Raw genomic sequence first — 288,358 nt, 5'->3', positions numbered from 1 at the left:
CTCTTTGTATTTAACCCAGGTAAGGCCCACCGAGCTGCAGAGCCTCCTTATTGACAAGCGACCTGGCCATCACAAATGGATAAGCTCGACGAAGTGGACTGTCACGTGGGAATGCACAGCAGCCAAATACTCGCAACGCGTGTTGAGTCTAAATGTGGAAGGGGGGAAAAAGCGGACGACCCGGAGAAAAATCCCACGCGACCGCGGGGAGAGAGAGACACGCAAACTCCTAAATGCACAGCAGCAGGCGTCAGGGTCAGGATCGAACCGACGACCTCCTGTATACCAGGCGAGGTAGTTAACATCTCCTAGTCACCGTGATGATGATGATGAGAGAGACTCAAACTCCAAATATACAACAGGCATCGTCAGTGTAGAGATCGAAGTCAATACCTCCTGTATACCAGGCGAGGTAGTTAACATCTCCTAGCCACCGTGATGATGATGATGATGAGAGAGACTCAAACTCCAAATATACAACAGGTATCGTCAGTGTAGAGATCGAAGTCAATACCTCCTGTATACCAGGCGAGGTAGTTAACATCTCCTAGCCACCGTGATGATGAGAGAGACGCAAACTCCAAATATACAACAGGCATCGTCAGGGTGGGGATCGAACCCAAGACCTCCTGTATACCAAGCGAGGTAGTTAACATCTCTTAGCCACCGTGATGATGATGAGAGAGACGCAAACTCCAAATATACAACAGGCATCGTCAGGGTTGGGATAGAACCCACGACCTCCTGTCTACCAGGCGAGGTAGTTAACATCTCCTAGCCACCGTGATGATGATGAGAGAGACGCAAACTCCAAATATACAACAGGCATCGTCAAGGTTGGGATAGAACCCACGACCTCCTGTCTATCAGGCGAGGTAGTTAACATCTCCTAGCCACCGTGACGCCCAGGCTCGGAAATTCCGCCGAGCTTACGAGGCCTCGAGGGGGAAGCGGGGTGCATTCCGGGTGGCCGCGTGGTTTTATATCGTGAGAAGCGTAATCGTCGACTTTTAATCGCTGGATCGTTACCCCCTCCTCCTCCTCCCCCCCATGTAACCCACCAGGCCGTTTCCACCACCGGCATTTCCTTTGAGAGAAACCCCGCACCCTGCTGATAGCAATCAATGAAGCGAAAACCCGGCTTAGTGTTTGCCTTGTTTAGCAGCGCTGCTGCTGCTGCTATGTACTGATTCGTCACGCCGTACCGGCTGATGGGATCAATGTTATTTCATTACTCTGGATTATGGCGAGTCATTTATGCCACCCTCGATATGGCGGATTCGTGGGCAGCAGCTCCAGAGGGGAGTTCAGACAAATCCGTTGTTGTGGCTGGACTCATTCGACGTTACACAACTTCGCTAGGGCCGCACTGACCGGCACTGTGAAGTTTGGTCAAATAAAAACCCCCCGTGACACCACAATGCGCGTGGCGTAGGGGGGCCCTCGTCGACACTTTACGTGGCCTAAGTGTGCACCTAGCCTGGCACAAGCATTGTGGTGACGTCTCCGTCACTCTTGGTATATACTTTGTGTGTGTGTCTATGCATGCAACTCATTATGCATGCACGGGTACGGTATAGTATGTCTGCGTACACCACCGTTGCACACCTCCGTCAATTGCAGAAGAAAATAAACAAGATAGTTAACTCTGTTAATCAATCACTGCCGTAGCTACGGCAACGCTAGATGACAAAAAAGGTTTTAAAATCAGATAAATAAAAAATCTAACAATCATAAATCCCCCCCCCCCATCTTCTCAAACAGTGTAGATAGCTCCCCTCTGCCCCTCTCAACCTCCCTGCCCCTCTGACCCCCTCCACCTCCCTGCCCCCCTGCCCCCCATTATTCGCGGGTGTGCGTTAAGCTCATGAAAGTGCGATCACAGTCAGCAGTTGGCAGAGGGCACACCACGCGCACAATTTGAACGAACAATTTATGAATGAATTAATAGAGAGAGAGAATTAGTGGGTGTGTGAATATGTGACAGAGTGAGTGAATGAACGAGTTAAGGTGAGTGGATGTGTGGGTGAGTGCGTGAATGCGTGAGGGGGGGGGGGGGGTGAGTGAATAGGTGAGAAAGTCCTCAAACCACGTCGAACAAATCCATATTTCTGAGTTTGTGAATTAATAATGAGCAAATGAGTGGCTGGGTGGGTGAGTGAATATGTGAGTGAGTGAATGGATGAATGCGTGAGTGGGTCGGCTGGTGGGTGAGTGAGTGGTTGGGTAGTTGAGAGGACAGGGGAAGGGGTGGGCGACTACATTAATGGGTATGTAGTTGGGTGGATGGGTGAGTGAATAGGTGAGTGGGTGAGTGAATAGATGGATGGATGGGTGAGTTAATAAATGTGATGTTGGGTGTGTGGTTGGATGAACGGGTGACTGAATAGGTTTGATGGGCGAGTGAGTGGGTGGATGTTTAGGTGGGTGGGTGGATAAGTAAGTGGGTGGGTGGATAAGTGGGTGGGTGGAGGAGTGGCTAGATCAGCGAATAGGTGAGAAATTGAGCGGGTGAGTAGTTGAGTGAGTGCAAAAGCGAGTCGGCTCAAGTTATTGAACAATGGCATATTTACGAGTGGGTAAATTAACAATGCATGTCCTCGTTCTCTACACTATTGATGTTTTCGTATTTGGTTGTTGTTGTGCTCACACATCACTGATCGTAAATGACTAAACGGGATTATCCGTTTACGAAATCAAGTAAACTTGAATACATGCGATGGCTGGCTGGGTGAGTGAAAGAGTCTTGTGAGTGAATGCGCTGATGAATGCGCGAGCGAGCGAGCGAGTAGGTGGGGCGGACGAGTGAGTAGACGATCAGTGAGCGAGCGGGCGGGCGGGCGGGCGGGTGGATGTGTGGATGTTTTTGGTGGCTAAGTTGGGTGAGAGTGCGAGAGTGACCGTCGGTTGAGGTCGAGTTTACGTGGCCCCCCCGAGCCACTAGAGGGCGCGACACCCACCACAATGTTTAATCGACGATTGAATCGACTCGAAATGTAGGGTGGTGGGGGGGCGTCGTAAGAACGAGAGAGAGGTCAACCACCTTGGAGATGGAGCGATGGAATCGGCAGAGTGCGCGCCACGGATTGTTCTCATCGTAGAAGGCCGCGATAAACGGCGTCGACATGGAAGGTGGATACACGTTCATTCAGCAGTTGGGTAGATCATCGCTGACGATGACGATTCCAGACAGTGCACATATTCACTCGGCCACTCACACATTCATCCATCCCCCAATGCCCCCGTGCTGCCACCCCCGGCCATGCCCCCGTGCCCCAATGCCCCCCCCCGTGCCCCCAATGCCCTCCCCCGTGCCCCCAATGCCCTCCCCCGTGCCCTTTGCGCGACTTCTCGCATCCTTACTGATCACGTGGCGTCTCTCAGCACAGATGTGCGCGGAGCTGATGTTGTGACGTCGGCAAAAAAAAACATCTGGCGGACGTTTGGTGGGGGGCCTTGGGGGTCATTGGGGGTGGCGGAGGGGTGATTTGAGGGTGCTGATGGAAGGGGGGGGGGCATGACGAGGGTGATGGGGGTGGTTAGGGTGCGGTGGGTGTGCGGACATACGTGTAAGGATCAGGCTTGCGGGTCGAGAGAGGATGGGCGTGCGAGTGAGTGAAGGATGGAGTGAGGGGGGGGGGAGGGAGAGAGGGAGGGATGAAAGCGAATAGGAGGGAGGGAATGATGCGGCGGGTAAGGGTGGAAGCAGCAGACGGCGGAGGGAAGGAGTAGGATGGCGAGTGAGGATGGAAGGAGGGAGCAAGAGATGGAGGATGATGATGGTGGTAGGGACAGAGAGACGAGGAGGGCGCTGGTGGGATGAAATAATCGAGTGAGAACGAGAGATGGACGGGGGGGGGGGTCGAGTTTGAGAAGGAGGCGTGGAGGGAGGGAGATACGAAATAGGCAGTGGGGACGAATGGAGGGATTGAAGGATAACAGTGGGAGGGAAGAATGGAAGGGGGGTGGGGGGGGGGATCAAAGGAGAGAGGATGCATGGAGGGATGCCGGCAGTAGGAAGGACGAAGAGGAAGGGAGGAGAGTGGGAGAGAGAATAGCGGGAAGATGAAGAGAGAGGGGGGGGGGAGAAGGGACACAGGGTGGGAGGACACGGGGAGTCTGGGCTGTGCGGGGAGAGGGAGGGGAGAGGGGGAGAGAGCCGCGCGCGTGGATTCTCTCTCATTCTCTCCCCTCCCATCGCTCAGTCTCTTCCTCCTTATCTCGCGCGCGCCGCTCTCTCGCGTCTCGCCGTCTTGTTTACGCGTGCGAGCTACGCGCTCACCGCCGCCACCACCACCGCCACCACCACCGCCATCGCCGCCACCACCACCACCACCATCGCCACCACAATCATCACCAACGTCGCCACCACAATCGAGCCACTGCTGCTGCTTCATTCATTCAGCTCCAGAGCGGCCGCGACTGACGGCGAGCAAGCGACTGTAGCGCTGTCGCTGCTGTGAAACCTCTTTCACCTCCGCCTCATCCCCAACATCATCATCGTCATCACCATCACTATTTCGCGAATCGCTGTCATCTCCCCGACCGCTCTGTAAGCAGAGCGCAGCCTCGACTCGACATTTTTATCAGCGACTGATCAACACAGCAGCAGCAGCAACAGCGAGCCATTCTCATCTGCCTCCTCCTCATCATCATTATCGGCATCGGTTGACCAGTTCACCAAGACGAGGAATAATCTGTCCACTCAACCGACGACCTTAACCACCCATCCACTCACTTTAACTACCATCCACTCAACCACTCACCATCCATCCATTTGCCCAGCCACCTACCCAACCACTCAATCATTTATACACCTAAACAAACAGCCAACCATCCACCCACCCACTCAACCACCCACTCAACCACCCACTCAACCATCCACTCAACCACCCACCCACACACTCAACCTACCACCCACCCACTCAACCATCCACCCACCCACTCAACCATCCACCCACCCACTCAACCATCCACCCACCCACTCAACCATCCACCCACCACTCAACCATCCACCCACCCACTCAACCATCCACTCAACCATTCACTCACCCACCCAACCCTCCCCCTACCCACCAAACCCCCTACCCACCGAACCATCATATCTTCACCCACCCATTCATTCATCCGCGAACGGTGGCTGTTACCGGTTAGACCGGACGCGGCGGTCAAAAACACCGGCGCGGCGCCTCTCTCCGCACTCAGCCCCCCCCCTCCTCCTCCCCCAACGCATTTGCTTCCCAGCGGCCCCCACTGAGTAATCTCGGGGCTCCCAGCCAGAGACCCTCCTGCTGCTGCTGCTGCTCAGGGACCCCCCCCCCCACAAGCCGGCTCGGGGACGCGGCGAGAGGAGAGGACATGCCGCGCGGGACGACGCCATGAGACTCAGGAATGGAACGGTGGCAACGTTCCTGGTCCTGGCGACCTTCGTGTCGGTGTCTCTCTACACGACGTGGCAGACGCAGAAAGGTGAGAGTCGCCGGCGGGGATGTGGTGGCTTGGTGGACGGGAGCGTGGTGGGCTGCCGACGATCTGCGCCGTGCGAGCAAAGCCGCGTGGGTCGCAAACTCGGACGCGCTTCGTGACGATGCGGCCAGATGTTGAAAGCAAAATGATGCGACGACGACGATATCGACGCCGCCGCCGCCGCCGCTGCTGCTGCTGGCAGTGGCGCCCAAACACGACTGACAAGAAATGATTAACGGCAAACAATCGACGGCAAACTCAACACGTTCGTCAATAACTAAACCGTGCGCAGTGGCCCTGACGTTAAAAAAAAATGTATATTTAATAGGCGACGTCTCGTGTCAATGACGGACCTTCTTCAAAGCGCACGTAGAGATATATGCCATGCGGAGAGAGTGGATAATGCAACTTAGAGACTGAACCGTGAGTCCCTGACGAGAGCGCTCCTGATGCTATTTGGTTCTTTCGGTAAAGTCACGTGGGTATAAAGAACCAAAGAGTATGGATTCCTGCAGTCACGGACGCTTCAAATCAATAATGGTTCCCTTATGAGTAGCTGTATGCTCACCTGTATGCTCACCTGTATGCTCACCTGTATGCTCACCTGTATGCTCACCTGTATGCTCACCTTCCGGGATATCCACTCGCCGTACCAGTTAACCGCTCACCTCGTCGTCTGCCTACTCACTCGCAACCCGCCAATCAAATCGTCGACCGCATCAACTATCTCTCAAATGGGCCATCCACTCAATTCGCCTAATCACCTACCGACTCGCCTAATCACCTACCCACACACTCGGCCACATGCCAACACAAAACCGCTGCGCTATCCATCAATGCACCCACATACCCGCTCGCTCACTCACTCATCCACCTATGCGTTAAACACGCAGCCTATTTACCGAGCCATGCAAGCACCCAGCCACATTCAAAACCGCTTACCCACTCGTCCACCTTACACAGTCCACCTACAACCATCTCAGATTGTAAAATGTTGTGGCTTTTCTCTCCAACGCACCGGTGTTGCTGTCCTAGCAACGAATTGGCACGTTCCGTGTACGTGACAAACCTTACTAATTGGCAGTCGCGGGTGGTGGTGGGTTTAACGACAAGTGTATATATTTACGCGATCTAACCCCCCAAAAAAAACCTATACTATGGATGACATTGGTCGCGAAAGCCTACGGGTTAAACTCGCCTACAACCACTAACACGCCAATCGCACTTCCCACTCACGCACTCTTTATCACAGCTCCCCACCACACATACTGTAACCGCTCACCTGCTCCGAACACACGCACGCACACAACCACACTCACCCGCCACACTAAACAGAGTGATAACGATCACCCATACAGCATTTTTTGGCAGTACTGTACTGCGAGGGAGCATCTATTTTCAGGCTTGTAACGGCGCACGAGGTGGTATTTGTGAAGGGGAGTACGCCTGACCGCCTTTGTCTCCCCAACCAGCGCGCGTGTTCACACACTGCACCAGGTATTAATGTTTCGGCCGAGTCGACCTAGGGGACGCCCACGGACCGGTTCAGACATCAATTGTCACCTGATGATAGTCGTGGCCGGGAATCGAGCTCTGGGTAGGCGGATTCGTAGCACAAACACACACCGCACTCACCCCCCACGTGTCCCACCCCCCACGTGTCCGTACATCACCACCGACGCAGCGAACATCCAGGTTCGAATCCATGCCACGGGCTTGCGCGCTGTGTCCCTTGGTCCGCTGTGCGGTGCGTGGTGGGGTGATTTGCAACGCCGCGCGATAGAGTTGGAATGGAGTTGTTCGCTTAAGGGGGTTTCTCTCTCTCTCCCATTGTGTACGTGCGCGCGTCTGTGTCCGGGGGAGCGGTGGCGCAGCAGTTATCGCACTGCAATGCGAACCCGGCGACCCGTTTTTTGATTCCCGCACACGGCTAACACCAGTGACGATTATCTGAACTGGTTCTCGGCCTATACTCTTTGGTTCTTTCGGTAAAGTCACGTAGGTGAAAATTATTTTTATTTTATTTTTATTTTCACCTACGTGACTTTACCGAAAGAACCAAAGAGTATGGATCCTTGCAGTCACGAAAACTTGAAATCTAGAATGGTTCTGGGCCTCTCCTCGGTCGACTCGGCCTTAAATGAGTACCTGGTGCGGTGTGTAAACGATATCAGCAGGCTGCCGGGCGTGGTGCTAGTCGCCCACCTCCTCGTCTGCCGTGCCGACCTTCATAGGTGCCACTCGCTTAACAGCACGTGCTCCAATAGTCTGCTAAGGCGCTTTCAGATGCGCTTCTGCAAGCCGTCTGGAACGCTCCTTATGCCGATGTTACGAAGCCACTGGAGCTTTGCGCTTTAAACGCATCCAGATTGAACAATAATTTATTTAGAATCGTTTTGTGTGTGTGTGTTAGTTTGTTGTCCTTCCCCCGCACCTGCCATTCGCCACGGTAGGCCGCTACGCACGTTACGAAATAGTTCATCGTACCTACGGGGCGGCCCCAATCTTTGTGTTGTCTTGTGACTGTTTCTTTAAATTGCCGGCACTTTGGCCTTTTTTATTGGGGAAGCTCCGAGCAACGAGTACAGATCCGATACAACAAACTCAAACAAACCAACAGCCAAAATTAGCCTCGCGCACTGCGGAGGTGTCGTATCGGTTGCCGTGGGTCGTATCGGTTGCCGCAATGGACTTTTAAAAAGTGTCACGAGCTTATCCATCGCATCTGACTTGGATTTTACGGCGAGCCAGTTGGATTTTTTTTTAAATGCCCCCCACCCCACAGCGCTTGTGCCAGGCTAGGTGCACGTGAAGTGTCGAAAGCTCGGCAGCAGGTTATGAGACAGACCCAGGTGGTTATGGGTCGACTGAGATGACCGGCAGATGCGCCAGCTGTGCTTACCATCGTGCCACCTGGCGACGTTATAGCACACGCCAGGTGTAGGTGGCAGCTCGTACGTCAGTGCAGTGGGTGATACACCGAAGTTACGAAGCCCGGCGAACCGAGTTCGATTCCCGGCCACGGCTAACGTCGGTGGCGATTCACTAAAACCGGGCTTCCCCGAAGTCCGAGCTTCCCCTAGATGGACTCGGCCTTAAATGAGCAATTTATGCAGTGTGTAAACATCAGTATGTACGGGGGAGACAAAGGCGGCCGGGGCGTGGTGCTGAACATGCACCACCCCCAGCTCGTGTGCCGTGTCGGCTGTTTTAAAGGCGCTCGCGAACATCGCTTGTCCCAACAGCTTGTGGAGACTACGTGGGGCCGGCGTCTTTGTCTTTGTCTCGTATCACTTATGTATGTTGAACTTCTTTCGCACCGTACGTCGCCAACCCTGGTAATCGGAGGTGTGGGGGAAGGAGCGGAAACTAAACGAAAAAAACAAGTTCTAAAGAAATGTGTTTGTCAATCTGGATGATGATTTAAAAGTGCATAGCTCCCAATGGCTTCCTAATGTCGGAGGGAAGAGCGTTCCAGACGGCCGCAGAAGTGCGTCTGAAAAGATCGTGATGCAGCCTTAACAGACTGTTTAGGGGCAAGTGCTGTTAGCGAGTAGCACCTAACGAAGGCCGGCACGGCACAACAGAAACCGCAGAACTTTTCAAATAACGTTGTTGACACTTCTCTCATTCCATCTCCAAACACAGCCCATGCAGGTGTGAAACTTAAGCCAGCTATGCAAAGATCAGTGCTGCGTTTCTGTTGGGTAAATCCAGAGCTATAGGTGACGAGACTCACACTCCCAACACAGCCCCATACAAAAGTAAAGGCGCACCCCTCCATGTAGCCAACACCGGCTGTTGGGGCAAGTGCTGTTAGCGAGCGCCACACCTTCTTGCTCGCATGCTGTACAAAGTGTAATGTCGGATGTCGTCACTAGACATGATTATCGGCTTCGTTGTTGAGAATTTCAGTAACCAAATTGATAAGCCGATGATACGCCCTCACCCCTTCATATACCTGTCCACATAAAACAACGATGTTCTTAACGCAACCCATCGACTCCACAACTCTCATTCTGGAAACAAATAACTTGAGCAGAAATGACTCTATAAAGTAAACTGAACAAATATTATTTTACCAGGTGAGGCCCACTGCCCTACGTAGCTGTTTTTCGGAAGTGACCTGGCCACAATTGATAGCTCAGCGAAGTGGCTTATCACGCGGAAATGTATAACAGCCAAATACTCTAAACGCACGTTGATTCTAAATGTGGAGGGAAAAACCAGAGGACCCTGAGAAAAACAACGTGGCCACGGGGAGAGAAACACCGCAAACTTCAAATATACAGGTGTATGTATTTGGGATCGAACCCACGCCATCCTGTGCACCAGTCGAGGTAGTTAATAACTCGCCACCGCAGCGCCCAAGCAAAACCCTGTGCCGGTTTCCACATACATGCCACCCGAGGTCACCCCAGCCTTCAATGAGTACTTGGCGGCTGGGAGGCAGGTCGTGTTGGCTACACAACCCCTCGTGAGCCGTTCGGGCCTTCGTGTACATCGCTAACAGCAATTGCCATGACAGTCTGTTAAGGCTGTACGGGGGGGGGATTTTTGTATTTTTTTGTGCGTGTCAATTTTGTGCTTGTGAGGTGGGTGTGAGTTTTTTTCTTTCTTCCGAGGTTGTATACGTGCGAGTACGGTACGGTGTGTGTGTGTTAGTGCAAGTTTGTCGTCGTGTGGGTGGAGAGATTATGAAGGAGATGGGAAAGCATGAAACAGGGAACACGTGTACATCGCTAGACATCATATTTGCTTTTGTGAAAAACACGCCACGGTGGCGAGGGATGATGTCTTTGTACGTTGACCGTCTGTGGCACCGCATGTAGCCAACCCTGCTAATGGGAGGTGCGGTGGAATGACAACAAACTAAACACAAAAAGCAGGTCTAAAGAAAATAGTTTTCAATCTGAATTATTAAAAAGTGCACAGCTACAGTGGCTTCCTAAAATCGGAAGAAAGAGCATTCCAGACGGCCCTCGAAGCGCATCTGCAATCACGCGATGCCGTGACCCCACCACCGTCTTTGTTCGATGGCCCAGCAGAGAAGCCCTCTGAGGACGATCGGAGTTCGCGTGGTGAGGGTTTGTGCTCCTTGACGAGACGATGGCCAATGGGCGAGACTAATGACTGAGCGGCAGCCGATGGAAAGAACTTTCTTTAGAGGGGGGGAGGGGGGGGGGGGATACGACAATCGCGGAGATGGAGCGATAAAATCGGCTCGTCTTAAGGTGTGACATCGCTGGATCGCTGTATCGTGAGTGATGTCCCCGGCGTGATGAGGCCGTCATCCAGCAATTGATGATGGACCATGGCTGCTGCTGGGTTCGGATGCCCAGCTGGGGGGGGGGGAGGACTGGGGGGGGGGGGGGGTGAACGCTGCCACCGTAAATAAACTCAACCAGCATTGACGCCGTGTGCTGCAGATGCGATGTGGGTCATTCAATTGTGTGCCATTAGGCACCCACCCCGCCCTCCCCTGGGGGGTGGGCGCACTCGTAATTGTCCGCTCGTGACACCGAGCCCAATTTTCTAGCCCCGAGCGCAGTGACGGATTTAAAATTCGGGGTGTGTGGACGCGGTACCGAGGGAGATGAATTGTCCCTGCCCGCGTTTGCCCCCCTTGTCGAGTGAAGGTCTCGGAGGCAGATTCTATTTATTTTGTAGTCTTACGAAATACATGCGGCTTCGTCTCAGTTGGTTGTGGCTGTGGTCGCGGTGGTCGCGGTGGTGGTGGGGGCAAGAAATTGAATGCGTCCGATGAAATCGGTTCCTGTGGGTGTGGCCGATTTTTGTAGGGGGTCGCTCACGAAAGGCGGTCGTGGATTTTTTTGGGGGTGGGAGGCATTCGTCCAGCAGTGGACTGACCATGGCTGTCGATGGTGAACTTCGTATTGACAACAGCAATTTAGATTGGTATGGTGTCTGAAATGCAACCGCATCTCCAGCTACTGACAGAGTCGCAGTGTTAAATGTGGTGTTTCGTGCAAGGTGCATTCTTTTAGCTTCCGGAACTTAAACACATTTTTTTCTTCCACCAAGCCACTCGTGACCCTAAACCAGGGGTCGGCAACCAAAATAACAAGAAGAGCCATTTCTTTCCAATTCGGTACAAAATTCAGTATTTCAAGAGCCGCAATGCATCTGAGTACATACTGTACATACGTACATATCGTCAAGAAGCAGCCCGTAAAGAGCCGCATGCGGCTCCGGAGCCGTAGGTTGCCGACTCCTGCCCGAAACTAAACGAAGCTTTTATATTTGTCCAGATAAGGCCCACTGCGCTGTATGGCTTTCTTTCTGAAGTGACCTGGCCATAAATTATACTCTGAACGCAGGGTTTGTACATACGTACCTCAACAGGCCATGAGGAAGAGGGAACATTCGGGTCGAATGAGCACATTAGGAAATTTCCTGCATACTTTTGCATACTGTACGTGCAAACATGGCTACGCACGGTGCGAAATAAGTTAAACATCTTATCCTAAATAAATTAATATCGCGCCTTATTCCAAGGCGTACTTAAATGCATGTTGAGATGACGTCACCATTGCTGCATGTATCAGAATTCAGATTCTTTATTTATAGAGAAATTCGGTGAGCTATTAAGCTCTTTTCACAGATGTCCAGAACAAACAAACTATAAAAACAAACAAACATTTTTTTTTGTTTTACCAGGTAAGGCCCACTGAGTGAAATAACTCTGTTTTAGAAGCGACCTGGCCACAAATGATAGCTCAACTAGGTGACTTATGTGGACATTTATAGCAGGCAAAAACTGTGAACGCACATTGATCATTATAAATGTGGAGGGAAAAACCGGAGAACCCGGAGAAAAATCCACACGGCCACGGGGAAAACATGCAAAAACTCCAAATATACAAGCGCCAGGGTCGGGATCGAACCCATGCCTTCATGTGTACACCAGGCGAGGCCGTTAACATCTTGCACGCGTCAGTGCCGAGTGGCGGGTCAGAAAAAAGTGACTTTTGGAGTGCATATATGATACCTCGTCACCAACTCGAAGCGGCCCACTGCTATTTTTAGGCAATAATGGAACCATAGAATGAGTGTGTCATTGTGAAGTCTAAATGCAGTTGTGGCCACTCGATGCGTGTTCTCCCCGACCCTAATTTGCATTCCAACTTGCGATATCGTGTCGTGTCGTCCTCGGGGGACTTTGTATTTGCAACTTTGGATTACGAACCCTGCATTTAGGGAAGTTGATGTCATACAACCACTTGCTGAGCGACTTGAACTAAGCCTGTTTATCCACACTCGGTGCAACACCTTTCATTTGCCCTGCAAAGAATGTTCCTCATCTGTCACTGTTCGTCGTAGGTCAATACGCTGACATTTTTAAGTGTCAGGAAAGAAAGACAAATTAAGTGTTCCACCAAATCTAATGTGGTGATTGTTTATGTGTGCGGTCATCGGTGACCGAGTTGAGACTGTCATCTCATTACGCTTGAAGCTTTCTTCATCACAACTCGGTCTTTGAGAGCCCCTGGGTCTCCGTGTGAGTTCGATGGTCCCCTCTGTGTACGTCTTATGGGTCTCTTGTGTGACAATATGGGTCAATATGTAAGTTATTGGTGACTGCGATGAGATAATCAACTAACTCCACACGAGAGCCCGGTTTAATCGCAGGTGGTTGAAACTCAGATGTGAACCCAGGGGCTCAGGAGTGGTGGCTCAGTGGTTTGACCTTTGAACCACCAATCCACTTCACCCATATAAAAACTTTATGGTGGAAGGGCCGAAGGACACAGCATCATCTGTTGTATCGTTCGTAACAAGTAGTTACCATATTTTATTCCCTCCTATTTAAATCTCCGTATTTTTAAAGGACAATTTGGGGGTGCGCGATATGATACAGTAGGTGTGTGTGTGTGTGTGTGTTTGACCCAGACTTGTATAACTATACTGACACCGCGCATACGTTGTTTAGGGTGTGCATCCAACATTTTGGGGCGTCTAATTATTTGGAGAATACAGCGAAATAGGGGGAGGCCAAACCGTGGCCTGTCAGCCAAAATGTTCCTTCCAGGCAGTCGCTGGGAACCGTCACAGTGGCGAGATGTTAACACCTTGCCTGGTATACAGGAGGTCGTGGGTTTGATTCTTACCCTGACGGCTGCTGTATATTTAGAGTTTGCATGTTCTCCCTGTGGTCGTGTGTATTTTTTCTCCGGGTCCTCCGTTTTTTCCACCACATTTAGAAACGTGTGATTACAATATTCGGCTGATATAAATGTCCACATGATAAGCCACTTCTTTGAGCTATCCTATGTGGCAGGTCCCTTCTGAAAAAGCGCTTTATAGCTCCGTGGAGACTTACCTGTTATATAAACACCGCAGTAGCAATTAGTTCCAAGTGCGGCTCGATAGACACGCGGAAACACTTTAACTTCTCAACGTCTTCCTCTGGCACATGGCAGGTTTAAGTTTGAGCCATACGATAGCTTGGGGGAGTAGTGCGTCTCACACTGTCCAGTCCGCTGGAGAGGGGGCCATAGAACGATGCAATTGTTTGCAATATCTTTCCGTGGCACGGTTCTGGGCGGCCGAAGTCGCTGCACTGCCGGTCGTCATCTTTAACGTCCCGCTTATGGTTCTGAAGCGAATGATGACGATGATGATGATGGAGCCACCACGGTTTTCTTGTCAGAACGGAGCCGTGTGGAGCAGTCGTGGGGTACCTCGATGAGGCTGTGATTTGGAACCTCGGGGTGGGGGTGGGGGAACTCCACGGTAGCGTTCACCGGCGGTCTTCACTTGACTCCCGCTCAATCCAATTTGTAACTCTCGTTTTGAACTTCATTTTAAACAGGAATCATCGGCGGAAGTCGGACGCTGCCTGGGACACTCGCCCCTGGCACCAGATGCGAGTGCTCTCGTGGGTTACTTCTGCAAATTACCAAAAAAATATCGAATTCCTCGGACAACCAGCGAGAGCAAAAACTGCACCCGCGTGACCACCCCACGTGACCATCCCACGTGACCACCCCCGCCGCGTGGTTCTCGGCCACGTGCAGATTTAGATTTGCGTTTGTAGCCTCGTAGGGTTAGGAAGTTTGGCCACCGCCCCCTGGTCTAGTTAAATTTTAATTACATTTTGAGTAATTGTCTTTTTTTTCAGACGCTTATTATTTGAACACAATTCCACTAAACCACTTGTATTTTGTAATGTAGCTGCCCTGGGTGAGTAACTCACGTTTACAGCCATATTCAGTATATTAGGTTTAATTAAACCGATACATAAAGGCCATCCATTATTTATTTATGAAATGCGTGAATCATTCTTCAAACTTGGACTCCGTTGAAATTCGGTGAGGTAATTATTAACTCCTGGATTACCCTCCAGAATTCTAAACAACTTTGAGAACTTATTCCTATGCAGCGAGACAAAACTGCTTTATATTAACTTCTGGAATGCATGAATAATTATTTAAAGTCGGAGAACTATCATTCCAATTCATTGAGACAATCTGTCCACTATTAGTTCCCCAGAACGCCTTCAAAATTCTTTAACCAAGCGGCCTCGTAGCGCTCGATCTTACAGCACGCTCCAACATCCTCCCGATGTTTTTCTTTTTTTAAAGCCGTATCGGCAGCATCGTCATCAACCCCACTCGTCGCTACGATCATTGTCATCACCAGTTCTCCGTGGTATTTTTCTTTAACCATACTGCTATCAACCTAAACATTTTGCTGAAGAATTCCCGTCAGCCGAAACATCTTTGTGTTTTTTTTTCTCAGTAGACTACCTCTTGTAGCCCCACTACCCATTGTATAGGTTCACGGCTACAACGGTTTCTGTCAAAACCCCCAGTCAACGGTCACTCGCTGGGAGGTCGCTCTCCCTTCTCCTCTGCTTTCCTGCACATTCTGGAACTCCCCTCAGCCATCCATGCTGCTGCCGACTCCTTTCTTCCGTGCTGCTACCGACTCCTTCGGATGAAGTGCAGGCTCCCCCCCCCCCCCCCCAGACCTTCCTCTTCTCCTCGGCCTGTGACTGGCTTGTAATTTTTCATCATATTACATCAGACGGTGGAAAAACCCTCGCGTTAGCCGTGTACCCTATTATCCGCTGCACCCCTTTTATCCTTCACACCCACCTACAGAGCATCGTGGTAAATTAACAGGAGTGTTTTTTTTAAATGGGACGCGTCTCGGCATCACCAGGTCCGTTCATAGGGGAGGTTCAGGGTCCGGGGGCAAATCCAAACTCCGTGTGGGCGCCCCCAAATACCTTCAAACTAAACCGGAAGTATTACATCTGACTACTGACAGCTAAGCGCGGGCACCCCCCCCCTCCCAACAAAGTGCGGGGCCCGGGGCAGTCGCGCCCGTTGGCCGTGTGCCCTATGGCTCTGAGACTTCGCCGACCCAGTGTGTTCGGCACGTGTGTACGGATGCGACTGAATTGGAACGAGAGGTATTTTCAGTGTTAACGGAGCAATCGCATCGCAACGCTTCGCCACATTACGATTTCGTCCCCTCCCCCCCAGACCTAATGGAACAGGAATAATGAGGAGAATTAATTCCAGCAACCCTCCCGACTCGTGACCAATTAATCGAACGGACAGTTACCGTCAACGCGAACAACGCAAGTGGGCGTTTGTATGAGTTATTTGTACGTAGCAAATACAAATGTTGTACGCCATCCATCTGCAAGTGTTTATAGAGGACGTGCCATGTACGCATGTGTATACAGTAACTGTATATCATGAGCTGCTCGCTGACGGCACTTGCTCCCAAACAGTCCGTGAAGGCTTTACGGGGAAGGTGGCGGGGGGGGGGGGGGTATTTGTTTTTACAGGATGATTCAAAATGATGGACCCGATTTGAAATCGCTATATCTCTGCAACCACGAACCGCCCATGAATGAAACGCTTACCACTTGAAAGGGCGGGGCATAGAGAGGGCCGGGCATAGAGAGGGCGGGGCATAGAGTTTCAAATTATTACCGCTAAATGCCTCTCCAGCGCACAAACAGCCTCTAGACTCAGTCGCAAGATGGTGACCCCGCAACACGAGGCGTTTTGCGTTCTGCAGTTCAGCAAGACTGAATCCGTAATTGCGGTGGAGCGTGCGTTTCAACGGCGTTTTGGCATTGATCCGCCAATGTCAAAGAGCATTTGTCGTTGGTACCGACAATTTGAGGAAACAGGCTGTTTATGTAAGGGGAAGAGCACAGGGCAACCACGCACCTCAGAGGAAAACGTGAGAAGAATTCAAGAGTTTTCTACGTAGCCTGCGCAAATCCACCCGTCGTGCCAGCCGAGAACTTGCGATCCCTCACACGACTGTCTGGCGTGTGTCAAGGCGACGTTTAATCATGAGGCCATACCGATTGCAAATGGTACAGGCTCTTCATGCAGGTGACAAAGGAAAGCGTGGAGAATTTTGTGATGTGATGGTACAGAACATGGAGGACGACAGCTTCTTGCCGCGTTTTATTTTTTGTGATGAAGCAACGTTTCATCTCAGCGGTAAAGTTAACCGTCACAGTGTTGCACATATGGGGATTAGAGAATCCACACGAAACTGTCGAGCACGAGCGTAATTCCCTGAAAGTGAATGTGTTTTGTGCCGTTTCTCAAAGAAAGGTTTATGGCCCTTTCTTTGTCGAGGGAAACACAATCACGGTGCAAGCGTATCTTGAAATGCTGCAGAAATGGCTCTTTCCACAACTTGATGAAGATTCCGATGACTTCATTTTTCAGCAAGACGGAGCACTGCCACATTGGCACCTGCAGGTTCGAATTTTTCTAAACGACGCACTAACTCAACGTTGGATAGGTCGCACGGGACCCCAAGACTTGGCGCTACACTCTTGGCCCCCAAGATCCCCAGACATCACACCCTGCGACTTTTTCTTGTGGGGATACATCAAAGGCCGTGTTTTTGTGCCACCATTAGCGACTAATCTGGATGACCTCATAAACAGAATCACGGCAGCTGACTTCAGTGGAAGAAGACGCTTTGAGAGGCATTTGGGACGAATTCAACTATCATCTCGATGTTGTCCGTACAGCAGGTGGAGGGCACAGAGTAATTTATGGTTAGTAAAACTTTAAACCGTTTGTAACTTTTTGTGTAATTGAAGCATGTTGCCATCATGAAATATACTGCTTTGAAATTGTGTCCATCTCTTTGAAATACTCTGTATATCATGAGCATAGACACCGATAAGCGTAAGCGGAGTTTCACTTCTATATTGTGGGGGTTGGGCAAGACATTTATAAGGGTGTCCAGTTTGATAAAGGTGTCCCAACTCCGCTCATGATCATACGTGGACCCGCAGGATCCCGGTGAAACATCCCAACCACGCGCCGACGTTGCCCCCCAACGTGGCATTTCTGGAAATTGCCAAAACGGCTTGTGGCCTGCTGATGAGCGGCAACAGAAAACGCGTTTCGCTTTCGTGACCAGGGGGGGGGGGGGGTCCCTCTCTCTCCGACACGTAACTCGCTGAAATCCACTGCTGGATGGGTGCACACGTAGACAACAATGACGCGTGTGTGTGTCTGGGGGAGTATGTGTCTGGTGGAGTGTTTTTTTCGGGTGATGTTTCTGGTTTTAAGAATAATAATTAATTGTCCGTGTTCCACACGGCGGCAGGCCTGTTTCCCTCCAGATAACCATATTTAGACGCGACGAGGCTTCTCTGGGGTACATACGCGGTGGTGCTGTGGTTCGCGCCGCACTATAAACCTGTCGTGACCCACTCGCGTTCGATTCCCGGCAATGATGCCCCCCTCCGTCCCCCACCTCTACTCCGACCCCCCACTAAAGCCCCTCCCCCCAACTCCGTCCTCCCCCTGCCACTCCCCCGCCACTCCTTCCACCCACCTCACTTGTGGACACCGATATCATCAGTAGCGCGTGATGATAATTTGAGGTTGCCGTACTGTGTGACAACACAACGACGGATATCCCTCGTGTAGCCATAACAGACTGTTGGGGCAAGTGCTGTTAGCGAGCGCCACCTATGAAGGCTACACCGGCACTGTGGCACACGAGGGGGTGGGTGGCCAACACCACGCCCGGCCGCCTTTGTCTCCCCAGTGGCGATGTTGTACAACACTGCACAGGGTAATGATTTGAGACGGAGTCGACCTAAGGGAGGGATGGGGGGGGGGGCCAAGGACCGGTTCAGATAATCTGCACTGGTGTTGGCCATGAGCGGGAATCGAACCTTGCGCGCTAACCACTGCGCCACCGCTCCCAATTAACGACCCACCATGACCGACGTGTCTGTGTGGGGGGTCGTGGGGAGCGGTGGCGCAGCGGTTAGCGCGCTGCGCTACAAACCCGGCGACCCGAGTTCGATTCCAGCTCACGGCCAACACCAGTGACGATTATTCAAACCGGTCCTGGGTCTCTCCTATGTCGACTCGGCCTTAAAATGAGTACCTGGTGCGATGTGTAAACATCGCCACTGGGGAGACAAAGGCGGCCGGGCGTGGTGCTGGCCACCCACCCCCTCGTGTATCATTCGAGGCCTTCATAGGTGCTACTCGCTAACAGCACTTGCCCCAACAGTCTGTTAAGGCTACACCGGGGGGATCTTTGTCTGTAGACGCGTCACGCGCGGCTCGCAGGGGTCGTGCACGATGGTCGAGAGCGATAGCGGAGTGGCAGACGCGCGTCTGATTGGACATTCACCCGTGGTGTGTGGGGTTAGCGAGGGAGGAGATAGAGCGATACAAAAGCATCGCCTTCTGTGTGTGCAGGGTGCTGCTGGGTGGGGATCATCGCGCTGTGTGTGTGTAGTGTGCTGGTATCATCGCGAGAGATGCAGACTGCTTGGAGGGAGGCCTGTGTTCAGCAGTGGATTGAGCATGGCTGATAAGGATGTTACGGTCGATAATCGATTACACTGGTCAACAAAAAAAAACAAATTTTTTCTGGCCTGGACTTTTGCAGCTGTTTTAGATTAATTTCAGGGTGCTGATTCCAAATCTGATCTCAGATTTGCTCTATCACATCTCATTTTTATGCTATCGGCATATCCCATTTTCATTGATTTTACCCGAAATTAACTCTGTCACTTATGATTGCAAATTGTTGCGAGTCGGTGACTGCTTTAGTGTTAAAATATGGTGCTGTATTTTTAGGATAGTGTGTTTATAAGATAAGTTTATGTAGATATCCACATTTATTTAATATTTTTCTTCCGCAGTTTTTATTGAAAATGCAATATTTGTTATCTCAAAAACCTGATGTGATAGACAAAAACTGATGCCAGATTTGGAATCGGCAACCCAAAATTACCTTAAGACCGTTGGAATACCTTATGCCAAAAACAATGACCAGTGATATTCGGCTGCTTCCTGGAAAGGAGAGGGTGCCGGATGTTCAAAAACTCCGGATAATCGCATCATTTAAAATATAAAATCTTTGCACATTCTTGTATGCCACTGTGTGTTTAGGGGCTGTTACTTGTTCCTTGAGTGTTTTAAATTTGTTTACGATGTGAAATTTTGGCAAAAAGAAACGTCTCACTTACAAAAGTACCCGTATTTACCGTTACGTACTTACCACTCATATCTCAAAGACTGCATGGGGCGATCTACATACGTGTGCAGTATTATCATTGTTTAAGTTGTATGTAGTGTATAATGTACTATATACAAAATGTAACACTGTAATCAAGCGTAGCTACTATTTTGTTGTTACGCACGTGGTGCCGATTAGGCCTCGGCAAGGTAAGGTAATTTACCCTTCTTACCGGGTAAAAGGGTAAAGGTAAAGGTGTCGACATGCAAAGGGGTAAGGTAAAAAGGGTAGGGTAATGGTAGCGTGAAGTATTACCCGGTAAACACCTTGTTTACCGCTCGCTAAAAGCTCCGTGGCGCAGTCCGTGGCCTCCATTTAAAATTGGAATCATCGAGAGTATTCTATATGGAATAAAGCGCTCTACCTAGTAGCATTTACCTGTTACAAACCTTTTTCACGTGTAGTTACCCCAGTAATCACCATGTAATCGGGTCATTTGTATGGGGTAAGGGTAAAAGGTAGGGTAAAGGTAGGCTCGTTGTTTTTACCTTTTACTTTGCCGAGGTCTTGTGCCGATTACAGCCTTTTGAGTGGTTTCGCCGGATTGGCGCGGGACGGCAGCCGGATAATGTTGGAAGCAACCGGATAATCGATCACCTGTATTGTACATTGTAGAGATGACGTGTCACGGGACAGACCCAGGTGTTGTGGGTAAACAGACTGAGATCACCGGCAGATGCACCACCTGTGCTCCCAACTGTGCCACCTGTCGATGTCTGTGTGTGTGTGGTCTTTTTTTCGTATGGCAGCTTTCGTGGAGAGAGGTTCGCGCACTGCTCTCTGAAACTCGTGACCCGGGTTCCATTCCTGTAAGGATTAACACACGTGGCCAAGTGACGCCTGATTAATTCATTTATTAAATATACGTACACGTACAAAAATAAAACCCCCCCTCCTGTCGCAGACTGCCTGGCCAAGTGCTCTTAACGAGCACCTAATGTGAAGGCCGATACAAACGAGGGGGGTGGGTGGCAAGCACTACGCCCAGCCGCCTTTGTCTCCCTAGTGGTTTTGTTTTTACGCACCGCACCAGGTACTCATTTGAGGCTGAGTCGACCTAGGGGAGGCCCAGGACCGGTCAGATAGTCGTCACTGGTGTTGGCCGTGAGCGGGAATTGAACTCGGGTCGCCAGGTTCATAGTGCAGCACGCTAACCGCTACACTACCGCTCGCACACATGCAAACACACATGCAAACACACATGCAAACACACATGCAAACACACATGCAAACACACATGCAAACACACATGCAAACACACATGCAAACACACATGCAAACACACATGCAAACACACAAAGACACACACACACATAATTTGCATTTATGAACCATCTAAATGCGACGGCATCTCACGATGCTGTACAAATCAGGCATCTGAATTATTCATTATTTTTGTCAGAGAAATAATTCTCACGCAATCCACAGCTGGATGAAGACCTCCCCCTAAGTCAACGCCATCTCTCGTGGCACGGCCGTGGAGAGGTCTTGGTGATCCAGCAGTGGATTTTACAAAGAGCTGTAAATTGTGACAATTATTCCGATGAATAACTTTGGGATGGCAAGAACATTGTCGAAATGTAATTGCTATCGGGGCCCCACGGTGTATATATTGCGGTGCAGTCTCTAGCTATCATTCACTCAAATATCTCTGGGTTCTTTATCTGTGATCTTATTCTTGGTTCTTTCGGTAAAGTCGCGTAGAAGGGAAATAATAAAAGAATAAAAATAAAACATTTTATTACGTTGTATTTTTTTATTTTATTATTTCTCTTCTACGTGACTTTACCAAAATAACCAAGAATATGAATCCCTGCAGTCACAAAAGCTTTAAATCGAAATTTATCTGTGATCAATGAAGAAGGACCATTCTCCAAAACGTCGTCTGTTGCATAATGTTAAATTTCAAGGCCCACAGTGTAATTAACGAATGTGTTGAGGGTTGTTGTTGTTGTTAATTGTGCTTGTGCACCAATGGAAACGCAGACAGGGGGATATAGGTTTGGTTGTATATTGTGTGCATACTGAACTCGTGACCGCATTGTTTTATTCGGGCAAGACAGGCCGTCCTCCTGCATGGCTTGATCATAGCATTTGATTAAGACTCGGTGACCCAACGCGTACCGCTCCTTAAACGAGACACTTGCAGCCTCGGTGAGATCCCAGCCGGTTCAACGCAGGCAAGTGACCCACTGGCTCGCTTCATTTTGTGTTTTTCATGCAAACTCTCGTAAGTGCTGACCTCGAAAGGCAACGAGTTCCAGAGTTCAAGTGGCCGCAATTGCAATGGCAACAATCACCCCCAAGTGTGAAGCCTCGACCGCGGGATACCGACACACAAATCTAAAGGTCTTAACGATCTTGATGGAATATATGACCGCAGGGAGGTCCTGAATCTAGGGTGGAGCAAGTCCATGGACGTAGCAGTCATGACGATGAAATCGGGCTCTGTTTCGTGGCCAAAATAGAATTACATTTTAGTCCATCAGCCTACCCGGGATTCTGAAACCTTTCCCAGGAAGTCTACCCATGTCCCCCGCTGTTACTCTGCAACATTTTCAGATGCAGTGCCGGCTTAAGCTAGTGCAGGGCCTGTCGCATATGTTATAAAGGGGCCCTAAATAAATAAAAAACACGTAAGTATAGTAAAGTAATTGTATTTTTTCATTTGCAAAACAGCCAGATAATACGACAAATCGCTAACCTTAAACACCCGGTCGTTCATAAAAGTTGAATGCGGTATAGTACTATAGTAATAGAGCAAGTGCAGAATCACTGAACCGGAATTTATAGCTTGATTGAAAACATTTAGCGTGGGGCCCTTGAAAGTGCGGGGCCCGTAGCACATGTAGCTACTTTTGCTACAAGGATAATCCGGCACTGTTCAGATGCGGGGAGCATGCAGACGCCGTGTACAATACACATGAACATTTGTATTGTATGGACTAACATCGGATTGCATAAACCCGCATAGAGATCCGAAGACTCGGAGACGGGACCCACAGGCTCGCACACATAGACACCTATGCGACTGTCGTTTTCCGTCCCGCAAAAATAATGATTCCTGCCGTCGCTATACAATGCCTTTTTGAGATGCAATTTCTATATAGACACTGCCATGCGAAACCACAAAGTTGTGCATTGTCTTGCAGCTATACTCGCATCTGTGTGTACACATCAAAACCGAGCTCGCTGCACGAGGTGAGGCCGAAACGTAACACCAGAACTCCCATGCGTGTTCAAGGTGGAACAATCTCCCGGTAAAGGAACCTTCCCCCCCACCCCACATGGTTTTAACCACACGCCAACGTTACACGAACGTTGTGTGTGTTTACAGATCAAGCGACTATGCCATTAGAGGTGCTTTATTGTAAAAAAACACAACACATTTTGGGAAACAGCACTGTCCGCTAAAAGGGTAAATGTTTTTAAATATATAATAGGCGACAATCTAAAACACATTCCTACGGAGGGAGCTGGTAGGAACGTTGGGTTGCTCGGTCAATGGCCAGGGTCAACGGTGGCGTGGTGTACTCCGCAAATATGTCCGACTGTGAGGGCGGGCACAAGCCGGCGTGAGTAGGTTAAACGTTGAGTTTTATAAGGGCACCACGGGGTGACCAGCCCCTCCCCACCCTACCCCACCCAGCCCCTCCCCACCCTCTCCACCCTCCCCTCCCCACCCAACTCCTCCCTCCCCACCCAGCCCCTCCCTGCATATTATTTCACCTTTTGCGTATTATTTCACCTTTCTAGGGTGCGGTGTTATTGATGAATGATGGTGCGCGTTGCTTGTGCACCACTGCTGCCAATGCAATGTCAAAGGGAAACTTACTTATTTGCTAATGAACGTTTACAACAAACACGTGGGCCCTTGTCTCGCCGTGATAAATTATGACATTCTATCCACTGATTTGCCTACGCATTGCAAACTCTACACTGGTTTAGACCGGTTTGAGTCTCTTCAGCCCCCCCTAGGTTTTGTGGCCCTGAACCGACATAAAACATCGACCAGAGGCACGGGAGTCGGAAAAGGTAATGCAAAAAGATTGCGGGGAAACGATAGTTTTTTGTAAACCGACGATCATATAACTGCCGAACTGCTTCTTGTGTGCGTAGTTTGTTGTTGTCCCCCCCCCCGCGCGCACCTCCGATTGGCACGGCTGGCTACGTACGGCGCGAAAGAGGTTCAACACACAATACAAATTACAATCACAACATAACGTACGCATGGCGGACGGCTTAATGTGTCAGAAGGGGGGGTGGGGGGGAAATCGCCAGGCAGCAGGATTGTTGGCGGTCCCCTTTTCCCTCGGGGGGGAGGGGGGAGACACGGTGGGAGACACCTTCGTCGAAGGCTCGCCCCTGGCAAGAACCCCACCAGGTTTCCCCGACGTGGCGCGCAAACGGCCTCGCCCGTGACCACCGCGGGCAGCCCCGTTCAGCCCGGAGCGCCGTCGACGAGGAGGAGGAAAAAATAAGTATAACCCGTAAAAACAAAGTTTTCCACTATAAATCCTTTATATGCGTGGCGGCTAGAGTCCTCTCGTCTTCTGGCTTGAGATGGCTGCCACCTATGGGTCAGATGATTGTCTGCCAGTATTAAGCAAATGGTAATTAAATATTTAATTTGTTTTCCCTAAACAGTGTAAAATTTTGGAATTTTTTTTCACGAACATTAATTGTCCCGCACAACGAGTCTGTGTGCAAAATGTCAGCTCGATTGGATCACGGGAAGTGGGTTAAAAAACGACCGAAAGGTTTGCACGGTCGTAAGCAAGCAAGCAAGCAAGCGAACTTAATATAAAGGATTTAAAAAATCGACGGGCGGTTGGTGGCTTTGAGCGCGTGGGCACTTTTCCACGGACGAGATAACATCGTCTTCATTGTGCGCAGAAGATATACGGCTTATCTCGCCTCTCTCATCTCCTTCCATGCCCCTGCTCGTCCTCTTCGTTTCCAATTTTCTCCGGTATTTGAATACAAAAATCTGGTCGCCACGTATGCCATCACACTGTTGCATACCTGTCAACACATTACCAGTGCCTACCTTATTACAGACCAATTCAGACCCTATTGGTCACCCCCGTGCCCCTTGCAGATCTCAACGTTCATCCTACAAAGTCCCATCACAAAGGAGAAACACAAATAAAATAGACCAAAAAAATGTTGCCCATATTAAAACGGCTGTACGCCGTATGGACCTGAAAACTCAATGTCCCTGTACAAGAATACGGGTTAAACCTAGATTTGAAGCTTTCGTGACTGCAAGGATTCATACTCTTAGTTATTTTTTACCTACGTGACTTTACCGAAAGAACTAAGAGTACGGGTTAAACCGTATGGGTTGACAGGCGTGCTGTTGGGAGAGTCGCCTACTTGCTGTACTGCCTCTGTTACGGAATGCAGTGGTGTGTCTTCGCGTGACCAGTTAGACGAGTTTGTTCGTTACCCGTCCCAAGGATCGCTCGATGCCTAAGCAGGAGCCTCGCCGCTCCATTACGGCTGGCCGCATCCCTTTCTGCATTCTTGCGAAAGTTTTGTTGAACACTGTACACCCGAAAAATGTTGGGTTTGTGAGCCAGGTGGCTGAGCGGTATAGAGCGCCAGGCCAGCGATCGGATGGTTGCGAGAGGTCAAATCATGCTCGTTGGGGTGGGGGGGAGGTTGACTCCGCTTAGACCAGGGGTCGGCAACCTACGGCTCCGGAGCCGCATGCGGCTCTTTACGGGCTGCTTCTTGACGATGAGTACGATGTACTCAGATGCATTGCGGCTCTTGAAATACTGAATTTTGTACCGAATTGGAAAGAAATGACTCTTCTTGTTATTTGGGTTGCCGACCCCTGGCTTAGACAGTGGGGTCCCTCCAGAGGATCATCTAACGTGGGGGAAGTCCGAATCAGAATATTTATTTAGGCTGGAGGAATCCGATGAGCTCTTTTCCACAGATGTCCGGTAGTTTCACGGATGTCCAGTGGCTGTCGCATGGGCAGACTCGGCCCCGACCGCAGGTCATGAGGAATTGCCGCCACTGACTCAGGCCTGTGCGTAGCTCATTTGACAAGGAATCACTTTTGACTTTGGAGATTTTGGATGACGGCACATGTCGGTTTGATGGCAGAGAAACCTGTCAGGATTTAAAAGCGATGTACGGCGGCGTTGTGACACGGCGAAACCTGGATCGGTCCTGCTCTCCCTTAGACACGCCTTGCAGTGACCAGCGTGGTGAAGTATGGTCAAATAACCCCCCCCCCCCCCAATGACTGACAGCAGCGTGGGCAGGGCCTTCATCCACCAGTAGATTCACAAAACGCTGAAGATTATTATTATCGTGAATGAGTACTAATTAAATGAGCACGGCCAATATTTTATTTTACACTGCATCGAATAACAATGAAGATATCTGTGTTTTTCTTCCACGAATCTAAGCGGGGCAATTTCTCTCATTTCTAATTGGAAATACGATAACATGCCGCATTGAACGTTCAATGCGTTACCGCATGTAAGTTAACTTCCTGGGCATTAAAATTTTTTTTATTTTTTTATTCTTACAATTTGCCTACCGCTTGTGGCGGCGTTGCACTGCTGCGCTGAGCCAGGGATTATACAGACACCGTGACGGAGGCAGAAATCGATATCTACAGTTCTTGTTCTCCGATAGCGCGGTGTTGCGTTCCTGAAGAACGCCGCGTTATAGGAAAAATAGCGTGAAAATGTATAATATAGGGTAAAGCACAGTCCGCGAAAACACGTGAGATGCGTACGCAGGCGGAACAAAGATTGGGGCGCGTAGGAAGCATCTCAAAGCATCCAGCAGCATCCCGATGCCTTGTGTGATGATGCTACGTTCGAGGCAACCGCGTTCTTGACCGCTTATTCCTACCCGCGCGACGTAGTTTCCGTTCACTCGATTGCGTTATTTCCACTTCACCATCCGCGTTATAAAACACGTGTTGCCTAATACATTCATCGCGTTATATATCCAATTCGCGTTGTGAAAACCACGCGGCGTTGTGGGAGAAGCGGACTGTGTGTGTATTGAGGGCGCGCGGTACAAGTGCAGAATTCTCTCCTAGCGCGACGTGAGATTTGTACTTGTGCCAGCGTGAGACCTGCTGGATGGGGGCAGGTGATATCGCGCTGCAGGGCTGCCTTGTTCGCCACCACGTCCGACGTTGCGCATCACGTGCTGGGGGGGGAGCTTTAGATGCCGATGAAGCCAAAGGCGACAGGATGAGTCGCGCTGGGAGATTGTTAAGGAACCGAAGAAGATCCCGGCACGTGGAGCGAAACGTCGGACGTCGTGTCGTGCGGGGAGGCGCGCAGCACACACGGTGAACGCCGACGCGGGTAATGTTGACGGTGGACAAATCCAGCCGGTGATTTATAAAAGCGATTTGCATTCACAGCACTCGAGATCACCGTCCAATCACGAGCGGGTGGGGAGGGGGTAGGGGGGGAGGGGTGGGTGATGGAGGATGGGGGGCGGGGAGGGAGGGGTGGAGGGGTGGGGGCTCCTGCCCGTGACACGTGAGCCCCTGTTCTATTTTGGTTTTGATTCCGTGAACAATAATTGCAGTAATTGGTGCTATCGCGAAATGCAGGACGGCCTGACCTGCCGTGTCATGGGTGGTAAGGATCTATATCACCCGAGACGAGTCTCTGAATATATACTGTTTTACATTTTAATTCAACACACTCGCTGTTTAAACGCGACGCCTCCAGACCAAACAGCCCTGAATACGACCGCTGGCATCAGTCTCACATCGGCCAAAATGATAATAATACTACTTTAATGCCAGATATTTACTCAGCAAATCCTCGTAGAGTCTCAAGACTCTATCAGGAAGGGTCCTGCTGCATTTGTCTGCTCGGTCAAGAATTCCACTTGATGAGAGTTTGTATGGGAGGAAAAGGCTGTAGAACCCGGAGAAAAACCCCACCGGTGCAGTACACGAGGGGAAATGTAGTTTTGGCAGGTCTCTATCATTTATTTGTCTAGGGCAGGGGTCGGAAACCCCCAGAGCCGCATGCTTCGTGACATAATTTATTAAGGACCAGTGTCTCATATTTACATTGCGTTGTGGCTCTTGAAATATTGTTTTTTTTACCGAATTCGACAAAAAATTGATCTTCCTGTTGTTTTGTCTGCTGACCCCTGGTCTCGGGTAAGATTGATTCATGATAGACAATAGCAGAATCCAACCTTATTGCTGGGTTTTTATATAACTAGCACGTAACGCACGGATTTCTTACCCAACAGACATAATTTAATGCGAACAAGTCACTTAATTATTAATAATGAGAGCACCAGTTATTAAATATGAAACTTACACTCGGTCCAAAGAATACTGCACACAAATACAAACAAAATCGATCAATGACTTAATTCAGAATTTGGGTTTTAAGGGCATCACCCAATATATGGCATCACCCCAGTGCCCACATTATATGGCATCACCCCAGTGCCCACAATATATGGCATCACCCCACTGCCCACAATATGGCATCACCCAGTGGCCTCAATATGGCATCATCCCAGTGTCCACACTATATGGCATCACCCCAGTGCCCACAATATATGGCATCCCCTAGTGGCCTCAATATATGGCATCACCCAGTGGCCTCAATATGGCATCACCCCAGTGTCCACAATATGGCATCACCCAGTGCCCACAATATGGCATCATCCCAGTGTCCACAATATGGCATCATCCCAGTGTCCACAATATGGCATCATCCCAGTGTCCACAATATGGCATCATCCCAGTGTCCACAATATGGCATCATCCCAGTGTCTACAATATGGAATCACCCAGTGCCCACAATATGGCATCATCCCAGTGCCCACAATATGGCATCATCCCAGTGTCCACAATATGGCATCATCCAGTGCCCACAATATGGCATCATCCCAGTGTCCACAATATGGCATCACCCAGTGCCCACAATATGGCATCATCCCAGTGTCCACAATATGGCATCACCCCAGTGCCCACAATATGGCATCATCCCAGTGTCCACAATATGGAATCACCCAGTGTCCACAATATGGCATCACCCCAATGTCCACAATATGGCATCATCCCAATGTCCACAATATGGCATCATCCCAATGTCCACATTATATGGCATCATCCCAGTGCCCACAATATGGCATCACCCCAGTGTCCACAATATGGCATCACCCAGTGCCCACAATATGGCATCACCCCAGTGTCCACAATATATGTTCATGATGAGGCAAACAACGCAACAATGGGAATTGTCATCAGCCATCAGTCTGCAGCAGACGGGTCTCGCGTTGGCGGCGAGACGGTGGCCACGGCAGGCGAGGTGGTCATCTTCCGTGCTAGTGAATGTGAAGTCGTCGCACACACACACGCACACACACACACAGACACACCGTCTCTCGAACAGCGCGATGGGTGATGACACGGCATCAGCCAGGTGGCTTGCCAGGTGTGGTCGGATTTTGACGACGTGTTAAACGATGTTTTATCTTTCTTCAATGTCCGATGTATGAACGTGTCTTCACCGTGATGACTGTTCATGGGCTTGTTGGCTTAGTCACGAGCTCGTGTCATCCACACCACGTGACCTTTGTAGCGCAGTTAGGTGCAATAACTTTCCTTTCTCCAGTAAGCACACATTTATTATCTTTCGTCGCCAATATTTCTTCTGCAACACTCACTTTGAGTCTCCCTAATCTCACTTGCCGTTCATATCGGCACTATATTAGTCGGCAACTGCATATAAAAAAATGCTTTTAACATCTCCACTAGTTTTACACTACCACCCCCACTGCTTCGCCACTAACACCTCCTGAGTGGTTAACTCGGCGTCTCAGCCGTTCTCGCGCAGTGCACAACTTCTGTCGAGGGCTGCCTCATCAGCACAGGAGCGCGCGTTGGCTCACGGGAGCGCACGCTACCCGGCCGACGTGAACATCGGGGTTGCCTCTGGCTCTCTGGCCCCCCCTCCATGCGCTTTCTGTGCTCCGGAGCCTCAGCCCTCCTCCTCCAACCCCCCCCCCCCACCCCCGTTTCTTCTCCTGCTTCTCCTCTTAACGTAGCCCACTGATCTACTCATTGTATGGACGGGCTGATGTGTAAGCGTTAATACTCTAATGCATCATGGGACTTCCTTTGTCAGTACCAAAATATGATCTGGTAAACTTGTAAGGTCTCCATTGTCTCACAAGACACACAGAGAGAAAATACATCCAATAAGAAAACGCATTATTAATTGACTATAGGTTTTTCCCTCTTTTTTCTGGCAACTAAGCAGGTGTTAAGATGTTTAAACACCAAACTGAAACTTTTTACAAGGAATCGAGTCTGCGTTAACCACTATGCTTGTGATCAGAATGCAAACAAAAAACATACTCTGATAATATATGCATTGTTGATAATATACACCGTTTGAGACGAGGCTCAAAAGAAAGCTGTATTTGGTGTGGCACAATCGGTTTCAAGGACAATGCATATTTTCAGAGTGTTTTTTTTGTTTGCATTCTGACCACAAGCATTGTGGTTGATACAGACATGATTCCCTGTAAAAAGTTTCAGTTTGGTGTTTTAACATCTTAACACCTGTTTTGTTGCCAGAAAAAAGGGGAAAAACCTATCGTCAATTAATAATGCGTTTTCTTATTGGATGTATATTATCTCTGTGTGTCTTGTGAGACAATGGAGACCTTACAAGTTTACCAGACCTCCACAGCTTGACCTTCACTCTCTCTCCTTGTGTTTTCGGTGATGAGGGTACTTGAGGTTTGTTTGGTCTGGAGTCCCGTGGCTGCTGTGGTCGTCACAGCTGGTTCATCAATCTGTACCCTCCTCTCTCGGGTCATCCACCTCTCCTCCTTTCTCCGAGGTAACGGGAGTTTTTGTTGTTGTATCATTGGCCTTGAGTCGTGTCTGGTTGTGCATACAGCTCATCAGTAGAATGTAGCGCTCTGGAATAGGGGGGGAGGGGGGGGGGTCTCGGGCGCACTGAGCCAACCTCCGGACCTTGATACAAAGCTCCCAAGTCAACGTAGAATCCCATCTGTGGTGCCAAGTTTCCTTAAGAAACATGTGTACTCAGACAACCATCATTTAATACCTACTATAATCACCCAGGTATGTCCTTAACGCTCGTGACGTCACTCCACATCGACCAGCCCCACTCTTTAATATACATGAGCAGGTGACGTCCTCCAAATGGACACCCCCCCCCACCCCTCATTAATAATCATGAACATGTGACGTCACTCCACATGGGGCACCCTCCCCCCTCATTAATAATCATGAGCAGGCGACATCACTCCACATCGAACATCCCCCCTCATTAATAATAATTAGCGGCTGACGTCACTCCACATGGGGGACAGAGGCGCCTCCTCTCCCCTCCTCGGCGTGAACTCACAACCCTCACTACAAAGGTAGAACCCTCACGTCACGTGATCTCCGTAACGCTGTTGAGACATAGAAGTAAAAAGGACGTCATGATGCACAAGGGATTATAACCTTTAAATGAAATAGGTCTGTGTCACCGCGCCCTTACAAAGTGCACACGAATTGATGCAATGAATGTCACGTGGCGGTCTGTGCTTTTCGCTTGCAAGTTTCAGATTTGCTGCAATACACCCGTCCTTGGACAGGCAAAAGGCTAGTCAATTATAATTGTCCTCATAATGATTGTGATTAGTATGAAAATGGATAATATGATTGAGACGATTAGTACGTAATTCTTTTTACTACTAAATGTTTTATTTAATTTTTCTACCCACGTGACTTTACCGAAAGAACCAAATAATATGGAGTCCCGCAGTCACAAGTTTCAAATCAAGATTACATTTATTTTTTCTTCACAAGGGTATATCCACGGCAGAGTCTCACTCTGCTCTCACACCGACCTACAACACCTGGCAAGCCCTGACGGGCACCCATCCAAGTGCTGACCAGGCCAAACCGCTGCTTAGCCTTCGGTGATGTGACGATATGGGGGCCACAATGCGGTTTTGTTTGGTCATGGGCTCATTCACGTAAACTGATGTGAACGTGTTGAGGTTGTTTGCCTCCTAATTGTTGACAGATGTCCCATCACAACCACGCGCTCGCGCCTATTTGTGGAAATCAACGGCCCCCTCCCGCCCCCACCCTCCGCGTCTGTAGGCTCAGTAATTAGCGTCACAAAATTTACATCCCGCCTTTGTCTCCCTCCCTCCCCCCAACCCAAATCAGCCTGGACGCCCGTGCGTCCGTGGCAATCGTCCTGTGGCTGGGCTCGCCGCGAGCTGAAACGCACGAGATCCAATCTCGAGCACGTGACCTGGGGGGGGGGAGCACGTGACCGGGGGGGGGGGGAGCACGTGACCGGGGGGGGGGGCACGTGACCGGGGGGGGGGGGGGGGGGCACGTGACCGGGGGGGGGGGGGCACGCGGCCTGGGGGGTAGTGGCCTGGGGGGCAGTCGCCTGGGGGGCAGTCGCCTTGGGGGGGGCACGTGACCGGGGGGGGGGCAGTGACTTGGGGGGCAGTCGCCTGGGGAGGGGCAGTGGCCGGGGGGGGGGGGCACGCAGCCTTGGGGGGGTAGTGGCCTCGCACGGTTGTCATGGGACCTGGTGCAAGGGATGAAATTGGACCCCCCACCCCAACCCGAACAATATCTCTCCCTCCCTGTTCATTACGCAGCATCTCCGCTGCAATAACAATGAGCCCTAATAAGCCTACATGTACCGTAGCCTGGTTCTGTGAGTCACGCACAATAACACTGGACCCTGATAATCCTTAAGCTGCTATAGTTTGACTCTATAAACCTCAAGCAAGATCACCTACTCGCATGCCTGATGTTGATGTATAGCAACAATTATAATTTTACATTGTCCGGAATATTTTTTTCTCCTGGAGAAATACTCTGAGCTATACAAGTCTTTCTCCCCCCTTCAGAGTCGGCGTGCCGCTGTAATGATGCCACCTTAATGTTTGTGAATCGACCAATGATTGGTCATACTTTCCATGGTTCTGCTTTGGGTGACTACAGTCGCACACAGGAGAGAGTTTTAGTTTTTTATTTCCGTTTGTGCATCGAACATCTGCATCTGCTGGTGCCACGGTTTGTGTGCAGGTGTGGTTTAGGGGCTGTGGCCCCAAAAGCTTCGTGGAAGATACAATCCAGGAATCGTTTGTGTTGGGGTCTTGGGCCTTTCCCGTTTGTGACTTCTTGTGCAGCTGCATTTGGCTTTCCAAGCTTCATCATCAGCGTTGGAGTTGCACCGTTGCAGGTTTGGCAGGTGGGGGTCCCGTAAGGGCCTGCTGAGGTGACTTCAACCAGTGGTGAGGGATTTATTTCGATTTAAAGCTTTCGTGACTGCAGGGATTCATCTTCTTGGTTCTTTCGGTAAAGTCACGTAGAAGGGAAATAATAAAATAATACAAATAAAACAATAAAATACAATTCTCAAGACGTTTCGGCCACAATGCAAGCAGCCGTCCTCAGGTGAAGAACAGGTCTGTCGGAAAGACATTCAGACGCCGTCTTTCCAACAGACCTGTTCTTCACCTGAGGACGGCTGCTTGCGTTGTGGCCGAAACGTCGTGAGAATTATTAAATATTGTTATTTTATTATTTTATTATTTCTCTTCTACGTGACTTTACCGAAAGAACCAAGAAGATGAGTGGTGAGGGATGTTTGTTGAGGTCCAAGGTAGATGGAAAACTAATTTCTTTGACTACTTTTTGTATTCGGTATCTTGTCCCCCCCCCCTGCACCTCCACAATTCGCACGGTTGGCTACGTACGGTGCGAAAGAAGTTGAATGTGCGTACATGCAGGTGGATGGGGAGACGTATTCGCACGGAACCGTGATCACCTTGTAGATGTACGTTAGTTTGGCTCCATGAACCTTAAGCAACAAATAATGCATTCTATTGCATTATTCGGTAAAGAGACTTTACCGAAATAAACAAAGAGTAGGTTAAAGATTCTTAGAATGCATTATTTGTTGCTTAAGGTTCATGGAGCCAAACTAATGTACATCTACTTTACCTAAAAAAACCAAAGAGTATGAATCCTTGCAGTCACGAAAGCTTCAAATCTAGAATCTCAACACTGTGAGCCTTGAGCGATAACGCTGAACACAACAAAAAACCCTGAAGGTGCTTTAGTCTCTGGCTGTGCTGTTATTGTTGTTGTACCAATGGGTGTTTGTGTGTACAAACACGGTGCACGCATTCACAGCTCGCATCCAGATGCTCGTCAATGTATGGACTCGAAACAAGAAAACAAATTAATAACGTAATGTCCATATTAATAGCGTCCCATCTGCCATTGACTTTTGGTCGACAGATGCAACGTAATGCCAATGTTGCTTTGAACGATTTTCAGCAGTGGTTGGAAATTGCACTACTCAGTATTCTGTTGATGATAAGATGCATTTCACTCTTCCCCTTTTATTTGAAAGTGTCTTATAATCCGATAGCTGTGCATGACCAGATTTTTAGACCTTGATTGAAACTGAGCCCAAGTTTGGTCTTCTCTTATCACCCCGGACAATACGTAATTATCTGATGTAGATAATGTGATGTTAAAAAGCGATTATTTGACTCGCGGTGCATTAATTGATTCGTTCCGTATGAGAATGAAGTATGAGAAGATACATTCCTCTGGCCTCTCTGCACTTGCTACGAAGCCAGGGCCATTACCGGACACGTTACCTAAAATGTGTGTCTTCCTTGTTAAGGCCACGGTGTTATTATCAAACGTGTTTTTGCGTTGCGTGTGTGTGTTGCATAGAATCACATCTGTTCCGTTTTCTCAGTCAATATCCATGTCGTTACGCACACACACACACCCGCGTGGGAAACTCCTGTGCTGGTGAATGTGAAGTCGTCACACACGTAGGAATCCTTTTTAAGGCCACGGTGTTGTTATAATCGAACGTGTTGCATTGCATTGCACGTGTGCGTGTCTGCTCTATCGAAAGCGGCAGTAGTGTAGCGGTTGGCGCACTGCGCTAAGAACCCAATGGCCCGAGTTCGATTCCCGCTCACGGCCAACACCCAGTGACGACTCAGCCGCAAATGAGTACCTGGTGCGGTGTGTAAACATTGCCGCTAGGGAGACAAAGGCGGCCGGGCGTGTTGTTGGCCACCCCACCCCCTCGTGTGGTGTCGCCGGCCTTTATAGGTGCTCGCTAACAGCACTTGCCCCGACAGTCTGCTTAGGCTATACGGGGGATCTTTGTCTTTGTCCGATAGAATCACTTCTGTTCCATTTTCTCAGTCAATGTCCATGTTTTCCCCCCACACCTAACCCCCCTCCCCCGCAATTGTACAGCGCCGCGGCAACCTTTACGTGCGCTCGCTGACAGCGCTTGCCCCATACTCTTAGGTTTTTTCGGTAAAGTCACGTAGGTAAAAAAATAACAAAAATAAATTAAAATTAATTGATACAGCAAGCGTGCTGTGACGGTTCCACCTGAAGACGAAAGCTTGTGTTGCCTCCGAAACGTCGTGATTTTTATTTTACTTTCATTAATTTTATTTTAATTTTTTACCCACGTGACTTTACCGAAAAAAACCTAAGAGTATGAATCCTTGCAGTCACGAAAGGCTGATGGGGCACTTGCCCCATCAGCCTCTGTGCAGGCGATGCGGAGTGGTGGGTGGGGATCTTGTCTGTGTGCGTGTGTGTGTGCGTGTGTGTGTGCGTGTGTGCGTGTGTGTGTGCGTGTGTGCGTGTGTGCGTGTGTGTGCGTGTGTGCGTGCGTGTGTGCGTGTGTGTGTGCGTGTGTGTGTGCGTGTGTGTGTGTGTGCGTGTGTGTGCGTGTGTGTGTGAGACGGGCCTTCCCTGTAAAAGCTTGCTCACCTGTGCCCCTCCAATGGTCGTACTGATACCAGCGGGGTCAGGCCAATCAATGGGCGGTCACTCCCCCTCTCAAATCAATTTCGTCGCTGCCTTTAATCTTAATCAACGGCCGTCTCGGCACAAATTATCGCGACGCGATAAATAAACGCCAGAAATCCGAGTTGCATTCAACACGCTCGCGCGCGCGCACAAAGTGTGGTTGAGCGGTGGCGCAGCGGGTTGGCGCACTGCGATGGATAGCCGGCGACCCAAGTTCGATTCCTGGCCGTAGATAACCTCGTGTCCCACCCCCTCAGCACCTCCTCACCATCTCCACCTCTGTGCCCCCCCCCCCACCCCCAGCATCAACAATAATTACCAGTAAAGGTTTGAAAATCATTGTTTATCGCTTTCATCAGCCATGGTCAATCCACTGCTGGATGAAAGCCTCGCTAAACCGCCGCCACCGCTCACGATCCACTCGGCACTAGAAGTGATCTCATCGCTCCATCTCCTCCACGGGCGTACTCTCAGACGAGATACAATCATTATTACGCTGTCACAAATGTCTATCTGTGTGTAAGATGTTTACTTTCTAACAGCACTTGCCTCAAGACACTGTCAAGGCTATACGGGGGTTCTTTGTCTTCGTGTATGATTCAACAGTTTGCACAAACCGGCCTCCTTTTGCCGAGAGGGCCCCATCAAAAGCCAAGGTGATTCTCTCTTCGAGCTAGCATTGAGGCGTTGCTGCTCGCACCCCGTTTACAGCCCTGAGCCAACGGTGTAAATTCCACATTCACTCACTGTTGAATTAACCACAACGGTGTAGTGCCAATTTTTTTGTATCGACCCTATAGGGATAATGGTTAATGAATAAAGATCCCCCACCCCCGCCGCCCCCTCCGCTCCCCCCCCAACCTGGATTGGAACTGGCAACCTTCCGATTTGCGGGGTCCGCTCGCTCTGACCGCCGAGGGGGCTGGCGGAGCTCTCGGGTTTGCCGGGCAACGGGCGCGCCACCCGCTCGGAAAATGACGGCTTGCATTTTGGGACGCACGCAGATTTCACCTCTCCGCTGATTTCGTGGTGCGTTACTCATCCTTTTACCGCTGTTAGCTCTTGGTTCATAAGCGGAGTGAGATGTAAAACAAGTAACAGCGCGTCTCGATCGATATTGCTACGATCATGGGTGGCGATGTTGTATTTATTCGGGGGGATGCAGGAGGAGGAGGGGGGGGGGAGTCATGGTGTTGTTGGTTGGCAATGAAAAAACGAGGAACTTTAGACTTTGCGGATCAGGGCCACAGCGACTGTGGGCCCGGACGGGTGCCAGCTTTAGTTACAGGTGTACTCCGAAGCGGTGTTTGCCATCGTCATTGTGTATTATTTCCACGCCCTGTTCAGTACTGACATGCCCGAGGTAGTGTGCATATGTTTCATTCAACGTAGCTATTGCAGGACAAATCACCGCATTCTCCAGATTATTGCACTCGCGTTCACACCTTACCCACTCCCCACCGCCGCCCTTGTATTTGAAAGCAATAGTTTGGGGGTGCGTCTGATAACCCGGTGTGTGTGTGTGTGCGTGCGTTGCGGTTAAAGTGCCGCACGGCAAACCCGGCGACCCGGGTTCGATTCCCGCTCACGGACAACGCCAGTCGGTGACGATTATTTTAACCGGTCCTGGGCCCTACCCTAGGTCGACTCGGCCTCAAATGAGTACCTGGTGTGGTTTTATAAACATCGCCACTGGGGAGACAGGTGGCCGTGCGTGGTGCTGGCCGTGCGTGGTGCTGGCCACCCACCCCCTCGTGTGCCGTGCCGGCCTTTATAGGTGCTCGCTAACAGCACTTGCCACAAGAGTCTGTTAAGGCTACACGGCGGATCTTTATTGTTGCTGGGTGTGTGTAACCGCTTATTGAATACCGTGCGCAAGTTTAGGAATGTGTCTTCCTTTCCGGAGCGTCATATATTCTGTAGAACTCCACGTGTTTTAAATGTGCACAAACGCTGGCCACTGACCCAGCATTTGTTGTATACTGCGCCGTGTACAGACAATGTCGTGTCGGCCCATCAGCTGAGCGACCTTCTGAACACACGTCTTCCAGCGGCAGCGTTGAAGTATCAAAAACCAGGGACGGTTTTTGACTTCTCTGAGATTCATAAGGAGGGTTGCTGCCTGTTATTAAAATAATGCCGCTGGGCTGCCCGATGTTTATAGGGCAAGAGTCCCGCACCGAAAGCCGTGAGGCCCATTCATTGCGGCACAGCCAAGCAACTCAGTAAAATGATTACCATGCCGTGCAGTGGTGTTTTGCGTAGTAATAATTCACGAAACATGCCCAGCTCTGCTACTCCACCTCGAAAACGAACGAAACGCGTTTGGAGCCATTGTGCGGGTGATGCGTACATACTAAGGACAAAGATCCCCCTCCCCACGTGTAGCCTTTGTTGTTTGACTTGCATCCCACTGGGATTTTTGCACACATCGTTGGTGTACGGTTTTTTTCTGCAATATTTTGCTGTCTTTTCTTGGATTTTCTGTTTGCACTTACTCACATATTCACTTTAAGATGTTTTTTGTTCATGTTTTTTTGTTTGTTGCGGTTGCACCCGATTCAAGAGCCGAATGGCTCACAGGGCTATACCTAATAAATGAACTTGAACTTGAGACTGTTGGGGAAAGTGCTGTTGGTGAACACCTGGGAACGTCGGACCGGTACACGAGGAGGGGGTGGTGAGTGGCCAAAAATTACCCATAATCTGTCCAATGCTGATGTTTACACTCCGCGCTGGGAACATTTATCAGGCTGGGTCGACCTTGGGGAGGACTCTGAAACCGGTTCAGATATTCGTCGCCCACATTGGCCTTGAGCGGGAATCGAATTCGAGTCACCGGGTTTGTAGCACAGTGCGCAAAAGCATTGCATTACCACGACACACGCAGCGTGACAACACTTCCCGCGTCTGGCCCGCAGCTTTGAAGTTCAAGTGAATGAACTTGAATAGCCAGATACCCGTGTCATTCCTGGCACAGGGAGCTCATTCGGCTTCGGGCTAAGTTTGGCGATTGGGTTGATAGCTGGGATTCGGGTATGAGTTAATGTACATTACGGTGGGGGTTAGAGTGTGAATTTGGGTGTGGGTTCGAGTGTGATTGGGGTGTGGGTTCGAGTGTGAATTAGGATTGTTTTTAGAGTTCTGGATTGGGATTGGGATGAGGGTTGGGTTAGGGTGTGGCATAGGTTTTTGTCGGTTAGCGTTATAAATTGGGGTTAGTGGTATGGTTGGAAGATTACAGTTGAGATTGGGAGTGTGGTATAGGAGTAAGGTAATATTAGGTAGGCCTGGAAATAGGGCAGGGTTAGGGGCTATATTTTCTAGTTCAGGCCCACTGAGTTGTATAGCAACAAATGATAATTCAACGAAGTAGCTTATTGTGTGAAAATGTATAGCCGCCAAATACTCGTACACGCATGCTTCTAAACGTGGAGGGAAAATCCGGAGGACCAGGAGACCACGGGGAGAGAGACGCACAAACTCCAAATATACAACAGGCGTTAGGGTCGGGATCGAACTCACGACCTCCTGCATACCAGGCGAGGGAGTTAACATCTCGCCACCATGGCCCCCACCTTACTAGAAATGCGGCTTAGGGTTGGGGTTCAGGTTGGGGCTGGTGCGGGATATTGTGCTGTGCTTTGCGGGTTGGGTCGGAAGCAATGGAACAAAATCATTTTGGTCGGGGGGGCAGGCACAGTGTGAGACTTGGTGGAACATTGGCAATCCCTCTGTAGCATTGCAGGAGGTTTCACACTTTGCTCTGAATTGACAGACCACAGGAGGCGGCTGTGTTTTGTGTAAAATGGATATTCTTCCGACAACAATCCTGCTTAAATTCCACAGCCGTTTTTTTTAACGGACACTGCATATGTTTATTTGTTTAAAGCACAGGCCACATTTGGGCAAACAGTACGTGACATTGTAACAAAGAATGCAATGAATGAACACGGGTTTCTGAGAGAGTTTCTGGATCTCATACGGTGGTCTGTGGGTCTCTACATAATGCTGTTTGTCTGTCTCTCTGTAAGCCTTCGAGTCTAGAGGTAATCTATGTAAACTCGCCTTTTGACCGTCCAAGGACAGGTGTATTGCAGCAAATCTGAAACTTGCAAGCAAAAAGCAGACCGCGACGTGATATCCATTGCTTTAATTCGTGTGCGATTTGTAAGGGCGCGGTGACACAGACTTAGCTCATTTTAAGGTTATAATCCCTTGTTCACCATGACGTCCTTTTTACTTCTATGTCTCAACAGCGTTACGGAGATCGCGTGACGTGAGGGTTCTGCCTTTGTAGTGAGGGTTGTGAGTTGACGCCGAGGAGGGGGGAGGAGGCGCCTCAGCCCCTCGTGGAGTGACGTCACTCGCTCATGATTATTAGTCGGGGGGGTGAGTACTCTTATTGAGTGACGTCACCCACTCAGGATTATGAATGAATGGTGGGGGGGGGGTCCATTTGGAGGACGTCATCCATTTAATGAATATTAATGAGGAGGGATCGTCGATGTGGAGTGACGTCACGAGCGTCAAGGACATTCCTGGGTGATTATAGTAGGTATTGTACGAATCTGTGTAAGTCTGTGGGCCTCAATAAGCCTACTTGTCTTCACGTGAATCTCTACCAAAGTCCATCGAGATTGGGGTCATGGGCAGGGCTGGACATTTAAAGAAATTACTGTGGGAATCCATATTATTTGGTTCTTTCGGTAAAGTCACGTAAATAGAAAATTTAAAATAAAATGAAAATAAAAACCAAAAACTCACGACGTTTCGATCACAACACAAGCGATCGTCATCAGGAGGAAAGACTTAATGATGAATGTCCCCTCTTCTTGACCTGGACCGTACCAACTGGGCCTAAGCGCAAGCAGGGCAGTGACGCAAGCATTGACTAATAGATTAACTTTTGCCTGTTTCAACACGTCCATTTAAAACAATAACGCAACGATATAGACATTAAAAAACTATCTAGATTCGCAGACCTGGGAGATGCAGAGCAAGACGGATTGACGGCTGGAGTTATCGTTCGTAGTGAATGTCGGGGTCTACATCAGCGTCAGGGATTATTGGCGTTTTGGTCGCGCCTTGACTAACAGCGAATTATTTTACAAACATTGCTCGGGTCGCCTTTAGGTCGACTCAGCCCAAAACTAAATCCACCTGCTGCTGCTGCGTGCATGGGGGTTGCGTTGGGCATCACGAACACCCCCAGCGGTGGAGTTGACGCGACGCCTCCAACTCCAACTACCTCGTGCCCCCCTACCAGCCTTCAAATCGGCGCTCGCCAATCGCGACGGCGCTTGGTCCAGGGGGCACGGTTCTGTCGGTCTTCATTCCTGGACGGCTTCATATCTACCACGGCTGGGGGGGGGGAAGGTATTCGGCAGGCGGAGGGGGGGGGGACGATGCACCTGGGTAGTTCGGAATGATTGGCGGTAGCCGCTCACGGCCGCGTGCTCACTACACGATCATCGTCACGCGTGCTCAACAACTGCATGCTTGATTCTAGATTCGAAGCTTTCGTGACTGCAAGGATTCATACTCTTAGGTTTTTTTCGGTAAAGTCACGTAGGTAAAAAAATAATGAAGGAAGCTTGTGTTGCCTCCGAAACGTCGTTATTTAATTGATTTATTGATTATAAAAAAATGTACGTGACTTTACCGAAAAAACCTAAGAGTATGCATGCTTGATACCGTGCGCACGCACACACGCACCGCGCGTGGTGCGCAGGTCGCGACGTGGCGCAAGCAGGTCGCGAGTTCGCCGCTCGTGGCAGAGTTTCGCGGTTCGGCGTCTGCTGGGCCGCCCCGGTTATATCACCGCGGTGTGCGAATTAACCGTGAGAGACGCGCCGGCGGTCACTAAGGTGTAGGTTTAGCCGGGTTAGGCGTGGTGCGCTAATCATTGCGCCACCGCTGCCCCCCCCAACGCGTTGTTGATTCTATGCTGGGGTCACGGCACCACGAGGTCTCCACTTGTAAAATAGCAGGGCAAACTGGCTCGACCGGATTGTGTGCGTAACCTTTAGAATAAACTCAATTTACACGCATGCTTAAGATTCACCCCGAGTCACTCATTCACTGACAGCCGTCTCCTCATTATCAGTCTTGTATAACTCTTGTGCCATGGTGAGGCTGTTCATTGTGAACGTCACTCATTTCGTTTCTATACCCATTTGGGGGAACTCTGGTCCAACAGACTGACGTTTCATGCAATCCCCACTTCAACCAGCGCACTGCAGGTCAAACCACACCCGCTCACGCTTTCATTCACTCAACAGCCGTGCCGGAGGTGAATTGCACTCTTTTATTTCTGCTTATTCCCTCGCACGGATTCCCACCTTGCAGAGTTCCTTCCCATCGTCTCCTGTTCTCAAGTTCTTATAGAACCTAGCCCAAGTCGACAAAACGTATTCCCGATCACAACTCGTCGCTTACAACTTTTTATTGTGCTGTTTATTGTGGGCCGGTTGGAATGTTGAACTTTTGGACCTGCGCTCGGCAACCATAAATAAACATCTGTAAATATAAAAAAACAAATACACGGGAACACGTGAGACGGATCCCCAATTCGGCTTTACAGACTACACTGGTCAACAAAAAAAACAAAATTCTGGCCTGGACTTTTGCAGCTGTTCTAGACTAATTTCAGGGTGCTGATTCCAAATCTGATCTCAGATTTGCTCTATCACATCATTTTTATGTTATCGGCATACCCCATTTTCATTGATTTTACCCGAAATTAGCTGTCACTTATGATTGCAAGTTGTTGCGAGTCAGTGACTGCTTTAGTGTTAAAATATGGCGGTGTATTTTTAGGATTGTGTGTTTATAACATCATTTTATGGAGATATCCACATTTTCTTGGTTCTTTCGGTAAAGTCACGTAGAAGGGAAGTAATAAAAACATTAAAATAAAACATAATAAAACAATTCTCACGACGTTTCGGCCACAACGCAAGCAACCTGAGGACGGCTGCTTGCGTTGTGGCCGAAACGTCGTGAGAATTGTTTTATTATGTTTTATTTTTATTTTTGTATTACTTCCCTTCTACGTGACTTTACCGAAAGAACCAAGAAGATGAATCCCTGCAGTCACGAAAGCTTTAAATCGAAATATATCCACATTTATTTAATATTTTTCTTCTGCGGTTTTTATTGAAAATGCAATATTTGATATCTCAAAAACCTGATGTGATAGACGAAAACTGACGCCAGATTTGGAATCAGCACCCCAAAATTACCTTAAACCCGTTGGAATACGTTATGCCAGAAAAAGTGTGTTGACCAGTCCTGGCATGTTAGCGAGCACCTAGTAAGGTGGGATGCCACGGTGGCGATGTTAACTACCTCGCCTGGTATACAGGAGGTCGTGGGTGTGATCCAAACCCTGATGTCTGTATATTTTGAGTTTGCATCTCTCTCTCTCAGTGGTCATTTGAATTTTTCTCCAGTTTCCCTCCACATTTATAAACACACCTTTAGAGCATTTGGCTGCTATACATTTCCACATGATCAGCCACTCGATTGAGCTATCATTAGTGGCCAGGTCGCTTCTAAAATGGAACAAATATAGCCCAGTGGGCCTTACCTGGTGAAATAAAGCAAAACATAAAAAGTGGTTTTAGTTAGTTTAATAACGTCGCCACTAGAACCACATTCTCCTGACTGTCTTTAACTGCCCACAAAATATGTTTTAGTCTGAGTCGACTTATTGCTGGGTCGAGGTGAGAGTTCAAATCCCGGCTGGGGGGGGAGTACTGAATCAGGGCGGTCTGCCCAGCAATCCCATCGGCCCCATCCCACACCGAATTCCCTCTCATAATTAACGAAGCTCAGCTCGTTGAGATGATTCCAAGTAACGAGCAATGCCTGGGGCGCGGAACCAATTAGCAAACTCTTTGCGCAGTTAGCAATGCGTGTACGCGCGGCCTTCTAGCGTGTACCACACATACACACGTGTACATGCGTTTGACTGCGGAGCACTGATGGTGATAATGATGATCCTACTGCTGCATGCACGCTTATTCTGCTGGTTCACCCAGAAAGGCCTCGCCGAGTCTCATGATCCTTTTTCAGGAGGGTCCTGCCAAGTTTTTTGCCGAACGGGACCATGATTGCTCCGACTATTCCAGGTCATTTCTCAAATTTGGACAATTTGGACCACCGGCACACAATGGCCTACTTTTGCGAATTGCATCATGGGATATTTTAACGTCCACTCTGAAGCAAGACAGTGCCTGTTGTTTTTTATGGTTAATACCGCAGTATTCATGAGGGCGGCCGCTGTGTTCAAACCGTGAACCTCTGCAACAAGCAGTGAACGCGCAACCGCTGGGCCACGTCACCGCCCCATGACGATGGTGATGATGGAAGATGATAGTGGGTGTGGTGAAGGATGATGCTCCTGCTGCATTCGTGCTTGGAATTACACCGTGAGACTGAAAGCGGAACACGTGGATGAGAGGAGACCACTTGCAGGTGAATGACATAATTGAAACTGTTAAGAAAAATAAGTGGGGCTTTGGCAGGAGCTGCCATCGAATAAAAACGGTAACTGCACCTCGTGCTTTCAGATGCGCTTCTGTGGGCGTCTGGAATGCTGCTCTTCTGATACGAGGAAGCTGCACTGGAGCTATGCACTTTGAAATCTAGACGGAAAACTGATTTCTTTAGAACTGCTTTTTGTGCCTGTCCTTCCCCGCACCTCCGATTTAGCACGGTTGGCTACGTATGGTGCGAAAGAAGTTCTGCATACATACGTCACGGCCAGAAGGGTCATTGATGGACGATGGCCAAGATTAATGATGGAGTGATAGTTGAGGAATTGGAACCCAATCCTATAGGAAGTCCACCCAGGAAAATGGAGCAATGAAATCCGCTTGTCTGCAGGCGCAAGGTGGCTTATTTCATGGCAGGATCATGAGAGTTTGTGACGGTTTGGAGATACGTTCATCCAGCAGTGGATTGATCATGGCTTATTTATAATGGAGGGTGTTCTCCAGTTACTCCGGTTTTCCTCCCACATGAAGCCAAACCTTCAACCGGAACAATTGGCCCAAACATCCCAATGATATATAATGATGATGATGCTCATGATAGAGCGTCTGCATGCATGTAGCATGAAAGCGAGTCTTAAGACTGGGCGAGGCTTCCTGGATAAATGATTAGACGAATGACAATATTCTAACATGTATCACCATCATCATCACCATGGCACGGCTCTTGAGCGTGGTGGCAGTGCAACTGCACCGGGGTCCACAGACCGCAGGGGCCGAGACGGCGGGCTGCGAAGAGGAGAGGAACATTGCATGGGAGGGTTGCCCATTTTATTCTTAGCGCCAGAACCCATATCCCACCACGCTACCGTCTGTGAATTTCTCTGTGACTCCGAGTATCCATTTTTCGGTATTTGAGAAGATTTCCCCTGGGTTTGATCTTCCACGAAGTTCATGGTCCACCCTAAATCGCATCCTCTACACAAACCACATGGCACAAGTGGGAAAAAAGGTTTATCCAGTGTGCGACTGAGGTCATTCAGAACAGGCCGAGCAACGTATAACGACGCAATGCCCGATCCACAAATATGAAGGAGACATCGCAACGACCTGACACGGTTATCTGGTCTTGACCACCTGAATGTGAAATTGTAGTTGTTGATCTGCATCCACATCAGCCGTACCAAAGAGGAGTATTTGAGTACAGTATATGGCTCTTTACTTTCGCCTACCCCGTGTGAGTTTTGAGTCTTTATGGCAAGCCTACGGGTCTCATAGTTTGTGGGTCTCATTGTGAGTCGATGGATAGGCAGCGGCGTTGTCTATTGAGGGTGCAGGTGGCACAGCCTCGCTGTGGCCCATGCACAGGGCTATGAAGAGAAAGAGGGGGAGCAGGCTTTAAAAAAAATGTGGACTGGGAGATGCTCAATTAATTCCTTGCAACTGAGGCCCCATGCCAACCACGCTTATGTCACTGTTGGCAATGTCTAGTTGTCGACCATCTCTGTAAAAAAAAAAAAAACATCGTTTGAAGAATTCATCTTCTATTAATGTGGCACATTACAAGGCTGAAAGATTCCAATTAGAGCCGTAACTTTAATTAATTCCTAACCGGTCTGTTGTTTGACTTCCAAGTTGGCGTTCGCGAGCATTTTGTTTTCTGGACTCACGTCTAAGCGCAAATTAATAGCGCCGTCGCGCGTGCGCGCGTGCTCACGAGAGGTGCAATCGACCGCAGCTGTCGGGAGTGCACACCGCACACAATCTCCACCGCCAAACGGCCCGTCAATTATTTAACGCCCGCTTATGAAATACGTCGAAGAATTAAAAGCGAAGGCGGCCCAAGCGGCAGGCCCAGGCTGACGTGGAATCCACGCGATCCGAGGCCGATCACGGACGTCATGACGTGGCGTTGGGCACGGCACGGGGGTGGTCTGGCGGCGGTATCCACTCTTGCGTATGATGGCAGCAGCGATTTGTTCAGGTGAGATAAAAATGCCAATGTCGAGGTCAGCTGCTGGGTATGACGAGAGGGCTTCAGAGGAGAGTTCGTGTCTATTAGCTATTCTACCATCTCCTCCATTTGAAGGAGCGCGTGGACTGGTTTACTTAATACGGTCCATTGTTTGGGTTGCATGGCCACAGTCGTGCTCCTGCGGCTCGTCTCGCTTTTCCATTTAAGAAAGAGATGGGCACACCAGTCTGGTGGGGTCTTGTGAGGATCGCTACACCCTGGCCAAGGCCTGCAACTGGTGGACATGGATAAGCCGTGCACGGAAACATTTGCAAACGAGAAATTTTTCCGTTTCCAAAACATCTCGAAGTTTGTTTTTGAGAGAGGCCATGAGCAGATCTGGAGAGTGGGTAACATTATTAAATGTACCGAAAGAAACAAAGAGTTATTAAATGTAGTGATTCCCTGGTTAAAATTGCTTGCTTACAGGTGTAATGAGATGGTGACATCTACTGGTTGGTAAAGGGAAGCACGTGTACAGGCACCATTATAAACATTGTCCAATCCCCAAAGGGGAAGGTATCGAGGTCAAAGGTGAAGGGCAGGCCCGGCCGAGAAACTCCGAGAACCGGCTAGAAAGTTCTACACGAGGGCGGGGCAGGAGGCGGAGCCTAGCCGCGCCTGTGGTTACATAAGCGGAGGCGGAGGAGGACTTGGGGTCGGTGCGTGGAGTCTTGGTTCCGGACTGCGTCGCTGCTCGCCGACATCTCTCTCCGTCGTTCGGCCACGTGGCGGATCTCTGGTGGAGCTCCACCGCCCTTCCCGGCACGCCGCCAGCCAGCGGCGAGACCCGGGAGCGGAAGGGCGGAACCCGCCGTGTGATGGACCGTGTGTGTAGTCTTAGAACGTAACATCTCGGTGTGTACTTGGAGAGGAAGCCGATAACGTTGGCCTGTGCCGTGCCATACGTGGAATAAAGAAGAGTACCCTCTACACAACGTGTCGTGGAAGTCGCTCATTACACAGGCACCAATGGGACAGATGGCCGAGTGGCAAATATCTTTCAAAATTGGTATCATCACACTCCGATTGAGTTCATTATTTTCACCGACATGATCATCACCGTACAGCTATTGACTTGAGTTAGTCGTTCTTCTCATAACTTGAGGAGCTAAAGTAGCAGACGGACGGAGCCCTCCGCGTACAAGGCCACAGTGGCGGCATGCCACGACAACAATGATCGTCACAATGCCCTTTGTTCATTATCAATAATAATAACAACAACAACAAAGGTAATAATAGGATTTTGTTTGCTATCTCACGTTTGCTATCAGAGGTTAAATCAAGGCCACTTCAACCATACTCTTAGGTTTTTTTGGTAAAGTCACGTAGGTAAAAATAAATAATAAAAATAGAAATAATAATAGAAATAAAATGATAAATCACGACGTTTCGGAGGCAACACAAGTCTCCGTCACTTGATACAGTAAATTTAGCTCTGACGGTCCCACCTGATGACGGAGACTTGTGTTGCCTCCGAAACGTCGTGATTTATAATTTACTTTCGATTATTATTTATATTATTATTATTTATTTTTACCTACTTGACTTTACCGAAAAAACCTAAGAGTATGAATCCTTGCAGTCACGAAAGCTTCAAATCTACCACGTCAACCACTTGTGCGATTGTGGCTTCGAATTCCAAACCATGGATCGTTTAACTTTGCCCTCCCCCAAATGAACACTACAAGGTGGTGGGTGGGTGCGTTGTGGTTTGGTTGCTGCTGCCTGTCCTGCTCGTCTGTGTTTCCTCCTCGCTCCTCCTCGAGTCGTCCTCCCTCTCTCTGGAGTGAGCGAGCGCTGTGTGGCGCGTTACAAGTTGAAACCATTATGAAATGAGTCGCATTACAACGGATCTTTGTGGATATCGTCCTCCTTTTAATATCCAGAGAGAAACAATGCATTCGTTAATCTCGTCCGTCAGTCCGCTCTCGTTGTAATGAAGAATCGATGTTACGAGAGGCGGCTTCGGCTCAGACTTGGCAGCGGTGTCCGGAGAGAGAGAGGACCGATGCCTTTTGGGCAGCGCCAGTTTTCGATCGTTCACGTTGTGAGCATTTGCGACATTTGGTGCTAATATCCCGTTCATAACAACCGTCGGCCACTGGCGGAAACGTGACCATTCCTATGGGTGGGTACCCATATATTTGTACGACGCACACACACACGCCCTATCGTGTGTTTCCTCATGCATATCTAGGGTTCGTCCAAGGACGTTCAGATTCAGTGTGGGGGGTCGGTAGGGGTGGGGTCACGAAAAGGTCAAAGGATCAAGCCCATATAAATACTGAAGAAAAGGGCGCTGGAAAGGAAGTTGGGTACAAGGGGCATGCATAGGGGATTGTGGAAAGCCCCCATGATGTGTGGGAGAAACCCATAGAGATATATATTGGTGGGAAAGAGGAGAGTGGGAAATAGGGAATATGAGAAGGGGGGTGAGGGGGGGTGAGACAAAGGCTGGGGGGTCCGGGAAACAAAGTGCTGGTGCGTCAACAGCAGTGTTCGCACCCTGCAAGTGTTGCGCAAGAGCGGACCACATCTCGTGTGTTCGCGTGCGCGCACTTCCCTTTTTTTACGATCAGTGGAAACAAGAAGATGCTCAGTGTATTTGGCACTTTGCTTCATCATTTTGTAAATTTTTAAAAAAATTTTTAACTTTGCTTTATGTAAAACCCCACCTCTCTCTCTCTCGTTCGCTCTCTCTCGTTCTGTACTTCCCTTACGCACACAGTGCTTTGAAGGACAGCGATCCAGTCCCACACCGGGTCGACAATAGCATGCCTTCAGAACAGGTGCGAACCGGCCTGTCCAATGACCAGCTGTGTGAGAATGGCCGGCGAGTGACAGGATGAGGAAGTTTTCGGTGTTCCTGTATGTACTTCCACGTGCACGTGTACATGCAGTTGCATGTGTATACTGCGTGCCCACGCAATATGTGGGGGAGAGCTCGTGGAGCGGCTAACAACGCTCTGCAAAACTCGGCGACCCGAGTTCGATTCCTGCTCGCGGCGGATAACTGGCAAATGTGGGGCCTCTCCCTACTAGGTCGACTCGGCCTCAAACGAGTGCTTTGTTTCGGTGCGCGTAATAATCTTCACTGGGGGGGCAAAAAGGCGACCGCGCGAGGTTGGCCTCCATTGTCACTCGCGAACAGCACTTGCCCCAACAATCTGTGGAAGCTATCAGGGCGATCTTTGTCTGTTGTTGTTTCTGTTGTGTGTTTGTGTGTGGTGTAAAACAAATGTTTGCTGCGTGCACCAGTGAATACACGCACGCTCTGGCGGTCACAGACTCGATGATCCAAATTTTTGTTGTTTGCTTGCGATCAATAATTGATTTGTGATCAATAACCAACAGCGACATAGAGCAGTAACAACAACAATGGGCAATGCGTGTTCCCATTGAGTGGCCGTGCATAGATTGATGGCTGATGAGGGTGATGAGCTGAGAGTGAACTCATTATCATCGGCATGCGTAGCAATCATCATCAACAGCCAACAACAACAACAACCGCCGTCCACCACAAAGTGGTGGTGACATGACCGCGGCGCTTATGCCATGCTCGGTGCGCTTTGGGGCTGCGTGAAGTGGTAAAGGCCCGCGGGCAGGAGGAGGTCACGGAACAGACCCAGCAGGTGCCGTGGGTTGACTGGCTGAGATGACTGGCAGATGCACCAGCTGTGCTGCCTACTGTGCCAACTGGCTGCGTTTTAGCCGCCCGGCGCTCCGCTCGTTGTTGTGAGCGTCGCCCCTCTGCCCTCTGTTGTTGCTGGTGGGCGACTGCCTCCAGCTCCGCAGCAGCGTCCTTCACTGAACCTCCTCCACAGAGGCTGATCTTGACACTGCTGGTACCAGCCATCGGCTTGTCCATCAGCGCAACCATTACCATCAGCAGTAACATTGGCAGTATCATCATCAGCAGCAGCATCCCTAGAATACGTATGTAATCGGCCAACGCCGTCACTAGTTGCATCATGATCATCGGCAGTGATGGCAACAGTCGCATCATTATTTGCTTACCAAAGACAAATATCCCCTGTATAGCCTTAACAGACTGCTGGGGCAAGTGCTGGAAGAGCACACCAATTAAGGCCAGCACGGCCCACGAGAGGGTGGGTGGCAGCCTTTGTCTCCCCAGTGGAGTTGTTTAGACACCACACCGGTGGTGAGGCCCTGGACCGGTTCAGATAATCGTCACTGGCGTTGGCCGTGAGTGGGAATCGAACTCTGGTCCGCCAAGTTCGTAGTGCAGCACGCAATCCACTACACCACTTGCTCCCCACACCCATACACCCACCCAGCAATGGCATCACGAGGCACCACTACCACCACGATCACCAGCTGCAGAAGAAGCATTGTTATCATAAAATGAATACGCTTGTTGACCCAGGAAAGAGTCTCGTGACTCTTTTTAAGGAGGGTCCTGCCGCGTTTCACGCCGTAGGGAGCGATAATTTCTGCGTGTAGTTTTTTTTTTAACGTAGCGAATTTGGACCACGAATTTCGTAACAATAATGATCATGAACACGAGGTTACCGGTCCCTGTCGCAGTAACGTTGAGTGGCGCTGGGGCTAGCGGAGGGAGACGGAGCGCGGAATACGAGATGATTGATTGTTTCTGCAATTCGCGAGTATTTGGAGGTATCTCATTACAGCGAAGGGGAAACCAAATTTGACTTTGATTGCAAAGAGCGGGGTGATGTGCGCGAGTCGAGACAGGAGAGACGCGAGATAACTCTTTTATGTTAACCAGGTAAGGCCCACTGAGCTATATACATCATACACACACTCACACTACCACTGACACACTCACACTACCACTGACTCACTCACACATCATACACTCACTCACACTACCACTGACTCACTCACACTACCACTGACTCACTCACACATCATACACTCACTCACACTACCACTGACTCACTCACACATCATACACTCACTCACTACCACTGACTCACTCGCACATCATACACACACTCACACTACCACTGACACACTCGCACTACCACTGACTCACTCACACATCATACACACACTCACACTACCACGAACTCACTCACACATCATACACTCACTCACACTACCACTGACTCACTCACACATCATACACTCACTCACACTACCACTGACTCACTCACACTACCACTGACTCACTCACACATCATACACTCACTCACACTACCACTGACTCACTCACACATCATACACTCACTCACACTACCACTGACTCACTCACACTACCACGAACTCACTCACACATCATACACTCACTCACATTACCACTGACTCACTCACACATCATACACTCACTCACACTACCACTGACTCACACATCATACACTCACTCACACTACCACTGACTCACTCACACTACCACGAACTCACTCACACATCATACACTCACTCGCACTACCACTGACTCACTCACACATCATACACTCACTCACACTACCACTGACTCACTCGCACATCATACACTCCCTCACACTACCACTGACTCACTCACACATCATACACTCACTCACACTACCACTGACTCACTCACACATCATACACTCACACTACCACTGACTCACTCACACTACCACTGACTCACTCACACTACCACTGACTCACTCACACTACCACTGACACACTCGCACTACCACTGACTCACTCACACTACCACTGACTCACTCACACTACCACTGACTCACTCACACATCATACACTCACTCGCACATCATACACTGTGAGTGTCATGCTGCCAGCTATGGCTGCAAGTTTGGTCGTACATGTTATGTATATCGTTTATTGTTAAATTTGAATCGCAGTTTCTATGATTACTGCTGTTACATTGTTTTATAGCTTTATTTTGATGATTTTGAAAACATATGGTTAAGCCATGTTTTTTTAATCAAAATTTTATTATAGCTGTTATTGTTTGGCGTGCATCACACTTGGATTTTTGCACACAGCGTTGTAATACGTTTATCTGGAAGATTTGCTGGTTTATCCAGGATGTTTCTGTTGCGCGTCGTCGCTTTAAGATGTTTCTCTGTTCATATTTTGTTTGTTGCGGTTGCACCCGACTCAAGAGCAGCATGGCTCACAGGGCTTTACCTAATACATGAAACATGAAATTTGATGTAGCTCTTTTTCGGAAGCGAACTGGCCACAAATGACAGCTCAACGAAGTGTGTCGGCTCATCGTGTGGAGATTTATATCAGCCGAATACTCCGAATGCGTGATGTTGATTCTAAATGTGGAGGCAAAAACCGGAGGCCCCGGAGAAAAATCCACGCGACCACGGGGAGAGAGAGAGAGAGAGAGAGACTGCAAACTCCAAATATACAGCAGGCGTCAGGGTCGGGATCGAACCCACGACCTCCTGTACACCAGGCGAGGTAGTTAATATCTAGCCACCGAGCTAGTGGGACTAAGAGAGGGATACATACACGTCGTATATGTACAGCCCCTTTATCATTCCACTGCTGGATGAAGGCCTCCCTACGCCCTTGCTGATGAGCGAGATTATTATGACCACTCCTGCCTTCTCGTGCACCCTGCCGGCCTTAATAGGTGCTCGCCTACAACATTTGCCCCAACAGTCTACAAAGGCTGCACGGGGAAACGTTTTTGTGGATGTGTATGTATCTTGTGCTTGTGCAGTAGTTATGTATATGTATTTATGTACAAAAGTATATGATAATTTTTTAGTTTATATTTTCCTCTAGATTATGGGGTGCACTTAATTCCCTGTATTTTACAATACAAGTTGGGGTGGGGTGTGCGTCTTATTATCCGGTAGGTGTGCACGCGTGTTGGGGGGGGGGGGGGGAAGTGTAGCGGTGTAGCGCTACGCTGCGCTACGAGCCCGGCGACCCGAGGTTCTATTCCCACTCGTTGCCACTGACACCGGTGATCCGAACCGGCCCGGGGCCTCCCCCCAATGCCGACTCGGCCTTAAATGAGCACCCGGTGCGGTGTGTAAACATCGCCACTGGGGAGACAAAGGCGGTCGGCCGTGGTGCTGGCCACCCACCACCACCACGCCCTCGTGTGCCGTGCCGGCCTTCAATTAGTTGTTACTTGCTAACGGCACTTGCCCCAAAAATATTTTGTGTGGGAGACCAGATTGGTATAGCTTTATTGACACCGGGCACAACATTTGTGATTTCTTTTTCTTGCAGCATCTTATGAATGCAGAGAAAATGATAAATATGTAGGAGAAAAATAAATCCTCCTCCCCCCACAGTTCGTCTATTTGTTTTCAGTTAAAGGAAACGCAGGCCAGGCCGGGCTACACAAAGATACATGAATAACTCATGCGCGGCACAATCAATAATGTATCAGGGCCAGACGTGGCAATGTGTGTGCCTGTGATCCAGCGCTTTGGAGGCAGGGGGGGGGGGGGGGGTTGGTGGATCACGTAGAGATTTGTGAGAATCAAACCCAAAATATGCTGGGCTGCATGCGAGGTGGCAGTACGGAAAGCGGTTTCTTGAATTCGTCTGTACGGAGTTTTTTTCGAGTCACATCTCGTGTTGTGGTGCGGGAAGTCTTCTCAATTTCATCACCAACCAACGCCACTGCCACTGACACCACTACCACCATCATCATCATCACCAAAGATAACATACCTCCGTATAGCCTCACCGGGTGTTAGGGCAAGTGCTGCTGCAGAGGTGTGACCAACACCGGGCCTGGCCGTCTTTGTCTCCCCCGTTCTGACCCAGACAAACGATGTAGCCTCAATATGAAGCCATCCTCCTCTCGCACCATCACCACCATCACCACCATCACCATCGACACCCCAATTGCTACCAAAGACGAACACATCCCCCATGTAGCCTTAACAGGCTGTTGGGGCAAGTGCTGTTAGCGAGCACCTATGAAGGCTGCCATTGCACACAAAGAGCTGGGTGGCCTAAACCACACCCGGTCACCTTTGCCTCCCCAGTGCTGATGTTTAAATATCCACACATGGTACTCATTTTTGGCTGAGTCGACCAAAGTGGAAGTCCAGGACTGGGACCGGTTCGGATGTTCGCCACTCTTCTTGGTCGTGAGCGGTTATTGAACTCTGCTCACCCGGTTCGTAGCCCAGTATACTTACTTACCACTGTGCCACCACTCACCAGCATCATCACCACCACCACCATCACCAGCGTAATAATCACCACCCACCCCAATCATTACCATCACCACCACCCACCCCAATCATTACCATCACCACCACCAACACCCAAATCATTACCATCACCACCACCAACACCCAAATCATTACCATCACCACCACCAACACCCCAATCATTACCATTACCACCACCCACCCCAAGCATTACCATCACCACCACCAACACCCCAATCAACAACCACCCACCACCACCCACCCCAATCATTACCATCACCACCACCAACACCCCAATCATTACCATCACCACCACCCACCCCAATCATTACCATCACCACCACCAGCACCCCAATCATTACCATCACCACCACCAACACCCCAATCAACAACCACCCACCACCACCCTGCGTCTCCCCCCCCCTCCCTCCGCATTGCCCATTGAGTAGCAGCAGCAGCAGCAGCGCGAGTCCGCGCGGAATGTCAATGCTGTGTGCGAGCTCGCGTCTCGCTGCATTATTGATGACGGCCCCGCACGCCGTGCCGCGCGATCTGGTGACGAGCACCACCGTGCCGCCGTGTGCTTCACGGCGCTCGCCTCCCATGCTGCTGCTGCCACTTTCGGCGCTGTCGCAAGTCGTAATGGAGAAAAAAATAATGTTTCGACCAACGAATAAATTCCAACGACTGTCATTGCGTCTCATTCCCACCTCCCCCTCCCCCCTCGTGGACGTCCTAATCGTAATGATGATGCTGCGCGAAGCTCTGTTCGTGCTACGTGGCGGCGTGGCGCGGCTCGCGTGTGCGATATTGCTTTTCGCGTGGAACGCCCGGTGACCCACATTTTCAAAATTACCAATAACGTTTGGGGGCGAGGCGGCGGTGACCTGGACACGGCGCGGCCCAGCGGCAGCGTGCTAGCCCGCTCGCCCGCTCGTCGCAGAGGTGGTCACCGTTCGAATCCCGGGGGGGCCGCCCTGGTGAAATACAGCGGTGCGGTTTGAACCGCGGTCGCACTCCGCGGCGTCTGCTTTGCTTGCGGCGGACGTTTTAAAGACGCCCCTCGCCCCGGCCCCCCGTCACGTCGTTCGCAAGAGTGTGAATGGAGAGAAAAAATTACTCTCGAATCACTCGGTTGGGATATACGGAGCATTCGTCGTCATGGCCCGACTGCACGAACACGTGATTTGGTGATGGGCAAATCGAGTAGAACCCCTCTTAACGAGCACCCCGTTAACGACTCATCGCTTAACGACGGGGCCTCCATAGAGCCTAATGTATAGTGTGTAGTGTATAGTGTAGTGCCTCCATAGAGCCTAGTGTGTGGTGTGTGGTAGTGTTGTGTAGAACCCCCTCGAAACAACCACCCTTGTTAACGACTCATCGCTTAACGACGGGGGGCCCTCCATAGAGCCCAATGTAGAAATAAAATAAAATAAATCACGACGTTTCGAACGCAGCACAAGCGCCCGTCTTCAGGTGAAAATCGCGACAGCTGCGATGTTTGCTGCGAGCAGCAGCACGTGACTTAAGAGTATGGATTCCTGCAGTCACGAAAGCATCATAGCAAGATAGAGCCCAATGTGTTCGCTTACCACCATTCCTCTCTTAATGGGGGGCTGCTGCAGGTACAGCAAATATTAGTTATTGGATTGATTTAGCATATTTCCTTTGATATTACGTGCTTTATGTTACTAGTATTTTTTTTGTATTCATATCCGTTGTTAAAATATTATGAAGTGTTTTTAGGGTTCAAAAGGGGGTACCTTTCGATGCTATCGGAACGGATAAGCCTCTTTAACGCGTATTTCCTATTCTCACTTAGCGGACCACATCACTTAACGGCCGGTTTCATGGAACCAATTGCTGTCGTTAAGAGGGGTTCTACTGTATATGACTATGTATACAACTACTATATGTACACACATTCACTTCTCACGTAAGAGCCTAAACTGCAACGGGGATTAGGGTGCTTTACGCAAACCCCGTAAACTAACGTGAACGTTTTAATTTACGAGACCTTTTTGCCAGCAGTATACAAAAAAGCGATGGTAATTACATGGGCGTTAAGACGTTTAAACACCAAAGGCATCAAGTTTGCATTGACCACACACGGTATTCGTGGCAAAACACGCAAACACACACGCGTATATCATTATTATCATCGGAGCTTGTTTTGTTTGAATGTTGTGGCCGCAAGTGTTACACGTGTGGTTAGTGCAAACTTGATGCCTTGCAAAAGGCATCGTTTAGTCTTTCATGTAATAGTACCGTGACCTGCCCTTCGGGGCGGGCAAACGTGTTTAATTACGTCGCATATAAAGGGAGGCGATGGGGGGGGGGGGTTAGCTGGCAATCGGATTTCTGTAAATGTGTTTTCGCCAAAAGCCGGTGTCAGGAGGGTCAATATTAGGTTTTGTTAACACGGCCTCTTTGGTAATTGTTTGTCTTGAAACATAATGGGCCTTCATTTATTTCCAAGCGATTTCCAAAGTTTGCTTCGGACCGCTTGGGCTGCTGTTTTTGGCTGCGGCTGAGTCTTCCCGCTTGAGTTGCTGCGCGCTGCGTCGCTGGTCACCCATGTCATCGTCGGTTCTCGGAAGCGAAAGCAAGCGGCTTGAGTCTGGTTCGTAGCGCATGGGCGGGAGAGTGCCCAGCGATGCACCAGCTGATTTTTGAAAAGTATTTTCGGTTTCATCTTCTTGGTTCTTTCGGTAAAATCACGTAGAAGGGAAATAATACAGTAATAAAAATAAAACACAATAAAATAATATAATAATATACTATTTTTATTATTTCCCTTCTACGTGACTTTACCGAAAGAACCAAGAAGATGAATCCCTGCAGTCACGAAAGCTTTAAATCGAATATTTTCGGTTTGGCCATGTTTGTTTGTTGCAGTACAGAGTTAGACTGATGGCCTCAATCTAAGTTGTCTTGTGGTTGTTGTTGTTGTTTGACTTACATCCCACTGGGATTTTTGCACACAGTGTTGGTGTACGGTGCTTTTTCTGCAACATTTTGCTGTCTTTTCTTGGATTTTCTGTTTGCACTTAGTCACATTGTCACTTTAAGATGTTTTCCTGTTCATGTTTTTGTTTTGTTTGTTTGTTGCGGTTGCACCTGATTCAAGAGCCGAATGGCTCACAGGGCTATACCTAATAAATGAAAAAAATGAAACTTGAAGGTGACATAGCGTTGTTACTGGCTGCTCCGAGGCCAGGGATAAAGGCAGCACCGCAATTGATTCTTGAATCCCCCCCAAACTGAGCGTTGCTCCGAGTTGTCACTCCCTCGTTTGTGCGTGGTGGGGTTTTCTCCGGTGCCTCCAGTTCATTCCCACGTGATGCCAAAACGCTCATATCTGTAATTGGTCAAATACCACCCACAGAGCAACAGGGCCTTCCTGCAAATGAGTCTGGCGAAGGTAATTCTATTGATTTGATCGCTGGCTTCTGTCCAGGAAATCGAGAGAGCTGTGGCTTTCTTCAGTGTGTTGGGCGGACCTCCGATTTGCTTCCCGATGTATTCTCTACGAGTCACGGGTGTTTGTGCATGCGGGGAGCGGCGGTGTCGCGGTTTTGCGCGCTGTGCCACGCACCCGATTTCCCGCCCGCGGCCAACACCGTTGACAATGATCTGAATCGGTCCTGGGCCTCCTGTAGGTCGACTCGACCTCAAATGAGTATCTGGTGCAATATGTTTTAACATCGCCACTGGGGAGACAAAGGCGGCCGGGCATGGTGCTGGCCACCCACTCCTTCGTGTGCCGTGCTGGCCTTAACAGATGCTCGCGAACAGCACTTGCCCCAACGGTTTGTTAAGAGGCTATACGGGGGGAGGAATCTTTATCTTTGTGATTGCTTTGACACTTTCCAATACTGGCATGGATTGGGCGCTCACTCGGATAGTGGCTCGCGGTCTGCGCGGTTTATCGACGACGCGAAGGTCACTGACTTTGACTTTGTTTATAATGCGGCGGGTTCGGTGGAGTCGCTGATGAGGACGCTGCTGTTTCTGCTGATGTTGTGAGATTGCTGCTGCTGCTGCTGATGATGTTGCTGCTGATGTTGTGAGATTGCTGCTTCTGCTGCTGATGATGATGTTGCTGCTGATGCAACGATGATGCTGTTGCTACTGCTACAACTGCTGCTGATATTGTGAGATTGCTGCTGATGATGCAATGATGCTGTTGCTACTGCTACAACTGCTGCAAATGAAGTTGCTGCTGATGCAACGGTGATACTGTTGCTTCTGCTACAACTGCTGCTGATGAAGTTGCTGCTGATGCAACAATGATGCTGTTGCTACTGCTACAACTGCTGCAGATGAAGTTGCTGGTGATGCAACGATGATACTGTTGCTACTGCTACAACTGCTGCAGATGAAGTTGCTGCTGATGCAACGATGATGCTGTTGCTACTGCTACAACTGCTGCTGATGAAGTTGCTGCTGATGCAACGATGATACTGTTGCTACTGCTACAACTGCTGATGAAGTTGCTGCTGATGCAACGATGATGTTGTTGTTACTGCTACAACTGCTGCTGATGAAGTTGCTGCTGATGCAACGATGATACTGTTGCTACTGCTACAACTGCTGCTGATGAAGTTGCTGCTGATGCAACGATGATACTGTTGCTACTGCTACAACTGCTGCTGATGAAGTTGCTGCTGATGCAACGATGATACTGTTGCTACTGCTATAACTGCTGCTGATGAAGTTGCTGCTGATGCAACGATGATGCTGTTGCTACTGCTACAACTGCTGCAGATGAAGTTGCTGCTGATGCAATGATGATGCTGTTGCTACTGCTACAACTGCTGCTGATGCAGTTGCTGCTGATGCAACGATGATGCTGTTGCTACTGCTACAACTGCTGCTGATGAAGTTGCTGCTGATGCAACGATGATGCTGTTGCTACTGCTACAACTGCTGCAGATGAAGTTGCTGCTGATGCAATGATGATGCTGTTGCTACTGCTACAACTGCTGCTGCTATTGTTTCTGCCGATACTGACATTGCGATACTGCTGCTGATGAAGTTGCTGTTGCTAACTGATGATGATGTTGGAGCTGTCTTCGATGTGGCTGGTGTTGGTTGCTACTATTCGTGTTGTTGCTGCGGCTGATGATGATGGTAAGACTTTTATAGATGCGGACAACGACTTGTTATGACACTATTGCTGTTGCCATAGCAGTTGTGATGGTAAGAACATAAATAACTAAATTACCTGGGCAGGAAAGAACAGCGAGTGTGCTGGGAGGAGAGGGGGGAAGTGAGGGGGGTGCATGTGCACACAGAATTTATTGGGCAGTCGGTAGGAGACAATTGCGCAGTAGGAGTCATGTCGTGGCGTTCTCAGTAATCGGTCATGGACCTCTTTACGTGTCGACTGGGCGTGTGGACGGTTGGGCATGGGGAGCAGCACGAGGAAGAGTGGTAATGGGTGACGGTGGTGGTGACGGTGGTGATGATGACGGTGGTGATGATGACGGTGATGGTGTGGGGAGCGGTAGTGTAGTGGTTAGCGCACTGCGGTGCTCCGGGTTGGGTTCTGCTCACGGCCACCATCGGTGACGAGGATCTGAACTGGTCCTGGGCCTCCTCTATGTCGACTCGACCTCAAACGAGTACCTGGTGCGGTGTGTAAACATCGCCACTCGGGAGACGAAGGCGGCCGGGCGTGATGCTGGCCACCCCACACACCCTCGTGTGCTGTTGCGGCCTTCGTAGGTGCTACTCGCTAACAGCACTTGCCCCCAAGAGTCTATTAGGACTGATGATGATGATGGTGATCGTTGCGCAAGGAGGAGGGGGGTGGGGGGTGGCAGTTTGTGTGCAAGTTCATGGTCTCTATTTGGGTCTCTGTGTTGGTCTAAGGAAGCGTTCTGCTCTTTCAGGACCGCTCCGTGATGTTTCTTATTAAGGACCGCCGTCTCGTATTCAGCACGCAGTGCATTGTGGTTCTTGAGATGTATATATATTTTTTACCGAATTCGAAAAACATTACTGCGCTTCTCGTTTCGTGCGCCTTCCCCGATGCAGGACCCTCCTGAAATACAATTTTTGGACTCTGGTTTGGCTTTCCTGCACGAGTAAGGATTCATTATTATTACTACCACGATATCGTGACTGCTTCTCAAGGTGCTGTGCGGAAACAGCGGGGGTGTTTATCTTGCACGGAGACAAGGTGCAGCATTCGGTCATCGGCAGAAAGAAAGGACCCTGAGCGTGGACTTGAACAGAGGTAGGAAGTCGACAGCACAGATGGCTGGGTGAAAGGCAGGGTGCATCGCCTGCTCATAGGCGTGAGGGCAGTGGTGAGTATTCCCCATTCCTGTGGTGGGGACGAGTCTCACCATAGGAAAACGACTGTTGACTTCCGCACTAAGTGGTACTCTATTTTATCGACCCTGGAGGGGATGATGGGCCGAGTCGACCAACAAGCAGAATTTTAACTCGCAAACCTTTCCGAATTGCGAGCCACTCGCTCGACCGCTCGGTCATCTGGCTGGATAGTACGTATTATATTATACTGGATAGATAAATCGGATTTTTTTTAAATGTAATGATTCATTCCAAGTTTAAATTGGACCGGCCAAAACACAGCCAGTTTTGTGGCAGCACTCCATGACCTGGAGACTGCCACGCTGGCACACACCCAGAACTCAGTGTTTACCAATCTTATTCAATGTTTGTAGTGCCAACACTGTTAGGGTCCACGCGGCGCCCCAGGTAACATGAGAGATGGAATTTAAGCCGCTTCTAAATAAAAAGAAAAACTAATATTTGCTAAAATAAATATTATTTAGTTTCCAACTTTCACTGAGAGGTCCTGTTGACATTTCCACTTAGTGTGAAAGTTAACGGTGGATGTCCTCTTAACATAGCAACGTGGAATTTGACACCACTGGCTCGGGGCAAAAACGCTCGCCGACGGTATGGACCAAACACCTAGTGTAGCAGGACCCTCCCCACAATAAGACCTGAGGTTCGTCTAGACTAATGAAATCACAATGACGTCATCCCGAGTTGTCCCTCTGATTTTGTGAGTAAGGTGGCACTCGGCCATGATCTAGGGCTTCCGAGGTGGGGTTGGTGGGTCATGCAAAGACCACTGCCACCGTGCCTAATGAGCACTCAGCCTGTGCGGCTACGATTTGGCCAGGTGTCTGTGCAGATTTACAATTTTGCGTTCGTGACCCCATCTTGCATGCGTCATGGGTTTTCTTCGGATGTCCTGATTTTTCCCACGTTTCACATTCACAGAAACGTTAAAAGAACTCCCTGAACATCGCCAGCATGACCCTCCTGCAAGCATGTCTTGAGACTCCTATAATACATTTTGGAGCAATGAGCCGCCAACACCACCTTGAACCCGGGGTTCAAACTCGGGTTTCAGCCTCCCGTGATTTAACCCCGGATCTGCAGTGGAACTGCCGATGGGCTCAACCCAGTCGCCAATGACTGCACCCACAACCCCCCCCTCCCCACAACACTTAATCATTATTACATTTTGTTTGTCACTTGGGAACTATCCCAGCATCAAGAATTTACCGACACCAGTTTGACTACCGTTGTTCAGTTTGACGGATGTCGTTAAGTGTGTAAGATGTTGTTAAGTGTGTAAGATATGAATCGCGTGTGACGGCATTAGACCGCACCGGCTCGCCGTCTGCATCCGACCGTGCAGTTCCCCTGCGCCCGTGGTGACCTTGCACTCTCCCTCGGCGCGTGATTCACGCTCGAGCTGAGGCCGAGCTGCTGCCCCCCTTCCCCCATCCAACCTCCCACTTTGCTGATCTCATCAAGGAGCATAAACCATCATCACGCGAACCCCTGTCATCCTCGCAGCAGAGGCTTTTGGCTGGCCATCGAACAAAGGCGATCGCTGCGTCGCGCGCTTTCAGATGCGCTTCTGCGGCCGTCTGGAACGCTCTTCCTGCCGATATCAGGAAGCCACTGGAGCTATGAACTTTTCTTTAGAACTGCTTTTTGTGCTTAGTTGTTGTCCTTCCCCCGCACCTCCAATGAGCACGGTTGGCTGTGTATGGTGCGAAATAAGTTCAACACACACACACACACATACATACGTGGTGGACCTGCTGTGATGTGTGTTCCCTCCTTTGGCTGTCACTCCGTGGTTAGTCTCGACCACCGGCCATCGTCCCTCCTAACCGTTACGTGGTCGTGCCCAAGCAGCCCGCTCAACGTGATGGCTGACTGGTGCATATTCTCGAATCCACGTGTTCCTCTTGCCGCATGGTGTAATTCCGAGCGCGCGTCTCACCACGCTGCTTTACGCACCTTGCTGGTTTTTTTTATGACCGCGTTGCCGAACCCCGTGTCACAGCAGGTAGTGCACGCTGATTAAGAACGGTATTCTATTCCCTCGCGGCCTGTACGATAACGGCGATAATGATTTGCTATGAATACCACGCCCTTTGTGCCGCGGCATCTCGCAGCGCCGCACGCGCGAAAAGCGACTTGCAATCACGTCTCGTACGTACGTTGAACCTCTTTCGCGCGCCGTATGTAGCCAACCGTGCCGGCCGTCTCAAGGCTGTTCGGAAGGGCATGGCCAGTCGCAGCTGACCCTGCACGGAACAGGGTGATGGCACGTGGTTTTAATCGGCCAGTGGGGGGGGGGGGGAGTGGGACCTTTTCTATGTACAATTCCAATTTGCGGCAATTCTTTTTCGTCTAACCATTGCAACATTTGCACCGCGACGCTGCCACACGGTGGCCCTACTCGTGTTGCATGCCATTGGGGCGTCTTTAAACATCCACTCTGAATCGGACGCCGGGGGTTCATTCTTTTGGCGTGGCACGTGTTCTCCGATCCACGTGCTCCTCTTCCCGTACCTCCCTTCCTCTCTCCGCCTTCACGGAGCGACCGAGGCGAGAGTCGGGGTGAGCGCGAGGAGCCAGGTGCGATGTCGTCACGCTGCGAAATTTGTGCTCGCGGTCCCTCGCATCCTGTTATTGGGGAAAACATGGGCTCCTGTGCGGAGGTTGCAAGGCATTTTTTTCCCCGGCATCCGGCGGTGGCATTCCAGTGTCACCAAATTTTTGTTTATTATAACATAATGTTTTACTCAGAGGCCAAGCTGCTGGGTTTACCCTTTGGTTGTTGTTTGTTCAAGCCGTAGATATGTTTAGTTTAAATGACGTTGACGTCCGTGCAAATTGCACCTCTCAAATGCCGATGAGCCACAAATGAGCCGGGAGGGCAGCAAGCCCAGCGGTGAGTCGCCGGCGCGCTGCCAACAATTGCCCAAGTTCTGCGGACCTCTATTCATTAAGATGTTTTCGGCCAATTAACGAGCGTTTATACGTGTGGGAGGAAACTGGGATCACCCGGAGAAGCACGCACGCGGGTGGGTGGCGACACACGATGATATATTAGCCCGCACTTGGCTGTACCGCCTTCTCCTGGTGAGCCCGGAGTACGGCGACGCTTGTTCAAGTTCAAGTTCATGTATTAGGTATAGCCCTGTGAGCCATTCGGTTGTGCGATCCACCTGCTGTCCTCCTCGTCCCACAGTGCTGGATTCCAGGCCACATCCGTCGCCACCTCCGCCCAGCTATGTGCTTCCCGGATACGATTAAGAGGAAATGCTCTGCGTGTGTGATTTTTTTTTTTAGTCTTCAGCGAGTATGTGCTACTCGCAGTCCTGAGCCAGTGGTGGAAATGGAATTGGGCACTCACGAGGGTTTGAAGCCAAACTCACATTCGTGGAATTGAGTCCAACAACCATCCCATCGCAGTGAGACCTTCTTAAAAAAACGGTCCTGAGGCCTGGCGAGGCTCTACCGGCTAAACAAACGACGTTTTTCTTCTTCTGGTTATTATTTAGTATAATCAAAGTTGCAAACGCTTTTATTTATTCGAGGTGAACATCGCTGGGTTTCCACATAGATATATCGCCCGAAATGAGCACGGTTTTACGCGAGTTAATCGTTCAGGCTGAATTAAAACACTTCCGTGATGAAATTATCCCACTCAAGGGCACAACAAATATTGACGCACACCTTGATTATTTCTTTTCCACCGATGAATCCGTTTTAAAGACACCGCGAATTAGAAGGTGAGATGTGCGTTTTTGCATTCGCTTTAAGTGGAGTAATGTTCCCCACTTCAAAATGATTTGCTCATTAAAATTTCATGTAGGGAATACATTCAATTAGGCGAAGTTTTACACAGCCTCCACCTTTCACGAGGGGCCTAATTAAAAAAAGAAACTCAATGGATAGGTTCTAAATGAAAAGAGAAAATAGAATTAGAACAAATTCACGTGAGGCCCTTGATCACTCAACTGCTGGATGAAGAACTCCCTCTGCCGTATCAGTCACGGTGGGGGGAGGGGGGTGGTTCACCATATTTGACCGTGCTGGTCAGTGTTTGGATTGAAGTGGGCAGGTGGTTGGGTCGGTGGGTGTGTGGCCGGCACGGTGGGTGGGTGGCCGGCACGGTGGGTGTGTGGCCGGCACGGTGAATGTGTGGCCGGCACGGTGGGTGTGTGGCCGACACAGTGGGTGTGTGGCCGGCACGGTGGGTGTGTGGCCGGCACGGTGGGTGTGTGGCCGGCACGGTGGGTGTGTGGCTGGCACGGTGGGTGTGTGGCCACCACGGTGGGTGTGTGGCCGGCACGGTGGGTGTGTGGCCGGCACGGTGGGTGTGTGGCCGCCACGGTGGGTGTGTGGCCGCCACGGTGGGTGTGTGGCCGGCACGGTGGGTGTGTGGCCGGAACGGTGGGTGTGTGGCCGGCACGGTGGGTGTGTGGCCGGCACGGTGGGTGTGTGGCCGGCACGGTGGGTGTGTGGCCGGCACGGTGGGTGTGTGGCCAGAGCGGTGGGTGTGTGGCCGGCACGGTGGGTGTGTGGCCGGCACGGTGGGTGTGTGGCCGACACGGTGGGTGTGTGGTCGGCACGGTGGGTGTGTGGCCGCCACGGTGGGTGTGTGGCCGCCACGGTGGGTGTGTGGCCGCCACGGTGGGTGTGTGGCCGCCACGGTGGGTGTGTGGCCGCCACGGTGGGTGTGTGGCCGCCACGGTGGGTGTGTGGCCGGCACGGTGGGTGTGTGGCCGGCACGGTGGGTGTGTGGCCGGCACGGTGGGTGTGTGGCCGGCACGGTGGGTGTGTGGCCGGCACGGTGGGTGTGTGGCCGGCACGGTGGGTGTGTGGCCAGAGCGGTAGGTGTGTGGCCAGAGCGGTGGGTGTGTGGCCAGAGCGGTGGGTGTGTGGCCAGAGCGGTGGGTGTGTGGCCGGCACGGTGGGTGTGTGGCCGGCACGGTGGGTGTGTGGCCGGCACGGTGGGTGTGTGGCCGGCACGGTGGGTGTGTGGCCGGGGCAGTGTGTGTGGCCGGCACGGTGGGTGTGTGGCCGGCGCGATTGGTATGTGGCCGGCACGGTGGGTGGGTGGCCGGCACGGTGGGTGTGTGGCCAGAGCGGTGGGTGTGTGGCCGGCACCGTGGGTGTGTGGCCGGGGCAGTGTGTGTGGCCGGAACGGTGGGTGTGTGGCCGGCGCGATTGGTGTGTGGCCGGCACGGTGGGTGGGTGGCCGGCGCGATGGGCGCTGTTCGTCACCGGCCCGCGACCGGTTCGGAAAGCACTCGCCAGGAACGCTGCTCGCTCCAACAAATAATTTTAGGCCTAGTCGACCCATGGTCGTGATCGTCTCCACCTCCTACTTCCCGAGGTTGACTCGGCCTAAAGTGACCCGTTTGCGGTTCCACGTGTGAACATCTTCCGTTGCGTGCGACACGGTTGGGTCGAACGCGATTGGTTTTTTGTTGTTGCGTTGAGTGACCGTCCGCCGTGGAAATGGAGCGATGAGATCAGATTGTGCGGGGGGAGGCCTTTCGTCCAGCAGCGGGATGGCTCGGGGTCAATAACGATCGTGGTGACGATGGTCGTGACGATCCTACGGATGACATACTGGCCAGTCTTCACTTAATTGCTTGTGAGGATGACCGAGGACCCCCGTGAGTGATATTCCGTTTGGAACTACGAACCCTAAGTGACAGGATGCATGGATAGATGAATCGGCCCGCCGTATCCCCAGCGTGTTCACCAACACTTCTGCCAGGCCCGCGGGGCAGCGGCGGCGGCACGCTAGAGGAGCGAGTCGAAGTATTGACTTGCAAATGACGGCGTAATTGTGAGAGATTGGATGGAGTGAGAGGCGGTGGTGGCGGTGGCGGCGGCGGCGGCGGTGGTGGCGGTGGCGGTGGCGGCGGCGGTGGTGGCGGCGGCGGTGGTGGCGGTGGCAGCGGCGGCGGTGGTGGCGGCGCATGTGTGGTGGAGTGATGGGTGGGACGAGGTGCGGGTGGTCGTGCGTGCGAGCTTGTGATGCGTGTGAGCGATCGACGTGCGAGCGCGTGTGTGTTTGGGGGGGAGCGGTGGCGCAGCGGTTAGCACGCTGTACTACGTGTACGGATTTATATAAGGACTTGTTTCAGCAGCCTGTTTCTATCTCCCACCTGAAGGCGATTGCTTGTGTGGCGATCGAAACGTCGTGATCTATTATTTTTTTCTACCCACGTGACTTCACCGAAAGAACCAAAGAGTATGGATTCCTGCAGTCACGAAAGCTTCAAATCAAGATTGGATTCATGTCTTTTGCTGAACTTCTTTTGCAACTTAATTCTAGATTTGAAGCTTTCGTGACTGCAATGATTCATACTCTTAGTTCTTTCGGTAAAGTCACGTAGGTAAAAAAATTAAAATTAAAATTAATAAAAATAAAATTAAAAAATCACGACGTTTCGGAGGCAACACAAGTCTCCGTCATCAGGTGGGACCGTCACAGCCAGAATTGTTGCATCAAGTGCAACGTATGTCGCCACAACGGTGCTCATCGGAGGCACGACCCCGGCGACCCCCACTAGTTCGATTCCCGCTCGCGGTCAACAGCGGTGACGGTGATCTGAAGCGGTCCTGGGCCCCCAGCCCTCCCCTCCGTCGATTCGGCCTCACAGACGAGTAGCCCGTGCGTTGTGTCGGCACCAGCCACGAGTGGTGCAGGGACCGTACCAGCCCGTCGTACGCAGTGCCGGCGTTTAATAGGTGCTCGCTAATCAGCACTTGCCCCAACAGTCTATGTAATAATATCCAGGGGCCTACCTTGGCTCCTCCCACCCTCAACCAGTGTATATACAAGGACTGTTTCCTTGGAATTTCTCTCACTTGATACAGCTATCGTGCTGTGACGGTTCCACCAGAAGACGGAGGCTTGTGTTGCCTCTGAAACGTCGTGATTTTTTAATTTAATTTAATTTTTATTTTACTTTTATTAATTTTTATTTTTTACCTACGTGACTTTACCGAAAACAACCTAAGAATATGAGTCTATGTTTTGTTTACTCATCGAGTCGCGTGTTCTTATCAACCGATTCGCGTTCCGCTCAGGCAGCTGCCAGCTCTCTCAGAGGGCAGCGAAATCGCCTCGTTAATCGCCGCCGAGCGGAGCCCCAGCAGCTGATCAAGCTGAAAGGTTCTCAGGAATTCCTGGGTGAAGATTTTTTTTACTCCAATCCGGGCTTTCCTCCTGCCACCGTTTGTCACCATTCTTAAACCATCCATTAACAGAATTGGCCAAACATCGCAGCCGGCAGTGGCGATGACACCAGCCCCGGCAAACGTCAGCTCGCGCAACTGTCTGGCATTCTAGAGAGACCCTTCCAGAAGGGAATGGTACCTTGGTCTACTCTTCCACGTTGACCAGATGCCTTGGAAGATTTCTGAGGGTTACCCACACTTTACACCACAAACGCGCGCGCGTTACCTGTGGCTGTCCCCATTCATATAACCGCTGGGTGGATGGACAGAGATGGTGAGATAACAAAAAACAATATTAAAGCTTGCACCATTGTTTGAACCATACGCGCTGGGAGATAGAACCGGGCGACCTTTCGGATTCCGAGTGGTGCGCTGACCGTTGCAACCCATGGCAGCAGCGTCGGCGTATCGTTAAAGCGTCCACGATTGGAATTTGCCACAACCATTCCAATGGCAGCTATGTATTTTGAACCTCTTTCGCGCCGTACGTAGACAACCGTGCTCATCGGAATTGCGGAGGAATGACAACAAACTGAAACACACAAAGCAGTTCTTAAAGAAATGAGTTTGCAATACCCTGCTGAAGTCGATGCGTTATAAGACTTGGGGGAGGCTTTTCCTGGGTCACGCAGCGGACCATAATCACCGTCACGACATTGCTCGTCTCGTTAGCGGTCTCCGGTAAAGCGTCGACCGTGGCCCATTGCCGCTCGCTCCTTCCGTTTTGTCTTATGGCAATGTGACCGTGGGCAACGTTACACGTGTTGGTCGGATGCCACTGATGCCGGCCACACACCCTTGTTTGCCATCTGCCGGTCGGCACCCGGGTGGGGGAGTGTTCTGTTTGACCAGGTGACAGCTCGAGAGGGCGCGGGAGGTCAAGGTGTGATTTTTTTTTTAGACCCCTAGAGTCGAGCCTTGTCATCATCATCATCCTCCTCATCCCCTAATACATCCGCCTTCAGGTCTCTTTCCCTTGTTACTCAGCTGACTCATCCTCCGCGGACCATTCTCACAACGTTTCAACGTCTGACAAGAAGAGGTCTCTTCTCCTCCTCCTCCCCCTTGGCTCCACAACGTGTGGGTAGCCCTGCAATCGGGGCTGGCAATGGGAACACATTGCTAGGGGGAACTCATAAACGATTCCTCCCCCCCCCCCCACTAGATCTGGACTATATGTATGTACAACTTTTTTCGCACCGTACGTCGCTACCCGCGCTGGATCTGGGGAGGATGCCTTGCTTCGTGTGTGGCTCTGCGTGTCTGTGGGGTTCTGCGCGCGGCTGTGGGTCTCTGCGCGCATCTGCAGGTCTCTGTGGGTCTCTCTGTTAGTCTCGGGGGTCTATCTGTGAGTCAAATAAAAAAAAGATGAATAATTTTGGGGCGTTCTGGCTCGTTTCCACCACCGCCTGCAATGCCGATCTCAATCACAAGTTAGCTCCATGTGCCCAGCACAAATCCTCCTCTCCCTGGCCACGTCTACGGTGTTTTTCCCGAAACGTTCTCTTCCAAAATTCCATGTCCTTTTAAGCCCGTCGTTTTCCTCCTCCATCGTGTATCCACATCCCACGCATTGCCACCATCCTCCTCCTCTGCCTGAATACACATGTGCCACTCTTGCCATGGGCTGTGTGTGGACCCCCCCTCCCCCTCCGCCTATCGTGGCCACGAAATTCTGAAAATGTTTCCACCTGCACATCTGTCGGAGGATGGGGGGGGGACAAAAACACCACAAGCTTCGTTTCCAGTTTGTAGATTGGTATCAATTATTCAACCGTGAGAAAGAATCTTCTTGGTTCTTTCGGTAAAGTCACGTAGAAGGGAAGTAATAAAATAATAAAAATAAAACAATAAAACAATTCTCACAGTGAGAATTGTTTTATTATGTTTTATTTGTATTATTTGTATTATTTTAATAAAACATAATAAAACAATTCTCACAGTGAGAATTGTTTTATTATGTTTTATTTGTATTATTTTATTACTTCCCTTCTACGTGACTTTACCGAAAGAACCAAGAAGATGAATCCCTGCAGTCACGAAAGCTTTAAATCGAAACGTGAGAAAGAAGTATTGAACTTGAGTTGTTTACACATTAGACGTGGGAACCTGTACATGGCTGTAAGCTATTTACTTTTGGACTTTTTTAAAAATACCATAGGCACATATTGGCTTACCCTTGATGGGAGTCACGCTACAGGGTTTTTAAAGGCCCGACCCAAAGTACGATTCATGATGATGATGATGATGATCATGGGCGTTAGCACGTGCGTGGGAGGTTAACATTCGCGCAAAACCATTTCAATACGCACTTACGCCCGAACTTTATTGCACTAATAAAACCTCTAGCCGTCTGAAATGTGACGAGCGATATTACACGAGCCCTCGATTAGGTCGATAAAACATTTTAATATCGCGAAGCAGCGTGGCAGAAATTCACCCCTTCAAACTAATTTTTTGTTGTTGTTGTTGAGAATCGCAGTTCAACTTGGCCACACGAGAGTGCGTGGTTTTAACCGGGCGTCACTGGGCGTCCGGGATGTTTGCGCTGAGACGTCACGTGGCGGCGACTCCGCTGCTGCCACTGGCAGTGGTGGACAAGCACGGGCTCGACAGTTCATCGATAAAACCACTGCCGTGGCCTCTTTTTAAACAAAATCGATATAATCGGCGACGTTTAAGGCAATAGTCCTGAGTCATGGTGCGTGTACCTCATTCATGTGCGATGAAGAAGGGCTGTTGCCCAAAACGGGGGCCGCCTGTTATGTTTTTATATTAAGGCCCCACCGTGTTCTTGACAAATGCGTTTTATATTTTATTTAGTTAAAGTCTAGAGTTCGTTTTGCTTCGTTCGGGAGGAGGGGGAAAAAAAGAAACGCACACGAGGGGGACGGCACTCGCAGGAGCTCCCCGCCGCAGAGACGTGCAGCGGAACGCGCGTGCACGTTATTCCACACGGCAGTATTAACCAGGGCGGTCCGCTGGACTCGAACCGAGTTAACCTCTGCAGCAGCCGCGTCACCCGGCACTCGTTTGTGACAGGAATCCTTTGAGATAATCGCCACTGATGTTGGCCGTGAGTGGGAATGTAACTCGGGGGGGAGGGGGGTGGAGGGCAGGGAGGAAGGAAATGCAATGCGCTACCCACTACGTTATCCCCCCCCCCATCTCTCTCTCACACACAGACGAATACACAGCCACACAGGACAAACAAATTGTAGGCAGAGATAAGGGCAGCGGTAAGCTCCACTTAACCCAGGAGTAATGGCACGGGGAGGAGATGACGAGGGAGTGGGTAGAGAGAGGGGGGGGGGGGGGAGAGGCGAGGGAGAGAGGAGAGAGGGAGAGAAAGGAAAGGTGGGAGAGGGAGGAGAGAGAGGAAGCAAGATGAGAGCGAGGGAGGGAGAGGCGATAATCCAGGGAGAGGTGTAGGGAATGTGAGCGAGGAAGACGAGAGTGGATAAGCTTGATTGGAACAGAGTGAATAAGAGAGCAGGAGAGAGAGAGATGATGATGATGGCTGGAGAGAGAGTCGGTAATTTAGGGGCAATTCTCCGTGAAAGATCAAATTACTCCGATACAGTTGCTCCGCTCGGCTCTGCTATTGTACAGAGGGCCGCATTCCGGGCCGGAATGATCTTTTTTGTTGCAGGCCGTCACGTGGAGCCCACCGACGGCTCGCGGCACCGCGAGAGGTGGCGACCGCTCGGGGTGGAGGCTTCCATCCAGCAGTGGATAAAGAATGCATCGAGAGAGTGAGCGAGAGAGTGAGCGAGAGGTGGGGGTTTACATGAAGCAAAGTTATTATTTAATATTAAAAAAATAAATACGAAATGATGAACGAAGCAAAGTGCCGTTTACACCGAGCATCTTCTTGTTTCCACTGATCGTAAAAAAACGAATGCATCGGAATCTTTATTTCGACCTGGAGGAGGAGGAATCCGATAAGCCACGAGGTTATTTTTCACAGACATCCAGTAGGGGTCGCGTCAGCAAATGACTGTGACGGTCACGATGATTCTCGTGGTATGAGGCTTCTGTAAGTGGTTGTCACCGCCATGGGAACGTGGAATTTCCATCACTGGCTTAGGGCTGCGAGGAGGAGATGAACACCTCCCCCCGCACGTAGGAGGGAAAGCAACTTCCGCTTCGAATAAAAATCTCCTATGATTATTATTTAATATTTCTTGTCACTTCGAATCATATGCCGCTATTGCGCGTATTTTTAGCTGCAGTTTTATTTCGCGCTGAACGACGTGAAATAAAATGAACGGGTTTTGTGTCACGGGGCATGTGTTAACGTGTTCGTCTGTGTTTATATAACATTTGTGTAATATACGTGTCTGTGGTGTACACGTGCGCATTATATTTAGGGTCCATCCATTGAGTCGGTACGCAAAAATCTGTCAACTTGACCCCCCCCCTCCCTGTACGCACGCGGACTTTTTACCCCCCCCCCCCATCTGCGTACGTTCGCCTGACGCACCCCCCCCCCCGGAATCCTATAGAACGTCCGATATTTAATCCACGCAGAAACGATCAAGGATGAATAATATTGACGTGTTTCAGCAAACATTCCACCGCCGGACTATCTAACTCATTTGAAGGCCAATGAGTCTCGTGACTCATTTCAAGAGGGTCCTGCCGCGTTCTGGCTGGGCGGGGCGATGATTGGTGCGATCATCACGCGGCGGTCCCCCCTGATGAACCCCATCCACTGCACAAACCGTGGCAGATGCGGCAGGGATACCCGATGCTTAAAACGGAAAATGCAAAACTCTCCGGTAGTAGTGTGCGGCTGTGTGCATCCAGAACAGACCGTAACAACAACAGCAACAGCAGCAGCGTATAACGACGCAATGCCCCGTTCCACACATACGAAGGAGACATCACAGCGATACCACTACTCCTGGCGCGGTTATCTGGCTTGGCCGCCTGAATGTGAAATTGTCGTTGCTGCTCTGCATCTACATCAGCCGCCGTACGATAGCAGAAGAAGAATAATATGACTGTGTATATTCCAGTTGAGGTGTGTGTGTGTTTGGTTACGTGTATGTATGATGTGTATATCGCTAAGTAGATTTGTGTGTCTGTGTGATTCTTTAAGGTGTAAGTGCCTGTTAGGATTACACGGGGGGGGGGAGGATCTTTGTAGCTGGATTTGTTTGATGTGGGAAACCGCACTTCGAACCTGGTGATCCGAGTTCGATTCCTGCTCATGGCCAACATCGGTGGCGATTATCTGAACTAGTGCTGGGCCTCTCCTAGGTTGACTCGACATAAAATGGGTACCTGGTGCGATGTGTTAAACATTGCCGCAGGGGAGACGCAAAATTGTTTGCGACTTGGAGTTAGTCTACCCAGTGCCGGATTATCCTCGTAGCAAGAGTAGCTTGACATGCTACGGGCCCCGCGCGAGATGCTTTCAAGCTATCAATTCCGGTTCAGTGATTCCGCACTTGCTCAATTACTATAGTACTATACCGCCTTCAATTTTTACGAACGACTGGGTGTTTAGGTTAGCGATTTGTCGTATTATCTGGCTGTATGGCAAATGAAAAAATACAATTACTTTACTAGGCAATTTAAAAAAAGTTATGTGTTTTTAATATTTATACATTTTTTAATAATAGGGCCGCTTTATAAATAATGCTAGAGGCTCTCACGAGCTGAATCCGGCACTGAGCCCACCCCACCCATTGTGCTGTGGCGGCCTGCATAGGTGCTCGCTAACAGCACCTTGCCGCAAGAGCCCATTAGAAGGCTACACGGGGGACCTTTGTCTTTGGGAAGCGGCTGTTCGCGCACTGCGCTGAGCTACGAAACCTGGCGATCCGAGTTCGATTCGCGCTCACGTCATCGGCAGAGCACACTAATCGAACCTGTGCAATTACTGCCCAACCGCCTCCGCTCCCACCGTGTCTCCAGATAAAAAACAACAGCAACAACACACAACACGACGGGGAACGCATAACGCATAACTCACACTGCTCGCGGAATAAGAACCGGCTCGCGCGCGCGCACAGCCCCATTGATGTATTGATATAATCGCGCATCGACTCCGCGGGCAATTAGCGTCCTGCGTGAGTGATAGCGGCCACACCACTCATCCATAAACACGTGGGGGGCGGGGGTGGTGGTGGTGCGTGGGTGGGTGGTTGGAGAGAGGAGGGGGAGGGGGTAATGTTGGGTGGGGGGGGTAGTGGGACCCCCCCTCTTCATCTTTAATGCGTTGCGGTGAAGCATCTGTCAGAGTTGATGTGATGCTCGCATGAGCATTGAGGCGGTGGCTCATCTCCGCCGTTTAGAGTTTTTGCCAGTGGAAGGAAATTCGACGTTGGTGCCCGAGGTCCCTAAGCATAAGCTCCTTTTATCGACCCCGGAGGGAGGAGGGTTGATGGGCCGAATCAACTCCAATCCAGCCTTTTGAACTCGCTCCCTTCTTGAGAGAGAAGCTCGCTCCACCGCTGAGCATTGTGGGTAACAATACTTGCCCCAACAGTCTGTCAAGGCTATCCGGGGGTCTTTTGTCTGTGTGTGTGTGTGTGTGAGATACACGGGGTAATGTTTGTGTACGTGTGCATGTAGCTGTGTGTGTGTGTGGGTTAGCGTGTGTATGTGTGTGTGTCAACATCAGGTGACGATTATCTTACCGAAACCGCTCCTGGGCATCTTCTAGGTCGACTCGGTCCCAAATGGAGTACCTGGTGCGTTGTGTAAACATCGTCACTTGGGAGGCCACCCACCCCCTCGTGTACCATGGCGGCCTTCATAGGTGCTCGCTAACAGCACTTGGCCCAGCAGTCTGTTCGGGCTATATTGGGGGGATCTCTGCGTGTGTGCGCGTGTAAACTACGTCTGTATTTGTATATGAGACGGGGTAGAAATTAGGATGTAGCCGACGATTGTGAGAATGGCGATGGCGGAGCTGCTCCTGATTGTAGAACCAGGTGGCTGATGACAAAGCCGACGAGGCTGATGGTGATTGCACTGATGATTGTGTAGCAGCAGTTTCTGACGACGCCGCTAATCACGGCAGCCTGATGCTGCTGCTGCTGCTGCTGATGATGAAGAAGACGACGACGATGATGCATGTAACGATGTGTCTGATTTCACCGTGACCTGGATTTGAACCCATCGTCCTATAATTGATTGCGCTTGCCATTTGCGGAAGCTGCAGGCTACAATCATCTCTGCGGAGATCATAACGCAATCATTACCTCCACTGCCCGCACAAACATCCAAGCTCGCAATCGCTCTCTAAAATTGCCGATGAAGAGACAATTGAAACCGTTAGTGCCGTTGAAAACCCACGGAACGACCAAACCTCCCTCGTTTGAATCCTCTCGCCAAATGCACCGGCCAACGCGTGCGCGCGCGCGTCGTATTAGCGAGCACATATTAAGGGCCAGAATGGCGCACATGTCCACGGCCGGTTCGGTTGCTGTCTCACTCGCCACCGACGTTAGTCACAGCCGGGAATCGAACTCGTGTCGTCGGGATCCTGTGGGTGAAGACTTGTGTTGGGCTGTGGTCAGTTTCGCGGAGTGGAAGGGTGCCCAAGTCGATGTGAAATCGATGAGCGTTGGCAGCGGTGCACAAGCACTCATCACATTCGTCTGTCACACTGTCGTGGCTTCAAAAGGCAAAATGTGTCCTGCCTCCTTCTAACACAATGCACACCTCGCTGACCCCTCTGTGTGCTGCAAAGAAGGACCATTTGCCTGAAAACGTCGCCTATTTAATACATTTCCATTTAAAGGCCACACCGTTATATGAACAAATGTGTTGCGTTTTTTTTTTGTTACTCTAAACTCGGGTGGTTATAATCTTTCTTTTTGGATTCACGCGAAGCGAATGGTTAAAAACCAGCCAAAACCGGTCATCGGTTTGCCGCAGGTGTCGAAATTTATTTCGCAATAAACACCACGTGGTTTAGCTTTGTGATGAACGCAGGCAGTGGCGACGGCGCTGTTGTGGTTAGCGCACCGGAGTTGCCAGTTCGATTCCAACCTACTGGCCTGGCGGTTAAAATGAAAGTTTTTTTTTTTTAAATCCGCCCCCTGCCTCTCACCTCCACTCCCACCTCTGTCCACCACGCATCATAAAGAGCTTCACCACGGTTAGTCGACCGGCAGGCCGCGTGTGGTGGAGTAAAGCGTGGGTATTGCCCAACACTCCCAAGACGTCTGCTTCAGTGTGGAGGAGTAGACCAAACATCCCCTGGAGTGCCCTCTAGCAGAGATCCTTTCTTCCGCCAGCAGTGACGTGGGCAAGCACACGACATTTGCAGAGCTGCGCCTTTGACTAAAATTCCACTGCAGTTGTATACGTGTGCGCTTTGAACTTCTTTCGCACCGTACGTAGCCAACCGCGCTAATCCGCGAAGTTGGTTCCTGGTCCCCAACTCTTGGAACCAGTCAGCGATTTCGACACCGGCCACTGGTTATCCGATAATTGTCGCTTAACCGACCCGACTCCTACTACCTCATGTGGATGAGCGGACGGATCGTCCCGCTCGTATCTCAGGTGAAGCGTCGTGAGAATTATTTTATTATGTTTTATTTTTATTTTTTTATTACTTCCCCTCTATGTGACTTTACCGAAAGAACCAAGAAGATGAATCCCTGCAGTCACGAAAGCTTTAAATCGAAATTGCGCAACATTCATTCAATGTGAGCAAAACTCTGGACCGGGGTTGTCGACATTGATTGTCTCGCCAGCAGCTTGACGGTGAGCTACCGATTGAACACGGTCGGCTACGTACGGTGTGAAAGAGGTTCAACATACGTACACGGGGTGAACACTCTAAAACCCTGCTGTCTCATTTGGCTAATCTAGCCTCTCTCTGAGAGCGCAATGCATTATGATGCCGATTCTGTATTCTAACGTCAGACTCTGCAGCAGATGCGGGATTCCCACGGGAGAACACGCGTGGATCGCAACACAGAACAGCAGGGACGGAGCAGTGCAATGCAACGTGATTGTCCTGCGGTGTCTTGAGCGTTTTGCAATTACTGTAAACCGTAATTTGCTAATTTCATATTGGACGAGATTAATTTGTAATTTGTTACATTTTTCAAGGTAACGCAACGCAGCGCACATTGAATCAGGGGCCTGACTTGTCGTTGGTGCCCTGGGAATGTAGGTGCCACGTGACAATTACTAGCCACGTGAGCGAGCGAGAGGAGGTATACTTGATGAGGTGTGCCGGGTGCGGGAAACATTTCCCACATAGTGGATCTGGGCAAAACCCGTTTTAAAATCAAGCCCTGCAGATGTCAATCTCGGCCATTAACTCGGCACTTTTGTCTCAATCGGTAGCGCATCGTAGTGAGCATGACCCCCGTGTTGCAAGATGTTAACTACCTTACCTGGTATACAGGAGGCAGTGGGTTCAAGCCCGACCCAGATGCCTTTCATATTTTTTGCGTGTCTCTTTCCCAGCGGTCGCATGGATTTTTCTCCGGGTCCTCTGTTTTTTCCTCCACGTTTAGAATCATCATCATCATGCGTTTGGAGTATTTGGCTGCTATAAATTTCCACGTGATAAGCCGCTTCGTTGAGCTTTCGTTTGTTGCTAGGTTGCTTCTGAAAAATAGCTATAAAAAAATAAGTATATAAAATTTTAAATAGTTTCTAGTGTTTTATAGTTTATAAGGAATTTAATGGGGCGCCCTTTTCCAAAACTTCTCTTTTTACCGACCTCCCCCCCACCACCAGCCCCCCCACCCCCCTGGTCCCTTGGCCCCGGGGCAGTTGCACCGCCTGCACACTCGATAACGAAGTTTGCTGCGTCTCAATGCTCTCGCAGTTTCCTGGTTGGCGTTCAGGGAATTGTAGGGGGTTGGAAATGAAAGGTTTAATCTCGCTGGATCACCACAGCCACGGTGGCAATTGCCCACATCCCTGGCCACTGCTCGGGGGGGAAATTATTACTGCCACCTTTTCCTGGTTTGCCGACAGCCGCTGCCCTTGGAAATCTGCAAGTTTTCCTGGGTCATTGAAGTCCTGGTTCTTTTTTTTGTATCAGCCGGCATAAACGACGCACCGCTCGAAGCAACGCGTTCACACGTCGCTCTTTCCCTTCTTCCGATACCACGAGACATTCCCCCCCCCCCTCCTGTCGTGGGCGTTCCTCCTCCTCCTCCTCGCCACGACGTTTCCTGTAGCGGCACAGGTGGCAGCCCTGTGCTCGGGGGGGGGGGGGGGTTGGTGTTGAGAGAAGGAGCCGCGGGAGCAATTCCTGCGTCGCCAAGTTGCCGAGGAATTCTAGATTTGAAGCTGGCTGTGATGGTCCCACCTGATGACGGAGACTTGTGTTGCCTCCGAAACGTCTTGGTTTTTATTTGATTTTTATTAATTTTAATTTCATTTTTTACCTACGCGACTTTACCGAATGAACTAAGAGTATTTGCCGAGGAATGCCTGGTGATGTGTTTAGAATGGAGCCTGCGAGGTGGCCAGGAGATGGCAGCGTAGCGAGTAGATTCTTGCATCTATCTGTGCGGAGATTTAATCGTTATCTAATCGTTATCGTCTTCAAATGCGTGGTTTCCTCCCACACGCAAAGCCAAGCTCCCACTGGTGGAAGTGTCCAAACATCTGAGTATAGCAGGAATCTTCTTTTTAAAATGAGTAGTGAGACTCGAGTTCGGCTTTTCTTGATTAAATAACGAGCATTAAAAAAATAAATGGTCCCCCAGATATATATTTTTGTCGTGGTGGGTAGGGTGGAATATCTGCAGGGCCTATGACCAAATTGCCTGGAATGCACCCACATTTCAGAAGCTAAGCAGGGGGTTAGCCTGGACGGTTGCTTGATAGGCAACCACTATGCACAGAACACGTGCCGAGAGCTGCTACTGTGGGGCTGTGTTGTCAGCAGAGGGCATTGGGGCAAACTCCAGTGCGGTACTGGCGGGTGCCGTGGTTAGTGTGCTGTACACGTTCGGGGGGGGGGGGGGGGGGCGTTCGCTCTTGATCGAGAAACGCAGCGGTCAGTTTCACGTTCTTAGCAATTCACCAGTGAGTTGCAGCCAACTAATTGCGTGACAGGTGCTGCCGCTCGCCCACAGCTTTGATTGCCAAGATCACCCCCCACAGGCGCAGCCGATCAGGATGGAAAAAAATCGTGCGGTCTCGTTAAAAACTTCACAGTTAGACGCAGGAGAGCCCACAGATCAGATACAGATTTTCCCCCAAATAATAATAATATATATTTGTTAGTGAATATTGCAATCCCGAAGATCATCATCGTCTGATTGGCGCTGACGCGTTGCGTCAAATTCAACAAAGCGGCCCAGCTGCTACGACGGTCACGTGGCATGGAGCTCGCAAGCGTCGGAGGTCACGTGGCAGTGGTAGGGAGATTTTTCCACAATCCTTTTGACGGACAACCGTGTTTTCGGTGGTGCATGGCACGCTGGGTGGCAGTGGGCGGCGTGGTGATTTCCCCGGTCGCATCTCACCATTAGCGATGCACATCTTTAGCAGTTATTTAAGATAATAATTACATAATCGGGTTGGTATAACCCAATTACTCATCGTGTATATAATTTAACTACTGTGGCAGTGCCATGCTTAGCATGTGGTACGATGATTCCAGCACCTGGAGTCATATTCCATTGGGAATAAAAGTGGTCCTCTGGACGAGGCTCCATTAGGAAGCCACTGGAGCTAAGCACTTTTCAATCTAAATTGAAAACTAATTTCTTTGGAACTGCTTTATGTGTTTAGTTTGTCCCACCCCCGCACCTCCGATTAGCACGCTTGGCTACGTGCAGTGCGAGAGAAGGTCAGCACATATAGGAAAGTTCAACGTATATGTTGAACTTCTTTCGCACCATACGTAGCCAACTTGTTCGCAGGGCTCCGCGCGTTGCTGCACGGCGTCGAAACAACAGCGGCGGTGGCTGCAGCAGCAGCAGCAAACGGGGAGGGAGGGGGGGCTAAATATCGAGCGACCGTAAAGAAACAAAAACCTCATTACACAGAACATTAAGCAAATAAAATAAAGCATTAATCCGCGTCGAGATTAAAACAGATCCCAGCAAGATACGTTGCCAACGAGGTGTGAGAGGTTCTGGTTTAACGGCACCTCTATCCGCGTAGCCCCTGCGAAATGCCGCTTGCACTCCGTGCGTGATTTTTTATTTGGTTTGTTTTAACCAGGCTGGGATGAGTCTCTTTTTCGCAAGTGGTGACCTGGGGCATCGGGTCAGCCAGTAGTAGTAGTAGTTGCGATGTCGGTTGTGTCAATTAAATCGCTTGCGAGAAATTTATTTTTGAAAAAAACTAAGATTGGCAAATCTAGACTGCCGCGCCGGGAAAATTAATCGAACCGTGTCCGGCGACACCTGGCTTCTAAGTCTGCCGTGGTCACCCTCGCGCCCCGTCGCACCACGGCAGCGCGGCCCAGGATCGACGTGCATTCGTGTCCAAGGTTCAACTTTCAAGTTGATTTTGTTTGACCAGGTGAGCGCTCCGAGAGACCAGGATGAGTGAGTCTCATCTGCAAGGAGTGACCTGGGGCATCGGTCTGCCAGTAGGGATGGGGGGGGGGGGAGCAATGATTGTTGCCGTGTGTGGAATCTCACTTGAGCGATTTGCGGGGTAATTTTCAAATTTGGCAACTTGAACCCTGACACAGGCACACGATGGCCCACTCTCGCGAATGACATCGGGGGGATATTTAACGTCCGCTTGGAAGCAGACGTCGCGTGCTATCATCACGGCTGTTACACACCGCAGTAACAATCGGGGTGACCGCTGCATTCGAACGACCACAACAGGTCGCGAATGCGCTACCGCTGGGGTCGTGTCACCGCCCAGGAGCTATCTGGGGCGGGCGGAGCGAAGCGTCGGACGATCTCGCCTCTCTTGCGTCCACATTGTTGTCCGACGTGCCTACGAACCTGTCGGTACGATTATCGTTAACGCAGGGCACAACATCACAGGACGGATCGGCGTACCGTGCCCTCTCGTGGTCGTGCCTCGCGCCGATCATCCCCACGTGCGAGGCAGCCTGTGGCAGCGCATCCGGAAGATAATCGATTCGCGACGATGCTTTTTTAAGCCTCCCGGCTGCTTGCGACGCGCTACCCGCCACAACACGCGCCCCCAGCTGCTGGCGCTCGCGGGAGCCTCGCGGCGAGATTCGAGGGAGATAAATAATGAACAATGGAGATGATTTCACGGTGCGGAGGACGCTGATTGAATTTGGTGAGCGGGCGGGGGGGGGGGGGCGCGTGAGCCCCCTCCCCCCTCCCCCCTCCCCCCTCCCTTGCCCCCGTCCCGATTTATGGCTGAGCGCAGCCCCGCGGCAAATGATCGCGTCTCCCGACAGCCCAATGGCGATCGCTCGCCCGCTACATTTAATTGTCAATGTGCCGCTCCGGCTAACGATTTGCGCTGCGTAGGGGGCGGGGAGTGGGGGGGGGGGGTAGATAAATTGGAAGCAATGACCGTGGGGAATGTAAAAGATTCACTCGCTCGTCGTTAACGCAAGATGAAGACAGCGGCCGCTGACATCGTAGGAACAGGTGACCCGAAAAAACAACAACAACAGTAATAAGAATGATGTTATACACGCATGCGCTGAAGGCCAGCCAAAGCTGTACGAGGCTGAGTTGTAGAAAATATTCCTCCCACTGCCGCCAGTAAAACATTCTATGAGGCCCTGTGTACACGTAGAGCCCTGTTGTCATGCCACTGCTGGATGACGGCCTCCCCCCACCTACCCACGACTGTGGGTTCTAGGAGTAAAATGAAAGTTCTGTTCTGAATTAACGGAGCTTCAGGCTCATGTCAACAACAACAACAACAATAACCACCACCACCACAACCGCCACCGTTCGCGACTGAGCTGCGGTGACGTCGCCGCGGCACTTGAAGGCCACGTGAAGTGTCCAAGGGTTACTGGCAGGAGGTCACGGGACAGGCGCCATGGGTTGACTGACTGAGATGACTGGCAGATGCACCACGGAAGGTGCCGTGTGTTGGCGTCGTCGCCGCAGCTGACGAGGTGGCCCCCGTGTTGTTGCTAACGAGGCGGCGGCATGTGTGTGTGTGCGTGTGTGTGTGTTCGTGTGGAGAGAGTGGAGAGTTTCCCATACCTGGGCAGTGTGCTTATGACCGGCTCCAGTTTATCAGCAGAGGTCTCACTCCGAATCATTCGAACGGCAATATCTTTTCATCGGTTGCGTAACGCTGTGTGGAAGCTACCTGGTCTGTCGCTCCGCACGAAGCTTCAGGTCTTCTCGGCCACGGTCATTCCCTCCATTCTCTACGCTTGCGAGACGTGGACCCCCCTGGTGGAGCATCTTCGCCGGTTGGAAACATTTAGGCTGGCCTGCCTACGATCCATCCTGGGTTTAACCAGGCTGGATTGTGTGAGGAGCTTACAAATCCTTGAAAGATCTGGGCAAAGTCCCATCAGTGAGCTCCTCCGGCAGGCAAGGCTGCGTTGGCTGGGTCATGTAGCCCGCATGCCCAGCCACCGCATGCCTAAACAGCTTTTGTTCGGCCGGATCGAGGGGGCTAGACGGGCGCGGCACGGGCTGGAGAAGAGATGGAGTGATGTGGTACAGGAGGACGTGGAGCTGAGTGGACTTGCCGATGACTGGTACCAGCGGTGTCAAGATCGGCCTCAGTGGAGGAGGCTCGTGAAGGACGCTACTAGGCAGTTGGAGGCAGTCGCCCTCCAACAACAACGGAGGGCGGAGGAGCGACGCTCACAACAACGAGCGGAGCGCCGGGTGGCTAAAGCACAGCAAGTTGGCACAGTAGGGGGCACAGGTGGTGCATCAGCCAGTCATCTCGGTCATCTCGGTCAGTCGACCCGTGGCACCTGGGTCTGCCCCGTGACCTCCTGCCAGCGGGCGTTCGACACTTCACGTGGCCTCAAGGTGCACTTGACCTGGCACAAGCATCGTGGTGACGTCACCGCCACTTAGTGGCGAATGGCGGTTGTTGTTGTTGTGTTCGTGTGTGCGTGTGCGTGTGTGTTCTTGTTGTCGTCGTCGCAGCTGACGAGGTGGCCTCCGTGTTGTTGCTAACGACCTGGTGGCTTGTGCGTGCGTGTGTGTGTGCGTGTGTGTATGTGTGTGTGTTCTTGCTGTTGTCGTCACAGATGACGAGGTGGCGGGGTACCAGCGTGAGCTGCAGTCCGTGCACGAGCGGTTGCTGCTGCTGGAGACGAAGAGTGCCCAGCGCTCGCGCGAGCTCGCCTCCGTGCTGCACGGCCTGCAGCGCGGCAACCGCAGCAACGACGGTGCGACATCATCATCCTCCTCCTCCTCAGCAGCAGCAGCAAAATCATTATCAGCAGCAGAATCGTCATCGGCAGAATCAACATCATTGTCAGCGGCATGAACGACCTTGTCAGCAGCAAAATCATCAGCAGCATCAGGAGCAGAATCGGCATCGGCAGCAGTAATCGCATCATTGACATTGTCGTCATCAGCAGCCAGTATAATTATCAGCATCATCAGCAAGAACCACAGCAGCAACAGCATCACCATCATCTTCACCACAGCCACCACCAACCCCTCTCACTGCCATGACCGCCATAAAAGCCACCACCACCCCTCTCGCCACCCTCGCCACTACCAAAGCTGACACGGCCACCGTCGCCTTTCTCGCCACCCTCGCCACGCACCGCTCAGTGACACCCGCTCCCCTGCCGCTCCGCCGTGCAGGTGCCGCGAAGCGAGAGAAGCGTGTGCCGCTGGTCGTCGGCGGTGGCGGCGGCGGCGGCGTTGCCGCGGTCCCCGGCGTCAGCGGCGGCGGCGTCGTCGTCGGCGTCAGCCGCGGCACCGCAGCCCCCCGCGAGGCGGAGGGGCCCATGGGCGGAATCTTCTACTACCTCCCTCACCTGCTGCTGCCGCCGGGCCGTGGCCTCGCGCCGGCCGTGCACCTCACACAGGGCCGCATGGGTGGTAAGGAACCGCGGGGGCCGATGGGAGATCTCGGGGGGAAGGGGGGGGTGTTTACTCGTCCCCATACTCTACCCACACCCTCTCCCCTTTCTCGCAAGACCCATGACATTCTTGTACGGGTTGCCCCTCGCCCCGTGCGGCTTTGGGTTTGTGAGCTCTTCGCGCTGCTGTGTACGTGGCCAAGCGTATGTTTGTCCCCAGAAATCGCGCTACACGACGCGTCTGCGCGGCTGGACGTGGCACGAGGTTGAGTGTGTGCTGCTGTGCGCGCGTGTCCCTCGCCTGCACGACGGACACCGCGCTGCTTAAGCCGGACGGTGTGCGCCCGGCGGCAGATCGGATCTCGCCGCCCGCCCGCCCGCCCGCCCGCCACGAGCGTCCCCAACTCTCTTGCCGGGTTTTCTATTTTTCGGTCGTGAAATCTGCGAGGGGTGTACAGCAGAAAGAGAAAGGAAGGGGAAAAAAAATCCACGTGAAATAATCTCGACGGAGAGCACGCGACCTCATCTCGCTCCGGCTCTTGGAGAAAGTGAGATGAGCGGACGTTGAGAGACACGGAGGAGGAGGAGGTCACGCGAGTTTGTGTGCACGTTGAAACGAATCTTGTTGGCAGCGGCGCACGAAGCGCAGCGAACACGGCAGCGCCACAATATGCCGATGGGCATGTTAAGGTGTTCTTGGCGTGGTGTGTGTGGTGAGATGATGAAGACGGCCGGGCGTGGTGTTGGCCACCCACCCCGACTTCTGCTGTGCTGGCCATCGCATGCCAACACAGCACTTGCTAACAACAGTCTGAAATGCTGTATGGGGGGTGGGGGGGATGGTCTGACTAGGTCTATGTGTCTGTGTGTGATTTATCCACGTATGTGCATCCGTGTGAGTGATAGGGAGTGTTTTTGTTAAGTTGCTCGCTTCATCAGCGGGCACTCGCCACCCGTCCCGATCGATGCAGTGCGGGGAGGCACATCGACTGTGGATGCCTGCATTCACCCTGACGATGACGATGATGATGACGACGACGATGACGATGATGATGATGACGACGATGACGATGATGATGATGACGACGATGACGATGATGATGATGACGACGATGACGATGATGATGACGACGACGATGACGATGATGATGATGACGACGACGACGATGATGATGACGACGATGATGATGACGACGATGATGATATTATTGAATGATGACGATTGATGATATTATTTCATGAATGACGGTGATGATTCGGGTGATGATGACAGTATGATTTATGGTGTCGCATGTACAAATATATAGGAGAACAGGGCCTGGGCAATTGTTAGCACCATCTCACCGCCTGGGTGCCTTCTAGCTTGTCCGCGGTGCCTCCGTGATTGTGCGATGCAATTTGCTTAAGCGACGATGGCCATGTAAAACTAAAAATTATCGCAACGATTTAATTTGCTCTCCACTTAATGCGACTAATCACAGTTGCCTAGAATAAAAACAAAATCTATAAATATACATTTGTAAATCCTGGACTATCACGCCGTCACGCGACGAACATTACTCTCAGTTCAAGGGCGCGTGCGAAAGTGCTGTCCCCTAACCGTGTGAACCAGATGTCGTCTTGAAGGGATTCTCGGAGGTAGCTCTTTGGTATCCGCCGTTGTGGGTTCCCCTCTATAACACGGCAGGGCTGCACCGCCCTTGCGAGAGGCCCCCGGTGGGTGCCCAGACCTCGGGCAGCCTATGTCCACGCAAATGGATGCACTACCGTTAGTCCATCGGCATATGTCGTGTATGGTGGGGTAAAATGTGGGTAAATCCCACCTCTTCAAAGACGTGTGGCCAGTGTGGAACAGTCGACCAGCATAACCTCTAGAGCTCCCTCGCGTGCGAAAGGCCCCTTCTGCCAGCAGCGCCGTGAGCAGACCGTTGCAGCGCTGTGCCTTTATCTTTTACTCGCAGCTGGGCGGCGACGCGGTTCCGCCGCTCGTTGTCGCAGGAGGCTCACGGTTCGAATCCAGCAGCGGCCCTGGTGAATGCAGCGGTGTGGAGTTACCACAACGATGCAAATACAGTGCCGTCCGGCTTCACTCGCAAGCGGACGTTAAGGAGCCCGCGGCGTCATTTGCAAGAGCAGGCCGCCGTGTGCCCGGCGTCGTGTTCTCCACACTTATAGAATAATGGAAAAAAAACCCACCCGAAAAATGACTCAATTGGAATTGCATAAAGCGATCATCGCCCTCCCTCCCCGCCTGGACGGTGTACATTTTGCGGGAGCCTCCTGAAAAAAAGTGAGCAAACGAGGGCAGTTAGCAGTCCTGGTAGTAGTAGTGATAGTAATGATGATGAAAGCCGAGTGCTGCGGACGCAGAGTTTGCCGACTCGCTGGTGGAGGAGAGGAGATGATGAGTGTGCGAGAGAGAGAGCGCGAGAGAGTTGTCACGGCGTCCTGGAGTCTGTAACGGTGTCTCAATTAGCGCGCCTCCCAGCCCTGACGCGCCGCGCTAACCCTGTCGTTGGCCTTTCTGTTGGGAGAATTTTTTTTTTATTCGTAGAAAAAAAACTCACGAGAAAACAACTCGGTCTTGTCAATGCAGAATCGTGCGTGGATCGTTGAGCATAATAACTGAGGCTTGTCATATTTATCTTCTTTTCCGTGGCGTTTGTAACGGCAACAACGACACCAACAACAAAAAGCACCTGGGACTGATATTGTGCGTGTTTAACGCTCTAAGACATTTCCCGGCAGCATCCGGGGGTGGGTGGCTGCCGTCTGGAGCAGTCCGCTCGTTCTACCAGGAAGACGCGCGTTGGATTTTTGGGATAGCCGAGTGGTGAATATCTGAACAGGTCCTTGGGTTTTCCGAGGTCAGCTCAGTCTGAAATGAGTTACCTGGGACGGTGTGTAAACATCTCCACTGGGGAGACAAAGGCAGCCTGGCGTGGTGCTGGCCACCCGTCCCCTCGTGTGCCGTGCCGGTCTTCGTCGGTTCTCGCTAACAGCACTTGCCCCAAAAGTCCGTTAAGGCTATACGGGTGATCTTTGTCTTTTGTGTGTACGTGGCGTGCGTGCGTGCATGCGTCTGTGATTCTACACGCGTGCATACGCATGTGTTCATATGCGTGCGTATCTCGTATTTTAAATGCGATTCAACAATTCCATTCTTCATTCCCGATCTGCCAGCCTTGGCCCAGTCCTCGTTTTTGCTCTCATATTTATCACTCGCACCTCGCCTGCATTTAAAACCCGCTCCTTTCATCCTCCGCTCGCCTCCCATCCATCCATCTCCCTGCTCTCCCCCACCCCCTCTCTGCACGCACTCCCCCTGCCTCCTCCCCGCTCCTCCTTCCGCTCATCCCCGAGTCATTCCTCTCTTCTCACCTCACCCCTCACCTCCTCGCCACCATAAAATTCCTTCCACCATCAGCAGCAGCAGCAGCCACGATCAATACATTTACAACAATGGAGCGGCTAGACTGAGATGACCCGGAGAAAGTATCACAACATGCACTGGAAGGACAAAGTGATACGCTTTCACTAATTATCGCCCCCTAAGAGAAAATATAATTACCGTCATCACCATCTTATCATGCCCCCTGCCCCCCCCCCACAGTAGATCATATCTCCCCCCTCCCACGCCCCCCCCGCCCCCCCCCGCCCCCCATTCCATTTGTCAGCTCCACACATGAAGGGTTCACCCACCACGCCCTCCACGTGACGCATGGTGACCTTGACGCCGTGACCTTGACGCCGTGACCTTGACGCCGTGACCTTGACGCCGTGACCTTGACGCCGTGACCTTGACGCCGTGACCTTGTAGCCGTGGCCACGCGTGGGTGACGCAGAGTCCAGCGATGCTCTCGAGGGAGTGGGGAGCTGCCATACAGTGAAATCTGTGCTCATCGCAAGAAGAAATTTTTTTTTTTGGAAATGTTTGGTCCCATGGTGTTGGCTGTGAGGCGGGGGGGGGGTGGCACTGTGGAGTGGTGTGTGGGATTGCAGGTTGTTGTTGTTGTGTTGTTGTTGTGCTATTATTGTGTGGGGTGGTGTGCTGCGTGGTGCAGTGTCGGTGGTGCTGGGTGTGCCGACGGTGAGGCGCGCCGTGCAGACCTACCTGATGGACACCCTCGCGTCGCTCACCCAGGAGCTCTCGCCCAACGAAAAGAGGGACTGCCTCATCATCGTCTTCATCGCAGAGGTGCGTCCCTCGGGGTCCCACCAGCACCTCCGCGGCACACAACACGACGACCCGCGCCGCGACAACAACACAACACGGAGCACACCAGTTATTACATAAAATACCAACACACACCGGTAAGTGCAGCATTCTATTATGCACCGGTCAACACTCGACACACGACGAATGGCACGAGCATGCAAAAGAACCCCAACACCACACAAACACACAATCCACTCCAACGCACCAAGCGACACACCGCAACCGTCACCACACACACACCGGTCAACCACACCACACACACACCGACTAACCACACCACACACTCACACCGACCAACCACACTACACACTCACCGACTAACCACACTACACACTCACCGACTAACCACCGGTAGAGCAACATGCTGTGCAGGACACGCGGCGCGCAACCCCTAATAGGTGCTCGCTAACGTGGCCTTGATGACGGATCAAGTTGTAGAACCGGGGGGGGGGGGCGGCCCAGGGACCCCCCCCCCACTTTCCTCATCCAAATCGATTAAAACAAATAGCAACGATGATAAGGGCAAGGGCCTCCTCCTCGGGTACCCACAGCGGTGGCAGCAGCAGCAGCCGTCCGTTATCTAAATGGCGTTTACCCTCAACGTGTTGAGTTTTTTTTCACGCTTTCCAACAAAGGTGTAAAGCTGCGTTAATGCGTTGAGCTGTGTCTGTCTGTCCGCGTGTAACGAGGGGGGTCACGATCGCACTTGTGCGGATGATTGAATGAGACCGACGCTTGAGTGTAGAGTTGTGTTGCTGGTCGGGACTAACACCCCCCCCCTCCCCCCGCGGAGAAAGCCGGCCGCATTGATCAAAGGGTTGCTGCACTAAACCTGGAGTCAAATCGGTGCTAAAAGGATTCGCCATCTCGCACAGCGGCACGCCAATGCGGCGTGTAACGTCATCGCGCGACGCGGCTTCACACGTGAAGGTCAGAATTCAATGCTGCTGAGAAGAAGCCGACGTTGGCAAGCGTCGCAGAGCCCGTCGCATTGTGCGTGGATGGAGCAGGAGTCGTGAGCACAGATGGCAGGGGGAGAGAAGGGAGTTCTAGACAGTGAGGGCAGCGCAGGAGAGAGAGTGACCTTGCCACTCAGCGTAGGTTGATTGGGACCTTCGCCAGAGAGCCTTTGCTTTCGGAGCAGAGTGGAGTCGATGGGAGAGGTAGGAGAGTGCGTGGAGGGCAGTAGAGTGAGATGAGAGGGGAGAGGCAGGAGAGTGCGTGGAGGGGAGTAGAGTGAGATGGGAGGGGAGAGGTAGGAGAGTGCGTGGAGGGCAGTAGAGTGAGATGAGAGGGGAGAGGCAGGAGAGTGCGTGGAGGGGAGTAGAGTGAGATGGGAGGGGAGAGGTAGGAGAGTGCGTGGAGGGCAGTAGAGTGAGATGAGAGGGGAGAGGCAGGAGAGTGCGTGGAGGGGAGTAGAGTGAGATGGGAGGGGAGAGGTAGGAGAGTGTGTGGAGGGGAGTAGAGTGAGATGAGAGGGGGGAGGTAGGAGAGTGCGTGGAGGGAGTAGAGTGAGATGGGAAGGGAGAGGTAGGAGAGTGCGTGGAGGGGAGTAGAGTGAGATGAGAGGGGGGAGGTAGGAGAGTGCGTGGGGGGGAGTAGAGTGAGATGAGAGGGGAGAGGCAGGAGAGTGCGTGGAGGGGAGTAGAGTGAGATGAGAGGGGGGAGGTAGGAGAGTGCGTGGGGGGGAGTAGAGTGAGATGAGAGGGGAGAGGCAGGAGAGTGCGTGGAGGGGAGTAGAGTGAGATGGGAAGGGAGAGGTAGGAGAGTGCGTGGAGGGGAGTAGAGTGAGATGAGAGGGGAGAGGCAGGAGAGTGCGTGGAGGGGAGTAGAGTGAGATGAGAGGGGGGAGGTAGGAGAGTGCGTGGAGGGGAGTAGAGTGAGATGGGAGGGGAGACTTAGGGGAGATTGCGTGGAGTAGAGTGAGATGAGAGGGGGGAGGTAGAAGAGTGCGTGGAGGGGAGTAGAGTGAGATGGGAGGGGAGAGGTAGGAGAGTGCGTGGAGGGGAGTAGAGTGAGATGGGAGGGGAGAGGTAGGAGAGTGCGTGGAGGGGAGTAGAGTGAGATGGGAAGGGAGAGGTTGGAGAGTGCGTGGAGGGGAGTAGAGTGAGATGAGAGGGGAGAGGTAGGAGAGTGCGTGGAGGGGAGTAGAGTGAGATGAGAGGGGAGAGGCAGGAGAGTGCGTGTGTGTGTGTGGGGGGGAGGGGGAGGGAGAGAGATGAGATGCAGGCTGGGGCGAGTCCGTGGAGGGTTTTGAAGACGGCGAGTGGACAGCGGCAAGGCAGAGCGACGGTGCGGGGAGACGGGCGGTGGAGAGAGTGGATGCTCCGAGCATGCAGATGAGGCCCTGTAACACCCCACCCACCCCACCGCGATGAGTTGATGAATTGTCACGATTCGGGGCGTCACGATCCGCTTAAGAATCGATGACTCCGTGGCACGCGTGGCATATACCGAGGCCTTACGGGATTCCCGTGAACACATCGCATGGAACGATGTGTTCACGGTCGTCACCGTCATCATCGGCCGTGATCAAATCCGCTGCTGGATGAGGGCCCACACTGAGCCGTCGTCCATTCCCTTATTAGGGCCCTGCCACGGACGCTCCACTTGGCGCCTGCGAGCCGATTGCCACCGCTCCGTCTCCGCGGCGGTGGTCGTGCCACCGGACACCGTTAATCCGAATTAGCACGGCGCTTTCTTTCTTTACTACGAACGTGGACGGGCGCGTGACTCGCGAGCGCGTGGAACTCGAACAGATTGTTTGGTGATGACGCTGCTGCTGCTGCTGCTGCGTCGGCAGCGGTGCACGACTCGACGCACTCGTCAATGCGCTGTCGTCTTAAAGGGAAAACGAACGTTCACGTCAAATCGGCAAATGAGCTCCTTCCCGGTGCGGTTCGTCCACTCGGGGCGTTGGGGCACCGCCCCACCAAGCAGCTGGTGATGAGAAAAGTATTTTCTGATAAAAAGAAAATTACTTTTCTATAAATTGCTTTGTTGTGTTTAAAATAATTTAAACGTAATGCTTCTTTCGATGCGAAGTGCAGAATGAAGATAATATTTTAAGTTCGTATTGGAAACCGCTGCAACACCAGAGTCTGACTTGTGCCTCGGGGAGGTCTCGGGGCGGCTGTGAAGGCGTCCGAGTGAGAGATTTCCCTTTAGTCACAGCGATCAGATTTTAGTATTTTGGCCACGCCGTTTGAGACCCATTCAGGGTGATGGTGAAAAAGGCGCCCGTGGCTGTAATGAGACGATGTCACAGCGCGAGGTTGCACTGGGGAAATACAGCAGCTCACGCTTTACACGCTCGAGGTTTTTGGCAGAGTCAAAGGGCTTGTGTCGTGTGGACTTGAGGGTCATGGGGACAGCATTTGAGTGCTTTATTGTTTGGTTTCGTATTGTTTAAAAATGCCGACCGTTGGTGGATGAGACAGTTGTTGTATCACTTTCACGGGAAGGCCGATAACACGACGAGGTTTTTCATCACTAGAACACCGTCTTTTCAGAGGTCACTCACAACAGCCCCACCTCGTGGAAGTGTCACGAGTCGCCACTGCCTTCTTCAGCACAAGCGTGAGAATGGATTTGGTCTGGGGTGGAATTCGATTCTTACTCCGGCGATTATCAGTTCGATTACCTGCCTGATTGCTGGACGTGTCCCACGGAAGGAGTGGCTTCGTGCAGTAGTAGTAGATGCATTCTAAAGAGAGGGGCGCACAACGAGAAATCTCGTCGCGTGGACCGCAAGGCCACCCAACCCACAATGCACCGCGCTAGGAGACAGCTGCCTGCCAATACACACACAGTACACTCGGTACACACACACAGTACACACCACAATGTTGTTCCACGTCTGACCGCATAACCCCGTGTCGAGTGAATTCAAACCGCATGGAGCAAATCTCAGATAGAAACGGTTTAGCCGCATGCATGCAAAATCACACGAACTAAACCTGCATAAAGCGAGGCAAAGCTGGCAATAGAAGTATCACGTCTGTTCGCACGTGTGCCGATGAACGGGAGGTGATGGGCGACCTCATCGGCATCGTCTGGCACGGCACGCCGAGCGTGGCTTGTCCAGCTCCGAGTAACCGACTGCAAAACAAAAGGAGCCGTTACAATTTTAGTCGATTCGTCTCCGCGTAATCGACCGATCGTCCCGGCTCTCGTCAATGTTACGCGACTTGGTAGTATGGTCCTGGAACTGTGGGTCCAAGAAATCTGCACTCCCCAGTCTCCCCTGCCGCCCTCTCTCCAGCTGCTTCCCTGCCTGCCACCGTGCAGTCAATCTATGCTCGGTGACACCTCGCGTGGAACAGTCAATATGGTTCCAGTGACACCCACACGCAGATGCAAAGACAAAGATGCCCCGTATAGCCTCAGCAGACTGTTGGGTCAAGTGTAAGTGAGCACCTATGAAGGCTGGCATGGCGCAAGAAGTGGTGGGTGGCCAACACCACCCCCGACCGCCTTTGTCTCCCTTGCTGTGATGTTTACGCACCGCACCAGGTACCAATTGTAGGCTGAGTTGACCTAGGGGTGGCCCAGGACCGGTTTAGATAAGTCACTGGTGTTAGCTGTGAGCGGGAATCAAACTCGGGCCACCGGGTTTGCAGCGCGGTGTGCTAACCGCGGCACGACCGCTCCTCAACACACACGCACACAGACAGCTGCACGCACACAAATACACGCGCACGCCCGCGCACTAGATGGAATATAAATTCCGCTCGGGTTGAGCGCGGGGATGGTGTTTGTTGCGATTGAATTGACTCGAGCTCGACACTCTCCACTCGGCTCCACTCAGCACCGCAGCTAAGGGTGACTTACACGGGATCAGCATTTTCGGGCTAGGGGATAGATTTATTGGCGGGGTTGGGGCAAGAGTTAGGGGTCAATGGTAAATTCACCGCAGGAGCAGTATCTAAAGGGTTGGATTTAAGGCTGGGACTAGGGGAGAGAGGGTTGTTGGCTGTAGGGGTGAGGCGCCGAGTTAGAGTTAGGGGCAGAATCATGGTCAGGTATTGTCTCGACAGTGAGTGCTCGGGGTAGGGGACAGCATTAGGGGTAAGAATTTAGGGCTTGTGTTTTGGCTATGAGTTATCGCCGACAATTTAGGGGCTATGACTGGGGTAGGATTTAGTGGTGAGATTTAGGGTCAGAGTTAAGGGTACAGCCGGTGTTTTCGCTACGTGCTCAGGTTAGCGCAAGGGATATTTTTATGGCTAGCAGTTCAATTTAGAGTTACAGTTAGGGGTAAGGTTGTGGATATAAAGATGCTATGTTTACTGTCAGAGTTATGAATAGGACTAGGGTTATGGCTAGGTGCTAGGGTTAGGGTTATAGACATGAACTAATCATTGAGGTTAAATTTACGATTATGGTTCAAGCTTGGGATTTCATCAGTCTTTCAGATTAAGGTTATGATCCAAGTTCTTAATTTCTCACTAAATATTTTCCGGCTTGCTGATAGAACGTAAGTAGAGGCACGTGCCTCACAGCCATAGAGGTTTACTGGATGTGGTGTGCCGAAGGATGTGCGTTGAAATATTCTCCTGGTCGCCTACCTGGCTGAACCTAAGCCCCCTAGTTCCAGCCAGTGATGGGGTTAAGGTTACAATTGCTCGGCTTAGGGTTGGAATTGGGGACAGAGTTAGTCTGTGGCTCAACTCGTAAGCCGTGTTTGGTACTCGTGTAAACCGACATTTCTGTTGCATTCTTCGTCATCGCGTTGCGCGCCGTTGTGCATTAAAGCAGCACGAAGATACCACAAAGCGCTTTGCCAATCCACTGCTGGATGAAGGCATTCCCCGCATCGTATTGGTCACGGTGATTGCTGAACGGGTTTCGCAGTGCAGGGGTCGCGCAACGCTGCGCTGCCGCTCCCTCCGCCGCTGCCGGTAAAACGACGACAAACAACGATCACCAATAAACCCACGTCTATACAATAAAAAAGAGTTGGAGCTCTGCAGATGAGAAACAGGAGGAGAGAGAGAGGCGTTTAATGCAGAAAACATAAAATGCTTCAAAATCGAATCGGCGCACACACAATCGCCTGCTCCCATCGAATCCTCAGCATTTGAAACAGTTTTATTTCCACTTTCCTTCAGATCGCTCTTACCATTTTGGTGACCCGGGTCACTGTTGCGAATGAGATTGGTCCCCCCCCCTCACCCTGATTAAACAAAATTCAAGTGGAAACTTTCACCCGTCGCCTGCTTGGCAACGCACAGACCCAGCCCAGTCCTTGGGAGAGGGGGCGGTTCAGCACCACGGACAGCACCACAGACAGCACCACGGACAGCACCACGGACAGCACCACGGACAGCACCACGGACAGCACCACGGACAGCACCACAGACAGCACCACGGACAGCACCACGGACAGCACCACAGACAGCACCACGGACAGCACCACGGACAGCACCACGGACAGCACACGCACTCTCAGCGTGGGCGGGCGGGTGGTTACTGAAAGGGTGACGGGGGTTGGGTAGCATCGGCTACGCGCATCTCAGTGTTACCGAGCTGCTTGCTGCAAAATCTTTGCTGAGCTGTGACCACGCTCTTGAAGGCAAAAAACTGCGTGTTCGAGATGCGGGGTGGGTGGGTTAGGAGTTGTTAGGGGCGTCGGGGATGGTAGGCCCCCATGATAGCCGTTGTTACAATCCGACGCAATGTGTGCGTGTTTTTATTGAGCTATTATTACGGTTATCGCCAACCGGGTTCTGGGCTTTGTCTTTGTCAAATCGCCTTCAGGCGAGCGGCGGCGGCTGCCGTGACGCGACTACGTCGCTACCGGGGAGACGGAAGTAGACAGTTTTTTTAAATCCTTTATATTAATGTAATAAAGGACTCGACCCTGGTTCTGTCTCCGTGTCCTTTATTTGGGTTCGCGTTCTCTTTCCCACACGGCTCTCCTCCTGAGACTCTCTGATTGGCAGCTCCACAGCTGCCTTCGCTCCCGTAGCCTTCCGCGCTCCTGCAGTTCCGCTGCAGGCTCTTGGTGCAGCCCTCCGGCTGCTCTCACAGCAGCTCCACCGCTGCTCCCCGTTCCTCCGTGCTCGGTCACCGCTGGCTGGCGGTGCCGAGTCTTACCGTGTGTGGCGATCTCGCCACTCCCCAACCTCAGCCCTGCGTGGCCTCTATGGCGATCTCGCCATCTCCAACCTCAGCCCTGCGTGGCCTCTGTGGCGATCTCGCCACTCTCTGTCTCTATCCCCAACTCTCTCTTCCACCCCGCTGGCTGGCGCCGTCATGAGCCCCTCAGCCACCAGGCTGAGGCACGGCGACCACCCAACGTGTTCACCACCCTTCACTCCCCCGACTGACCCAGATGGCTTCCTGTCTCCCCGCTATAACTTCTCCCCCACGTGACCCTGACTCCTCCCTCTCGGATCGTCATATCCGCCCCGCCCATTTACGCCCGCATTACATTAAGTTCACTTGCTTGCGCGCTTACGACCGTGCAAATCTTTCGGTCGTTTTTTAACCCACTTCCCGTGATCCAATCGAGCTGACATTTTGCACACATACTCGTTGTGCGTGACAATTTATTTTCGTGAAAATTTTTTTCCAAAATTTTCCACTTTTTAGGAAAAAAAAATTTCACTAACACAATCATATATTTTTCCTAAACACAGAAAATTATTCAAGAAAACAACAAAAATGTACAATATAAACAATCATAGAAAAACGGAAAACCTTATAATCCTTATATACGACTTTCCTTATATTTAATTTAAAATACCAATGTGATAAAAATGAAACTCTTACTCAAGAAAAACAGAAATGAATAATAAAATAAAACGGATGCCACGCATATAAAGGATTTATAGTGAAAAACTTTGTTTTTACGGGTTAATTTTTTGTGGTGTTGGGCCACACGCGAGCAGCACTTGCCCCAGCAGCCTGAAAAGGTTTATGTGGGGTGGGGGAGGGGGGGGGGGCATTTTGCATGTTATGTGGCTCAACGGTAGTGCGTCCTGGGCTTTTTGCAGAGCTTCACGGTTCGAATCCAGTGGCCACACTCATTAGTACAGCGGGTGTGGTGAGCGTAGTCATAATACTACACAACATCGGGGCAGTCCATAAATGACGTCACGCACCTGGGGGGGGGGGGTCAGACATGTGTGACGAGGGGTGGGGATTTGAGAAATGTGACGTCACGTCAAAATGCGCAACTTCAAATAAATAAATAAATATAGACAACACGTTCTACTTAATTGAATAGACTGTTTAATACATGTTTTCTCCGACAACATCAGAGTGCAGCGCCACATTAAATGCGCACTACAATGACAATAGTTTAAAAAGCGATTTGAAACATGTTTTAATTTTGAGGGGGCTGGGGGGCAGAGCTTTGTGATGTCATATTTGAGGGGGGTCTGACTTTTTGTGACGCCGTGTGATGAAGGGGGGGGGGGGCAAAAATCGTCCAAAATCGCGCCGTCTGCTTCACTCACAGCGCACGTGACAGATCCTGCGATGGTATTCGCAAGCGTGGAGGCCCTCGCTTCGTGCCCGCATCGCGGCCCAAATTTTCCAAAGTCGAAAACGACGCAACCAAATTACTCAACTGGGATTACGCAGCAGCAGTAGCAACAGCATTAGCAGCAGCAGTAGCAGCAGTACCAACAGCAGTAGCAGCAGTAGCAGCAGCAGCAGTAGCAACAGCAGCAGCAGCAGTAGCAACAGCAGTAGCAGCAGCAGCAGTAGCAGCAGCAGCAGTAGCAACAGCAGTAGCAGCAGTAGCAACAGCAGTAGCAGCAGTAGCAGCAGCAATAGCAACAGCAGTAGCAGCAGTAGTAGCAGCAGCTGCAATCATCGGCATCGTTGTTCGTGTCTTAAGTGTGACTCCATCTCAACACGACGATGCACAGAAACGGAGGGCACGTGAACTTTTACGGAGAGACGGGAGGCAGTCGGCCATAGACGGGAGGGAATTTAAGGAAACATAATTGATCCCGGGCTTGTTGAGCGGTCACGCGGAGTTGCGACAGCACGGGCAGCTGGGGGAGAAGGGAGTTCCTCTAGGCTGCGTGGACAGCGGAGGAGAATAAGCATTGGGTGAAGGTTGACTGAGATTGAAGAGAAAGCCCTGATTGGGTGGCCTGCGCTTTACGCATGGTACATGCAACTCGACACGCAGTTGGCAATCCGAGTCGTCTTCCTCCTGTTACAATGGATTATCAGGATTTCTGGCGGACGTACAATTCAACCATTTAGTTATTTATTTTGCGGCCCTGTTTGTTTTTCGTCCGCATCATTTCCCGCCTCGTTTTCTACTGCCACGTCCCACCGCGTCACCGTCAACGTTCCACGAGCGTATGATTGTTTTCGAATGATCGCAAGCTTTTGCTCCTGCACGCACGCGATCCGACGCTTCGCACCACAAGATATTTATACCGATGAACCGTTTCGTTTTGAGCTTTGTTGAGCCAGTTGGACAGGATTGGGCAAAGGCCTAACATTAAAACTAACAATAACATGTTTAAGAATCACAATGAATAGACCAACAGTGTATATATATATTTCTTGACTTAAAGCTTTCGTGACTGCAGGAATTCATATTCTTTGGGTAATTCGGTAAAGCCACGTAGATAGAAGAATAATAAAAAATAAAAACATCACGACGTTTCGATCGCAACATAAGCAATCGTCATCAGGTGAACAAATATAGCAGGAGAGCTGCTATGTCATTAAAAACATTTTAAATTTAGTGCGATCGAAACGTCGTGATATATTTTTATTTATTATTTTTCTATCTACGTGGCTTTTTAGAAAGACTTTTAAAAAGAATAATAATAAATAAACTTCAAATCTCATTTATGGGCCTCAAACGATCCAGGACACTGTGGTGTAATATACTTTTGACACATGATGATCCCAAGGTCAAAGTGATTTCCGGCTCGAATGAGCATTTGGGCGAGGAATTGCTGCTCACCTTCCCGTTTACATCCCTGAGCCGGTGGTGGAAATTCGACATTACTATGACGGGGGGAGAGGTCTACCCATAGGACAACTGCTGCCGACTTCGCCGCAAAGTGGCACTCGTATGCATCAACCCTGAAGGCGGCGGATAATGGGCTGAGTAAAACCCTCTCCCCGCCCCCCCAACCTTCCGTTTGCGAGCCGGTTCCTCTTCCCGCTGAGCCGGCTTCGCACCGCACAACGACGTCCGTCCCAACTCGGCGCATTTAATTCAAACGCTTCCACGCGGGCGTCGGGCTGCTCGCTCCGTTCACCCGGGAGCTGATCCCTACAAAGCCCCCCTACCCCCCCCCCACCCCTCCCGCCGCACGGCACCGTCGATCAAAGCGACCCCGAGGCCTCTCCGCGTCTCGGCGGCGTTCCGAGCGGCGCATTATCTGTCAAGGTGGGGTGAGTGGGGGAGTGGGGGGGTGGGGGGGGGGTCTCACGTGTCGCTGCCTCTTGCACGACAGCCGGGGCCACCAGGGAGTGGTGTGGAGCAGGGGGGGGGGGGGTCGTGACCCCGCGGCTCCGCACTCCGTAGTGAGAATATCGGGGGGGGGGGGGAGAAGTGATGGCCCTGAGACGATGGCCACACGGAGTCGTCCACCGCTGTCACGACCACGGCGCTGACCTCGTGCCTCTTACCTCCTCAGCCAGCCGATGACCTGGCCAGTACGCTGGCCGCTCTACTCGCACACAAACCCTGCCCCTAACCCTTCACATGGTGCTTTTTCTGCAATATTTTGCTGTCTTTTCTTGGATTCTCTTTTTGCACTCAGTCACATATTCACTTTAAGATGTTTTCTTGTTCGTGTTTTTGTTTTTTGTTTGTTGCGGTTGCACCCGATTCAAGAGCCGAATGGCTCACAGGGCTATATCTAATAAATGAACTTGAAACTTGACCTTGAAACTAGTACACTGGTCCTGACCTGCCTTGACCCTAACCCAGCCCATGAATCGTTCAACTAGGCTCGAGTTCAGCCGTAAACTGAACCAACCCTAGGACCGAGCTATTGCCTCGTCCTTCCCATAACCATGACAGCTTAAGGGGGGGGGGGGCATTTACTCTCAAAGGCCCTCCACAGATGGCTTTAAGAACCCACTTGCGGGCCAGCGGGAGAGAGAAGAGTGCACGATTAGTGGCAGGCAAGTAGAGATGTACTTCCTCCTGCACCCTCTGCGAGGTGTTACGATGCGGGGGGTGTCGTCACGAGTTAACTCGCGAACGTTTCGCATCACGCCGGCTCCCGCGTGCTCCGTCCCCCGTCGGGATCCGTCTTCGTTCGCTCCGTTAGGTTACAACATTCGGCGCAACGCGAGCGAGCTCGTCGATTGCATGCAGTTTGTGAAAGAGGTGAATGGTCTCCATCCCCTGCGTGGATGACGTGCGATGCGTGAGCGTTGGGGACCGATCTCGATCGATGTCTCGCGGGAGCGCTGCCTGGATGGGTGGTGGGGGGGTGCGGGGTACGGGCCATTGGGGTCGGTGCGGTGGTTGGCGAGCTCACGCCAAGTCGAGACGACGACGACGACCGTGAGTGGTTGTCAACACGACGCGTATTCCCGGTCAGTTTTGTGTACAAAGGAGAAAACAAAAACTCATTTCGTTGAAACCATCCGTGCGGACCTTTTGAATTCTATAACCTCGTATCGGTACGTTTGCTAAGCTTCCTCGGATATGGAGCCAAATTCCCACTGACGATGAATTTTGCCAAACATTCCAATGCCGCAGGGCAGGACCCTCCTGCCTGAGACTCGGCGAGGCTTTCCCTGGTAAATAAATGACATCCGAGTGTTTATTTATTATTTGTACGACGAATAATCTTGGGATGCTGTGTGTGAGTGTGAGTCGCTTGGAAATAATTGGTGCCATTAATGTCCCGGCTGTCAAGGTCCCGGAGAGTGTGCAGGGATGAGTGTGTGTGTGTGTTAAGGCATCGTGCAAACACGTACACACAATCCAAAGATCCCCCGTGTAGCCCACATAGGCTGCTGGAGCAAGTGCCGTTAGCGAGCGCCTACGAAGGCTGGCACGGCACACGAGGGCGTGGGGTCGTCAACACCGTACCCGGCCGCCTTTGTCTCCCCAGTGGCGATGTTGTTTACACATCGCACCAGCCACTCATTCGAAGCCGAGTTGACCGAGGGTAGGCCTAGCATCGGTTCAGCTATTTGCTCGTCACTGTTTGTTGGTCGTGAGCGGGAATCGAATTCGAGTCGCCGGGTTCGTAGCGCGGTGCGGTAGCCACGACGCTACCGCCCCTCCCAGTTATCTCACAGGCAGACGCACACACACACACGCACACATAAACAGACAAACTCTCACCGTCACCCATTCTATCTGTGTGTTGTCTCTCCCCTGCTCTGTGCACTCCTCCCCTCTTTATCTCTCTGCACGTCTCTATGACCCCACATCTCTCCCTACTTATTTTTATCATCTCTCTCGCCTCTCTCCCACCTGTGTGTTTCATCTCGCTTCCCACCTCTCCACGACCCTGCATCCTCTCCCTCTGCTTTCAACCGTTCCCCACTTTATATTCCCCCCGTCTCCTTCTCATCTCTCTACCTCATTTATATCTACCCCTTTCTCTCTCTCTCTCTGTCTCCCTCTCCGATCTCCATCTGTCACTCCCCTCTCGTCATCTTTCCCACTACCCATCCATATCTTGTCCCTGCCTCTCTCATTTCCCTCTCTCCCGTGTCGCTTTACCCCCCCTTTGGTTTCTGTCGCATCCCACACTCCCCCCCCCCTACCGCTCCCCCCCCCTACCGCCCCCCCCCCACCACTCCCCCCCCCCACCACTCCCCCCCCCTACCGCCCCCCCCCTACCGCTCCCCCCCCTCCCCGCTCCGTGCCTGCAGACAGACCTGAGCTACGTGAACACGGTGGTGGAGCAGCTCAAGAAAGGGTAAGGATGCGTGACGGGGTCCACTGGGCCGGCGTGGCACGGACCTCGGCATTGGCGCGTTCGCCGCTTTTTGCCAGAGCTTCCCGGTTCAAACCTAACAGCCGCGCTGGTTATTTACTGTGGCGGGGGGGGGGGGGGTGGTGTATTGACCGCTAGGAATACTAGGAGCCGTCTGTTTTCACAGCAGATGTCAAAGTTCACATGGCGTCGTTCCGCAGGAGGAGTCTGCCATGGTGTGCCGGCGGATAAGGTCCAAAATTCGCCAGATTTGGAAAATGACACCGCCAAGTGACTCTGCCTGGATTATACAGAGCAAGTAGCGTCCCCTTCTGCGGAAACGTGGCAGGATGCGCCAGATAGAAAAACGAGTCGTGAGACTCGGGTGAGGCTTTCCTGGGTTAAAAGGGCATAATCCTCGATGGTTGGGAGTAGAGTTGCCCAAACCCACACCAGATGAAGCCAGGCATGGACCGCACTCAACACTTAAAAAAAAAAACACTTTTTCAAATCCTCCGTAAAAAAAAGAACTCAGGTTTTTAAACCGCGCGTTCTCGCTCCTTCTTTTGGTCATTTTTATTAGGCCACTTTATTCCGACGGTACGATCGCTGTCGACTCGCCTCGAGGTGATGAATCCATTCGGAAATTTCACGGAGCAGTTCGTCGCCACTCCCCTGAGGACTTCTGCCGAGAGAGATTAGAGAGTGGCGCGGTGCGGGAGAGAGACGGGGGAGCGAGAGAGTCGCCGAGTAGGCAGCGATTAGAGAGAGCCAGGTGTGGCGAGGAGGGGAGAGAGGATGAGCGGGAGAGATGCAGGCAGGGGAGAGCGCGAAGGCAGCGTGCAGGCAGAGAAGAGCGAGCGAGGCGGGGAGCGAGAGGAGCGGAGAGCCGAACAGCTTTCTCATGTCGCCGGTGGGACGCCAGCCTCCTCCTTCGCGGAGCCCACAGACCGCGACTCGGAGTTAATTTGATCGTTTAAACCCCCCCGCACTCGCAAGCAGCGGCACTTAAAACAATCGGCATCGCTCCGCGGGGAGAATTAACGGCAGGCACAGGCAGATGGGTTGCGGTTTGGCGGTTGTGGTGATCCTCGTGGTGGCAAGAGGAGGAAGAGGAGGTTGAATAGGAGGAGGAGGAAGGGGGGATGATTTGGAGGGGGAGGAATAGGAGAGGGGGAATCGGAGGGGGAGGAAAAGGAGGGGGAGGAATGGGAGGACTGGGAATGGGAGGAATGGGAAGAATGGGAGGAGTAGAAGGGATATGAGGTAGGAGGGGGAGGGATAGGGGGAGTTGAGAAGCTGATTTGTCTCAACGCAATATGAGGACAAGAGGACATGGGGGAAGAGAACCACGGAGAGACATCGACACATGGACAGATACGGAGACGTGGAGAGCATCGGGGAGAGAGACTTTGAGAGAGGCATGGAGAGAAAGACAGAGAAAGACAGAGAAACATGGAGATATGGATATGGAGAGAGAGAGAGACAGACACATGGAGGAGCTCTTGTAAAGACGCGGGGGGGGGGGGGGGGCCTTCGCACACGGGAGCGGCAGGAGAAGGCGGCGACGGGCAGAGAGGCAACGGGGAGGGAAGAGGTAGCAGTGCGTTTCAAATTTCAACAATCGGATTTCAGAAGCCATTTGCGCCGTGCGATAATTAAACGCGTCTTCGTGCTAACGACAGTGACGTCGACTCGTCCCAAACGACACGAATTGTTGGCCCGAAAAGCACAGTGGCGGTGCGGTACGTGACACCACCACTCCGAAGCCAAACGGCTGCAGCAGCAACAGCAACAACAACAAATATTGGATCTCTCAAATTTCCCACACACTTGCAGCAGCAACAGCAACAACAACAAACATTGGATCTCTCAAATTTCCCACACACACCAAGGCCATAATTATAATAACAATTGGGGGGGGGGACACATCCCCTCCCCAATATTCAAATATGCTCAATGTGCCTCCCAATATATTGCTATAAAATAGATTTCTGTTTATATGATTGTGGTTATGGTTGTACTTTATAAATCCCTAATCCTCTGCCATTACATACAATGAAACACGAAAAATAAAGAAAGAAAAATAACAGAGCAATGTAATACAATACACTATTAGACATTTTTGTAAAACATAAATAAAAAGTCCAACCTATGTGTTAGTGAATTTTTTTTATATTTCAGGCAGGAAATTCTTTTTAAAATTTCGATTTTTTTTTCTGGGGGGGGGGGGGGGCCCAGATCCCCTGGAAGATTTGATCCCCCCTAGTGTTGACTCCATAGCTACGGCCTTGAAACACACACGCACTCACCTCGGGTCGGCCACGATTTTTTTTTTCGGACGAATCTGAAAAAATAGTTGGACCTCGGCTAGATTCCCCGTCTCTCCCTCGCTCACGCGGGCCTCGCTTGGATCGCCCTGCCTGCCGTGCCAAATGAGATGCACTCGATTAGACAACGGTAAACTCATACACTTAGCGAATGCTTCATTAATTTTAATGTTCGCTTGAAGAGGGGGAAAAAAGTGTCTAATCTTTTTTTTATCGGCGGTTTGGCGAGAACGCGACACAACCTTTGAATGTAGACGGGCGAGCGTCTCGGGTGCGTCGTGTGTGCGTGGTGCGTGTGGCCTGTGTCGTCTGTACGTCTTGTGTGTGTGCTTCGTGTGTGTGTGTGTGACTTGTGTCGTGTACGTCTTGTGTGTGTGTGCTTCGTGTGTGCGTGTATGTATGGTTCGCGTGTGTGTGTATGGTTCGCGTGTGTGTGTATGTATGTATGTATGGTTCGCGTGTGTGTGTGTTTTGTGCGTGTACAATTCGCGTGCGTGCGTGTGTGTGCGCCCGTCTGTCACGTGCAACGCGCGCGCCTGAGAGTTTGCCGTCATCCGCATGAAACTCGTCCTGTTGGCGAATTTGACTTTTAAATGGAATGGCCCGGCGACCCGAACGCAACGAAACAACGGAATTGCAAATTCAGCGAGCCGCCGACGAGATGCGAGCACCTGGTGCTCCCCCACGGCCTTCGTCGTCGTAGTCGTCGCAGACTTCTATGAGATGTAGCCGCGTGTAGGAGCTTCATCTTATCTTGTACAGATTCACAAAGCGCCTCTTAGTCCTCGGCGCTTCACGGTAATTATACAATTGTGCGTACGATGATGGTGGTTTAAAATAAAGAGTGGGGTTATTCCAAGTGGTGGTGTAGATATGGTGACAGTTTAGGAGGGCAGGTTGGAGCGGTTAAGAAGGAGTTGGGGTGGGGGGGTAGTGATGGGGGGGTAGCGATGGGGGTAGCGATGCGGGTAGGGGTAGTCCTGGTTCTAGCTCCACCCCAATGATTGAGAGCGAAGGTTACGAGAGACGCGCGCCTCCTTGGTAGCTCAGCCTCGGGATGTCGCGCTCCGGGTTTCTCCTCGACGACGCGAGATCCATCCCAGCGCCCGCGCCGCCCTTGGAGAGAGGGGGACATGGCTTCCCTCTCCCCCGCGAATCGTTGTGGTTCCAAGTTTGTGATTTTATTCAAGGGTTGTTGTTTTTTCCGTGAACATCGGGGGTGAACCGTAGCGGGGGGGTCACGCAAACCCATTACAAAGTATATAATGAAATAAAAAAATAATTGATTCATTACATAGGTCATTTGGCGCACGTATCACGATGCTAAGACTCAAAGTTAATCCATATTAATCAATGCATCGTTACATCCCTAAGCATAATTGTCATCAGCGCTAGCAAGAACATTATGATTACCATCGGCTGCAGTGCCGCCAATATTAAATCGTCGTCTCCATTCGTGGTGGTGAAAATCGGCAAAACCTGGTGGGGCTGCCACCAAATTGAGCACGTGGAACTTGCCAGCGGTTGTCTTGGCAACACACTGGTCGCCTGCCATAGGAACGTGTCATTTCCACCGCGAGCTCTATTGTAGTCCTACACCGCAGGCAGACGGAGCAGCGCGCCCGGAGCTTGCTCGTTAGGATACGGGGACACGGTGACCTTCGGTGACCTTGTTGTTGTGGTCCTACAAACGAAGGTAATGAACTGAGCCCAGAGCCCCATCCTGTGCTCTGCCTAATTAATGAAAGCGCCGTGATTAATCGGAGCCTCTCGCAGAGGTGGCCAGGCAGCTCGGGAAAGGGTTGGGCGGTGGGGGGACTAATACCGGTGTCGGGAAACGCCGATCCGGCACCACGAAGAGCCCTGGGTTCACATCCGGGTTCCAGCCGCCCAACTAGGTTTCTCAAGCGTTGCGAGTTGATGGTGTCAGCACGGTTCACCAGGGACTCGCACAGAGACAAGCATAGAAAAAAACAGACGACAGATCACGGCAAAATAGTAATATATCTAAAAAAAAAACACAAATAAAAAAAAATCTCGGAATCTGGAGGAATCCGATTGAGCTTATGAAGCTCTTTTTTTTACTGATGTTCCAGATGTCCATCTATATTTGGTGTCACATTCAGGTTCCAGCACGAGCTGGACACGGGCCTTCTGGAGGTCATCAGCCCTCCCGTCGGCTACTACCCCGACATGGGCAGCCTCAAGCAGACGTTTGGAGACTCGCTGGAGAGAGTCAGGTTGGTCTGCACCGCCCGTCCCAGGGCTACAGACTCGCAGCAACAACGATGGCAACTTGTAATTCCATCGCGGTCTAAACAGGGACTTAATTCCTTACAGCCAGGGGCTGCCAGGGGCAACGTCAATGTGTCCCAGGGCAGTAGCGGAGAGAGTGGAGGCACGCTAGCCAACAAAGAACTCCAACGGCTCCTCTCTCTAACCATTGGTCTTACCCAACCTGGCATTCCAGGACCCTGGCAGTACCCCCTAACCCAGCCACCTGGCGGATTTGTTACCCAAATCAACAACAACCGTGCCACCACCACCACCAGCAACCCCCAATAACAACAACCCCACCAACAAATATACGCTCCAAGCCTGGGGTGTTTCATTCAGACGCTGTCTTCCCGACAGACCTGTTCTTCACCTGAGGACGGCTGCTTGCGTTGTGGCCGATACGTCGTGAGAATTATTTTATTATGTTTTATTATTATTATTTTATTATTTCCCTTCTACGTGACTTTACCGAAAGAACCAAGAAGAACAACCCCACCACCACCACCACCACGATAGTGGGTTTGTACAGCGGTCCAGGTGAAGACGTGTGGTGTTGCTGCTGGTGGTTATCGTAGAGATGCGGTTGGTGGATTGTGGAGAGATGGGCACATGCCGCTGGAGATCAGCTTGAGACCTCGTGCCGTCTCCCCCCTCAGGTGGAGAACCAAGCAGAACCTCGACTTCTCCTTCCTCATGCTCCACGCGCAGCCCCGCGGGAGATTTTTCGTACAGGTGAGCACACGGCCTGCTCTAAGCTCTGTTAGCGGGCACCTATTAATGTCGGCGGAGCACGTTAGATGTGGTGGCGGTGGTGGTGGCCGCGGTGGCGCGGTGGTTAGCGCCCCGCGCTATGAGCCCGGTGACCAGAGTTCGATTCGCGCTCACGGCCAACACCCAGTGACGATTGTCTGAACTGGTCCTGGGCCTCCCCTAGATCGACTCGGCCTCAAATTTATATCTGGTGCGGTGCGTCGATCTCGCCACTCAGGAGACAAAGGAGGCCGGGTGTGGTGCTGGCCACCCCCACCCCCAACGCGTGCCGCCACGCCAGCCTTCGTTAGGTGCTCACTGACCGCACTTGCCCCAGCAGTCTGTTAAGGCTACACGTGGTGGGGGTGGGGTGGGGGAATCTTTGTGTTTGATGGAACCATGCAGGCCAGATATTCCTGGGCATATTGCCACACGAGGGATGGATTCCGAAACTTTTCAAAGTTCGGATGTCAAACATTTAGGGACAATTTGAGATCTATTCCAGATATGCAGGGCCATCTGCAGTACCCCCCTGCAGCCTTACGGCCCCAGGTGTTGAGAGCTACAGGGGAACGTCTGGGGACTCGCTTGGGAGAGTCGGCAGGGATTTATCGAAGTAAATGAATAAGCATCTTCAGGCGATTTAGCCCCCGCCGTCCTACCCATCCACGTTTATCTGGATGCGACACATTTTTTGTTTTAACGTGCGTTCGTCCTCGCCGAAGTGTCACTTTCCGTGACGTCGCACCTTTCGGACGGATGGCGATGGTGTGAGGGAGCCTTCGTCCAGCCGTGTGGGTAGGCCATGGATGACGACGATGATGCTGCCGATGCTGATGATGTTGTTGTATGTTACGAGCAACTGTTGTACCCATGGTTTCACCATGGGAAGGGGAGTCGAGTCAAGGATGTAGTGCAAAACTACAAAGGAGTTCGTATTGGAAGACAGTGATTGAAAAGTGGGAAATAAGAGGGAAAGGATGTAAAAGGAACAGAGAAACGGGAACGGAGAGGGTGGGGATGGATGAGGATGGGGACGAAGAGGTGGCGACATCAGAGGCCCGACACTGCTACACGGAGTCGTCTGTTTTCACAGGGGGCCGTGGAAGGGGGTGGGGATGGGATTAAGAAGAGGGGAGGGATTACGAAGGGGGGGGGGGGGGGGGGAGCACACAGAAGTCACGTGATCTACGGGATGCTTGAGCTGATTATATAGACGGGTTCGCATCACCCCTGCAGCCACCAGGGGTGCTACAAGTGACCACAGCGGCCAAACTCCACAACAACAACGACACCGCCGTGAGCATAAAATAATAAACAGCAGCGACCGCGACTGCCAGCACGTGCTCCCAAGACAAGTTGTATTGTAGTATGTGTTTGTTGTTGTTGTTGTTTCTGTGAGTGCACGTGGTATTGTGTTTGGAAACCGGTCTCTGTTGGGTTCCTCTGGGTAGGAGCGCCTGGCCACTTGCAGGGAAGAAATTAGGAGGGGGGTTGGTGGTCCTGGAGGGGAAGGGGTGCAGGTGTGTGGGGTGGGGGCGGTGATAGTGGTTGTCAAGGGGTAGGGGTGGTGGAGGGGAGTGGGTGGCGGTGCAGAGGAGAGGGTGGTGGTGGAGGAAGGAGGGGGTAGCGGTAGAGGAGGGGTGGGTGGTGTTTTGAAGAACCAACCAATATTTGAGATACATTTCTCATGGAATCCTTTCCATGGCTTCACCACCCCCAAGACCTCCTCCTACCCCCCCAAAAAAATGGGGAGGAATTTATCCAGATTTCACCTCTGGGTAGCTCCAGTAGCGATTCTAATGCCAAATGAGGATGCTACCGTTTGTATCACAATATAATGGTGTCAGTGCTGCTGGTAATGATGACGATGATGATAAGAAAACGAATACTACCGGTGCTGGTGGTTGCTGCTGCTTCTTCTGACGATCCCGACAACGACAGTCATGATGATAATGATCGTGACATTTGTGATGATGATCATGATGGCGACGATGAGGATGATGACTGCATTTTTTATTATTACTATTAACCTGTGTCCTGCCAAGATTTCCCAGTAAGTGGCGATGTTGCTGCTGCTGTTGCCATGTGTGATCCCAATGACCGTAACCCTATCCCATTCCTGACGTACATGTACGTCATCAGGTCATCAGTAACCGGAAGAAAATTTAAATAGATTAACGTTATTGCTACCGAGGCTCCCACAAGGCCATGCTGAAGGGCGTGTGGCACGCTTTGACGCCAGCTATCGTAAAGTGCGGTCGCGTCGCTAGAGTTGCCTGCGGTGAGTAACAACGTCTTTTAAAAACAACGGGCGCTACGACGCTCTAATAAAATGTAACGCCGAGCCGCTTGTGCGTTCCGAGATTCAGCGGTGAACGGGGACACCCAATTTAACACGTAGCAGGCTTTCGCGACCAATATTATTGATAATATAGGTTTTTGGGTCAGATCGCGTTATTTATAAATGTGTCATAACCCTTCACCACCCGACACGGCCAAACAGTTAAAAATGTGTTACGTTTTCAAAGGACAAATTAATTGACTTCTTTAGCCCACCGGTGTGCTGAAGAGAGAATCAACAGAAGAGAGATTCAACACCCACCCTGCAAACTTGCAGCCGTCTCGGGACGGGAAAGGGCTAATGAACGACTTAGCGAATCGTGGTGGTGATGATGCTGATGATGATGGCGTGGGCATCTTCTTGACGACACCCTTGCAGCTGGAGGATGACATCGTGGCGAGGCCCAACTACCTGACGACCATGAAGAACTTTGCAGAGCAGCAGCCGTCCGACGAGTGGATCATCCTCGAGTTCTCGCAGCTGGGCTTCATCGGTGAGACATCTCGCTCGTCGCTCGTCGCACGGGTGCTGCTGATGATGATGGCGCTCGGAGAGATTGAGAGCGATCGCGGAGTTTTTTTGTTGTTGCGTCAAATGCAGCGGCTGGCGGCTGACGGGACTGCACATTATAATTTGACGTTTATGCGATGTAGCAGACTGAGTGGGGTTTATTTATTCATCAGTGGATTTGTCTGTTCCTCTGATGAAGGGAAATTGCCCAAAATGTTGTCATGTTCCATTGTAAGGCAGCCGTAATGATGATTGTGATAACCTTTTTGATTATTCTTTTCTCCACAAATTTACATTTGAATAGCCGTGTGCCACTTCTGGGTTGGAGTTCTTGGCGCACACTGTGAAGGTTGCGAGTTCACATCTCAGTGAAGGGCCATCATCATCATCAACTCGACTTGCCATATAATCGTCAGGAGAATAAAACAAGTACAACGGTGGTGGTGATGGGGGGGGGGGGGTAGTGTGGGGAGTGGTGGTGAAGTGGTTAACGCACTGCTACAAACACGGCCACCCGAGTTCTGGGTCCTGCATTAGGTCGGCTCAGCCTTAAATGAGTACCTGGTGCGCTACGTTAACATCGCCACCGGGGAGACAAAGGCGGCCTGGCGTGGTGCTTGTCCGGCCCACTCACTGGAGTTTCATGACCTGCCTTCAACGGTGCCGCTCGCTTGTGGCACTTGCCGCAACAACCCGTGAAGGCTACACGGGGGATCCTTTGTCCCCGTCTCTCACTGTGAACGCACCGCCCCTAGGCAATCTCGCCACATGTCAAGGCGCAGCAGCGACCACTGCCTCTCTCCCCACCACGCGCCCCCCCCCCCCCCCCCCGTGCCAGAGACGAGGCATGCTGGGCGGATGGTGAGAAACGAATGGCCCCAAAAAATAAAACTTCTAATCGAACGGCAGCCATGAACACGGCACGGCGCCTCCCCCCCACTTCCCCCGGGTGTTCTGTAAACGGCGGCGGCGACGGTGACGGCGGCGACGGCGGAGGTGCCAAGAACTTCACTCGGCGATCACGGCAACGATGAAATAAACGCGCGGAAATCAAACGCTGTTCACGGCCACACGGGCCTTAGAGAGTCGAGCGGGGAAATGGCACGGTCGCAGATGATGAAACGGTCGCTATTTTTCAATGTAATTCACGTACAATTACATTTTTACAACGATCGACATTTGAGTTTTTTTTTTATTTGGCTCGCGCGAGCATTCACGCCGAGCCACAGAGGGCAGCAGCGCCGCCGCTTAAACAACAACACGGGAGATTGCGTTTAAAAATACTGCGACTACTGCGACTACGACTAGTGACTACGACTAGTGACAACGAGAACGGCTCGGATGACGAGTACGACTGGTACGTCTCCTACTCTCCGAATATGTCCAAGAGATCCCCGGCGGGTTTAGAGCGGCGATTCTCAACGCCACTCCGTGAGCTCTGAAACTCCGCGAGAGTTTCATGTCATCGTCGTTGTTTTTGTTGTTGTATATACAGTATCCCACAATACTGTATACCCACCCGAATGCCTGGAAAAAACCTGCGACGCTCCCGAATAATCCGCATAAATCGGTCAGCAATGAGCATGCTCTGCTGTCCCCCACCACTTTACCCTCCCTCCCCCCACTCCACCCTCCAGGTAAGTTGTTCAAGGCGTCGGACCTGAACCCGATCGTGGAGTTTTTCCTGATGTTCCACAAGGACAAGCCCATCGATTGGCTGCTCGATCACTTCCTGTGGGTCAAGACCTGCAACCCAGAGAAGGACGCGGTGAGACGGACGGACGGACGGACGGGGACAAATGGATGGATGGACAGAGAAAAGAGGCCAGACAGATGGGTAGACACAGGCGGAGAGAGACGAACGGACAGATGAACAGGCAGCGAGATTGACGGTCGAGACGGTTTGGTGGGCAAAACAGATCGACAGATGGACAAATCAACAAATGGGCAGCGAAACATTTGGACACACAGGTGACTGGATGGACAGGTGGACAGGCAGACATTCAGACGCACAGACGGCTCACGAAATGCTTGCCGAACCTCAACATCCCTGATGAGGATTGCCCTGCCTTGGGATATTTTTCCAACTCCTAAACACATTCTTTTTTTTGGGGGGGGGGGGGGGGGCAGCGGGGGAGTAACACAACACTACATTACCCCCGATAAAACACAAAACGCAAAGGGGAGATAACATTTAGAAATAAATCCACCAAGATTGGGTAACGACACGCGCTTTCTGTACTGCCGCGTTTGGCGGGCGGGCGGGCGAGGAATGTCCTCCTCGGACTTCATTAATCGAGGAGCCCAGCGGCAGCCAGTCGCCTTTGTGCTCTCTCCCCGCCATAATTCACGCCGTTATCTCGCCGCGACGGCGATGAAATTACAATTTGCGCCGTTTTAGCGATGTGTCCCCATCTTTACGATTCCTACACACTGCCCCCCCACCGCCCCGCCTCTCTCTCTCGGTCGCTTCGTCTGCAGACGGATCAGGGGCCCTCGCCACCACGTTGTGCGACGGCAATTGACGAGCGGCGGTCGCTGCTATCGTGGTCATTGTACTCTTTCCCGCCCCTCCCCACCCGCTCTCTGAGAGCGCACATCTCCTATAATAATAATAACAACAACAATAATGTTATTGTTGTTGTTGTTACAATAATAATATAACAATAGATGTAATCGTGATTGGCGGCACTTCCTTGTCAGTCGACCGCTCAATTAAAATAAACCGCCATCCCAAGCTGCGTCAGCGGTGCGGGTTGTTCGACCATACTTCATCACGTTCGGCCAGTGCGAATTGTCGAAGCTGTAGTCCGAAAGGGAATCAGAATATTTACTTAGACTGGAGGAATCCGATGAGCAACAAAGCTCTTTTTCACAGATGGCCGTGGCCAGGTTGCACCGTCGCTCTCCCCGCCCGACTGCGTGTCCCGTGCCCATCGGCGCGCTCGTGGCTTTGAGCATAGAATGACCGCGGCAGTGACGGGGATCGAACCCGGGGTCCTCCCAGCTGACCGGCTGGGGAGATTTAGCCGTTGCGATCGTTGGCTCTGCCCTCGCTCCTCCTCCGGCCCCCAACAGAAACACTGCGAGCGGCAGAAGGCGAATCTCCGCGTCCGCTTCAAGCCGTCGCTGTTCCAGCACGTGGGTACCCACTCCTCGCTGTCAGGCAAGATCCAGAAGCTCAAGGTGTGTGTGTGCGAGTGGGTGCGGGTGTGTATGGGTGGTGGGTGTGTGTGCACGTACGAGTGGGTGTGGGTGTGTATGGTGGTGTGTGTGTGTGTGTGCGTACAAGTGGGTGCGGGTGTGTATGGGTGGTGGGTGTGTATGCGCGTACGAGTGGGTGTGGGTGTGTATGGTGGTGTGTGTGTGTGGGGGAGCGTGGATATGTGGCTGTGCGGTTGTGTACGGGTTGGATGTGGGTGAGGGTGTACGTGTGCGAGTCCGTGTGTGCGGGGAGTGGTTGTGTAGCGAGTGTGCGGGGAGCGGTTAGCGCGCTGTGCTACGAACACAGCTTCCCGGGTTCAATTCCCACTCACGGGCAACTTCGGAGACAAACATCCGTTGGCCGTGAGTGGGAATCGAACCCGGGTCGCCGGTTTCTGTAGCGCTAACCGCCACGCCACCTCTCCTCCCCGTGCTCAAACGAAATGCACGCACACACACACACGCACGCACGCAGGATCGCGACTTTGGGAAGCAGCCGCTGCACAAGGCGCACCCGAACCCGGCGGCGGAGGTGAGCACGAGCCTCAAGATGTACCAGCAGTACACGCTGGAGAAGGTCTACCTGGGACAGGACTTCTTCTGGGCCTTCACGCCCGTCGCCGGCGACTTCATCCTCTTCCGCTTCCACGAGCCCATCCGCGTTGAGAGGTGCCGCTCGCTCTCTCGCCTCCCACCACCCCACCCCTGTCCCGCCCCACTGCAAAAGCACGCGGCCAAACCGTTGTAAGCAGCACCTGGCCACACCATTGTAAACAACTCGCGGCCACACCTTTATTAACATTATCACGGCCACACCTTTATTAACATTATCACGGCCACACCTTCATTAACATTATCACGGCCACACCTTTATTAACATCATCACGGCCACACCTTCATTAACATTATCACGGCCACACCTTCATTAACATTATCACGGCCACACCTTCATTAACATCATCACTGCCACACCTTCATTAACATTATCACGGCCACACCTTTGTCAACAATATCACGGACACACCTTTATTAACATTATCACGGACACACCTTCATTAACATTATCACGGCCACACCTTGGCAAAGAGCACATAATACATCCGCGCTGAGAACGGTGCATCAATGTACCATGCACTGATCAACATGCAACACGCAGCACACACGCTGTGCACACGCGGCGCGTCAATACTCGCACAGTCTTACGTAAGTCCCAATACAAAATGCATCGGCATGTTGCTGTTCATTATTATTAAGCTCCGTTTTCAAACCGCACGAGAAGAAACAAGCAAACTCGCCCCCCCTGAAATTTCGAGACATTGTATTGACCGTTAAGGATAGTAAAAGTGGTGGCTCAGGTGGGGAGGGGGGGGGGCGCGCCCTGCGGCTGGAGGGGGGGGGGGACGGTGGCCGGTGGCCGAGACCAGCGACAGAACGGCAGCCAAAGGGGGGCGACTCTCCCAAGTGGAGAACGTCCACCGCGGAGACGGAGCGAGGAAACAGGATCGTGCGCGGGAGCACGACGGATTGTCGCAACGCATGGATTGATTGCGAGGAATGGCGACATCGCAGGGAGGCCTTTGTCCAGCAGCGGATAGGCCCTGGCCGAATGGAATGCCGCGGCGCCAATATGGGATCCACCGATGTTCATAACCGCGCGGGCAGAAGGTGCAAGTTTTTCGGGTCAGTGTTGGGGTTAGGCCCAAGCATTCGCACGCATCCTCTGGGGCACGAGGCAATTATGGTTGCGCAAATATCATCCTAGGCGGTGGAGAATTTGCGAACGACAGCTTCTGCTTTATTATCCAAAGACAAAACTGTAAGCCCGTTCTTGGACGAATCTAAAACCGGTCATTGCAAATTCTGACATCGGTCTTGAAAGCGAAAGAGGCCGATTTAACGAAGACACATTTAAACATAAATTATGTGGAGACATGGAACGGGGTTCTGCTTGCATTTGTTTTACCCAAAATGTTCCACAGCAATGCACAACGAGTGTGTACACAATGTTGCCTTTTGTGTTGAACGAAATCCCATAGTTTACATGGAGTGCTCTTGCCAATAACATCTGGCTCTGCTGATGGGACCCAGACGGTCTACAAAGCCGCGAGGCTGATGGACTAACGCACACATGTACTGTACTTGTCCCTTCTCTTATAAAGACGTATATATAACGAGCCTTGTTCCAAGGCGCTTTACAAGCAATTATAAAATTGCACCTGTGACGATAGTGGTCGAGTCGTAGAAGTGGGGTTGTTGTTAGAAGCGGTGGTGTCGTGGCATGTCTCTCTAAATTCCTTCGCATCGTACGAAACCAACCGTGCTAATTGGAGGTGCGGGAGGACACACCGAGCGGACTTCTTTGTTCTGTTTTGTTCTGTATTGGCTGTTACCCACAATGCTCAGCGGCGGAGCGAGCGGCTCACGAAGCGGAAAGGTCGCGAGTTCAAAGCCTGCACCGGAGTTGACTCGGCCCATCATCCAACGACTCCCTTGGGGGGTCGATAAAAATAGCACCACTTTGTCTCATAGACAGCCACACGCCCTGCCACGGGCCCGTGGAATGTATATGTTGTGTTGTAGGTAGGAGAGAGAAGGTGTGGTGGAGGAGCGTGACGCCGATGCCAAGAGCACCGCTGAGATGTTCAACAAAGAGGGGGGGGGGCACCACATTGCAAGGAAGTCTCAATGTGGTGCCCCATGGTTGCGACTCAACCCCTCCACAAGAACGTTGAATTATCAGCGCCGGCCTGTGCAGGGCCGTAAACCAGGGGCAGCCCGTCTACCTGTGAGCGGCTAACTGTGGCAGGCGCGTTGCGGGATCACGGCTGAGCTTGCGGGCTTAATTGTACAAACCACAGTTTATTGTGGTCTTAATGAGGTTTCTTTCTAGATTTGAAGTTTTCGTGACTGCAATGATCCATACTCGTTGGTTCTTTCGGTAAAGTCACGTAGGTGAAAAATAAAATTAAAAATTAAAATAAATGAAAGTAAATTAAATCATGACGTTTCGATTGCAACACGAGCAATCATCATCAGGTGTGACAAGCACAGCAAATGAGGTTTCTCTAGAGAGTTGGGGGGGGGCAGGAGAGAGATTTTGTTGAGAGGTGCGTGTGTGTGTGTGTGCCCCATCATCGTAATCGTGATCATTGTAAATCGTCATCACAAATCCACTGTTTTATCCCTACCATCATCAGCAAAACACTGTCACGGTTGTTACCGTTATCATCATCATCATCAGCAGCAGCATCAGCAACACCATCCGTGGCGTCGTTATCGGTAACAACAGCGGTCGCAACATCATTATTATTATTTTTAATCAGCAACAGTAGCTGAAGACGTAGCAACAGGAGCAGCATCATCGTCAGTTTAATCAACAGCAATGGTTGTAGCGTCAGCAGTGCCATCATTAACTGCTTCATCAGCAGCAGCAGCAGAATGTTTTCTTTTTCTCGGAGCCAAAACTTAATTTAATGAATAAAGAGGGAGCCTTCCACCGCCCTAACCTCTCCATTAGAAGGCGTTTGGTTGAGCATCACTTCATTAACACCCCATTAACTCTCTCAATTACTCACGGTAACGCTGCACAAACACGCGCTCCGCAGCTCCACTATTGGGACACAACCACACGAGTGGAACTTCTCTCCCATCACTTGCTCCCTCTCTCCTATCCTCCCTCACCACCCCCAACAATTACCCCTCACCACCCCCAACAATTACCCCTCACCACCCCCAACAACCACCCCTCACCACCCCGAACAATTACCCCTCACCACCCCGAACAACCACCCCTCACCACCCCGAACAACCACCCCGAACAACCACCCCTCACCACCCCGAACAATTACCCATCACCACCCCGAACAACCACCCCTCACCAACCCAACAACCACCCCTCACCACCCCGAACAACCACCCCTCACCACCCCGAACAACCACCCCTCACCACCCCCAACAACCACCCCTCACCACCCCGAACAACCACCCCTCACCACCCCGAACAATTACCCATTACCACCCCGAACAACCACCCCTCACCAACCCAACAACCACCCCTCACCACCCCCAACAACCACCCCTCACCAACCCAACAATTACCCATCACCACCCCGAACAACCACCCCTCACCAACCCAACAACCACCCCTCACCAACCCAACAACCACCCCTCACCAACCCAACAATTACCCATCACCACCCCGAACAACCACCCCTCACCACCCCGAACAACCACCCCTCACCACCCCGAACAACCACCCCTCACCAACCCAACAATTACCCCTCACCACCCCCAACAACCACCCCTCACCACCCCGAACAACCACCCCTCACCACCCCGAACAATTACCCTTCACCACCCCCAACAACCACCCCTCACCACCCCCAATAATTACCCCTCACCACCCCTGACCACCTCAACAACCAACCCTCTCACCACACCCTCATCACCCCTTTTGCGAGAGTCAATGTCTCTCTCAATCTCACCGTGAGCTCCGTGACTCCTTGGTTCATGGACTAACGCACACATGTTCGGCACGGTTAACAATGGTTCGACTCCACGTGCTGGGGACCGTCTTCCTCTTGAGGAACTGAAACGTGTTTCGAAATCCTTTTGTGTCAATCCACTCCTCCGTGGGTCGTTGTTATTTGACCATACTTCATCACGCTGGTCAGTGCACGTTGATGTAGTCGGCACGGTGGCGGTGGGGGAGGTTCACAGGACCGTTCGGAAACCACCTGCCGCTGATGTTGCTAGCCGTGGCCTGCAGTCAAACCCGGGCGCACTGATTGTGTTTAGCGCCGTGGCGAGGTGGCGCTAACCACTGCGCCACCGCTCCCCCTGCCCCCCTTCTGAAATATACCAAACGCAAATATTTCATTTTGAGACTCATCCCGGCCGTGGGAGGTCGGCCCGCGGCAGGATATTGCTACGGCGCGCACAGAGGTCCCCCGTCTCACGCGAGGGGTCAGGGGGCGACACGGAGGATCGGGGGGTCCCGGTTCGATTCCCGCTGGGTGCGGCACGGCTCGTTTCTTACTCTCAGCCCTGTTTGTTGTTGTTGTTGTTTTGCGAGTTGCTTATTGCTATTTTAATGAACCGGCTACGGCGTCGTTCTCGGCTCCATTCACCGAGAGACGCGGCGACTGAACGCCTGCCTCCAAGGTCGGTCACCCTGATTCGCCACTCAAACGAGCATTGAGGCGGTGCGTCTCGGTTCCCGGCTTACAGCCCCTGAGCCAGAGGTGGCAATTCCACATTCCCACGGCAGGGGCGGGTCACCCCGTAGGACATCCGCCGGTGACGTCCCCACAAAGCGTCGCTCCGTTGTGTTGGACACCTCGGTAGAGGAGCCGCTTACAGGGAACTGCTCTCTCCCGGTTTTAGCCTCGCACTCCTGCACCTCTTGACCACACCCGCTATCCAACGATACACTCACGGCATGTGCATACATAGCCATACACGTACCTCTTCCTGCCTCTTTATTCTCTCCCCTCCTCTCTCCCTCTCCCCCCACCTCTTCATCCCACCTCTTCATTCCCTCCCCCGCTACCTTCCTTCTCCCTCCCTTCTCCCTTCCTTTCCCCACCTCTCTCTTCTCCTCGCTCCATCTGGGTAGTTGTCTCTCAACCACCATGCCCCCAAACCCCTCTACCACCCCACCCTCTCCTCCCCTAGCCCTCTCCCTCGCCCTCCCCCCGGGGGGTCCCGATCTCGCATCCTGCACATTGGCCAGTGACGTCTGCGCGGGGTTAACCTGGCGGCCGCACGCGCTCGCGAGTGCTCGCGTGTGCCCGCAGGGCCCATTGTTCGGTGGAAGCAGCTGGCACGTGGGCTGGGCGCGGCCTCCCTCTGTCCTGGTGTGTGTGTGGTGTGTGTGTGTGTGGTGTGTGTGTGTGTGGGGTGTGTGTGTGGGGTGTGGTGTGTGTGTGGGGTGTGTGTGTGTGGTGTGAGTGTGGTGTGTCTGTACGTGAGTGTGTGCGTGTGTGGTGTGTGTGTGAGTCTGTGTGTGGTGTGTCTGTACGTGAGTGTGTGTGTGAGTGTGTGTGTGGTGTGTGTGTGTGTGGTGTGTCTGTACGTGAGCGTGTGGTGTGTGTCAGCGTGTGTGTGTGTGGTGTGTCTGTACGTGAGTGTGTGTGTGAGTGTATGTGTGGTGTGTGTGTGTGTGGTGTGTGTGTGTGGAGTGTCTGTACGTGAGTGTGTGGGGGGGGGGGGGGGTGCGAGGCACTCTGCGTTTGTGTCGCACCACGAGCGGGTGGGAATGTGTCGCACTGGTGGCGCAATTCTCGGAGTCGCACGAAACGCGTCGAACGGTTTACCAAAAACACAACGGAACAAGTCTCCGTCAAAAACACACTGCGGCCTTAAAAATGATTAAAATATACAATGGGCGACGTTTCGGGCAAACGGCCCTTCTTCACAGCACAGAGAGAGAGACCAGGCAGGCAGAATGATCATCTGAAACGTCACCTGTCATGCACCTATTTCCCTATTTAGGGCCCACGCTGTTAGTGACGACAAGTGTGGTCGGGTTTGTTTGCATTCAACGCGCAGCAACAGCAGCAGCAGCGTCGCCAATGACCGTGTCAAACACGTGAAAAACCCGCACCCTTCACAACAATTCTTCCCGTGTGCACGAATGTGCGCGGCGTGTAATCCACCCTTGGCAGCCAGTGCAGCGGGTCATCGCGAATGGTCGGTGTGACGTGGTCGTATTGTGTCGCCCCTTTTAGGCTCCGTCAGACGCGCGGCCGTTGGTATTCCACCTCCAGAGGTCGCAAACGGGTTTTGATTCCTTACCCGTACCCGGCCGCACCAGGGTCGCAAACGGGTACCAGTACCCGTACCCGGCCGTACCCATACCCTACCCTTACCCGGCCGGGTACGGGTAGGGTACGGGTATCGGGTACTTGATTGCGACCTCTGGGATGAAGCCATGTTGCAGGCGCGGGTGGGTTGATTCTAGGAACTTGAATTGTAAGAAGAGACAAGACGTTGGGAAATGAGTGACAAACGGTTACTCACCAGTGACTCACGGTCTACCCGTACCCGGCCAGGGTCGCAAAACGGGTACCCGTACCCGGCCGGGTATGGGTAGCCGGGTATCGGGTAGGGTACGGGTATCGGGTACCCGGTTGCGACCTCTGCCCACCCCACACCGCCCAGTGCGTGAACTCTCGCTCTCCCCCCCCCCCGTCACCTGTGCTTCGCAGGTACCTGTTCCGTAGCGGGAACATCGAGCACCCGGGCGACAAGCTGTTCAACACGAGCGTGGAGGTGCTGCCCTCCCTGGTGAGTGGCACGCGACGTGGGCCACTCCCCCACCCCCCCCCCCGTCTCGTGAGATCTCGCGGCAAAGCTAAGCAGGGTCGGGGGGGGGGGGTGCCCGCTTGACGCTGTACTTGCGACTGCCGGGGTAAACATCGGAGGGAAGCCGGGAACGGGGCCACGGAGGCCCTGGCCCAAACCGTCGGGGCGAAGCGCGAACCACTGACAAGATCGCACACGTTCAGTGTATGCTGTAGCGGCAGCAGTGGCAGCAGCAGTGACAGCAGCAGTGGCAGCAGTGACAGCAGCAGTGACGGCAGCAGTGGCAGCAGCAGCGGCAGCAGTGACAGCAGCAGTGGCAGCAGTGGCAGCAGCGGCAGCGGCGGCAGCAGCGGCAGCAGTGGCAGCAGTGGCAGCAGCGGCAGCAGTGGCAGCAGCGGCAGCAGTGGCAGCAGTGGCAGCAGCGGCAGCAGTGACAGCAGCAGTGACAGCAGTGGCAGCAGTGGCAGCAGTGGCAGCAGCGGCAGCAGTGACAGCAGCAGCGGCAGCAGTGGCAGCAGTGGCAGCAGTGGCAGCAGTGGCAGCAGCGGCAGCGGCGGCAGCGGCAGCAGAACTTCACTGGGCCCCGCACCTCAAGCCGTCATGTGGCTTTCGGGCTTGGATGCAGAGCTCGAATCCCGCTTGTGATAAAGTGACGGCGGCGAATTATTTGAATCGGTCCTATGCCTCCCATAAGTTGACTCGGCCTGGTGTGGTGTATAAGCAACAGCACTTTGGGAGACAAAGGCGGCCAGGCGTGGTGTTGGCCACCCAGCCCCTCGTGTGCCATGCCGGCCTTCATAGGTGCTCGCTAAGAGCATTTTCCCCGACAGTCTGAGAAAAACTTTCCAGGGGATATTTATCTTTGCCTACACGTCTGTATGCGATCATTTGTTCATGTGTGTGTGTGGAGCTATGCGTGCGAGTAGACTTGTCCATGTCTGTGTTTGTCCACGTTCACACAACGCACACATCTGTGTCTGTGTGTGTGTGTATTCACGGTCACACACACATGTCAGTGTCCCTGTGTCCGCGCGTCGTCAGCGTGCGTGTTTTGCGTTCGCGTCTGTGCAAGTGTGCGCGTGTCTTTGCCCCATGTGTCTCTGTGCCGACGCCGCGTAGAGTCCCGACTCGGGCAAAGAGACGCTTCAAGACACCAAGGATCGCTCGTCCAAGTACGTGCGGACGGAGGACGGCTTCTTCCGCATCGGTGAGGCAGTCGCACGCGCCTTGAATCCTGCCCGACTTCCCCGCATGGTGACGGTCTGTCCAGAGCCGACCACAATCCGCCGATTCGTCGATAACCGACGTTGACTTGAGCTGACGATTCTGGGTCGTTTTTTAATAGTTGGGGGATGTCGACTGCTATCTGATAACAATACGCTCGTTCAATCCGATACATAACCCTCTTCTCAGTGCTTGATGATAATAATGATTTAATTTTATATAGCATCGTCACTCATGTTAATTGCATTTTACAACGCTGTGCATTAATTATATATAAGGGTGTAGGGGAAGGCCTTCATTCAGAATGTATAGACAATGGCTGCTGCAGCTGATGATGATTTCATGCCAATTATTGTGATTATGGTGGTGACGACGGTGAGAATTACAATGGTGATGACATTGATGACGACGATGATGACGACGATGGTGGTGGTGGTTGTGCTCCTAATAATGTTGCTGCTATTGATGCTGACGACGATGACGACAACAACACTCACACGGTGACGATGATGACGACGACGACGACAACAACATTGACACGATGATGACGACGACGACGCTAACAATGATGACGATGATTGCGATGACGCAGGAGCGTTCGTGAATGGCGCCGCTGAGGGAGAGGTGGAGCAGGGTCTGGGCCCCATCACGGCTCTGCGTCTCTCCATCATCACCGACTCGCCCGTCTGGGTCATCCTCAGCGAGGTGCCGCCAGTAGCCCCTGGCCGATACGAGCCTCCCCGAGCTTTTTTAACACCGAGAAATAGAACACATCAGGAGTAGTAATAATGATGATTTTACATTTATAAAGCGGCGCGTTTTTTTCCCCGTAGGTCCCAATATGTCACCGCCGTGTATAGAAAGCTGAGAAATTAACGGAACCTGCAGAGGGTAAACAGCCAGAACTAGGCGGGGGGGTTTTCAAGACGGACTTAAATAACTTAAATAACTGCGATTGTCTTATTATAAATGCGATTGTCTTTTTACCTAAAGGCAAAGCGTTGCTCCAAAGCCTGGAGAGAGGCTGCACAATGGCAACAGCCACTGTCGTGCACAGCATTTGGCCGCTATGAACGTCCACTCGATGACAAGCCTCTTCGTTGAGCCATCGTTCGTGGCCAGGTCCATCCTGAAAAAAGATCTATGTAGCTCAGTGGGCCTTACCTGGTTTAATAATTAAAAACAATAGTTGAGTAGTTGAGTACTTTAGCCCGATCACTGCAGGAGCACATCAGAGCTTTGACCTCATCGTCCTTGGAAGAAGGCGATCCGAATATCTGGTGGACCTCGTGGGAGAGTAAACATGGATCAGTTGCTGCAAATATCGCGCCCTTCTCTCTCTCTCCCTCGACCCACCCACCGCTGCCCCCCCAACCCCCACCCACCCGTACTCTCGCCCACTTCCTCTCCTCTCTTATTATTAATAAATTACAATAACGGCCTTCCGGTTTTTTTTTTGCTCGAGGGATCCGATATCCCTGGCCGCCGCGGATGTTTATTCACAGCCCGCAAATTGAACTCGGGTCGCCCGGCTTTCTTCTAACGCGGCGCACTCAGCGGCCGCGTCGCCACCAATCGCACGGAGGAGCTAGGAGACTGCGGCGTTGCGTTGCGTATTGGGCGCGTTTCCCGATGCCCAACTTTAGTTGTATATATATATTTTTTGCCTTGGGGGGGGGGGGGAGGGGGGGTCCCTGCTTGTGGGAAAGCTGTCCCTTGTGTGGCGCAGGGTGATGCAGAGAGGGGGGGGGCAGTTATTGCTCTGGGTTGTTCCAATTTGGATAAAAAAAAAAATTTTTGTCGAAATCTCTCGTCGAAGCTTTTCACGCATGGTACTGATCTTCATTTGAGGCTAAGTCGACCTAGGAGGAGACCCAGGACGGTTTGAGATAATCATAGCCGGTGTTTGGCAGTGAGCGGGAATCGAACTCGGGGCGCCGCGTTCTGAGCGTGGCGCGCTAAGCACTGTGGCACCGCTCCCCATGCGTACACACACACACACGCATGCCCACACACACACACGCACATGCCCACACACACACACGCGCATGCCCACACACACACACGCGCATGCCCACACACACACACGCGCATGCCCACACACACACACACACATGCATGCCCACACACACACGCATGCCCACACACACACACATGCATGCCCACACACACGCACACGCATGCCCACACACACACACGCGCATGCCCTAAAAGACACGTGCACACAATTCCTCACACGCAACGCACCCAACTAAACGTGACATCCGAGGCGTCGACTGCAGAAGCCTGTCTGGTATTTTGATTTGCTCTGCGGGACGGGATAATTCCCTCCATAAATAAACCCGCGTCTCCAATGAGGGGGCCCCCCTGGGGATCCGGGCTGCTTTCTTTCCTCCCACCTCCTACAACCCCCCCACCTCCCCCCCTATTCCTGATGCTCCTTCCTCTCTCTCCTCCCTCCGCCGCCCCCCCCCCCCGCATCTTCCTCTTCACCCCCCCCCCCCACCACCACCCCCCCTTCTCCTGTCACGGGTTGCCCATTTCAAGCAAAAAAAAAATCCGTGCCTCGGGACGTCAAACGAAGTAGGAAACAAAATCTCGCGAGTCTCAAGGCTCGTTTGCAGGAGGGGGGTCAGGCTGCAGTGGGGACGCTTGGCTGATCCCATGGTGGGGGGGGGGGGGGGGTGGCAGAGAGTGGTGTGGGCACAGGGGAGCTGGGTGGAGCAGTGGTTCGTGCATTGCGCTTCCTAGCCGGTGACCCGAGTTTGATTCCCGGTCACGGCCGTGGGAAGGGCTTCATCCAGCAGTGGATTGACAGAGGGCGCGCAGTCCCGAACTTTCTAGTTTTCTTTAATTAGGGGGAGCCCTGCATTCATAATTGTCGATATATATGATCGATGTAGCCCAAGTCGCCCCCTTGCAAGAGAGCTAATGTTGTTTCACGAGCCTCGACGGGTTTACTTCATCGCCTGCTTCGACATAGGATGCACACGTGCAATATATCAAGTGTGCAGCGGTCGATTTCTCACCTCCCCCCCCCTCCCTTGCTCCCTTGTATCTGCCACTCCTACCACCCTCCTCACCTCCCTCCCCCCTCTCCCACCTTCATCCACCCTCGCCCCTGGCCAGATCTACATCAAGAAGGCAGCGAGGTGACGGTGACACGGAGGCCCCCTCCCCCCGCGCCTCCTCCTCCTCCGTCGTCGTCACTGCCGCGGCAGCGAAGAGGAACTGGGACTGGTGTCGAACCTCCGCCCCTCGTCTCGGCCACAACGCCCGTCCCTCCCCGAGCCGTCGAAGGCGCCTGGGAGGGGAGACGACCGCCAAGGGTGGAGAAGCGAGGAGAATCAACCTCGAGTTTTGGAGGGGGGGGGGGGGGAAGCCGAGAGGAGGAGTGGACACAATCAGAACTCCTGGATCTTGCGATTTGAGATGTTTTGGGGGATTAAAGAAAGGCCTCTTTCAGCCCCCCCCCCCCACCCCCATTGAGTTGTTTTGGGAACGCAAAAACGTTTTGTTGTTGTCTCCAAAGCTACCGGCCTCGTCTTGGGCAACTGGTGAATAAGTTATGAGAGAGGGTGACTATTTATGTTTAAATTAGTATTTTCATTTATCGACGCCGTTCATGCCGTGTGGTGGCATGGGGGTGTGGTGGTGGGTGTTTAGCGGTGGGGGGTGAGATGATACAGATCCGTCGAGCGAGATCGAGCCTTGTGCTCGGGGTACACGCCGTGGAGAATCGCAGTGTGTGCTGAAGAAGTGGGGGTGTGTGTCTAAGGATCAATGTCTCTCTTTCAATTCGTAAATGAACCTTATGGCGAGACCCCCGGGGTCCACGAATAAATTGAAGTCAAAATCTTAATCAGTTAATTAATTGATTTTTGGCGACTCCGTCCCACCGCGCGCATGAACGCCGCGACCCACCTGGCGCGGATCATTCTGTTGTGATGTCCAAGTGCGACGAATGCGCAGAAGAGCTGAACAAGCGAATGCACTCCACGCTCGGGTACGGGCAGGATCATAAGTCTTATCCAAAGCTGCTCAACCTGCCTACACGACTAAAGTAATTTATTTGTCATAACGGGATGCATAATACAGTGAAACTGCTCTCTTATCTACATTATTTGTGACGTACCAATGTCTGCAGCCAGGATCAATCGATGACAATCCTATTACCTGCAGATATTTAACAGATGAGATGCGTTGCACCGTTAATTCCTTCTGTTTGATAATACTTCTCTTGTCCGTATGCATCTGTGCAGATAGGTTTTTTTTGCGGTTAAGCCATAGTCCCCACATACCGCTCGTATCAATGCGGATAAGAGGAGCGGCGACCCACTACTCTGTAGAGTAACATTGGTGTGAACGCTTGTGACAATATGAACAGCGCATTGAAAACGCGTACTATTGTATGTACTGTTTACAAAGTGTGTTCACAAATCCACACTGAGAAGAAACACGATGATTGACAGAGGGGTGTAAATTATTTTTTCGATAGTGGATTTAAATAGAGGGACTGCAGGTAAGTAGTTTTCCGTTTTAAAGGCATAGTTTAACAAGACAAAACTTGCCACCATCCTTCAAACCCATTGGTGAAAAAGAGCAACGTTTTTGTTGACATAATAATATAATGTTTATATTATATAATGTTTATATTATATAATGTTTACATTATATAATATTTACATAATATAATGTTTACATTATAATATAATGTTTATGCGAGACTCGGGGGCTAATGGTCCCGCCATAAGGTTCATAGAACCAGTGCTTAATTCCTCAATCCATACTTTCCGGAACGCTGTTTTAGGCTGGCTTGAGAGTAGGGATTACCGACATAAGGCACTACAACTGCAGTACAAGGTACGCCTATCCGGTATAACCCTATATTATTGCACCTTTCCGATAATCCCACGAAAAAAGGTCTATACGAATTAGGACAAAGTACGGCGTTGTGAGATGGATGCGGCGCGTGCCAAAATAATTTCCGGAACGGTGTTCCCGACCAGTCTTGCTCTGCTGAAATTATGCATCGTATGTGTGTGTGCGTGCGTGTGTGTGTGCGTGCGTGCGTGCGTGTGTGTGTGCGCGCATCTGTGCGTGTGCGTGCGTGTCGTTGCATGCAATGGATTTGGCACGACGCAGTGCATCCGCCAGATTCTCCCAAAGCGAGGCGGTCGGCAACCAAACATAACGAGAAGATAACAAAAAAAATTCGAATTGTGTAACAAACCAACCCCCACCCCCCACAATTTCTAGAGCCGCCAATGCACTGCGGTGAATAGAGGCGGTCCTTGATATACAACGTCCAACCATCCTTGTTGTAACCCCTATGTTAAGAACGGCACACGCACAACAGTTTGTAATGCGGCACATCTTCACTGCAGGATGCTCGCAAACGTTTTCCGTATTCTGTATCCGCACACTTTACGCGTGTGTGTGTGTGTGTTTGGACCACAATCTTCCTGACCGTCTCACTCCCGAACGCTCTCTCTCTCTCTCTGGAGGACGTTACATGCCACCCGCTTCCACCTGTCAGATACAGTAAGCATACAGAGACACCAATTGTATTGTTGCAAAGAAATACACTGTTTAATGTGAGGTTAATATCAATGAAACGGGATATTTATATTTAGAATCTTAAGTAAAAGCGGACTGATAAACGAAACGAAGGAGCTAATTTGAAGTATAGGAATACGTTTCAGACTTGTCAATATTTTCTAGCAAATGCACAGCTAAAGTGAGTTCGCATCAATGACACGGGATGTTTAATTACGTAAAAGCATGTTAAGTTATCTCGTAAAAAAACGTGTTCAACTTTTTTTTTACGTTCGGAGCGTTAGGCTGTCGTTTAGCATTTTCGAGCGGGACTGTAGACATTCATGGTTTCGGTTTTGCTTCTCAGTTAGACTTTTTTTTTATGAAATCCATATTTGATAAACGCGCACGTACGTTTAAACTTCTTTCACACCGTACGTAGCCACACCGTGCTGATCCGGATGTGCTTGCAAAAGTCAGTAGGTTCGAAGCTGGATGGAATGCCAGACGCATATTATCTCTTCACGTTGCTAAAGGCATCCGGTAAAGAATTCCTATTTTTACGATCAATAATTTTAGTCCATTGATATTGACGGTGCCAGGGTAGATTTGTGGCTTTCTGTATTTTCGAGTTAGGTCACCAAGCCTCTGTATTAGGAACCCCCACGTGTCCTCTGCCCTGCACATCGGCAAATTCCACTCTTGTTCGGTCCACTCCTGTAAAATGCTGAAACGTTGACGAGCCGAGGTTTTCGGCATTCAAGGGGTTTCAACATTTTTCGATGTAAAGCTTTCGTGACTGCAGGGATTCATCTTCTTGGTTATTTCGGTAAAGTCACGTAGAAGGGAAATAATAAAATAATAAAATGAAACATAATAAAATACAATTCTCACGACGTTTCGGCCACAAGGCAAGCAGCCGTCCTCAGGTGAAGAACAGGTCTGTCGGAAAGACGCTATCTTTCCGACAGACCTGTTATTCACCTGTTTTATTTTTATTATTTTATTATTTCCCTTCTACGTGACTTTACCGAAAGAACCGAGAAGGGAGTTTCAACATTTTTTTACAAAAATTCTCTTTTCCTTTACAAAGCGCGGAAATCGCCTCGCAAAGGTTTTCTCGCGTTTTCAGTATCGCGGGTCCGAGGTTCTCAACGTTAAGCTCAAGAGTTGCGTTGCCTCTTTAAATCGCCCCCGTGACAGGAGACTGGACCAGAGGGAGCTGTCACCGATGTCTCTCGCAAACAACGTTAGTTTTCGCGTGTCAAACGATCGCACCTCTTCTAAAAGCAAGAGAGCGGCGTTTTCCCTCTCCCTCGTAGCTTTCCGTTAAGGCCAATTTTTGAATGCGAGGTGATGTCCACCCACCGCGCAGTGACATTTCCGTAGCCGCGGTAGGATCCGATTAGCATGGTCGACTACGTACGGCGCAAAGGAAGTTCTACACACACACACATCAGCTCGGCGTATTCACAAGACATTCGTTTATTTCAGACAGGCCACATAACGCGCAAGCACGTTTCCACTGGAAAGCCACCTTTATCCTGTTTCGCTGGAGAAGGTTGGAATATCGACGGCTGAGCCGCTTCAAGAAGTGTGCAGGACTGCTGCTGGTTCGAGCCTTTGCCATTCATTTGATCGTAGATCTGTATTAACCAGGGGTCATCACGACACCCGTAATCTCAGATGGTTGGAAACGTTGTGCACGGAGTGCTTGTTTTGTGCTTGTTTTGTGTTTGTTTTGAAGCCATTCCAACCCCGCTTTAATTATGCCAATTTTTTTTCTTCACATTTTACTAGATTGAAAATGCGCGGTGTCTTTGGCAGAGCAAACGCCGCAATGCCTCCCCTTTGAAATAATCGAGACTTTATTGGCAACATGGTCAAAACACGGAGACTTCCGATTTAAGCACGGTTGGTGGCGACGAAGGAAGTTCAGCATACTAAAGTATAAATAGAAACACACATACGTACATATTTCAGGGGAGGGGGGGGGGAATAATTCAACGTTTAAAAAAATATTATATCGTTTGCCGTTGCGATACGAGTTGTTCTTTGAGCCGTTTATCGAAAATTGATTACGAGGGTTTTTTTTATTTTGCTCTGCGACTATTGCGTCGGGGAGCACAAACCGAATCCGACTGCTGCTCCAAAAAGTAAAAAAAAACACAATCAATACTGCATCTGTATCGTTTACATCCCCTGAGGGTTTAGTAGTCAAAGACACTGGAAACGGGGTTTTAGGCATTGGATTTAAATGTTAAGAGCGTTTCTGGAAGTGTGTGTTTTTTTCTTCTTCTTCTCAGAAGGAATCTGTTGTGTATATATATATTTTGCTGGACAAAGGTGGGAGCTGGTTGATTGACCAAGAAATACACTTTATATTACGATGACTGTAAAAGCCGTTTGGTTGATTTGCGCGCGCTTAGGCGTTTTAAACGAGGAACGGTGGCGGTGCTGCGGATGGGGGGGCATCGTTGGATCTTGTTTTTGTAAAAGCGCGTTTCAGAACTTGTCTCACTGGCAGCCTCGAAACTCACCCCTCCCCCCGCCCCCCTTCCCCCACCTGAAAGTGGCTTCACTGCTCGCGGTCGATGCTCACCCCCCCAACCCACACGCAGGGCCGCTCGGGCGAGCTACGGATTGAAGCAATCATTTGGTGATGCTCTTACTGCTGCTGCTGTTGCTACTGCTGCTGCGTCGGCAGCGGTGCGCGCAGTGTCACGAGCGCAGCGTCGCTGACATCGCAGGCCCAAGACTGGAGGAGGACATGTGCACGCTACTGGCCCCTGCCTGACGATGCTGGTTGTGACTTCCCAGCGGAAAAACGTCCACAGCCTCCAATTGGTTAACTCGCTTGTGGATTCGCTCTCCAAACAACAACAACCGCAATCGGTGTGGAGTGCTGAAGCGGTAATAATAAATAGGCGCGTTCGTGCGCAAACCACTGCGCCACCACTCCTCCAACCTTTCAATCTAATTCCAATTAAAAAATCTATCGCTTTCCTAATTAACGCATATCGCTTGTGTCTCGCTTACGTCGAATGGCTTCTTGCTCGGCCTTGATAATTAGCCCCCCACACCCTCAATCTACTGAGGGTGTTGGCAGTCGGTATGCGGCGCATTGCTCGTCTCGATTACAAGTTTCCCTCGCTCTCTGTGGGTTCGGTTGGCGAGATTTTGCGCTGTATATGCAGCGAACTTTTTCTATCCATAATTCGCTCCGTGCTTTTTGAATTCACTCTACACGCTGCTGTGCGGTCGGACGTGGGACAACATTGTGTGTGTGTACTGTGTGTGTGTACCTTGTGTGTGTATACTGTGTGTGTACTGCTTGCGCGACACGGCAGGCAGCGGTCTCCTCGTGCGGTGTCGCTTTGTGAGCCCCCCCCCCCCTTTTTAACGCATCTACTACTACCGACACAGAGCGAGGGAAACATGTGCAAGTGGACTGTTCAAAACCAAATGACGTGGATCATTAGCTTATTCCCATCACGATGCACGCATCCAATCGTCGTGCGCGTGACAGCCGAGCGTTAACGTTCGATGCAAAATTTATCTATAAATGTTCTTAGCCAAAGGCCAGTGGAACAAACGGCACTGAAACATGGGAGCTATTCGGTCTTAGAAATGAGACGGAACACACAGACGAGACATTTTCAACGAGACAATATATGACGAGACAGCACAGTACACACGAGACGGACCAATATGAGTTGACCGATAATACAAACGAGATAATAAATCGTACACGGTAAGTTCTCGCTTAACGTGTGCTCACACAACGCGTTTTTCGCTATAACGCGGTTCTTCCATCGGGGAACACTTTTCACACAACGTAGAACGAGGCCGTTATAATGCGGAATACGCACCACCCCCGTTATAACGCAGAACGCGCCCGTTATAACGCGGTATCTGAGCAAATTACTTGAGCTGCACGGCTGACCGGAGCGATACAGTACGCGGAACGATAAAGTAACGCAGCAGCGCCTATATAGTATCTCGCCAAACTTTATCGTTGCGTTATTTATGGGAAAAAATGTTTTCGCTTCAGCGCGATTTTCACCTACCGCAGGCCCCTTTTCAGGCACGCATCTAACGCGTTAAACGAGGGCTCGCCGTAACGTCCATGAGTGAATCTAACCCTGCTCCCAAAGTGACCCCCAATTCATCGACTCTCTTCTTCATTTTGTCGCGAGGCCTTCGTGCCTCCTGCACGGCAGTAAGGCCACGTTTTGAGGGTCTGTGAACGAGTTTCCGTAGTCTAAGGCGAGGATTATACGATGCACTTCCCACACCCACCCTGCCCCCCTCGCCTCCAGTTTATTTTAAAGCGATAGAAAAAAATATGAAGACGCGTGCTTATAATCGGTAAGGTGCGCGTGGTCGAGTGACATGAGTGAGTGTGTTTGAGACCAGGTGTTGTTGAGCTTTATCGATGCCGGGCACAAATTTTGTTTGGAAGTGATGGGGGCCGTCTTACGTTCCGCAAGCGACTTTTTGTTTAAATCTGGAGAATAATGTGGATAGAAGGTTGCAGGAGCCTTCGGTGTCGGCAATGCTGGAACGCCACGTGAAGTCGCTTGCTTTTTGAAGTGAATGACTTTGTGGGGGGGGGGGGGGGGGGGGGCAGGTTACGTGGAATCTCGCCCTAACTAACGTTATTGTCAATGGTAGGTCATGCTAATGCCGTTGATGTTGTTGTTATTTACGCCATTCGCCAAAACAAGGAACGACGAAATGCACTTTAGAATATATGCAAACGCTGCTCGCGATGCCGATGAGAAGAAGCGATGGATATCGTACGACGACTCGTTTCAGGAGTGAATGACGTGACGATTGATTCACAGTCGACATCCAGTCACGGCTGCACAACGTTTCCCCCAACCCTCCCCGGTATAGCCATACAGAGACCCTTTGGGGGCCAATCGCTGTTAGCGAGCGCCTATTAAACAGCAACAAAAATGACTTTGCACGACGGGTTTCGTGTGGCCAGCACCACGGACGCAAGCGCATTGCCCGGGCCGCCTTTGTCTCCCCACCCCACGCTACCGACGTTTCAGCGGACCCTGCCGCGCCAGGACCAGGACTATGTTCGGATATCGCCACTGATGTTCGCCGCTGTCGCCAGAATCGGCGTCGAGGGTTGGGCCGTCGGGGGATCGTAGCCCGGTGGGACACGCCAAGAGTGCAGTACAACTTTCACACTCGACCGTTGCCGACGCTTTGGGGACAAGTCGCCTGCAAACCGACCGCGGGGAAACGAGGTCACTCCGATTTGTCTCCCGATAAAAGTCGCATGCGCAATCCGCGTTCAACGTTGTCGCCTTCAAACGACGAGTTGCGAGGGACCCTGTCGCAGGCAACCAAGTCGCCGGGCAACCAAGTGGCGAGCAACGATGGGAGCGAAGCTCGGATGGCGCCCCCGGGCAACTGGCATCGCGCGGACGGCAAGTGGGAGACTCAAAAGTTGAATGCGACTCGAGGGCGAATTCTGACAGCAGAGCGCGCGACAACTGTTGCCCCTCCACCCCGCCTCCTCTCCCATCCGCCAGCCCCCACGTGTAGGTTGCGTGGGCCAGATTTGAGATTTGTAAATTTGAATTGTACAAAGTTCCATGAAGAACGGCAGCCAAGCGCCTTGATGTTGCTGTAGCCCCATGGTGGCGTGGGGATGGGGGGAGTTGCCAGAACCGTCGTCAACACGACTCATCGCAGGTCGAGCCACACGAAACCCCCCCAGTGATGAACATTGAACGTTTGGTGGTGCCACGTTGCGCCGACGGTTCCCAACCACGTTCACAATGTTGGGCGGCGCGTGTAGCGCGCGAGGAATACAAACAAGAAGAACCAATATTCTAAGATTGTTGGTAAACAACGAGCGGTGTGATCATTGCGGGTCGTAGCGCACAGCAGCAACCCCCAGTAAACATGCAACCAATGTCAACCAACGGTACAACGTCAACCAACATAACCCAACGTTATCCAACGTCAACCAACGTCAACCAACGTCATCCAAAGTCAACCGACACAAACCAACGTCACCCAACGTCAACCAATGGTCCAACGTCAACCAATGTCATCCAACGTCAACCAATGTCATCCAATGTCAACCAACGGTACAACGTCAACCAACATAACCCAACGTTATCCAACGTCAACCAACGTCATCCAAAGTCAACCGACGCCAACCAACGTCATCCAACGCCAACCAATGTCATCTAACGCCAACCAACGTTTCAACGTCAACCAACGTTGAACCAACGTTGCATGTTTACTGGGAACAGCATGAATACCAAACGGCTCTTCTCTTGTCAATTACCCCCTATCCGAGGGTGTGTATCCCGGTCTGTTCCACGTGTCGTCGTTTTACGTTTAGATATTTCAACAGGAATATTATCACCTTGAGATGGGACATCTCGTTTGTCCAGGGTGTCAATTGACAATAATCGTCTTGTAATGCTTAATCGATTTGTCAATTAAAATCCTTTTTTTGTATTATTATGATGATACATGCAACATATTCCTGGGTGTTAGAATCGATTATTTTTCATATTCTTGGTTGTTTCGGTAAAGTCACGATTATTTTCCACTTTTGCGCTGAATGCGATTTGTTTGTGTGACCCTGTAGACTACCCAGTAAACATACAACGTTGTTCTAGATTTGAATCTTTCGTGACTGCAAGGATTCATACTCTTATGTTTTTTCGGTAAAGTCACGTAGGTAAAAAATAATAATAAAATAAACTAATAACGAATGTTACAATTTTCATTTATTATATTATTATTATTTTACCTACGTGACTTTACCGAAAAAAACCTAAGAGTATACAACGTTGCGTGTTTGGTTAACGTTTGATTATTGCTGGCCCAACGTTAGGTTAACGTTGGCCCAACGTTGGGTTAACGTTGGATTAATGTTGGCCCAACGTTGGGTTAACGTTAGATTATTGCTGGCCCAACGTTGGGTTAACGTTGGATTAATGTTGGCCCAACGTTGGGTTAACGTTGGATTATTGCTGGCCCAACGTTGGATTAATGTTAGCCCAACGTTGGGTTAACGTTGGCATGTTTACTGGGGTGCACCTGCAAGTCCCCCGTCGGTCCTTGTCCCCCTAGTGAACGAAGCTCACAGTTCGTGCAGGAGATCCCGTGAGACGCAGCCTTGGTGTGCGTGATTGACACCGCGAGGCGAAACCAGAGGCGGTAATTCGCTATTGTGACTCGCTTCTCCCCCCATTGAGCCCACGGTTTCATTAAGGGGTAATTTTACGGCAAACTGTGTACCCGGCAACAAGGCGCTTGCCAGGGGGAAACTAAAGTACTGCAATAATTTGACACGATGGGTTTAGAGTTCGCGATTATCCATCAAGCCAATTAACACGCAATTGCGTTGCAAAGTCACGCGTTTGTTGAACGGTGAATGCCCCCACGGCTCCGTAAACACGGTACACACGTGGGTTTTGACCGCAGTTTTGCTTTTCGTTCGGTTTTGGGGGGCGGGGGGCGACGCGAGCAGAGAACGTGTGGTGGCAGCGTGGGATGGCAGCAGTGGTGATGGTGGTGGTAATTATCAAGTTGTTTTTTTATATAGAGATCTCTCCTTTCTATACTCTATATTCACCGTCTCTAACCCGCATTAACTCGTATTGCTCGGGTGTCTCTATGCGCTGTTGAAGTAGGATCATTGCCCGAAACGTCGCCTATTATACATTTTGCATTTTAAGATATCGCGACACAGTGTGCTATTGACGGATCACGTTGAGTTCTCTTTTTGTGCGCCCGGGACATCTGGGAACTCTTGACCCCACTACACCTCATCTCAATGCATCTCAGAGGGCACCTCCAGTGGCAGCTGTCCCTGTGGGGGCCCCAAGGCGACTTGGCACCTGTGCTAGTGGTAGAGTTTCTCTCTCTCAAGCTATCACTAACCTGTGGTTGAACACAATAATCATGAGCGTCCTCGTGGAATATATATATAACAATATAATTGCTGACCAATGTGCCCCTTATATGGCCGTCTCTCCACATTATAATGAAACCATATTTTTAGGCAGCTCACCTGCATTGATTCAAGCAAGGTCTTGCCTCTGCTGACCAGACGATGAATGTTGCAATCGTTCCAGCATTTACTTGCATTGAACCACTGCTACTGAAATGGTGCACTCCCGGAAGAGCGTGGGGCTGACGGGATGTGTTAAAACAATTATTTGATGTGGAGGATCGAGGCGGATAGTCGGCTAATTATTTTTTTTTTACGACTGAACAGGGTTTCTGAAACCGTATTTTCATGTTTTTACCAATCTCAATACAATTTAAGTCGTGACACACCGCACGCGCCTGATGATTGGTAACGACTGCCCGACCTGTGAATGCTGGGACAGCACGGCACACGAGGGGGTGGGTGGCCAGTACCACACCCTGCAGCTTTTGTCTCTCCTTGGGCTGATGTTTGCACACCGCACCAGATGCTAATTTAAGGCTGAGTCGACCTTGGGGAGACCAAGTGCCAGTTCAAATATTCGCCACTGGATTTTCATAAATGTGATGATCGAACTTGGGTCGCCGGGTTCATAGCGCAGTGCGCTAACCACTGCGCCACAGCTCCCCATACATCTTCTCTTCGTTTGAATGAGCACTGACACACATCACGTGGGATACACATGTACACATACACACACACACTACTCCTTTGCCAATCAACTGCTGGATGGAGGGCTTCCCACGTTCAGTCCGGTCATACTTCACCACTGTAGGTGCATATAGGACACACACTGAGTCTACAGGTGCTTATAGGATATGCATTGAGTCTACAGGTGCTTATAGGATACATACTAATGCCGTGAGTGACAAAGGCCACACCAGCTGACAGGCAATTATGGAAGTGAAAAACTGGGCGCTGTCAAAGAGAGCCGCTTGTGGGGTTTGCGCCCTTCCCAAGGCGCGCTGTTTTATGCATTCCGTTTTTATGAACACACTACGGCATCTTCCAATCGTATACTTTTGACACGTATGAAATATAGAGGACGGCAGGATTCACTTTATATCGGTATCTTTCGTCGGCGCAATAACTCACGCCCCCCCCCCCACCCCTCTCACTTATCTCCCCTTTTATAAACCCGCTATGCATTATATAGGATTACAAAAAAAATACCCCATCAACCCATTCGTCAAGACAGTACCATTGTGTGTGACCTTAATACATTTTATATTCTTTGAGTCTTTCGGTAAAGTCACGTAGATAAAATAAATAATTAAAGTATCACGACGTTTCGATCGCAACACAGGCGGTCGTCGTCACCTTTCCCTGATGAAGGTCGCTTGTGTTGCGATCGAAACGTCGTGATACTTTAATTATTTTTTCTATCTACGTGACTTTACCGAAAGACCCAAATAATATGAATCCCTGCAGTAACGAAAGCTTTAATCCAAGATATATATAATAGGCGACGTCAAAGGGTAATTTTTGTTTCGGCCACGGTGTTGTTGATGAACGCGTTGAGTTTAAAAAAATATATTAAAACATTTATTTTCATTACTATTATCTGTTCTAGATTTGAAGCTTTCGTGACTGCAAGGATTCATATTCTTAGGTTTTTTCGGTAAAGTCACGTAGGTAAAACATTAAAATTAATAAAAGTAAAATAAAATAAAAATCACGACGTTTCGGAGGCAACACAAGTCTCCGTCATCAGGTGGGACCGTCACAGCCAGATTTGCAAACCTACGTGACTTTACCGAAAAAAACTAAGAATATACTATTATCTGCTTATGCAGAGCACGGCCAAACAACACGCGTCGGACAGGATAGACTGTGACGGCGGCGGCGTCCGCGTGCGATCCAACGCTTCCGGAGGCGAGCGTTGGTGGATCACGTAAAGATTTGTGGAACCGCCCAAGCTGGGCTGCGAGGTGGCCAGGTGAAAGCATCACGCGCAGATGGGGATGGTGAACTCGTCTTGTTGCGGACCCTGTGTTGTGTGCGTTGTGTATGTGTTGTGTGTGTGTGTTATGTGTGGTGTGTGTGTGTGGTGTGTGTGGTGTGTGTGTGGTGCTGGCCACCCACCCCCTCGTGTACCGTTGCGGCCTTCATAGGTGCTAACTAACAGCACTTGCCCCTACAGTCTGTTAAGGCTATATGGGGGATCTTTGTCTTGATCTTTGGTGTGTGTGTGGTGTGTGTGTGTGTGTTGCCATTCTCCGGCCTCCCCGATTTCGCCAAACCCCGCAACGCTAAGCGGAAACACATTCTCACTGCTCTGGAATTCATGTCCCAAACGTCCCAATGAGGGACTCTCTCCCGAGAGGACTCTCTCCCGAGGGGACTAGGGGACTCTCTCCCGAGGGGACTCTCTCCCGAGGGGACTAGGGGACTCTCTCCCGAGGGGACTCTCTCCCGAGTGGACGCTCTGCGGGGAGAATCCCGAAAGAGTCCTGCGATCCAGCGACGCTTTTGTCGATAATCAATTAGACGTTCCGACATCCGAATATGTATTCATACTGGAGGAATCCGCTGAGCTATAAAGCTCTTTTTCCCCACAGATGTTCAGTAAGTGTATCTTTAATACGACAAATTTAGCTCCAACTTTTGTGGGCAGCAGAGGGGAGTGGAGTAAAGTCCAATGTTGTACTTCTATGCTCCCTGCATCCAGCAAGGGGTGATAGATGCTCATCTCCTTGGCGGCCCTCAGCCAGCAGTGGACATTCCACATTCCTATGACACTTGACCTATTTGTCCCTTCAATTTCCTACCAGGCAGCGGGGGGGGGGGGGGGGGGGTAGACGCATGGATATAAAAAAATTACCGCGTCCATTATTTATCACAGTCATCCTCCGTCTGTACGCAGTACATGCACGCGTTGGTTTAAATCGGAACTCGTGGCAACTCTGCGAGCTCGGTAAAATTGAAAGTGCACGCCGCGTCGCAGTCTCATCGCCGGCTGATCCCATCTTGCCACAGGGCACCGCAGTGAAGGTTTCCTATCGCCAGCGGTCGGTCGAGTTTCGGTTGAGCACTCGTACCCGGATCGGTGGAAGCTAACGCCGTGCTGCCAACGTGCTTACGCATGCGCGTTCGTTGAACCTCGTTGGGCACCGAGCGTAGCCGACCGTGTGCTCACCGGAGGTGCGGAGGTTAACGGCAACGAGCAAAAGGCAAGAATCCGTTTGAAAGAAATTCGTTTTGCACTGTTCCAAGGTGGGCCACCGTGGCGTTTAGTGGACGGCTTATTGACAGGGCTTCATTTCTCACTCCACGTGGGCTCGCGGGTTCGCAAGCTGCAGAGCGGGAGGGGAGGTGGCACGTGGCTTTAGCAGTCACAGCCGTAGCGAGAGAGGCACAATGGATGTGGCGTGCTGTGTGTATGTGGAATATTTGTTTTCTCCGAGTGGCTGACCACAATGGACCTCAGTTGAAATTCAACTGTGGCTGTCACCTGTAACGCCACGCAGTTCAGCAGCATTGAGATTACATAATAATACTGTAACGTTGGTTGTTCCTAATGTGTCAGGACAACTATTTGAGATGCCCGGTCAGGTGACGAGAGCGATTCTGACTTCCTGGTTTCTGACCCGAGGATATTTGACGCAGTCGCAAGCGAAATGTCGCATCCAATTGCTACATTGTTCTCCGATTTACCGGTGGGTGTGCTCAAACAATTATAATCGGTCTCGTAAACGTTTGCACAGCGCGTGAAAATGTAAAGTGATCGAGCATACAGATAAGTCACATCGAGACTCTCAAAACTCATTGTCAGGAGGGTGCTCCATTGGGTGCTCACCCCATTAATTTAATGAGATTTTCTGGCGTGTAAGGGGAAAACCAGAGTACCCACCATACAAAGCTCCCAACGGATGGATACAAGAATTCAGTGCCGCGTACTGCCATTTTCTGGCCGACGTGCAGAAAGCCACAGCCTGCTGATGAGACTCAAAGCGTTCGAAGTCGGTCAAGAGTTTGCTGCTTGTACTCGTGCTGTTGGGACAACGGTGATCCGGAAGATCCTTAGGTGGATGTAACTAAAAATTAAATAAATAAAAATTAAATAAAAATAACTTTGGCGGTGAGAAAACACATTCCTGCGGAGGGAGCTGGTAGGAACGTTGGGTTGCTCGGTCAATGGCCAGGGTCAATGGCGGCGTGGTGTATTCCGCAATTATGCCTGACTGTGAGGGCGGGCACAAGCCGGCGTGAGTAGGTTAAACGTTGAGTTTTATAAGGGCACCACGGGGTGACCAGCCCCTCCCCACCCTCCCACCCAGCCCCTCCCCACCCCCCCACCCAGCCCCTCCCCACCCCCCCACCCAGCCCCTCCCCACCCTCCCCTCCCCACCCAGCCCCATCCTCCCCACCCAGCCCCATCCACCCATCCCCTCCCTGCACGACGGACGGACGGACACAATAAACCCATGTGGGCTGGTGTAACCAGGAGGTTCTTACCAGTAAAAGGTTGCCCATTGATTTATAACTTTTATTCTTGAAATCAATGGCTGTGGTTACGTCTAATGTTTGTTGGCTTGCGAGAGAGTTGGGGTAAGGGAAAGAGTCGCGGGTTAGAATATAAACGACGAGGCTGTGTTCATTGGTTGTGGTTAGCGGCGTCAGAAAGGCAGTGCATCAAAATCCATTGTTGGAGTGCACTCTGCTCCCACGTGTACGCTCCCTGCCTACGCCACCAACCCGTACCGCAACTGGCGTGGTGTACGGTCAAACATCCCGCGAACTGCACGGCAACGTTCTTATTCAGCAGTGGATTGACAAAGGGTTGGGCCCTACATGGTTCGTATTCAGATGTGATTTCAAAACCAAGAGACAGTTGAGGCTATATACGTAGGTTGATGAGCTCTAGGTATCGCGGATCAAGGCTGGCACGAGAGCTGGGGAAAACGTTTGATTTGATTGACACGCAACAAGGCACCTGCACCAGGGCATGCGTCGATAAGAGGCAATCGAAGGGGCCACATTCGCGATGTTGACTTCCCCAGGCCGTTGCCTAACCACGGGGGCGACGTCACACTACTCACGATGCTGGCAGGCGGTGGGCGGCACGTTCGAAAACAAAGTAGGCGGAAAGATACAAAAGAAACCAACTAGGGATAACAAACGAGTGAAATGAAGTCCCATCTTTTTTTCACCGTTACAAGGGCGAGGAGGGAAATGACATTGTAGTCGACCGCTACTGACATTTTCCTTCCGACTGCCAGATGCCACAATCGTTGAAAAACTAAAACCCCCTATACTACGGCTAGACGAGCACGTAAAACCTGACTACAATAACCCCCCCCCCCCCCCCCGAAATCGACCTATTTTTCTTCGCGAAAACATTTAATTAAGCAGCGCCAGTGACAAATGCAGCGAATGCGCGGCCCACATTTCACAAAGTGTCACGTTGCCATGTTTTATTCACAAGACACACGTACACATCACGCGTACCGCCTGATATATTCACGCACGCACGCACACACTGACATCCCGCGCAAGCGGAGACAACGAGCACTTTAAATTTAGCCTGGGAAAGACTGCTGGGGGCAACTTTGGTTCGCGAAAACCTGCACAGGCCGCAACGGCACGGCACACTCCGAGCGCCTTTGTCTCCCCAATGCTGACGATGTTCGCGTGCTGTTACAAGACTCATTTAGGGCCGAGTCGACCAAGGGAGAGGCGGAGGAGGGGACAGGCTTCAGATTTGTGCTGTTGGCGCTGTTGCGTGGCCCAGGAATCGAACTCGGATTGAATTGGGCTCGTAAGGAGTAGTGTGTTAACCACTGCGCAGTGTGCGAACCACCTTAAAAGATCGCCGCATTTGTCTCCCCAGTGCTGTTTGCACACCGCACCACGTGATTATCTAAGGCTGAGTTGACCTAGGTGATGCCCAGGACCAATTGGCCACTGTCGTTGGTCGTGAGCGGGAATCAAACTCGGCTAACTAACCTGGCCACACGCTCGCACGAACACACACACACACAGTGATCGGTCACGAGCACACACACACACAGTGATCGGTCACGAACACACACACACAGTGATCGTTGTAGAGCGGTCACGAACACACACACAGTGATCGCTGTAGAGCGGTCACGAGCACACACACACAGTGATCGCTGTAAATCGGTCACGAACACACACACACACAGTGACTGTTGTAAAGCTCTCCCAGTGGTGTGAGGAGGGAATGGGTAGCAGACAATTTAAAATGACAGCACGAGAGTATATATAGTGCATTCCGCCGGGCGTAGCGAAACCTCCGGTCGAGATGAATTTGAAATAAACACACTTTATTTCGAGCCTCAACCCCCCCCCCGCTCCCTTGTATAACAAAATTCATTATTTTAAAGTAACACGTCATTGTCAACGCAAAGGGGGAAGGAAAATAAACAAACATCATGAACGCAACCCACGATTCACAACAATGGAAATAGTTTAAGACACATACGAGTTGTATCTGAATCGGACGAGCCATCAAACCACCGAGGTTTACGAATGGGTCTTCTCTGGGGGGACTCAATCAGCGGCCCAATGCTCAGGCCCGCTTGGTGCATTGTTACAGCTGGGACTCACCCCCAGCCCTACCCCCCCCCCCCCCCCAATACCTAACATGGGCCAGCTATCATCGGAGAAATGACACGCGCGCGTACACAACACCAAGACACACACCACCACCACCACCATGTGGTCTCAACATTCTGTCGGGGCAAGTGTTGTCAGCAAGCACCAAGGAAGGTCGGCACAGTGCGGCGAGGTGGTGCGGTCAGGACCATGCCAGGGCCACCTTTGTCTCCCCGGTGCTGATGCCGACGTGACAAATCGGGTGTTGACTGAAGGCTGAAATCTAAATCGGGGCTACCCCAGGCCACCGGGGCTGTAGTGCAGTGCACTACAACGACACTACTGGCTCCTCGCACACACAACACAACAATCCTTCGTATAGCCCTAACAGACTGTTAGGGCAAGTGCTGTGAGAGAGCACCACCTATGAAGGCCGGCACAGCACACGGCGGGGTAGAGTGGGGGCAGCACCACGCCCGTCCGCCTTTGTCTCCCCAGTGGCGATGTTTACACACCGCACTAGGTACTAATTTGAGGCCGAGCCGTCCTAGGGGAGGCCCAGGACCGGATCAGATAATCGTTACTGGTGTTGACCGGGAGCAGGAATCGAACTCGGGTCGATGGGTTTGTCGCGCAGCGCGCTGACCATTACACTACCGCTCCCCGCACGCATTCACAGACGCACCAACACGTTCATACATAACCAAGCGCTCGCACACACAAACATATAAAGACAATTACAAAGATGCCCCGTGTAGCCTGCAAAGGCTGTTGGGATAAGTGGCCTCGGTAGATGGCTCGCCAACAGCACTTGCCCAAACACAACAGCTGCCATTCGCCCCACAAATTGACACTGACATCACCACAGCGCTTGTGCCAGGCTAGTTGCACTTTTGAGGCCACGTGAAGTGTCGAAGGCTCGCTGACAGGTCACGGGACAGACCCAGGTGACCATGGGTTGACTGACCGAGATGACCGACAGATGCACCACCCGTGCTCCAGACCGTGCCGACACAAACACAACATTAGCGGCCGTTCGCCACGAAGTCCGACTCTTTATCCTGGAGAAATCCCAATGAGCTACAAAGCTATTTTTTTTTCACAGATGTCCAGCAATGGCGGTGACGTCACGGCGGCACTCGTGCCACGCTTGCTGCACGTAAACACCCCAACACATGCGCACACGCACCCACGGACACGCCAACGACAACCCTAATTAAACGCGGAGGGGGGGGGGGGGACTTTATTGGGTTTTGTTTTCCATTTACCTCCCCTCGCTTCTCTTCACTCAGAAAAAAGACCCCCCACCCCTCACCAGCAGCCGTCGCACCGCTCAAAACAAACCAACGGCTTTAAATGAACACAAATGAAGCTTTTGACACACGCGCACACGTGGCCGAACGAGCGACACTTTCCAAGGAACTTGCGTTATTACACGAAACGTCAACACTGCGACTCAAATCTTTGGGCTCGCGGATTTGGGGGCTGGGATGTGAACGCAGAGTGAAGACGTGGGAGCGACAGTTAAAGGTGGGCTCCCGGGGTCGCGGTGGGGTTTAACCACATCTTGCCTACGAGGTCTTAAAAACAAATCTGGGACATCTCAAGGGAAGACGAATATCTCCGTGCACAGGAAGAGGGGATGACCGACTTGAGTTGTAACTGACAATGGGACCTCTTGTCTTGGGAAGACTGATTTCCCAGGACAGCGATCCTCAACAAACTCGAGATAGGGTCTCGTTGGGCAAGGTGGTTGTTGGGGCCAGTGTGGTTCTGGTCAGAGTGAGTAGTTGGCGAGTGTAGTTGGGTCCTGAAACATGATTAGGGGTAACGACTGGCTTGGGTTGGTTGTGGTTTTGGGTTAAGGATTTGAGCTTGTGCCCGTTTATGGATAAGGGGTGGGGATCGTTTATGGTTGCAAGAGTGGTTTAGGTGAAGGCTTGGGTGGTTCGGTTCTGAAGTACGGATAGGGGTAGGGCGAGGTTGTGATTGGCTGGGCTGTTTGTGCATTTGGGTTAGGTATTCGGGCTGGTTAGGAGTAGGATCAGCGTGCGGTTAGCGAGTGTGGTTATGGATAGGCGTAAGGCAAGGGTCTAATAAGTTAGTGCGGCCTAAATGAGTTTTTGGTAATGCCTGTTCAAGGTTGGCGAGTGTGGATATCGTTATGGACAGGGCTATATTCTGATTGTCTGTGGTTATAAATAGTTCTAGGATGTGGCGTTGGCTCGTGTGGTTGTAATTAGGTTTCGGGCTCTGGTCTAGTTGTCGAGTGTGGTGGGAGTTAGGAGCAGGGCTAGGTTTTTTGTTGGGGCAGGTGTAATTGCGGTCTGACCATTGCGAGAACAGGGCTAGGGTTTGTTCGATGTAGTTATGGGTAGGGAGAGTATACGATGGGTTCGTGTGGTTGTAGCTCAGCCTATGGTCTAGTTGACTGGTGTGGATATGTTTAATGGTAGGGCTGGCGCGCGCTTGGCTAATTTGCACCACGCCATAAGATTCCACTTTAACCCCACCAGTGACTTTTAACATTTTATTCACTTTCCACATTTTGCATCACATCGCACTCTTTTTTTGTATACTGGAAACCCCCGCAAATGCATCCGTGCGTGCCCTACACACATAATATACTCGTGTATTTTTATGTACGTATATATTATATTTGTTTTTTTTGTTTGAAGATAAACGGTAAGATCTCAAAATCCTGGCTAATGGGGCTTGACCATGATTCTTCAGATGCGTCTTCGTAAAAAGTTGAATGTAAAAATGTTACCATTGTCACCGTCCAGAAGTGTAAAGTTTTTGCTATCATGCCCCAGTTGTCAGTAGATCACCAGGTAGAGTAAAGCAATATTCAGAAACCTCATGCACAGCAAAGTCAGTAGCCACCACAGCAGCCATAAAACATTGGATGGGCGGGGGGCGGGGGTTTACAAAACAAAACCGAATTATCATCATCATCCTCGTCGTGCTTTTCCACGACGCGAAGGGGTTCATGGCAATCTTCTTCACGTGCGGTGCAATCAACCGTGGTGACTGATGGGCCAATTATATCGGCCGAGTGTTGGCTGCGAGCAGAGCTCCAGAAAACGGTGACGCGCTCGCGACACGGCGACACGCGTGTCTGGAGCAGCGCACACACCGGAATCGAGCAGCGCTCAAACCCAAAGCAAACACTAATAACACTACCAATAACGATAACAAATGATGACAACAAACGTAAGAATAATAACGGTACAACCCATGAACACAACAAGCCGCCTTTAAAAATCCCATATGAACAATTTACAACAGAGTAGGGGGGGGGGGGCGTGGGAAATCAAAACAAGAAGAGCAAAATAACAACGCAAAGTGAAATATGTATTTACAATTACCGTATATTCACAGTTGCGCGCTGGAGGTCGATGCCCGCGCTGCCGATCGTTAATCAGGACCGTGTGGCCACGTGCTGCCTCCGCACGCGAGGGAGTGGGGTAACATGGTGGCCTAACCCGACCCTCCCCCCCCCCAAGACTCCAACTTGACCCTGACCCCATCTGAACTCAATTCCCAAGCCGGCCAACACGACACCAAACTATTCATTCATTTTCCGTGTGATCCCCCCCCTCCACCACAACCCACCAGGCCTCGTCGGATTCGCAACGAGTTCTTCAACGTTCTCAGCTCCGTGCGCTATGCTGAGAGCCGACGTTACCCATCCGTGGGGGGCTGTAGGGCGGGGATGAGGATTTCGTTATAAGCGGTCATCTGAAAGCTGACCCCCCCCCTCCCGTCACTGCTGCCACGATTGCCATCGAGCACGTACACGAGTAGTGGATGTGTGCGTGTGTGTGTGTGTCGTTCCCAGCAGAGTCGCGGACAGGCATGGGTAACAGTTTTATTTTCGCAATATACCTGCGCACATTTGTACAAATGAGAAATTGATAAAGGTAGCAAGTAGTAGTAGGAGTATATAATTGCGTCGGCCGCCTGTGTCTGGTAAAGGAATTGTTATTTTAATCTTTAACTTTGGCAACCGGCCAACAGCGCAAAAACATAAGTCGTGGATCGTCGGAGAAAGGGGGGTCGTGGCTACGAGACACACGAGCAACGCCTGACCACGCCGTGAGTCGAAGTGCACTCAGACTCGAGAACGCAGATGGCTCAAATGAATCCGGTGAAATAAATCACAAGCTCATGAAACGCAGAGGGAGGAGGAAAAAAAACCCCACCACAGACGGAGATTTCGCTCTGAATGTCCAATAAATAAAAAGTCGTCTGGCTGTACGCCACTAGTGGAGGTTCGTACAGCGACTCCCCATGATCTTCCCATGATCCTCCCACTCTCGTCATCTCGTGCTCACCATCAAGAGACCGGTGGATGGTTCGAGCGGGGCATGGGGCACGGTGGTAACCCCGCAGCCACCATTCCCCACCGAAAACAAACCTCCGGCGCTGCTCCCGTTGCCTTTAAAATATTTCTCTCGCGCGAAATCACGTTCATTATCATCGTCGTCGTCATCATCATCACCACCTTAGTTTCTCACAGCCGCCCCATGGAAGGTAAAACCGCGCTCTCGCCGGACAGGCGGTAATCGCCCACGCGTGTGGTCATGGGCAGCGCTTTCCGTAAAATGAGAACAAGAAAGACGCCCAATAAAAATACCCAACGCGGGATCCGTCACACCAGCCTGGACCGCCACTCTCCAGTTAGCGGACAGACGGCCGGCCGGCTGACCGGCATCCACGATGAACCGGCGAGCGGGAGCCGCGCGCCACCCTCGGCGGCGTCTCTCCGTCTCAAGCCGGCGTGCTCTCTGTTGCGTCATTGTCGTCGTCGTCGTGGTCGCTGCCGTTGTTGTAGTGGCCGCCGCCGCTCTCTGCCATTGGGGGACGTCCCCGTTCGGACGCGCGCGTCAGAACGTGTGCGCGTTGCGGCACACGCCACAAGCCGAGGGCGAACTCCTCGCCCGTCGGGGGGTGCACCACGTGGAGGGGGCACTCGGAGCCCTCCAGCTGCTTCCCCTTGGGCCCTGCGAGGAGAGGGAGGGGAGAGACAGAGAGAGACGGGTTTAATCGGAGCGCCTAGTCCGCCGGGAGGCGCAGGGTTGGAAAGGGCTGCAGATAGAGGCATCGAGTTGAGATCAGAGGCTGAAGGGCACTGGATAGAGGGCAGCCAGCAGAGAATGGAGGGCAGAGACTATAATGGAGGGCAGATATTGGATGGCTAAAAGGAGAGGGGAGAGAGGAATGGTGGTAAACGGAGGAGTTTGGAGGACTAAAAGCAAAAGAGAGTAGAAGTAAAGGGCAGAAACCACAATAAAACTAAAATAATCGATAATCGTGACAATTCATCACCTGCATGTGCGAGGCCCGATCGCAAATCGCCAATATGAAACTCTTGCACGCGAGCGTGAGAGATCGTGCGGAGCGATGCCCCCGAGCGCACGACAGGAGCGCATCTTGGCGCGAGGTCAACGTACCGGCGGGGCATCGTGGCAGCTCCTCCTTGGGCACGCTGGTCATGCGCTGGAAGTCGTCGTGGCACGGGTTGCAGAAGTGCGTGGTGCCGAAACAGAAGAACACTGCCACGGAGCAGCAGTAGCGGCACTTGTACTCGAGGAAGTCCGTGCCGTGCTTGGGGCACATCTACAGGGGGCGACAAGATCAGCACGGCAAGTGAGGAGGCTTGGGCTGCGGTGTTGGTCGTGGTAAGGAGGGTTTGGATGTTGACTGTGGCGTGTAAGGAGGTGTGGCAAGGAGGTTTGGTGGCGATTGACGATGGTGTCAACCGTGGTTAGAAGGTTTGGCCTTAGGAGGTGGCGCCGTTAGCTGTGGCGAGTAATGAGGTTTAGGGCGTGGCGGGCGGACCTGTGCACGCGACACGTCGGAGCAGCCGCCACAGATGAGCTCGCGGGGGTCAAAGTCGTCCCCGTGCCCGGCATCCACGTCGCAGCGCGCTTCACCGCCAAAGTAGGCCTGGCAGGCAGGAAGACAGCCCAGCGGTCACACGCGGCGTGCGAGGGGCAAGCGCCGTGCGGAGAGAAACCCGTTACAAGAACGCGGACACTCCGGTTATGGCGTAGGGGTCCCGTCGCGGTGTTCGACAGAACCCGGGCATGCGTCGCTTAAACCCCCCCCCCCCCCCCCCCACACCACGCGCGAGCTCGCAGCATCGGTTTGAACCTTCTTGCACTTGTAGCAGACGTAGTAGGCGTAGCGGTTCATGGCGTAGCCGGCCGGGTCGCTGTAGAAGCGCGCGCCGGGCGTGCTGATGGCCTCGCTCTGGTGCAGGCCCTCGTACTCGAGCCGCATGAGCGCTTTCCTGCGCACGTCCTCGTACAGCTCTCCGATCGGCGCCAGCAGCTCCCGCAGCACAGGGTGGGCGATCTTGCTCTGTGCGCGCGCACGCAGAAACAGAATCACAATATTTACTTGTACCGGAGGAATCCGATGAGCTGTAAAGCTCTTTTTCAGAGAGAAACAAAGACGCTGCCCGCTGTGGCGAGGTGTTAACTACACCGCCACTACCTATAGACAGACAGATGTACACACACGCACACAAATATATACAAGAGACACACACACACAGAACACAGTGTGTATCGACTGAGAATCAAGGGAGAAGTCCTCACACCAAACAGTGGCGGTGGTGATGATGAGGCTGTGAGAGCCGTCCTCAGAAGTTAGGCATCAATTTTACAACAACTACGGGATCTAGCGTTAGGAAAAAAATCAATGACCGAGGTGCGGAAGAGGCATCACCGGCATCAGCCGTGATGATTCGACATTGACCCGCAGACGTCCACCCCCACCTTCCTCTGACATTAGCGGAGCAGGGGAAACGAAGCTGGCGGACGGACAAACCTTGCAGATGGGACCGAAACTACGGGAGGAGCTGGCAGAAGGAAGGAAGCGACAGTGAGCTGCGGTGGCATCGGACGGCATCGGCAACGATGACCTCTCAGGGCCTGAGCTTGACCTCGGCCTTCCGCCGACGTGCGCGGGGGTTGGCAAACGGAACGGGCGAGGCGGGCGGACTGACCTTGCAGATGGGGCAAAGCAGGAAGCCGAAGGTGATGCGTGGTCCCACCCAGCGGTTCTCGAGCACGCGCCGGCAGCAGTGCAGGTGGAACACGTGGGTGCACTCCAGCTGCGCCGGATTCACACGGGGTGGGGTGGGGGGGGGGGGGTGCGAGTGTGCGTGTGTACACACGTCCGCTCGGGTCAGCTAGGAGATGCAGACAGGAGGGACTGGAGATTTAGACAGGAGAGATGGCAGGCACAGGTAGAAATGGATGGAAGATGCAGACAGGAGAGAAGATCGATGCAGACAGGAAGAGACAGTAGGTACAAAGAGGAAGAGATGCGAGATGCAGAGAGCGGAGATTGGAAAAGCAGACGGCAGAGTCAGGAGAGATGCTAGGCACAGACAGAAGAGATGGGAGATGCAGAGAGAAGAGATAGGAGATGTGGACGTGGAGCTGAGGGGGGGGGTCGTCGTGTACCTGCACAGCCGGCGCGGCAGACAGCGCCTCGGTGAAGCACACCATGCACATGTCGTCTGCGTCCTGCTTGAGCCGGCTGCTCGCCTTGCTGCAGCCGTGCAGGCAGGGCAGGCACGCGCTCTCGTCGCGCACGCCACCACACGCGTGCCCGCAGCCGTGGGTCTTGACGCATGCCGTGCGCGCGTACTCCTGCGCACGCACGCACGCATCGGGGACGCGGCGACGTTGGCGCGTTGGCAGATAGCGCCGGGCAGTCCTACAAAATCCTCGGGGCAAACTCTCGCAGTTAACATTTCAACGACGTCTCGTTACGTATGGGGGCGTCATGTTTTGACGCTTGTGGTTTATTCGTGGAATATTTCTCCGTGAATTCTGTGGTTCTAATTATATCCTTGTTTATGGTGACAATGTGTTCAGGAGCTATTATATGCCAATGTCGAGGTCTGTGAGCCACGACGAGAGGGATTCAGAAGAGAGTGTGTAGTTTTGCTGTTGTAATGTGCACTGATAAAATAAAGATTTGATCGATTGAATGGAACGCCAATTAAAGACGTTTTCAGATCGCGTAGGAAAAACTCAAATGAAGTGGACTAAAAATGGAGTAGTCTCACGCTGGGTTTAGTTTAGCTATTCAACGTTGTTTATTTTCGTTTGTTGTTTATATCGTCTGTACTGCACTTCTATTTGATGACTGTAATCCTGATCTGTAATGACTTCCTTCATGAGTAATTATTTTCAAATGCCCCTTTGTTCTGGGCCTCGAGACGGCAGGCGTGGCGGTCTAAATGATAAAAGAAGATGACAACGCGGGGCACCATGACCAGTGAGGACTGATTTTAATAGTTCGGTAACGAACGCGTCGTGAACGGTGGGAGCGGTGACTCGGCCCAGCGGCAGAGCAGCTCGCCGCTCATTGTTGCAGAGGCTCGAATACAGCGGCCGCCCTAATTAATACCGCCGTGTGGAATAACCGTAAAAACACTACGCGGCGTCGTCTTGCTTCTCAGCGGACGTTAAGGATTCCATTATTACGTCGTTCTCAGGATCAGGCTGTCGTGTGCTGGGCATCACGGTCCAAATTCTCCAAGTTAGAAAAATGACCGGCAGATCACCCATTTGGGATTGTGCTGTTAAAACTTGGCAGGACCCTAATAAAACTAGAGTTGCCAGAATCGGCGAGTCTTTCCTGGGTAAAGAAACTGGAATCACAATAATAAAAATAACGCGTCCCAGTTATTGCAGCATCGCACCTGGCAGTCGGGGTCGGTGCAGACGCTCCCGACAGCCGAGAGCTCCGTGTTACTCCGCGAAGCGCAGAACCGGCAAGCCTCCACCATGCTGCTGGCCGAGGCCTTACCTGCTCAAGAGCACGCACGCACGCACCCGTCGATACACGGGGGCACGTCAATACGGAGGAAAGGTTACAACAAGAAATGTCAGACTCAACGCGGCGCAACCTCAATCATGGGAACCGCTCGATGAGGCCTCTGAGGCTCGTTACAACGCGAAGAGCAGCGCGCACAGAAAGTTGTGAACATTTGCCGGTTTGTCACCCACCACAGGAAGGTGGAGAGGTGAGTGGATGGGTGGGTGAGTGAGTGAATAAGTGGGTGAGTGGTTGAGAGGGTCGGTGAACGGATGCTTGGGTGGGTGAGTCAGTCGTTCAGTGAGCGGCTGGGTGAGTGGTCGGGGAGGTGGATGAGTGGATGACTGGATAGGCGAGTGTATGATGGTCGAGCAGGTGGACATGTGGGTGGGTGGATAAGAAAAGAAAAAGAGACGACTCTTGGAAAGATTGGATTTTAACAACGTCGGGGACTGTGAGCCGTAAAATAAAATAAAGCAAAACTAAAAATCAAAAGGCTGTCTGTGGGATACATCCAGAGAGCTGCCGCTCGATAACCCGGGGCTTGAGATAATCGGCGTTCTGCTCAGGAGCTCGGCACTAAATTACGGCAGACGCGAGCGAGCTCATTGCCTTTTGGTGGCAGCAGCATCGGCAGCATCAGCAGCCTGGCTGACAATTTCAGACTTTACTGTGAGAAACGAGGAGCAGGAGGCACCTCTGTAGAGCGACCTTGTTGAAAGATGGGGGGGGCATACAAAAAACTTCGGGCGGGGGGGGGGGGGGGTAAGGGGGGGCATGACACAGTTGCTGTTAAACACCACTGAAACAAATGTTAGACGCTAAGCGTAATGAGTAATGCTTATGAACTGCTTTTGTTTCTCTCTTGTACCAACATTTTTAAATCCTTTATATTAAGTTCGCTTGCTTGCTTGCTTAGGACCGCGCAAATCTTTCGGTCGTTTTTTAACCCACTTCCCGTGATCCAATCGAGCTGACATTTTGCACACGGACTCGTTGTGCGTGACAATGCATTTTCGTGAAGAAAAAAAATTCCAAATTTTACACTGTTTGGGGAATTTGTTTTAAAAATTTAATTACCAATTGTTTAATGCTGCCAGACAATCATCTGACCCATAGGTGGCAGCCATCTCAAGCCAGAGGACGAGAGGACTCTAGCCGCCACGCATATAAAGGATTTATAGTGAAAAACTTTGTTTTTACGGGTTATACTTGTTAGATCTGAGTATAGGAATTTAGGGGGGGGGGGGGGGGTTCAGCTCAAAGTACGGGCTGGCAGGAGGGAAGGCGATGTGGAGGGAGGGAAGGAGGGAGCAAGGCCATAGCTAAATATTTCACCACCCGGGGTCAGGTGCCAACCTCCCAACCCCCCTTCCCTCCCACCATGCAGAGTGTTGTCCTTTTGTTGTCCACGGTTGGGGACATACGGTGCAAAAGAAGTTCAACATACACCACCACCAGGGCCCCATCAATGTGAGCCACCAGCAACCACTGCCTACTTCGTTTACAACAATTTGGCTATCAATTCAGGTGGTGCTCCCCCTCCTCCACCCCTACCACTCAGGAGGGGTGCCCGGGACCTGCCCTGTCCTTGTTACAGCCCTGGGAGGGAGGGACATACCCGTAGTCTGCTCGCGGAATTCCACCATGGCCTTGAGTGTCTTGGAGTCGGCAAGCGCCATGAGCCAGAAGAGCTTCGTCCGACCGCATCCCTCGTGCAGGTCCACCTTGATCGCCTCTTCCTCCTCCTTGAAGACCTGCGCGACACAGGGGAAAGGACGCCGTTTTTCCGATGACGTGCCGCAGATCAGGAGTGCGTTTTTTAAAAAATAATTCACATGCTGAGGCCGGCCGGCTTGGCCCGCAAAGGTCAGAGCTATCAGCTGGCACCGCTGAGATCCTGAGATCACATTACGGAGAATAAAACTAGCCATCGTCCACTGTCAACTTATGTATTTGCGCCCACAAAACGAGTTCGATTTTCGTAAAGGACATTAGTTTGTGGCTAAATCTGTCTGCCCCGCTTTTTTCAGCTGCCCAACTTCTTTCTCCGCCCACTTTTGTTTCCCCCCTCCCCCCCACCTGCCAAGGATTCATGTACAGAATGAAACATCGGCCTCCTCTAGGGCGGAGAGGGAGACAAGAGGCTCGGCTGGGACAAAATTAAGAAAATAAATGGGCAGGCAGACAAATATACAGAGAGACACAACACCGACCGGATGGATAGGTTACGAACGTTGGGCTAACAGACAGGCAAGGCAGCTCACAGACAGGATGTACAGACACACCAGCACACGGATGGACAGACAAATAGGCAATAAAACAGTCACACAGAAAGACAGCCAGGCAGACATGAGGCAAAGTGGCATATGGATGAATGTATAGGTGGGCAGAAAATCAGAAAAGGCAGAGAGGCAAGGAGGATGGGCAGGCTGACAGAAAAACAGGCAGGCAGACAGACAAGAACACTCAGACAGACAGACAAGAACACAGTTATAATTAAAGGTAGGCAGACAGGACAGACAGACAATATAAACACACACACACAAGCAAAGCAGCAGACAGCCAATAACACAGACAGACTGACAAAGAGAGGCGTAGGGACAGACAGCCAGGCTAACCTAACACACACACGAAGAGATAGAAAACCAGGCAACACAATGTGCCCGAGCTCCCATCGTGAGGCACCATGGGAGGCAGGTGCCCAGGAGGGAGCCGGTAACACGGCGCGCGCGGTGTGACGCGGTTAATATCACGGTGTGGCGCGGTTAATATCGTGGTGAGCATGGTTATTGGCCGCACCTGTCTCTGGTGGGAGCGTGTGCGGCGGTGCAGATGCAGGAAGCGGTCGCAGTCGGCACACAGGTTCCCGCACGCACTGCAGTGGATGATGGCCGACGTCTCGCCGTCATCGTGGTTGTCGCACATTGGCTGTGGGGGAAAACGGATCGCTCACTCGTCCATTTGCCCGCTCACCCATTTGCCCGCTCGTGCATTTGCTCATTCATTCGTTCAAACACTCGTTCATTAGTTCACTCACGCGGTTACTCGCCCGCTTGATTGATCGCTCTCGCTCAATCGTTGCATTCTCCGTGAAGGCACCGCGCCTCGGCTAATGCCAGTTTCAACGAATTCTAAGAAAATCTATCTATATTACTTCCAATTGTGGCCTCGTTACATTGGCTCCCAGTTTGCTGCCGAGTAAATTTCAAGGTTCAGTTTTTGACTTTACAGCCATTTGTTAATCAACTACTGGGTGAGGGCTTCCCCATGCACCGTCAAGACATGTGGATTGTTTTTACCATACTTCACCATGCTGGTTAGTGCGGATTGAAGGGAGGCTAGGGACCGATTCAGATATCACTTACCACAGATGTTAGTCATGGCGAGAAATTGAACTTAGGTAGCCAAGTTCAGAGCGCAGTGAACTAACCACTGCGTCCCCACATCTCCCACACTTTTAACTTCAGGGCACTCGATGTTAAGCTCTCTTTAACATGACTCGACTCAAGTCACTTTCTATCGCAATCCAAGTGAAGAAGATTTTGTTTAACCAGGTGAGAACTCAAGATAACCAGGATACGAGTCTTATTTGCAAAAGTGACCTGAGGTCACCAAAACGACAAAGGTTAAAACAAATAAAATAAAGTACAGAAATAAAGCAAACAGAAATCAATGGATAAAAACAACCGCGTCACGTGAAAACATCGACAATACTGTACAAACATAAATCAACGTTAAATCATGAATTCCCTTTAGCGTAAGTCGGCTCAGGCAGATATTTTTTTTAATACAGGGACAATCAGGTTACAGAAACAGTGAATGGATAGTGGGTGACTATTATACGAATGTAAACAGACAAGGTCATATGATGTCAAACGCATCATTTAACCCGACCTCACGGTGCGCTGGGCGATCCAGACCTCCTCGTTTCGTCATGCACACGCTGTGGGAGACGGAACTACTTTGCGCCGAGTTCCTCACCATTGCAACTCCTCGCCAGACCTCATCGAGATCTGCCGATTTCGGCTCACAGTTTTAAATCTCACCTGAGAATTAATCCGCTTTGAGATGTATTTTTAATTATCGATTGTGCCTTTTGCGAAGCCTTCTTCGCAATATATTATCGCGACGCTTTTGCTGGTTTAATCGTTCACTCACCCGCCTATTGATCCCCTCGCTCGCTCCATGCACTCGCTTCTCCCCTATTCTGTCGCTCACTTGCGCTCACCCACTTGCTCGCTTGTCCCGTCCGCTAGCTCACTCACCCCAGCATGTTCGCTCACTCGCCCGACCATTTGTGTGCACGCTAACGACCTGCCGACCTGCCCGTGGGCCAGCGATGAATTGCCGAAGAGACGGGCAAACAAGCGCATTGCATGCGTTGGCATTTGTGTGTGCATGCACACATACACACACGAGTATGATGTACCTGTGTACGTGTGTGTCTGTGCGTGCGTGTGATGGGGAGCACCGGTGGTGCATCCGTCAACCATTGGAGTCGGTTAACCCATAATACCTGGGTCTAATTCGTGACCTGCCAGCGAATTTTTCACACTTCATGTGATGGCCTCAATGTTCACCTCGCACTGCATAAGCATTGTGGTGGTGATGTCACCACCACTTAGTGGCGAATGGCGGCCGCTGTTGCTGTTGTACTCACGGCTGTCATGTCTGCGATGAGTCGATAGCGTGAGTGTGCATCGAGGGGAGTGGTGGCATACCGATTAGTGCACTCTGCTACGACCCCTGCGATGGAAAGCCACGGCTAACACCAGCGTCGAGTGATATAAGAACTGGGCATGGGTCTTCTCCATAGGTCGATTCAGACCCAAGAAGCCATAGAAGGGGCCAGTTCGTGTGCTGGCTGTAACATTCTCTCATGTACTGTGCCTGCTTTAATAGATGCTCTCTAACAGCACTTGCCCCAACAGTCTTCGTAGTCAACAGAGGGGGACTTTGTCTGTGCGAGCATGCACTATTGTGTGTGTGTCTAATGGTGTAAGCTTGCACGTGTGCGGGCATGCACAAGTGCGTGTATGTTTGATCGCGTGTGCGCGTGTGCGCCCTTGATAAGGACGGTGGGGGAGTGATAGAGGGGGGCATGGGAAAAGGGAGGATGTGGTGGTGGTGGGGGGGAAGCACTGCCCATCAGACTCGTGCATGTAAGTGAATCTGCGCACAGCGTGACACGCTGATTTATTGTAATAACCAAAAATGAATAAAGAATTACGAATCGACCTTGATTTGTCCGAGTACGGAATTTGGGCTGCGAGGCAGCACAGCGGCGGGGAGTAATGAGACTCGGGGAGCGATTGCGCGCACGTGGGAGCGTGGGAGCGAGCGGATGAGCGTGCCGAGACAGCAATTGAGAGTGGAAGGGACAGAGTATTAGAGATGAAGGAAGGAGATGGGGAGACAGGGGGAGGTCGGTTGGAGATGTGAGGGTAGAGGGAGAAGAGACGGTGAGGAGGGAGTGTGTGGGGGCGGAAGATGGCAGAGACTGTGAGTGTGGGTGAGTAGGGGGTAAGGATATGATGATGAGACAGGAAGGAGGTGGGCGCTAGGGTTTAAGGGACAGTTTGGGAGAAGGGCGGGTAAGAGAAAGGGGTCTGACCAAATTACTCGGAATGCGACCAATCTTGACAGTTTTCGGAAGCTAAGCAGGTGTATGTGCGGAGCGGCGGTGCAGCGGTTTGTGCGCTGCGCTATGAACCCAGCTCGCCGAGTTTGATTCCCGCTCACAGCCACCAACATCAGTGACGATTATAATTATCTGAACCAGTCCTGGGCCTCCCAGAGGTCGACTTAGTCTCAAATGAGTACATGGTAAGGTGTCTCAACATCGCCACTAGGCAGACAAAGGCAGTCGGGCGTGATGCTAACCACCCACACCCTTCACGTGCCATCCTGGAAATTATAGGTGCTTGGACTTGTCTCAAAGTTTGTTGAGGCTATATGGGGGATCTTTGTTTTTGTTATTAGGGCTCCAAGCTCTTGCCTCGTATGCAATTTATTTATGTAAAATGTTCTGTGAGATATACAACAAAGCTGAAACCGTTTTTAATGATAGTTTTGCATGAATTATATTTTTTAGATGACATATTTATTTCCCAGCTGTATTTATTTTTATTTTCCCGGTTGTTTCATGTATTTCTTTCTGCACCGATATATTTTTGCATTGCGCAGAATTTTTTCCCCGTAAAAACTAGGTGTCCTTTGTACAATATGCTATGGTGACAGTTGACGTTCATACATTTATAAAAACAATAAATAATGCTCTTTATTTACCCACGAGAGCCTCACCCGAGTCTCAATACTCTTTTTTCCGAAGAGTCCTTCCTACGTTGTAAATTTGGTTATTTCCACTTATGAGTGTTTGGTAAGTGGAAGGCATTGGAGTACCTGGAGAAAACTCACACATAGAAGGGGATAATACACAAAACTCACAGATAAAATTCAAGAATCCAGAGTTGTACTGCTATCTCCTGGTCACCTTGCAACCCAGAATAACAATCTTTATCTATTATATAAAAGAGCCGGCGTTCCATTTGTCCGTCAACTAAATTATAAGAGCCTTTCAGAAGGCCTGAATCAAAAAGCCTACACACCCTACATACAATAGAGCCAATAGTATCTGCACACATTGGGGTGGGGGGGGGAAGAAGAGGACATCAGTGGAGGCGATGGGCGAGTCGCAGAGTGTAAAGAAGCCCTCCGCAGGTGCGAGAACAAGGCGGCCGTAGGTCGCATTATTCTAGTCTTACAAAACCTGGTATCCCCTGACAAACCTTCCAGCTACACACCAACAGATGCCGCTCTTTTATCAATCTACTGAAGGCCTCCCCATGCCATATTGGTCACCGGAAATAAATGACCATACTTCGCCACACTGGGCAATGCGGGTTGGGCAAGCATTAGCCGTTGAAACAGTGAAAAATACAAAATTGGGATTTAGCTTCACTGCCCTCTGCTGCCCACAACGTTGCCCCACAGCAACCTATAGCATCTGTTTTGCACGGTGTTCGCCCAGTCCAAGTACAATCCAGGCTCAAAGTTCCACTTCAAAGGTCGGGTGCATCGTGGGTACTTTGGTCATAGGCTCAGCCATACAATGAGCACGTACGTGCTTGCAAGACCGGGCGACTTGGTCGTATGTGCCAAGTCAAAGGTGAAATATGACAAAGCAACAATTGGCGGCAGGAAGGAGCAGGGAGGGTGAGGAGGGCAAGGAGAGAAGCTGGGAGAGTGATGCGTACGAAACAGGGCAGACCAAAGAGGTTAAAGAGAGAGGCAGGGAGAATGGGGCAGTGATTATTCGGGTCGGCGTGAGTAAGGGGGGTGCCGAGTGAGACGGAGCGTGGACGGGAGAGAGGGTAAAAGGAGAGGCCGCGAGTGGCGAGGAAGAGCGGAAGGAACAAGGAGATAAAGGGAGTCCGGGGGTGTGTGTGTGTGGGAGAGGTGGCGGTGGAGGTGAGCGTGGGAAATGAGTGACTGGAAGGGTGGACAGGGAGAGGTTTATAAAGACGAGGCCAGAGACGGGGAGGGGAGAGGGTGAAAAGGGCAAGGAGAGTGGCTGGGAGAATTTCTATGAGAAAAGGGGATGAAGACGATACAAGGAAATGCAGCAGAGACAGGGAGGAGAGAGACAGAGAGGGAGCACGTGGATTATGGCGGGGGGGAGGCGAGGGGGTGGGGTGGCAGGAAAGGAGCGGATCAGAGGGGAGGGTAGGAGGAATGAGTCTGCGAGATGGATGAAGATAAAACAAGGGGGAAGGAGGGAGGTGGTAGCAGGGCAAGTAGAGACAGTAGGAGCATTCGTAGCGCAGAGAGGTGAGAAAAAGAGGCAGGGCGCCGAGTGTACCAGGATGGTGATTAGCAGGTTCGTTAGGAGGTAAAGGTGAGCACTAGGGGGTAGGCAGGAGGACGAGCGAGGTTAAGAGGACAGACGGGGTGACACGCCAACAGGGTGGGTATCGGTGGAGGATGACGAAGAGGAGGGGAGAGAGAGAGAACGCGTGCGGGCGTTAATGAGGGATCGTGCCCTCACCATCTGCTTCTGCTGGCCGTCCTTGCTCATCCAGCGTCCGGACGACAGCCGATCCACGTGGTCTTGGTCGAGGACGCAGAGGGACGCCAGTGCCAGCCAGAGCTGCGCGCGTTTATCGCCGAGCAAAACAGGCATGACACGTGAACCCGATGACAACCGCAAGCTCCACTTTCGCACCACCAACACGCTGTAGACACATAACAAACACATCCCTCTGGGCACCCTTTCACAGGCTGCCCGGGAAAGTGCTGTAAGAAGATCAGGATGTAGTCAGCAACGCGCCCGGCCGAATTGGTTTTGCCTAGTGCTGAATGCACCGAGGGGAGGCCCAGCATAGGTTTGGATAATACTTACACGACTAATGTGAGCAGCAGCTGGGATTTTAAAGAAGTCTGCAGGTTCATAGCGTGCACATTCAAAAACACATATCCTCCCCCCCCCCACCCACAACGTGTGTATGGCACACAGCTTGGTGGCGCTGATGCACTGCTGCCATGAGAGCGGTGTGGCGCTGTGTGTTGTTGTATGGCGTAGCGTGGTGCTTTGCGGCGTACACCCGAGTGGCGTTGATGCACTGCTGTGGAAAGCAGAGTGGTGTGGTGCATCGCGTCGCTGCGCCGTGCGTTGCAGTGTGGCACACACACACGGGTGATGCTGATGCACGGCTGTGGAGAGCGGTGCGCTGCCGTGTGGCGCGGTGCGGTGCACTGTGTCGTGGTGCGGTGTAGTGCGGCACACACCCGGGTGGTGTTGATGCACTGCTGCGGAGAGCGGTGCTCCTCCTCCAGCTTGGTGAGAGCGATGATGGCCTCCGCGATGGCGTTCTTGGTGACGCGCGACCACGCCTCCGACAAGTGGCCCTGCCGGCGAGATTCGTGTTGTCGATTTTTGTCACATTTAAATAGGGCCCTACATTAATAATCACACCACTATTCAAAATTATTTATGCCTCGAGTGTCCTGGCTGGCTACTGGCTGGGCTCCTCACCACCCCATTAATAACTTGTTCGTGGCTGCGGGCCGTTGCCCCCGAAACTAGCTGGGTAACTGGTTACAGGGTCTTAAGGGTGGGGGGGGGGCATTGCATCCATGGCCCCCTCACTCCCCCACTGGATCCAGCATGACGGTCATACGATGATTGGAAAAACCCATTTGGAATTCTCACAGAGCAGCGATGGTAATGCTCATACTATTGCATCCTTTTGGCTACCTCATTTGTACCGTCTCTCCTACTTCATACAGTAGTCACATTTATTCCGTTTGTTTCGTCTGTACGGTCTCACCTGTACCATGCGTTGCATTTGTTTGTGTCTTGTTCTGTCTGTCAGTCCGTTTCATATCAATAGTGCTGATCGTATCATTTGTTCCATCATGTTCATTTCGATCACTCACCAACAGTATAAAACTGCATAAAATGTGCATGAATCAAAAACAACAGACTCCTTACACGCACGATTTGATGTGTATATATACACGTTTGTGAGAATAATGATACACTTGAAGAAATAACTCATCACTCGGCTAATCGGCAACACTGACAGCTGACGAGACTCGATCTGTTTGACTCCTTAAACACTTCTGAAAATTGCCTGTAAAACCTGTGAACTACCCGATAATTTAATTCTTCAGGCTGATAATTACCACTTCTTATGCACACCTGATAATTACACACTGAAGTGGATGTTCCTGTGCCCTTTGTGCAAATGCAAACAAAGGTGCGAAATGGTTATTGTGTTTGGAGAGAATCTCAATTATATTTAAAACACAAAAGCTCTTAGCCTTGTCCAGTCCACCAGCTCGAAATAACTAAATGCGTGGCCATTTTTGTCGATGAGAAACCAACTCCAAGAGTTGAGAAAAAGTGTCTCATCTCAACAGGCAGCGGTGAAACAATGACACAGCTCTAGGCCGGTTTAATTCTAGTTGGGACTCGTCAGTAAAAGTCCGACCATCAATGTTCGAATTCTGCCAGAAACCTCTGGGAGAAAGCCAGTGACCCAGTGCTTTGGTGGCAAGGTGAGGTGGATCACACGGAGATGTTGTGTAGCTCCCAAACCCGTTGTGGGGGAGGGGGGGTGCATCTGTGCAGACGTTTCGGCATTGGCCTCACGTTTTACACAGTGGGTTTTCTCCACGTGCTCTAGGGTTTCCTTCCACATCAAAGCAAAACACTCCTCGAAAAACAGACACAATTGGCCAAAACATTCTTGTGTACGAGGACCCTCCTGAAAATGGGTCTTAAGATTCAAAGAATAAAATAACGGTGTTGATAAAATGCAGGACTGCCATAGTGTCACTTTGCTGGATAAGAAAGATTACTGAAACTAAGAGTGGAACACTAAACTCTAACAACCTAACCATGGATCTGTGTTGTTGGAAATGAGAGCATCGCAGTCTTATCATCGTATCGTCACAGACAAAGCAAGGAGATAATAAATAACCCCGCTCCATTTCTAGCGCCCAGCACCGCTGGAAGAATATAGTCTAATCCGTTTATCTGTCAGCACACGCGCCAGTCCCTAACAAAAACCAACAAGCCGCCCCCGCTCACAGTAAATCAGAACATTACTCTTTCTCTCTCTCTCTCGCGCGTGCGCTCGCAACACTGCGTTGCGCACCGTTTAAGTTCGCAACGCTCTAATCGATACGGCGGCGATGGTGGCTGCCGTGGTGAAATAACGCGGCGGATAAAAACGGCACGCAATAAAAGAGCCGGGTTTTGATGCGCGCCCTGCGCTGCGTCGGTTGCGTCTGGAGACTTGAGGCACGGCTGAAGATTTAACTTGCTTCGGGTGACGGCTTTAGCGCCGTCTTTGCCAACAACACATCCGTGTTGTCACAGGAAGGCGGCCATGGTTCTCAAGTTTAAAGGCGAATGATGGACGAATGAATAGTGGACATCGAAGCACATGCACGGTCCTTATTCTCAATCCACTGCTTTATGGATGAGGGGCCTCCCTCCACACCGTGTGGGCCATGAAGGTTATTTGACCGTACTTCGCCAAGCTGTAAGTACGGGTTAGCGACAGATGGGACCATAGATGGACTATAGTATGGTACAACTAATTGATTTAGTTTCACTGCCCTCCAATGACAATGTAACCCCACGGCAATCTACAATAGCTGTTTTATGCATGGTGAAAAGCCCATCCAAGCACTATCCAGGATCAAAGCCTGTTTAGCTTCTGAGATCTTTCGAGATCGGGCGGATTCAGAGTGATTTTGTCATATATCCATTTTGGTACCAACCAGTCCCTTAAACGATAGCGCAAAACCTCCTTCCTGTCTCATCATCACATCCTCCTTACCAGGCACATCGAACAACTGTCAATGATTCAGAATAAGAAGAGCTACAATTCGTGCAGGGCACAAGGAGCAGAGGGAGACCGGGGTTGAGGTGGGTGTGAAACAAGATCCGAAAACAGTTGATGGTAATTGCAGAAGAGGCACAGAAGAGACACGCACACACACTCATAAGAGAGAAAAATCCGAGCAGCCGACCGTGTGCACGAGTGGTAGTTTTTGGCTTAGAAGCAGCAGCAAAATCAATAACAATGATAATTTGAAATATATTGAAATTCACACAACTGCCAAGATGTATCTCGAGATAACAATAATGATGAACAATCACTCAATTTATGGTTATTGTCCAATCTCCAGGTCAGGTGATGGCTCTCTCAAAAACAAACTTGAAATTCGAGAGGGGATTTTTTGTTCTAATTTTTGTATACTGCTTATCGTTTTACTACTTTTTTTATTCTTGAGTTGTAAACAGAAAGCAATAACATCTTTCAAATAAATCAGCCGGGCGGTGGTTCCGATGGCTACTATGCACGTGGCCTGTAAAGTGAGGGTTGGTGGATTGCACAGATGTTGTGATACTCCCTTCCCGTAGGTGTCGAGGAGGTGCCCATACCCCTGGATTGCCATGAGAAGGCAGTACAGCAAAATGTGGAACGAACATAATCTGTCCCTTTTTAATGGGATACTGCGTTGCCCCCTCGCATGCATGGGTTTTTTCTGGGCACTCCGGTTTGCTCCCACATGTGAATACTCATGAATTGGCTGACATGACCTTAACATAAAGAGGATGGCAGAGCTTAGGCAACTGTTGGTGCTGGCTCCTCACCGTCTGGCTGCTACTTTTCCCATTCGTCTGTGGTTCCTCCTCACACGCCTCTCAGTCGTTCTCTCTCGTCGAGAGTGAGCTGATTATATACGGCGCGTTACAAGTGGAAATTATTATCGTCTGTTCCTAATTGTCGTAACGGCGTAGCATTTTCATTGCTGTAGAGTCGTGAAAACTGTTACTGTAATTGTTTTAATGCCGTGTAAACATTTCCACGAATCAAGATTATTACGTTAATTTACTTGACAAAAAAAAATGGTTTTGGGTTGCGCTGGCGCACACTCACTTAATTATAATTTACAAAAACAACAACGTTGTTTCATTTATACATCTACCCCTAAAACACAGAAACCTCGCGATGCGTCTAGCAATCCAACTGTAATATTCAGCAACTATAAACAAGACAAATTGGAGGAGATCAAACCTTTGCATTTGTTCACACACCGATTACACGAGATAATATCCACACTTATTACTTGAATCGTTTTTTTCCCCTCACCAATTGAGCGTTTCCGCATTGCATCACAATATGAAGAAATTTCCCCCTGGGAGTTTTCTCTGCGAGCAGCGCACCACCTTGCGTCAGATAATGACCCCACAAGACGACACCACGCAACTTCTCAAAAAATGTTTACCTTCGTATTTTCATCAAGTCTTCCCCCTGGACCCACGTGGTGTGGAGAGGCCCTTATCCAGCCATAGACTGACACAAGGGCTCTACATACATATATATGTCCTATTCTGCAATTGTGTCAGGTTGTGCCGTCATTATTCTGCACTGTGACCATGATGTTCTGTACCGTGCGATGTGTGTCTCGTGTGTGTCGTGTGTGTTCAACAACATCAAAGGACTGGGGAGGAGTGACGAGCAGCAGAGCGCCGGGCAGCTAAAACACAGCAGGCTGGCACAGCTGGAAGCACAGGTGGTACACATCTGCTGGTTATATCTGTGAACTCAAAACACCTGGGTCCGTCACATGACATACGTCACCTCCTGTCAGCGAGTGTTCCACACTTAATGTGATGGCCACCTAGCCCTGCATAAGCCCTGTGGTGGTGGTGGTGATGTCACCGCCACTTAGTGGCGAATAGCAGCAATTATTGTACTCACGGCTGCCATGTCTGTGATGAGTCGCATGATGACCTCGGCGATCTGGGGAGGGGTGCTGCCCTTGAGCCACCAGTGGTGCTCCGGACGCTGGGAGCTGTGGAGAGAGATTGGCAGAGCTCCGTCACAATGAGCAGACCAACATCTTTGCGTCCGAAACAAAAGGACTGGGGCACCACCCAGAACGCATTCCAACAGCCGCATTACTTGACTAACTGTCTATGGATGACTGGAGATAATACTGGTAGGAACCTCCTGGTTACACCAGCCCACAGGGGATTATTGTGTCCGTCCGTCGTGCAGGGAGGGGCTGGGTGGGGAGGGAGGGGCTGGGTGGGGAGGAGAGGGTGGGGAGGGGCTGGGTGGGGAGGGTGGGGAGGGGCTGGGTGGGGAGGGGCTGAGTGGGGGGGGTGGGGCTGGGTGGGGAGGGGCTGGTCACCCCATGGTGCCCTTATAAAACTCAACGTTTAACCTACTTACGCCGGCTTGTGCCCGCCCTCAAAGTCGGGCATATTTGCGGAATATACCACGCCGCCGTTGACCCTGGCGATTGACCGAGCAACCCAACGTTCCTACCAGCTCCCTCCGCAGGAATGTGTTTCTGCTGCTGTTGGAATGTATGATGGGTTCTATTTCCTTCCCGTACTCCCCTCGAAGCTAAACCCACCATGACTCTGGGATATTTTACACTGACGAGGAAGCCTACGAATCCCTGTCATTGAAACGTCTTATTCATTAAACTGTAGGCAGGTGCACCCCCAGTGGAAATGGGGTTACGTGTCAATCAGTTTAGCCCGCAATTCGGTACAAGGTCATCTGTCCACCTTTTTTGATAAAAGAGAAATACTCATTACATTATACGGTATTGGACGTACTCAGACGAACTGACTTATTATCTACACTGGGATGTTGATGATGCATTCGGTTTCATGTACATGTCAACCCTTTGACTTATTCCATTAAAAATACATCTTCTCAAACTATAATTACTTGCATTATGCAGATACACTTGAAATGCTGACTGTGAGCTTGCCTGATTACTGGAACTGCTTGGTAATTATTGTACAGTACAAGCAATACGTGGGAGGGAGATAATTGATTTACGTAAATGAAACGTGACTCACGCGTCATGGCAGTGCATTGGATTGCGCAGAGGTAGAATTAATCCATCCTTAAAAGCTAATAAAGGACCTTCGTCAATACGCTATTAAATATTAAACGTGTAACGATTCAGCCATTCAAATCTTCAATAAATCGTTACCAAAGGGGGAGAGTTACAATTCAATTCTGATTCGAAACAATTTTTTTAAAAATTGACAACCGATCGTTATAAACCAACTAGCGGTCTTGTTTGCGTTCTTTCAAGTTTTGTTTCATGTCACAAGATGTCCATTAGAAATTCCCAGACAGCGATGCATCACCCTGTGTTAGAATCAAAATCTTTATTTATACTGGAGGAATCCGATGAGCTTTAAAACTCTTTTTCACAACAGATGTCCAGTTAGACAACGGCCCCTGGCAGTAGACATTTACTTAACTTACACGGCTCTGAATCGCGCAATTTAACGTCTCAAAGTGCCGAACGTGACCAGTTGGCGATAATGGGGGGAAGAGGCATGGCGAGGGAAGGGGGAAGAGAGCGTGGGATTTTATGCACAGACGTTGGTTCCATGGCTGAGACCATCAACTCACTTCCACTTGAGAATCCTGTTGAATGACAACTTCGTACACGGGTCTCTGTGAGTAAATGGGTCTCTAAGCAAGCCAATGGGTCTCTTTGTTAGTCTAATGCTCTTCACGTGTATGCTTATCGAAACAAGTCGATGGGTCTTCAAAGGAGTTTATGGGTCTCTATGTATGTCTTATGGATCTCTACGTGAGCTGACGAGTCTCGATGCAAGGCAAGAGTGACACAGCGCTGAGACATCCACTGAATACACTTGAAAACCCCGTTTAATCAGTTTGGCGACAGGAGCAGCGGATTCAAACGCCGGCTCCCACTCAATATTTCCGGCTCAGCTTCTCTGACCACCCCCTGTCCCCCTCCCCTACCTGGCACCGCCGAGCTACCCAGTCACCACACCCCCCCCACTCCCCCAACAAGAACAGCATCCACCACCTACTTGGGATGGAAAGCGGACGACAGAGTGACCGTCGCGATGCCCCGTCCGACGCCCGGCCCCAGCGACCCTCCGCTGGCCGCCACGGCAGCACCACCACCGCTGCCACCACCACCCTTGGCCTTGAGCTGCACGGTGAGGGCCTTGGCGATGCAGCCAAGGAAGACGTCGAGGATGCAGACGCGTGGGTGGTCCCAACCCTCCGACGAGTGGATGATCTCGCTGATGTCGGCTGGCGGGAGCGAGCGAACGCCTAGCACGCTCGCCAGCCGGCTGGGAGGCACCTCGGGCAACACGCGCCGCAGTAGGGAGGCCACCTGGACGGAGAGAAGGATTTGCGACTCAATTAAGAACTCAGAACATAGTATTTAGGTTGTTTTTTTGTTAAATGTTGTGGTGAATGGGAGGCAGGGGGTGGGAAGGGTCACGTGATGCCCGTTATGATTCAGAGAGCGGACTGTGAGCTAAAGAGCCAATGAGGAATCAAGCGTTTGCACTCGCTCTGGTATCGATTCGCCTGCTCTGAGGGCACGGTTGTGGGCCCAAAACGCCAAACGGCCAGCAACAAATAGCTCGACTGAAGGCGTAATGGACGAGAATGAATACATTTCTTGAATTGAGCAAAGTTACAAAATTTTGGTGGGTAAAAAAACGATTACGAGAGATAATTCCAAAGTGGTGCAATCTGAGGAAAAGTCGCAGAATAGAGAAGAGGTTTGACTCGCAGCGTGGTGGTGGTGGTGGGTGGGTGGTGGTTGACCACAGTGTGGATAAGACGAAGCAGCCAGTCCTCAGCATGGGTGGAGGAATCAATGAGGCAAATTCACGAGAACTGTAACCATGGCCGTAGTGACAGAGGAGCGACAAGGAAGCAACCTGACCGCCAGTGAGGGAGCGATTTGAGTGAATCATTAACCAGTGCGTGTCTGGTTAAATGTTGAACCAGAGTGGTGCTCATTTCATTTGATGTCCCTGAGTCAGGGGGGCCAATAACTCCAAAAGGAGTTAATTTCCACAAAGTGGTTTCTCATTTTATTGACCATAGATTGGAATTTGAAGTAGGATCCCCCCACTTAGCAGGTTTGAGCCTGGCTAGTACTTGATTAAGAGAGTGCCTGGGAATATCAGGTGTCGTGCGCTTGGGCGGTGAGGTAGGAAGGAGATGGCGGTACAACAATGGATTCTTGCATCCATCTGTGTTGATCTTTGAGCATTAGTCATCCTGTACTTGTGTGTTTCCCCGGGTAACCCGAGTTGCCTGCAATCAGCTGTCAATGAACTTGGCCAAACATCCCGATGCAGGATAATCTTGAAAACAATTCTTAAGACTCAGTGAGGCTTTTATGGATAAATTAAGGGCATTACTATTTTTACCTTGTCACATTGTTACAAATTTGCAATATTCAAATGTGTATTGTCGGTGGGGGAAATACTAATGAAATACAACATCACTTTTGCAAAGGGACAGCAGCGTTCATTAGTGCAGGGGCAATTGGAATTATAATTAGCGAGTGGGAAAAAAAACCATGTAATATATAAAAAATAATGTTTCGAATTAAAAACCTTGTAAATTAGTAGCAATTAACCGTCCAGGAGAGACGGTGCGGAACGGGTGTTCGGGTCACACCATCAGAAACGGCGTCCGGATCGTATCGCGGTTAACGTAGTAGAGGCGCAGCAGATAGGGCTCAGGAGGGTCCTAATGACCGTGTTTGAGCTGTTTTGCTGACACCGTTGAGGTCCTGGGCTTAAATCTGGGTTTCAGCCGCCTGTGATTGAACGAGGCTCTCCAGTGGCAGTGAGTTCATGGCCTCTGCCCGTTTACCAATAACTGCGCAAAAAAAAAAAATCCCCATTAAATGAATTCACGTTTGCCATGTAATTTGTCAAACTGCAACCACAGGGACTCGTAATTGTTGCAGGATAAAAGGTGTGCTTCTAGTGGGGATATGAGGGCCAATTGAGTGGCCTTTAGAAATACGTTCTGTGATATCTTCTGGGAGCCGCCGTCTGACACAGGGTGGTTAAAACACCGGTAGCCGCAAGGGCTCTTAATACGAATTTATTCATCAATAATCTCAAGTTAAGAAACTTGCACCTATGTTTCAACTGCGGCACCGCGGCCGCTGGAGAATCGATACGGCGACCGCTGGAGGGCAAGTCCGTTGTGCTCACCGTTACTCCACGATAGTCGGCGAGATATTTCTACCCTAGTTACTTTCATTTATTGTGTTTTTTTGTCTTCATTTTGTCACGCAGTTAACTGGTGTGATGCAGGAGAATCAAATGAGAGAAACAGCATTGTTCGGGTGCAGCAAGTAGCGCAGGCGACGGGCGAGCGCGGCCGTTCCCACATCCAAGGCACTGGCGTGGCGCCGGGGACGAACCGGGATAGACGGGGAGGGTGGCAAGATTTACGCGGCATGAAACGGTGCTAAGGAGGATGAAAGATATCGCTGCAGCCACCGCCGTTACGGTTGCTTTATTTACAGGACGCACCACTCACGATCCTTACACGGAGGCAGCCACTGGCAGAAGGCACCTTATTACGTCATTTTATGGCAAAGATCCGCACTGGATCTGGGAACGTGGCCAAACAAATTTTCTTTTCTCGGCTGGGATTATGGTGTAAGCCTTCGGTTTTACGATGTGCAATGTAGGCATGGACCGGAATAAACACATACACACACGAAGCTATATCCCAGCTTTTAGACTGATTAATCTTTTAGACAAGGGCTGTTATTGAGTACCAATTGCGGAAAATGGAAAAATATATAGATCTTCAATTTAGCTTCGGATTGAAGGAGACTAGGTGTTGTTAGAACGGATCTATTTGGGCTGATGCGGCATACGAGCGGTGGTGTGGTAGCACTCATGCCTGCCAAAGCACAACAAGACAAATATCCCCCAGAAAGCCTTGACGTATTTTGGGACAAGTGCTGTGAGTACCTATGAAGGCCGACACGGCACATGACGGGGTGGGTGGCCACCACCATGCCTGACCCCCTTTGTCTTTTGAGGCGACCTAAGGCGATGTTCAGGACCAGTTCATATAATTGTCACTGGTGTTGGCGGCCGTGAGCGGGGAATTGAACTGGGGTCGCCGGGTTTGTAGCGCAGTGCAGCTCACCAGACCACTGCGCTGCACATATGCGCTGGCACTCACCTGCCGCTGCACCCTGGGTGACGCCGTGTGAAGCAGCGAGAATAGATCCTGTAGGAGCGTCGCCTGCTGCGCCAGGTACGTGCGTCCCACGTTGGAGCCACTGAGTGCCAGCACCATGGAGAGCAGCTCGAAGCAGTAGGCGTCTGTGGCGGCCTCCCCTCCGGCCTCCCTGGCGCCGCTGGGCCCGCCAGGAGACGGCACGGCGGGCGGAGGGAGAGCCGGCAGGGCCGAGGCGCCGGCGGCCGCGGATGAGGAGGAGGAGGGGACAGCGGCGGCGCCGGCTGGCGTGAGCGGGCGGGCGTTGGCATTGTCTCGGCTGGAGATTGCAGTCTCCCACTCCTCCCGCACGCGCGTCGTCTCGGTTCGGATGGCCTGCACTATGTGCGCGCACACCTGGGGAAATTGGGGGGTCAGGTGTGCTGCGGTCGGGTGTAACGCGGCATTCGGGCATCACGTCACGGTGATTTCCGCGTATTCGGCAAGCACGCAGGTGGAATTACGTAATTATTGAAATTGGTAGCCGGGTGGATCAGAGGTCAGAGCGCTGAGCTGGAACAGTCGATACCATAGATTCGAATCCGGCTTTCAGCCACCTGTGATTGAAATGGGTTCTCAAGTCACCAATTAATGTTCATATATATAAAATATGACTTAATTAAATTAATTTAACCACTGAGGATTAAAGTATCGGTTTGACTGTCACATGATGTACGTTACTCTCAGTGGCAGAGCAGGAGTAGTGCTGCCTTCTGCTGTGGTGATCGTGAATGGGTCTCAGCGGTAGCTCTGTGACATCTACCTCCACACAGCATTATATAAAGCAGTTGCACTGCTCTGTGAGTGTTCCAAATGGGTATTTCATCTCCTGCCATTTCACCAAAAGCGCAATAACATTGGAGAAAAAGGACATTTCTTCCCCATCAATTAAAAGTGAACAAATGTCTTAATTCTGCATCATAGTCCTAATTGGTTGGTGTACGATGCCAAGTAAAAAAAAAATCACTTTATGATTACATTACTGATTACCCACATCTTTATAAAGTGTCTGAAATGTACTTCCAAAATCATGGAGTGGTCCATTTGCATGATTTCGGTGGAGAGGGTGGGGGCGGAGTAGGGGTGGTGGTGGAACAATTCACCAACTCCGTCCACCTATTGCTGACCAGGAGGCTGACATTGTGAGCGATGGGTCACGTTACGAGGCCCCCACCCACCTGCTTCTGGAGGTTGGTGAGCTTGCTGCGGCTGAAGATGATGCCAACCATATGCTCTTTGAGGTCTGCGTCAGACTTGGCCTTGTGACGATGACAACAAAAAACAGGAGGGGCAGTCACATTCGTTCGTTCAATCACCCGCGTCTGAACATCGGTCGCAAATGTGGCAGTGTTTTGGGAAGTGTTATCAATCCCTTGGCTAGTTTTCAGCACTCGGGCTGCTGATCTTCCAGTGATCTATCGCACGTAATCTCTACTCTATCTCCGTGGTGGTCATCCTCTTCAATAACGACCCACTGTCACTAATTCATAACAATTTCCTGGAGGTGATTATGCCTTCATTCAGCGATGGATTGACAGAGGGCGACACATTACACGTCTATTATTATTCTACGTACATGTTATTTGGACTGATACATTTTTGTCACGATAACTTGTTTCAAACTCATGTGCTTCAAAAACATTGGATTCCCGCACCCTTCCTAGACATTTAATGGCTCACTCCCCCTTGGCGGTGCAATGAATTTTCATAATTCGGTCAATTTGATAAAAATATTAAATTAACATTTCTAATTGTGGTACAAGTGAAATTCATGGAGGATGAAGGTGTTCTCCGAACCAAAAACAAAAGATTTAAAATGGATCGTAAATAATCGATTCTCACGCACGGAATTCAATGGGCGCATCGTCGCGTGAAGAAGATTGGATTTTAATCGACGAGTCGGTGCAACGCCTGCTTAGAAAAACCAAACAACACCTCTGCAGAAAACCCAACCTTCGATAACGATGGTCAACCTGCCAGCGATGACGGGGTACATAACACTGCCTATGCACATCCAGATATCCCGGGGTTCATTTCAGACACCCTTGAGCTCCACAGAGGTGGGATAGAATAGGTAAGGGGAGGGGGTGTGGATGGGAGGGGGGGGTGGTGGTGGTTAGGGTCGTCTTCTCGTGTACAGCAGGGTGATTCGCAGCGTTCAGCGTTAATGTCGAGGCTGGTGAGCGGGTTTGAGGGTTGCCAGGGCGGGTGATGATGTGAATGGCTGTGAATGCGCAAAGCTTCGGGCGTTGTTGGGCAATGAGTTGCATGGTTTGGAGTTGATAGCCACAGTGACAATGTGGAGGGGGGAAGGGGCTGCCTCTCATCTTTCCACTCGTGTAAGCGGTCGCCGAACCTTTCGTGCGATGTTCGGGTGCGATTCAGTGCAAACCACATCGGCGTGTAAGGCGATTCTCCCCCCCTCTCTCTCTGTGTGTGCCATTTCCGCAGAGCTGTTAGTCCACGCTAAATGTGGTACCTTGTCATCAGAGTCCGGCGACGACAGCAGCAGCTTCTCCTCCTGCTCGGGCGTGGACTCGCTGTCCCCGGAGATCAACTTGCCGAACACCTGCGGGAGGGAGTGGGAGCAGAGCAGAGACGGCCGGCGCGGTGAGGTTAACGGTCGCTCCAGAACGAGAAAAATCGACCAAACACGGGGGGGGGGGGGGGGGGGGGGGGGGGGGGGGAGGGGGGAGTGCACCGCCGCTCACCTGCGAGGTGATGAGCCGGAACACGCGCAGCGTCTCGGCCTCGCAGTTCCTCTGCTGGGCGGCGGCGGCGGCCGACATGGGCGCCGGCTGACGGGCGCTCTCGCCCTCCCTCCAGCCAAGCACCTTCACCTGCCGCACCCTCAGGGTGTTCTCGGGGCCGCGCAGCTCCACGCGCACCACCGCCGGGCCTCCGCCACCCACCGGAGGAGCCGCGGCCACCGCGCCAAGGATGGCGGCGGCGCCGGCGGCCAGGGGCGGCGCTTCGGGTCGCAGGGAGCACGGCAGCTCGCAGCCGACCCAGCCCATGTGGCGGGAGTCCAACTCGACCTGGGAACGGTGTGGGGTAGCATGAAGTAGGTGATGTCACGCCGTTGTTTATGGCAAGGCAGATTAATTTACCTCCTAACTGGGAAAGCGTCAGCGAGTCCCAAGATTGAATTTTATAAGTTGTCCTGCAACATTGAGATATTTGGTCAGCTCCGTAAAAGGGCATTTGGCTTCTTGTGAAAAGAGACTGGGGAAAACCCCCTCAAAACGTCGTACTAACAGATTCAAGGATCCACAGCTATACTGGCCATTTCATGCCCACCTCGAAGCCCACGCCTCTCACATGTGTCTTACCTGCTTTAGTTTCGTGAGCTCCTCGATTGTAGGCCCGGCCAGGAATGACACAGAGCTCACTCGGTTCTGTGGGTCGTCAACAAAGACAGGATGAGCACGAACGAGAAATCAGAGGGAACACGAACACCAATTATAACAGGGTCTACACAACCCCAGAGCGGTATCACAAATGAGAGGGCTTGAAGATTCGGAAGTCTATTTATTTTAATGATTTCTTCAAATACTGTATCTCTATTTATCTTAATCCCCAAATCCAGTTTGCTCCAACTACAGGAGGACAGAGAAACCAGGACCCAATGAGCCCCACAGGGAGTCGGCAGGCCCTCCCCCCCCACCCCCCCTCCCTCCACCCCTCTCTCCCTCCCAAAATGCCGCACCCCGATGTCCCGCGAGTTGTCCACGTGCACGTAGAAGGCACGTGCGTGCAGCCCTTTGCTGCCGCCAGCACCAACGCCGCCGCCACCGCACAGCGCGGTGATGCTCTTGGTCTTGTTGCGGTCCTCGTCGCCCGACTCCCAGAACGTCTCCGTTGAGCCGTCGGTGAGGCTGCCCGTCATGGCCGGCCGGCTCGACGCCTTGATCTCCAAGGACGACGTCAGGTCGCGCAGCAGTGACACCACGCACTGGTCCTGCCGGCGGAACAGCGGGAGCGCCGTAAGTTGGCGAGTGAAGCGAGAGCGGCGACCGCATGCATATGCGTCGAGCAGTTGTCTACGTATGGTGCGAAAGAAGTTAAACGTACATATACATAAACGGGTGCAAGTATGTGGTAATGGTGAAGAAGTGACTCTAGCAACACCGAGCAGAGCGCCCGAGCGGCTAAAACGCAGCAAGGTGGCAGAGGGGGCAACACAGTTGGCGCATCGGCAAGTCCTAACACCTGGATCTGTCCGGTGACCTCTTGTAAGCGAGCATTCGACCCTTCACGCGGCCTCAAAGCACACTCAGCTTGGCACAAGTGCCGTGGCGACGTCACCATCAGTGGCGAATGATGGCCGGTGTTGTTGTTGTGCGTGAGCGAGTGCCTCACCGGCCCTGGCAGGTCTCCCGCCTGCGCGCTGGCGTTGAAGCTGTCGTCACCGTCGCCCTCGTCTGACTTGGACAGGATGTTGTTAATATGGTGGAACACGTTGCTGTGGTGCAGGAACTGGTGGTCTGACTGGCGGAACTTGAGGCTCCAGCACCTGGGAAACGGAGGTCAAAGTTCGTTAAAGACCACGGGCCAATTGCAGAGAAATAATTGTGACAGGCAACGCGCTGATTTTCTCTGCAGTATGATTGCCTCTCTGAAATTACTTCGGACACCGTTTCTGAACAGCGACATCTAACGTGGTCGCATTTAGACGCTAATTGTACACAAATTGTTTTGTAACTAATGGGCAACCTGGTACGCAAATGGCAGTGTGATGGATTTGTATCCAGCCAAGGAACATTCTTCACTTCTGTGACCGTTATCTTTCTGTCATCCTCACTCCAAAGGATTCAGAATTCCGATCCGGAGGGTAGGACTGGTATCAGAGGTCGGAGTGGTGAGCTGTCACCGCTGAGGCTTTGAATCCAGGTGTCAACCACCTGTGATTAAACCAGATTCTCAAGTATAGCAAGGTGATGATCAAAGCCACAAATGACTGTACAGTCACATTTAATTTGATTCCAATCTTAATTTGGCTAAAATCCAGCGCTGAGAATTAAACGCATCGGTTTGACTGCCACGCGACGAACATTACTCTCAGTGGCGAAAGCGGGTGGGAAAGTGATTCCCCATGCTGTCTGTAATGGATCACTTTGAAGGGATCTCAGAAGTCGTTGTGCGACACAGCAGTAGCTGGATATATATGCATCTAATATAACCACAGCTTTGCTACAAGAAACGCATCCTTACTTTACATTAGCAGGGCAGAACACAATTTATGAAGCAAGAACTCTTAGGATACCGGCACACGTGACCTTGCTCCCAAGGGGTGTGCTTAAAGCCACCATCTACTGGGCCCACTTCTATTCTTTAACACGGAGGGCTGCACTACAATGCATGAGAACTGGAGAGAGAGAGATCCTTTATCTTGTGCGTGATCTGGACAAGGTTTTAAACAAAACAGGCATCGGGCAGAACGGCAAGGAGTGACGTGGGAGCGCGATAGAACCTGAGCGCCATTTGCTGGAGGGCGCTGCCGGCAGGAAGTGACATCATGAGGTCCGACACGGTTTGCAGCAGGCGGTGGAACGCCTGCGGGAGCGGGTGGGCAGACTCGCCCGCGATCACGATGTCCGATAGCGGGTGCTCGCAAACGCGCGAGTCTCTCTCCTGCGCAGAGGGCACGTGCAGGGGTAGTGTTTATGGACGCCACTCGTTGCTGCTGATATTGCTGAGCTCTCGTCATTTCCAGTGGAGGCGCGACAATGCACACATATGCCAATTCTAGGGCTTGTGGCACATGTAATGAATCGCGTTCGTAAGAATCATTGTTTTCAATGCATAATCATTAAGAACTGTGCTTTAATTGACATTATTCTGACTTAATCGGTCTTGTCCAGACAATGGTTAGTGCAGTTTCAAGTGAAATATCACGAGTTAAAAAAACTTATGTCACGTGACAATTTAATTTGTTTGGCAATGTCGGGTGGTGGAGGGACTTACGACACAAGTTTGACCAGATAAATTACATGGTCTAACCCAAAAAACTATTATGAATCATACCAGCTGCAGAATCCTACGTTAACAATAAGGCAATACATAACAGTTTATCAATCCACCGCTGGATGAAGGCATTCTCACGCAGTGTTATTTGACCATACTTCACCAACCCAGTTGGTGTGGGTTGCTGGAGTACGTGGGTTGGGAGGGGTGCTCCCAGAACTGAGTAAATCTGTGTTTTGCGAGTGTGTACGTACACGTCCTGTCCACGCGCGTCGGTGCGTGCCCGGCAGCCCGTACCTGCTCTCCGCCCTCCCTCCTTTTGTTGTCGTCCTCCTCTTCCTCCTCGGGCTCACTCTGCGCCGGCGTCAGCGACGACACGAAGTGCCACAGGATGTCGTGCAGCGATGTGGTTTGAATCACGTTGCACAGCAGCCAGTTGAAGGCCTAAAGAGTAGGAGTTGGCAACCAAAACAAGAGTCAATCTTTTTGGAATTCGGTAAAAAAAAACCAATATGTTAAGAGCCGCAATGCACATGAATACAATGGTCTAATAAATGTCACAAAACAGTACTTGATGAGCCACATGCGGCTCCGCAGCTGCGGGTTGCCCACCCTTGCCCATGGTAAACTGGACTTCCATGGTCAGGGGTCGGAAACCAAAATAACAAGAAGAGCCACATTTTTTTCAAATTTCAAGAGCCGCACTGCAGTCCTTAAAGAAAAGCCGCAGGCGGCTCCTGAGCCGCAGGTTGCCGAAGCCTCAGACAGGGTTGTGACCGGCAGTCAAAGCAGACACACTGCGGAGGCTTTCGCGGCTGCGCTGTCGAGGAGCCCTCCGACGCGTCTTTGGGGCTGTTGTTTGGCACAATATCCGACGTTTCGCTCCACATGCTGGGAGCTTCTTCAGGAACTTAAAAAGGTCGGGGATCATGCCTAGCAAGACGTGGGTGCAACCCGAAAACTCATCATCGATCGTGGACCACTAAAGAGGGCAGGGAAACTAGTCCCCCCATGTTACTTTAATCACTGGGTAATAATGATAATAATAAATGATCCTTTGCATTTATAACGCGATGAAATTCCTCTGCAATAAAAAGTGTAAAAAAATTAGGAGGATCTAAAATAGTAATGTCATCCGACAGGTGCTCTCCACTGCATACCAACAGAGAAAATTATCAATAATGTTTTATATAGATTGCCCTTTATGCCAGTGAGTTTTTAGGTGTGTTGTTGTGACCTGCAGTGCGGTGGGGTTGAACAGTGTGAATGAGAAAAAGCAGTCGGTGAACCAAACAAAAAAGCGACAAGGAGGCGAACGACTACTGGCGAGTCTTGGATGCGCTCTCCTTCGACCGCGACTCTCTCTTTCTCTCGTTCCCCTCCGTGTCGACTGCGTCTCCATTGCAGGGGCCATCATGCCGGGCCTCTCCTACCTCCATGGCGAACGTGCGGCACGCAGACTTGCGCAGGGCGTGTTTCATGGCGGCCTCCAACGCGTCCAGGCTGTGTCGCTGCACCACGAACGTGAGCACGGGGCACGTGAATGCCCGCTCGCCCTTCCCCGCGGCGCGCCGGGCCTGCACCAGCCTCGCCAGCTCCGGCGACGGGTGCCGCAGCAGCGAGGAACCTCCCTCGCCTGCGCCGTCCGGAACGGCACGACAAACCAAAAAAAAGACACACGATGAAAATCCCACCTGCTTGCCAGCGGTACGATCAAATTGTGAGAACATTCGGTGCTCGTGCCGTTCTTCCGTAGCAAGGCCATTGATTGGGATTACGCGTGGCAATCATCGCCCCCCCCCCCTACTGGCAGACTAGTCACCGTATGCCATACAGGGGGGTTGAACTTTTTAAACGTTTGAGAATGTGAGAACTCACTCCACTTGAGAACCTTGTTTAATCACAAATCAGTGTGGGTGGGTCTCTGACCCACGTGAGCCATTGGTGACCGGGATCATACCATCAGCTCGCTCCACTTGCGTACCAGGCTTAATGGTGGAGCGGCTAAAACCTGTGGTGCCGACTCAGTGTCTGGAACCCCGGGCCACCCAGTCACTTCACTTCCAAGAGGATTTTCCATGGGGGGGCGATGGAGCGGGGCGGTGGGGCCTCACCAGTGTCCCCGCTGTTGACCCGGCGTCGCGCCATGGCCTTGACCTTGGCGGCCCCCGAGTTGGGCTGCTTGTCATACTCGGAAGCCACAACGGAGTAGGAGCGCTGGAACACGACGCGCTTCCCCCCGTCCACCTCGCCGATGGGACTCGTCTCTAGGCTGCACGACACACACACACAGACACAAAGTCAATGGTTCCCCCGGTAGCTCATACAGGGTGTGGAGGCAAGTGCTGTTTTCAAGATCCTATTAAGGGCGGAACGGCACATGATGGGGTGGGTGGATAGCACCACGCCCGGCCGCCTTTGTCTCCTTAGTGGCGATGTTTACACACCGCCCCCCAGGTACTAATTTGAGGTCGAGTCCACCTAGGTGAGGCCCAGGACCAGTTCAGATAATCATCACTTGGTGTTGGCCGTGAGCGCAAATCGAATCAGGTTTTCCGGGTTCGTAGCATAGCGCACTAACCGCTCCATCAGCTGTACGACACGCACACACAAAGTCAATGGATCCCCATATAGTTCACACAGGCTGTTGAGGCAAGTGCTGTTAGCAAGAACCTATGAAGGCCGGAAAGGCACATGAGGGGGTGGGTGGCCAACACCACACCGGGCCGCCTTTGTCACAACCAATGTTGATGTTCAGACACTGCGCTCATGTAAGGCTGAGGCTAAGGTCCGGCTCAGGGATTCGTCGCCGATGTTGGCTGTGAGCGGGATTTGAAAGTCTGGTCACCGGGCTCGTAGCGTAGAGAACTAGCCACCGCATTACTGCTCCCCACGCATGTATGTACGGCTGCGCACACAAGCACGGATGCAGATGAATGAATATTTCCTGGGTCGCTAGTAGACCGGAGTAGCTGGCGCATGACTAACAGCCACAGCCAGAGAGAGAGGCACAGGCATGGTGACTCACTGAGGCGCGCGCACACGCAGATGTGCCACCGCAGATGTGCCACGGCAGATATGTGCACAAGCTATCGTAACCTCCACGCTGGCAAACCGACGAAAACCAGAGACCCACTGACCAATAATGAAAGTTGGCTTGGACAGGATACGTTGACACGAGGCTCAATGGCCGGTGGTCAAGACTCACGACGTAGTGGCAGGGAAACAATAGAACATGCCCGAGAGATCGGAGATCGACGACGAGATCATCTCGTGCACAGGTGCCAGGCGGATTGTCCCCATTGGGAGACCACGGATAGGCGGCGGACGGCTTGGAGTGGCGTTCGCCCCAACAGCGGATTGCTCGAAGCTGTTCTCTTACCTGGGCGGCAGGGACTTGAGGTTGGTGGTCTCATCGGGCTGGTGTGCGGTGAGCGGGCTCACGCCGGGCGTGACAGAGATGTAGGGCACAGTGACGGACGTGGAGCGCAAGAAGCGCACCTCGTCCGCGTACAGCGTGGGGTCCTGATCCCTGACCAGAACCTCCGCCTGCTGCTGCCTGCTGGTGCACGCCACGCCACGTTCAGGCCACGCCACCCCAGGCAGAGCAGGGTTCAAGCCACACCACAATCAGGTTGTGTCGTGTCACGGACACTCCAGGTCATGCCAGGTCAAGCAATGCAACAGTCGGTCCAAACTGTAAATGTGTGCGAGTCTACACAATACCAATTTGGTTTATGTGGCATCTAAACGCGACCGGCATCTCCCGGGCTACCTCCCCCATGCCATCCCCCCCTCCCTCCCCCCCTCCTTCCCTCCCTCCCTCCTTCCCTTCCACCTCCCCCGCACTTCCCGCCACCCTCCCCCAGCAAACAGGACAGTGCGCTCACCTGGCCAGCGTCTGCAGGTAGAGGCAGCCTAGTCTGGCGCTCAGCTGCAGGTCGCTGGAGCCCGGCGTCTGCACGTGTGGCTTCTGCGGGTAGTAGGTGGGGCTGCCCGTCTCGGCCGAGCTGGCCAGCGCCAGCAGGAACAGGGCATTGGTGCGCATCACCTGTTGCGCCTCCATCGGGGGGAGGGACCGCGTCGTGCGGGACTGCGACGACTTCTTCTTGGCTCGCTTCACCTGCATTGTGCGCGACGGAAGGCGGCGTTGTGGGGTGGGGGGTGTGACCGGCGTCTCCGAATGAGCATTTGAAACGACAACTCTGCGTACGAATTACGCACGACGACGACGTATTTTTCCGCGCAGCTTGAGTTTGCGTGGCGAGTGGGAAGGTGAAGAGGTGAGCAGATGGACAGGTGAGCAGGCGACTGGATGAACAGGTGAGTGGATGAACAAGCGAGTCGACAAGAGGCCATCTCTCACCTTGTCCTTCGACGCCACTTGCCGCTCGCGTAAGTATTTCTCTCGGCAGCGGTCGCAGATCAGGTACCAAGTGCTGCCACCCATTCCACCGTCGCCACAGTTGCCAGCCCAGCCACCGCAGAAGTTGCCGCTGCTGTTGTAGCCCTGACCGCCAGCGTAACGCCCGCAGCCTGCGCAGGTGAGCAGTGTGGGTGCGTAGTGGTTAGCGTGCTGCACTACGAACCTGGCGACCCGGATTCGATTCCAGCTCCCAGCCAGTGATAATTCTCTGAACCAGTCCTGGGCCACCCCTAGGTCAACTCAGACTGAAATAAGTACCTGGTGGGATGTGTAAGCATCACCACAAGGTGGACAAAGGCGACCAGGTGTTACCCACCCACTCCCCTATGTGCCATTGGTGCTTTCTAACAGCACTGCCCTCCAATAGTCTGTTAAATGCTATACGGGGGATCTTTGTCCTTGTACGATCGTGTGTGTATGTGGATCGTGGTGTCGAGGACCATATGGAGGACTCACCCGGATGAGCCTGCCGCATGTGGTAGGTGACCGGGTACGGGTAGAGCCCCCCACAGAGGTCGCACACCGTGTCCTTCTCCTGCCCTCCACCCGCCGGCGGGACCCCCGCCACCCCAAGTGCAAACTGCGCCAGGTCGCCAAAGTAGTTCCCCCCTCGCACCCTCCCTCCACCGGCGGCCCCCAGCCCCACCGCCCCTCCGACGGCGCCCCCCGCCGCCCCGCCCGCCAGCCCCCCCTCTGCCTTGTCCTTCTTCTTCTTCTCCTTCTTGGAGCGCTCCTTCTCGCGCCCCGAATCCTTGCGCCGCAGCAGGAAGGCGCCGGCGCCCGGGCTGGGCAAGATGAGATTCTGGGCGGTGGCGCGGGTGACGGCGCGCGACACGTCCTCCCAGAACGCCACCAGGTGCTGCAGCGTGAGCGGCAGTGCAGAGCGGGCGCGGGAGGCGCCGACGCCGGTGCCGCCGGAGCCGCCGCAACAGCCGCCGGCTTCGTCGGACGACGACGATGCCGCGGGCGCGTCGGGGTCGTCCTCGCTGGGGCCGCCCTCGCGCAGCATGGACAGTACCTGGTTCTTGTTGATGGCACCGGGCGGCGGCATGTTGACCACGCGGAACGTGGAGATGTCCAGCGAGTGCCGGTTCTTGAGTTTGGCCTCCCGCTCCGACTCGGCCGAACCCGTCGCGACCGCGTCTTCGCCGCCGCCGTCCTCCAACTGCCGCTGCCCTGGCGGTGCCGGCGCGGCCCTGCCCGGCACCGTCACCACGCCCTCCTTGGCGAGCGCCGGGTTGAACTTAAGGTAGGAGGCGCAGGCCATGGCGTCGTGCACGATGCCCTCGTGCCAGAGGAAGGCGGCGAACACAGTGCGGGCACACTCCGCCACCGACGGCGACATCGCCTCCTTGGCTGGTCGACTCGACGCGCGTTCCCCGGCTTTCCCGGCACCGGCCCCACCTCCTCCGCTGCTGCCGGTACTGCCGCCACCGCTGCCGCCACTGCTGCCGGATTTGTCCTTCTTTACTCGCGCAAAACGGCAAGGGCTCTTCCGCCCCGTCTTGGGCGACAGCCGGGTGTCGAGTTCTACTTTTGCCGGCGCTTTGCCGATGCTGAAGTGAACGCGCGGAGCCGAGTCCGAATCCTCGTCGCTTTTCAGTTGCTGCAGTGAGCAAGGTCCCTCGGCCGACGCCGCCACCGCCACCGCCAAATCCTCCGCGCCATTGGCGGCCACCCTGGCGTCAGATGCCTGCTTCTTACGTCCGTCGGGAGACCGCCCAGCGCCGGTCGACAGTGCGCTGGACGTACACACGGCCACGATCTCGCTGCGCAGGTTCTCCTGCACCACGTGTGCCGACGGCTTTGAGCCACCTGCGTCCACGCCGCCGGCACCATCTGCCCCGTTGGCCGAGGGCCTCGAACGCGGCGATGCCGTGCGGCCGGGCCTGAAGGCGTCGGCGGCAGGGCCGGCGCGCTTGCCCTTGCCGTCCTTGCCTTCGCTCGTGTCCACCAGCGCGTAAGAGTCAGACTTGGAGCGCTCGCGCGTCGGCTCGTGCTTCACTTTGAGCGACGCGCCGTTCTTCCCCGCGCCGCCGCCACCACCGGCACCGCCGCCGCTCTTCTCCCGCGATGGGGACGAGCGCGGCGACTGTTCCGACAGCGCCGCTGCCACAGTCTTCACGGCCGCGCTCGTTGACCGTGCCGGCTGCTCCGCCGCACCCGTCGGCGCCACGGCCGCCAATGCAGCCGCTGCTTTCGAGTTGACGGCTCCGCCGGAGGCAGCGGCCGGCGATTTGGCGTGCCCCGGGCTGGCGGGTCGTGCCGCCGCGTCTCCCGGCGGCTGCTTGCCCGGTGCCGGGCTCGCCGGCCGCGCCTGCTCCGACGCCGGCAACGTCTTGGACGCGCCGGGGCTCGGCGAGCGACCGCCGTGCGCCGACGCCAGCGCCTTCACCTTGGGCGACGCGGACCTCCCGCCGCTCGGCACGGGCGACTCCGGGCGGAAGACGACGGGCGAGGCGGGGCGGCGGGGCGACTCCGACTTAGGCGCGACGTGCGAGTTGTGGTTGGGCGAGAGGGAGCGGCCGTGGTGCGACTCGGAACGCAGTTTGGCGGCGTCGGACTTGAGGAGGAGGGACTCGGCGGCCGTGCGGGGCGAGGGGTCGCCGCTCTTGGAGGACGCCCGGCCCGAGCGGCTCTCGGTTCGCGACGACTTGGCGTCCGACTTGATGCGGTGGGAGGCGGTGTCGGTGCGCGGGAAGTGCAGGGCTCCGCCGAACGCCGGCTCCACCGCCTGCAGGATGTCCTTGCCACCTTTGGGGTTGGGCCACGGTTATGGTTAGCGAACACAGGCATATTCACAGGTGAAGCATGGTCTTTCGTTTTTGAAATCACTGTTGTTTAGAGGTGGCCGGGGGCGGCATAGAGGACGGACCGCCCCGCCGGCACGGCTGAGATCCTGGGTTCGGTGCCGGTTTTCAGGCCAGCATCTCGGTGGCGATGGTTCAATTTTTTCAACAACGCGTTACGAGCCCCTTGAGCCACGCGACCACCTCTCGTGGTCACGACCTCGCGCGTTGCAATCGTACATTGGACACTTTGTCGTAACGCGCACGAAAGCCCCGGTTCGGAAAACGCTGCGACGGTGAATTGACAGCGGCGCCCCAGCCTCAACATGGAAAACAAAACGGCGACCGCAAGGAGAAGTGAGGAGGACAGAGGAAAGGATCGGATGTGCAAGATTGTGGAGAATCACTCTGGGCTGTGCTGGGCACGATGAGGATTGTGCCACAGCTCACTGCACTGAGGCTTAACTCAGGAAGGATGCAGCAATGGTGAAGTAGTTTGTGCGCAGAGTTACGAACCCAGCAACCTGAATTTAATTCCCAGCCGACTCCCAACCATCCCAAACGCGCATTGACCAGCGTGGTGAAGTATGACCAGCCAACCACAATGACTTACACAATGTGGGGAGGGGTCTTCACCCAGCAGCGTTTTTACAAAGTCCTGGTCCCATTTTATAAACAAAGCAAATGCACGGAAATAAATAATGTCACTGCTATGTCACTGGAATGCATCGGACCGTGGCAATTAATATGTTTTCTCACTTTCACAAGCCGACAGTGAACCACCCTGTGTGGTGGTGGTGGTGGTTGGGGGCAAGGAGGGAGGGAGCGAGGTGGGTGTGGCGTGCACCTGTGGGGTTGGGACTCAGGAGGGCCTGCCCGAACACAAAGGGGCCGTGCGCGAGGGAGAAGGGGGGAGCAAGGGGAGCCGGCGGGGGCCTGCCTGGTGGCCCGCACGCACCGCCGCCCCCCGGCAGGAAGGGTCGGGCCTGCGTTGCGGCCTCCAGCACGCCACTAACGTGCTCCCCTACACTCGCCAGCAGCACAACAACAACAACAAAAATCAAAAAGGAGACCAGCACAAAACGTGGTGACGGGGAGGGGGGCAAGCACTGGACAGACACACGAAACACGGGGAGAGGGATGGGTGGGGGGTGGAGAATGCCAACCGAAATGTAACAAAAATAAATTATAGGATCAATAAAACACGCGGAAACATACACGGGGAAAGAGGGAAACGTTAACAAATAATAATGAACAAGGGCCACTTGATTTTACAAATGCCTGAGTCACTGCTACGAAACTAAAATAAGTCTGGAGTAGTAACTGTCACCGTTCGTTTCGGCGTTTGTTTACGACCTAATTTTTTGTGGTTCAAATATTCTTCCGCGGGGCTGATTTTTTTACTTAAAGGAAATCAACGAATGCCAAAAAAAACAAGAGATTGGCAAGGTTATCCTAGGGACAAGCACTTTGTAGATCAACGGGCAAGAGTCCGCAATGGACGCTGGGAAACAGCCCCAGCCGCCCGCCGTGCCAAGCCGAAAGAATCGCCGAGGGTAAAAGATTACGCTTGCCGTGAACGGGTGGGCAAACAGCCATGCAGACGCGAGCGTCGGTGAGGGGCAGCAGCGACGAATAGAGGGGACAAGGTGAGAGTGGCGAGGGCCGAGAGGGGAAAGCGGGCAGGAAGAGGGGGCCGAGGGTGGTCATGCAGGTGGGGCAGCAGTGCCTGCGCACACGTCAGGGTTGTGGGTAGCTCGGGTAGGTGCACCTCATGATGCTTCAGCAGTGCAGCGTGAACCGGGGCAGCCGGGGGAAGGGATTGTGGGTAAGGAAGAAATTGTGGGGGAGCCCTAAACAGGTGCACGTCATTCCGCGCGAGTGCAGTGTGACGACCTCCACACCCCCACCCCCACAGCTCCAACTCCCCACCCACCCCCGGTACAACCTCACAGCAGGCTTTTTAGCAGCTTAATGAGCCCAGGCAAGCGAGAGGGTGCCGCGTGAAGGGTCTTGCTCTCCCTCTTTGTTAGACATCAAATGCTCATGTATACAGACTGTGGATTCATTCTGAAGTATGGCGCTGAGTCTGTTTGTACTGTGTAGAGCAGCAATACAATTGTAAAGACTTTCAATCAATATCACTCAGAGCCATTTGTCAATCCACAGGCGCTCATTAACAGTGTTTGGCAAAACGTTCTTCAAGGCTACAACGGGGGATCTTTTAGTCTTTGTCTCTGCGGTATCTTTCCCGCATATGCGCGTTTCCAGAGTTGAAATGGTACGCTTGAAGGCTTGCTCTCACTCGCTGCACATCGTTTCTCCCTGCTGGGCACATCAAGGAAGCATCGGCCACCCGACGATCACTCTCAACAACGGTGGCCTTAGCGCAAACGAACTACACAGCGAGAGCCAATCCCCAGCTTATGGCGGCATGAAAAATAAAAGTAGAGGTAGCAGGAGAAACTGAAAGCAAAGCTGCAGTGCCGCGAGTTTAAAGCCACGAGACGCACGAGAAGCTGGACCGGTGTGAAATGTAGAATTGGCATTGCGCACAGCCAAACCATTCGAAGCACGAACAACTCGACATTACTTTTGGGGATACTTAGAGTAAATTTGTGGGGGTGCTCACAGGTCGAATTAAAAACGCACAAATTGAGGTGCAGTTCAAGCAGCGCAGGAAACCACAAACAAACAGGAGACCAAACCGGTGGAAACAATTGCCCAAGCTCTGTGGCCCAACATTATGAAACCTGGGTCAGTGTAAAAAAAACCCATGCATGCGAGGGGGTGACCCTTAATCCCCATAAAGATGGAACACAGCTGGAAATAAATCCACTTGCTGTACGGCCATGACGATGACCGCGATGCCCACGGCTAGAGTTTGTGCGATGCACCAACCCCTGCCACCACAGGCGCTGGATTAAGGGCGTGCACGCCACCACCGCCCGGAAAATGTCATCAGCCGTGTCGCAATCCGTCGCCGGCCGTCGTTCAAGAGGACGAAAGTGGAGGGGCTCGCGTTTCATTCGTGGGCCATGCGGCTCGTCGCGTACACACCCAGCATGAAGTCGAAGCCCTGCAGGTTCCCGTCCGCCCCGTTCATGGCGGAGACGGGCACCGGGAAGGGACGCCCCATGGGGGCCTTCACGCCATCTGGGCTCTCGTCTGTGGCACAAAACAAAACATCGCCTTGCGTAAACCGGGGGACCATCTTACCTTGGGGACAAGTTCGTGTGCGAGTATGTAAACCGAGTGCCATCTTAGCTCGGGGAGAAGTTCTTGGAGGAGTAGGTACATTGGGTGGCCCATCTTAGCTGAAAAGTGTGGGACACTGCTGAAGAGCGTGGGACTCTGCTGAAGAGCATCGGACAACGATGCAGAGCACGGGATACTGATGAAGAACGCGGGATACTGATGAAGAGTATGGGACACTGCTGCAGAGCGCGGGACACTGCTGCAGAGCGCAGGACACTGCTAATGAGCGCGGGACACTGACGGACAGAGCGGGATACAGATTAAGAGTGTGGGACACCGCTGATGAGCGTGGGATATTGATGAAGAGTATGGGACACTGCTGCAGAGCGCAGGACACGCTAATGAGCGCGGGATACTGATGGAGAGAGCGGGATACCAATTAAGAGTGTGGGACACCACTGATGAGCGTGGAATATTGATGAAGAGCGTGGTACACGAGCAGGAGGAAGAGGTGGTCACCTTCCGGATGCTTGAGGTAGTACATGCCGCTGCGGTCACGCGCCAGTGACCAGGCCTCGCCCTCGTCGCCGTCGCAGTATTCCACCATGCTGCTCCGCTCCAGCTGCACCCACAGCCCCTCGCTGTTGCTCACCTGCATACACGCACATACACACACCACGAACACTTATTTATACGGGTACGTGTACCCACGCACGCAAAGACAGGCACACACATGTACATAGGTACGTGTAAAACACACAGGCACATGCACAAAGCCACAGGAGTCACGCACGTGTACATAGGTACCGTACTTTAACACAGGCACACGTACCCACAGGCATGCAGTCACACAAGCAGGCATGTGCAATACAAAGACAAAAATTCCTTGTATAGCCTTCCAAGACTTCGGGGCAAGTGCTGTAAGCGAGCACTTATGAAGGCCGACAGGGGGTGGGGTGGCCAGCACCATGTCCGGTCGACTTTGTCTCCGCACGAAGCTTACAGACGGACATACACAAGCATGCAGGCACACACTTTATGACAACAAAAAACATGTGACCGACACAGAAGATTCAACAACTCTGCGATTCAGTGACCTGTTACAATTGGGGGGCCATGATTTGATACACACACAGCGATAATTTTTTTGTCATTTTCAGGCGCAGGTGGCATATTGTAATGATATTTCATCAACAATGACGCCACATCATAACATCAAAACTCGGGAAATTGTATAGGTTGGTATTGGTGCACATGCACCTCCGTGTCTATGAATGCGAAACTTCATGTGAATAAGAAACTCAATTAATCACGTGGATCACAACTCCCAGGTGTTCTCTCCTCCCCAGTGTAAAACGGCGACTTCCAACTCTCAAATGAGTCAATCTCATATCCTTACAGTGGTATGAATCGATAAATATATACACACAAAAACACATGAAATAAATATGAACATGATAATATATTAATATCATGAACTAAATTATATATAAATCCAGAAGATTATCATGCTTTGAATCCATAAAATAAAATGGTATTAAATATTAAAGAAAATCAATATTTGATCATTTTATAAATATATTGTAATAATAATAATACGTATAAAGACATTTGGAGGAGGAGAAGCTGCAACAGTATGAATAGAAATTCAAGCGGGTTGAAAAGAACTGACTGGCACGCACACTTCTACGTGATGATTGCGAACATAAACACGAATATTTAATCGACCCGCCGATTAATGGTTATTTTTCCACAATCAATGGCTTGCATGTATGTTGAACCTATTTCGCACCGTACGTAGCCAACCGTCCTAATCGGAGGCTTTCAGACGACCCCAAAACTTCTGCGTAACCAATGCCTTGCGCGTACGTAGAAAAAAATGTATATTAACAAAATGTAACTACAATTATTCGAGTTAAATCTCAATTATTTTTGGAATGAATTACATAACAGAAAAACGGAACTATTTGGGACACGCGGCCAGAATGTAAACAGGAGATGGAGCACTGCCGCCTTAGGGGTAATTTAAGCAGTAAATCACTTAGAAGTTTAACTATGTATGTACGTACGCTGAACTTCTATCACACCCTACATGGGCAACTGTGCTAATTAGAGGTCCGGGCGGGAAAAAATAACAAACATAAAGGTCTCGTATTACCACGTAGGCTTTCGCAAACCATTATTATTTATAATAACGTTTTTTGGGTTAGATCCCGTAAATGTAAATGTCCCGTAAACCCACCTCCACCCGACAAAGCCAATCACAGCAAGGTTTGTCACGTGAACAAAACGTGTCAATTAGTTCCTTCTTCAGCACAACGGTATGTTGGAGAGTAAACCCACAACATTTACAATTCGAGTTAATAATGCTTTGCTGGCGATTACAACCAGTTCTAGATTTGAAGCTTTCGTGACTGCAAGGATTCATACTCTTAGTTCTTTCGGTAAAGTCACGTAGGTAAAAAAATGAAATTAAAATTAATAAAAATAAAACAATTAACATCATGATGCAGCAAATCTGGCTGTGACGGTCCCACCTGATGACGGAGACTTGTGTTGCCTCCGAAACGTCGTGATTTTTATTGTTTTATTTTTATTAATTTTAATTTAATTTTTTACCTACGTGACTTTACCGAAAGAACTAAGAGTATGATTACAACCAGCTTCATCGGGCAAATTTCCGGAATTGTGAAGGAGTCTATTTCCGGTCTTTGAAGTTTGACTCCAATCCAAGGAGCACCGATTAGAGCCACAAAATGTGAACGTGAAAATAAGAGAAAAGGTTCAAGGAAAGAGAACGGCACAATTATTCATCCATTAAATTAATCATTGTTGAATTACTCGCGACTGAATCAATTAGTTTGTTATCCTTCAAGACATGCAGGGGGTAATTAAGAAAACATCTGGAAGCTGAAAATTAAGTCTTCTACTTTCACTTGGTTGATTGACACAAGCAGAACAAATTTTACCATCGTGTCTATAAAATGAGGCCTTGTATTAGAAAGAATAAAAAAATTACTGACATTGACAGTCCCCCGACATGTGGTGTACATTTAATTTAAATTTGATTTCATAAAAACCATGGAGCACACCGTGCACGTGTTTGCGTGTTAACCCACACGTGCTTGCGTATGCGTACATTCATGTTTGACAGTGTGCGAGTTTGGCTCTATTCCGATGTGCTGTGTTCATGCATTGAGTGTATTAATGAGAGCGATAGAGTAGCGGCCAGCATGCTGCGCTCCAAACCTGGTGACCCGAGTTCAATTTCCGCTCACGGTTAACACCAGTGACAATTATCTGAACTCGTCCTGGGCCTCCCCCTAGGTCGTCTCAGCCTTAAATGAGGATCTGGTGCAGTGTTTAGTAAACCTCGCCACTGGGAGACATGGTGCTGGTCACTCACCCCTTCTCTGCCGTGCCGGCCTTAAAAGGTGCTCGCTAACAGTATTTACCCCAACAGTCTGATAAAGGCCGCATAGGGGATCTTTGTCTTTGTGTCTGTGTAACCGTGGCGGCGTCCCCACCTCGCCGAGTGCCTTTATCTTGTTGCCGAGCAGCAGCGTGCCGATGGGGATGCCGCGCATGCTGGGCCGGCTCCGCACGTTGTGGCCGGACGTGCCGGTGCGAATCACCACGTAGAAGCCGGGCCCACCATGCAGCCGCGACGACCGCTCCTTGGCTCCCACCTGGTCACATCGGGAACACCGCCCACGTGTGCCACGGGGTTCGCTCGTGTGCCATGGGTTTCACTGTCCGCCAACACCAACCACACTCCGGGTACGTGATAGGGCAGCTATCGAGTCTGCAGGCGGTGAAACTGTGCCTGGACCCATGAGTCGGAGGGGCAACAGAAGCCACGTTACAAAGAGGGGGGGATAAATTGCACAGGGGAGCTCTGCGCCCCCCCCCATTTAATTCCTTGCACCAGAGCCCATATCCCATTTCGGCCAAAAGAACCCACCACGCTTGTCCACTGAACCATGGCCCACTGCCATATGCACTTCAGGGGCCACGATGAGAGGTGGGCACCCCGGTTGGCACGCTACGAACCCTGACGTGAATTTGAGTTTGATTCCTGGCAACAGCGAATATCGGTGACGAGTGATATCTGTCCGCGTCGTGGCTCTCCCTCCTCCCCCCTCTTCACCCACCCGCTCTGACCGATGTAGTGAAGTATGTTCAAATAACCCCTATGACCGACACGGCATGGGGGAGGCAGTGGATTTGACAAAAGGCTGTAATTTATTTATCAATAAAGTCATAACGGATGGGATCAGTCCATGAGACGCAATGTGGTGTATGTATGTTGAACTTCTTTCGCACCGTACATAGCCAACCGTGCTAATCGACCTGTCCACATGGCTAGCAATCTTATAAAATGACACACTGCACGTGCCTGATAATGTGTCCACACACGTCCCACGTGACCTCACCTCTGAGAGACGCCTCCCCACAGCCTCCTTCAGGAGACCCTCGTAGATGGACTTGGGCTCCTGCTGTTGGGAGGGGGTTTGGAGGTCGACAGGCGGACGGGAAACAAGCGAACACGATCTCACCATGTGTTTGACAGCCGCCCGAGTGTGCTTTGGGGCCGTCCATAAATGACGTCACGCGATTTTGGACGATTTTTGACCGCTGCCCCCCCACCCCCTCGTCACACGGCGTCACAAAAAGTCAGACCCCCCATTAAATATGACGTCACAAAGCTCTGCCCCCCCTCCCCAAACCATATTTCCATTTTGAAAATAAAACATGCTTCAAATCATATTCTTGGTTATTTCGGTAAAGTCACGTAGAAGGGAAACAATAAAATAAGAAAAATATAAAACAATTATTTTATTGTTTCCCTTCTACGTGACTTTACCGAAAGAACCAAGAATAGGAATCCCTGCAGTCATGAAAGCTTTAAATCAAAATTTATGCTTCAACTCGCTTTAAACTATTGTCATTGTCGTGCGTATTTAATGTGGCGCTGCACTCTGATGTTGTAGGAGAAAACATTTATTAATTAAGTAGAACGTGTTGTCTATATTTATTTAAAGTTGCGCATTTTGATGTGACGTCATATTTCTCAACCACCCTCCCCTCGTCACACATCGTCACAAATGTCTGACCCCCACCCCCCCTAGGTACGTGACGTCATGTATGAACGGCCCCTTTGTGTACAGTATCGTCGAAGTTACGGAAAGGATCTCGTTAGCCGCTGTGATTAAGGACTTAAGACAGTGTACTAGAGTCTGTTTGGCTCATTTGGTTAAGCTAGGGGTAGGACTAAAGTCTGCGTGGGTAACATGGCTATGGCTAGTAATAGTTTCAAGTTGGTGTGATCTCAGTATGAAGCAGGGCTACAGCTTCGTTGCAGAACATGATCTGTCCTTCAATAGGCCCCATTAGGATTCCCCGTGACGCACTGGCGCTGCGCCCTCGGTGTGCCACGGGTTTGCCTGGGGCTCGTTGTTGTGTCCGGTTGCTCTGTCTCAGGCCCTCTCTCCAATCTCCCATGATTTCCCTGCCCTGACACATCCAAGATCAAAAAGTCTTCATGGCCAAAGCTAATGACAGCACCCACACCCCATTGCCAACGCTTCCTACCCTCCACCAAATCCAGCAGCTGCTGCGCAGTCGACGCGGGACCTTCAAGATCGGCCCGAGCAGTATCCCACTATGTGGACTTAGGTCTTCCACTTGGTCGCCAGAATCGTGGAGACCACTCCAATTGCTGTCTAGATATCCGGCTCTCACCCATTCTTAAAATGTGTCCCACCCAGTATGACTGCCTTTGGCCCGATCGTACCTTCTACCACAATGTCAAGCATTTGGCAATTCTACTCAAATTCAGAATCGCTATCAACTGCACTTTCGGTTTCGCTGGCTACTTCCGCGTTTACGGCGTCACCACCGTAACGCCGGACGCTGACCTCCAGAGGCGCCAGCAGATTGCGTCCCAGGTGCTGGTTGAAGGAAAGGCACCACGCCTCGGGGTTGCCGTTCACGTTGGAGACGTACTTGCGCACCATCTCGTCGCTCAGACGCAGCCACACGCCATCGTCATTGTGAACCTACCCGACGCGGCGCGACACGACGCGCAAACATGATCATTTCATTTTCGTCCATTAAAAAATTATATATATTTCGTTTAGCGAAACACGTGCAGGTGTCTCAATCGCAACAACAGAGGGGCTGAAGCGCTGAGTACAAATTATGTAGAGAACAAATCCTAAACGAATGAAAAACAATACAAATGAGGGGCTAAAACCGAGACAATTGAATCATGACCTCAAATTGTAACAAGTCTCTTTATTTTACCTGTGGAAACTGAACAAAGTTCTGCTTATATATATATTTAACCCATAATGCACCAAAACAACATGTAATGGGGTTTGTAAACAATCGTTGGTTGTACGCTGTCAAAAATTCTGCTTCCATCACCACGTTTCACGCTGTACCCCCCCCACCAGCCTCTTGAACCACCCCCCGCCTCACCCCAACTCCCCCACCACCTGTGAGCCCGGTACGGGAGGACGTGAGGACATGAGGATGCGAGGACGAACCTCGTCGATGAAGGTGATGGTGGCGTTGACTTTGACGATCCCGATCTGCTCGCTTTGCAGGGATGGGTGACTCCGCACGCGGAGGCCGGCGCTGTCCCTCATCGAAAACCTGCGCACCTACAAGACCCCCCCATCACCATTGTAATTATCACCATCATCGTATTTATATATACATATATATAAAAAAAACAGTTGCTGATCGCAGGCACCAAAGGACCCGAAACGTCACCGCGAGCGTCACGAGCAGCAGCTGCGTTGCCCTGTGGCGCGGTGATTACCTTGCTGGGCTGGTGCTCTGGTTTGGGTCGGGGCTGCTGCGAGGCGTGGGGTGGCATCATCCCTTTGGGTGGCTCCTTCACCTCCACCTCCAGCCCAGCATCTTGGCAACGGAAGCGACGCACGCGCGCACACGTGAGTAAAACATGCAAAGATCCCCCCCGTGTCACCTGCACAGTTGTTGAGGCAAGTGCTGTTGACAGAAAGTACCCATGAAAGGCCAGCACGACGCACGAGAATGGGTTGTAGTCTACGTAGCGGCACCTCGCCCCTGCAGTTGTCTCCCAGTGTTAATGTTTACACATACCGCACCAGGTACTCATTTAAGGCTCAGTCGACTTGGCAGAGGCCCAGGACAGGTTCAAATATTCACCACTGATATGTTACCTGTGAGTTAGAATTGAACGCAGGCTGCCAGGTCCGTAGCGCAGTGCGCTACTACACTACCGCTCCCCACGCTAACCACTCCCTACATACGCATGCACACAAACTCGCCCACGCACGCATGCACACGTACATGTGGGTGCTCATTCACTTTCAGAGACACGTGTATGCACGCGTGTCTGCTGATGAACAAAAGTGCCCTTGTACACACATACGTACACGTGTGCACGTAGACACACACGCAGGCATTCGTACACTCGCATATACACAATTTGGTTGCTCGTTTTGGGCCTTTGGGCGTGTGCTCAGAAACTGTGTTGAGAAAACAAAACACACACGTACACACAAAGATCCCCGTATAGCCTTTAGCACTGCTGGGGCAAGTAATGTTAGCGAGCTGCTATGAAGGCTGGCACGGCACACGAGGGGGTGGGTGACCGGCACCACGCCCGGCCGCCTTTGTCTCCCCGGTGGCGATGTTTCCACCTTGCACCAGGTACTCATTTGAGGCGTGCACATAAGATATGTATATACACACACCCTTTAATCAAAACAAATGTTTCAGTAGTTTATTCACTGTGCTACGAGCACGGTGACCCAGGTTTGATTCCTGACCACGTCTAACGCCAGCGGCGGATGATATCTGAACCGATCCTGGTGCCCGCCCTCTGTATGACCGATACAGCGCAGGAATTCCTTCTGAATCACCGGTGGATTGATAAAGGGATGTAAATAATCTTTTTTTTTGTTACACTCACAAGTGAACAAACTTCACCATTCCCAGTGGAAACGTTTACCTGTCTCGGTGCCGTCGATGGTGACGTGGATGCGGTAAGCGCCAACGGCACCCGGGGTCCAGTTGGCGCTGTACGTGCCGTCGTTGTTGACGCGCACCAGCATGTTCTCGCTCGGCCTGCCCGTAAAAATCAGAGGCGTCACCACAACACGATTCCCGGGCGGATTTTTACAGCCTTCTGAATGTGACTGCATACAGGGAGAGTGAACGTATTTATTTTATAGGGGGCAGTCGTAAATAAGCGAATGAAAACCACATCCCCACAGCCTATAAAACCATGTTCATTACCCACGTAAACAAATCAAATCAATAAACTTGGTACAATATTGGTGGTCACTCATCTGTATATTATACAAACTAAACACTGCTTCGCTGGAAATCAGAAAGTGCCCTTAATGGACATCTGTGAAAAAAGAGCTTCATAGCTCATCGGATTCCTCCAGTCTAAATAAAGATTACGATTCTGATAGCTTCAGAGATCTGACAAGATCATAATCATTTGGATGATTTGGTCACAAAGCAGGAAACCATGGTCTTGGCACTGAATGTCACCGAATTGTCACGGTGTTTGTTAGTCACGCCAAGGTTTGACAGTACAACAGAATGTGTATTTATATAGCGTCGAAATGCGACGTCAAGATGTTGTACAGAAACAGCGGTACAAGTTTATTTCGTAGAAAGAGAAGATGCGGTGGTCAAGTCATGGGTATATGAGAAGAAAAAGATCATCAGCTTAGACCCCAGCTATCCATGCTATCAGGGAGATGACAGCACAGACAGCCGAGTTCTTAACTATGGAGGGCAGCAGAAAAAAATGTGACAGCCGGATATACATGCCCCAAAATTGCCCCAGTGCATGATGGAGCCAAGGCTGGTGACATGTCTGCTCAACCATTGATGCTATCATCATCACCATCATCTTCATCACCACGGACATAATGACTAACATCACGAGCAAACTCTTATCATCGTCATTGCCTCGATTCGTACTTTATCAACGTACAATTATCGCGTGGTGGTGGTGGTTGTGTTGTAAAGCTAGGCTACCGTTTTGGAGTCGGCGAGGCGAGGCGGAGCTCCTCAAACGAATACTTCTCGTATACCTGGGAAACAACACAAACACGGAGACGACCGCCAAAGACCGCTGTGAGGAGCTATGGCACTTTTAAATCACCTTCATTGAAACAGTTTTTTTGGGTTTAGTTTGTTGCCCTGCCCCCCCCCCCGCACCTCCAGATTAGTGCGGTTGGCTACATACGGCGAGAAAGAAGTTCAACAAACATACAGCAACTGTCCCATTGTTTACGACTGGGGATGGAGATCGAACCAGTGACCTCTGGGTTGCAATATCCAGTGTCCTATCCCCTACAACAGCAGCAGCCCCTATCCTGACCCTAACCCATATTCGCCAGTGGTGTGGCCTAGAAGTAGTATTCTTGCCGCTTGTTGCAGAGGTTCGCGGTTCCAAACTGGCAGGTCGCCGGTACGCATTCCCCGTAATAATACCACGCGCCGTCTGATTAAGAGTGGATGTTAAAAATCCCTTGATATCGTTCAAATGAACAGGTGTGCCAGCGTCACAATCCAAATTTAGCAAAATTTGAAAGATTACCTGAAATTTACATCAATTCGGATTACACATACCAATCATCCCCCTTACTGTAAAACTACTGTAGACGATGCAGTACCCAATGTACGAAACTACTGGGAGTCCACGAGTCGATCTTCAGAAAAGGGAACTTTTTTTTTTTCCATCGAACACACCCGTACTCGTAGGAAGCTTCGCACCATAACCCCCCATCTCACGTCACGCACCACATTTTATCCTCTTCTCCCTTTTCCATCTCAAACCTTTTAGGTTCTCTCAGTTCTCCTCCCGGTCCTCTTTGTTCTTCCCTAAACACCCACAACCATCCCTCATTTCCCGATTAAATTTTCCCCGCTCTTTATCCCTGTTTTATCTTCATCTCTCTAAACCAATCCGGGTCGCTCGAACAGCTGTCCCACGACAGCGGAATTATATTCATAAGCATCCTAATATTACGCAATTAGTATGGCCAATATATAACTCGGCCGATACAACAACAAAAAAACATTAATTTGGGTTGAACTCATGTCTAGAAGCAGCGCTGGTGAACTGCGTTCGGATATTTGCGCATATGGTTCATGGGTCTCCAGCGAGCACCACCGCTCACCTTCATCATCGTGATGGCAGTGTAGCAGGTGTCGCGCACCAGCGTGGGCTCGTAGAGGGTGTCCAACTTAGGCGGGGGAAGCCCCCCAAATGTGAGGTCGCCGATCGGCGCTACCGCCGCCCCGTGCTGGTGGTGGGGCGTGCCGTGCGGCGCGGGGCTGCCCGGGATGTGGTGCGGCTTGCGGCCGGCGCCGTCTGTGGAGCTGTCCCGGGACGATGACGAACTCACGCCGCCGCTTCCACCGCTGCCCCCTTTCTTCTGGCTCAGCGGAACGGCCTTCACCTCCACCTGTGAGCGAGACCGTTGTATTTTTAAACGGGTCACCGTGCAGCTGGGGAGGATGATGAGTAGAGGAAAGGTTAGGGAGGGGGGGGGGGGCATGACCACGAGTAGTGCCCACTGTGATGTCAAAGTCCGGGAGTTCCTGCTGCTCAAATAAGTGTTCAGGTGTTCGTGCGCATCCAGCTGTTTACAGCCCTGCAGAGTCGGTGGGGGAAACTACACATTCCTATGGCAGGGGCAAGTGAATCCATAGGACGACTACTGTTGGAAGGATGGGTGTATTGCAGTAAATCTGAAACTTGCAAGTGAAAAGCAGACCGCGACGTTGATATTAATTGCGTCAATTCGTGTGCAGTTTGTAAGGGCGCGGTGACACAGACTTATTTCATTTGAAGGTTAAAATCCCTTGTAATAAACGCCCAAGAACGATGAGAATTCGTAAAATTCTGACTGCGAGCCTCTCGCAGTGGCGTTTTGGAATGCTAGTCCAGTATTCTAAACGTTACAACATGGCAGCAACCCGTATCCTTACCAAAGCCCAATTTGTTATTCCGATCCCTGATTTCAACCATAATCCGAATCCTACTCCTAAACCCTATTACTACCCCAACCCTATAATTATCCGAAACCCATGCAATCCATAACCCCATTACTATCCCCTAACTCTATCGATAACCCTACCTCTAACCCAATCTATAACACCACTCACGGCTCTAATTCTATCCCGAGAGGTCTTTGTTTTGTATGTGTGCATGGAAAAAGCCTCATCTTTGTTGAATATATGTTGAACTTTTTTCGCACCATACGTAGCCAACCGTGCTAATCGGAGGTGCGGGGAAGGACAACGAACTAAACACAAAGAGCAGTTGTAAAGAAATTCGTTTTCATTCCAGATTTTAAAGTGCATAGCTCCAGTGGCTTCCTAATATCAGAAGGACATTCCAGACGGCCACAGAAGCGCATCCGAACGTGCACGATGCGGTGACCATCTTTGTTCCATGGCCAGCCAAAAGCTGCTGCGACGATGAGCGGAGTTCTCGTGATGGTTTATGTTCCTGGACGAGATCAGCAAGGCATTGTGGTTCAATCGTGGCAAGCACTTTGTGTGTAATGAGTGCGTGCGTGCGAGCGAGCGAAAGAAGGGTGGCACCTTGAGGTTGGGCCCGTGCACCAGCTCGCCGTACTGGTCTCGCGTCTGCACCGTGATGACGGTGGGCCAGCCGCACCGCACCTCGTCCTTCTTGAGCTGCACGCTCGTGTTGTGTGGGTCCACGTAGGAATCCGGCTGCAGCCACCTGCGCCACGGGCACAGACACAGCAGGGACACGCACACACAAACACACGTAAACGCACGCAAAGGCAAAGATTCCCCGTGTAGCCTCCTACGTAACCCTGTTGGAGGCAAGTGCTGCTAACGAGCAAGGCGCACATAGGGAGGTGCTGTGGCAAGGATCACCCTCTGCCGGATTTGTTTGTGCACCCCCCCACCTCACACCTTAGTCTCCCCAGTGCTGTTGTGGGGTAGAGACCGCACCAGGCACTCACTGGGACACCCATATAACTCGGCACTGAAGTTAGCTGCGACTGGGAATGACGGAGTACGTAGAACTGTGCGCAAAACCACCGCGCTACTGTTCTACGAGATACATAGACAAACGTTGACATATACAGGCACATAAATGCACACATGGATATACACATACACACAGTCACACACTCACGTACATATATATGTGCAGACGCAAAGAGAGACACACAGATGCAGACAAGACAACGATCCCCCCCCCGATAACCTAAACAGAGTTTTTTGGGGAAAGTGCTGTTCGGGAGCAACTACGAAGGATGGCACAGCACACGAGGGGGTCGGTGGCGAACACCACGTCCACAAGCCTTTGTCTCCCCAGTGTCAATGTTTATACACTGCACCAGGTACTCATTTGAGACTGAGTCGACCTAGGGGAGGCCCAGAACTGGTTCAGATAATCGTCACTGGTGTTGGCCAAGAGTGGGGATCAAACTCGGGTCGCCGAGTTCATAGCGCAGGGACACACACAACAAACACAGACATACACAGATAGAACAAACACATACACAGAGACACACAGCCATACACAGAGAGAACATACAAGACACATATAAACACACGCATACGGGAGAAAAAATTACAGCACACAAAAAGAGAGATGTGGATTAATACACATTACAACACAAACATATATTTCTTCTTTAGCAATCAGATCACATGTCACACCCTACCGATCATTGTAAATCATTTTATTTTATCGTACACACATTGTTAAATCGTGGCTGCACGGTGAATTTTCTAAATGACAGATTGACAGACAGGCAAAGGAGAACGTGAATTGATGAACAGGGCACGAGCTCGATGTCATGACTGACAGAGCGAGGCAGCGGACTGATGATTGAACGCAAAAGGGCTCGATGGACGGGTGAACAGATGAGAGCGATCGATGAATGAACAGAACAGACAGAACGACATGCAGGCATACAACTTTGGATGGGCAAATGATGGATTTTTTTTTCACTCGGCATTTTGTATTACAGATGAGATTCTATTCGAGGTAGAATGCTACAGCACAGGGTAGAGAATGAGATGATATAATGGTGAAGTTGAGAATTGAGACACATCACAGAGACAAATACTCAATCACAGGCGCAAAGGGAAGAGGGTGGACAAATGGATGAAGGGACGGATGGACAGGCGGAAGTTTTGAGAGACAGATAGATGGACAAATATAGAAATGGACAAATTAAGAAATTGACAGATGGATGGATAGAAATACGGATATATTGATTGAAAGAGATATGAGGAGAGAGACTGGAAAGTGGGATAGATGGATTGATGAAAGGAGAGACAGACGGACGAATGAAATATACAAATAGATAGAATGTTAAGACGGATGGACAAAAGGGCGGACACGGATGAACAGATGGAGTGATGGACGCACCGACAGACTGCCGACTCAGGAAGAGTGGGGACTGACCTTGCGAGCCGCCCGCCGCTGCTGGAGGAGGTGCAGGCGATAAAGTCCTCGAGAAAGGCGCGCTCATTGCACTGCGTGCTGAGCGGCAGCGTCCCCTCCAGCGCCTCCAGGATGGAGGGCGGGTGCGACAGCGCCAGCCCCTTGCCCAAGAGCCCCGAGTGCGCCTTGTACACCTGCCGAGGGCGGAACGCGTCACGCGGGCGCGCGCCGCACGCACGTGGGCACGCTGGCCCGCGGCTGCTGCCGCAAGTCATCTGGATTCCTCCAGGATAAATAAAGACACAACCTGAGGTGGCCGGGTGAATCTGAGGTCAAAGCGCTGATCCGGCACCACTGACCACCGTGTGTTTCACAGCGTGGCTAACCACCGCGTCTTTCAGAAGGTGGCTAACCACCGCACGTGTCATGTTGGGTTCTCATCTCTGGCACGAAGTATGTTAATTAATGTATTACATGGAGACAACCAGATTAACACTGTGTACGGATGTAACAGTGCTTAAGGGCATGGCAGTCTGGTGCGGTGGGATGAGTGACCGGCCCCCCTCGTCCTGACCTGCAGGGCGGAGTCCTCGACGAACTCAATATCTTCCTCCAGGTCCACGCCGTTGGCTGCAAGAGGGGTTGGGGAAGCCAAAGGCGCATGTGGCACACGAGTTAGCACTAAGAGACCTGGGACTCATGGTGCCGAACTACGGCATCACGTTGAGATGCTCGGTGACTTTATGAACTGTGACGATTCAGGAATAATTTTTTTTATAATCACTATTATACTCTACCTTTCTGGCCTCTGTATTGTGAAGAAGGGGCCATTACCAGAAAGGTTATCTATTGCATATATTTTTTAAAGCGCAATTGACGAATGTGACGAGTCTTTGTTCATTTATTTCCTGTCTTGCTTGCACAGTTTTGTTCGCTCCGTGAGCCTAATTGTTATATTATCACACGATTTGCACATACAATTTGCATCGGTCGAAACCAATCGGTTCTTACTCGCACGATTCAATGCATGCGCCGCGCGTTCCCCTGGCTGTACAAGGGGGAACTAACCTTTGCTAAATATTGCTTTATCTTTTTGGCTGAACGAATATGCAGAGGGAAAAAATCTAAAATCCTCTCCGCCACCGTCCTGACTGCATCCGGGACGGTGTGGCGAGCTCACCGGCCGGAGGAAGGGTCAGATCCTTCTTCATGAGCGATGCGGCACACATGCTGCCCAGGAAAGCCAGCTCCTTCTCCAGCTGCACCACGCCCTGGGAAACACGCATGACACGGGGCAGCATGCGCACACTGCTGATGAACACTGCTGATAAACGTCAAAAGTATTTGGAAGCCACTGGAGCTAAGCAATTTTAAATCTAAACTGAAAATGCATTTCTTTAGAACCGCTCTTTGTATTTAGTTTGTTGTCCTTCCCCCGCACCTCCGATTAAAGCGGCTGGCTACGTGAGGTGCGAAAGACGTTCAACTTACATCCATAAGTATACATGAATCTCCAAAATAGTTGTGCTTCACAGGTAGACGACGATTTAAACTCCTGACTTATAAAGGCTTCTTGGGAAATTGGTGCACAACCCCATAGGCACACACGGCCTCACCTCGTCACTGCTGGGATTGAACTCGTATCCGATGATGGCGCACTTGAATCCGAAGCACACGGCCTTCTCATCCTTCACGTAGTCGGACGCAGTCTCCAGTGAAAACACAATCTCGTTGCCTGCGCGAATGAGGGGGGGTGGGGCAGCTTAATATGGTGGGGGTAGGGATGGGGGGCTTAACGAGGACGGAGTTTAGTTATGGAGGCAGTTTAATTAGAATGCCTTAAAAGGGAACATTCGCCAGTTTGAGACTCCGTATTTACTTTTAAGGTAAGTAAACAAAAACCTGAACAGATTCGTCAATGACTCTGGGCTTTATAAAACTGCCCCACTGCTCTCCTCAACAACACTGCCTTCATTTATGTGCTATGAAAAATAACCGTTATCTAAAACGTCACTTATTTTATACATTATTTTCCTTGAGGCAGTGTTAATGCCTAATACGTTGCATTTGTTTGTTACCTGTGCGCCACTGCCAACGCAGCAGCAGCATCACTAAATAATTTGTTAAGAGAAGTGGGCAGGACACGTTGCTAGAAGGGATGGCCACTGGTCGAAACTAATGACGGGAGGAGTGGAGAAAGAATAACGACGAAGACGGAGCGATTCAATCAGCTCGTGCGTGGGGGTCGGACGGATTGATTGTTGCATCGCGAGACTGCGGGTGGTGGCGACCGTTTGGGGAGGCCTTCATCGTAGATCGTGACACATCATGATAACAAGATGACGAGGTGCAAGATGACCATTTAGCAAGTGATGATTACAATGTTGGCACACAATGGTCAACTCTCAGCAACAATCAAATCACGACGCCTATGAATTATCGCCTGACGATGATTCTGACGATGGTTCTGCACTCACCGGGAAGCACCAGCGCCAGCGTTGGCCATCCCGAAGGCCCCGAGAACTTCTTCAGTTCCAGCCATGACAGCGCAGGCTCCCCGGGCTGGGCCCCTGCCACCGGGGGTTTCGCACCGACCGGGCCACAGACCGCACCACCCGGCTCGTCGGCCGACACGAGGGCCAGCGGCGCTTGGCCCGCGACGGCTGCTGGCGCCGGCGCCGGTGGCGGCGACGGCTGGGGCGGTTGCGGGGCGGGTGCCGGGTGGCGGTACGGGATGTGGATGCGGAGAACGTCTTCCGGCTGGGCGGTGCCACACTGGGGGTCGAACTCCACCGTGAGCCAGCGCACGCACTCCGGGAACGACACCTGGTGGTCGGACAGAGCGGGGCCGGGTCGGAAAAAGGCAAGGGGCGGCCAGCAGCGAAATTAGATCACGAGCAGCTGGGATCCGTTTTGTTTGAAACAGATTAATCGATCATAGTCACCTTGCGATGCTACGTCGTCAGTAACGGGCCATGCAAGATAATCCATTGCTGGACTGTACCAGATGTGTATCTAGGAATTTCCCAGGGATGGGGGTGGTCACAATTTTTCTTCAGAACCGCTCAAAAATTACTTCATTCTTGAATCCCCCTGGTCATCGTCTCTTTCCCCAAAAGCTCCTATCGTAACATTGCTCAATTCAAGTAACGTGTTAACTCTCATCTATAAAATCTTTCACCGCGCTGTTCATTGCTGACCGCCTGGGGCCTCTTGCACTCAGCAACTGTGTTCAAATGTAACTAAAATAATCGACAGGGGACTTGAACGAGACCACACTTGCCTTGTACTGGCTAACTGTTGCGGGGCGGTACGGGTGCTCGCTCTCCACTGTGGCGTAGTGGTTGGAGGTGGTGGTGGCGGCCGTGCCGCCGGCCTCCGAGGGCCCGCCGCCACCCACACCGCAGCAGCAGTTTTCCGTGGACTGGTTGGGGTTGAAGGCTGGTGGAGCAAACTTCTGGTTCAGCTTGGCCACCAGAGGCAGCAGCGTCTGCACGAGGTTGAACACCTCCACGGATGCCTGCGTGCGGTCGCGATGAGGAGGGGGGTGAAACGCCCACCCGTTACGGCACGGGCGCGGCAACGTCGCACAGCGGCGTTGCCAGGAATCTCGGCTGTTTGGCGCGAGCGGATTGTGTTCTTGTGAAATGTGGGATGAGCAGTGTGAGGTGGATGGGAACGATGATGTGTGCGAGCCGTGCGTGTGCGTGTCGTGTATTTGCGTGTGTGTTGGGAGTGCTTTGTCCAGCGGCTCACCCTGGGGTCGATGGCGGCCACGGGGCTGATCTGAGCCAGCACGAGCGGCATGAGCATAGAGAAGAGACTGGAGGAGCTCACGAGCTCTGGCACCTCCTCGCCTGGCTCACGCCCCAAACGCACACACACACACGCACAGATAAGCACACACGCACGCACGTACACAGAAACACACGCACAAAAACACACACACACAAAAACAAGCACGCACGCACCATCGCCAGACGGGAAGAATCGTCATCAGTAAACATGTTAATGTTGCAATGATAACAAAGCTCTCATTAAAAGATAACATAACCCACAAAGCAATTGTCACGTAGGCATGTAGCTATGGGTGGAGTGGTGGCGCAGTGCTCCGCGCATCGGCCATTGCTACTGCTGTTATGATGGTTGCTATTTCCATTATCGCTGCTGCTGTTGTTGTGATATCTGTTATTATTGTTTACATTATGATTACTATTGCTGATGCTGTGATTGCTGCTCCTGGTGGTGCTGCTGCTATTGCTGCTGCTGCTCCTGGTGGTGCTGCTATTGCTGCTGATTCTTCTGGTGGTGCTGCTATTGCTGCTGATGCTTCTGGTGGTGCTGCTGCTTCTATTGCTGCTCCTAGTAGTGGTGCTGCAATTGCTGCTGTGACTGCTGCTTCTGGTGCTGCTGCTGCTGTGATTGCTACCACGATTGCTGCTCCTGGTGGTGCTGCTACTGCTGTGATTACTGCTGCTATTGCTGCTGTTGCTCCTTGTGGTGCTGTTGCTATTGCTGCTCCTAGTGGTGGTGCTATAACTGCTGCGATTGCTGGTCCTGGTGGTGCTGCTATTGCTGCTGCTGCAATTGCTGGTCCTGGTGACGCTGCTGCTGCAGGTGCCGCGTACCCTCGAGCGTGAGCGCCACATCCAGCAGCTCGGCGGCAGGCGCGGACGACAGAAGCGACGACGGAGAGGATGCGCGCGCGGTTCTGGTCCTCCTCGGAGGCGCGCCCGCATGTCTGGTCTCCGCACCCCTCTGCGTCGCCCTCGCTCCTATCGCCGGCGCCGCACAAAGAAAAAGATCCCCCCGTATAGCTTTAACAGACTGTTGGGGCAAGGGCTGTTAGCGAGTAGTGCTTATCAAGGCTGGCACGACAAACGAGTTGGTGGGTGGCCAGCACCACGCCCGGTCGCTTTTATGTCCCGAGTGGCAATTTTTACACACCGCACCAGGTCCTTATTTGAGGCGGAGTCACCCTCGGGGAGCCCCAGGACCGGTTCATATAACCATCACTGATTCGTTGGCCTTGAGCGGGAAACCAACTCGTTGGCCTTGAGCGGGTATGTAGCGCAGTGCGCTAACCACCACCCTACCGCTCCCCCCACAAAGACACCGACACACACACGGGAGTGCATCGCTATTGCGATACTATTGCGATGTGACTCTATCCTGGTCTCTCGAGCTCTCATCTGGTGAAACAAAATAAATTTGAAAAGCATCAAGCGGCATGCTCGGTGATCAAGCGTGCATCCCTACTGCCCCTGGGCCACGTGCAACAACTTGAAAGTCATTCATTTGACCAAGTAGTTTGATTTGCCTGTGCTATCTCTGCAGCTTGTAGGCAGAATAGCAATGTACGTTGACATCTATTTGTGGAGCATTTGAGTGTTACGACTTTGTGCCAAGGGGTTTTCTAAATGGATGCATTTCACCTCCGATTTAGCAAGGTTGGCACTGTATGGTGCGCAAAACAAGTTCAACATACATACATACAAACGAAGATTCGCTTTGCATACTAATTCCCAGGGGGTTCACCTTGCTTTGTGTAATCCCAATTGAGCAACTTGCAGGTTACTGTTCAGCATTGGGATGTTCGGTAAATACCAGTGGCATTGCATGGTTGTCTTTTCTTTAGCTACGGGAATTAATCGGAGAAGCCGAAGGAAACCCGTGCAGAACAGTGTGGAGGGGGGGGGGAGGTGGAGAACGTTCCACCTCCACACAGAAAGGGCACCGAGTCAGGCAATCGAAGTCAGGCCCACTTCTTGCCGCGAGGCACGTGTGCTGTCACCGCATCACGCACTTTCAGATGCGCGTCTGCGGTCGTCTGGAACGCTCTTTCCTTCCGATATTACGAAGCCACTGGAGCTCGGCATTTCGAAAACGAATTTCTTTAAAACAGATTTTTGTAGTTTGTTGTCCTTCCCCAGCACCTCTGATGAGCACGTTTGGCTACGTACGGTGGGAACGAAATTCAACGTACATACCTACACCACGCCGCCTACCTGTAGTAGAGGATCTGTGGGATCTGCCCGCGGTTCTGGTTGGTGCCGTTGCTGCTGAGCGAGCACGCGGAGAAGGTGAAGGTGACGCCGTCGGGGCACTGCACCACGCTTGTGCCGCCATCCCCGTTCGCCGTGCGGCTTCCCGTAGTTGCGCAGGCGCACGGCGTACTTCACGCCCTCCTGCGCAAACGGCACGGGCGTGGCGTCAGAACACCGGTGCTCGAGCTGGCCATTGGGACGCCGATTACCTCCGTGTGAACACCAAGACGTCATCGTGGCCAAGGCCGTCGATGACACCACCCGCACCTCATCGCCGAAGCGTTCTAACCTATGCCAGATCCCGCAGCAGCTGCTGCGCTGTAGACACGTGACCTCCAAGATCTGCCCTGCCAGTATCCCACCATCTGGACTTAAATGTTACCATTGGCCGCCAGATTCATGAAGGCCACTCCAATAGCTGTCTCGGTAACCGGCCCTAACCTATTGTGCACACGTGTCCCACCCAGCGAAACCGTTTTTTGCCTTATCACAGGGTGGGTGAGCGGGCAGGAAACGAGTGGGTGGATGAATTAGGAGATGGGTGGGGAGGAGACGGGTGGGTGGGTCGCTGGGTGGGGAGGAGATGGATTGGTTGGGTGGGTTTCTGGGTGGGTGGGGAGTAGATAGGTGTGTGTGTGGAGGAGGATGGGTGGGTGTGCAAGCTCTAGCTGCGGTGTTGGCGTCACCTTGATGGCCGTGGGCTTGTCGAGGCGGATCTCGGCAATGTCCCCCGGGCTCTCCTCAGTGCTGTACGTGCCCTTCACCAGCTCCAGCGACGTCCAGCGGTGCGAGTGCGCCGAGTCCCCGGCCCTTTCGCTCTGTCACCAAAACACCAGCACCGCCACCACCGTCAGCACGTGTGTTTACGTGTGACAGTTTCTACGAGATATCCACCACCTTCAGCTCACCTGGATATCCACTACCTTCAGCACATCTGGATTCTGCCACGTTAGTAACGTTCTGACCCACCCCTACTGGATATCTGTGAAAAAGAGCTTTATAGCTCATCGGATTCCTCCAGTATAAATAAATATTCAGATTCTTATTCTGATATCTGGTCTACAGCATATATTCAGAGCATCTAATGCACAACCATTGCCTTAGGTGAACAAAGTATGAAGGAATAGCAAAAAGAGGAATAATCATAAATGGTTATTATCTAGGAGGGTGCCACTGAGTCTCAGGACTCTTTGTAGGTTGACTAGTTTGGTTAGGGATTTGGTAAGTCGATTGTCTGGGTTGGTTAATGTCGGTATGGCTTGGGAAAGGATTATGGTGAGGTTGACTGATGTGGTTATGATTTCTGGCAAGACTATGGTCTGGTCCACTCATATGAGTTATGACTACGATGTTGTTGACTCGTGCGGTTGGGTTAAAGGTAGGACTCGGGTTTGGTTGCCTTGTGTGGTAATAATTTGCGGTACAACATCAGTACGTTTGGCACGTTAATTTTTGCCGGCGTTACGCCGGAACCTACCTGCCGTGGGGGGCCACGCGCCGCACCGCCCGGCACCGGCCAACTCACGTCGTCGACGAGCATCTCCAGCTCATACTCGTGGACGCCGCCGCCGCCGTACACACAGAAGCCGCACGCCACGACGCCGGGCCGGTCCACGCTGAAGCACACCGCGTCCGGCGAGCCGTTCCCCGTGTTCCAGCTGCGGCCCTGGCTCGTGCGGGCAAAGCGGCTCGGAGAGGCGCGAGCCGCGTGCATCGCGCTGGGGCCCTCGCCCTGCACGCCGCACACAGGAGGCACGGGATATTGGCACACTGGCGTACGGGACGTGGGTCTTGCAACATCGGTATACACGACAAAGCATATGGGAACACGGCACATGGCTACGTCGCGCATGCTACGCGAGTATACGATACGCAGGTCGGTTGAAACTGCTGTCAAACCCCGCATCGGAGCCGGCTGAGCGCCAGGACACGGCCATCAGTGAACCCCCGTAGCCGACGCACCTCCGAGCCGAGGGCGGCGGCGGTGAGCTCGCTGACGAGGCTGGCGAGCAGGCCGCAGGCGTGCGACACCAGCAGCGGAGAGTGGTGCTGTGCGCCGCCTCCGCCACCACCACCGAGCGGGCCGGGCAGCGCACGGGGCGGCGGGGCCAGCTTCTCTGACCTCGTGACCCCGGCGCCGACCCTCACGAGCCGCTCGCGCACGGGCGACGTGACGATCTGCAGCATGTGCTCGAGCACGTCGGCGAAGCTGGGCCGCTCACACGCCACGCCCTCCTCCACCTGCGCCAGCTTCTCCATGTGCGCCACCAGCACGGGAAAGCGGTGGCCGGCCGCCAGCTCGTTCTCCGTGCCCAGGCCGGCGCCGCCGCCGCTGGCCGCCAACACCTGCTGGTTGTTCTGCTGCTGGTGCTGGAGGTTGTGGTGGTGGTGGTTGCTGTGTTGCTGTTGCTGGTGCTGGTTGTTGTGCTGCTGCTGCAGCTGCTGCTGGCGCGGACGCTGGGATTCCCGCTGGTAGGCGACGGGCAGGATGGAGCCCAGGCGCACCGTAGCGTGGCACAGCGCCGACATTATGGCGGCGAGCAGGCGCCCTCGCCGCGGCACGGACGGGGACCCCTGTGGGTGGACAGATGGGAGGGATTGGGGGAGACAGGGAAGAAGATGTAGAGATGGAGAGAATATCAGGGAGATGGAGAGACAAAAGGAGAATGTCACGCGTTGGATATGACGAGGAATGTGGGTGGAAAATTGGTATATGTTAAAGAAAGAGACAAAACACAAAACCTGTCCTGAACTACGAGCTCAAAAAATAATAAAAAGATCACAGTCTTTTTGGTCGTACGCAGCTCATCATTCATACCAGCAACTTGTGATAACAAAGATGCCTTCAGTGCAGTCATAGTCAGATATGGCCCTGCAACATTTCTTCAGAATGCAAATCGCTGTTACAACTATTGTAATAATAGCGAACGACGAGAGAAGGCACTCCCAACGCACACTCCCCCTCTGTGTCCGCACCTTGTCCACGGACGTGAGCAGGTCGCAGAGGCAGGCCCACTGCAGCGCCGGCGTCGGGTAGAAGGCGTGGAAGCATGCCGTGAACGTGCTGTGGCACTCCTGCAGCACTGCCTCCAGCAGGCCCTCCGGCCCGTCCGCCCGCTCGTGCCTGGCCGGCTTTCCCGGCACCACCGCCGCCGTGTCGCCCGAGCCGGCGGGGCGGCCCCGCTCGTCCCGCCGCGGCCTGACGGCACGGGCCTGCGTCTCGTCGCCCAGGATCTTTTGCAGCAAGCACCTGGTGTTGCCCACGCACTCGGCGAGCTTGGAGGTCTCCTCCAGCGCCGGTTTGACGCCGTCTGGGAGGCGCGCACTGACCACCAAACCCAGCCGGCACTCGGGTCAGGTTTATTTTTCGACGTTAGCTGTAAATGACGCTTTAACTCCTCTGTGCGTGTGTATGTGTGCTGCACTGTTTCATAATGACTGCCCATCCTTAGTTAACCATTGGTGAGGCTTCCATTAATGTTTTAGACGTTTCACAAATGAATGAGACATTCAAATCACAGTAAATTGCCTCCCTTAGGTAGGCTCATCCATAAATGAGTACCTCGTATGTATGTAAACAACATTCGCACCGAGGAGACACAAAGGTGGCCGGGTGTGGTCTTGACAACCCACCAAACTCGTGTGCCATGCCAGCCTTCATCGACCCCAACAGTCTGTTACAGGCTACACGGGGGGATCTTTGTCTGTGTCAATGCACTGTAGACAGCTTACTAAATTTGCGGCCACGGCTAAAATCAGCAACGAGTGATATATGAAGCGGTCTTTGGGCCCCACCTTCACCAACACACGCAGGTGATATGTTGTGTGCAGTGTGGGGTGGGCGTGATTTTTTGCGTGTGATGCGAGAGGCACAAAGATACGCTTCCTAGCTGCCCTTTCATTCCGCAATTGTAGCAGTAGGCCTCGTTATTACAGAGCCTCGCGAGATGCCGGTAAATAATAACCAACCGTAGTGGATAAACGAACAGCACTGATGTGTGAATATCACTGCGAAGCATGATTTCTAAAGGCCATATGAACACTAACACATACATACGTGTTTATTGGCTTGCCAAGGCTGCAATTCTCTGCCCAGCATCATTATTGTATATGCAGTATTAAACAGCTTTTGAAAGGCCAAACGTAGACTGTTTAAAAGTTAACTTAGAAAGGTCGATTTTTTGCGACTTACATCACGCGTGAATGTCAACTCTGAATTTGCCTGTTGGCTACGCTTACTGGAAGAGTGATGGCGCGGTGATTAGAGTGCCGCTTGTACACATGTGCTTTTGTACAAATGCGTGCGTCCACCTATGCGGGTTTGTACACGCACGTCAGTTTGTACACGTGCACATGCGTCCAGACCTCTGTGGGTTTGTACACACGCGCACGGCGCACGTCCACCAATGTGGGGCGTGTACACGCGTGGCGCACACGGACGCGCTACCCACCCACGCTGGGGTAGATCTCGCACACAAACACGCGCAGCAGCCGGAGGCACGCGGACGCCAGGAAGACCAGCCGCTCCAGGTCCAGCAGCGTGGCGGTCCTCGTGAAGCCCGTGACGGCACCCAGCTCCTGCAGCCCGGCCGTCAGCGTGCTCCAGCTCCACTGCAGCACGCGCAGCAGCGCCTCGAAGCATTCCTGGGCGCAGCGACAAGTCAGGAGGTGGTGGTGAAGGGGCGGGCCCAGCTGCTGCTTGCTGTGTTGAAGGGCTCTCCACCAGAGGGAGCTATGGGAGGCTCATAGCACAGAGAACTAACTGCCGCACCGCTGCTCTACAATTTACAGATAAAATAAAATAAACTATAAAAATATATAATTGGCAACGTTTTGGGCAATGGACCGTCATAGTACACAGATAACCCAAAGAGATAGAGCGGATAATAAGAGTTGGAGACTGCACTTTACAGCACTGGGCATGATGAGAGTTACACATATTTGTCTAACCTAGCTTAAATATACGCTGCCAAGCTTGGTGGTGTTCATTCAGTCGGTGTCTTTCCGACAGCCCTGTTCTTCACCGAAGGACGGCTGCTTGCTTTGTGGCCGAAACGTCGTGAGAATTGTATTTGATAATGTTTTATTTTTATTATTTAATTATTTCCCTTCTACGGGACTTTACCGAAAGAACCAAGAAGATACACATATTTGTTTAGATTATTATAGGTGGCGTGACCAGAAAATCACGTGATGTAAACCTCAAGGGTGGCGTGCACGGGCACCGGTACGTACGGGTGAGACGGTGCGCGAGAAGGAGCGCCGCAGGATGTGTACTGGCTCCAAGCTCTGAGGCTTGCCCTTCCCCGAGCTGTTGTCGTGCGATGGGAGTCTGGACACAAGACACACAGACACACGGATACACAGAGATCCCCCATACAGCCGCCAGCAAGTGCTGTTAAGCGAGCACTTACGAAGGCCAAGAAAGGTGCACGGGTAAGTGGTGTGGACAGCACAAAAGCCTGGCACACTGATGTTTTCACACTTCACCAGGTTGCGTTGACCTTAAGGGAGACCAAGGAAAAGTCTTTGCAACCACTTTCACATGAGCCGTGTCCAGGAATTTAAGAAACACACATCACGGCTCGGAATCCAACCCAGATTATCGGGGTCAGAGCACAGCATGTTAACCACAGCACCCCCACGTTCCAATTGTATCCACGTTTAATCACAATCTCTCAATGACACACACACACACAGCTGCCTTTCAGAATACATGCACTGTTGGGGCAAGTGCTGTTATAGCAAGCACCTATTACAGCGCCAAATGTTATTTCATCGTGCCACACACCTGTACAGCAGCTGAGGAATTTGCCCAGCATTCACATCTGTTCCGTTGTTGGACTTTTTCGAGCCCTTGAACTGAAACACGACCCTGCAAAGAGATGTGGCAAAGTGAAAATTATCGCGACAATGTCATTTGTTTACGGAGCAAAGCCTCGCTTTCCTTCCAGGACTTTCTTGCAAGGCGCTCGCTGCATTGGGATGTCTCGGCCGTGGGCATGTGTGAGCGAACAGGCAGGACCGGAAAAATCCCACCACACGTAAGCTGGACAGACAAGAGGCGGTGGCAGTGTTTCCCCAGCGTTTGCTCTCGCAGTGGTAGTGCTGCCTGGCGGCCAGCGGTCGTTGCCGGCGAGCGCTGTGGCACCCACCCGTCGTCCGTGGTGATGGTCGGCTGGCCGTGCGAGCCGCAGTCGCTGCTGGGACCAGAGACGCGAGCCCACGCCACGTACCACCAGCCGGCCTGCAGCAGCACCGGCTCTTCGAACATCATCGCGTACTTCTCTCTGTGGGCACACACGGCAAAAAGTCTCAACATGCACACCTTAAACAGCATAGGGGAGTTTGCCGGCCATGTTCAGCTGTTCATGGCAAGGTTAGTAAATCGGTCAATGGCTCTTGAAGTAGTCTGCTGCCTTCATTTTATTTGTATTTTTTTCCGCAAATGTTAGTCTAATTGTGCTTCCGGCATCACGTCATGAGACCAAGTATCAATTCGGATCTCTCGCAGAGATGCACATCACCCTGTGTTAGATAACGACCCGGATCTCTTGCAGAGATGCACATCACCCTGTGTTAGATAACGACCCGCGGAAGCAGATACTGCAGAGCTAGCGCCGAGATCCCTGCAAATAATCTCTGGTCCACACAGAGGAGAGGGCAGAAATTTCCCACTTGCCTTGCGATGGAGAGTAATCATCATAGTATGACATTCAAACCGATATTATTTAATTCTCAGAGCTGGAATTTAGCCAAATTCAGTGCAGAGCTAAATTTAATACGATGGTGTTTTTTTTGTGTGTGCAGGCATTGGTGACCTGGCTTAAATTTTCACCACTGGTTAAAAACCACCAACACACATGTCCCCGCGCTCGCACGGGCAGCTGATCAGATATTAATCTAGTTTGCTGGTGAATACTCGTAAAACCGAATCGTCACACTTGAAAGTGAACAGACCAAGGAGAGGGAGAGGAGAGAACGGGTGGTGGTGGGCAGTGGTGGTAGAAGCAGTGCGAGGGAACCCATTCCTGCCCGCCAGTACCGTGCGGCGCAATCGTAGCCCAGGACGTCGGTCTCGGCCAGCAGGTCCCCATCCGTCTCGTGCTCTCCGCCCTCCGGGCCCAGCTCGAACATCTGCACGCACACAAATAGGTTTCAAGTTCAGAGTTCTTTTGCTGACCAAGCTGAGAACCTAGTACCGGGGTGTATGTGTGTAGGCGTGTAATCAGTGCGCAGCACCTGTGAAAAAGAGCTTCATAGCTCATCGGATTCTCCAGGATAAATAAAGATTCTGATTCTGGATCCGATACATGGAACCAGTGATGAAGGAATGTGGAACCAGAAGTGCAGGAATCCCAGCCTTTGCTCTTACTCCATTATTAGTCTTGACCACCGGCCAAGCATTCCTTTCAGCGACGGGTTTAGCCCAAGCCCACTTACTTTTCTTAATGGTCAATATGACGACCCTAACTTGCACATGTACTCTGATGCAGACGATCCTCTCTCTGTCTCTCAACGTAAGCGGATGCAACACAATAGCACAGACGTTAACCTACAATCAATCTCACTATCGGCCACGGCCGAGCTCTTTAGTCGACGGTACGATCGGCCATGAGCGGTGGCCCCGCACGTGCGTGCGACTCCTCACCTTGATCTTGGCGGTGTACTCCCCGCGGCCGCCGAAGAGACCGAACCCGCCGAGCAGGATGTCGGTGTCGGCCGCGAAACGGATAGCTTCCAACGAGTGAGCCGAGTAGCCCCAGCCTCCTCCGTGGCCTGCACGCCGACACGAGCACGAGATTCGGGAGGTTCGCAGAACCGCGCATTGCCGACGCATGACTCTCACTTGGCCTGCGAGCCCTGCCGCCTTCTAGACTGCAGTGCCTACCAACCCAACCGCCACCCATCCTCAACTGCCTCTGAACCCACCCGACCCACCAACCGCACCGCCTACTAAACCACATGGTCTTTCGGCCCCCGAGAAGCCGTCATTCTCACCGGCTTATAAAAACAATCACTACCCATCCCTACCAAACCCTCTGCCGACCAAACCACATTTCTTTCTGACCCCAAAGCCACACTGCCTAGAAACCTCTCTGCCAAGTTGACTGGTTATAAACTCAATCACCTCCTGTCTGCACAGCCGACCAAACCACACAGTCCTATGGCCCCCACTGCCTCCCATAACTATCTCCTGCTCACCCTCACCAGGGTAGCACAAACTGGCAGTCTGTCTGGCGGGCGACTTACTCTCGAAGCGGTTGACCACGTTGTAGTCGTCCTTGGTGTAGAGTTTGGCGACGGCGGGCGTTTCCTCCTCGGCGCTGGAAATGCCAAGCTTCAGGTCCTGCATGGCGGTCAGCGTGTCCAGACAGCCTGTATGATGGCACACGCAGTCCATTAAAACCGCACAACTAGACTCGCATAGCCACTAACTAACCCACCATCTCACCCACCCACCAAATTACCTACCCACCCATAAACCCACCCACCCTACCTCCCTCTTTCCGGCGCTCACCGAGGACATGCAGGGCGGCGTGCGATCGCGTGGTAGAGGCGTGTGATCCCACGGGCAGTGCCAGCTCCGGCGCCAGCACGCTGTAACGCCGCTGAAGCTCCGGCAGCGCCGATAGCCGAGCATCGGCGGCCACGGCATTGTAGCAGCACACCTCGCCCGAGCCCGGCGTGAACCTGCCCCCCGCGGCACAGCGACACGGTGAGACAGGGATACGCGGGCACAGCGACGTTTTCCAAAATGCATTTGTCTTCCAAAGTGTTTCGTTAACAGTATGGAAGCCGTCAAGGCGAAACGCATTGACGTATTTGCAAACAGTACTTTTTGCTCTGTTTTGCCTCTCCTAGTTTTAGACAACCCTTTGATCAATTTCGCTGGCTTAAAATGGGGTAAGTCCATAATAGCAACATAAGTTTATGCTACAGGTTCATTCACATCGCATCATCTTTGCAACATTAAAGTGACCCCCCGCCCACCCCCTCCCGTACGGACGAATTGACGAACAGCGCTAACGCGTAAACATTTTCAACCACAGTCGGAAAGCATTAAAAACATCTGGCGGCAGGGCAGGCAACAAGAGTGGTGTGTGGCCGACCTCCAGAGGACGTCGTAGACGGGGTCGAGACACACGGCCGAGCCGAGCAGCTCCTCCTGCTCCACGTCGTTGTAGGTGCGGCAGCTGCCGTCCGCCTTGTTGATGAGCAGGCACTTGAAGGGCGCGGGGACTCCGGCCTCAGAGGGCAGCAGGCCTAGCGCGCGGGCGGAAAACGTCAGCAGCAGTTCACGCGCTCGCCATCGTTACCGCCGTAAGCAGGCACGATTTAACCCGCTGCCGAAGGAGGTCTTGCAATATCTCCGTCACCGTCGTCATCTCACGCCGTGCTGCGGGCCGACGTCCGCCTAAACTCGACGGTGGACGTGCTCTGGGAGTACTCCCTCCTCCGGCTGCCACTCCGTCATTAGTCTCGACCACACGCCCTACGTGAGTCGAGGGCTTATGCGAGTTTATGGGCAGCGGCATAGCTATCCTCACACCTTTGATTAGCACGGTTGCCTACGTATGGTGCGAAAAAAGTTCAACATACAAACATCCAGTATGCAGGAGGCGCAAATGCAATGCGGCCCATGGGCCAGAGGGCCACACACTCGTCTAATACAGGGATAACAATTTACAGGGCAGGGAGGAAGTGGAGCCCCGTTTCATTCCATGCACGACAACCCATGTCAGCCTAAACAAAAAGCACGCCAACACAATTTGGTTTGACGCATTGTGCCACGAACCCGGACACCCGAGTTAGATTCCCGGCAGTTGGCTACCCAAGGTGCTGTAGTAAGCAACCCCGCGCGACTGCTGAACGCACCAATGATGTTCCTGCTGGCGAAGATCTCGGACTTGGCGAGGACGTGAGCGTTGATGAGCGCCTCGTCGATCCGCATGAACGTCTGGTCTCCGCTGGCGCCGATCCACGCCGCCTTGCGCCCGAACCTGGCGCCGACGTTGGGGATGGCGGCCGGGGTGGCGTTCCACATGGCCACCTCGAGGATGGGGCGGCCCAGCTGCCCCTTCTGACGACAGCAACAGGGGCGGAGGAGCGCCACGGTGCGTAACGGGCATTGGGGGTGAAATGCAACGTACAAACGAGATTGCTATTATTGTTGCTTGATTATTGTTGTCGTTGCTGTGCTCGTTTGAGCAGGAAAGCCTCGCCGAGTCGAGAGAACCTTTTTTTTCAGGGGGGGTCCCTGTCGAGTTTTCGCAGTGGCCGAGCGATGCTGCTATGTGCAATCCCAATCTAGGAATTTTCATGTACATTTTTCAGAGCTGGGATGCAATATCAGTTACCTTGCATAGTTTTTTTTAGCTCATAGGAGGAAAAAGGAGAACAGGGGAAGCCGATGCAGAACCAGAGGAGAAAAACCTCGGGTATCAAACCCCTGCCGCCCGATAATATCCAATTCTCTTTGGTTCGCAGTTAGAGCCCACTGGCAATCTTGGTTAATACCGTGGGTGTAATAATTATATGAGCCGTCCGCTTCGTAGTGAACGGTCCAAAAATTGCCAATCTTGAAAATGACTTGCCAGTTAGCGAACTGGGTATAGGAACAGCCACATCGCTCCAAAGTGTGAAACCACTGCAGATTGTAATTATCTGTGAAACACAGCAACTTCCTCCGTGAGAGCCTTGCGCTATTGCAAGTAACAGCGCCAACACCCAACTTCCTCATCATTTGCTTTGTTTCTCGCTCGGAAACCAGTTTCCCGCGCCTCCGATTAGCACGGTTGGCTACGTACGGTGTGAAAGAAGTTCAACATACAGTACATACCTGCAAGTTTATTTTGTCGAACCAGGTGAGAAGCTCAAATAGATGATGGTGGGGGGGGGGAGGAGGATCACCTCATTTCCAAGAGCAACCCGGCTCACCAAAAACTGACGAGAACTCAAGGACACGCAAGCACCACATTGTAGCGACCACGCGCCGCTCACCGAGAAACTGCCGAAGGTGTGCACCGAGCCGTCGGCAAGCAGGGCCGCCGAGTGGTTCCCACCGGCCACCACCTGCACGCTGCGCTCCGGCAGCGGCACCAGCGTCGGGCAGAACCTGCACGTGCGCGGATTGTTGGGGCAAAGTGCCGTCAGCGAGCGCCGATTAAAGGATTGCACGGCACACGATGGCGTGACGCGGCGTGGCTGGCGCCGTCGCGTCCCGCCAAACCTTTGGGCTGCACGGTGCCGATGTTTAAACGCTAAGGTCAGGTGTTACATTTAAGGCTCAGTCGACCTAGGGAATTGCCCAGGACTAATTCCGATAATCACTCGCCAATGATGATTGTCGACGCAGGCAATCGAACTCAACTGGCTGGATTCTTAGTGCACTCTGCTAACCACTGCACCACTGCTGTCTGCCACTGTGCACGGCTAGGAGCTAGAATGGATGTTTTAGGGTTTTAATTCCTGTTCACATGCCCAATACTGCATCGCCATTGGCTCGAACAGAAATTCTCATTGGTATTAGCAGCGCTTTTTACCATTGGACCAGATGGCTCTATGTGTGTGTGTGTGCGTGCGCTAAAACACAGCCAGTTGGCACAGTGCGTAACACAGGTGGTGCATCTGCCAGCCATCTCAGTCTGTTAACCCATGACACCCGAGTCTGTCCCTTGAATTTCTGTCAGTGAGACTTCCACACTTCACGAGAAGGCCCTCAGAGCACACCTAGCCTGGCACAAGCACTGTGGTGATGTTGCCATCACTGTTGTTGTTGTTGTTGTTTTTGTGTGCGCATCGATTCTTGCCTGGGGTTGCAGTCTCCAAGCCCGAGCTGGCCATACTGCCCGTAGCCAAACGTGAACACCTCCCCACTCTCCATGAGCACCACTACCACAGGAAGGATCGCATACACACACACACACGATACAATAACCAATCAATGACTGTAACTTAACACATTAGGTTTTAACAGCCAATATTATGAGACACAATATATTTTTTGTTTAGGCCACGTGGTGATGTCTCCAAATGTATTGTTTTGTTTTGCCCAGAAGATGATTTGCACAATTTAAAGCGAAAAGTCGCATCTAATTTCAAAATTTCGCTGTGAGAAATGTCCTTACAACTTATTTGGATAAGCATGGTTGCCTACATACGGAGAAAAAGAAGTTTAACATACCTACAAAAAATAATTTCGGGGTTAAAAACGCTCATAAGACACGTGACAAATCAATGTGTTTGGCTGCATTGGGTGGCGGAGAGTTTCACGACACAAATTACGTGAGCAAACCCATTGACTGTCGCTGAAGTCGCTTGAAATATTTTATGCGCTGTGGTTATATCGCAAGATGAAATTATCGGACGTATCATCCGCAAACCTGGAGGTCATTTTAAAACATTGTGAATACGAAGTAGTCACATGTGGATAGAGATGACGTGGAAGACCAAGGAAACTATTGACGTCAGCAAAAAGACCGGAATTCGGAGCATGAACGCATGGAGACTGGTGGAAGTGAGAAATGTTGCATAACGCCAATCCTCTGCAAAGATGTCAGCACAGGATAAAAATGACGAACTTCATGATCACGGTTGGGGGTTAGAGTTTGACTCAGCTCATTGGCATTATCTCTTCCAGGGTTGATAAAATATATACCACTTTGAGAAGTTAATAGTCATGGTCCTGTATAGGAAGGTAGTATTTTCACCGCTGGATTTTTATGCCAACAGAGATTAGAACCCATATATAAACTTGGAGTTACTTGTTTTTAAATATAATTTTTAACGATTCAAAAGTGATTTATCTAATCCAGCAGTGCACTGCCAGAGGGCTGTAATATATATTCCCACCGCTTCTCTACAGCTTGTTGAGATACGGCAGCATTAACATGCCATGTAAATACAAATTGCATTGTATACGAGTCTCTGTGAAGACTATGTATGTATGTTGAACTTCTTTCGCACCGTACATAGCTAACGATGCTAATCGGAGGTGCAGGGAAGGACAGAAAACTCTGTGTGGGTCTATGAGCTCAACTTTTTCTGCAGCGTGTTGAGACGCGGCGGCATATAGACGCGACGTCAATCCGCATTGTACCCGAGTGTAAGGAGAGAGACTGGCCACCCGCACACCTGAGTGGTGGAAACCACAGGACACCTGGGCAGCCCTCGGCTCGTTGAGGCCGAATCCGAAGTGGAGCAGTCCCGGGGGGTAGGTCGTCGTCTTGCTCGCATCCTTCTCCCCCTTCTCTCCATCGCCTTCTGCAACGCTCCGGCACACAACACGGCCGAGATGAGACTCTGCCACTGGGCGATTTAACCACTGATGGGGGGGTGGGGGGGGAGTTTTCATAAGCATTATTAGTAATGAGACTTTTAAAGAACGTGCTATCTTGTGGCAACACCAATAGCGAGCTGCATGGTTGCAAGGTGACAGAGAGGGACGTTTTTAGTCCCTAAGCTGCTTTAGTGGCGAGTTTCAGGCAGTGGGTCCAGCGACTGAGAAAGAACGGAGCCCGCACAGGGAATTTGTCATCGGTGGCACGACATGGGTCCCCGTGCTTGGCTGACTTCACCGGTGTTCTTGGACGACCACTGGTCCACACATCTCTGACAGGTACGACAGCAGTGACAGGCCATGCAGATGGTTGCAGACGGTTAGGCAGAACTCAGGTAAGGCGTTTTTAGTCCATTTTGTTTTTCTTCTGAACAGGCTTTGACTGAAACGTTTCTCATTTTTGTCATAACTCCTATTGTTCATTTATTATAACTATGTAATCTGCCTCCAATTGTTTATCCTAATTTTTTGCTGGCGGCGTTGCGTCGAAAGATGAAGAAGTTATTTGGATCTCTCGCAGGGCAGTGCAACCCGCCGTGCTAGAGAACGGCCCAAGGCAAGACAATCATTAGTTAATGATTCACAAATGGAATGGGATAGAAGAGGATCACTCACGAGATCAACCCACAATGGGCAGAAGCCTCACCTACGACGAACAAAAAGTGAATTCCACGTCTGATGATGTTCTTGACTGGCTACATGAGCTCGGTCGACCCTTGTTGATTTTGCCATTTCAATATCACAGCTGGAATCAGAGAGTGGATCCTTGCTTGCCTATTATTCAGCAAGTCACTATTTTCACCCATGTGCTATGAAGGAAGGGCAGTTGCCAAAAACGAATATATGACACGTGTTTTTATTTTTGGGCAGTTATTGATTAATGAGTTGCTGTTACCCTCAAACCTTAGGCAGAGAGAGGTACACGTCTGCTCATGCATGCATTCATTTTGCACTGTGCTCTTTCCATTCTGCACACGGTGCATTTCGCTGCCAACATCGGCTAACCGGCAGAGGGATTCCCAGCTGTGAACGGCACATGCCGCGCATTTCAAATTGCCATAGCCGGTCCGCGCGCTACGGTTTTCACCGCAGCAGGAGAACAACCGCAACCGGTGCCAAAACGGCCGCTTGCGTGTGGTCGAGGTTAGCGCATGCCTCTTCACGCTCGCCCCCCTACCCATTCACCCACCCAGGCACCCACCCCCCACCCTCAATCAGCTCACTCACAATGCCCTGGCTCTGAGCTAGTCGTGTAATTAAGCCACGAGTGATCGCTGACAAGCTAAAGAGGATTAGGCTGTTAATTCGCGAGCTGCACGCATGCACACAATCACGCTCGGGCGCAGGGAGGGAGGCAACGCTGCCTGGTGATGAAGGGCGAGACGCGGCAATTTAATTTAAACAGAAATAAAGGTCAGGCATGGCAAAGAACACGCCGTGTACTTTAACACCAGCTAACCTTGATAATCGGAGGTATTCTGTATCAGTGGGTGTGTGCTCCTGGTTTAAATAAAGTGTGTGATTTTGTTTAGAGTCTGAGCAGCTGATGGCACCAACGGGCATATGGTGGATCAGGTTTATGGTGAACGTGGAATTCTGTGGATTGGGTGATCAACTAATAAGGGTATTCAGTGGACAAAGCATTTAGTTAACCAAGATGTTCAGTGGATCATTTATTTGGGGCAGAGGAATAAATTGCAATAATGGGGCAAATTCCCAAGGCCTTAACCTAGACTCCTTTCTCCCCTGCCATCCGTGCTGTTAACTCTCTGCCCTATTTAAGCCAAGGGCTCAAGATCTCCTAATATATTCTCACACTTTCTTTACAGCTTCTTGGAATGCGGTCAAATATGAAGATGCTATACAAATAAACATTGTAACGTATGCTTATATAGGTCACGATACCAATCTTGCTCAAAGTGTGGATCTTAAAAACCGCAAGCTTGTGGACACAAACCGGCACCATCGCCGGTGCATTTCGCAGCCATGTGGGGGCGATCGTTAATCACGGCCCAGCAGCAGCTGCCAAGGCGGCGCGGAAACCTGATTACCATCAACGGCAGTGCAATTACACGCAGCTCGTTAATAATACACAAGATTATACACATTCCCTTACGTGCATATATTTATAGCCGCGTTAACGCTCGGTGATGCAGTGTATATTAAAAATAAATCTTTAAACTTACAATAATTTTTAAATGCCATATACATTAATGTAAACACGGTATGCAGATGTGTAACGCTGCCGAGACTTTCCCGTGACTGTGCTGCTGTACCACTCTCTCTCCAATGTGTTCTCAGGTTCTGCCGCTAAATGCCATTCAGCACGATGTCTGACGTTTCGTTCCATATGGCTGGGAATTTCTCCCGGATCGGAACGTATCAGCGACACGTTTTGACGCTGGGCCAGCCGATGTTATATATTCGCTTTTGTAATTTGTACACACGTGGGCCAAACCGGAGGGAGCTCAAACGTCCGACATGGTGCCGAACAACAAGCGGTAGAATCAGTAAAAGCCAGCGTAGAGCCGCTATGCAGATGTGCGTTTAAATTATTGACCGTGTAAGTGTGTTTCATTTCTGTCCCAGACCCAACAGGTTTTGAAAATGCTCATCAATTTTGAGCTAAGAGGTCGAGTGCCATGGAACACACGGCCCAATTTCATTTGATCAGCCACAGGCAATCTATGCTCGCTTACAGTGAAAGGGCCGTCATGCTTTGACTCTTTCACGGCAAGAATGATTAATTTTCACATCGGCTAAAGCAAAGGAAAAATTAAGCAACGCTCATGAATGAAATTATCAAAAACATATCGGATTTGCATTCCCTAAAAAGACACTCTCACACGCGCCTAATTGCACGCCCACAAACACACAGACGAACACTCGCACGCAAACAGTGCAAAATAACCCGCCCCCATTTAGGCAGAAAAACTGCACGAACGAATGCTATTAGCGAGCATCTGTTAAGGGTTGGCACTGCCACGCGATTGGTGGTGTAGCCAGAAACAGTGCTTAAGTTCATGTAAAGCGGCTGGTACTCATTTCAAGCCAAATAAACCTCGGGAAGGTCCACGAACTGGCTTAGGTAAAACGTGTAACTGATGTTATGCACGACTGGGAATCAAAAGGAGTTGACTGAGATTGTAGCGCAGTGCGTGAACTCCCTACACCACCGCATTCTCATTGCATGTGGTCATGCGTATATATTTCGGGAGCGGTAGTTAGACTCACGGTCAACACCAGTGACGATAATCTGAACCGGTCCTGGGCCTTCCCTAGGTCGACTCAGCCTCAATTGAGTACTTGGTGCGGTGTGTAAACATCGCCACTTGGCAGACAAAAAGGCGGCACGTACAGTCTATAAGCCGACATGGGCAAGTCATGTGAGCAAGCATCTCCTAAAACCAGCAAGCGTGGCGCACAGAGGCTGTGTGGCCACCTCTACAACTAGCCACGTTTGTACCCGCAATGATGATGAGGCTCATATTTAAGGCTGAGTCAACCTAGAGAAGGCCCAGAACAACTTCTGTTATTGCATTGCCACGGACGTCTGAAACGCGACGAGTGTCTCGATTCCAAGTCTGAATAGGTGTCTTTACTTATTATTTATTTTATTTACTGCTTACCTTTCTAATGTGCTATTCGTTGCGCACGGTTGCACTTTATTTTGCACGCGTTTGCAATTTACTCTGCTCTGTCGGCCGCTGAGGTCCTGACGGGTTTCTTTTCTCATTCCTGTTGCTGCATGCCCCCCCCCCCTCGTATACCGTTCCCGTGCTGCTGTAATGTGCACTGATGCACCTACTTTATTGAGGGTAATATTAGCACGTAAAATAAAGATTGATTGATGTTAGCCTTGGTCAGGAATCAAACTCAGGTTGCTGGATTTGCAGAGCGGTACACAAACCACCCACGACAACGTTCCCCGCTCACGAAGATCCCCCGGTTGCAGTCTTTGAAATGACTGTTATGTCAAGGGCTGTTAGCGAGCACCTATTGAGGCCAGCAGAGTGTGGGGTGGCCAGCCATGAAAGGGAATCAAACTCAACGGCTGTCTTTAGCAACGCAGCGCGCGAACCACTGCGCCACCGTTCCACACAAATGCACAAAAATAAGCCATGCACCAACCAACACAATGCCGCGAACTCAGAGGCGCTTTGCAGCCGATCCGCCAAACGCACCGGGACCAGGCGCCGACGTAAAACGGAACGTTCGGTCAACGAGCATCGGCGCTGCCCTGCGATTGTTTTTAGAGCAGCCAGACTTGTGTCATGCGTACCTTGTCCCCCCTCCAGCCTGTGGTTTTTAGGTACAGCAAGTTTCTTATCATCCAATTTGAAGGGAAGACGCTCCTCTATGTTTATGCCCTGGGCAACAGAACCTACGGGGGCAAAACGCAAAAAATGGGGGGGGGAAGCAGGGGGAGCAGGGGCAGGGGGGCAAACACGCAAAACAAATAACAGCGTGACGCATGCAGCAACACAAAGTGACGGAAGCGAAAATCTAAAATTTTAAACGGCAGTCAAGTGGCTTTGGACCAAGCCAATGCATGCAATGGGGATGTCAAACAGGCAAGAGCGAGGCAGGTGAAATCAACTACGAAATGTTCAATGCAATGGAGAAGAGGGGATCACTGTCTGATAGAAGAAAATGTCATTGACCATTGTAATTGTTTTTAATGTTTTGTGTTGTACTATTTCGTACTGTGTGTGTATGTATGTGGTGATTTATTGTTGCTGACTTCTTGCCAGGTGCCCGGCACAAAATAGGATTTTAAACTCAAGGGTTGTTTTACCTGATTAAATAAAGGTGAAATAAAAAAATCAGGGTGAATACAAATAAACAGAACTTTGACAGCGTGGGGGGTGGGGGGAGGAGGCCTTCATCAAGCAGCGGATTAACAAATTGCTGTAAACAAAGAGCCGAATGGAGCGACCCCGGTTTGTGGTGGGCCACATGTGGAACACGCACCTCAGCCACTTGTGTCACTGTGTAAGAGGGCCCCCCCCCCACCCTTGCAGTGGCAGAAGTGACTGAGCCACTGTAAAATTAGCCTTGTTTTGCTAGGTCCGATATAGCTCCTAATACACGATGATCACAGAATGTTTGCCGGCCGTTTCGGAGCGGTAGGGCCTCACGTGACTGCGTGCCTTGTGAAATGAAGATCTGGGCCGTGTCTGGCCCCCGTGGCTGTAAGTTCGCTACCTGTGATGTACACCACCATCTCCAAGGAGCCAAAACGAATGGACAAACCGATGAACAAACGTTCCGGATTCTCCATTCGCAAAAACGGATCCGATGCGGACAGCCGGCGGGGGGACGGTCTCCGGGTGTCCCTGCCCTCCAGGATCCCCTCCCTGCCCCTGGGGGTCCTCCACCCCCTTCGGGGTCCGCCGCTGCCCCGGGGCCCCCCTGCCCCCCCCGGGTCTCCCTGCCCCCCCGGGATCCCCAACCCCACAGGGTCGCTACCGATGATGATGTCGAGCGGGATCATTTCCTTGACGGCGTCGAGGATGCCTCTCTGCCGCGCCTCCTGCCCATCCAGCTCGCGCGCGCACGCCTTGCAGCAGCCGCACTCGGCGCAGCCGGAGTCGCCAGAGCCGCAGCCGCACAGCCTTGGGGGGAGGGAGTGGGAGTGGAGAAGGTGGTGACTCAAGAGGAGGAGGAGCGAGCATTGGTGGTGGCGGCAATAGCGCCAGAAGCAGCAACAGCGGTAGTACGACAACGCCAACACTGGCATAACACGAGCGGCATCATCAGCAGTGTCAGCTTCAGCATCAACAGAGGCGGCACTAGTGGCAGGAGAATTATCAGCAGCAGAAATAAGAAGCAGCAACAGCAGCGGTAGCAGCAAAAGCAGGACCAATAACATCAGCTTTTACCATGATGCCTTTAAGCCTGTTCATTGCAACTTAGCACGAGTTTATTCGACTAACAGGGGACAAAGATGATGGGCCATATGGAGGGTGGAGAACATTAGGGGATGGTCATGTGGGTTAGAAGAATGGCGATGGGAGTGTAGAAAGTTTAGGGGAGGGGGCAGCGGTTGTGAGCAGGTGGTGTTTGGGGCACCAATCACAAGATACATGATAATTGTATTTATTATCATAGTCATTCACCAAATTGCATCTCTCAACGATGAACATCGTGAACCGCATGAACATTAAAACATTCTATGAGACACATCGAAGAGACACAAACACAATCAAGGGTATGGAGGGTAAACACAACACGAACCAGGCGGGGGTGACCATAATCACTCAAGCTGCTGACATCAACGAAAGCCCAGAGAACGATAGCAACAACGATAACAACAAAGGTTCGATTTTACACGGCCGTTGATCCACGTCACGAGCCACGGGACTCACGTTCCAGGGGCGCGTTCCGCTCGGCCGCTGCTGACGCAGCTGGAGCCGTAGCCCGTGCACTCCCCGCACACTGTGCACACCATGCACTGCTCCATCTTCCACGTGTGTGTGCCGGGCGGGCACATGACGGCACCGGCCGCAACGCCACCAGCTCCGGCGCCGCCAATGCCGCCGCCGACCCCGCCGCCCCCCCCCGCAGCCTGGCGGTCCTCGTCCCCCTCCTCCTCCAAGTCCTCCTCCATTGCCGCCACGGCCTGCGGCTCCGTGCCGGCACCTGCAGGAGGCCACGCGTGTTGGGGTTAGGGTCAGAGTTATATGCAAGTTGAACTTCGACGCTTCACGTGGCCTTAAAGTGCACACGGCCTGGCACAAGCACCTAGGTGATGTCACCACCATTTGTGTTGTTGTTGTTGAACTTCTTTCGCAACTATACGTAGACAACCATGCTAATCGGAGGGTCGGCGCGGGAAGGGTGGAGTAGTGTTCTGGTTTAGGTTCAAGAGTCAGGGTAACGTCGCAATCGGAAACGTTGCGAGGTCAGACCCCGGTTGGGAATTGACTCAGCCCATCATCCCTCTGGCGTTGATCACATGAGTAGCGCCTTGCGAGGATTCCACCATGGCTGTCTAACGGATACAATTACATCTGCCATAAGAATGTGGAATTTCCACCAATGGCTCAGGGCTTTAAACAGGAGATGAGCACTGCCACAATGATCATTTGATTAATGCATCACTTTTATTTGTGACTTCAGACTTAACGTTAGGGATGGAGTCATGTTTGGGTTAGGGGTAAAGTTAGATTAGTCATTCATTTTATAGGAAGGGGTCAGGGAGTAAGGGGTCAAGTTTAAGGGTAAGCTTCACGGTTAGGGCTGGGGAAAGAGTAAAAACACACGCATGAAGACGTTTCCTGTGAAGACGGAGTAATGAAATCAGCTCCGTGTAAGGGATATAGGTCTACTGTTAATTTTCACTGATCCTAAAATCCAACTTAATTTCAAATAAGATTGTCTCTTCATTCGAACCGGTGGAGTGGTTCATCGCAAGCCCATGAGAGACGCCTTCATCCAGCAGCGGACAGATCGTGGCCGATGATTACGGTTACCACTTAGCTTCAGGGTTGGTGTTAGCATGGACACAATGGTTGGAAATATTGGCATTGGTTAGGCACTATCAAAAGACAAAGTGCGCTTTGGGAAGAAGCATATTTACAAAGATTCTCGAGTTCATGGTGAAGATCACCAACTCATTAAAGAACCCCCCTGGAAAAGTTCCCATGTTAGCCATGCTACCATGGATATCTGTGAAAAAGAACTTTATAGCTCATCGGATGCCTCCAGTATAAATAAATATTCTGATGGCCTCTTAGGCGCATTGTTTGCCGCTGCCACTCCAGCCGGCATCACCCACCCTTGCTCCCGTGCGCGTTGGTGCCGGTGTCGCGGCCGCACTGGCCCTTGTTGTTGACCCCGAAGGTCCACATGGTGCCGGACTTGGTGAGAACGCAGGCGTGGGCCTTCCCCAGAGCCACCTGCGTCACCGTCTGGCCTCTCAGCTCCTTCACGAGGCCTGGAGTGGGCGAGGAAGGGGTGCAGAGCGATGGCGAGGGGAGCGGTGATGGGCGAGGAAAGTGACGCAAGCAAGGAAGGGTGGTTGGGTGGAGGAGGGGCAGGGAGAGGAGGGGAGAGGAGAAAAGAGTGGTGGGACGAGGCAGGGAGGGTTGAACCCCATTTCAGGTCAAAGAAAGTGACAATCACAGGAGGCCGTAGTGGTCACACCACTAGAGTGGCCCACAGTGCTCCAAGTACATGGCTTAACATTTGTTTTATTCTCTTTACCGTATCGGCCGAATATGCATCCCAAAAACACAGCCTGCAGTTTTAAGAATTTGAAAGCAATGTGAATATTCACTATGCACAGACAAAAAATCTCACACACATGAGGAGGGTAAGACTTTGCCATTTCAGAACACCTAGCAGACCCACTCATACTGCACCGGGCAAGCTCAGCAGTCACCTATCCAAGCACTGATCATTATTCTGGCACCAGGGTCCATTCCAACCACGCCACACTACTGATGCCGGGTGTATCGTTACCAGTGGCGTCTGAGTACACCGCGTCTTTCCCGAATGTGTAGAGCTCTCCTTCGCGCGTCACCAGCGCGCTGCTGCCGTTGTTGCAGGCCACCTGCACCACCGCCTTTCCTTCCATGCGGATCATCTTCTTGGGCTTGCACGCCTTTGGTTGTCGGCGTGATTTGGCTACAGGGACAACCGCGGGGGGCGGAGATGGGGGAGGGGGGTGGGGAAGTGAATATAATTCAGTGTAAACTTGATTTGAAACTTGATTTGTATTCAAACAAACGTGAATCGGGGAACATACACAAGTTAACATGTCATACTGAAGGGGGCTTGGGCTGGACTTGATCATAGCTAGTGGTCGAGACTGATGACAGAGCAGGTTAAGGAGGCAACACACCCGAGAGGACGTCCACCACGGAAGTACAGGGATGAAATCAGCTGGTGTGAAAGATCGAAATGTATTACTCTCCTGATCATCGGTTCGATTTCTCAACTAATCGATGCACATGCAAATAGTTGGAAAATAAAGTGTCACCTCCGTTCCTGCGTGTGCCGCTGGATGGGAGGTAATGGGCAGGGCTTGGTGACATCATCGGTATCATTAGCAAATGCACGGAGGCCGTGGCTTGTTGGGCGGGGGTTTCCCACCTTCAGGAGGCAGGACATCATGGTGGCTGCCATTTTTTTGAAAGGGGTCCGAGCAATCAACCGCAACAGACTAGCCATTACAATTTCCAATCGATTAACCAGCTTCTCAATCGACCAATTGTTCCACCTCGAATGACGTTTTCCGCGCCAGGCGCTAATACTGCGAACATGAACTGCCAGTGGCGCCCCGATGGGCAGAGGAGACCCCTCTCCTCTGCCCATCGGGGCGTCAACGTCGGGGGCAGGCGCGGCGCGGCGGCTTACCAGACTCGCCGTCCTCGCCCTTCTTGGCGGTGCCGGTGAAGAAGACGCTGCCGTCCTCCGCCACCATGAGCGCATGGCCGCCGTCGTGGCCCACGGCAAACTGCATGATCTTGGGCGACTTGGTGAGAGGCAGTTCCACCCACTTGCCCACGGCCGGGCCACCCTGCTTGATGCCCAGGCTCTGGTACTTGCCCGTGTAGTAAACCTGCAGTCGCCGGCCAGCGGGGAGGTGTATGACGATGCATCGGTTCGCGTACGAGCACAGCGCCGTCCCCTTTTGTTAACCCACTGACTTTTGTTAATCTGCTGACTTTCCGTACCTCCGATTAGCACGGTTGGCTACGTACTGTGCGAAAGAAGTTCAACATACATACATACATAACACTGCTGGATAAGGGCTTGCCCACTTCGGCACCGGGGATTGTTTAATCAAGGTTTGCCACGCTGCTTGGCGCGGGTTGGCGAAGGTGGGGGGGTGAGGGGGTTCGTACACGTGGGAGCACAGAAGAACAGTACAACAGTGTGTTTTGCTGCACTGATCTCGCCTGCACACCGTAAATCGCACAGGAGATTCAAACAACCTGTTTCTGTGTGCGGGTCACCCGTGCAAGAAGGATTAATCATTTGTCGATAAACCCGACATTCCGACCCAGAATATCAGCAGTGCCAGCTCACCATTCTGCCCTGGTAGCAGACACTGTGAGCCACCTGCCCAACCCCCCCGAGCAGTTTCGTTATTTTGTGATGCATAGAAACCGGAGGCTGTTGTACCGAAGGATTAATTACCTTTCCGTTGGCCGTTCTCATTAAAGCGAACTCGCGACCAGCTCCAAGTATGGCCATCTCCTCGTCAAAGCCTGTGCCTACAAGGCGACAAAGTGATGCTTGTTCAGTTTATTTGGTGACGGCTCCTGTCATCGCAATGAGGTGAAGGAACAAACGTTACCATGGCTAAGGTAAGCGTCAAAATATCACTTGTTTTTCCATAAAGATTTCCCCTCCCTACGGTCTTTTCATTTGCCACTTGGAACCTTTGCAGGGTGATTTAATGGTTACTTTGAATTCCTCTCCACTTCTCATAGTCTTGCAGCTTTGTTTGTGATGATGATTGGGATGCCGGTCAGGCAAGAGGAGAGAGAGAGAAAGAGATGGCCATATGCAGTTCCCTAGCACCTGCTGACGATGTTGTAGGTAGAGCCATAGTGCCAGTGGAGCAGGAAGAGAGAAATTATTCCCATCGTACACACCACACTGATGGTGTGGTAAGTATAGGCATAATATCGGTGGGGCAAGAGAGAAGAAACAAGGACGATGACTTACTGATGATGGTTTCGAACTTAGACGTTGATTTATGATCACTACACACATTTCATCTTTACAAGTGCCTTAATAATGACATTGTGGTTGAGAACACAGGGCCAGTCAGGGAAGGAGATAGACAACGAAACCCACAAGCAGCTTTGCTTGTGCTTTGCTGATGGTGTTATAGAGCAAAGGCATGGCGCTATTTGAGCAAACGCGGAGTTAAAACTATAATAAACTATTTTTTTACCAGGTAAGGCCCACTCAGCTATGTAGCTATCTTTCAGCGAACTGGCCAAAAATGATCGCTCAACAAAGTGGCTTATCATGTGGAAATTCATAGCAGTCGAATACTGGAAACGCACGTTTCTAAATGTGGAGGGAAAAAGCGGAGGACCCTGAGAAAAATCCACGCGACCACAGGAAGAACATGCAAACTCCAAATATACAGGCGTCAGGGTTGGAATCGAACCCGCGACCTCCTGCATAACCAGGCTAGGTAGTGAACATCTCGCCACCGTGGCACCCTAGAAACAACAATGATTGCGTGCAACTTGGTTTGCGCCAACTGACATTGTTTGTTGGTAGGGAGCACGGCGCCAGTGGGGGAAGAGGAGAGAAACAGGAGTGAGCGCGAGTGGCTTCCCGCGTGCGCCTTACTGATGATGTGCAGGTCCTTCTCCATGTCGAGCAGCGAGAGGCCGCATGCGTGCAGGCACTTGCGCGCCAGCTTCAGCTGCAGCTCCTGCTGTGGGGGTGGCTCCGAGCCAACGGACAGCGCTCGCACCACGAACCCGTCCTGAGGGGTGGGGATGGGAGCAGGTCCTCAATAATATTTTCCGTGCCGGGGCCAATAGGTGCGCGCGAGCGGAACTTCCCACCTGTAAGGCTAAAGCGAGACAACTTTGTTTTGGTATATTTAACAACTGATACACCTGCATGTACCGTCACGGCCTCTCTGATCTGCTGATTTATATCTGCTCCATGTGCCGAGAACTCGACTCTGCACCTGGGGTGACTGAGCATTTGCATGTGCTGCCCAAAGACTATGGAATGCACTCTCACCAGTGGTTAGACAGGTGATGTCACTTGCCATGTTTAGGTCTTCTCTAAAGACTCACCCTTTTTCACCTGTCCTACGCTTTCCATGTATGAACAGTAGACTCTGAACTTTGTTGTACAGTAAAACCTTGAATTGCGAGCATAATTCGTTCCGGAAACGTGCTTGTAATCCAAAGCACTCGTATATCAGTTGTGATCACGTGACGCTCGGCAGACAAAGCGTATACGTACTACTCGTATTGCAAGACCTCGCTCGTTTATCAAATTAATATTTATTTAAAATGTTTGCTCGTCTTGCAAAACACTCGCAGACCAAGTTACTCGCAATCCAAGGTTTTACTGTATTTATATGTCCTTAAATTGTGCATGGCGCACCGAGACCCTTGGATGAATTGCGCCTTATAAATTGGCACCAATGATTGGCCAAACTTTGCGATCCCCTACATATTAAGGTAATATTGGCCAATAATGAGCGTTTACATGTGGGAGGAAACTGGAGCACCCGGGGAAAAGCCAAGCGTGCCAGGGGGCGACACTCTACCCCATACAGACGGAATGGGTAGAAAGTACAATTTTGCTGTCCTGAATTTTTCCTGGCAGAGCCAGGGTACGACAGTTCCTCGACGCCCACGATGGGAATGGAGTTTCGTGACATTTGCATCTCCACAAAGCTCTTGGTGAGTTGTGTGCCACCACTCTCAGCTCGATTCGTCGTTACCAGTCGCAAACAATTGAGTCGTACGCACCACAACACATAATGCATTAGTTTGTGAGTGAAACGATTGAAGTGCAATCTGTGAATCAATGAATGAGACTATTTCCCGATGGGTATGAAGAAGGTCAGCTGCTGTGCCCAGGTGTTAAAGTCAGACATGGCCAAATAGCTTCACTGTGGCGCCATCCAACACAACCACCCCAAAAAAAATGATACTCGTAAATTGTGGGTGACATTCTGCCTGATTACGCGCCGCCGGTAGAGCGATTCACATTTATTCACCGTTTTTTATTTAAAATCAACTTCTCCGGGGTGTATTTTTTGGGGGTTTCTGCTGGGTCATGCCGCCGGGATGTGACACCTCATTTGCGGTGTCAACCACCAAAACGAAGGAGCCAAAGTGTCACATTGTCTAATCCAGTCCCCATGGACTTTGTTCAAAAATAATTCTGGGAAGGTCACAGAATCACACCGCTCCGAATATTCTTGTGAACACACTCATCGCTGAGCCGCCCACTAACATCAAAGACAAGACAAAAATACCCCCTACAGCTTAACAGACTGTTGGGGCAAGTGCTGTTAGCGAGCACCTACGAGAGCGAACACAGCACACAGGTACTCATTTCAAGGCTAACCCAACTCAGGGGAGGCACAGGACCGTTTCAAATATCGGTTCGCTGTGAGAAGAAATCGAACTCGGGTCGCTGTGTGTGTAGCGTAGCACTGTAAACACAACAAAACCACTCCACACTGAAAGAGCAATCTCAACATGAATTCTCTTACACTATTGAGTTTATTTTTAAGCGATACAACTTCACTTACATCTTTGGAGGCCGCGATTTGGTTCACGTGCTCCCCATCTGTAAACAGAATGCTCTCTCCATCCACGCTGCGGCCTGCACACATAGGAGAAGGGGAGTTACATGCAGAGATCACGGGGACGTCTGTAATACAGCACCCTACCCGTGGGCGTCGAGATCGCAATCTTCTGGCTTGCCATAGTATGGCAGTACAGCAAGCGGGTTCATTTCAATCTGTACAGGGATTGAGTGTTATGCCCCCCCCCTGCCTAACATGCAAGAGAGGGGGTAGCACTCAAAAGTCCGCACAGATGAGTTCTTTCTGTTTTGCCATCTTCCGGCCTACCTCGCAGCCCATGTGGCGGCTAGTGGGAAGTGTCACAAATCTGCACCAGCTACAAAACCCTCACCTTCAAAGCGCTGGATTACAAGGGCACCCCCCATCGTGCCTGGCTATGTGACTCAAGCTATATTTTACCATCCACTTTGCACCTTCGATGAGCATGGTTGGCTACGTACGGTAAGAAAGAAGCTCAACATACATACATATATACACTTCTGTGGATCGTTCTCGAACTAGTAATGGAAGAACTCCACGACTCCAAGAAGTGGCCCCGAAGCTTGCCATAACGTAAGGGACCGTGGTGATTTACAGCCAACGTTAGTTGAGCGTGGACAATTAGACCCAAGCCGAAACATAACATATAAAAAAGAATGTTTAAAAATAAATATTTTTTCTTTTTAATGATAGAATACAGTATTGTCATCACTATGACATAAGCATACCAAGCTTGCAGTCGATACCGACATTGGGAAGTGGGTAAAAATTGAGTTACAAGATTTGAGGATACAACAACAGACAGCGTGAGTAAATAAAACGCGTGTAAAAATAATATTTAGAAATTTTTATTTTATTTTTTATAATAGAATATGGTATTGTTATCACTATGACATAAGTATACCAAGTTTGCAGTCGATACCACATTGGGAAGTGGGTAAAAATTGAGTTACAAGATTTGAGGATACAACAAAGCGTGTAAAAAGGGCGACGTTTTGTTGAAACCGCGTCGCTCACCGGGCAGGCTCACGGGTGGGCCATGCTCCAGCGTCTCGGCGTGGATGCTCACGGCGGTGCCCGGCTGTCCCGAGGTGGCGCAGTCTTGGTACAGCAGCCGCCCCTGCAAAGACAAAGCCAGCCCCGGGAAAAAAAAAGGACGAGGAAGAAAAATCATTCATGTGCATCGACTCTGGAACGTTTTCCGACGCGTGGTTATAGTCGGATATATTTAATGTATTTTATGCATTTACCTGTTATGAGGGTGAATGCATCAAAAAATCTGGGCGTTAACAAAGAAAATAGAAAGTGTTCAAATAGCATGCAAAGGGGTACACTTGAAATGAATTTGAGAGAAATAAAGAGGAATATGTACATTTTAGGACATAGGCAGGTCAGAGACATCATTTTGATCTTCATGCAGCATCAGCCATGCGTGTTCATGTCCGAGCGTGTGCGATTATGTACCGCATGTGTGTATTCACATCCGTATGTTTATATTCACGTCTGTAGGTACCTGTATGTGTCCCAGCCACGCCTTGCGATCCTTCCGGTTGCGAATGGACAGATTGCAGTGGTACACGTGGCCCTATGGCAAAGCAACGGACAACACGAGACATACAAGGTCAACAGTTCAGGATCCGGTAACTGGAAATTGAGCCGGGACCGCTGAGATCCTGGATTTAAATCCTAGGTTCCAACTGCCCATATTCAAACTGGGCTTCTCAAGCGAAGTGAATTGTTGAGTCTCGGCCAGACCACCAAATATGTTTCTGACGTAACGTAAGAGTGGTCCTTGAAGGACATGCCAATCGTGTAACAATGTTCGGATCTAAAACCAAACGGTGGAGACGATGAGGAGGCTGTAAGAACAATCCTCAAGGGTCAGGTGTCAACTCTGCAACATCTGCGGCATAGAGCAGAACTGCCTTTTGTGTTTAGTTTATTGTGCTTCCCCGGCACCTCCGATTATCACGGCTGGGCTACATATGGTGTGAAAGAAGTTAAACATACCGCACATACATACAGAAGGAAGCGGCGGTGCGACGTGCGGTGCCTTCGATTGACGAGTATAACAAACGGACGAACAAGCGGACAAAAAACCGAGCGCGCAAACAAATGAACTTACCCGCACGGTGCCGCCGTAGCCGGAGCCGACCTTGTAGAGGCCCTTGCTAGTGAGCACGTAGAGATAGGCGCCGTCGCTCTGCATGAGGCACCGCTCTGCAAGCTCCGTGGACACCTCCCGTAGGATCCAGCGCTGCACCAGCGCGCGCCGCCGCACGCCCCCGCTGCACCAGTCCTGCAGCTGCGCTCGCCCCACAAGGGCGGCCTGCACGGACCGCTGCAGCGCGCTCAGGATGGCCGGCACCTTCGGACGACACGAGGAGCAGAGTGCGTGTCACCGGCTAGGACGCGTGGATGAGAAACACGGGTGCTAGCGAAGGAAGTTGTATGGAAAATTTGACAACTGCGCAAAGAAGCGTGGCTTACTCGAACGTTTGGATCGACTTTGAGAGAAAGACAGAGGAGCAGTTGGAGGCAGACAAATTGGCAGGCAATGAGACAAGCAAAGATCCTCCGTATAACCTTTCAACAGACTGTTGGGGCAAGTACTGTTCGTGAGTAGCAGTACCTATGAAGGCTGTACAGCATACGAAGGGGGTGGGTGGCTAGCACCATGCCCTGCTGCCTTAGTCTCCCCAGTAGCGATGTTTCCACATTGCACCAGATACTCATTTGAGGCCGAGTCGACGTAGGGGAGGCCTATGACCAATTAAGATATACAGCACTGGTGTTGGCCGTTGAGTGGGAATCTAATTCGGGTCGCCGGGTTCGTAGTGCAGTGTATGAACCGCTACACTACTGCAAGGAGACAAACACACGCACAGCCATGCACATAAAGACACAAAGAGACACATGGAAGCAGACACAGGGCGACACAGGGACCACGTGAGAAACAGAGAGACAGAGACGAACACAGAGGCCGACTGACCAGATCAGGTGCATTGCAGGTGATTTGATCACGTGACCTCGAGGTTGCCTAACTTGTGTAGAACTGCCTACCGGCATAAAAACAGCATGGATCGCAATAACGTGTAGTGACGGACAATCCTCTAGGCGTGAGCGCACCTGTATGATTTGCGATGACAGGCTGCTGTTGCGGGAGAGGATGGCCGAGACGGCGCGCAGGATCTTGCCCGTATCGCCCCACGCCACGACGAGGCTGAAGAGGCATGCGCACGCCAGCGACGTGATGCTGTCGCTGTTCGCGCCCGCCGAGGAAGAAGAGCCGGTGGCGGTGGAAGATGAACCTCCTCCTCCGGTGCTCCCCTCGACCCCGCCGTTCGCACGCGTCGATGCGGACGACGAGCCGGGCCCGTTTCTCGTCGTCAGGTCCAGAAGCAGCGCGAACAGAGCCTCTGCGTGACCGACAAACGTTGTTGAGAGAGGGGCGTGCCAAAGTCAATGTGGTGGCGAGGTTGCTCAGAGGACAAAGACATTGAGAGCCACCAGCACCGCTGTGAACATGGGGTTCGATTCAAGCGGGTTCTCAAATACAGTCATACCTCGGTATACAACCGCTTTGGAATATATACGTCGTGTTTTGACGAGAAAAAAATGTCTTGGGATACGACGTCTTGCTTGGGATACGACACGCTTGCAAGAACTTGTATGGGTCGGGATGCGTCACCGCGTACCCGCGTAGACCCCGTTCACGACTGAGACAAAGCGCCGCTCCTCAGTCTGCCTGTGCAGTAGTTTTAATGGAAGGGGACTCTCCTTCAAAAAAATAGCATCTCCTCCTCCCCTTCCTCACCACCATCCTCGTAGGCTATCACCTCCTCTCAGCAAGGTAAAGTGATGTTACGTTTAATTTTTATTTCAATTTATTTTAAATTATTTATGCATTTATTTTAACTTATGTATGCATTTTAGTAATAAGTAGTGTCTAAATTATTTGATACAACCCCATTAATGTATAATATGCCATATAAAATATAATTTCTTATACTCTGGAACAGATTATTTCCTTCCCCTATATTTCTTATGGGAAAAATTCGTTTGGTATACGTCATTTTCGGGTCTAAGTCCTCCTACCTTCTGGAACAAATTACCGAGGTACCAATTCATAACGAGTTTATGGTCTCAGCCCATGTCACCAATGAAGTACAATCGGCTCATATCCATACCCATAGGCTCACGTCAACTGAGTAGTTATTAAACCGTGATAGCAAGTGTAGTGAAGTTTATGGTCTCAGACAGGGCCATCAATAACCGCGTAAAAAAAAATCTTCAAATTAAAATATGGTTCTCCACTGAATTTGGCTAAATTCCAGCTCTGAGAATGAAAAGTATCAGTCCGTCATGCAAAGGACATTACTCTCATGTTGCAAGACAGGTGGGAAAGTGCTGCCCCCTAGAGTATGGACCAGTGGTCACTTGAATTAATTGCGTCTCAGTTATCAGCAAGGAGGCGCAGGAAACCACACACAGGCAGTGAAGGCAGCCAGAACCAGAGCAAACAATTGGCCAAGCTCTGTGGTGCAATATTGGAACATTCACCCATCTCCACATCTCCACACGTGGGAACAAAATGGAAGCATCCGGGAGGAAAATTCCCACGAGAGCGAGACGGGTACCACTCCCGCACAGACAGCAAACATCCAACGTACGGCGAGAATAGCGATGAAAATCAATCCAATCGCTGTACTGCCACACCCAGGAGATGGCGACCTAAACACCCTTGGGTAGGGCAGTTTTTGTGCGATTTGTTGAATTTGGTTCTGCAAGAGGTGGTCTGTGTCACCACTACGCGAGCGAAACAGACCAACACAGGCGATAACGGCATTGTTGCTAGCAACATTACGATATTTCGCTGGTGGTTGAGACTAACGATGCATTGGCAGCCAAGAGGCACACATGTCCGATGGTTCATCTCCCTTGGAGATGGAGCAATAAAATCAGTTTGTGCAGCAAAAGCTAGATAGTGAGACTGTGACAGTTTGGGGAGGGCCTTAATGCAGCAGTGGATATTTCACAGATGATGTTGAGGAAGGCAGTGACAAAGAAAAATACTATTTTTTGTAATGTATGCTTATACAGTACAGCCATTTCAATCGCTAATTGTATGTGTATTTGAATTAGCCATCACCTAATTCTGTCAAGGCAATACGGTGTTTTAATCTTAAATCGATTCTCTTTTTGGCGTATGCTACAAAAATAACAGTCTCTCAGAGGCAGAAAGAGCAGAAGGGGTTAACGCTGAACGATGCAAGAATCCATCATGGCACGGCTGCCGCCTGCTACCGACATCATTTTCCAGAACCAGCTGAGCAGCAGTGACATCACCACTGTTCAACATTCAGGGCGTGCGCGCCTCCGCACACTCGTTCCTTCCCTCTTACCCCACCCCCTACCACCTGACCACCCCCCCCCCCCGACTGACCCGCCCCCCCACTCCCCATAAGAACAGCTGACAGTAGCCGTAGGAGATGGTGGGAGTAGATGAGAGGCGTTGGGAGGTGTGATGCGACAGTCACGCTCTGTAATGGTTGAGTCAAAATGACAGATCAAAAACGTCCCGCTGTGGCGATGTACGAATTCTACCGTTGACCTCGGAGCTACGGGGGTGTGTGAATACAGCCGGTTGTTTTGGCGCAATCCACGGCTGGATGAGGCCCTCCCCACGCCATGTCGATCGTGGGGGACGTCTGACCATACTTCAGCAAGCTGGTCAGTGCATATTGGTGAAGGGGACCCAAGACCAGTTCAGATGTCACTCGCCACTAATGTTTGACATGGCAAGGAGTTGGAGTAGGGTTGGTGGTTTCATAGCCGTATTTTTCTCACCAATGCACCAACGCTCCACTGCACACCTGTAATTAGGCGTGTAACAATTCACCGATGCAACGCTTGAGATTCATTGTCGCAATTCAGGGTTGCGATTTCGATTCAAGCATAGATTCTCTTTTTGTCTCACCTTCATAATTTCTCGTTATTCCGGTGGCAATTGCACAGTCTTATTTGCTCCATTAGATGCAATGTAATATCAGAAAATCTTTAATTAAATTCGCATAAAATGTAAATAGACTATTCTTAATTGCATGCTCTGATTCACGTACCGTGAGTGTTAGGATTGACGCACCACTAGATGCATAACCTGGTAACTCAATGCTTTTGACATTGGAGCTTGTGGCCATAATGTGCAGTGAAACTCCCATTCCACCTGGCTATGAGGTGGTAAAGATACGTCAGTACAGCTAGGAGGCTGTACTGCACTCTATCTTGCAAAGTTATAAGCCATCATAGATGGGGCAATAAGATTGGTTTATGTGCAGGAAGCGAGGTGGATTATTGCATCACGAGACCATGAGAGATGGCGACGATTTGGGAAGGGCCTTCATGCAACAGTGGATAGATCATGGCTATTGCTGATTATCCCCTATTATGTGTGGGTTCTCTCAGATCCCAGGTTTCCTTTTTAATCTTCCAACTTCCTATCTCACCCCCAGATTAGGGGCAGCGGTAACACGGCAAGTATGACCTGTAAAATAGAGCCAGCCACCCACTTTTCCAGTGGACAGTTAAAGATCCCGTGAGATCGTTCGCGACAATAGACCACTGTACACGCTGGAGTCACGGTCCAAATTTGTCAAATTTGAAAAATTTACCCGCAAATAGCTCAATTGGGATTGCAGATTGTAACCGTTGCCCTGACTGCAAACATTTGGCAAGACCCTCCTAAGAGAGCCACGAGACTCAGTGAGGGTTCGCTGGGTAAACAAAGGAGTGACAGTGAGCAACATTGTTTCTTGTAAATCTGTGCCACACTCGAGATTTATCCGACTGCTGCCACTGGTCACTGCCATGCTGTAGGTTATGAATAATCAAATCGTGACCTTGAATTCTGACATGGGAGTGATGTGAAAGGTTGGAATGGGCAGTCCTTCACCTCGTGACACGACGTCGATATCAAAGCTGGCATAAAATTGGGAAAAAGAATGATGTTATAAATAACTGATTATTGAGTGGAATTGTGACTGAATCCTGACACCATCCCCCTGTGATTCATGATAATGAATGGCAGGGCGTGGTGTGGGGTTAACCATCACATGCCTATCCACACACACCTATCCACACATGCAGATCTCATAAAAGAACCCTTACTTTGACTTTAACAGACTGTTTGGGCAATTCTTGTTAGCAAGCACCTATAAAGGCACAGCACATTGCACACACACCCTGCCACCTTTGTCTCCCCAGTGGTGATGTTTACACAGGGCACCAGGTACTTAATTCAGGCACAGCCAGTTTAGGGGAGGGCCCAGAACCGTTTCAGATTTTCATCAGCTATATTATCCACGTGTGGGAATCGAACTCGGTTTGCCAGGTTTCGTGGCGCAGTGTGTGAAGCACGGCGCAGTGTGTGAACCACCACGCTCCCCCCCCCCCCCCCCCGACACCTGCCCCCACACGCACACCCAAAAAACGTACACCGCCCCCACACGCATACCCCCACACCTGGCACCCACTCACCCAGAATGTCGCTGGGCTCACTCTGCAGGCCCTCGGGCAGCTGTCCCTGCAGCACATCGAGCAGCGCCTGCAGGCTGCGTGCACACACCGCCGGGTGGCTCCGTCTCGTCTCGCGGATCAGCTCAAACACGCCGCACAGGCCCATGCCGACAATCTGGGGGGACGTGGGGGGCACACACAGGGAAGTGGAAGACGCAGACGGCAGTTGCGTGAGCGATGGCCAGCGGGTTCGAAATTTCAATTCACAGTCCACTGCTGGGCAAAGACCTCCCCATGCTGTGTCGGTCACGGGGGATGTTTGACCATACTTCAGCATGCTGGTCAGCGCGGCTCGGTGAGGTAGGCAGCCGGGGCTGTGGGGTTGGGGCAGAGGGGGGCAAGACCGGTTCAGATATCACTCACCACTAATATTACCCATGATTGGCATTTGACCTGTGGGTTGCCAGATTCATTGTGCAGCATTCTAGGCAATGTGAGACTGGCTCTACCAACCAACCAGTGGGTTAAGTACGGTAGGACAGGTGGAGAACAGGGTGCTGGGGCGGCGTGGAAGCTGAAAGGAACTGGACACAATGTTGTGCGGGGGATGACGGTTGTCCCCTCTGGTCACGTCACTCGGCACGGCAAAAGCTGCAGGCTCGCAGGGCAGCAGAAGGCCCGACAGACGTCCCAAACAGAAAAAAAACTCAAGAGAACTGCATGTCGTTAAAAAGAAATTAGCAAAAAAAACTGCAGCTTTGATTATTTTGTTACATTTTTAAAAATCTTATTATGCACATGCAATTCTGATCGCTGGCTTCCTTTATAAGGGAAAGGATGAGATTTCTGTTTAAGACCCCAGTCAAACTGGGAGGTCGGCGCATGAAGTCAACTTCATTTTAGATTTGAAGCTTTCATGACTGCAAGGATTCATACTCTTTGTTTTTTTCGGTAAAGTCACGTAGGTTAAAAGAAAACAAATAAATGAAATCACGACGATTCGGAGGCAACACAAGAAGACGGAAGCTTGTGTTGCTTCCGAAACGTCGTGATTTAATTTATTTGTTTTCTTTTAACCTACGTGACTTTACCGAAAAAACCAAAGAGTATCAATCATTTGTTCAGTTTGGAACTCCCTTCCCTCAATCATCTGTGCTGCTGACCCCCTGCCTCTGATTCCATCTGTGCAGAGATGCGAGTGCTATCCCCTCAAATGCGTGGTGGGTTTCCCTCCGGGTACTACGCTTTCCTCCCACACAAAGCCAAATGCTTATTTAAAAAAAAATGAAATGGCCAAATAACTCCATGTAGCAGAGGACCCTCCTGAAACAAATAAAGAGTCCCGAGACCCGGTGAGGATTTCCCGAATAAACGGAGGGTATTTACTATTGGTGTTTCACACCAAAGCGGTGGGACAAGGGAGGCACTTTGTAGCAATGTGGCAGGAGGCTGCTGGAAAGATTGCAACCCCCCCCTCCCCTCCACTATGAATGGCAAAGCCGTGTAATAGCGAGCCTCGACTGGCAGCCAAATGATTTATGCGCGGCACTCTTCACTGCCGATTGCCAGCAGCATGCGTGCCGGGGTGAGCCTCCATTACTGAGCAGCCGGCCATTGTTAGCATGGATTAGTCGGCAGACACACCGTCTACAATACCACCATCGTCATTCATTATTCAGCATTCGGCACGCACAACGATTATTATTATCATCATCATCATCACTGTTATTAAAGGCGTTGTAATGTAATGAAAGGCAACTGAAGACTGTTGGCAATTGATTTCAATGATCGAACCGTGTGAATTGATGGTGATTCGATGATGATCGAAACCAAGTTAATTATCTTGATGATGGTGATTGATAATAATAATAAAAACCATGTTAATCCTAATGATGGTGACTGATGATAACCAAAACCATGTTATTATAATGATGAGGTTACTGATGATGATCAAGCAAATTACATTAGCGAGTATGATGACAAAGAAGCTAACAATGGTGACAATAACAATACTAGCAACATGACTTATTAATCATTTGGCATTGATTTTTGAAAGCAATGAACAAAAGACAAATTATTAAGAAGATAATGGTGAAACTGCAGATGATGATGTGATAACCGCAACAATGATGATGGTCATTTTTTTCGTATAGTTGGGCAAAATTTCAAGTGACCAGCAACAAACAGCACTATCACAGTTGTAATAGAAAAGGGTTAACACGTTTGTTGAAGTGCGTAAGGTGATTATAAGAGATTGGGAGAAAAGGCAATGGGAGGGAAATGCCAAAGTGTAGCAATGCAAAAGAAGTTGCATAAATTGAGGTGTTGTGACCAGCAGTGTGGGTGAGTGGGTGAGCAATTGAGTGGATGAGTCGGTGAGTGGGTCAGTGGGTGGGTGAGTGAATGGGCCAGTGGGTGGGTGAGTGAATGGGTCAATGGGTGGGTGAGTGACTGTTGTTGTGACCTGCAGTGTGATGGTCCGACTCAATATGGATCACATGAGACGAAACAGCCGGTGAAGGAATCGATAAGTTAAATTCAAGGGAACAGCCACCAACAACCACGAACGAGCCTCCGAGTTGCATTTGAACCACGGCGGTGATATCCAGCAGTGGAAAGGGCTGAATTATAACGTCGGTCATAACATGCAAGATTACGGCGTATTATTACACGCATGATAGTAATATCATATAGAAATGAGAACAAAATGAATAACCTTAAATGAACAGTAATTGCAAAAGTAACAATTAAGACCCATTACGGTAATGACATCATAATCAATAATAAAAGGATGATGATGATGATGAAGGATGGTGGAAATTGTAGGATTAATAATACATTAGTTTAATGCAGCTTCTGAGGCCATAAAGAAAACAGATTTTTAGAAAAGGAAAGTTTCTTTGTGCTGACAAGTACCCAACTCATCGCTTTAGCCGACGGCCCGCACATTCACACGGTATCTCCATCCGCGGTCTCAATTAGGTGCCTTATAAATAACAAATTGCACTGTGCCGTTGCCAGCAAAGGAAAGCGACGGGTAATTTCTAAATGGAGCTCAATACAATTACAACGCGAGCTTGCGCAGCGTCTGAACGCAAGCGCTTCTCAAAGAAGTTGCAAAGAAATGTGGGCATAGTTATTTTACAAGAAGATAGAGGGGCAAATCAGCCAAATAGGCACAGAGGAAGCTCTGGAGCCTGGAATTGAACAGGGGTTAGGGAGTCTACAGCATGGTGGAGGGGGGGGCTGCCGTGAGCAAAATAATTACCACCGCTCCTGCAGATGCTCTCAGCACATAGACCAAAACATTGCACATCACGCTGAGCGGTGCGTAGCCCGTGTACAAGTGTGCGAGAACAGCCCAGGAATGTGACATCACAGAGCGTCTTCGGAGGTCGCTTTAAAACGAGCTTATGTTCCACTGCACACTGTGAGGGCTCCTTTTATAAATTAGTCTCATGACAGGATGCTAGGAGCATCATTGGAACAGAATTATACACAGCTAAAAATAAATCCTTTAAGATGTGAAAAACAGACCACCACTAAAAGCTTCTGGAAATTAGAACACATTACCTGTGAAATAAAGCCAGTTTCTGTACAGTCGCATGAAGATGTAGATGCTAAATACATCCTTGCTCTTTGGTTCTTTCGGTAAAGTTACGTAGTTACATCCATGTTGTAATAACGTGGAACGTTCTGATCTGCCCCTTAAGGACATCTGTCAAAAAAACTGCTCCAGTCTAAACAGATATTCTGATTCTGACCTTGGGTAATTTTGTGGGCGGCTCGCGGGCCTCCTCGTCCTCCTCCTCGCTCTCCGAGTCGCCGCCAAACGCGGCCAGCCCCCCGGCTCCCGTCAGCTGCGCCGCCGACAGCGACGCTTGCACCCCGGCGGCCGCCCCCGCCGCCCCGCCGGCCAGCGCGCCTCCCGCGCGACCCGCGGCGCCGCCGGGCAGCAGGGAGCCCATGGCGCCGCCCGAGCCGAGGGAGCCTGCGGGCCAGCCGGCACGCCAGCGCCGCTCAAGCACGCACTGGCGCACGCTGGCGTACACGTTGAAGGCCGACGGGTTGCTGTGCAGCTTGATTTCGGGCGGCGGCAGGGCGCCATCCGTGCCGTCGGCCTGCACACGCGCGCAGAGGGGTGACGGTAAAGTTAGGATAAATTTGTGGAGGGTAAGATATCAGTTATTGCTATGATGGAATCAAAAACATTCAAGAAACCGGGTCAGGTGGCACAGTTATTCTGACTTCCTGGATTTGACTCTAACTTCCTGGACCTTGTCTTGACACATTTTCAAGCGAAACTTCGTGTATTTGTGACCATGGGCATGCGTCAGCACCACATCAGGCTGCCTCCGTCTCCCCAGTGCTGAAGTTGGACGGCGCCACAGCCTGGTGGTAGTGTTCGAATACAACACCGGTTAATACCGCGGTGCTTATCAACCATAAAAATACCGTATCCGCAGTCCGCTTCGCAGTGGACATTAAAGATCCCGTGATGTAATTGCCAAATAGACGGTTGTGTTCTGGCGTCATGGCCTAAATTTGAAAAAAATTATCGCAAATTATGCAATTGGGATTATGCATAGCAATCATCAGCCCCCTACTATTAAAGGTTGGTAACCCTCTCCTCATGAGACTTTGTGAGACTTTCCTGGTAATAATACTAATAACACACCACATCATGTGCTCATTTGTGGCTGAATTGACCGATGGGATGCCCAGGACCGCTTCAGATAATCTAAACTATTTTTTTTTTACCAGGTAAGGCCCACTGAGCTATATAGCTCTTTTTCAGGAGCAACCTGGCCACAAATGATAGTTCAACTAAGTTGGGCTATCATGTGGAAATTTAACGCAAACAAATACTCTCAAAGGATATTTCTAAATGTGGAGGGATCAAACCCACGACCTCGTGTATACCATATAATTGCGTCAATGAGCGGCCAGGAATCAAACTAAGGCCGGCGGAATGATATACAGTGACACGTTCGATTTCAAAATTGTCCTAATAGTGATGGGCAGTGGAGGCCCAGGGCAGCTAAATCCATTGTTGTACTGTAATTGTACGCTCTCAGAATTCAGCAATCCAAACTGAGTGGGCAGGCATGGTGAAGCACACTGCAGAGTCAAACAAACCCCCGTGATTGACACAAAGAGGGGTACACGCCTTCACCCAACAGTGAACGGACCAAGGGCTTGTACATATATTCTTTCCTGTCAAAAGGAAACCAATAATTATCGACAAAAATTGGGTAAATAATTGTGATTTAAAGCTTTCGTGACTGCAGGGACTCATATTCTTGGTTCTTTCAGTAAAGTCACGTAGAAGGGAAATAATAAAATAATAAAAATAAAACATTTAAATTCTGATGATGATTGCTTGTGTTGCAATCGAAACGTCGTGATAATTTTATAGTAATTTTTTATTATTTTATTATTTTCCTTCTACGTCACTTTACTAAAAGAACCAAGATTATAAATAATTGTGGTTAACAAAATTGATTGCACACAAATGAAAGTATTTTTGCTAGAAATATAACACGAAATTATTATTAAAAATAAATGCACGCATGTAATGGGCATTTTACATTAATGTAAAATAAAAAAAATGTTGGATGACATAAAACAGCCTTGATTCAAGAAGCTCCCAGCACGTGCAGCGAAACATTGGGCATCTTGCCGAACAACAATAACGATAAAATTTACATCTGTAAGGGACATTTCATCCGTAAGGTCCCAATACGGAAAGCAGAAAATAAATAGAACCTGCTGGGTAAACGGCCAGAACTAGGTGGTAAAAGTCCAAGTTTAAAGAGGCGAGTGTTCAAGACACACACGATACAACCTAACTACACAACCCAGCCCGAGAACTGCACAGTAGCACAAGCACTGAAAAGAAAGGCAGAAAGCCAACGCAGTACTCCTGTACGGTACAAACAAACTGCTCTCTAAACGTTTCTAAGAAGGGCAGTGGAGGCCGTGGTGGTAAGTGTCCCTTTGGCACCTCCCTCACTTTACCACCATGCGTGAATCTCTAATGGAGGGCGATTGTGTGCAGGAGCTCTTCTGAGAGAGAGGGTCTCTGAGACTCGGTGAGGCTTTCCAAAGCTAAGAGAGAGCAAATAAATTAATTAGGTTTGCAATGAGCGTTATTCCCCTGCCCAGGAAGTGCACTCTGTTGGTGGCTGCAGGATTTTAGTGAATTACAAACACCCCCGCAGCACTGCATCTCTCTTTTTCCTCTCCAATCAGGTTTTTTTTAAATGGATTAAGAACGGATTAATTGCTTTGCCAATCCACTTTCGGGATGAAGTCCTCCCCCACGTCCCGTCAGTCATGGGGGTTGTTTGACCATACTTCACCACGCTAGTTAAATGAGGGTTGCCGTAGCGCAGGGGGGACCAGGACCGGTTCAGACATGACTCCTGCCACTGGTGTTAGCTATGGCCAGGAATCAAACTTTAGGTAGCCAGGTTCAGTGCGGGTAACAACTGCACCACCATGCCACCTCAAATTAGATTTTTATCTACTTTAATTTTACTGTACATTATTATTTGGTCTAATGAATTGGGTGTTGGTAATCTACTGTGAATTATTGTTGAATGTTTTCTGCGATATATATAATTTAAATGTTTACTATATTCTTTTGTAGCCCATGTCCCACTTGAAAATGACTAGTTTGCTCTCCATCAGCTGTTATCTCGTAAAATCAAGGATTCCAATTACCTACCAACCTACCTATACATTGATCAGAAAGAATCAATCCTCAAACATGTTTTGACGTACGTATCATGAGCACAAATAGCTATTTCAAATCGATGGATCAATTAATTATTACATGACTGACATAACACCAATGTGCAATGCACCTCATTAACGGCTTCTGTTTAAAATAAACTTAACCATCATTTGCCCTTCACTCAACCGACCAACCATTCCTGATAATTAACGAACTCCACCTTCTCCCGCTCCATGTGACATGACGGGACGCAGTGACCGCCCGCAGTCTCTGCTTTCCAGGCTTCCATAAAGCCTACGGAGACTGTGCAAGTCATCCAACTAGGTGAGAACTAAATTGACGGGGAAGACTTGGGGAGAACCCCCGTGTAAAATATGCCAGCGGCTCCAATAGACAAACCGAAGAGACGTATTGATGATCCTAAGATTGGCAGGAGAAACTCTTAGGACTCAAAGCACCCAAGAGGCTGCTGCCACCGACCTGAGAGGCTGTGAATTCCTGTGCCCCGGCGATCAATGCTTGGCCTCAACCCCCAGGGCCAATTCCATCGCAACGTCCATTAAGGAAATGCAACGGGGACACAACGGGACTGGACAAAGAGCAGTGCCGAGGTTACAGGGTTCATTGGTAGACTGTTGCAACTTAGCGTGGCACGTGTTGGCGTCGTTGATCAGAGGTGAGGGTTCATTTGGAAAACTTTGCATCTACCCCCATGGGACATAGTCATGATTGTCTTGTCGACCGTGCCCTTGTCGGCCATCATGTTTTTTAAAGGAAAATCGGTACGTTTGGTTACCCACAGGGCTTATCATAACCAGAGATTTACAAATAATATCCTAAGTGGGCTTGGACAGGATGCGCCGCTAGAAGGAATGCTGGCCGGTGGTCGAGACTTGTGACAGTGGTGAGCAAAGGAGCAATCACGCCCGCGAGCAAGTCTACCAAAGAGATGCCGCAATGACCTAAGCTTGTGCAGCCGCTAGCTAATATTTTTGCATTGTGTAGTGCCATAGGTGGGCCACACTTACCAGCAGTGGTGGACAGGGCCCATCTGTAGGTACCTCGGACCCCCAGGGGAGAGGCCATTGTGCCAGCCCAAGAGGGGAGGGGCTGCCGAGGGCTTAGCTGTCTAGGATCATAGAGCCCCCAGTCGCCCCTCCCCTGGGGGTCCGAGGTACCTGCAGATGGGCCCTGTCCACCACTGCTGATAAGTGTGGCCCACCTATGGCACTACAATTGCAAGACCGTGAGAGATAGCAACGATTTAGGGAGGTTTTCCCCCTGCAGAGGATAGATTATGGCTGATGTTTTTACTAGGCACCGCCACAACTTGCCTCCCTCACAATACAATGAACAATTCAGTCACAATTGGATTCAAGAATCCATTCATTTGAATACATTTGTATGCAAACGATTCGAAGCACGTATCATGACTACAATAATACGGATTCATCGCTGAGTCAACACATCATTACACGACTAAAGAAACAACTGAAATCACCTAGGCTTAAAAAAAAAAGACAATGTTTCATGCAATGTCCTTCCTTCATAGCACAATACATTACAATAATTTACCCACGAAAGCTTCACTGAGTTTCAAGACTCTTTTTGAGGGGGTGTCCTGTTACACGGGAATGCTTGGCCAATCCCATCGATGAGAGTTTGGCTTCGTGTGGGAGAGAAAGCGGAGTACACAGAGAAAACCCAACATGCATACCACTGGAGTAACAACTCAAATTTCTGCACAGATGGATTCGATAACCTTACAGCTGTGCCACCACCTTGCAGCCCGGCCCAGCGGGTTTGGGAGTTGCACAAAGCTGCGTGAGCAGTCTCATTTGTCTGGCCATGTCACCGTGCTGTTACATATGAAAGAGTGTGCGCGCGTGTATGTACGTATGTATCGTTATTGATCAAACGAAAGGGCTGCTATTTATCTTTTTCAGTCAAGTGCCTGCCAATGGATTTCTTGGAAAGACACTAAAAGTAATTGTTATTATTGTTATTACCTGGATCAGTCACACATTAAGATTTACAACCCATGCACTAAAATGTTGCTATCTCACACGCTGTGCTAAAATGTTGCGATCTCACAAGCTGTGGTGGGGGGTGATGTTCCCTTGACGGTCTTTCAATGCAATTACAAGCGTGCACTTCTACACGCTTATCCTTGCCCCCTTTCAGTCATCATACCATTTACTTTGACAGTCTCCGTGGTTCTGGATCCATAGCCGATTCCACGTGGATTAGAGAAAATACGAAAAGTTATACACATCACCCTGATAACACGAAGCAGGCTAGAGCAGGACACGTGACAAAAAAACGGCGATGTACGTATGTTGAACTTCTTTCACACCGTATGTAGCCAACCGTCGGCCATTGGTAGAGACTCAAGATGGGAGCGCAAGCAGACAAAAGTTGGAAGAGGAACGTCCACCTCGGAGACGGAGCCATGAAACCGGTTCGTGTGCGGGAAGCAAAATGGATCGTTTGGGACTGTTGCATTGCATCACTGTGGGGGATGGCATTGGCTTGGCGGAGTTCTTCATCCAGCAGCGGAAAAATTGGCTGATGATGATCTTGGCCACTGCCCGGGCACGGCAAGATTCCAATTTAAACTGAAGAGGAGCTCTGAGCGATGTGACATCGATTTGAGTGTGAGATGGTTACTGGACTAGATCACCCAGCACCCCCCAACCCCCAAATTCCCCACCCTCAAAACCTTCACCCCCCCAACCGCCCCCCTCGGGCCGGGCACTGTAAGACCAATGACCCCGTCACGTGCAGTACATTTGTGCACGGCGTTAAAACAAATATTCACCCAGGGTCTGTCTTGTGAAAAGGACACCTGGCATCTTGGTGTCAAAGGGCACTTGCCAGGTTATCCGTAAAGGTTAAGAGTATTCATTCATTTTTTGTTCATTTTACTGAATGATGCAGAAACTGATATGTACTGAAGTGGATATTCTGAACAGAAATTCACGAAGTGAGGTCATATTCCAAAATAACAAGGCACACAGACCGGCGAAGGACGTTTTTCTCACTGCGTTAAGAAATCTCATTATCTACCATTAGTTTAGTCGAGAATTATATTCTCCGTCCAATCGTAATAAAATGTAAATCGATTTAACGAGGAAAGCCTCATTGAGTCTCAAGACTGTTTTATTAGCAGTGTCCTTACTTACATTTGGGTGCATGGCCAAGAAATTCCGAGTTCTCTGAGATGCAACCCGAGAACTCAGAATGAACTGACCACCCATATGAAGGGGCACGAGTCAAAGCTCCACACGGAGATTCAAGAATCCATTGCTGGACCACTGTCTCATAGCCACCTCGCAGCCCAAGCCTGCATTAGGGGATGGTGAAGGCGGAGAGCGTGGTAGTTCAGTACAACAGCGGATTTTGGCTGGACTGCCAACCGCTGCCCACCACGTAGCCCCCATATCCCCACATCCTTCCATGCATGGCGGTCGCCCATCGAAGGACGAACCAGGCTCAGCCCCACCCCACTTAGCTTCCAAGATCCACTGAGATTATTATTACTACACTTGTTTACGTAGAAAGACCACACCGTAGTCTCGAGACCATTTTTCACCAGGCACATTCGGGGTTGTTTGGTCGTGTAAGGTCAACGAGTACATCCGGTGTTATTCTCTAACATGCACACTGAAGGTCCTTTGTGTTGACAAGCACTCTGCCTTACAGACACACTGACTGCCAGCTGCCTCATCAAGCTGCGTTTTAATAGAATAGTGGCTAAGGAGGGGTGCACGTTTTTGACTTAGTTGGGAAGTTGCTGAGCTTCGCGGGAGAGCGAGGATTACGGATAAAATTCACAGACCTGCTTACATCGCGCATTGTGCTTGCATTAAAGCGCCGTAGCAGCCCCCGCCTGTGATGCGATGCTTTGAGAGACCAGGAAATGGCAGTAGAGAAAATCGGGGTTCGTCCACCCATTCTTGTGGACCTTTGCGTGTTATCACCGATGACGTGCGTTGGGGTTTCTCGGGGTACTCTGGTTTCCTCCCACATTTCTAATTATCATTTTTATATTACCAGGAAAGACCCAAAAGTGACCTGGCCACAAATGATAGCTCAACGAAGTGGCTTATCATGTAAAATTTTAAGCAGCCTTTTTCCCTCCATACACAGAGAGAGACTATGTTGTGTGTCCCTCTCTGTGTTGTCTCTCTGCTTGTGTGTCTGTCTGTGTGTCTCTGTGTCTGTGTTTTGTCTCTCTCTCAAATTTAGTTATACCTGATAACGACGGCTTGTGATGCAATAGAATCGTCGTATTCTATTATTTAGTTTATTTTACTTCTACGTGATTTTACCGAAAGAACCAAAGAGTAATTCCTGCAGTCACGAAAGCTTCAAATCAACCTCATTAAATTGGCTGAAAACATCAAATGAAAACCCAATGTAGCAGAACCCTCTTTGAAAGAGTCCTTGGAATCAGTGTGGGTTATCTGGATAAGTTATTCTACTTATTATTATTATCATGAATGTAAATCTACCGAGACAAGCTTGTTGTTCCATAAGGAGCATCCTTAGCTGCCTTGAAGATGTGCTTTATATAGAATTGTCTCAAGGCCTGTGAAGACTACTTATTGGCCTCTACTGTCGGATCTAACCATCACACTCCATTATTTATAACAGCAAAAAAACCACACGCGCGCGCGAGCACACACACACACGCGAGCACAGTACGTCACAGCAATCCCACAATGTGCAAAAGAGGCATAAAATACCTCATGCCATTAGATGCGCTTACCGCGAGCAAATGACAAGAAATCCGCCACGCATAACGCTATTACAAAAGCTCCCGTTTCTAACCCGGCAGCAGGCAAGGATTTCTTTTGGTGGTTAAAAATGAAATAAAACATTTTGGAATTAAAAAAACAACAACTCCCCGCCGGGCTTGATTGACGAGCCGCGAAAAGCGGAGCGACGCGATTAGGAGTGGAACGTTAACGCCGGGGGGCGGGGGGCCAAGGAAGTGGTTTGGAGGTCCGAGACGCTGAGCCGGTACAGTCAAGATCTCCCAGATTCGAAATCCAATCGGAGTTTTAACCGCTAACACTTAAGCTGTGGTCTCAATTGTAGTGAGATCATTGGTCTCAGACTGGTCACCATTGATTGGCTGCGTAAAAAAAATCAAGAGCAAATTTGTTTTTTTTTCACTCAATTCGAAAAAATTACGGTTTGGTTTTGACTGTCACGTGATGACCTCTTCCACGGCGGGGCATGTGGGGAAGTGCACCCCCCCCCTCCCCTCGCAGATTGTGGATAAGAGGTCACTGGAAGGCAAATCAGAAGTACTTCTGGGCTGTTCCTCTAACATGGGGTAATGCATTTCAAATCAACAATTCTCTGTCTCCGGACCTGACGCCAAAAGCACACCGCCAATACAACTGGCAAAAAACGTCATGTTTTTTAAAGATTTGAAGGTTATTTGCGTGTCAATTCCAGTACAAACAACCTCTGAAAATGCTGTGTGTGAGCCGCAGGCATCCCAAGGGTACCAGTGTGAAATTGGGGCACACAAGAGCACGGCACTCCTGATAAGGCACTGACAGAGGCATTCAGCCATCAAAACCTGTTAATAATATTAATATTTTCATGATGCTCGTTTTCCCAGGAAAACCTCACCGAGTCTCGTGATTTTCTTTCAGGAGTGTCCTGCGAAGTGTGCGCAACAGTGGGGGGCAATAATTGCTATGTAGCTTCTACGTGAGTAATTGGCGGCGAAGTTTAGAAAATGTGGACCCCTGACGCTAGCGCACAATGCCACGACTTTCTTGCAAACGACAGTCACGAGATATCTAACATCCACTGTGAAGCAGACAGTGTTTATTTTTATGGTTCATTCGCTCGCAGTATTAATGAGGACTGGTCACTGGATTTTAACCTCCAACTTATTTTGTGATCCCGTGCGATGCTTGGTGGATCACGCAGAGATTTGTAAAACTCCCAAACCCACTGGGCTGAGACGGTGGCGAGGGTTTACATAAACCGATCACGAGAAACATAAATGAGTATGCAAGGAAAACCCTTTGTCAAACCTCTGCTGGATGAGGGCCTCACCACATCGTTTGACCATACTTCACCACGTTGGTCAGCACGCGTTGGTTAAGCCGGCAAGCATTGATGTTGGAGCACAGAAGTACATGACAACAATAGATTTTTCCGATCACCCTCTGCTACCCACAACTTGTCAAATTACATCAAAATGTAATTTGGTTCTTCATCACTTTAAGCCATGCTAAAATGGTTTCACCCAAGCCTCACACTCCTGTCTCATCTCATTCTACTCTGACATTCATCAATAAAACACAATAGAAAAACACGTACACACACGTGCAGGGCCGTCATATTTCTCTAGACGGCAGCGGGTGTCGTCACCAACGCCCTAATGATTTCAGGCGAAACCAATAACCAGAGCCTCTCCCACACGAAACGGCATCTTCATGATCCACTTGAGCAAACGATGCCACGGCACTTCCAAAGCCAAGCAAATATTTTTTGTCGTCACCAAACCTGCATCATTGCTCACGCATGTAGTATAAATCCCAGTGCACAAAGCTCCATTATAAATAACTAGTCCTGACGTAAGGTTTGCAGATGATAATGATATTTGAATAGCCCTAAGCCAATTAACCAGACTGGGAGCTTGAGAAGACAGGCAGGTTAATCTAATGGAATATTTTAAATGGTGCGCTCTTTGAGAAGGCACGTCACACGTGCATTGGTTAAAATGCAGCCGGTCTTATTATGACCCATTTTATTTTTTTCAATGTTTCTTGAATATTTGAATGGTGAAAGTCACGCCTTGTACACACAGTGCTTACATTACACCAACGTATACAGCCCAAAAGCATATTGTCTACAAAGCCACTGCCCTCCTACCACCCAGCCCCATTCAATTATCGTCGGCCGCTTTCGAGAGCCGCTTCACTCGCCGATGTCATCTCCGACGTTTTATTGGGGGTGGAGAAAACGCGCCATTAATTACGGCGACAGCGAGACCCACAACAACAACAACGCCACTACGTTTGTTTCCGCCATTGTGCCGTACACCTCTCCGCAGTGTCTTTAGGTTGTTACCGCGCGTCGTTTGGCACGATGTCTGTCTGACGTTTCGCTCCACACGCTGAGATCTCATCGGTTGCTGAAGAACATCGATGTCGCGCCGAACAACGCGTGATACAACCAGCCCAAGAACATGAAGCTACGCAGCACAACCGTGAAAAATCTACACACGAAGGTAGCTTCCCTTACATAAGACATCCGGCTGAGGGCAGAGGTGTGGTGGAGAGCTACTATAGAAACGTTGTCGGTCCTTGTGCCGTGGGTCGTCGGTAATGGCATGAACCAATTCGGTCTGCGAGTCGGCTCAACAGAAGAGTAGTTTGTTTGTGTGTCCAACTAAGGCACGGATAAAACACGCACCCTTGCGTGTATGTGATATTACACTGCTGCAAAAATAATCATTCAAAATCGCGCAATGCGCTAAATTACCAACTTCACGTGCCATTAGTAGATTTCTATCGGTTTCAAAACATCCATTATTACGCCTGCCCAATTTCGCTTAACATAAAGAGTGACAAATTGAATTAAGCGAATCTTTCTGCAAAAACAACTAGAGAGAGTAGTGTACAGTCAAATAAGTGCCCCACTTTTGCTTTTCCCGCTATATTTGGCTTGTGGTTAATGTGTAACATCCGGGCGAGGCATTTACATATTTTACCCTTCAACGCTTGGCCCAATTACATTAAGGCTAAAGGAATTGCACAGCTGGGTTAAAGAACACTCGCTTACGGTTCATCTCGAATTATCCATGACAGAAAAAGACCGATTACTCAATAAAAATGACGACGTCAAATGTGAGATATGGGGGTAGGAATGCTCACTGTCTAAGGGTGGGCCGGGGCGGGGGCGGGGGCAGGGTTCGGCTTGCACACACTCTTACTCAGCGTGAAACCATTGCACCCGGCCAACGTTGCTTCACTTCAGGCAGTGGGTGCAGTTCAACAATTTGTTGATTCACTCAGGGATGAAGGCCTTCTCAGGCTGTGCCAGTCGTGGGGGTGGGTGGGTTTGTGTGACCATACTTCATCTTTCTTTGATCAGAATTCAGGAGCAGTGATGTGGCCGAGTGGTAGTGCGTTTGCCCCGCTTGTTGCAGAGGTTCAGGGTTCGAATCCAGCCGGCTGCCCTGATTAATAGCCGTAAAAATACTACGCACCATCTGCTTCAGTGGAAGTTGAAGCCAAAGGTCCAAAAAATAACCCGCAAATTACTCAACTCAATCATCGCCCCCCTATTGAGAAAACTTGGCAGGAACCTCCTGGGAAAGAGTCGCGAGACTCAGTGTAGCTTTCGTGGGTAAATAAAGATAATAGGCACGCGAGTCGGTGCGGGTTGGTGAAGGAGATACCCAAGATCAGTACAGCTATCACTCGCCACTGATGTTATCCTGGGCTGGGCATTCAATTCAGTTCGCCAGATTCATAGTACAGTGCCCAAACCACAGCGCCACCGCTGCATCCCGTTTGAGTCGATATACAAGCATGAAATGCATTGCACAACAAATTGTGCAAATTGTATTGCCAGTATCTAAATGCATTGCACTCTTGAGCACTGAAAAGCTTCAGGATGCTCTTTCCTAGACATTTTGATTAATGTGGAATTCTTTTTATTATTTCTGAGTTTTAGTGTCGCCCAACACGCAGTCAATTTCCACGAGAAACGTCGTCGCGATGTAAATAAATAATAGCGTCTTCATAACTCTGACCATTATACACGGACGACAGCTGATTGGCGGATGAAACATAAATAACCTCTTAATTTATGAACCAATTAATTTATGTATTGAACATCTACATACGACACACCCTAGCAAAACCCCCACTCAATGCATAGCGCTTGCCGAGGTTGTAAAAAGGACAAATTATGAATATTGTTATTATTATTCTTTGATTTAAAGCTTTCGTGACTGCATGGATTCATATTCTTGGTTCTTTCGGTAAAGTAACGCAGAAGGGAAATAATAAAATAAAGGGAAATAATAAAATAATAGAAATATTTTTTTCCCAGTAATATAAGTTCAAATATTTTCATTATTTTATTTCCCTTCTACGTGACTTTACCGAAAGGACCAAGAATATATTATTATTCTTGTTTACCTAGGAACACCTCAAGACCCTTTTTTGCAGGATCTTGCCAAGTTTTTGTTGCAGTAGGAGGGCGATGTTGTGAGTTTTCATCCCCAATTGGGTAACTTGCAGGTTTTTGCCCAATATCACGTATTGTAAATTGCTGTAGATATCTGTGCATATTGTGCTGCACTAAGCCTTAGGCTTTTCGATAGTAAAATTTCACGACATTGCGGTGACACATCAGACAGAAATTTCAAACGATTCCGAGTGTTGTCCACTCGGCTCACATCATCGCGATCAAAGACCAGACCAACGAGAGAAGCATAATTCCACGAAAGCATAGCCAATGCCCAAAAAAAAGACAACACTTAAAGGTTTTTGCTGACACATTGGGGGGGCTAAATATTCTCAACGCAACCCGTGCGGGCCTACTGCTGCAAAAATACGCGTAACGTATTAAGAGAAATTAAACTTGCGTTATGACTCATCATCATCACCATAGCGGCTAAGCCTCAAACACAACCAATGTGACCCTGCGCTTTCCAAGCATGATCTAATGGCCATAGCGGACCTCCTGGCACGTTGCCGTCACGCTAATTGCACGGCGGATTATAGAAGGCCGCCTTTAGCTCTCTTTTTTTTGGGAAGAAAAAGCTCGACTAACCAATGACCCACCCAGTAAGAGCAGGCCACCCAGGGCCAGATAGCTGCACTCAAGCCTCGTTTCCATCACCTATTATCCCTTTTCCACCTGGACATCTGAGCACGGAGCACTACCGAGCCCAGGGCCAGCACAGCACACAAGTGGCGGCGGCTTTCCATTGGAATTTTACCAAGCTGAGCCCGAAGCGAGCTTTATGCTGCCGGCCTCACAAGACATCCGCATCTACCTCCGGTTCAAGAAGTGCTAGGGGCGGTGCTAACGGCACGCGCAATTTGCGCGACGTTAAGTCGGTTGCGACCCAAACACGGCGTCATCTACACGCGCCTTGACGCCATGACGTTGCACGCGACGTCAGCGGCACAGCTCGGCTTGTGCGGTGGAAAAGTAACCCCCCGCGCTTCCGGAGACCTGCGCTGCACTGGCTTAGCAAAGCCCCGGACATTCAATTGTAAAAATAGAAAACGAGAGCAGGAATGATGGCCAAGGAACAGCCCAAGTTCTGGCACAAGAAGTGCACCAGGGCCCCAGTCTGTGTCCCCATGGTCAAGAAGCCATCAAAATTCATGGATTCGTACCAAACCATCCAATTTTAAACACCCAGGGGTATGACCACTATGCAGATGGTGAAATAAAATCAGCTCGTGTGTCGGTGCTAGATGGCTTGTTGTATCGCTGTACCATGATGCTGATGATTTGCGGAGGCCTTGATCCAGCAGTGGATAAATCATGGCTGATGATGGCTAGTGTTACAATCTCAAAGTGTCGCATTGTCTGTGTCTTACTGTCCCTTGTTTCTTGTAACATGCCACACTTTGCCTGTCCGTGTTAACCAAACCACCGACAATCTATTATCCAGATGCTCACTTGTTCATCTCCCATTCGATCTCTTGCCCTCAATCTTACCAGCAATGAAAAGTTTGCTAAAGCCATCTTGTCCATTTGCGTGTGCCAAAAATGTTGACTTCCCTATTGCTGTAACCTTTATAAGTTCACAACTCTGCTTTGCTCTCTGTAATACGTCTTCATTTGTCATTCTTTCAGACCAGCATATTTCCAGCACTCTCCTTTGAAACCAAAACGTGTTTCTGGCCAGCTATTAGTCTCTTACTCTAGCAATTGTCCACATATTATAACCGTGCAGCAATGTTGCGCAAATGTAACAATGTACCAGGACTAAGCAATCCTCAAAAGTAGTTTGACAAATGTTAGTGAAAGCCATGGAATACATTAAACCACCATTATCAGCCACAGTTGATCCACTGAAGGATGAAGGCCATCTCATGTCATCGTCATCCCGCTACAAATTCTGCAATCCCACCGACTAGTTTAAGAAAAAGTATATTTATTAAATATATTCAGTGTTGACCCTGTAACATCATCACCTGTTTCGGGGGTCAGCCCGTGCGAAAGTTCAAAGATAAACAAATATGGGGCTCGTGCCACTTTGAGAACCAATCAAGAATCGCGTTCCTGTATAAGGCTGCCATTGGGACATGGACTCTTCAGCCCAGCTTTGTTCTGGAACAGCGCCAGCTCAAGCATTTTCATCAACATAATTAGCCACAATCAATCCACTGCTGGATGAAAAAGTCTCCCTGATTTTGTCACCATCTATCACGGTTCTGCGATGTAACAGTCCGCCCAGCACCTGCACGGCAACTAGTTTCAGCGTTCTGTCTGCATGATGGACGTCCTCTTGGGCGCCATTCCCTTCCTTGGCTGTCACTGCGTCAATATTCTCGACCACCGACCACCATCGCCTACGGCGGCGTGTCCTATGCAATGCCACATACTTCTCTCAACAGTAAACACGACGTCTGTAATCTGCGTATGTTAGATTTGAAGCTTTCGTGACTGCAAGGATTCATACTCTTAGGTTTTTTCGGTAAAGTCACGTAGGTAAAAAATATAATTAAAATTAATGAAAGTAAAATACTTTACTTTTATTTGAATTAATAAAATTAATAAAAGTAAAATACTTTACTTTTATCAATTTTAATTTTATTTTTACCTACGTGACTTTACCGAAAAAACTTAAGAGGGTCTGCGTATGTTCTCTAATCCGTGCGTCCCTCTTCCCATCTCTCAAGTGCATGCTTCTCTGAACACTTTTCAGCTTCCGTGCCATATCCTCCATCAATGCCGATGCACGTTTCCGATCAAATCACCAAACCTGGTGCAATTCACATGTGCGAAGCCAACGGGTGAGAGTATTTCCTGCCGTAAGTGGTTGTGCTAAATTAGAATGATTTCACGATCGCAATTACGACCAACACCGCTTTGCAAATGTGCCCAGAGGTACACATAGTAATGGCCATGAATGATGAAATTCGTGTTTAAACACAACTCGTGTTACTCTTTGTTTTGTGGGTCTAGGTGGAGGTGATTTGCATGTATTTCTATTCATAACATAAAGATTCCTGAACTATTATTCCGGGACCGCTATGTCAAATAGAATGTGTACGGCTACTTAGTGGACCTGGAATTATTCAATGAATCATAAGTTGATTCAACAAATTGTATATTTTATCCTATTGTGGAATATCTAACAGCATCTACTGGACGGTGGGCGTCACATTAACTCTTTGCATACAAGATATAAATTATACACAACCGGCCCTTTGTCAATCCACTGATGGCTGAAGGCCTGGCCGCACTGTTGGTCATGGCAGGATGTTTTCACCAAATGTCAGCATGCTAGTCAGTGCAGAAGGAGGTAGCGCCAGAACAAGTTAAAATATCACTTGCCACTGATGTTTGCATGGGTGGGAATCAAACTCTGGTTTTTGGGTTCGTGGTGATGTGTGCTAATCACTGTACCCTCCCCATTACATATCATGAGGGGCGGGATTTCCATAGAAAGTATTGAGAATAACTCAAAGACGTGTGCAATGGTGCCGATTAAGTTAACAAAACACACACAAGGGGTGTGAAGTTTTGCATGCACAAAAGCTCAGCCTTATCCAGACCACAATCTCAAAATAACTGAATGTGTGGCCATGTCATTGTTCAGACCACCGACTCAAAGACCTGAGAAAATGTGGTGATCCCACCAGGCCGAGAGGATTTCTGCACATGCAATGCACAGTTTTGTGTGTGGTGTTAAATCTATTTATTTCCAGCCTGCATTGATTTTCACAGTGGTGGTGGGTTTTCTTGTCACGTACAGATTTGATTTGGTGGTGCCAAAGCAGATGAAGCCGGCCCAGTTGTGCGCCCGCACACACTGTCCTGCAATCCCTACAAGGATTATCGTCGGTCTATCACATCCGACACTTGCCATGCCCACCCAACATGACAAACACAGCGTGCATATTAACTCACGCACAGCAGGCTACGTGTGGGCCCTATGCAGTGCGCAGAGTGACCTTGCCGCTGAGAAGTGGGCGTCATCAAACTCGCCTCTGGGTGTGGGCAGTGTTTTTGCTAAATCAGGAGACGTGTGCCGACAATCCTTGCGTGCAATACGACAGGACGCCGATATGGCAGTGTCGCCGCGGGTGGGAACCCCTGATGGCTTCTGTCATGCACATTGCCAGCGGCGGAGCAATGCCACGTGAATTCATCAATTAGTATTGGTTCTTGAACTCGCGATAGCTGCAATCAAATCGCGAGGTTAAGGGTCGACATTTTTCATCGACAATATCATCTCGTGCGCGGGAGCTCGCCGGATACGTGCATCGCAAGACTGCAAGAGACAGCGACGAAGACCTTCATCCAGCAGTGGATGAATCATGGCTAATGATGATGATTACATGCCAATGTAAGATTTGATTCAATCGATGAATCAACGTACCATTATATGCCTAACTAATCGGTGGTCAAGACTAACAACCGAGAGGCATCCACAGAATGGAACAAGACACCCAAAAATTATGACTGATGATGTTGTAGGTAATGATTTAATGTGACCCCCACTCACCACCAGATAAAGGTCAAGCTTTCGCCATGGTCAAGGACATTGATGCCACCACACCTCACTATTAAAGGCTTTCTCCAAGTCCCTCAGCTTTTGCAGTGGAGACGCAACCTCCAAAAAACTGGCCTGACAGTATCCCACCATCTGCCGTTAGGTAATCTCCTTAGTCACCACATTCACCGGAGACACTTGTGGTTCCAACATTCACAAATAACGTTAAAAACAAGAATGGGATTATATCGTGACTCCTAATACCAATCATTAACTGATGAGTGGTGGGGGGAGAATTGTCGCACCCCGAGTAGATCTGCACTTTGACGGTCACGGAATTCTGGGCTGTCCGCCAACAGTTTAAAGCTCCTTAATGAGCGAATAAAAAGACTGCCACAGTTAGCAGTGCACCACTGACATAACTGCAGCATCACCCTAATAATGTGTAACATAGCGTCATTGCAATGATGCCATTAGGAAGCTTCCAAATTCGACTTTTAAGACTTTTCCAACCTCGTATAGGACAGCCCAAAGTCAGAAAATGTCATATTTATGAAACGGATTTCCATGGAATTAGCAATCACCAAGGGCAGGGGTTGATACAGATGCACGACAGGACAGAATGGTAGTCGCTGATGACTCACAAACCTTAGACTTCTGTTTGGTTTTTGACTTTGGCCTCTGTTTCTTCTTTAACTTCTTCTTGTTAATCGCATTCTTTCTGGCTCTGAAAAAGTGTGGGGTTGGGGGAAACATCACACAAAAACATGAACTTACTCATGAAAAAAAACACATGAGATTTAATCCAAATATATCTAAATAAAAATTTGAATCTACAGTGTTGTTGCCATTAAGCAACTGATTTTATCATATTGTTAATACCAAAAAAATTGCTAAATACAAGCCTACGTGTTAAACTAAAAAACTGGCCGTTTAAATAGCCCACATGCATAAACAATGTACAGGCTGATGTTAATCTATTACTGGATGAAGGCCTGTCCATACTATTAGGGTATGAGGGTCGTTTCATTGGACGTTACTGCGCTGGTCAGTGCAGGTTGGTGTAGGGGAGGCTCAGGACAGGTTCAGATAGGACACATCACTGGTGTCAGCTGTTCACAGGACCCAAAGTTAGGCTTTAATAGCAGCGCGATAATCACTGTGCCACATGCTCAGAAAGCACGTAGGGTACTCCTAAAACGACAACATTGTTTTACAATAATAAATATTGTATCTTATGAGGGATGCCCTAAAAGTACATCATCATATTCATTAAAAGTATTCTTCATAATCAACGTTTTTTGGGTTAGATCGTGTTATTTATAAATGTGTCGTAACCCTCCACCACCCGACATGGCCAATCAGCAAAAAAGTGTCACGTTGACAAAAAACAAATAGTTCACTGCTTTAGCCCACCGGTGTGTTGATTCGTGAAACCACAACATTTACAATTTTTTTGTACGACGTTTCGCTGGTAATTGCATCCAGCATCATCGGGCAATTCGCCAGAATGGTGAGTGGTAAATAACGCGATCTAACCCAAAAACGTTGATTATGAATAATATTGGTCGCGAAAGCCTACGTGTTAAACTGAAAAGTATTATTTTTTATCGAAACGATGAAAATTATTTTGACGTTCATTCATGGGAATGTCATGACCATTTTGGCTGTCTATCAGCACGGTCTCCATTCCTTTTCAACACATTTGTGCCAACATGAAAACAATGCCTGCATTTCATCATGGTCAATAGGATTCATCAACCTTGCATAAATATTCGCAACAGTATCCTGTACATCAATGCCTGTAAGCCAGCACCGTGGAGGCAGTGAGGGTTGGTGAATCACACAAATGTTTGTGAAATTCCCCTTCCCGTGGGCGCGTGAGACACCATACCCTGGTTCACGAGAAGGCGGTAATGGTAAGTGGACTAATTTCCATCCATCTGTTTCCATTTGTATGAGGATAGAGTGTTGTCCCCTTGTGTGCATGGGTTTCTCTTGGTGCTCCGATTGCCTCCCACATGTATAGCTCATTACTCATTAATTGGCTAAAAACATCTTGCAATTCCTTATATTTTTCTTGTCAATAACCTCTCGGTAAACTGATGCATTTTAAAAAAAATTCTGGGAATGCTATGAACGTATATCACTTTAATGGGAAAGTCGTTTTATTGTGTGACGTTGGTAGACACTACACGAGTCTGAGAATATCAGAAGGTCATTGGATAATTGCCTTGAACTGTGCTGCCCCATCCACCCTACAGTCCAGATTTGACACTTTCACATTTTCACATGTTCAGTCGTTTGAACGATGGCCTATGTGGACACCATCACATGTATGGTATAATAATTATATATTTCGATTTAAAGCTTTCGTGACTGCAGGGATTCATCTCCTTGGTTCTTTCGGTAAAGTCACGTAGAAGGGAAGTAATAAAATAATAAAAATAAAACATAATAAAATTATTCTCACGACGTTTCGGCCACAACGCAAGATTGGCCGAAACGTCGTGAGAATAATTTTATTATGTTTTCTTTTTATTATTTTATTACTTCCCTTCTACGTGACTTTACCGAAAGAACCAATAAGAATAATTATATATTTATCCAGGAAAGCCACACTGCGTCAAATGACCGGTTTTCATGAAGATCCTGCTACATACGGGTTTTTATTTTATTTTAGCATTTCAATATGAAATGAAAGACAGTCGTATACAAGTGTGCCTTAAGAGGAAAGTTTTCAACCATTGTGTATCACCAGCTGTGGAGTGTGGCTCAGTGACATGGCTGTAAATTGTGCAAAGGATCATGGAAAGATGGATGCATGGAATTACACCAAAACATAGAAAGGGCAACACATGGACCAGGGAACAAATGCACGTCAGATATTTTTTATGTTGCCGGTTGATAAACTTAATGGGCTTGGGCAGGACACCGAGGTCATAAGAATACATGGTCAATCCAGGTAACGGAATGGCAGCCCAAGGAGAGAGCACGCCCCAGAAAATGACCACCATGGAGATACAGTGATGAGATTATTGCACGAATGAAAGGAAATGGATAAATACTATAAATTGTTGTGAACTGTTGTGAATTTGTTTTGTATTGCCGTGTGACCCAGGTCTCCTTTGAAAAAAAGAGCCCATCAGTCTCAATGGGATCCCGCCTCGTTGTACATAAATATTTGACGATAAATAAAGGGTAACTGTTTTGCACGGGTGAGAAGCCCCGCCAGTATATGCGCTGGGTCATGCTTTCAGAATTTGTCGGCTCCTATCAAATCTCACCGGCTAGAAGAGCATGCTGTGTGGACACAAAAGACTTTTGCGCACATAAACAGCATCACATGGCATTATCTGTGCGAGCCATTGTGCCCTGGTGGAATTGGCCACATATTCGGAGAATTCCACGCAATTAATCGACTGGGCAGCATACGGATGATGGCCGGTGATCAAAATTACCAACGGAGTGGTAGTCAAAGCAGGGAAACAAGAGGCATGTCCACCACAGAGATGGAGCAATGAGTGTTGAGTTTTTCCAGGTACTCCAGTTTCCCCTCCACACGAAGCCAAACGGTCATCACTAATAATGGCCAAACATCCCAATGTAGCAGGACCCTCCTGAATAAGAGTCTGTGGAGACTCAGTAAGGCTTTCCTGGCCACATAATTATCATAAAAAATCATGACTTGCCACTGCACATGAATAATAATCTTTCATGACCATCCCACTGCGAAGGTCAGGTGTGATGAATGCAGTTTACATGTCAGGATTTGTTTTCCAAATAGTAATTATACCAACAATGGTTAAAAGATAAACAATATAAGCAATTTTCATAATACTACATTCAATCCTTTCAGTAGGGCCCAGTCAGACAGTGTCATTATACAGGGTGAAACCAAGCATGGATGCTCGCTCAACACAGAACACGTGCGTGGAATTTTAATATTTAAACGCATCGCTGACGCGTCCTCAGTGGACAGAGATTTTTTTAAAGGAAATATTTGATGGTTTGTTTCATTATTTATTTACTCAATCGATTGCTCTCTGTTTACCACCCGCCGCTTGCAACGGGAGCCGCATTCCAGCTGACGTAACCCGTGCGTGGAATGCTTAGCTCGGCATTTTTACACACCTATATGCTAATTCCTTTTATCCGCTTGGCAAGTGCATGGGCACGCAGGGCGGTAGGGAGGGAATTCGGTTTGCAGCCGCCAAACTGAACAATGTCCATGCAAAATTGTCAGCAGGCTTTGGCCTGCATTCTCGCAGCTTAAGTGTCACACTCCAGTGGAAATAAATGACTTGCTTCGTTGAAGATTGGGAACAGATTTTTAAGCGTTCAGCACACGATCACTTCAGAACTTGGGCTGACCCTGCCCTACAAATGAAATAAATGAACCTAAGGGCTATCATTTTCGACATTGACATTATGAAATATTTGGTCTTCAGATGGATGAAGACCCCACCACACCGTGTCTGTTATGGCGATTATTTGATCATACTTCACTATGAACGTCGGTGCAGATTATCAAAGAGTGTCCTTGGACAATAAGGACCAGTTCCATTATAATTCTACAAATTATCCCAGATGTGGCCAGGAATCTAACTCAGGTTCTTAGCAGTGCCCTACCCACTGCACCACCTCTCCCCTGTCATAATCATAGACTCGACTATATGTGTCAATTGTCAAGATTCCTAGTCCTACTAGGACTTCATCAGAATACACATAAGTCACAATTTACTATATGTATTTGCCATGTATTTTTTACAGCAGCCGATAGGACGAGTGCAGTACATTGCAATGGCGCTATGTGTAGTATCGAACAGACGTGTGTGTGTGTAAGTTGTGTCTTTTTGCCCCGTTCGCCCGATTTTGTTTTCATAAACTAAAAGTGCAAGCAGCTGTCCGGACTAAACATAGACGTGACGATGGAAGGTTGCACAATCAATGCAGTGAATGGACATTGTTTCCCCTGTACATAGCAGTCTTTAATACAAAGCCTACAGCACAGAAACCTTAATATAATTGCCGTGCATCCAATTAGCTTTTTCTCAATTAAGTGATGCTTATTTAAGCTAAATATTTGTGGTTATTAATCAGATTGCTCCAAAATGAAAGCCATTAAAAATGTATTATACTCAAGACAATGACATGTTTGGCTCGCTTATGTGTTGTAAATAAAGAAAAATGAATGGACATATAAAATAATACACCTTTAAAACATTAATCTCATTCAAGGCCAGGTCAGAGTGAATGAGAAACCTTTATTCATTCCTCCAATTGATTTGCAGTCTGAACAAGCAGTTCTAAGCCGTGTGTGCTTGATTTTATTTATTTACAAAGGCTAAATTGAAACAAACCCCCCCCCCCCCCAAGTAAACCCAAAGGAAGCTGATTCAACGTAGCCACTGTTAATGAACTAGCAATATCAGGCCAAATATAGTCCTGGCATAAAGAGGAGGAAACAGTGTTCCTGCCTGATCAAATGAGGGTGCCACATCTCATTGGATGAGTCCGTGGTGAAAATTCAACTTTCCTATTACGGGAGAAAGTCTGTCCACAGACCAACGACTAATAATTTCCCACAAAGTGGTACTTATTTTATCGTCCACCAAAGAGATGATGATGGGCTAAATTAAAAGGTTGAAATCAATTGAGAGCTGAGGGACAGTGAACCGAAGAAGAGCTCTCATCAAACGCATGCTCCGAGTGACCCTGTTATATGATTATTATAAATCCACTGCTGGATGAAGGCCTTCCCAAGCGCGTTGCATATCGACGGCGCTGCACAGTAACAACCAATTTTGTAAAATTATTTTTGCTTTTAGGAGCAGTGAAAAATAAACAGTAAACCTGTAACTACAGCCCTTTATTCGTAATTAATCGCGATCACATAGTTGTAATTTCACGGAATACTGCTGTAATTATAATAGATTCCACGTGTAATAAACAATGATAAAACGCATGACCTAAGACCTTTAGTGGAATAATCAATCGATTATTTGCTTGATAAAACGGTAATCAGGCCCTCACTGTGTAGTAAATTTCATGCGATCATCTTTTATCACTGGGTCCAAAGTGGCAAGATATATCACTGTGTTCGTAAGCGTAATTATCTGGCTAAAAGCGTATACATTGTGCCGAAAGTGATCATTTAATGAGCTATAATTGTGCAACTTAAAAAAAAACCAATACCGTAATAACGATACAGGTATGAAAACAATGGTTCTCAGCTCAACACTTCCCCCCACCTCCCCAGCCTTGGGCTTGACAGAATGCATCTCTTTTTTTTCTAACATCAACTAGCGAGGCAGCGGGGGGTATAAACATCAAGGATAATGAATCTATTGCGAACGTTGTTGAAATTTAAAAAAATAACACGGCGATCGAGAGCCCTCCATTGAGATACAAACACAGAGCGGTTATCACACGGAAGTGTCGAGGCATAATGGTTTAAATATCGAGCAAGCTCATAGCTCGCGTTTGCCGATTAACACCGCCAGCAGTTGCATCCCTTAGTCAGTAGAACACAAGTTACGACGACCACAGCACCACCAATGAAGAAATAAACAATTGAAAACAAAACAAAAATACACCCACAATCAGTGCGGCCTACACGACCGTCACGGACACGGCGGCCTCGGCCAGCCATCCACCCCGGGCAGCATCGCTCTCTCCCGGTACGACCGCGCTAGGAAACGCCGGTCAAACAACATCAGCCACGGTCTGCCCACCGAATTACACCCAACAACCATTGGCATCGCATGCCCTCTTCCCCGTGTTCCCTCATCATCGTCATCGTCGTCCTCGTCTCTCCTCGTCCTCCCCGATGTCTCCTTCACCTGATACCGCTGTCGAGGCCGGCGAACAGTCGGTGATACTTTGCGCCGAGCGCCGAGCCCGAGAGCAGCTCCAGCAACCGGCCGCCCATCTCCTCCGGAGGCTCCGGGTCGGGAGGCCGCTGCTCAGCCACGGTTGTCATGGTGGTGGTGGTGGTGGCCATCATCATCATCATTGCTGCTGCTGCTGCTGGTGGTGGCAGCGATGATGTTGTTGTTGTTGATGGCGGCCGGGTTTGTGTGGCCGTCGCCGCCGCCGCTACAGACGCGGAGGACGCCGGCGAACGTCGGGCACGAGCCGGGCGGGCGGTGCTCTGGGGAATCAGCGGAGGGGGCAGGAGGCGGCCCCGACCCCCCAACCACCCCCCACCACCCCCCACCACCCCCCACACTCCCCCCCAACCACCCCCCGCACCCCCCCCCGCACCCCCCCACAACCCCCGCACCCCCCACCCCCCACACTCCCCCCCAACCACCCCCCAACCACCCCACACCCCCCCCCACCACCCCCCCCAACCACCCCCCCAACCCCCCCCCAACCATCCCCCACACCCCCCCCAACCACCCCCCCACCACCCCCACCACCCCCACTTCCCAACCACCCCCCGCACCCCCCCGAACCCCCCGCACCCCCCACCCCCCACAACCCCCGCACCCCCACCCCCGCACACCCCCCCAATACCCCACCCCCCAACCACCCCCCACCACCCCATGGCAGCAGACATTGGCCGTGATGTCATTCGCGTGCGGGATTCTGCGCCGGCATGTTGCGTAGGGGGGGGGGGTGAACGTGGAACGGCAATGGTTGTGTGATGATATTGGCCCACGACGTTTCGGCCGATGGGCCCCTCTTTCTTCCTCCTCCTCCTCGTAGCGCACTGTCGATATTTATTTGCATTTCGAGGCAAATGTCATTGGCGAACGTGTTTAGTGTTTTTTTTTGGTTGGTGCTGCTGTTGCTGTTGTTGATATTCGTGCATTTGCACCGCTTCGCAGCGCAGCAGTCTTACGCAGCATCGCCAATAGCATCGCCAAATAATTTGTTGGGAATAAATAAATGAAAGCCTTAACATTCTTAACATTCATGTTATGTACGACGCACATTCCTACTGTACAGGGTGGTCCATGTCTTCTGACCCCCCCCCCCCCCCAATTAATTGATCCCATTACATTGTTTCCTTTTGCATATTAATTTCTGTTTTAATTAAACCTTACTGAAAAATATAAAGTTTTAAACTTTATATACCGTTGCTTAATTGGCAGGAGCATATACGTGGATATACGTGGAAGCATGGAAATCTATGCGTTCGAATAACGTATCCCGTTCTATTTTTACATGGTCATTAACATTTAAACGTTTCATCTTCTTGGTTCTTTCGGTAAAGTCACGTAGAAGGGAAATAATAAAATAATAAAAATAAAACAAAATAATTCTCACGACGTTTCGGCCACAACGCATTCAGACGCTGTCTTTCCGACAGACCTGTTCTTCACCTGAGGACGGCTGCTTGCATTGTGGCCGAAACGTCGTGAGAATTATTTTATTATGTTTTATTTTTATTATTTTATTATTTCCCTTCTACGTGACTTTACCGAAAGAACCAAGAAGATGAATCCCTGCAGTCACGAAAGCTTTAAATCGAAATGTAAACGTTTGTTTTTAATGTTATCCCCTTCCCACCCCCCATACAAAATTCAGAAACAAACTAACCTCAATATGTAATCTCACTTGAGACATTTTAACAACCTGTTTTTAGTGCAATCGTTTTTTATTGAATTGCATCGGGAAATGTGCGATACCCACATGGACATGATTACAGGATTATTGAAACGAACATCGCATGCGTTCGGTGCAACGTCCCTTTAGCTGGACTTGGAGGAATATCGACGTTCAACAGAATTATTTTGCATAATCAACGTTTTTGGGTTTAGATCGCGTTATTTATAAATGTGTCGTAACCCTCCACCACCCGACACGGCCAATCAGCAAAAAAAGTGTCACGTTGACAAAAGACAAATAGTTCACTGCTTTAGCCCACCGGTGTGTTGAAGCGTGAAACTACAACATTTACCATTTTTGAGTACGACGTTTCGCTGGTAATTGCATCCAGCATCATCAGGGCAATTCGCCAGAATGTTGAGGCTCTGCTCTGGCTCCCGGTCTGAAATAGAGCAGCAGAATTATTTTGGCCAAAAATGTCTTCAAGATATCAACTGCTGTACCCCCAATAGATCTTTTTCACGATAAATAATGTTACCCCGTTTCATCACATGCAAGATATGAAACCTAAGTCGTGTGGTGAAATATATTTTTTGTTTTATTACATGAGAATGTAAACCGGTTTAGTGCAATGGGCCGTTTTAAAATGTGTGAAAATAATCCGATTTGCTTAGGGGTTTTTGACAAGTTTTTTTTCGTTACCAAAATGTATCAAGCAGTACACTTCACCCACGAGGTAAATACATCTGAAACCCACGTGTCATGATGACCCTCTTGTCCTTTAATGCCACCAGAGGATCAGGGACCCAGGGAAATAATATGAATTTCACGGGCTTCCAATTACAGTACTGTACAGGATGTTTTATTAGCGGTAAGGCAAGTGCAGTGGTCAGCGAACTGCGCTATGAATCTGGTGAATTTGAGTTTGATTTCCAGGACACGCGCCTAATATCGGTGGCGATAAAAATCTGAGCCGATCCGAGGCCTCCCCCCTTCACCAGCTCTGATTGACCAACTTAGTGAAATATGGTTAAACCACCCACCTGACGAACAAGGGGATGGAGAGCCCTTCATACATCAGTGTTATTGACAAAGGGCATAAATCATCATGAATATGTATCCTACACAACAAGAACAATTATTGGAAATGTTATTCAGAACATTTTTAATGATTACTCGGGCTTTTTTTATTATGGCAATCAGTGAAATATTACTAACTGGAAACCGTCATTCCGCCAGGCTATAACAGGCCCATTGAGAAGATATACATTAAATCTTGACTTAAAGCTTTCGTGACTGCAGGAATTCATATTCTATGGGTCTTTCGGTAAAGTCACGTAGATAGGTTCAAAGAAAATAACAAAAAATAACAAAAAACTACGACGTTTCGATCGCAAGTGATTGCTTGCGTTGCGATCGAAATGTCGTAGTTTTTTGTTATTTTCTTTGAACCTATCTACGTGACTTTACCGAAAGACCCATAGAATAAGATATACATTGTTACTGGGAGGATGATTACTCAAGCACTATCTTGATTGTCTGGAAAAATAAATCCCAGTGCCGGGTTTAAATGCCCCTGGAATTGTTGAAAACGTGGCTCTTTATACGCAAGGAGATACTGGGATATAGAGAAAATACAAGGCATTTACAAAGCAAGCATGTTGATTTATGCATACTGATATATCTTGTGAAGAATACAGATGATGTGGTCTAGAGCAAATTGGTGGGAGCGGTGGCGCAGTGGTTCGTACACTGCAAACAAATAACATTTAATTGGTTTAAATTTTCACCAAGGGGCCGTCCATAAATGACGTCACGTACCTAGGGGGGGGGGTCAGACATTTTTGACGATGTGTGACGAGGGGGGGGGGGGTGAGAAATGTGACGTCACATCAAAATGCGCAACTTTAAATAAATATGGAATTGTTATAACCACACTAATTGTTCTAACAACACTCCTACAACATCAGAGTGCAGCGCCACATTAAATACGCACTGCAATGACAATAGTTTAAAGCGATTTGAAGCATTTTTTTTTTAAATTGAAATATGGTTTTGGGGGGGGGGGCAGAGCTTTGTCACGTCATATTTGAGGGGATCTGACTTTTTGTAACGCCGTGTGACGAGGGGGGGGGGGTCAAAAATCGCCAAAAATGGCGTGACGTCATTTATGGACGGCCCCCAACTCTTATTATCCACTCTATCACTCCGTCATCTCTGTCGTATGGATAAGAGCCATTATCCGAAAAGTCACCTATATAATGTGCTGAGTTTTGTTTTGTTAACTGTACGTGTGCGCATCACCAAATAATCTGTCACAATGTGGGGTGATCTCCTTGCCGATGAGAGAGCACGCAGTTTTACTACAGCTCACCCATCTCCGGTGTAAAAATTGCGGCAATCCAAATGACACCGGAGACGATTATACACAACGACCTCCAATCATTCCTTGTTTTGCTCTCTTGGCACGGATACAAATTCATGACCCCATTAACCAGCCTTGCAAAAGTTTACTGGCTCAAAGTGGTAAAACTGTGACCTTAATTAAAGCTAAGTAACAAAAAAAACATCCAGCCTTTTAAGATGGATCGATGAAATCAGGTCGTGTGTAGGAGCTGGATGGACTCTTGCATCGCAGGACCATGAGAGATGGCGACGACTTGGGGAGTCTTTCATCCAGGCAGTGGATTGACCATGGCTGATGAATACAGCATTTTGGCAATCCACTTCTGGATGAAGACGTCTCCATGCCAGGGGAGGTTGTTTGACCATACTTCACCACACCAGCCGGTGCGGATTAGTTGCGGAGGCCAGGAGCTGGTTGTAGCTACAAATTGGTGGCCGAACTTATTAGGTTGCCAGGTTCACGGTGCGTAGTTCTCGCAGTGATTCAACCTCTGCACCACCACTCCCCACTCTACCCAAATTAAAGTAGTGTGCATGGAAATCTTTGTTGTAATGCGGTTTTTGTTTATCTTTTTCGACTGGCCATGAAGACAGCAAAACGGGCCCTCGCTTCTCCAACGCATCATGAGTTCATTGACTCAAGGCATCAACAATGACGACGGACTTGGCGTGTGCCCATCACACTGGGGATTTCGCGGCAACGTAACCTAGCGAAATCCACTGCGGCCCGTGAAACTGGTGCTGCAGTTATTCACGAGACAAATACAGTACAGTAGTGTGTCAACAAACGTTAGAAACAACGTGGGACGGGGAGGTTTTCACGAACATTACGAACGTGAGTTGTATAGCGAGCGTCTATCGCCACCTCGTGGCCCCGATAAGCAATGGGACAAGTTACAGTAATACGTCGAAATGCGTATATTCGATAACGAACTTTGGATCTCTATTTTACCATTATCTTACACAGAAAGCTAAAACTAAAGCTAAATAATAAATACACTGGCACGAATGACTAAATAATGAATTAACATTTTATAAATTACGAAATATGTTTCTTCGCTATGTTTTATTTGTATTTTATTTTAATTTTCATACTGTACAGTATAATACATGATTTTCAGTATAAATTGTCTTTGTTCAGAATTTTTATGCTAATTTATGAAGTGTTTATAGGATGAAATTATAAGTGACGTCGGCCTGGGAACGCATCCTTCATAATACTAATATACAATATTAAATGTACAACGTTTCAATATACGAAGCTGCAGGAACGTATCTACGTCGTATATCGAGGTATTACTCTACTTGGTGACGCTGCTGCATTTGCAGTGGTGCAAAGCACAAATAACACAACACACTCCTCGATAATAACACCGCATTGCCTGAAAAGGCTAAATATTTATAATAGAAACAAAACTATAATAGACAATGTTAGTCGGGGCCACGAGATGGCAATACACGCTCGTTCTACAACTCACGTGATTAATGTTCGCGCAAATGTCCCTGTCCCATAATTATGATCTTTTGTTTGCACACGACTGTGTTGTCTCGTGACAAACAACGGTGGACGCATCAACAGCGTTATACGCAGCAATGAATTTTGCCGTTTAATGATGTTGAATACCGTGCAGGAGAAATGTTTAATATAGGCTGGGGAACATCAGCACCACGTTGCGGCGGCAAATCACACGGATACACACCGTGCCACGAATGCCTTGCTAACACCGCATTGCATCGAGGTGTGGACACGTGATCTCGCTGTCTTGTGACAGTAGTCATCTAGGGGGGGGGGGGTGGGCAGGGGACAGAGCGCAAGGGTCGCGGGGCCTCGGGGGGGGGCATGCGTTGGGACATGTGATCTTGATTGGGGGGCACCCATAGCAAAACAATTGAGGAACACCGATTTTAATGAACTAATTTGCCACACCAAGTGATGTTGTTTCTAGCCAGCAGACGGCGCTAACAACCCACCGCCGTTGAGGGCCGCCAATGAAACGTTTCAGCACCACGCCCGAGTGGACAGCGACTGAGTGAGTGGACAGCGACTGGCAGAGGCTACTGTATATATGCATTGGTCCCTAAATAATTTTACCCCGTGGCACGCCGCGGGAAGTTGGAGCAGATTCCAGGATTTATTGTATGGAAAAAGAAAAAGGGACGTAAACGGGAAGAGAGAGAATGGGAAATAGGAGGAAAAGTATGGGAAGTGGAACGGAAAATGGGAACAAAGGGTCAGGGAAGATGAGGATAGGGCATTGACGTTGCTAACAGGAGGAGGAGGAGCAGCGTCTGGTGTTATAGGGGGCGGCAGTGAGAGGGGAGGTATCCATAGTGGGCGTGGTCACACATAGGTCACGTGATTTACAGGAGGCTGAGCTGCTTTATTCACAGTATATTGATGAGCCCAGAGCAGACATTTCACTTATACTGACCACCTGCGGGAGGCATCACTTGAGTGATTCTAATCTTTCTATTTAAGCTTTCGTGACTGCAGAGATTCATCTTCTTGGTTCTTTCGGTAAAGTCACGTAAAAGGGAAATAATAAAGTAATAAAAATAAAACATAATAAAATACAATTCTCACGACGTTTCGGCCACAACGCAAGCAGCCGTCCTCAGGTGAAGAACACGTCTGTCTGTCAGACGCTGTCTTTGTGTGTGGCTAATGACAGTGAATGGTGTGATAACCACTTGAAATTAGTGGGTTAACAGATAATTCACTCGTATTGGCCAGGTAAATACATCGGTGCGACAACAGTTGTTGCTACTGTAGCTGGCACTGGTATCTTCTCTCGCCCATGGAATTCATGCCAAGTGCAGCTGTGGTATAGAATCATTAATTCGACCTCTCCGTTCGTTGATCAACACACACATAAAAACGTAATATGTGTTTAGTCTTTCAGCCTGTGTGGGCTTTCCGGAACAATCTCATCTAGCAAAAGCATTTGTATCAGCAAACGCTGAACCAGTTTTGGCCTTCCGCGTCTCATCAGCAAACTCAGCCTTGTTAAACACATACGACTCGGTTACCAGAGCACTCCACCTTCATTACTCAATAAAATGTTTGGTGGGCTTTACCTGGTAAGATAAATGTAATTGTGCTTTATTTGTATATTTTACGTGCTTAGTTTACCTTTCCTATACTTTGCACTCCTATCGTGTTTTTGCATTGTTTGGTGTTGTAACGTTCTGACCCGCCCCTATTGGAAATCTGTGAAAAAGAGCTTTATAGCTCATCGGATTCCTCCAGAAACACATTCCTGCGGAGGGAGCTGGTAGGAACGTTGGGTTGCTCGGTCAATGGCCAGGGTCAACGGCGGCGTGGTGTATTCCGCAAATATGCCCGACTGTGAGGGTGGGCACAAGCCGGCGTGTGTAGGTTAAACGTTGAGTTTTATAAGGGCACCACGGGGTGACCGGCCCCGCCCCACCCAGCCCCACCCTCCCCACCCAACCCCACCCTCCCCACCCAGCCCCTCCCCACCCTCCCCACCCAGCCCCTCCCCACCCTCCCCACCCAGCCCCTCCCCACCCTCCCCTCCCCCCCCAGCCTCACCCTCCCCACCCAGCCCCTCCCCACCCTCCCCTCCCCACCCAGCCCCTCCCTGCACGACGGACACAATAATCCCCTGTGGGCTGGTCTAACCAGGAGGTTCCTACCAGTATAAATACATATTTTTATTGTGTTGGCAGCGGTGCACAAGCACAATTAGCAACAAATAGCAACTCAACTCTACACATTCGTCAATGACACTTTGGCCTTTTGATTAACAATATATGATTGGCGACTTTTTGGGAAATGCCTCTCTTTCATTAAAAACTAGAGAGGCCACTGATATAGATTGGATTGGAGTTGGAAACTGCGTTTAACATCACGGGGCCTGATACGAATTACATTTAAACAACATTTCCTGATGAACCTTCACTATGGGGCCTTATTCAGCGCTAAGAGCAGTGTTTTATTGGTTTTAATGCATTGTACGTTTGGAGTACACGTACAGAATTCGACCAAGTGGCTCAGCGGTAGATTGAGCAGCCATAGGAATGTGGATACTTCCTCCACCTCTGGCTCAGCGCTGCAAACAGGAGATGAACACCAATGCCGCAATGCCTCATTTGAGCAGAATATCGCTTTGGCTAGCAGGGCTGTGGTCGGTCTCACACGAGAACGATTGTAGGTTGAGAGTACGTTACGTAAACCTCCCTGCGCGCCACACATTTACATTAAGTGCCGTAATGGCGCATCTATGAATATCAATTATTAAGCTCACGACATAGTAATTGAATCACGTGAGTAGAGGAATCGCTGTGTCGATTCGCATGCGTTAGTTTTTTATGGGTCGTCGATGTCGCAATGATCAGCACACTGCGCTCGGCTACGAACCTGGCCACCTGTTGTCGATTCCCGATCGATTCCCGGTCACGGTGTCTGAACCGATCCTGGGCTCCCCCAGCGCCCGTATTTCATCAACTCGCACTAACCGGCGTGGTGAAGTTTGGCCAAACCACCCCCACGACAGACACGGGGTGGGGAGACCTTCAGCCAGCAGCGGATTAACAAAGGGCTGACAATGAGTGTTGTTTTTCGATGCAAAGCTTTCGTGACTGCAGGGATTCATCTTCTTGGTTCTTTCGGTAAAGTCACGTAGAATGGAAATAATAAAATAATAAACATAGAACATAATAAAATAATTCTCACGACGTTTCGGCCACAACGCAAGTAGCCGTCCTCAGGTGGAGAACAGGTCTGTCGAGGAGACTCTGTCTCCACCTGAGGACGGCTACTTGCGTTGTGGCCGAAACGTCGTGAGAATTATTTTATTGTTTTATTTTTTTATTTTTTTATTTCCATTCTACGTGACTTTGCCGAAAGAACCAAGAAGTTGAGTATTGTTATTGCGTGCATTGTTTGTAATGGGTTGGATGACTCCATGTGGCATCTCGTGACCTATATATATCAACATGCAATTATAAAATAAGCAATTCTCAAATCGAATCATGATTTTTAAAAATCGCGACAATTCATAGCATTTCCGCAGATTGAATCGCCATATCTCTAACGTACGTATATCTATCTTAATCAGCTTAAGCCTCCCGTGAATCACGTGACTTCTGTGTGGCCACCCCCACTCTGAACCCGTCCCCTCTCCTCGCCGCCCCCTGTGAAAACAGACTCTATTCCGTGCAGCAATGTCGAGGGAGGCCCCGATGATGCAGTTTCTTCCTCCCTCTCCTCATATATCCTGAAACATTTGCTCCCGTTCTGCGTTCCTTTTCCATTAATTTGTTTTATCTTATTTATCATTACTTCTCTTCCCTTTCCCGTTCCTTTTCCGTATCCCCATGGATTCCAACCTTGACCCTACTCCCCTCCCGGTGGTGTCGCCACGGGCACAACGTTGCTAGTACAGTGAAATTGCTCAGGTCAAGAGGTCATCAAGGCCGATGTCTCTGAGGCCTTGTGATAATCCCCACTAGCCTACTGCTGGGATAGAGAGGTGTCCAGGAGATGGCAACAGATAGAACACGTGGGATCGTGAACTCTTCTGTGCGGACCTCTTATCATGGCTTGGCTTCGCGAACGAAGATCTAGGAAGGACATCCACGTCTTCTGCAGGCACGCTGGTGGCTGAAGAGGCCTATGCGGGACAGGCAGGTCCTGCCACAACAGCTGCAAGTGAAGGTCTCATCTGGGATGGGTGCTGAGGGATCACGGTTCTTCCTCCTTCTCCTTTTGTCCTCCATACGGGCCCTGCGGGTATCTTCGAAGAAGGAGGTGGCCTGGTGGACTGTGTGCCGCCAGGAGTTGCGATCAGCTGCTTGTGTTGCCCACTGACGGTGATCGATGCAGCAAGCAGTGAGGGACTTCTTCAGGGAGTCTTTGTATCGCTTTCGTGGTGCCCCTATGTCGCGATGGCCAGAGGACAGTTCCCCATACAGCACAATCTTAGGCAAGCGGTGGTTCTCCATCCTGGCGATGTGCCCTGCCCAACGAAGCTGTGTCTTGAGGACCATGGCCTCGATGCTGATGACCTTCGCTGACTTGAGGACTTCAGTGTTGGCGACGAAGTCACTCCAGTGAATATTGAAGATTGTGCGGAGGCAGCGCTGATGGAAACGCTCGAGGAGACTCAGGTGACGACGGTACGTGACCCATGACTCAGCGCCATACAGGAGAGTGGTTAGCACAACAGCTTTGTAGACGTTCACCTTTGTGGCTCTTTTAAGGTTTCTGTTGTTCCAGACACGTTTGTATAGTCTGCCAAATGCACTGTTTGCCTTGGCCAGCCTGTTGTCGACTTCGTTGTCGATCTTGGCATCAGACGAGATGACGCACCCCAAGTAGCTGAACTGGTGGACAGCTTTCAGTTCTGTTTGTTCAATGAAGATGCTTGGTGGATGGTGCTCCTCCTGGGGTGCGGACTGATGAATAACTTCAGTCTTCCTCAGGCTGACTTCAAGGCCGAAGATCTGAGCTGTTTTCGCGAAACAGGACGTAATTCGCTGCATAGCTGCCTCTGTATGAGCAAGGAGGGCGGCATCGTCAGCAAAAAGCAGCTCCCTGATCAGTTGCTCCATGGTCTTTGTGTGGGCCTGCAAACGCCTCAGGTTGAACACGCTCCCGTCGAGACGAAAACGGATGTATACGCCATCAGCGTCGTCGAGGGCGGACCTCTTATAATAAGGTCGTTTCCCCCCTCCTATGGGTATGGTGGGTGTCCTACATGTTCTCCGATTTCTTTCCACACAAATAAGTTTAAATTTCGATTTAAAGCTTTCGTGACTGCAGGGATTAATCTTCTTGGTTCTCCAAATAGGTTTGTTATTTAACTTAAAAAAAACTGAATCGGGTGAACAATCGAAAGGAAGTGCCGGTGGCGCAGTGGGCAGCGCGTTGCGTTGCGCTATGAACCCGGCAACGTGAGTTTGATTCCTTGGCCGTGGCTCTTAACATCGGTGATACACTATCTGCATCGCATTTGACCTTCCACCCCCCGACCACCCGCTCTCCCCTTCACCAACGCGCACTGACCAGCGTGGTGAAGTATGGTCAAACCCCCATGAGCTACGCGGCGTTGGGAAACCGTTCGTCCAACGGGCGCTGCACATTACAAACAGTTCATTACAATGCAATGTAGTGGGACCATCCAGAAACAAATAAAACCATAATACTTAATGTGATATGTAGATGGCGCAATAATGTTTTATTAATGACAAAGATTCCCCGCTCCACGCCCGATCGCCTTTGTCTCCCCAGTGCTGACATTTACACATTGCACTAGGTACTCATATCAAGGCTGTGAGTGTGTGGAATAATCATTCGTTATTAATCACACACACACACCCAGAAAGCAATCGTCTGCGTCTTTAGCAACGTCCGCCGCTGGCACCACGAGGTCGCTCACGCCTGGAGACGCAGCAATAGCAGCAACAATCACGGCGTGAATGCGGCTGGAGGGAGAGATGGAGCGACCGGCTTTCGTGAGCTCTCCCTCTTTCTTTTGCTCTCTCTCTCTCCCCCGCTTCTCTCCCTCCCTCCCTCCTCCTCTCTCTCGCTCGCTGACCAATAGCGGCTTGTAGCTGCACATCAGCCAATTGAGTCTCTGCCCACCCCCACCCGCCACTCGTGTAGCGAGAGAGAGAGAGAAAGAGAGCGAGTTGCGTTAAACGGCTGCCGATCTCAATCGCGTTCACATCAAGCCGGAGCTCGCATTCCGCACCAGCCCTGCAGCCTTAACATCCACCGCGCCTCCGGCCCGCGCGAAGCGGCGGTCTCTCTGCGACCCCGACACACACATCCACCCACACACACATCCACCCACACACATCCACCCACACACACACACACATCCATCCACCCACACACATCGACTCTCTCGCACACACGGACACACGTACGTAGCCCTCCCACAAGTCAAAAACTACGCCTGCACCAACACCACCAGCACAGCCGACGCTGCGACCGAGCACACAAGTTGCTTGACGCCGCGCGAGCAGCAATGGCCCTACCCGACAATGCCAACAAGCTGACCAACGGGGAGGCGACCTCATTCGCCGAGGTCATCGAGCTGAACGTGGGCGGCCAGGTGTACCTGACCCGCTGCGCTACGCTGGTCAGCGCCCCCGACTCGCTGCTCGGTCGCATCTTCTGCGGCAAGCCGGGCGGCGGCGGCGGCGGCTCTCTGGGCGAGAGTCTCTCGCGGGACGGCAAGGGCCGCTACTTCATCGACCGCGACGGCTTCCTCTTTCGCTACATCCTCGATTACTTGCGCGACAATCGGCTCGTCCTACCCGAGCACTTCCCCGAGCGGAGCCGCCTCCAGCGCGAGGCGGAATTCTTCGGTCTCCCCGAGCTGGCCCGCTCGCTGGCCCCGCGTCGCATCAGCACGCAGAACTCCATCACGGACGACGCGTGCGTCAGCGACTGCGACGAGAGTTCGCCGTCCAGCGAGACGACGATCCGCGGAGGAGGCAGCAGCGGCGGCGGCGGCGGTGTCATTGGGACGACCACGTCCCAAAGCTCCGGGCTGCAGTGTGGAGTCGCTGTCGGCAGTGGCGTTGGTGGCATCAGCTACGAGCGTCGGCCCGGCTTCATCACGGTGGGGTACCGCGGCTCCTACACGGTGGCGCGAGACAGCCAGGCGGCGGACGCCAAGTTTCGACGCGTGGCGCGCATCATGGTGTGCGGGAAGACGGCGCTGGCCAAAGAAGTGTTCGGCGAGACGCTGAACGAGAGCAGAGACCCCGACCGCCCGCCCGAGCGCTACACGTCGCGCTACTACCTGAAGTTCACCTTCCTGGAGCAGGCCTTCGATCGCCTGGCAGAGGCCGGGTTCCACATGGTCGCGTGCAACTCTAACGGGTCCGCGGCCTACGCCGGCGACCTGAGCGAAGACAGAATTTGGACCAACTACACCGAATATGTCTTCTTCCGTGAGTGATGATGATGATCCTGATGATGATGCTGCGTTGGCACGTGGACTCTGCTTACTAAACTATCGACTCTCCCCACCCCCCTCCACAACCCACAATCCCTTCCCACTCCAACCGCCGCCAATCCTCACTTCTCCTCCTCCTCCTGTAAAATGACCCACGACCGCGCACCGCTAATGACCCGAGTTGAACTCCGAGCGCGGATGCGTGGAACCCCGAGACTTTGTTGTGTGTCCGGCCGGCCGCGCCGACGTCTCTTCCCTCGTCTTGTGAAGACCTTTTATTGTGTGGACTCGAACTGATTCCCTTTTGCCCGATCCAACCAGATCCGATCCGATCCTCATTTGTACCGCCTCGGTTCCTTGACTGCTGCTGGTGCTCCTGCCGATGATCGTGCTGCTGACGCTGCCTAGATGCTTCTGACCACGTGCGTTCACGCGCCACCGCTCGCATTTATTATTGACCCCTGTGCAAGTATCTCATCCTCCCTGTTTCACACCCCCCCCCCCCTCTTGCATCCCCCTCCCCCCCCCCACACGTCTTGAACTTATGTTGTCTTCTTATCGGCTGCGGCAGCAGAGGCGTCAGGCGACATTCATTACGGCATATGCGAGCACTCCGATTACAACTAAACATAGTGCTGTTTGTTGCTGGTCGCTTTTGGGGCGTGTGCTCAGCAGCCGTGTGAAATTGAAAGTCAGCCCTGTGGCATGGCCCTGTTTTAAAAAGTGGTGCGGGGGGGGGGCGTACAACTCACGGGTAATTCGGGGGGGGGGGGTGGAGGAGGCGACGGTCAATGTTAGACAAGCTTTAAAACAAATTCTCAAACGCCAAACACAATTGGCCACGACGCGATCCCCCAGTAAACATTCCAACGTTGGGCCAACGTTGGGCCAACGTTGGCACGCGGTGGCTATGCGCGCGCCCCTTCAATCCAGCGCTGTGGAGGCAGCAGCGAGGGTAGGTGGATCACACGCGGATGTTGTGAAAACTCCCTTCCCCGTGGCCGTCGAGGAGTAGGAGGGATGGAGGTGCCTCTAGCCCCCCATGCTGGCTCGCCCAGGAGAGGGCCGTGCAGCCAGTGGAGTCTTCGCCGTCCGCTGTGCGTCTGCTCCGGGGAAGGTGAAGGCTGTTGCTGACTCCTCGCGCGCGTGGGGAGTTCTGCTCACTCCCACGAATCTAAAGACTCGTCGATTCATTGGCTGAAAAGATCTTAACATTTAACAACAACAAAACCTTCAACATAGCGACAGGACCCTCATGAAAAGCAGCCTTGCGACTCAGTGTGGATGTTATGGATAAATAAGTAAACTCGAGTACTGTTATCACGTGGTTGGGAAGCTGTGGCCCAACGTCGGCTCAACGTTGGGCTAACGTCTGATATTAACCAAGCTCATTCCGCTCGTCACGCATTCCGCTCGTGCTCTCACCTCCCCGTGCACGCGACGGGAATGGCGACGTCTTCGGGAGGCCTCGGTGCAGCAGTGGATTGATCATAGCTGCTGGCGCTGATGGCGATGTGACGCCAAACGGAACGAACACGAAGGGAAGACAATGGGACCATGCCATGCCCTGTCGCGCATTCTGCCCTCGCTCTCACCTGCCGCCGCCGGCGCCGTGTGTGTGTCGCGCGTATGTGTCGCGCGTGTGTGTGTGTCGCGTGTGTGTGTGTCGCGTGTGTGTGTGTGTCGCGTGTGTGTGTGTCGCGTGTGTGTGTGTCGCGTGTGTGTGTGTGTTCCGTGTGTGTGTGCCGCGAAGGCTGTGACGGCCAGCCGCTTGTTGCCATCATCACTCGCGTTCACTAGCGGACCAATGTTTTGAATAGAAATGGTTAGAAGAGGGGAGCGGTGGTGGCGGTGGTGGGTGGTGGTGGGTGGTGGTGGTGATCGTGATAGGTGGTAGTGGTGGGTGGTGGTGGTGGTGGTGGTGGAAGGTAATGGTGGCGGTGGGTGGTGGTGGGTGGTGGTGGTGGGTGGTGGTGGTGGTGATCGTGATAGGTGGTAGTGGTGGGTGGTGGTGGTGGTGGAAGGTAGTGGTGGCGGTGGGTGGTGGTGGGTGGTGGTGGTAGGTGGTGGTGGGTGGTGGTAGTGGGTAGTAGTGGTGGGTGGTGGTGGGTGGTGGTGGGTGGTGGTAGTGGGTAGTAGTGGTGGGTGGTGGTGGCGGGTGGTGGTGGGTGGTGGTGGGTAGTAGTGGTGCGTGGTGGTGGTGGGTAGTAGTGTTGAGCGTACAGCAGCCGGCGCGGAGTAGGCTCAGACCCCCTGCAGCAGCAGCACCCGCTCCCCGAGGCGACATCACGGCACACAGTGTCGCTCCCACGACTTCACAAACGAAGGAAACAGCCCCACAGACAGATGCCACGTGACAGACATCTCGTTGACCTATATGCACATGCATACACACGGTCGTCGCGTGGATATAGCATGAGCCCTGGTGCAGGGAATAAAATCCCCCCTCCTACCGCCCCTCCCCACCATCATCTTCATAACCTGGCAACTTGACCTCTCCTCCCCCCCGCGGTCCCAGGGGCTCTTGGTGCAGTTGCACCGCCTGCGCAAGCGATTACTCAGGCAGCCGAGTGCCGAGGTTGCGTGTCCCGAGTTCTGCCCGGCAAGAGGTCCGAAGCGATACACGGAAACCATTGACAACCGCGTTGCTGTTGCGTCATAATAGATCGATGGTGACGTCACTGCCAAACAGAGGACGTTTGTGAAAAAGAGCTTAATAGCTCCTCAGATTCCTCCAGTATGAATAAAGATTCTGAATACCTCTCATGCAACTAGTTATTTGGCTATGCTACTGCTGCTGCTACGTTGACAGTGGTTCACAAGCACAAACAACAACAATAAATGAAACACTCCCAACACATTAGTCAATAACAACACTGTTGCCTTAAAAGGAAAACTATATATATTGATATATAACAGTAAGACGTTTCGGGCAATGGCCCATTTTCAAAGCACACAAATGACGAATTCGTTGAGTTTTGTTTATCGCAGTGACGTCACAATGTCGGGCAGCACGTGACGAGCACAGCAAGCATGCTTCTTCGATCGATCGATCGATACATCGATTAAAGGTCGATGCTTTAGGCTCACTAGAGGCACCGGTGAGTGAGTCACGTGCCTCGTACTTCGTCGTACGCACGAATTGGTTCACGTGACCCCCTCCCCTTGCCAGCCACTAGAGGCTGCTGTATTCACAACCGAGGTGAACAGATGGAATCGCGAGCAAGAATTGTAAAAAGAAAAATCAATATATGAAACAAATTCTTGTTGGCGATGCTGCTGCGTTGGCAGTGGTGTACAAGCAGAAACAACAACAACAACTCAACACATTTGTCAGTCATAACATTGTACGTTTGATTCATAAAACATAACAGGCGACGTTTAGGACAATTGCCCTTCATCCCAAAAAGGGTCACTGCCCGAAACGTCGCCTATTACACACTGAAATTAACGTCGCCCAAAGCGTTCGTTTTCTTTATCGGGCCACGCGTGGTGATGATATTGACGGAACGCGTTAAGTTGTTCTTGTTGTTGTTTGTGCACCACTGCCTACGCACGAGTAGCTGCACCAGCAGCAGCACCACCACAATTGAATCCACGAATAGACGGCACCGTGTCTCGCTCTCTCGTCTCGGTCGCGAAGTCTGCTTTGCTCAATGAGGCCGCACCCGCAGCACAACGGCGGAGAGAGATTTACGCGGTTGATCGTCGCACGCACGGCTTGATGCGTGCCGCGTCAACTCCGAAACTTTCGATATCATTCTTGGCGAATCGCGCGTCTTCAGCGACAGGAATCCCAGGATGCCTCGGACATCGGGATGACACATCGCCACGTGTGGAGCAGACGCCGAAACAAAGCCTTGCGAGATCACCAACTCAGCACATGCATGCGTCAATAGCACTGTGTGTGTGGCATTAAAAGGGATATAATGTATATAAACAGGCGACGTTTCGGGCAATGACCCATATGAAGAAGAGACATTGCCTGTAACGTAGCCTATTATATGTTTTTTTTTCATTTAAGACCACGCAGCGTAGCTGTTGGCTAACGTGTTTAAGTTGTACAATTAGTGATGCTTGTGCACCACTGCCAATGTAGCAAAAACAGCAGCAGCCACAGCAGACAACTCGCGAGATGACAGATTTAAGAACTGATTGTCTTTCTTCTATTTGTAAGTTGCATAATCCATTAAAATTATTTACGTGGCGTGGTTAGCCTGATGTGGTGTCAATGTGTGACGGAGGAAAATAACGAGTAACCAATTCGTGACCAATATTATCCATAATAAAGGATTTTTGGGTTAGGTCGTGTGAATATAAGTGCGTTGTTAAACCCGCCACCACCCGCCTGACGATGCTATTTGTAATCACCAGCAAAACGTTGTACTCGAATTGTGAATGTTGTGGGTTTACTCCCCAACACATCTGTGTGCTGAAGTAGTCAATTAATTGGCACGTTGTGTTTACGTGACAAATCTTACGAATTGGCTGTGTCGAGTGGTGTCGGGTTTAATGGGACATTTATATTTAAACACTCTAACCCCAAAACAACATTTATTATGGAAGATAACCATTATCAACAACAAACAAATAACGGACAATCACCAATACACAGATCATAAAATGCTGGGATTCCAGTACAACCACTGAGTAACAGCTCGGCTTTATACGAATCAATATGTAATTCGTTAAACATGAACACAGCCTTTCACTGGAAAAACCACCTCTGCAGTACTAAACTCTACTGACCTGGTATCGACAATCAAGGGGATTGCCCTGTCCCCAGACGACCTGCTTGTCAGTTTTGATGTGGTTTCCTTGTTCACCAAGGTACCTGTGCCTGACACCATCGCAATCATTGAAGACTTGGTTCATCAAGGACTGAATGCTGGGGTACCCCCCCTGGTGAGACACTGCTTAACCAATACATACTTCACCTGGAATGGAACCTTCTACAAGCAAATTGAGGGCACCCCAATGGGCTCCCCCCTATCTCCGGTTGTAGCCAACATCTTCATGGAGAAATTTGAGACGGACGCCATCCAGACTGCCACTCTACGCCCGACCTTATGGAAGAGGTACGTAGACGACACTTTTGTCATCTGGCCACATGGCCGGCCTGCTCTAGACCAATTTCTCGACCACATCAATTCCATACACCCAGCCATCAGATTCACCATGGAAGTCGAAAATGATGGCAAGCTACCCTTTTTGGATGTCCTAATCAAAAGGAGACTTGATGGTTCAATGAGCCACTCTGTCTACAGGAAAGCCACCCACACGGATGCTTATCTAAAACCGGATTCCCACCACCATCCATCTCAGAAGAATTCCCTCATCAAGACTCTATATCATAGAGCCCAATGCATCTCCGACCATGAACACATTTCCAGTGAACTCAAACACGTACGCCAAGCTCTTAAGGCAAATGGTTACTCCGACTATACAATCCGCAAAGCCATCACTCCAACCATCAAGAAGGATCCTGTTGAGGAGCCTTTCAAGACCATCACCTTACCCTACATTGCTGGGGTCACAAAAAAGATCTCCAAAATCCTGATTAAACACAAGATCCAGGTCCGATTCAACACAGTACATAAAATCCGTGATCTGGTACCGTCTGTAAAAGATGTGGTTCCAGACATACAGTACCCTGGCGTCTACAAACTAAGTTGCCTCTGTGGTAGCAGTTACATTGGGGAAACCAAACGACATGTCTCGGACCGCATCCGTGAACATAAAGCTGACCTGAAACACGGTAGGACTAACACCTCAGCCGTGGCAGATCACTGTTACAACTCAGTGGGCTCACATGATATTGACTTCTCCAAGACAGAGGTTCTCTGCAAGCCATCTGGCTATCATGAGAGATTCGTTCATGAGGCGATCCACATATACAAACACAGAGACAACTTTAACCGAGAAGATGGATTCTGGCTCAGCAATCATTGGAAGGACGTAATAAACCATTTCGATACACATTAGGGTGTGTAGAATAATACATAGTGTGATATTAAATGTATAAGATATAGGTTGGTTTACAGCAATACAGTATATAATTTAATGTTGGGTTTATCTATGGCAGTATATAGTACGGTATATGCTCGTGTGATGTAAGAGAATAAGGTTTAGATGGAAGCATATTATAGAATTTTTACGAGGTAAAATTGTAATGTATTACTTGCTGTTAGTAACTCAGCTTATTATAGAGTATAGTAAGTATACTGATGGTGCGATGCAGTTTATACTTTAGTTTTTGATGTAGTTTATACTTTAGTTTTCTACGTGGTTGTTGAGTAACTGCAGCTACATATCATTAACATTCCTTTCCTTTGTTACTGCTAATCCCTGCACCCCCCTTGGTTGCTGCTGATCCTGCATAATGCATGGGCATAATATGACTTTGACACCCCCCCGCCCAACGCCTACGCATTTTCCATGAATATGCTAAATCCCTCTTCACATGCACATTCTTTTTGTTAAGGCGCTCTTCAACCCCCAATGCAGCTTATATATAAGCTCCTAGTTTGGTAGTGTCTCATTCTTCACCTGAAGACGGCTGCTTGCGTTGTAGCCGAAACGTCGTGAGAATTGTTTTATTATGTTTTATTTTTATTATTTTATTACTTCCCTTCTACGTGACTTTACCGAAAGAAACAAGAAGATGAACACATTGTGTCGTCTTATTCCGTACGTGGAATCGTTTCTCTGTACCTGTCCAGAGCTGGCGATGTGTGCCGCGATTTTGCGTGGGGTGGTTTCTTTTTTTTTTACTTACAGCTGCGGCCTGGTGATAACTGTTGTCGCGATGATGATGATGATACATTGGCATTGGTACACAAACACAGATAACAGCAGCAACAACAGCACAAACTGAAGACGTCGGTCAAATATTACAAAAATATCCATAATATAGGAGAGGGGGGGGGGGTTAGGTTAGATCGCGTAAATATAAATGTGTCTTCACTTGAAGCTTTCGTGACTGCAGGAATTCATACTCTTTCGGTATTTCGGTAAAGGCACGTTGGTAGAAAAATAAAATAAAAATAAACTTCCTGAGGACAATTGCTTGTGTTGCGATCGAAACGTCGTGATTTTTTTGAGTATTTTTCTATCTACGTGACTTTACCAAAAGACCCAAAGCGTATAAATGTGTCCTTAAACCCCATCACCAACCGACACAGCCAATTACATTCATCCCTCTATTTACGACCGAAACGGGAGGATTTCTCCACCACTCTGGCTGCCGCCTGATGAGGCTGGCTGTAATCACTTGCGAAACGTCGTACTCGAACGGCACATGTTGTGGGTTTAACTCTCCAACACACAACCGTTGTGCTGAATTAAGTAACGAATCGACAAGTTTTGTTTACGTGACAAACCTTACTAATTGGCCGTGTCGGGTGGTGGCGGGTTTAACGACACATGTATACTTACGCGATCTAACCCAAAAACCCCCCCTCCCCCCTTTATTATGGATAAGATTGGTCGCGAAAGCCTACGACGTGTTAAACAGATGTACAATTGGTGACGTTTCAGGCAATTGTCCCAAAACGTCGCCAATTGTATTTATATATATACACTGTATGCGTGTGCGTGTGTGGGAGCGGTAGTGTAGCGGTTAGCGCGCTGCGCTATGAACCTGGCGACCCAAGTTCGATTCCCGCTCACGGCTAACACCAGTTACGATAATCTGAACCGGTCCTGGGCCTCCCCTAGGTCGACTCAGCCTCAAATGAGTACCTGGTGCGGTCGGGCGTGGTGCTGGCCACCCACCCCCTCGTGTACCGTTCCGGCCTTCATAGGTGCTCGCTAACAACACTTGCCCCTACAGTCTGTTAAGGCTATACGGGGGATCTTTGTATATATACAGTATATATCTAAGGCAGTGCTGCTGACGACTGCGTTCAGCTTCATCTTCATAGCAACATATGTAACGGTCGACGTTTCGGACGATGGCCCTTATTTATGTTTTCCTTTGAAAGCCACACAACTCGGTGTTGGTGACGAACGTGCTGTTTTTTCTGATCATAACTGTGACTGGCTAGAAACCCGTCACATGTTTATTATTTCACAGTAACTCCTGATGATAAATGTCAACATTTAACAAAACAATATATATACAGTATAGCGATGCTGCGTTTGGCAGTGTTGCAAAAGCACAAACAACAACACAAAAATCAACACATTTGTCAATAACACTGCTCTGAAAAGTAATATATAGAGTAATTATTATAATATATGTGAGCCGATGCTTTGGGGCAATGTCCCTTCTTCTTCAGAGCACATAATTGCCTGTGATTGGATGGAATGTCTCCGCGTGTCTTTATTTCCTCCAATAATTTAAATTATAAAGGGCGTGCAGATGTTTAATCTCGTTCGCCCCTTGGGACAATATCGTATCCGTCCAATAGAATTTCCCAAAACGTTTCCTCTAATAAATGGCACTTTATGTAGATTTAAAACAACAATTATTATTAATTGTTAACCGGGTCAGTCAATGTAATGTACTGCTCATCTCCCGTTTACAGCCCTTAGCCAGAGGAGTGAATTCCACATTCCTATGGCAGGTGAGGGGGGCGAGTCCATCCATAGCACAACCGTTGTTGACTTCCCAACGAAGTAGTATGAATTGTATAGACCCCGCGTGAAAGCAGCACACATGGACTCCTCTATTATGAACGAGTTCGATTCCAGAGGTCTGTTCGTAAGTCGATTTGTTCGTAAGTGCAACTTTACTCCTGTCGATTCCAAACGTGTTTACGGAGTGTACACTAAACACGGGGAATGACTTTAAAAGTTGTATCATCTCCTGTAGATGTAAATGCCACTGGTTCTTCACGTTCTGCAGATGTCGATGCCACCACCACCATCCATTGCGCGGCGGTTAAACTTACGACTCTCGGTCCGAACGGGCAACTGGACATAGGAACAGGTTTGTTCGTATGTTCGTAAGTCGAATTTTCTTCATTAGAGGAGTCCCCTGTATACGCACAACTCTGTTGCGTGTCTCAGCGTGAGAATAAAGAGGCACGCGGCAGTCCGCCGGCTGGTGATTGACAGGGAGTCACTGTGCAGGACAGTCCGCCTGGGCTCTTTGCCCAGGTGACATGCAAAGTTGGGAATGTGGTTGGAACCGTTGACCCAACGTTGGCCTAACCTAGCGCCAAAGTTTGCCCAACTTTGGCGCAAGGTTGGCTCAACGTTAGCCTCACGGTGGTCTAACGTTGAACCAACGTTGACCTAACCTTGGCCCAACGTTAGCCC

At 50.8% G+C, this 288,358-nt stretch overlaps 3 protein-coding genes across 3 annotated transcripts; 2 read left to right on the top strand and 1 right to left on the bottom strand.

Annotated features, from left to right (window-relative positions):
• The first annotated feature begins 4,207 nt into the window (after positions 1-4,207).
• Positions 4,208-129,039, top strand: LOC133349987 (alpha-1,3-mannosyl-glycoprotein 4-beta-N-acetylglucosaminyltransferase B-like). Its single transcript, XM_061563911.1, has 15 exons — positions 4,208-5,469; positions 83,270-83,410; positions 83,838-84,077; positions 88,123-88,256; positions 101,118-101,164; positions 105,618-105,731; positions 106,425-106,500; positions 109,241-109,355; positions 111,010-111,140; positions 112,451-112,558; positions 113,052-113,245; positions 119,788-119,866; positions 121,004-121,091; positions 121,701-121,813; positions 124,238-129,039. Exons 1-15 carry the CDS (start codon positions 5,379-5,381, stop codon positions 124,262-124,264), a joined length of 1,698 nt encoding a protein of 565 aa, XP_061419895.1. The 5' UTR covers positions 4,208-5,378; the 3' UTR covers positions 124,265-129,039.
• Positions 129,040-145,051: 16,012 nt separating this feature from the next.
• On the bottom strand, positions 145,052-266,363 carry MYCBP2 (MYC binding protein 2). Its single transcript, XM_061563890.1, is given in 86 exon segments — positions 145,052-146,116; positions 146,118-146,200; positions 146,651-146,816; positions 147,039-147,146; positions 147,354-147,563; positions 148,213-148,320; positions 148,676-148,864; positions 149,926-150,032; positions 151,663-151,798; positions 152,844-152,972; positions 158,092-158,193; positions 158,832-158,951; positions 163,331-163,424; positions 165,451-165,764; positions 168,614-169,006; positions 169,828-169,908; positions 171,129-171,218; positions 171,361-171,687; positions 171,982-172,047; positions 172,359-172,610; positions 173,012-173,165; positions 174,123-174,283; positions 174,914-175,060; positions 176,050-176,252; positions 176,731-176,888; positions 177,999-178,175; positions 178,507-178,739; positions 178,983-179,152; positions 179,499-181,796; positions 182,679-182,855; positions 184,892-184,999; positions 185,549-185,681; positions 188,557-188,718; positions 189,466-189,525; positions 190,951-191,091; positions 191,584-191,700; positions 191,862-191,962; positions 193,041-193,156; positions 194,087-194,142; positions 195,235-195,522; positions 196,667-196,811; positions 198,522-198,694; positions 199,075-199,130; positions 199,681-199,771; positions 200,117-200,235; positions 200,978-201,326; positions 201,784-202,020; positions 202,257-202,357; positions 203,129-203,165; positions 203,167-203,275; positions 204,509-204,651; positions 204,653-204,688; positions 205,234-205,365; positions 206,073-206,279; positions 206,510-207,121; positions 207,524-207,858; positions 208,999-209,191; positions 209,783-209,879; positions 210,339-210,422; positions 210,703-210,837; positions 211,593-211,684; positions 212,199-212,326; positions 212,801-212,926; positions 213,069-213,241; positions 213,661-213,814; positions 214,427-214,631; positions 215,552-215,666; positions 216,361-216,442; positions 217,685-217,813; positions 222,172-222,273; positions 223,362-223,507; positions 224,261-224,534; positions 225,673-225,831; positions 226,359-226,523; positions 227,256-227,460; positions 228,042-228,118; positions 229,218-229,356; positions 231,157-231,230; positions 232,210-232,312; positions 232,706-232,777; positions 233,318-233,560; positions 234,322-234,611; positions 238,729-238,882; positions 242,472-242,828; positions 259,833-259,911; positions 266,030-266,363. Coding segments are annotated over 86 exon segments (15,675 nt in total). The 5' UTR covers positions 266,203-266,363; the 3' UTR covers positions 145,052-146,083.
• Positions 266,364-277,363: 11,000 nt separating this feature from the next.
• LOC133349975 (BTB/POZ domain-containing protein KCTD8-like) lies at positions 277,364-280,922 on the top strand. Its single transcript, XM_061563889.1, has one exon. It carries the CDS (start codon positions 278,153-278,155, stop codon positions 279,092-279,094), a length of 942 nt encoding a protein of 313 aa, XP_061419873.1. The 5' UTR covers positions 277,364-278,152; the 3' UTR covers positions 279,095-280,922.
• The last annotated feature ends 7,436 nt before the right edge of the window (positions 280,923-288,358 follow it).

This window comes from Lethenteron reissneri, chromosome 32 (genome assembly GCF_015708825.2).
Source record: "Lethenteron reissneri isolate LAM-NWPU_2019-01 chromosome 32, ASM1570882v1, whole genome shotgun sequence".
NCBI lineage: Eukaryota > Metazoa > Chordata > Hyperoartia > Petromyzontiformes > Petromyzontidae > Lethenteron > Lethenteron reissneri.
The sequence above is the reverse complement of the archived record's forward strand: the minus strand, read 5'-3'. Positions and strand labels throughout refer to the sequence as shown.

Excerpts from the sequence above, each read along its gene's own strand:
- LOC133349987 (XM_061563911.1), top strand. The coding sequence starts at position 5,379 with ATGAGACTCAGGAATGGAACGGTGGCAACGTTCCTGGTCCTGGCGACC. Across the intron at positions 84,078-88,122 it reads CACACAGGGCCGCATGGGTG|TGTCGGTGGTGCTGGGTGTG; the intron begins GTAAGGAACCGC and ends TGCGTGGTGCAG. Across the intron at positions 106,501-109,240 it reads GCGGGAGATTTTTCGTACAG|CTGGAGGATGACATCGTGGC; the intron begins GTGAGCACACGG and ends ACACCCTTGCAG.
- LOC133349975 (XM_061563889.1), top strand. The coding sequence starts at position 278,153 with ATGGCCCTACCCGACAATGCCAACAAGCTGACCAACGGGGAGGCGACC.